The sequence below is a fragment of the Strigops habroptila genome, chromosome 3 (assembly GCF_004027225.2).
Source record: "Strigops habroptila isolate Jane chromosome 3, bStrHab1.2.pri, whole genome shotgun sequence".
NCBI lineage: Eukaryota > Metazoa > Chordata > Aves > Psittaciformes > Psittacidae > Strigops > Strigops habroptila.
Genome location: NC_044279.2, coordinates 63982568 through 64270925, shown reverse-complemented (window position 1 = coordinate 64270925; position 288358 = coordinate 63982568). Strand labels below are relative to the sequence as shown.

At 40.4% G+C, this 288358-nt stretch overlaps 2 protein-coding genes and 1 long non-coding RNA gene across 17 annotated transcripts; 1 reads left to right on the top strand and 2 right to left on the bottom strand.

The window, feature by feature from the left end:
• The first annotated feature begins 69545 nt into the window (after positions 1–69545).
• Positions 69546–266197, top strand: CALD1 (caldesmon 1). Of its 14 annotated transcripts, none has more exons than XM_030480633.1 (16): positions 69546–69728; positions 109025–109109; positions 147769–147859; positions 170741–170852; positions 234817–234963; positions 236550–236952; positions 243118–243266; positions 248045–248300; positions 249910–250050; positions 257202–257245; positions 257333–257411; positions 258617–258754; positions 259743–259838; positions 262344–262424; positions 262762–262795; positions 264528–266197. In XM_030480633.1, exons 4-16 carry the CDS (start codon positions 170782–170784, stop codon positions 264557–264559), a joined length of 1671 nt encoding a protein of 556 aa, XP_030336493.1. In that variant the 5' UTR covers positions 69546–69728; positions 109025–109109; positions 147769–147859; positions 170741–170781; the 3' UTR covers positions 264560–266197. The 14 variants fall into 14 exon arrangements, with proteins under 14 accessions (XP_030336493.1, XP_030336486.1, XP_030336494.1 ...); XM_030480626.1 differs by having other exon boundaries at positions 236550–237603; XM_030480634.1 differs by lacking the exon at positions 109025–109109 and having other exon boundaries at positions 69548–69728.
• LOC115605760 lies at positions 165572–176060 on the bottom strand. Its single transcript, XR_003990710.1, has 3 exons — positions 176050–176060; positions 174243–174247; positions 165572–165684 (listed from the first exon to the last, which is right to left on the bottom strand). It is a non-coding gene; the product is annotated as an uncharacterized LOC115605760 (long non-coding RNA).
• Positions 266198–267708: 1511 nt separating the features above from the next.
• Positions 267709–276855, bottom strand: LOC115605754 (aldo-keto reductase family 1 member B10-like). 2 transcript variants are annotated; one of them, XM_030480656.1, is made up of 10 exons: positions 276729–276855; positions 275795–275962; positions 274692–274808; positions 273906–273983; positions 272936–273058; positions 271103–271209; positions 270819–270900; positions 269580–269663; positions 268606–268688; positions 267709–268264 (listed from the first exon to the last, which is right to left on the bottom strand). In XM_030480656.1, the coding sequence occupies exons 1-10, from the start codon at positions 276795–276797 to the stop codon at positions 268222–268224; spliced, it is 954 nt and encodes a 317-aa protein (XP_030336516.1). In that variant the 5' UTR covers positions 276798–276855; the 3' UTR covers positions 267709–268221. The 2 variants fall into 2 exon arrangements, with proteins under 2 accessions (XP_030336516.1, XP_030336517.1); XM_030480657.1 differs by lacking the exon at positions 274692–274808.
• Between the last annotated feature and the right edge of the window lie 11503 nt (positions 276856–288358).

The following is a 288358-nucleotide window of genomic DNA, read 5'->3' as shown; positions in this document are numbered from 1 at the left end:
TCTGGTGTGTAAGGGTTGGATGCAGTGGTAAAGGAAGTCTGTTCTCATAGTTACCTTCCTCTCTTCCCCAGCAAAAAATGTGGCACTGGGAGCCTGCCTGCTCTGACGGTCCTGTGGTCCACTGGCCCACTGTTGTCCTGAAGGACTTTCAGGACCATGCTGAAGGAAATATATCATGTAATACATTATGCTGTGTGTCTATCATGTTCATTGCTATCGACTGTAACTGGGTGCCAAAATCCTGCTTTTCTGGAGCAAAAAAAAAAGCCAAGATCTTGACAGCAAATGCCGAGTAATGCCCAGGTGGCATTTGCTGCAGTCTTTGTCCTGGAGTCCTGTCTTAGCTGAATTTCAGGTCAGGCAGTTGGTTTGTGTTACCATGCAGCTTTAGACTGACTTGGCTTCTTCCATTTTAAGTAGTTATTTTTATTATTACTAGCTGTTAGATTGCTTCACTCCTCTGTCTATGAGCTCGCTTAGTTCATTTGTGAGTGATACAGTCTCTGTGGGCATCACAGTGGAGGTCCTTCCTTACTATTTCTAAGGATCATAGCTTTTTCACTTACTTCTGGGGTTTGGTGGCCTTTCATGACCTCCACAGTGCACAGTGAAAATGTCATGTTCTCATCCTAAGCATCTCCAGTTTACATGAGCCTGTTTCAGGGGTTTCTGCATTCTTACCTGTGGACTGTCACAAACCTTGTGATCTTTAATGCTTTGATCAAATACTTCAGATTTGCACATCTGACCTAATGAGCTCCTAGAATAACATTTTCAGGTAAAAAAAAAACAAAAAACACAAAAATAAGAAATCTGCCTAAAGGAGATTTCCTTTAGGATCTGCCTTCCTGAGCTAAGGAATCAATACAGAAAGGCAGAAGGAAGGAATACAAATGGGAAAAACTTCTGAATTAATTAGAAACTGTAGAAATCTGACAACCAAGTATTATTTTTATTCTGAGGCAATGTTAAGTGCATTCAGAGAAGGGCAAAAGACAGGCCGTGTAAACCAAAGTGATGGACTGCTGATGTTTTGACACCATGGAAGAGGATCCACTTTGGTGAAAACAGTAAGGTGAAGCCTTCAAAATATCTGACTACCAGAGCCTTCTGCTGAAGTTCAGGAGTTGTGAAGATGTGTGCAGTTTGTGACCATGGCTGCCCCTGGTAGGGTCTTTAAGCATTGCCATGGGGTTCAGACAAAGGTCAAAGATGCTCAGATTGTATTAAGGAAATGGGACACTAGGATTGGACTGAGAACCGCTTTTAAAACTCCAAAAACTGTCCTGGAAGCTTTTGGTATTTATTTCATCAGTTTACCTAACAGATAGCCAGGCATTTCCTGTCATGAATGCAACCAAAGGCTTTTAGCTGTGGCTGGGAAAATGTAGATGAATTAAAGAAGCTCAAGTGGTTGCTTGACAGAAGTAATGAGAAATATAGATTACAAGAAAAGGGTAGTGAATTTACAGCATTGCTGTGGAGAAGAAAGCAAGATGGGGATGGCAGCTACTGAACAGACATTTGGGATGGCTAATGTACAAGAGAGCAAGTGATTTATCAAAGGCAAAAGAGACTGTCAAGCTTTTTAAAACATATCATAGTTTCCTGAGTAAAAAGAAACCAGTCATCTGATCAGTTTTTGAATCTCTGGTCCTTTGAAGGTTTTATGTTGGAGGACATACACTTCCCCTGAACTATTTTGTATGTGAATAAGCGCAGATGAACTTGGGATTAAACCTATCCTGTAGACTACTCGAGACCATTTTAGCTGGTATTTTGACCTGAAAATGGAAGTGCCAAGACAGCAACAGAGGAAACTGTTCGTATGGTGTCTTCAGCATGGGGTAAGCTGGGTGTATATGAACTGGCACCTGAGACCCCACCTTGCACCCTTTGCTGGTGGGCCAAGGGGCTCTATTTTGGGCAACAGGCCTGGTCTGAACCTCAGCCGTGCCATAGGCATGCAGGTTTTCAGCCCTACCTCTGTCCCATTTCCTGACTAGATCTCAGCCTGATGTTGCAGGCAGCCTCATCTCCAGCCTTGTGTCTGGCCCCTTTTCTCCCACTCCTGATGGGACGCCTGCATGGACCCGGACCTGCCTTGGGCTGCCAGTGGACCTGGTTAGCAGCACCCAGACCTGCCCATTGTGGTCAGCCGCTGGTACTGTACCTGTTGGTGAGGACACAGCCTGCACAGGGGTCACCCCCAGCTTGTTCCTACTCCCAGAGCAGCCCCACTCCTTGATATTGAGTTAGTACCATGATGATCACTTAAATCATCAAGACCTAATACAATTGGTACTTGGCTTTTAAACTTCAGAACACAACAGTGCATGGTTTTATTCCTATGCATTCTTTCTAAAGTCTTAAACTTGATTATGCATTTTTTATTCAAATGTTCTTCTCTTTCAAAGGACTAAACAGTGCAATTCTGCCCACGGTACTTGGAAGCAGTATAGAAGTACAAATAATATTGGCAACCCATTGCTGTTATTTTTGCAGTTTATTTTAATTAGTAGCCAAACTTACATATAATTTTTCCAACTCTGTATTTTTTTATTCCAAATCTTTAATGTCTTCCAGATCCACTCCAGGTCCACTAGACTGGGTGGTAACTAAGTCTTAGTTTTCATCCAGAGGAAACTGCCATGCCCATTTTGAGCATTCCTTATTTGCTTACTTTTGCTCTTTTATTTTTAGCTATATTTTGTATTGCATTTCTCTGTGTGTATTTAAGATTATTTTAGACTTTTCATTTTTATGTGGCATTGATTCTTGGCACTGAGGTTAAAGTCTGGAATTGAGCAAACTATGAAATTACTGCATCAGCACAACCACTTGAAAGTCTCTGTTATGTACTCGGCCCTGTGTTTGTCAAACCTCTGCTCGACCACTGTGCAGGACCCTACCTAATGTATTCCTTAGCTGGGGAAGAGGGAGGGGTGAGAATACCAGTCAGTCACTAATCACCTACCTGGTTAGCTGTGGTCCAGAATTTGCCTACTGAGCCCTAAAACGCAGAATGATCAAAGCTTTTCCTTGTAAGCGAAACATTGAAAACAAAACCCCCTTCTTTTTAGTATGTTCTGTACTAAAATGTTCCCCTGTGAGAAATCTGCTTTACCAAAGGGAAATGCAGCAGCAATGGATGCTGATGCTTTGTTCAAGTGTGATTTCCCTCAACAATGCCCAGGATGGGCACAGTTCTGGGCTGATGACTGGTACTTTGTGCACGGGAATGTCATGACTTTGAAATCTCATGCTTTGTATCTTCCTGGAAAGCTGGAAACACAGAGGGAAAGTCCATATGATTGGAGAGGGAGGTTCTTCAGTTTCTCAGCCAGTCTCTGTGTGCTTCTGGAGGACATTCAAATAATCTTTAAAGCTGCAATATTCCTGTTTAGCAACAGTATTACATGTCCCAGGCAGAGGTGTCTCTTAGTGTATCGCTTTTGCCAGTGCAGCTGTACCCTTCACAGTTAAGACCAGTGATCACTAGTGGGTTTTCAAAGCAAAATGAAGGTCTGATTGTAGCTCTGATGAGGTGTCATGGGCATAGCATGGGACAGAGGTGGGTGGCTGCTGTTTGGTTAGCAAAGCTGAGGTGCAGTTTTCACAGGCCATTTGCAGCTGGGGGGGATGTTTGATGGCAGCTTCACAGACAATGTAGATCCCAGGGGAGGTCACTGCCACATCCTTCCTTCCCAGAGGCTTCTTCCACCTCATCCTTCCCTTTTTCCCAGCTTTCTTTATCTCCTCTTTATCTTCTCTGCTAGCTCAAGCGGCAGAGGCCTGCACTTCTGGTGGAGGAAATGCCAAGGTAATGATTTAGCCTGTAAAACCAGAACTCTTTACACTGCAAGCGCTATCTACAAAAACCCCATTTCTGAGTCATCGCAGACTGTCTCTGGCAGTCTGGGGGGTTAAAGCAAAGGAGTGTCTCTGGGTGCAAGGAGCCTCAGGTTGCTGGCTGAATAACTGTCTCAGCTGTATTGCTGAGCACATACCTGAATAGGTGACACATAGTAAAAGGCAGATGCTGATGGTTCACCACGGTTTTCTGCTTTTGTTGTTTGTAGTCCTTCCCCTGCGTACATCGTGCATTCATGTGTGAAACAACCAAAGCACCTAACATGTGGACTCACGATGCACTCTCACTGCACTGCAGGCTAACACCCTGTGCTGATGGTGTGTTACCCCCTGTGGCAACAGGGACCGTTTCTAGAACTGAAAGCCTGCAACCAGAGACATAGACTTGTGGCTCCAGCCCCTTGCTGGATAAGGGGTGTTCCCTCTGTCATCAAGGGCTTGTCTCCAGGGAAGGACGTTGGCTTCTCCCTCATCAAGGCCTCACAGCGCAGCAAGCTCCAGCCCCCAGCCCTCACTGACCCTCTTTTGAAAGCACACTTGACCTCAGGAATAGGGTGAGAAGCCATGCTGGCACAGCAGGCAGCTGGCAGCAAGGGGGCATCATGTTCCCAGTGTGTTACATTTTCCTTGTATTATAGATGTTCCTTCTACATCTTAGCCACAATTAGGCAACTTGTGTTATTAATGCCAAGTATAATAAAAATGTTTTCTAATCTTCACTGAGTTTCTGGTGTCCCTGCCATCTTATGTTTCACTGCCTTTTTTCCCTTCCAGCACTTCTCTCTATCATGATTCTTGTGTGTCTTGGGTCTTCCATAGACACAGTCCCTTTCTAGGATTTTCTTTAGTTGGTCGCAATGTGCATTTTGAATTTTTGCTTTTCCTTTATTAACATCTTTGTTTATTTACAGTGGAACAGTTTATTTACAGAGGAACAAGTGAGGCAGTGCTTGGGGAGGATCTTCTTCCTTTTGCTCTCATATTCTGTCTGTCATCTCACATCACCTTCTCCTTTCTGCACTGTGGAAACCTGTGTGAATCTCTGGACTGGTGGCAGCACTGTCTGGCTCATGATTGTCCTGTCCTGTGTCCTTTGCCTTTAGTTCCTTGCAAAGCAGAATAACCTAAGCCTTGCAGATTATTGGATGTGCAAAACCCTCAAATGCAGCAGGTGAATCCATGCAACATGGAGGTTATTACTCTAAAATCCAAACCAGTGCTGTGTCTACACTTGCTTCTGCCAAAAACACCAAAGAAGAAAGTTAGAGAAATAGAAAGGGGACATCTGTAAAGTGTGGGGTCTCCACCATGTCTTTGTGGGGAGTGGTGAGAGGGGGAGATTTGAAAAAAATACTGTGATAAAAAATGGCTTATAAAAATTCTGTGTCTTGTTAGAGACCCAAATTTGTCAAGATTCTAGTCTTTTTTAATATTTTCTTCTCTAATTCACTATTTGAGGGAGGGTTCAAATATTTCCAAAAGATCATAGAATCTGAAAACATTTTTGCTGAACTTTTTGTATGGGAAATCTTTCTGATAATATTTTCTTTTCATTGCTACCAGCTACAGAAACTCTATCCATATAATAATAACAGCATGTGCCAGCATAGGACCGTGCTCTTACCTCATGCAAGTTCCCAAGGCACTTTTCAGACCATATATAGGGATCATTCCTTTACCTCTTGGGCAGGAGGCAGGATGCCACTTCCCAGTGCCAGCTGCGCTTCTCTGCAGGCCTGCAGTGGGGAGGTGAAGAGGCATTTTTCCTATTAAACGGCAGTGGAAATTCTTACGCAGGCAGAAATGTAGTTACCTCAGCCATAATTTACAGGGACACCCAGGACTCCCTCTTGGAAAAGAAATGTGCTAGAGGGTGTTTAATACCCAGAAATGTTCAGGGTATCTGTATAATACATTGACTATAGGACAATAGTCTTCCCCTTCCCTGAGAAGTCATCAGGGGATTGATTTAAAGTAGCAATAAGCATATTGGGAAGCAGTAAAAAGATCAAAGGACAGTAAGTATTGCAAGGTTTTCCAAGGTATTTTATTCACTGGGTCAGCATATCTGATCCCCTGCTTGATGGATCTGATGGCCACATAAAATGCTGCTTTGTGAGTCAGCGGGACTAAGATGCTGGAGGTAACTTTGATATTAGTCTTTCTCCCTAACCATCTGTCTGTCATCATCAATAAAATTCCCAATGAATTACCATACAGGTTCTTGCTTGATCTCTGTCCAAAATTAATTGTTCAAAATGTTAAAGTAATTCTTCAGCCATTCCTGATGCCAGATTTGACGGCAAAATAAATAATAGCAAATAATAATAATAAAAAAAGTTTAATGGACTTCCCTGTAAGAAAGAGGCTGGTGAGACAGAAGGGACTGCTTGAGACTGTCTACAGCCGGAAAACACTGCTTTAATTTGTGTCTGAATAGAAAAATGGGCCCCGAGTAAGAGACCTCATGTGAGCCCTGGGAGACATCAGCAGCCTGTCTGTGGTGACAAGCACTGGTGGGTGCCTGAATCCCGGGCCTGCAAGGGGGAAACTGAGGCAGCAGGTGAGAACAAAGAAAGGAAGAGGAAGAGCATTTGAGAAGCAAACAGGTATCAAAAGGGTTTGTTCAGCCCAACCTCTGCCTGTTTCTTTTTTCACTTCTTGTTATTTCATCATATACAAAGAGCAATGATCTCTCCTTCCCTCTTCAGCTGTGATACTCTACCTTATCATGTCTTGTTCCCTGCCCAGCAAACATTGGTAAGGCAAAATATCTTCAGGGAAGAGGGGAGCTATTTTAATGCGTACTTTATGTGAGGGTCATTTATCAAAAGAGCTGCCCCTTTGGACAAAAGGCTTCCTGAGGAAGCGGGTAATACTCCATCTGATGTGAAGTGCCCCAGATCAAGAGAGACGGTTCCTATGTCAGAGTGGAAACAACCTTCGCTGCGGTCAAATATTTAAATTACCTCTACTGATCCTGATCTAACAGTGTTCGATTTAAGCTGACTATAATCACCCAGCATTATGTAGCAGCACAGAGCACTGGGCAAATCCTGAAAAACTGGTGACCAAACAGACTGCCTGAGTGAGTGTCAAATGATCTGGACGGAAATAAGGCATTTCAGCCCCTTGTGTTCCCTTGCTGAATCCACTGCTGTGTGGGTGATCTTCCAAAAGAGAAGTACACCTATAACTGATTATATGTCCCTTAGAAGTCCATGGAGCTGTCAGCCATTCTCCATCATCAATCCCTACTGAGGTGCTGTGGAGAGATGTGTCCTAGAAAGGGCTGAGAGCGCCTCAGTGAGAAGATGGTTTTTGTGGGGTAAGAAAGTGTTAAGCAGTGAACTGAGGACAGGACAGGGAGAAGCAGCATGTAAAAGGTTTCTGTTGTCTGTTTTGGTCAGTAAAATAGTTTTGTGTTTGGAAGATAAACCAAGCCCTGAGGAAAAGGAGCTAATCCAGGCTCCGTGGGTGGTGTCAGCCCTTCCCCAGTTGCAGAGATGGGCCAATGCTGTACAATGGAGTGCATTTTTGTGTGTGTTTGGACTGCTTCAAAATGCTTTTCCTCTAAACCTTGACATATGCTCTGCCTGAAGGGGATTAATGTTGTTTGCACTGGATTTGTCAGCTCAAAAAAGAAAGCTGACCGCGAGTGAGTGTGTGGGTAAAATTCACTGGTGTACACGGGCTGCAGAACACTGGCCTCACCATGCACAACAGGCAAGGTGAGGTGATGAATCTGGCACAGTTGGTGGCTGTAACTGTGGGTTTGGTAGAAGAAGAAGATCTGGGGTTATGTGTAGTCATGGATGCTGAGCTGTGTAACTATCTCCTCATCAGTAAATGATGTTCCAGGCAAGGGGTGTTTTAGCAGGGAGAAGCACCCACTGAGTACCCACACAGCAACACAGACCCCTGTGCATTGCATTTATTTGCTGGCAGTCTGATTCCACAGAAATTACATGCATTAACAGCAGGCTGCCTATATGTGTATTGCCTAAATGAAGGTCCCAGAGAGGGCTCTGTACCAGGTGGGGGCACCAGGATGCTTTAGAGACAACACTATCCCCTTGAACACCACAGCTACTGTACAGAAACTTGGTTGATTGAAAGGAGCCATTAAATGCAGAAACACGGTTCAAAATGCTTCATGTTTTCTCCCACGATGACTCAAGTTTTCTGCTTACAGTATGATGAATAGCAGCTTGTGAATTTGCCAGCCCTGGTGTAATGCATCCTTGGATGGATGTTATGGGGGTTTCTTTTGTGAGCTTGTGTGTGTATTTTTTCACTGCAGTTGGCAGGGTGGTAACTGGTTACTTCAAGTCAGTAGACTCAGTGGTAAGTAGCCTGAATTTCTCCTTGCTATCTTAAAGTGGTCTTTAAGATAGCAAGGAGAAACTGCACTTTCAAAATGCCTACTGCCCTATGCTTCTCTGTGACAGCACCTTCTGCTATTAGAAACTTTATAGTGTGTGTGCTATAGCTACGTAACTTGAGTAAAAAGATCATGAGCAGTTTTTTTCATCCTCCACAGCCAGGAGATGATGGTGATCAGCAGTTATATGAAAAAGATGGGTTGGACTTTTTGCTGCAGGTTGTAGGCTTGCCAACCCAGTTACTTTCTGGAAATAGCTTATTGTTTTTCTTGGCAATTTGGTGACCTAGTCAGTTCTAGACATCTGGCTGCTGTATAATACCAGATCAGTTTGTGCACCTCGGATAGCCTACTGGGGTTAGGTTTGAAAAGTGGCTGCTGCACATTCATGAGGATCCCAGCATAGACCCATTTGGCTTGCTGTGTGTGCACAGGCTGTTTATGCATGCTGGTATCTGACCTCCTTGATGCTGACAGGCCTGAATTTTCAGTATTGTGTGTCAGGACTGTTTTTGCACCATGCACAGTGCTCAGGGTTCCAGCTGATGGAGCAGGAATCAAAGATACTGCATCAACACAGGTAATACTGAATGATGCTTAACCAACACTACGTGTTTTTGTCATTCAGCTCCAGCTTTGTGCTTAAGTGAAAGGTGGTCCAGAGCTTGCTTATCCTCCATGCACACTAAATGAAAATTGTCCTTTGTTAGAATGTCAGATGTGTTTCCTAATGAGAACTTGCAGGACAGGATAAACACACTTCTTTTGCATGTACATGACAAAGTCAAGAGATATCAACCTTTTTAATGTCAATACTGCTCAAGTTCAAAAGCAAATACTAGTCCTCAGAATGTGATGTGTTGCCTTTTCAAAGCTGTGAGTTAGTATTTCCATCCATTGTGTCAAAAACCTGTTGCACTGTGGGGACAAAAAACACAAACCATTGTGCTCAGAAGGAAGAACAATACTTGAACAAAGACATGGCTTTTTTTTTTCTTCTATCCTTAAGAAAGCCAAACCCACCATCTAGAACATACTTAAGAAATCCAGCTGAACAGAGAGCAATACTGGGTGTTCATACTGTGTTCTGTCTCTTTAAAATGCCTAATAGCCTTGGCAGTCTTATTTTAGGTCATGTTGCTAGGGAGAAGCTGACATACAAGTAAGGAGGACCCACTACGTAGTCTGACATGGTGCGGGATGGATAAAGCAAGCAATCACGAGTCCCCCTGTAGCAGTCCTGTTTTATGGAGTTGGCAAAGAAATACACTCTCTACGAGTACCAGCTAAAGAGCTCAGCGCTGCTGTGGGAATTCCTCTCTTGTTTTATATTCCCCAAATCCACTTTTGGCACCTCTGGCAACTTCAGAGTTGAAGGGATAAAGGCACCTCATTTGGGGCCTAATCCAAACCCCATGGATGTCACTGAGAGTTTGTGCCAGCAATGGGACTTAGTTGAGTTTAGTTATGAGCCTTTATCTTTTCTACATGTGCATGGATAACTATGATTTAACTACTAGTGAGTATGGCTGAGTCTCACTACCTGCCCCTTCTCTGAGGGGTGGCTGCAGAGCTCAAAGTAGCGAGTTTTACCTCTCCCTCTCTCATCAACACTCATCCTTTGTTTTTCTCTGCATCTACTAGCCAAAAAGACACTATCTAAAGTGAAAACACATTCCATTATTGTAGTTTTGCTCCTTGGAATGTTATGACACATCGCCCAGATATTGGCTTTGTTAACTGTCAACAAATTAGTGTCTTTTCTCTCCCAGCACGTGCACTCGTGCGTCCCCTTGGCTCCTGCCATTACAGAGAACAGCACCAAGGCTACAGTCCAGGGAACAGTCCCTTTCCTGACCTTCTACCCCAAAATTCACCTTCTCGGCAACTGAGTGGCAGGACAGAATCCCCACAGTTAGGAAAGCTTCCTCTCCTTCATGTAGCATCAAAAGAAGAGGGCTGGCACTAAATTTATTCACTGTTGCCAGGAGAACTTGAGGTGAAAAATACTGGGCCTACTACCGAACCACTTGGTTATCCCTCCCATCCAGTTTTATTTTATATGCTTTAGGAAAGCAGATGAAGGTCTTGGACAACATTGCTCGGATAGTACTTGCAATAAAAAGCCTACCTGGAAAGCCTGACCCAGCAGTGCTATACACCATGCTGAGAAACTTGTGCTAATGGGAGAAACCACAACCTACAAAAGCAGAAGAAGGAAAAAACCCAGAAACTTTTGCCTGTTATCTCTTATCTCAAACTCTGTTCAGTTAGAGAACTGGAGTGGAGAGAAAGTTGGAGAGTTTTCTGTACCATCATCCTACAGCCTTAAGCTTGACAAGTGTCTGAGCCTGTTTTGCTTCAGCAGATTAGCTGCAAGACCATGCTTTTGCTCCCTCAGAGAAACCCAAGGTCCCTTTGGAAACCTGATGCTATCCTAGGCTGAGCCATTGTGCTGGAAAAGGTTAAGGGTGGCTATGCTCTCTGTCCTGCAGCTCGCAGCAAGAGCTGGGTCTCCAGCACCATCAGTAAATACTCGTGGAAGTAGTCCTGCTCTCAGGATTTAGATCAGTGTGAGAGATACCAGGATGTAGGTCCTTGTGATCTGGGGATTATAAACTGGTTATTTTAATCAGGTGATTAGAATTGAGATAAACAGCCAGTGAGTAACCAAGGCATGTCTCCCAAATACAGTGAGTCAGACACGCTATTTAAGGGAAAGGAGAGGCGAATATCTTCGTTCCAGCCCAAGGCCTATCCCCGGAGCGTTCCAGCCCTCAGCTTGAGACACTGGCAGGAGGAAGCATAGTCTTGCAGGCTTCTTCACTCCCTTTTGTCCGCAATATAATGATGCCACTGCTGTACCATAGTCTGCCAGGCAGCGTGTTACAGTTATGATGTGCTAACATGGTTTCCTTAAGTAGCTCCTATGTGTCCAAGGTCAATAAATATTCACATTAATTGTGCATGGAAGCCCTACTTTCTGCTTTCTGCTGAAGAGAACAAGCAACTGAATCAGACTTTAAAAGGAACCCTCTGACTTTTCTCTCTAAGTTTTAGAAACAAATATATCATATCTGATTTTTTGTGGCCCCCAAACCATCATGCTGACCATGACAGTGCAACAGAGTGAGCGAAGGGGATCTGGGCATGCTTGTTAGTCAGCTCTGCTTTCATGTCTCCCCTTGCTCTGATTATGCATCCTGACTTTCCATGTCTTGTTTGCTGTTTTGAGGGACAAAAGGTAAATTCAGGGTGAATTTAGGCATGGAGAAAATGAATTTTTGACATTTTAATGCCAGTCTTGTCTTTCAATGCATGGAAATTGCTGCCTGGTCTCCTGCGAAGTCAGTTTACACTGAAGTCAAAGTCTTGCAAATATTCAATTAGGAGGCCAGTCAAGTATGTGGGATTAAGCTGTTTATATAAGTGTTTGCAGAACCAGAGTATGAGTTCACAGGCAGGCATGGGAGCTTTGGTTTCCCAGCTGATCCATAAAAAGGGTCAAACACAGTATACTGATAAATGCAGTATACTGAAAAAAAGCCAGCTTGCCTCAGTCCAGTCCTAACTGGAGCTTCCAGTACCAATTCCCTGTTGTTTATCAAGGTTAAGTTGGAGGCTGATGAGGTTGCAGGATATATAATTTTAAACCAAATTCAGCCTCTTTGCTAGGCATCACTGCACGGCTTTATATACATATATAGGCATTTGGGAGTGTAAAAGCAGATTCTGCTTTAAGTAAACCAGGAGCTCCCACTGACCACCAAAAAGCAGCTCTGGTGTGAGCTGTGGGAACAAGTGAAAGTGGAAGAGGCCCAATGGAATAAGGTCTGAAAGCATGGGGTAACATCAATCCCTGGAGTTTTCTGCATTCGTTCCTCTTTGTTTCTGTTTCTGGTACCAAACTCCTGAGAGAAGCTAAAAGTGCCTGGTTTTCAAACTAGGAGAAGATGGAGGAGAAAATTAACTCCTCCTATGGAGAGAAGCAAATGCTTTCTCAACCCCAGCTGGACTTCTGGTGAGCCATGGCAGCACTGGTGGAGAGTGCAGTGAAAGATAAAAGAGGAACATTTTACTCATTTGTGTTTCTACAATGTAATTTTGGGTTGGTGTCATCTTTACATAAAATTTCTACAGTCTCTCAGGAAGCAGAGAAAAAGCAAGGACTCCAATATTCTGAAAGTGTTTGGTGCCTGATTCCCTGCTTTCTGTGCTGGTCAGGACAAGGGGAGATGAAGCCACCAGCGAGCAAAGAGGACTTTATCCAACCCCAGTGTGCCAGAAGGAAGAGTGACTGTGTTATGCTTGGTTTTTTCCCTGTGGGTAGCTGGCATGAGACAATTGGGAAGTCCCTTATGTCCTTGTGTTTTTTTAGGGTAGTTTCTTCAGAGAACTTGTGGTTATGCTGTTGAGAGTACGCAATTGGTATCTTTTGAGATGAAAGGTGCTGTGTCAGTGCAATATGTTGCTTTTGTTGCTTGAATGTTTTTTTAAGCACTGGTATCTATTCTGGAGTTACTAATAGGCTGAATTGTCCAAGCAGGGCAAATAACATACGATATTCCTGTTGCTACAGCATATACAGCTACGTTACAGCTCATACAGCCTGTTTTCACTAAGTGCATCAGTGAACAACGTTTAAAAAAGGTTAAAAAAAAAAGAAAAGTACTGGCAACAAAGAGATGACTTATCATTTGCAACTTTAAAAAGGAGCCTGCAGCTATACGAATCTGGAAATAATAGAAATTTAACCCACAGGACTGTTGCATTAGTTTTAGAAGAGCTTACTTTAAAGCTGGTATGTGGGCTCACTAAGAGACTGAGTGGTTGGCAAGGATGATAACGATTTATGGAATGTGTCTTTGGAAAGGAATAAAGCAAAAAACATGTTGCTTCTTACCAGCTCTGAGCTAGGACTATAGCTCTAAGGGGTGAGTGTTAAATTTTAAGCATCCAGTATGTAAAGCTTTTAAAGAATAAACTTTTTTCTTTCCTTGCCCTGGTGCTTGGGATCAAATTCAGTCCAGACCGGATAGACTAAAAATCATTCCCATCTGACATCCAGGAAAAGGTCAGGAGTTAAAGGAGTACTTGCAATGGTGAAGCAGTTCCCAGCTTGCGTAAGTACTATTTGTGAACTGCCCAAGATAATAGTCAGCATTTTAGCTCTAAATGTCCCAAGCCTCACATAACCATGGCTCTTCATTTTCTCACTCTAAGCTGATTTTTAAAAATTTTTTGCACCAAGTAAAAGCACAATTAAAACTGAAGCCTTACAACTCATTTAAAATGCTAAATCCCTGTGATTTGGTTGGGAAATCTTTAATTTCCTACTTTCATTGTCCCTGTAATGACTCTCTCTGCCTCAGGTACTCATGGTCAAGCCCCTCGCTGTGTTGTCCTCTTCCTGTGGCATCCCCCGTCCCAGTCTCTGTTTGAAAAGACAGTGACAAATCTCCCTAAGTTGCACCATTTTCCTTTAAAACAGATTCCCTGTTACTAATGAAAACAACTCCCTATTTTCCCACTGTGTATGTGAGTGAATGTGATGTTGCATCTCTGTGTGTTTGCAGAAAGCACCAAGATAGGACTTGCTGCCAAACTCAAATTTCTACCCAGTATGAAGGAGAGGAGAGTCATGATGAGGTTCTCAGCTCTAGCATTTTCACTGACTGCCCAAGTGCTGCCTCTCCATGGGGAGAGGAGTTCCACCACTCTGGAGAGGTGCATGAAAGGAGACGTCACCCCCCAGTAGTGGAGCTCATCCGAGGAAAGTCTTCAGGCATCAGGAGGATGCTGTAGTTTGGGTTTTGTGCAAATGGCGGAGCTTTTCCCCAACAGCGTGTGTTGCAATGGGCTGTGCTCATCAGTTGTGTCATTCCTAAGTGCAGGGGTAGATCCAGAAAGTTGCAAAGCAGAACTGTACTCTGTGTTAGGGAGCAGAGTCAAGCCACCTGCAACTAGCAATGCAACAACCATGGTTATTTGGCATCTCATAGTACTGGTAGTCCTAAATATGTGCAAAACTACAGCTGCTTGCACAATGTGAGGTTAGATGCTGTTGCAAACAGGTCTAAAGACAAAAGTTGTTAGAAATAACTTCCAAGAGGGACAGCATCTCTTTTCCTTCAAGCATGTCCACAATCCCATAGTCATTTGTTTTCTCCATGCGCTTCTTTGGCTGTGCAAAAAGGAACCTGGTTCATGGTGGCAGTGCAGTGTGATGCAAAGGTGTGTTGTCTGCTACTTGTCAGTTTTTGTGCAAGTCTTGGTGACTCCAGGAGTGAGACCACAGGTAGGAGTCTGACCCTGAGGTGCAGAGGTGAGGACTCTGGATGTGGAGGATCACCTTAGTGGGTTTTGGAAGGATTCTACCAACTGTGGCAGTTTCTTAATAGAATCCATTCCCTAAGAGACTTGTGTCTCTCTCTCTGACCATTTGTGAAACCCAGAATCCAGTCCTGTGGAGGCAGTGTGAAAATACAAGACAGGATGAGCTCAGTTTAGGGGTGATCTATGTTAAAACCTTCCTCCACAATTTGCACCGAATGGCCAGACTGTTTTTGTGGTCTCATTTTGAAAACCTTGATGTCTTACTATAGAAACTGACCGTGATGAGATTTGTGTATGACTTTGGTTGAGTTTTCAGTGTTTAGGAAATATTCTGATGAGCTTGCTTTGACAATGGACGTGTACATCAGTGCTATAAAAGCACGATATCTCATCCTCATTGTGTGGCTCTGACAAAGAATGATGTGGCTAAAACATGGCGTAGAGGCGTAGAGCACCTCTTTCTTCTTTAAAGTGAAAATCCTAAAGCTATACCTTCATTGTTTAGAATAAGTGAATTTGCTTCCAATTGAATGGTATTATATCAAATGCTCACCTTTTCTTCACCATATTACTTACACTGATTAAATTCCAGAAAAGGTAATAACAGGTGCTTCTTGTAGGGGCCCTAATAGGCTGTAATGTCCCTGAGCAGCTTCACCTGAGGCCTCCATCAACACTCATGGGCCCAAAAGCCCCATTTAAGCTCAGCCCCAGGCTATCTGTCCTTTCTTAGGCTATGTTGTAGGGATGCTGGTCTTCAGCATTGCATTTGGCTCTGCCTCCTGAATAGGTATTAGACGTGTGCTGTTGGTAGCTCTCTCCTGGCTGGGGCTCTCCAGTGTGCCTTTTACATCTCCTGCCTTCTGTCTGACTGCTCCAGAGCAGACTCCCTGGATGGACCCTGTGCTTGGTTTGCTGCTTGGTGGACCAGCATGGAGCTGTTGGTGGACCCTGTTACCAGCATTCTGTGAGCTGATTCCACTGCACTGCCCTTGGCTTGCTTGCACCCGGGAAATATTGTGCTAAAGTGCATGGTTGGCTTCTCTATGTTTTGCTAAGGTAAGGTGAGAATGCATAGGAACTAACAAAGTTAAAAATATGAATTTGAAATTAATCTGGTAATGATAGAATTAATAAAGCCTAATTTTATTTTTTTTTTTAATCCCCTATGGTTTTATGGTTATGGTGTCTTGAAGGTATTTTCTATTTCCTTCCAGGCCAAATATCTGCACAGCTGTCTTTGTGCATCCCCAGTTACTGGCTGAGTGAAAGAAAATAATGTAACATGACTGGTTTTAAGTTGCGTGTGTGCTGCTCAGCTACCTGAAAGTTCAAACAGCACAGATAACCTCTGAACTGTAGTTGCAGCCTTGCTCTCAGCACAGGTGCCACTTTGCATCCCTTGTCCTTAGGATTTTTTAAATTTCTTTGTCTTTTCACAAATCCTGAAAGAATTTAGTAGCTTTTGAGCAATTCTTTCAAGTTAATTAAAAATTGGCTATTTATAAAACTTATATTTCCCTGTAGGGAAGGGATGAAAGGAATAGTGGATGGGCAGAAGCCAGACAGCCTCTTTCCATGGGTGACAATGATAAAAGGGTATCCATGCTTACTGTTAGAAAAGCATTGGTGTGAATTCATGTGAAACTTTCAGAAATTTTTTTTTTAGATTTGGGGAGTAAGGGGTGTGACCTTACTGAGTCTGGGCCAATGCAGAGTTATCAGATACAGAGCAAGAATTAGAGTGAAGTAGTAGGTGAAGGGAGCTGGTGAGAGAGGAAAGGGAAAAGCAAGGCCTTGGCTCAAACCAGGATGAAATGTGAGAAAATTCAATTTGTGAAAGGTTAATGTGTTATACAAGGGACATAGGCTGGGAGTATGCCTGTGTTGTCATTTCCACCCTTCCTTGAGGCAGTGAAATCCCAGCATGTGAAAGATGTGCATGCAGGTAGGCTGGGGTTTTCTGGGCATGTGGAAGCCATTGAAGGTTTGATGCACATATCCAGCAGTAACAGGACGTCTCATAAAAAAGGCTGCCCTGCAGCCAGGAGAAATTCCCCAGTGTCTGCTCAGAATAAATTTTCACAATGCAAAAGAAACTCAGTTGAGAAGAGTGGAGATGATATTCCTGCTAAAAGTGGTATGAAGTCCTGGCTAAAAAACTTCTAAGAAAGCCTGGAATGGTTTGGTAGTGGAGTATAGAAACAGCCTGGGCAAAGAACTTCGCATCTTCCTGTGGAATTGTCTCCCTGGGGAACTGGACTTTGCTCAAGGGCTTTAAATACTCTCGGTCTCTTTTGGTACTGATGATTGTGCAAAAATGTCGTATACTATAGCAGGAAGAGACTGTGTTTGGAGGTGCTTAGTGTATGTTTGGTGGTTAGCTGCAAAAGACCAACTTTGGAGACTGCATCAAGGAGGGTAATAGCACTGAGAGACCTGGTCAAAATCAGTAATACTGAAAGCATAAGGGTTTAGAGATGGATGTACAAGACCAGAGCAAGCAATGCTTCTGTCATAGGCTGCAGACAGCTCTGTCTGAATTGTGGAGATTCACTGGTTATTGTCAGCCACCTCACTTGGAGGTCCAGCGGAGAGGAAGGTTGCACAGACATTGCTGGGTATTTGTACCGCTGAATGATGAACTGAGTAAATTGTTGGCTTCTAAAGATACTAGTGGGTATTTCATGTTGTCTGGGACTACTGATGTTTGTCAGATGCTCTGTTCAGAATTTTTAATGTCTGAGCCTTTGCTTGCTGAGTGAAGACTGCAATTTTGAGGTGGTTATCTGGCTAAATGTCTACAGAGTTGGGAAAAAAAGTGACATCTGGCATTTAAATTGCTTTTATGAGCAATATTTTGAGATAGAGGTAAAGTGAGCTTCCAAACACTGTCAGTAAAATGTGCCTTTGCAAAGTCTGTTCTACTTTGAGCGAGCCTTACTCGCACATGACTCTGCACATCCTGGGTACCGTTTACCTCTTCAAGGATCACTCAACATCCACATGGACAGGTCTCCTTAAGTGATAATGTGAGTCTTGGCACAATGGGTCTGCAAAGTACTAGAGGAAGTGTCAGAGAAGGAACTGCTGCTCAGCTTCCAAAGGTGATATGTTCTGCTGAGCCTAGGATTGGCATCTGGTGTAGCAGCTACAGGCATGCCTGTAGTTTGGATTTGGTCAAAGCAATTCTGCCTTTTGATTTATTTCCACATAAACCAGGCATTTCAGATCTGGCCAACTCCTTTCTGCCTTTGATCAGTTCTCTAAGAAAGATCACCTAACTAAAGAGGAAGTTTGCTTGCTTTTTCTCTTACCAGCAGCTTCTGCTGTCCCATGGTTGCAATCTCCTTTCTTGTGACAGCTCCACCTTAGTGCTGCTCCCAGGCATGTACACATAACGAAGAGCTGCAGACTGGTTTTACTGCAGCATTTAATGCACTCCAGAATTGTTATTAATAGGAAAAAATAATTTGGGGTGCAGTGATGAGACTGCTCTAGGGCTAGAAAGGGTTTCCAGACTGGAATAGTGGGAGGAAGATTGATTGCTGGAGATGAAGCAGTCAACTTGCAGAAATGATCATGAATCTTGGTATGGTTGCAAGAGTGTTGTGTAGAAAAAAAAAAAAGCGAAATGTTTGGGTGTAAGTTCTTGAATCCTTTCAAGAATACTTGTGTTGGAAGGGCTTTAACCATCTAAGAATTCAGCGAGATGAATAGTTTGAAGTACCTGAAAAAATACTGGATGTGGAACCATTGAAAAGACAGGTGCTCTTCAGGAACAAACACCTTGCCTGCACCAAAAGGCAGATGGAGCTGAAAATGGTACAAAAGCATTCATGATACCTGGACAGTTACTGTCCTGGCTCATCCTACTGTCTTTTATGTGAGTGGTCCTGGACTCATTAGAGATGCAGACTATTGCAGAGGAGTTGCACAAGTCACCCTGGGTATGGAGAATGTGAGTTTATCTATCTTTGTGGCCTTGCTTAGACAGCTTTTGAAAAGGGCAATGTAAGAAGGCTGAGCTAGTTCATGTGAAGATATGGGTTCAAGAACCCTGCTGTCCTTACGCTTTTTCTTCTGTGGCGTTACTGCTCTTATGACCCCTAGTAAACCCTCTGGAAAAGAACCTGAAGCTAATTAAGAGGGCCATTTTTGTGGCATTGGCCAAATGGGAAATGGAATTGCTTTCCATTTGCATAAACAGAGGTCTGGCAGCAGCTGCAGCTCGCTGTGCCTTGCTGGAAAACAAAAGGGCAAGGTCTGAAATATGTTTCACAAGAAATGCATTTGGTTAAAATGAGGGTTTACAGATCTGCATGCTTAAGAAATATGTACCTTATTGCCATTCTGTTCTACCCCTTAATTGTGAGGGAGGTCTTCAGACATCTGATCCAGGGCTGAATTTTCAAGCTGTGTAAGGTCATGTAACATGTAATGCCCTGATGCCGTTCCTCTCCTATTGCTACAGAACTAATAATGTGAAATTAAATTGATTAGATGCCATCATTACCCCAGGAAGGGGATACTTAGGTTGCCTTTCGTGTTATGATGTAATTATGGGCATTCTGGTTTATTTTGGCAACTATTTGGGCTTGAAACAATCATGTTTAATTTGAAATGAAGGCAATTGGATCTTTCATACGATATGTGGCTGATTTTGCAGTAGAGTGATTACCTGTAAAGGAGATTCCATTGTTCACTGAAGATGATTCATAACTGTGTGGTAGACCTAATTAAGTTTGATCATTGCTGGATTTCTGGGTTCAAAATCCAAATCTAGATCTGAGCTCAGTTCTGCTGCCCAGGCTGAAAAGTAGAAAGGGCAGGTGTGACAGTGAGCTTATCCAATATTGACAACAATGAACATTCCAGTGCCATGAGTCAGGCTCCTCCCAAATTCTGTACTTGGCTTAAGTTAATGAGACGCAGAAAAATCCATTTTTTTCCTGTTCACTTATGAACCTTTAGGGCTATGCTTAGGTTATATTTTCATTCCCCTCCCCTGCAATAGTAAGGCCAGAGTTTCCAAGGAAGCCTGTAATCCTTACGTGAGCTTTTGTCTCCAGGTGCTCTCAAAATATTGCCGATTATTGAAAAACTTGAAATAAAACGTTATTGGACCTTCTGACTTCAAGCTAGAACAATGGACCTGTTAAAATATTTATAGTTGATGTTAGGGTAGCCTGTGGGAATTGGGTTTGAGAGTTTCATTCAGATTATTTTATACATACATTTGTGTTCTTACTGAGTAAGAAGTGGTTGCTGCAGAGCTGGGAGATACAGTTAGGTTTGATACCTCTGTGTAATACTGCCTTATTTTTAAGATGTGGTTTTGGACAATAAAGAATGTTTAGTTTCTTTGTTTAGCACACTATACATCTGATGGTCTGGTGAATGTTTCCCCGGTGCTCAGTCCTAGCAGTCTTTATGCTATGGTGCTTTTTGCCCTCCTCAGTTTTCTGTTCTCACTGTCCCTTGATACCTGAAAGCACTGACAGTTCCCTATTGCTCAGTTTTCTGTGGGCATGGAAGGTGCTGATTTAAAGTGAGAACCTAGGAGTCTTAGACAGCCAGGGTGCTTGCTCAGAGCATGCAGTAAGGTGTTTTCAATGGCAGGAGCAAATTGCCAGAATGCTGACTTCCAAGGCTCACTTATACTGGGGAAGTTTTTGAATCAGTTGTAGAAGTACTACAGTACTATAGAAGTACTATAGTACTATTGTACTATTTTCTTTTACATGTGTGTTTTATTGCCGAGTATCTTGTTAATTCTTCAGTCTCTCTTTCTTTTCAAACTAGACAAATCCATGTAATCGATTTCAGATCCAGTGTTCTGCTTACCTGCTGTTGCCCAAACCCATAGATTCTGTTTGCCCTCAAGCTTTTTTGTCTATTGGCAGCTGCTCTCATTCCAATTACAAAATATGCTTGGAAATTCAATACCTCATTTTTCTATTATTTAAATTATGGCTCACATTGTAGTTCAATGAATTGAATTAAAGCATTTCGTTACACACATGGTGTCCATGTGGACAGGGATTAAGAACTAATCTTAAAACTAGGCATATGTAATAATTACAACACAAAAGATCATTCCTTCTTATTACATCCTTCAGGTAAGATGAATGTTCATATTGTCTGGAGGAAGACATAATCTGTATGAGCTGGCTTTAAATCCTTAGGTAGCAGAGGGAATAATCTGTTTTAAGTAACAAATCACCATATTGTGAGTAAATTGTAACCTAGTTTGAAAGTCCAGGAGTAAAAAACCATGGGGCTAACTAAATGTTTGGGCTATCGTGCAGAAACACTGTGAAACAGCACTGAAACCTGGGACACAGGCATTCTTCTCTAGAACCAGTGGTGATGGTTGCATGGAAATCACCTCTGCTATACCTGTTGGCTTGGATGCATGTGTGACCTGTTTCAGTCCCTGTTTTTTCCCTGAGAAAGGGGAAGTAAGAAGAGAGGTCTGACATTATTATGGTGCTGGGGATGAAGAAGCTGCAAATATTTTGGTGGTGCTGGGAAGGGAAATCTAAGGGTGTGGTATATTAGCCATAAATAGCTGGCTTTCAGTAGTGTGTGATGACTTGTTTTGTTTGTATTGGAGTGTGTGAGTTGTCGTCATGGATCAGGCTAGTGGTCTGACTGCTCTGCTAACACCTCTATGAATGGGTAGTGTCAGATATATTAAGAGAAAATTATAGCTGACAGTTGTGGAATAACTACTTAGGACTAAGCAGCGGCTGCTCTAAGTCAATCCTCCTTTCCCATCCTTGGATCAGCTTCTTGTTTATTGCTGCTGCCTTCAGGAATAGAAGATACTGTGCTTTCAGGGGTGTGTGAACATTTGGGATAGCTGAAGCTTCTTTTGTCCCAGACAGAGGTTGACCCTGTGGCTCTCTCTACAGTAAAGTCTCTTTGCCCTCCAGTCAAGCCTGGAGTGTTTAACTTTTTCTCCCTTGCTCCTCCTTCCACGTGCTTTCTTAGAAAAATTACAAAGTAAATGCAAAACCAGCTACCACATATTTAAGATAACACAAGTAAACACTTGCGACAAATTCATTAGGGGAAAGTTGCAGTTACATTTGATACACAATCAAGCCTTCAAAGGACAGGAAACTTGAAAATTATGAAATATGCAAATTCAACTCTGTTTATGCCTTTCCTGAGCCACATAGTTGACATTCTGGTTTCGGATGGTTTTGCAAAGCAGTTTTCTCAATCCCTTTCTTAATGTGATTCTATTTCACCCTGATTATGCCACTATATGGAGCTGACCTAACAATTTAGCATTCTAGCAAGATGACTCACCCTAAATGTAAACAACTGCTTGCATTAAAAAAAACACCCCAACCCTGTAGTTCATTAGGTTCTTCCCTTCCCTTGTTCATAGCTGAAGTTGAGGATATGGAGACTGCTTTTCTTCTACTTTGAAAAAATGGAGACTGGTTTGAGTAATTTTGAGAGTAGTTCAGCAGCTTCTCTTGGGCAGGTATTGCTAAACGAAAGAAAATACATTCATATTTCAAATTCTCGATAATTGTGGACAATCCTGATGTATTAATGGATGTTGGTCATGCTCTTTCTGGAATGCAGAGTACTAAGAGCAATATTCGGTCACCTCAATCCCTGGAAAGGTGATAGAACAGCTCATTCTGGAGGCTGTCTCTAAGCACATGGAAGAGAAGAATGTGATCAGGAGCGGTCAGCATGGATTTACTGAAGTGAAATCATGCTTAACCAACCTCACCACCTTCTATGATGGGTCAACTGGCTGGAAAGCTGAGGGAAGGAGAGTGGTGGATATTGTCTACCTGGACTTCAAGGCTTTTGATACTGTCTCCTGTGACATCCTCATGAAAGCTCAGGAAGTGTGGGCTGGATGAGTGGATTGAGAACTGGCTGAATGGCAGAGCTCAGAGGGTTGTGATCAGTGGCACAGAGTCTAATTGAGCCCCAAGGGTCAATATTGGGTTCAGTATTGTTTAACTTGATCATCAGTGACTTGGATGAAGGGATAGAGCATCTCCTCAGCAAGTTTGCTACAATACAAAACTGTGAGGAGTGGCTGATACCCCAGAGTGCTGTGCTGTCATTCAGAAGGCTCTAGACAGGCTGGAGAGATGGGCAGAGAGGAACCTTTTACAATTCAACTAAAGCAAGTGCAGGGTCCTGCACCTGCGGAGGAATAACCCCATGTTCCAGTGCAGGCTGGGGGCTGACCTGCTGGAAAGGAGCTCTGTGGAGAGGGACCTGGGAGTCCTGGTGGACAAGTTGTCCATGAGCCAAAAGTGTGCCCTTGTGGCCAACAAGGCCAACGGTATCCTGGGGTGCATTAGGAAGGGCATTGCCAGCAGGTTGAGGGAGGTGATCCTCCCTCTCTGGTCAGCCCTGGTGAGGCCTTGCCTGGAGTGCTGTGTGAAGTCCTGGGCTCCCCAGTACAAGTTACATGGAGCTCCTGGAGCAAGTCCAGCAAAGGGCTACTAGAATGGTTAAGGGTCTGGAGCATCTCTCGTATATAAGTATCTGAAGATACTTGTATACTGGAGAGTGTCAAGAGCATGGGGCCAGACTCTTCTTGGTCATGCCAGGCAATAGGCTGAGATGCAGTGGGCATAAACTAAAACACAGGAAGTTCCACTGAACATGAGGAAAAACTTTACTGTGAGGATGGCTGAGCATTGGAATAGGTTGCCTAGGGAAGTTGTGGAGTCTTTTTCCTTGGAGGTACTCAAGAGCCATCTGGACACAGTCCTGAGCAATGTGCTCTAGGTGACCCTGCTTGAGCAGGGAGGTTGGACTAGATGACTTCTGGTGGTACTTTACAACCTCAACCATTTTGTGATTCACGGCACAAATTGAATTATATTACTCATGAAGTATGTTCTTGAGCAAGAGATGAAATGTACTGTGCAGCAAATACCGTTATGACACCTTAAAGGCAGGGTAGTCTAACTCGGTGGGATGATCTACTTGGCTGCTTGTGATAATGCTTTGAGTCAAACCATTGCTGTAATTGTATGTATTGAGGAAAAATAATTGTTAATGATAAATTAGTTATGTATACAACTACAGCACCTCTGAACTTTAGAAATGAGTCAGTTATAACATTCTTTGCTACTTTAAACTAAATGTAGTCAATGGTTAGATTATAATTGATTGGCTGTTTTCTGAAAATGTGAGTTTCTGTAGCTCTTACATCTACAATGATTCTAAAGTATATCTTCTACAATGATTTTTTTATCTCAACATAGTAACTGCTTTCCCAGCCAAGTACTGTCATCTCTGCTTGAAGTATGGTGCTGGTGTGATTTTATGTTTTCATGTCTCCTTTGCTTTCCATGATATCAGTGAGAACAAATGTGTTACTAGCTGCACTGGGCACAAGCAGATCCCAGTTATATCTGGCAAGAATTTTGGGGAAATCTACCATAAAGCAAAACTTGGAAAAACTTGTTCCACTTTAATAGTGATAAGCTTCCAAAACTTGAAAAGTTTGGACTTAAAAACCCCGTTACTAAAGAGTGATTAAACAGGGGTGTCTTCAACCAGTTTGCCTTTCCTTGGAGGGTGTTTTCCTTAAGCAATGAAAGCATGTACAGTGTGCTCTATTTATAACTTAGAAAACATATGTGGCCAAAGACATTGGTACTACATAACTTTTATTGTGTTTGCAGAGCAGTTACTAAGCTGTTCTGCTTTGGAAGTGCAAAAAAGGATTATATGGGATGTGCAACCTCCTCCCAAGCTTCTGTATTTCAACAAGTAAAGACTGAAAATATCACGTGTCCAACCATGATGGCCTTTAGTCAGAATCTGCTGTATGTTATGAGAGCCTTCTGTTTGGCTTCAGTATATACTGGAAGAGGGCCTTTGGCAGTATCACCATTAGCAGCATCTTTTATTCCATACATATGCTAAATTAAAGTGAGAATATGTCCAAAAAATGGTGTTTGCATGTTATTATTTAAAGCCGGGTATGGTGGTGGGATATTTCCTTTGTCCCACAACAAGCTCAAAGAAAAATCTGGCTAAATAACTTATCACTCATCTTGTTCAAGCGTGTTCTGCTACAAGATTTAGTTTGGGTTTAGTGAGGGAACAATGTATATGTCTAGAAAATTATATTCTACTTCTATTAGAGGGCTTTCTTGATGACTGGGTAAAACTTATTAATGGTGATGTTGTTGATGAACTTCCATATGGCTACCACTGTGGGCCCCATGGAAGTCGCTGAGGCTGAAGGCCTTACCAGGCTCACGGACCCTGTGTGGATGCCTAAGATGGAGGGACCTTAACTGGATCATTAGCTCACAAGCTGGGTTTGCAGGCCTGGTGGTTGGTGTTCTGTATATTGCCTCCGTGTGCTCCTTCCTCCTGCAAACATCGTACAGCTGATTTGGAAACCTATGAGCAGGATCTTCCTAGGATGCAACTTTGATGAAGTTATTCTAAGAGAGGGGCTTTGTGTGCGCAGTTAAAATCATAGGTCTGGATGGGTGTGGGCTTTAGGGTAGTCACTATATAAAGTCACTATATAAAGTGACTACCCTGGGATAAAGACAGCACAAGTTTTTTGGTATTTCTCTGCTGAGGCTGTCAGGACCTCTGATTGTGTTCCTGATGGATCATTAGGATTAACTGCCTAGTCCTAGCCTGTTGTGATCCTGCCTAGCTCACCCTTCCTGCTGAGGGTTGAAAGTGTTCAACTCCCCTGCAAAGCTTCCTTCATAGTGACATCTACAATACAATTAGCTGTGCCAAGCTACTGGTTCCCAGTGAGTATTGACAAAGGGTAACACACTTGTTTTGTATGTTCTGCCAATGCTGCCTTCTGTGCTTGGGCTCTCATCTGACTACATGGGCAATCTGTCAGCCTTGTGGACTTAAACTGTGCAAAAAAAAAAAAAAATCACTCCTGCACAGCTGATTCATTTTAAGGGAAAACAGATCCTAGGAACAGCAATCTTCCAGTCCCCTTATATGGAAGGAATGGCTTGGGCCTGACTTAAGAAATACATGGCAACTAGCCAAAAGAAGAAAAAAAAAAAAAAATCCTTTAAGTTGCTTATTAGTATATGGAATGTCAAAATTGCCATGTATTTCTTCATTTAGGCAGGGTTGGTAAACTCTGTAATTGATGCCTTCTCCAAGTCATAGGCATATGGCAAGAAACTCTAAAATTTGCTTGAAAAAAAAAATGCTGGTTTTGAATGTCTGTCCAGTAGGATCACTTGATCTGTGCAGTTTGAGATCCTTAGCGACAATTATGTGTGCAATGAGGGTTAGGAAAGATGCATGAATAAAACATTTATGCAAACATAAATCAGAGGGACACAATGTATGGTTTACATCACTACATGTTTTAAAATCTGTCCACTATCTCATTTTTCTGATTTTAGTCAGAATGAAAGGCTTTTTTAACCCCTCAATTAAACCACTTAGTACAGGGATTACCTCATGCTACTTTCATGCCTAAATACCCAGACTGAGGCATAGCCCAACAATTTGCCCAAAAATAACGGAAACTGCTTCTGCCCAGTATTTTTATGTATGTACTTTCCCCACAGTCAGTTGCTTGGATTTTTTGTTGGATGATTAGAAGGTGGAAAACTGTTCACAATAGTCTGAACAAGAACATCAGCATTTGAACTAATGTTACCAAGTGTCTTGTTGAGTTCAAGGTGGAGTTTGGCTTGGTGGAGTGTTGCACAGGATTTGCACATGTGCGAGTTAGCACACAAAGTGGAGAGCCACAGAAAGGTGAGACCCTTTGGAAAGAATTGAATTAGTCTTGGGGGAGGTCTTCTGAAAGCATTTGTGATCATGCTCAAATTTCCTGTGGTCGTCTGTGTGATAACCTGTGGCACTGCACAACAGAATTGCCACTAAATTAAGTAAGGGAGCAATTGCTCCATGTAATTTGTTTTCTCTTTCTGGTCTTCCCTTCAAAGCTGTTTGCTCTTTATACAGAGGCTTGCTCTGGTTCCCTTTGAGGATCTTGCCTGTGCTTTGCCACTTGCTCAGGCAGTGGTTCCACTTTGAGGAATGCCTCTGTGAAAGCGCTTCAAATCTTTTAAATGGCAACTCTTTTTACTAGTGGCTTTAACTGTAGAAATAAAATGCTTTACTGAGCTTATACACCAAATAAATTTAGCATGGAAACCAAAGGTTTTGTGGATCTGCAGCAGTGAAGATTCTACAGAATCTTTCTTTCTTAAAATCACTTTTTTATGATCCTCAAATAGAGTCCACATGTGTTTTTTTTTTTGTGTGGGTTCCCACCCCCACCCCCCCCCCCCCTTTGTACCTGGTTGGTCCCAGCAGGCAGTGTGGGTATCACCCAAAGCTGTCTGTTCTGGAAAACAGCCTATGTATGACCCATTCCTTTTTTGTATGTATATGAGTTTATTCCCTTTTTTTTTTCTTTCCTGAATATTGCCTTCAAATAACATCTATGGCCTTTGACTAACAATTCCTGCCATTCCAGATTGTTTGTTTCCAGTTTTGCAATGACTAGTTTTTTCCCATTTAGTTCTTACGTAATTCAAACTTCTTACGTAGTTCAAACTGCATACAGTAGTCAAAGTCTGGACAAATCCTTGTATTATGGATTTTAGCATAATTATACAGCATTTACTCTGCATTTGATCTTTGTTTTGGATGTCATTCTAGCTTGAGAACTATAAGCCATTAACTTTGTAGCCATATAGCTTTGTTTTAGAGTGAGCAGAGCTCTATTGAGATTTCTAGTCTCAACTCTTTTAGCCACTTTTAGAGTTCAAACTAGTATATTATTCCAGAGAAAATATTCACATTTATTAAATGTTTATTTTTAAAAATAATTTTTTGTATTCCAATAAACTTTGACAAAGCTGTTGCTACATGAATTTAATTAGATCTCTTTTTATGCTGAGCCTTTCCATTTTTCACTGGCATCTTACTTGAACATACTGTCTTAACACTAATGGTTACCATTTTATTATGAAGAGATTAATAGATCTATTTTTATGGATTTTTGCCTTGTCGCAGGTTTGCTGCTGGACTGTAACCATATGCAGAGACATTTAAACTGGTACATGTTTGTGAAATACCATAATTCAGTAGTATATTTGCCACTCAAATGGTCAGCACATGATCAGTTATGTGTTTTGTTGGATTAGTTCAGTTTGTGGATGTGGTGTTGTCTGCCAGACATCGATGAGCTCTAAACAGAAGTGATGGTGATTGGGTAATGAAAGTTGTTTGCTTAGAAAAGCACAGCTGAAATCTGCTCTGTAGAAAATAAGGAGGTGATTTGTGACAGACAACAATGCTTTACTGAAGGCAAATTGTGCCTGTCAAATTTAGTGGCCTTCTACAATGGGTTTCCATCATCGGTGATTAAGGGAAGTGCAACTGATGTTACCTACCTGGGCTTGTACAAAGAATTTGATACTGTCCTGCATGACATCCTTTTCTTTAAACTGGAGAGACGTGAATTGGATGGATGGACCATGTGGCGAACAAGGAATCGGCTGGATTGTTACACTCAAAGATTTTCAGTCAATGGCTCGATGTCCAAGTGGAGACCAGTGACGTCTGTCAGGGGTCGGTATGGGGACTGGCACTGTTTAACATCTTTGTCAGTGACATGGACATCGAGATTGAATGCACCCGCAGCAAGTTTGCTGAGATACCAAGCTGTGTGGTGCAGCTGACACACTGGAGGGAAGGGATGCCATCCAGAGGGACCTTGACACACTTGAGACGTCAGCCTGTGCAAGCCTCAAGTTGTTCAATCAGGCCAAGTGCAAGTCCACTTGGGCTGGGGCACTCCCAAACACAAGTACAGGCTGAGCCAAGTCTGCACTGAGAGCAGCCCTGAGGAGGACGACTTCGGAGTGTTTGACAAGAGGCTGAATGTGACCCAGCAACCTGTGCTTTGCAGCCCAGAAAGCTGACTGCATCCCAGGCCACATCAAAAGAAGCATGATCAGCAGGTTGAAGGAGCTGATTGTCCCCTGTTTATCTGCTCTTGTGAGACTCCACCTGCAGTACTGAGTTCAGCTCTGGGCATCCAACATAAGAAAGACGTGGACCGTTTGTGTGAGTCCAGAGGAGCACCAGCAGATCAAAGGGCTGGAGTGCCTCTTCTGTGAAGACAGGCTGAGAGAATTTGGCTTCTTTAACCTCGAGAAGAGAAGGCTCAGGGGAGACCTTATAATGGTCTTCCAGGATTTAAAGAGGGCCTACAGGAAAGCTGCAGAAGGACTTTTCTACAAGGGCATGTAGTGATGAGACAAGGGGTAATGGCTTTAAGCTGACAGAAGGGAGATTTAGATTAGACCTTAAGAAGAAATTCTTTACTATGAAGGTGGTCAGACACCGGAACAGGTTGTCCAGGGAAGTAGTGAATGCCTCATCCGTGGAAGTGTTCAAGGCCAGGCTGGATGGGGCTTTGAGCAACCAGGTCTAGTGGAGTGTCCCTGCCCATGGCAGGGGGTTGGAACTAGATGAGCTTTAAGGTCCCTTCCAGCACAAACCATTCTATGATTCTATGTATATGGGCTTTTTTTGTTGGAGTTGCCTCATAAAACTATGAGCATTGGTAAATGTCAAGACATCTTTAAAGTTGCTGACCCTGTGAAATTTGCTTGATGTTCTGTGACTGCTGTATCCTTAGGAGACCAAACACAGCTGAAGCTATGTGGGACTTGAGATAGTATGAACCAAAAGTTCTCTTTTTATCCTGGAGCTGCTGTGTTGCAGCCAGCTGCCAAGTCCCAAAGGGAGAATTTGACCCGTGATTTGTGTGTATGTATTGAACCATAGCAACTGACCAAGCTAGGGTCTCCCCAGATTGGTCAGTTGTATATCATCCTTGTCTGTCTCAGGGGGATGTGATGGTGGGGATTCCCAGAGAGTCTGGCACGGCTGAACTTTTGTGATCGTGCTAGTGATTTCTGAGTTATCATTTCACCTTTTTCAAAGGGAACTTTGTCTCTGAACACTGAAGATGTTTTAATACTTGCCGATGGAATGAACTTATAAGGAGAAGATATTAGTGTTATTGCTAACCAAATGTCTCTAATTTCCCCCATTTTCCCCACACCAAACATTCCCACATTAGTGACAACTGATTTATCTGGCCCAACCTTCATGAAAAAGCAGAATAACAATTGCCAGTAGTTTCCAAAGCCAATATTGAAAGTTGTCCTGATGTTCAGAGGTGTCAGGTGACCCCAGGTTCTGTATTTTTCATCTTTCAGACTTGGATCTCCCAGGTGCGTACCACATTTTCTCAGTTGCTAGTGGCTGTACTTGTATTTTATTGGGTCCTTCTTAGAGTGACTAGATTACTGGAAATGTAAGTGATCCACCTGAGGGTCACTAGTTGCATAAAGAGTTCAGGTAGCTTTGGTAACCCAGTCTGGATTCCAGTCACCTTAATGGTACTAAATACTTTATTTTTAACTTGGAATCACTGAAATTAATGTGATTTATTTGTGGACTGAGGTAAGCATGAAATCTGGTATCAGAAATCTGGCTCTTTCAGTAGTGGTGAGAAATGGAAAGAAATAAACACTGCCACTTTCTCATTAATGCCATTACCATACCCTGTCAAATATGTGCTGATAAATTTGAGAGGCTTATATTATTCATTAGGCATATGCATTCATTAGTGTAGCCATCATAAAATAAACAGGGGAGTGTCCAGCATGGGGAAAATTTCAGAGAACAAGAGCTCACATTATGCAAAGCTATGATGATAAATGTCTCCTGTGGCATAATTTTAACTCTTACCATCTGTGATTCCATGTTGCTATAGCAACTTAAAGTAAATATTAAAAATAGTCTGAAACCAGGAAAAGCACAGTGGGGGAACGTCTGTCCTGAAAGAAAACAAGCCCTCAATGTGACCAGGCAATAAAGGCTAATGAGAGCTTCAGGAGTTTTAGCTCAGAGAATTTTCAGTATGCAGGGGTGAGTGAGAAAAGGATCCCAACACAGTGTTTATAAGCAGTTTTAGCTGTGCTACCAAAACGTTATCAGATGCTTAGTGCTGTACTTGTCATCTGTTTTCAAGTTTGAGCTTGAGAAGTAATTTTACTTTTAACTGTTAAGAGATTTGTGTATATGTATAAAAATATGATTTTACATTTTTAACAGATGTGTGATTTTTGTTGAGCTAGGGAGGGATGAAGAGCCCTTCTGATGCAGTTTTCTAAAGCTATGAGCTTTAAAAAGTGGTGTTCATCTGTTCATTAAATGATGCCATTCAAATATCATTACGGTTGAGTGTTTAGGCCAAGGACAGGGCTTAAAAGGAGAGCTGCACTTTCATGCCAGGCCAGCACACGAGCTGCTTCCAGTGGCTCCTTTCTGGAAAATACAGGAGCTGAACCCCATGCAGCAGGGAAAGGAAAGAAAGGATGAAAGACTGCATTTAATGGAAGGGCCATGAAGAATTGTTTAAATAGTTGCAAGTGTTGTGAAATGGCAGAATGCTTCAAAAACTTAGGAACTTTATTCTTTTTGGGGGAGGGGGATGGAAGGGAGGGCTGCTAAATTAGCTGGGAATACCTTATCTAAAGAAATCCTTGGATGAACAAAAAGCTTTGCATGGAAAGAAGAGCCCTGCTTGGGGGAATTGCTAACTGTTCTGGGTGTGTCCTTGCTTTAGTCTAATTGCAATGAAGATTTGTTTAGCTTCCTTGGTGAGTGTTCCTGTATGTTTTTCAGTGTTCCCTTTTGTTTGGCAGTCACCTCAAGAGAAATTTATGATGAGAGATGAGAAAACAAACTTAGATTTGATATTAGACAGGAGCCAGGGAACTTAGATGTAATCGCTACTGCATAACGTCCTGTGCAGATTTGTGTGCGTTGTGTGCACTGTGGTGGACTTAATGCATAAAATCTCCTTTGAGCTTGCAAATCAACATAGCCTGGATATACAAACCAGCCTGGGAATTCGGGTGCCATCACCACAAATTGAGGGTCTTTGGCTGGGCTAAGGATGCATGAGACCAGAGGAACATAAATCAGAAATTGTTTGGCCCTATGATCACTGATAACCTGATAGGCAGGTTTTTATTTGCAGCCTTATTGTTTGCTCTGTGACAATGATAACGAATGCAAATTCTAAAAGGCAGCCAAATGTAGGTGCTTTGAGTTGTAGGAAAGCTCCGACTCACCAAAACAGCAACTTTTAGGGGAGAAAAGTCATGTGAGTTCCAGTTGCAGCTACTGTATGTCTGAGTTTTCCTACATGTGTCTTTTCATCCCCTCTTTCATTCTCTGCCTTCTCAGAAACCTCAGTGTAATCTGAGAGTTTTCTATATTTGGCCAGAGCTGCTGATCAGTGCTGCCCTCAGCCTGCTGTATATCTGGAAACTGTGAACGCTTCCATGGCACCAAACCAGGCTAACTCCATGGCTTCTGTGCAGCTGCTCTGGAAGTATCGAGAGCTATTGATTCTGTTCAAAACACCTGCTGTATGCATGCAGTAGGGCTGATGCACCTCAAAAGCCTTAGGTTCATGACCAAACCTAGTTGAGGAAGGTCTAAGATCTCTTACAAGGCTGTATATTCTTTCTGCCAAGTTAATCAGGACAGAAACGGGGCATCTTGTTTGGTGGCGTGATCTCGGAAAAAGCTTTCAAAGTCTTGCTGTAATCTGGGAGAGACCTGTAACACTTCCTCCTCACCAATACAGCTTTTCCCTGGCTTGCTGTCCTAGTCCCAGGTGAGCTACAGAAAGGCCTCAGGCTTTCCCTGAAACCTCTGTTTTGAGAGGTGATAAAGGGAACCAATGCATTGACCTATTAGGATATGTCATAAGGTACAGTTTCAGTCTTAACGTTGGCACTCCTATGTGTTCATGGTGGATTCTCAACACCCATGACAAACTGAAAATTCTCCAAACCCCATCTGACTCTACTTTAGCTAGTCAAATAGTTTACCCAAAGATTTACCTGCTCCATCTGGGCTGCAAGTATTCCTTGTGCAAAAGGGCTTCTTTGAAGCCTTTAGAATATTGTGCAGTCTTGTGACCCTCGCTCTGAGCATTTTTTATTGTTCATGTACTCTAATTCTGCCTGCTTAGTTTGTGGGAAATCCATGCTCATACCAAAGTTCTTTCTGGCCTGCTGCAGGAAGGAAAGGGTTTTCCAGGAGTTCTGGAAACAAGCCAATTGCTTGGAAGTCCTGCTGGAAACCCTGCTTGGAAGTTGCATAGAAAATAATGAAACTTTAATGTATCTGCTCAGAAGAGATCATTATTCAATAGTATATCTAGTTGGATGTGGTGGAGATGCATACATATGTGTGCTTAGTGTATGTATTACTTAACACAGACTGTGTGCTTGGCAGTCTTGTCTTACTACTGAAGATAAAATGTTTCCTGCTTTGAGGAATTTACAGCCTAGATGGACACTTCAGGAAGACAGAAAATCCGAGAGCAGCCCAAGATGGAAGAGTTCATTTTGGGAAGTTTATCTCTATTTCGTGATGGTGATGACATAATTTTTACTTGGAGGAGTAGGATTTATGCTGATGTACTTTCAGCTTTTATGCCAATCTCCTTATGTATTACATTAGATGGTCCCTGCTGCAAAAGTTTGAAATCTCAATTAGATTAAGATATCTGATCTCTTCTTCCCAAAAATTCCACTGTGTTGTCAAATGAAAGCAGAAAGCTGATGGAAGACATAGAAGTGTGCAAAAGGCCTGCCATATTTTACCAGGATTTACTCTGACATCTGCATGCAGCTAGTTGATATTTTTTTTTTCTTTTGACCGAAATAGCAACAGAACTGAGATCAGCAGCACACATTCTTTAATGCATCTAGAGAATTCAATTACTGTTTTATGAGGGAAGTGATAGCCAGGCAATTAGGATTTCCATCTGTGTGATCCTCTACTTATGATGGCAAACATGTAGCATTAAATAAGGTTATTGTAGCTGTGAGAGGAGAGCTAAGGGCAAATTTACTCTGTTTAGAGTTTGACTGTAGAATTTTTCTTCTTTGGAAACTGCAGATGTTTACAAAACTTCTGTGTAGCTGCTTCCTGAAGATGTCTTGTCTTTAAGCTGAATGCTTAGATGGTCCAGAAGTTCCCTAACTCTGTACTTGCACAGAAACCTTGCTCCAGCCAGCTCTGAACTTGTCCCCTTAATGAAAAGCCCTTGTAGTGCAGGGTTTTACAGCATAAGATCTGTGTATGTTTACAGCACAGATCTGTGTATGTTTTCAAACAAACCTGAGCCTTGTTTTGCCCGAATTGAAGTTTAGTTTGCAGCCAATTTAAGCCTGTATATAGTTCCGCATTTGGGCTGTAAGGAATATAAGGGTTTGTATGTACTTGAGAAACTTGTTCAAAATTTAGGGTTTTTCGACTAAGTGCTGTTTTGCAGTTAGCCATACTATGCTTTCTGCCTTCTGTGCTGGATTTGTATTATTAAACTGTATAAACTTCCAAGTTCTAAAGGCATTTCCTTCCGTATCCCATCCCCTTGACTTTCCATCTTGCTCAGGCTGCAATAGTTTCCATACTTGCTGTTCAAGACCTGGAGAGCTCATGGTGACTATCATTTTATTCTGCTGAGTACTTTAAAACTTGTAATGAGGCTGTGTGGTAAAGTTAATGGAGCCTCCTGGTTATTCTCACAGTTCTTGTAAAAAAATCACTCGGTGTCATGGTTTCACATGCAGATGACTGCATAAAATTAGGAGTACTCTTAATGCCTATTCTCTGATATAATGTATATATCTCTATATGTATAAAATTTTAATTTGTGCCATGGAAATGCAATCATTTTATCAGGGAGATAACCCAGAAGTTTCCAAATGGTAATAACATGCCAAGTCCTTTCTGTGTTCTGTAATAAAGTTCAAGGCATAATGCGCAGGACACATGGGAAAAGATCCTTTTTGCTTGCAGATGATTGATGTGCCAACCTTTCATTCTGCTTCCTGCATGCTTGTGCTTGGAGATGCACCAAGTCACTCAGAGCATGCACAGTGATCTTTCGCCTGGACACTTAATGGACCACTAATCAGTGTGAGGACATCAGATCATTTCTCACAAAGCAGAGTTACTGATAACTGGGACTTATTTTTACTGTGAACAGGAGAAACTGGTGCTTTTTGTTTGGGTGGTAATTCCTGTCCCGTAAGGATGCTTTATACCTTCTACATTTGTCCTTTATGGTTGAGCTGCCACATTGGCCCAGAGGAAACTGGTGCTTTTTTGGCAGTCTCTGGGCAGCATTAGTTGTTTCAGGGGGAGGTAGTATGTGCTCTGAACATAAAACCAGCTGCAGAGTTACTCATCACCTTGACTGTCTACATAGGCCCAGGTAAGTGTGGGGTTTATTTTCTTTTTTTCTTTCCCCAAGAGGAATAAGTTTATAGTAAATGGGATAGGCTTAACCTTTCCACAATTTATTAATTGTCAAATGAATAAGCTGTTAAGAAAAAAACACAAGTTTTCAGATATTAGCAACATACAATTATGTATCTAAGGCTCAGTACTTTTGTAAAAGGTCATAACAGCACTTTGTTAAAAACTAGTAGTCATATTTCACCATAATCTTTGGTTGATGCTAATGGTACCAAAGAATTACTGAGCAAAAAAAAAATGCCTTGGAGAAAAAAGCCTTAACAAGGCAAAGAATAAAAATGGCATCTATAAATGTCTGATGTTTCTTCTTTATCTGAAAACCCAGACAGGGTACTTAATCAAATGTTCTCTTCTGGAGGTATAAAACCATGTAGCTTCTGGCCAATTTATCTGAAATACAGGCAAGGAGGAAAGCTATTTTTTAAGCCAAGGTTTCTACTAATTAATAATTTGGCAAGCTGATGATTTCTATCAACTGCATAAGAACAGTGGCATGGTGGTATCTTCTACCTACACAACTGCCTAGGCTCTCAGGAATTCTGCAGGTATTCTGAAGCTTCTTCCTCTAAATGTCTCTATATTACTGCTTTGGTTTAAATTCAACTCTCAAAGGTATGTGAGAGCTGCAAAGTATTTAATACACTAATATGAAGTATCTGTAAGTTGTATTCTATGCCAAATTATGCAGCAGTACTTCTGTATAGCATGTACAGTAATTAGATATGGAACCCAAACCTAACATTTGGCCTTAGGGAGTTTAATTCAGTTGATTGTAGTATTGGTGGGAAAACGAATTCCATAATTGAGGCTGAGATCTGATGTCCCCCACAGTATTTGAGTATTCAAATAGAGGGTTTTGGGCGAAGTCCATTTCTAATATTCACACTAATTTATCATTTTAACTGACATCCTTGGAGCCCAGTACAATTGTAGGTTAAACAAAAGGAAAACAGGATATTAAGGATCTGATGGGTTGCATCCAAGTTTTGTGTGAGTCTCTCTCTCTCTCCTAGCTTTCATGGAATGTGGCCCACTGCAGAAATAGTTCTTGAATTCTTTTCACTGGAAACACTGACAAAAATTAATATGCTCCTAAAGTGAAACAGACCTGGGAAACAAAACAAAACTCAGCCTCTTGTAACTGTCCAAGCCAAAGGAAGTGCAGAAGCTAAACAAATACCATGAGAACTGAAGAGAAGATTTATGCTTTCAGTTTTAATTCTTTAAAGTATGAATAACAACGATAAGGTAATGGTGGCCTATCTGCTAATTAGAATAGTCCTGAAGATATACTGAAAATGGAAATTTTAACTGTTCAGAGCCTTACTGGAATTTACAGAGCGTGTATTTGAAAGAGGTGATTTTTGGAGTCCAGGTTGCATTTGGACCATGGTGCTGGAGTTTGGTTGCAACAATCCATCCTTAAAACCTGGTTTCTTCAGAGCTGCAGTGTATTCTGAGTGTGCAGCCATGACTAGCAGAAATAAAGCCCTTCAGGGTTGAGTTTCAATGGAAAAATCTGGTGGGATATACCTCCAGTGGGGTAAAGTCACCTTAAAATGGATGTAATTTTTCTTAAGGCCCATTTATAGATCCACTAATACCCCTTTAAATACATTTACTAGCTGGTTTGGTAACTTGTCACACTTTAACAAGTGTATCACATTCTAGAGTGAGAAGATAAGTAAATTGGGTGGTTATTCAGATGTATCTCTTGTTGAAGTAACAGTCCTAAATAAAACAGAAGTGTGAAAAATTCGCTGTGAGCCAGTTTTTTTGAAAGCTCAGCACATCCACCTTTCATTGAGAACTGCTCCTTAGTGAATGGCATTTTCCTTTGCTATTTTAATTTGTGTAGAATTGTTTCCACTGTGAAAGAGTGGTGTGATTTTTGTAGTAATGTTGCTGGTTTTGCAGTTTCATGCAAATGGCTCTTGTCAGGATATAAAAATGGGATCCTGGAAGTCATAAGGAAAGCTACTTTGTCTTTTAGTATGCATTAACTACAGTGATTCAATTGATGCTGAATCCCTGCTTGCAGGCTGTTTTTTGTTGTTTTCTTTGTTTTTCTTTTTCTTTTTTTTTTAGAGTTGAAGTTATTATGGCTACAGTGCTATTGTGGGAAATCCCCATTCTTCAAGCTGAGAGTAGTTTTACTGCTGACTTAAATGGTGCCAGTCAATTTAGCTTTAAATGTAACGGGCTTAATTGTGCAGGAAGGCAGTGCTTTGCATGAAAGAGGACATCAAAATTCAGTTTTTCTATGGAAAATGGTACTGTTTTAAGTGGATTGTGATAGTAAGTATTGAAGAATATATTTATTTAGGGAGCAAAATACCTTCTAGTAACCTGATTTTGAGAATGCAAAGAAAAGGGCATTCACATTTCTTAATGGAATGTGTTGGTGTGTTGTGTGGCTTGTATGTTGTTTTTTTTTTGGTTTTTTTTTTTTTTTTTTTTTTTTAATAAATTTATTTTAGAACTTGACTTTTGGCCTTTGCTTCTTTTGCTTAGCCAAGAAGGCCTGAAAATGTTTGTTCTGAATTCCTCTCCTGTTCTGATTTGCAGCATAAGGTACAAAGTCCAGAACTTCTCTTTGAACAGGTGGAGGCCTTATGTGCATGTTTGCCCCTGGTAAGTAATGAGCACTCGGACCTCTCAGTACACAGTGCTATTGAAATTGTGCTGGAAATAGTTAGACAAACACCAAAAATCCTGAAGGTTTAAGTCAAGGAAAAATCCCTCTTACCTTGCAAGTAACTTGCAGGAATAAATGTAAAACAAAGTCTGTGTTAGATCACTCTAGGTGGTTATTGCAATACACCATGGTTAGGAAGAGGAACTCATGATCTATTTCTCCACTGTATACATTCCAGAAAAATTTATTTGTTGAGTGTATTTATAGGCACTTCTGTGGTGCTCACCATTGCAGTATCATTTCACTGCTCTTAGCGCATTCATGCCTTTACTGGAAAAGGACAGATGTTTTTCCTCATTAGTTTTGCAAGCGAGGACACATTACTGAAACTCATCTCAGGCCTAAATTTGACTCTGACTAAAATAATTAGGTTTTCATCTAAAGAATTGCCACTGTTTCACAGCAGTTTGTGGCAGGTTTCTTAACAGAAATAAAACAATGAATGTATTCATGCTTCTTTAAGTGTATTGAGCACTAAATATGAAATTAAGTTGTGAAAAAAAAGGGCTATGCATAGTTTTCATGACTTGCAGCAGTGTTTGTTTATCTAGACATTTGCTTGTTCTGGTTAGGGGCACATGTGATAGGGAGTACAGCTGCCTGGAAAATGTTAATCCCTTTAGTAGCCTGCTTCTCTCTCAGTCCCCAAAATGCTAATGACAATGAAAAGAATTTCACTCTTAACAAGAAAATGAAATAAAGTAAAATAATAAAAAATGTGACAAGTAGGGTTCTCGCTTAAAATTTGATAACTGCCATCTGCCCCTGCAGTCCCTCGTAACCTCGGGGTGTAGTTCAGCCTTTTTGTTAGCTGGGCCATCCTGTAGTGCATCATGAGTAGCCCGAGTCAGCTGAAAAACTTGGCCTAAAAAGAGTGAATTTTTGAGGTATTTGTCCTGGAAATCTTGAGAGGCAATGTGCTAGCATTTCTAAAGGTAAGTTTTTTGGACCTGGGTCTATTCTATTTTTGTGGTGGTTTTGGTGCAAAAAGTTAGCAGTTCTCAAAGGAAAATGTGATTTTTTGGGGAGGGTGGGGTGATGGTGTGTGTGTAGAGAAAAGTCCTGCTGAACATCCAGTGTTCTATATCAATTTTTCTATATGGAATTTTTGATTATCCCAAGAAGAAAATTGAGAAGCCTGAAGTCCTAATCCCATTCCTGCTACTGATTGATGGTTAAAATCAGCTTAATTTCTCTTATTCTTGGTTAATACCATTGAGCCACTGACTGGAGAGAAAAAAAGTGTTATAAAGATTTAACTCTTGATAGAACTTCACATGATTGGAACACTATCTGTAATTTTTAATGCTATCTCTACTAATATTTTGGGACAAATCTATCTCTGCAATATGATGCAAAATAAGAACAGGAAGAAAAGTTAGGAAAAAAAAAATGTTGTAACTGTCAAGTCTTACTTTTACATTATTAGTACACTATGTGTGGCTTCTCTGAAAACTAAAAAGAAGCCGAAAACTTTGATTCTCATAACTCATATGCACAATGAATACATCTTTGGATATATGTTTTATAAAGTTTTTGCCAGTCTTGAGGATGTTGTAACTTGCAAAAGAGCCTGAAGCTAGAAAGAATGTGCTAAGTAAAGAATGCAATGGAAATTCAGAGACTCACAGGAAGAGAAATGTGATCCTGGAGAGCTTTCTGGTAATCATAGAATCATACAATAGTTAGGGTTGGAAAAGACCTTAAGATTATCTAGTTCCAACCCCCCTGCCATGGGCAGCGAGGCCTCACACTAGACTCTGTCACCCAAGACTCTGTCCAACCTGGCCTTGAACACTGCCAAGGATGGAGCATCCACCACTTCTTTGGGCAACCTGTTCCAGTGCCTCACCACCCTCACAGTAAAGAACTTTTTCCTTACACCTAACCTGAACTTCCCTTGTTTTAGTTCAAACCCATTACCCCTTGTCCTGTCGCTACAGTCCCTTCTAGGGCATCTAAATCTGAGGAGGAGAGTATAATACTCAAATCCAGTCTGAGGAGGAGATGTACAATACTGAAAGCCATAGATGATAGAGGAGGAGATGTACAATACTCAAAGCCATAGATGATATAAATCAGCTATTTGAAGTGAAATTCCTCTGAGCAAAAAGAACAGGAAGAGAACTGATATGAGGGGAGAAGGGACTTTTTTGGTCAAAGACGTGAGGGACGAAGCTTGTGCTGGCTCTGCTGAGCTGTTGTGGGGACACTGTCTATGATCAAAGAAATGAAAAGTTGCAGGGGTAGGTGGTCCTCCGGGAGAAAGGGATGGGAGAAGAACTGATTGCCTTGTTGAAAATTAGCTGAGATAAAACTTCCAAGGATAACCTTTCTTCAGAAGTTTGTTTTGAAGATTTGTTTTTCTTATCTTTTTGTTGTTGTGTTTCCAATTTGTAACAAGAATGCTAAATTTTACTCTATGAAAATTAACTTGGCGTATTTTTGTCCTGCTTCTATTGCTGTAAGAGAGGTTTTAGGGGAACCTTGTTGGTCATGAGGACTCTCTTGTTGTAGGCAGTCAGACTTCAGAGTTCTGAGAACTCAAATGCCAAGTGTGAGGAAATTACTTCCTTAACACATGTAGGCCTGTGCCCTTTTGTCTTGCAGGATACAGTGAGAAGATTAGTTGTGATTATCAAGTAGACCCTCACCAGTGGAACACGCACATGACTGGCTCAAACCAGGAATAAACTTTCTTTATCCTGATTGAAAATACTCTTTCTAACCCTGGGCAACTGAATGGTAGCAACTATCATTTAGCCCAATCTTTGGTGGGTATCACAGATCTAGTGAAAGTTTATTGTTTGTCTTCCCTTCCACATGCTTCTTGGGATACTATACTAGCGAGAAATCCTCTATGAAGGCAGGAGTGTTTCTGTCTGGATGTTATGAGGAGTTTATGTGCCCAGTTACAGGGAAAAAAATTTGTTCATTGATAATATCTCATAAGCCAAATCTTTTATGTTAGCCGTGTTGTAAGTACAGAAATCAAGTACATCAAAATTACCAAGTATAGCCTCTGTAAAATTGGTAATATTGGTTATAAAGCTCAAATTTAAAAGACAGATGTTACTGATGCTCATTCATTCCAGTTGAATGAGTGACTCTAGAAGAGTCTGATGTATTGGCTGCTGAATTCAAACCCCAGCGGAGCAGAAGTTTCTAACTGCTGCAAGAGAAACTTTCTTGGTAACCTAAGAACGGCTTCATTTCTAGCATACAGGATGCTCCACACAAAGAAAGAAAAACTTGCTGCCTGGCACAGCATTCTTTCTCTATGGAAACAGAAGAGCAAGAGAGTGTTCATGGTTAGAGTGGTATATCCTGATTATTGATGGTTTCCATGCATTTGTCTACCTATCTTTTAGGTGGTGTTACAATTCTCAGCTATTCAGGAACTTAGCAGAAATGCGCTATCTGAAACTGCTTGGATGGGAGACATCAAAGTTATAGGAAGCAGTCTTGGTCAGTAGGTGATACTCTGGTGTCCAACTCAGAACTGAATATCTCGGTATGTTTTTTGGGGAAAGACTAAATCGGACAATTGGAAGGGGGTATTATATGGTGCTGGGGGAGAAACTATCTGCTGAATGAGTTGTAAAACTGAGCTTGTAAAATTTTTCTCTGGCATAGCAGTATAAAGTCTCTAAGGGAGAAAATTCCAGTTCACTGACTTTTCCTAGCTAAAACTTTTCCTGCATCTTCCTCCCTGTGCTCTTTGTACCCGTTTTTTTGATTCTGTCTTGCTAAACAATTCCTTTCTTTCACTGCATTGCATTTGTTTCAGTGGTGACTGATGAGGTTCCTATAAATGTCTATGAAATGCTTTGAAACTCAGTATGGTGATAGGTAGCATTTAATACAAGATGTTTAGAATAGGAGTTTATGCATGTTTTCAGTTCAATAGGTAACCTCTTCCTCATTATTGCAAAAACTCCATCAATTCAAGCTTTTACCTGTTCAGATTTGAACAGTGTTTTTTTTTCCTTGTCCTCCAAATACCAATTATGTACATTGCACTTACACGTCAGTGATTATTTCCTTTTGGAGTACTTGCAGAGACCTCGAACAAGAAAGTCAACTGTAACCTAGACATGTGCCTAGCAGGAGTTTTACCGAGACCACCAGCTCATTTCACATAGGTCATCAAATGGCTTTCAAGGCATGTGCTGCCTTGGACTGGTTTTGAACCATTGACTTAGGGTGGAAACATTTAATATCCATTACTAATCCCCTGAGCCAGCTGGTCTCCCACCCCTGTGGTCATTATTTTAAAGGAAAATCAATTAAGTGCAGAAATTCAGCTTTGTTTTCTTCAGTCTCTGGCATTCTGTGTGTGCTATGTCAGGAAATCTTTATGAAGTCTGGGAAAAATGTAAAATAATCAGGAGACTGCAGAGGGGTGGAGTCTGCTTTTCTTTCTAAACTGCAGCAAGAGAAAAAAAATCATGTACTTAACTATCAGAAATGTCTGATAACATTGCATGTTAATTACAACTTTCTCAACTTTCTCAGCACTGCTCGAATTCTGTTGCTTCTCTCCAGACTTGCTGGGCTATTTGGTTTCAAGGGTTTCCCTGGGTTTGTGTTGTTTTTTTCTTTTAAATGTAGAAAGAATTGTGCTGTGCAGCAGAATGTTGTGTATAAAGCAATATATTAGCTCCCTTTGAGTCTCATAGGGAACATTTTCATCTGGTGAGTCAGAGAAGCAATAAAAACTTGTCAAAGGATGGGTATGTCTAATAATTTCAAAGTTTACACTTCAGTAAGAGATTGACAGGGTATTTTTGATGAAAATAAAATTGCTGAAGGGTGATTTAGTAGTTGGGATAAGATTCCTAGTGCTGACAATTTTTGCTGTGTTCAGTAGTACTCAGTGTTGACAACTCCTCTGCAGCCCAGAATGTTGCTGTGTACTTGCAGAAATGCCAGTGGCGATTTCACTTCAGAAGTCCATGTATTTGTTGCAGCTGCCACCTTTCCAGAGGCAAGCAGATCTGACAATGCATACATTTACACCTTGAGTCCCACTGACTGCTACTTCTGTATTTTCTTCCCAATAAAGGTCATGAGACTGGCACGTCAAGCTACCTCAGTATTTCAGGTAGCTACATCTTTGAAAATAAAGGTAGAAAAGGAACTGCAGAAGTGTGTAGAGCAACATTATGGGAACTTGACATACTGTCTGGAAAATATGTCTGGAAAGCTGTGGGTTTCCTTTCTACTCATATGCTCCTAAGTGGATTTGCTTTATTGCAATGCCAACAAATAATTTAAGCCATTTATATTAGACAGTTTGTAATCTCATCCATTAGGCTAGTTTTGTTTTTATTTTTTTTCCCTGTTATGATGGTAGAAATTTGCCCTTTTTTTTTTTTTTTTTTTTTTTTAAAATCTGGTGATTCTGTTATGAATAGCATTGCTCAAGAGCTTCTTAGTCTTAATTGCATGGATGTCTCATGCCTTACCAATGCTGCTGCAATCTCTGCAACTTAAAAGTTTGTTACCATCTTTAATGGAAGAGATGAGTAGTATCATTGCCATGATACACAAGTTAGGAAAGTGGCAGCTTGATCCCATTTCTACTGAAGACTTGAAGAGTAGTTTTTAAGCTCTTTCAGTATCTGAAGCTCTTTATTTGCAAAATGGGTGTAGGATCTTTACTTTCTAGAAAGTTTAGAAAAACTTTCTGAAGAGGTAAGGAAACTGTTCAAGAACACTTGCTCTCAAGAATAAGCTCTCCTTATAATGCTCTATCATTGCAAAAGACAAGTTATTTTTCAAAACTGATATTGACTGATATTGACCTTCCAGTTTTTATGATGTTGGTGTGTTTTGCCTTTTTTCCCTGTTGGTAAGCTCTGGGGTGATACAGTTATCACCTGATCCTCAGCATCTAAGTTTTCTATTTTGGTAGCTTGTTCTGTTTTATAACAGTTCAAAAGCAATATTTTCCCACCTCCATCCTTCAGCAGTGAATAAGTGATGGTGGTGTTCTAATTGTTTCTTACCTCACCTAAAGCCTAAACTTCACTCATGTCTAAAGCAGGATTTTTCACCATCCAACAAATAGTCTAATTGTTTATGACAGACTTTAAATTTCTGTCCAGACTGCAAATTCACCATTTTCCCCTACCTCTTCACATACCTAGAGTAATGCACGCGGTTCTCATTTGTCTGTCTATATATATCTGTCAGGTTCTTTTCTACTATATTTGCCATAGTTCTCATCTCTGGAAACACTGGGATAATCTATTCTGGTTCTGGGATGGTAAGGATAGAAGAACTTTATTAGCTCCTTTGAGTGAGAGACAATGCATCAAAGTCATGTTGTGACAATAAAGATGTGCTAGAAGTCCTGGTGGCTCTAGCTATGCCTAAATATAGCTTAAAAGCCTATGCAAGATTTGTGGGGATCTAATTAAAGACAGTATGGTGGAAAGCACTAAAAACTGCCAGTCCTATGGGAAAGTTATCTCAGTGTTTGAAGCATTCTTAGGTACTCCTGTTTACCCTCTAACTCTTAATTACTGCAATTAGGGAATTATTAGAATTCTGAAGACTTAATTTAGGGCCTGGCCTTTCACCGAGCTTTGTGTAAATGGATGGTTCCTGCTACTTCATATAGTTCCCCTGAAGCCCACAGGCTTAGTGACAACTCAACATAACAAACCCATCGCCAGCTCAACACTTTTGTTAGTTGAGCAAGTTCTGGAAGGCCATTGCTGTGCTGTCCTGATTTAAAAGATATTTTGTATTTGTTGCTGTCTTAATTTTGTTTTGTCTATTTCTCCCTTCTAGATGAGGTACAAGTACATTCTATTCCTTCCAGTAAACTCCTGTCAGGAATATTTCCCTCATTGTTTATGTTGATCAGTATTTAGATTTCTTATTTGACTTTTAACTGAGCAGGAGAGTAGCTAAAATGTGATCAGATCTCTGACTTGGTAAATTCAGTATGTTGTGCATTTGGATTTGAAGGGAGGGATATGAATGCAGTTGTGATCCCACGGAGTCTGTTCCAAAGCTCAACGAAGACAAAGATTTTGAATCTGTAGTCACCTGCTGCCATGATCAGTGAGAAAAAGTTAAACCTACCTTCTTCTATAAAAGCAAGACCTCTTCTGTAAAGATATTTCTAAATATTGGTTTTTTTTTTCCCTGACACTCATGGTTGATGCAGTAAGATACCCTTAAGGTACCTACAAAATTTTTGTTTTGGATAGGTGCTGAAATAATAAAAAGCCAAAATAACTCAGGATAGCCATTCTCTAGTCATGGCAATATTTGAATAAAAGAATAAATGAAGTAAGAAGAAAAGACTGTATATCCATATAGAGCTGCTCTGGTCACCATGTCTGATTTACACAGGTAAATCACAGTGTCTTCTCAGCCTTTGCTTAGTTTCAGGTTTGTGTCAGGTGTGACCAGAGTAAGAGTGAGTCGTTTCTAGCCATCTCTGCTGCAAGAAGGCAGTAGGAAAAGCTCCAGCCTGACTTTAACAAAGCATGTTGTAGATATGTCAGTTGTCAGCAGCTTCCTTTCTGATACCCTACCTCCTCAGCCCTAGAAAACCCCTTCCTGGATGTGCGAAAAGTGTCTGTTCTCTTTCAAGCTGACGTTGTCAGAAGCCCTGGAAGGGAGATGATCTTGTCTGTTGCCCTGATGGACTGTTGGGATAAATGGAGGGAGTTCCTCTGAAGTCACTGTGGCTTTGGTGATTTACATGCAAATAATTTGTTGACATAATTTCATAGACTATTTCTATGTTGTGTCTGGAAATGAGAATGATTAATGTGTTTCATATTTCCTGCTGATACTTGCTGACTTGACCTCTTCTGTTCTAGTTATGCTAATCTTCCTGCAAGACTAAGCTGTTGTAACAATTTCCTTTTCCTTTTAATTTTCCAAGTTAAAATGATCAGCTACAATAGCAGCATTTTTATTAGGACTACAAAATGTTTTATACTCAGTCTTGTCTCTTTCTTCACAAAGCTGCTGATTTGTCTTGTTTCTTACCCAGTTGCTGCTTCCCCTCTTGGTTTAGGTCTGCTAAATACCATTTTGAATTGCTGTCATGAAACAGCAGAAGCCATGCCTGTTCTCAAAATCACCAGTGTTACTCTATTTTATTGTCTCTTCCAGAAAACTAGAAAAAATAAAAATGGTGAAACACTTTTTTAGCTGATGTTTCACTCGGTAGCATAGGGTCCATCACTCACTCTGATGATTACCTTGCCAAACTTCAGGGCCCAAATAAATATCTAGATTGACTTTCCTGTTCGAGCATTCCTCTACAGTCAGTATCACTTCCAGAGGAAGCCTTTATCCCAAAGTAGGATGAATATTCCTCAGGTGGTGCTTATCTTTCTCTTAAACTAATATCTAGGATAGCTGTTATCCTGTGGGAAGGGGGAAGAGAAGAAGGACACATCCAGGATTTCACAGGGTAGGAAAATCCTGTGAGAGCTTTGCCATAAGAAGTGGGTGAAAGGCTATAGGGTGGATCAGGATACACAGAAGCATTTCAGCCACTTTCCAGGGTTGAGGTACCAAGGTGAGGCACCTGGTAATTCTGGGAAAGGTGCTCGTATGCTTTCCCTGAATATAAAACTTTATATTGCTTTGCATGTAGTCTTCTAATAAAGCTAAAAATGTCAGGGAGAAATCACTTTGTATACTCTGGAGTTATGGCATGCTACGATGGTCTCTTTGGTCTGCTCCATGTGAGACAGAAGCATTGCTGGATCTCATAGCCAAAGGATGTCACTGTGTTTGAACAGAGCATGCAGTGTCAACAATAGTGGGAAATTAGGAACAAAAAGCATTTGAACTTCTGATAAGCAGTTCAGCTATGCACCAAAATGTAAACATTTGGCAAAACTGTCTGGCACACATGTTTCATATTTCAAAAGATGAGTTACAATTTCTAAAAGCTTAGGGGCTTTGATGTTCTCCAGTTCCTTCAAGATGAATTCATCCTAAATGAATCTGTGAGGATTGGATTCTCTCTTCGAAGAACTTATGAAATGTTTTGGAATTTTTACTTTTGTCTTTACTAAAGCAAAGTGTTGAGATGTGTGAAATGAAAAAGCAGAAATATACAGACAGTATCCAGTTTAAGGCTTAGCAAAAGTTCCACACAGTTCTTGGCTGAAGACAGTTTCCATGCAAACAAAAGAAATTAAAATTTAAAAAGAGAATATTAACTGTCCAAGATCACTGGTCTTTGGTCAAATAAAACCACATGTACAGCAATTCTTGCTTAGTTATGCGTGCGTCAAGTCCTTGCTGTCCTTCATAGAAGGAATTGGCGAAAAGTCTACCCAATGTTCATGGGAAAAACAACCACAAGAATATTTCTTATCAGTTACTTTCTCAATGAGGAAGCACTTTAAAACTAAACAACACAACAATGTCTGACTCTAGTGCGAATTAGGAAAGACCTGATATCCAGGAAAGATGTGCCAGGTAGAAGTATAGGGAGCCACTGCTCTGCAAGCACAAAGGATATGTCATCTTCTACAGAGAAGTCAAACTCGGTAACTTTGGGCTGGGCTCCTTTCTCTGTCTGTTAACTTGAACCTCAAGGTAGAGCCCTGAGAAGGAAACCTTCAGTAGTCTGCTAGCGCTGACTCTTCCTTTGAGTGTATTTCCAAATGATAAGGGAAATCAGTTTGACTTTATGCCTGGGATACTGATGGTTTCTTGGAATCCACAAAGTTGAGTAGATACAGAGGAAAGTCTATGTGGATGGTATTTTGCTACATTTTTTTGGTGATAGCTGTGCAGTGGAATTCAAGGGGAATATATCATTATCAATGTATTACAGTAAAAGGCAGTAAAAATACATTACAACCTTATATTTTACCACTAATCTGGAGATAACACAGTATCAGACAAATTTAGAGGGCTGCAGTCCAAATCTTCAGTGCAGGCAAGTTGATAGTCTGAGGTGTAAAAGACTAGGCATGCTGGAAATTTGCACCCCAGTTAAGAGCCTTCCTTTGGGAGAAACTACTAGGATCCTCTTGTGCCTAAAGACCCTCTGCTACAGACTTAGTTGTTCTAGTTGTTCTGCTTTTAACCCCTACTTGAAAATAACTGACAAAAAATACTCAGCTTACCTCTGTAGCTTGGAAATGGTGCTGGTTCTGTGTACAAGGGTAGTGAAAAGTTCAGGCTTTCCATGGTGAGGAGCCACAAAGGCATATACAGAGAGTATTCCCCAGGACAGACTAGCAGAGGTGCTTTCTCTTTACTTGAAAAATGTCTGAGGTCATTCAAAGACTCCTGAGGACACCAAACCAGCAAGAACCATACTGTCTGGCATCATGTGGTAAAGTGAGAATTGCAGTTCAGAATCAAAATGGGCTTTTAATTTGTACTGGTGCTAGAGTCTATGGAGAATGTGCCCAAAGTAAAGGAGATGGGGAAAGGGATATGCACGAATAAGTTCAGGTGTTTAAAACACTTTTTCTCTTTTTCATAATAGGTGTGTCTTTTACCATAGACTTTCAGTGTTGTATTAAGGGAAACTCAGAGAAATATCATAGAGCTGCTTTTGTACAGTGTGTTACATACAAAGAAGAAAACTTTACCTCTTCTTCTCTAATTTAAATTGCTCTTTTGCTTGGGAACTGAGTATTTGTAAGCAGGACCCCTAACATTACGTTTCAACTCATCAGCTCAGCAGCAGTGCTCTCTGACCAGAGCCCAGGTTTGCTTTGCAGGCCTGGCTACAGAAGCAGATTCCAGAAAATTAGTTTAGCATGTCAGTCCAGCACAGACCTCCAGGCTTTGGGGGGAGGAATGAATGGAGGCACAGTTCTTGTGCTGACCACGTGGATTCAAGACTGCTCTCTGATTTACACACACGCTGAGCTCAGGGGAGCTGCACAGGTGTATATGAAAGCAGAAACAGGCATGTTTGTGTTTGTTTTAAAAGCAGTGCAGATCAGGACTATGCAGCCAGATCTGTACTGCTCAGACGCATGCTTTATGTCCAACCAGTAGCTAACTTCATACCTGAGGCTAGATTACAGACTATGTTGTTAGTTCAAAGTGACTTTGTACTGTTGCCAAACAAGGAACAGGCTCATTACTTAGTCTCCAAATCAGAAATATATTGTAAAAAGCAACAGAACACAGAGTTAGGGTTGCATGGTTTAAACATTAAACAGTCGGCAGAAGTGAAAGGAAAGATTTCTGCAGCAGTGTTAGCCTTTAAGCCAGGCTATTCCTATTACGGTTTTTTCCAGCTAGACATGAAGCTTACTACCTGCACTTGCTCTTGATGAAATCAGCAGTGACATTTTTGTGTGATGGGAGTCAAATGGAGCCTTAAAATGGGCTGGAATGAAGCGGTGCCAACTTGTGACTGTAAACCTCACCAGTGCATCTGGTTTAAATTGTAGCTTGAGCTGACCTAAAACAGTTTCACAGAATGAGGGGTGTCTCTAGAGATGGCATTTACTCTGTATGGCTGGACACAGAGGCCACGGCTTGGTTTCCTTAGGAAGATAATGCTTGTAATGTCTGAATTACTGAGCCCAAAGTATGTGTGCAAGTCTGTCTGGAAGCTACAGAAATTGTTTCTTTTTCTGTGTAAGTAGATAGATATAATTCAGAGGTATTGAAAAACAGTAAGTATAGCTCTCTCTTAATGATGGCTGCACCTTGATCCCATATGCACTCTTATTTTTCCAGCCAGATAGCATAGCTGACTCTGGCAACAACTTCAGTTTGCACCTAGCAAAAGCCAGGCTGGCTGAAAGAATTAAAACTGACCGATCTTCTTGTTCACACCCAAGAAAAGTCATAAATGAACTTCAGGGCCTTTAGTGAATTGAATTGCGCTTACATATGTTAACACAACTTGAGACACTACAGTTCTTTTTAAGTATTTCAGGTTTTTATCAGTGAATAGCTGGCTTTGCCATGAGTTATTTAACATGCTTCTGAGACACGCGCTCTGTAAATTGGTTTAAGAAGCATGAACCACAGACTGTAGATCTCTCTCCCCAGTCACTGTAAACACTGGTTTAAGTACGCAATCATATGGATTTGCAGCCCTGTAGTTGCAGCTGAAATGATCTTGAAAGATGGTCAAGAAGAACAAGAGCAAATGCCCACATTTGGCAAATGCAGCCAAAGGCTTCACTTCACTGTTATTTGCAGATCTTATTCCAGGCTGTATGGGTTTGACAAACTTATAATTTAAGATTCCTGATTAATGGTCCAAGAAATAAAGTTTGTGTTGTCCTTCTCTTCCTGCTTTGCTCCATGCTGCTTAATTTTCATTTGGATTAGATCTCCTTATCCTGGGAGGGGGGAAAAATCCTAAAATCCCTGGAAGAGTGATGACTGCTAAGCTTGCACAGTAGCTTATGGGTAGGGCCTGATGCTGCAGGACTCTGATGTGGGCAAAGTAAATGCCTTCAGGAAGCAAGCAGGCATGTGTTGGACTGTGTCGCTGCCCAGAGCAGCCTGTGGTAGGAGAGCAGGAAGGGATGGATACGGGAAAGTGGCAGCTTCCACGCTTCAAAATCTCTGAAGATGGAATTTATTCAAAGGTATCAAACAAAAAAACCCCTTTTGATTATAAGCCTGTGGAGATGGGCCTTGAGAATGAGTATTGGAGAAGATGTTACTGTTAATCATAGTTTAACAGTTTTGGCACAGTTTTTCTGAGACTGAGTTATAATTTCTTTGCTTTTTCTGTTCTCAGTGAAGCTCAGGCCAGGCTGCCGGAAACTATGCTTTGTGCCCAGTGAAAGTGATCACGACTGGTTTCTTTATCTCATGTCCTTCACAGAGACAATCGGAAGGAACTCCTGTATGTAGTCAGATTCTTGCTAGCACTATGCTCTGATAGTCAACCTTTCCCTTGCAAGACTGAGTGAGTTGAATTGGGGTGAGTTCCCATGTAGATGGGAAAAGCCCTGGTGCAGGGTCCGTTGCTCTATCAAATGTGAAACTTCTCTGAAGCCTGGAGCTTCTCCATGAAACAGATATAAGAATATTTTTCATATGGTCTAAACATTTGTTGCAGTCTAATATTTTCCTCTAGCTTTTGGAAACAAAACTTTTTTCTTGTTTTTTTGGTTGGTTGGGGTGTTTTGCTTTTTAATAAAAAAAAAAACCCCAACCCCTCAAAAACCCCCCAAGCCCCCCAAACTGTCATCAGGTAGCATGACAAAAATGCATAACATGGAAACTTCTAGTCAAACAGTTAATATGGAGCAAAATTATAAGCTACAGCAAAAGGGGCGTCTTGTAATGGAAAATGTTGTGCAAGATGAGCTAGATGTGAAGCTGACACTGGTATGTAGAACTGTGAAGCCATGGGTGGCTTGTTTTTAATCTGCCTTCCCTCTAAGTTGTACCAGCAGCATTTGCCACCAAGGTTATTTTTACATGAAATTTCAAACTAAAAGTAGAATTTACAAGCCAATTTTTAGATGGGTTTTTTTATTTGTTGTTTTGTTTTGTTTTTAAAATTATTCTTACTTTCAAGGGGGGCCTTCCAAGGTTAATGCCAGGGGAAATAATTAATACTCAGATTCTGCAAAAGGATTTTATTTTTCTGAAGCAGTATGTAAAATGCCAGCTCCGACTCCCTGACCTTGTTAATTACTCTCAAAGTATGGTATCATCCTTTTTACTTCCAGGAATATGATGAGACAGACTTTGTGGCCTATTTTTCTGGGCTAGCAATCTGCAGTTTCAACCTCTTTAGCTCTTGCCTGTGAATCCTGAGAAAATAAACAGTCCAAACCTTTCTGCCTTCCCCTCAGCAGCTTCCCACACCGCTGCACAACATATCTATGGAGATGGTGGTAGAGGAGCAGCTCTTAGAGAGAAGGAAAAAGGTCCTGGGGTAGTGTAGAGGGGCTGAGTATTTTATTTGCCAGGGACTCCAAACAGACTTTCAGCTGCTCTGTTTCTCCCCTCCTCTTTCTTTCCCTTCTGCACCACAGAAGATTACATAATTTCTCTACAAAGTGCCACAGTGGCCATTTTTCCAGCACAGTTACTTCTGAGATTTTTTTAGACCTTCTTTGAAGACTCATAAAGGTTCCATTACTCTTCTAATTCAGAAATAAAGAGGGCTTGTTATTTTGTAAGGGGCAAAGGACTTAAACCTTTTAAGCAATTATTTCCATGGTGCAGTACTACCCATAATTGCGAAATGAAAACTGAAGCCAAAGAGATTAAGATCCCAACAATTAGTTTGACATGAAAAAGAAGGGAAAAAGCCAATAAGATTTTGTAGTGTGCCAGAATGCAAAACCTCCCAAACATCTGGAAGAATTAGGTTAGCAAGAGTGAATGAAAGTATTTAGACATACATGAAGGGTTACAATAAGAAGCAGATTATTCATAGACACTGAATGTGCAAAATCCCCTGTATGTATGAACTGGGAAGGAGAGGAATAAGAAAACAATGACCCAGTTTTGCTAAAATTTTCAAATTATAGGAGTGAGGAGTAAAGATATTTTTTAATATCAGAGCTCTTCTAGTTTATTACCATCACTACCCTAGGTAAGTCTGGCTTTCTTCCTCTGCTGCTTCTGAGCATAATGAGTTACTTGTGCAGAAATACAGTGACTTTTCCGCACTCTAAGGGCACAGGAGAATGTAGGAAGGGGTAAATATCTGTAGGATGTCTTCAAGCCAAGATGAAAGCTTGCTTCTTGATTCTTATTTTTTGTTTTCTTTCTACAACTTCTAGTTACAAAAGGAGCTGATTTAAAATTGGTCATAATAAATTGCTATATCACTGACAGACTGATTTGGGAATAAGCCCTCCCATTTCACTACACAATAAAGAAGCGTTTGAGGGTGAAAAAAGTTTTTTCTGGCCAGTGACTTCACAGTGTGAACTTCACATTAAAAGCTGTGCATCCACTTAAAACATGGTGTAGTCATGCAGATATAGCTGCCCATCAAAATCTGTAGCTCTTTAATCATGGAAAGATTTGCACTTGTCTTTCTTGGGTTCAACTCATCCCTTGAGTTCAGTAGGGCTAGAAATCTCCATGGGGGTTTCACTTCCCTATTAGTATATCTCCTCTCTTTTAGATAGCTATAATTCTCAGCTCTATATGTTCAAGATAGTAAAATAGGTCGGTCCAGTAGTTGGTTCTTTGATACAGTGGACAGGTGTGAAAGAGCTAACAAGGGTGTTGGCACTGAGCAGAAGAAACAACACTTTATTAACAGAATAAATTTACAATAATTAAAAGAACTGGTGCAGGCTCTGCAAACACAAATGGAAGCTGTGTTTGGTTTATGTTTGCAGTCTCAAAGTGTAGACACTTGTTTTTTTTCTTCCTGCTGAAAGAGAAACTTGCTGAGTCTAGAGGCTCCCTGTAAGGCCTGAATGATGCCCTGGAGAAATTTAACTTCATAGTGAAGTCCTAACTCTGTGATGTGTAACTCTGGTCCCCTCCATGCACTGTGGGGAGTCCTGTTGGGGCCTGCATGAATATAAACAGGTCTGGATGTGATGAGGGAGAAGCAAGTGCGGTGAGGATGAAAAGTGGTAGATGGAATACAATAAAATTGAAGGTGTTTAGGGAGCTGATCTTTGCCAGGGCAGGACGCACCTTTTCTTAAAAGTCACATGAGGTTTTGGTGTGGCTAATGTCTGGACGGGAGACTGCCTGAAAAGTCCTATAAATCACAGGTGTTCGTCAAGGTGAGTTTTAGAATGACTCAGCCTGAAAGTCTGCATTAGCTGTTGATTTAACAGGAGGAGGAGTAGAAGGATACTGTATGTAGAGAATTAGAGTCTGTGTTCTCAGCAGTTGTCATGTTTGTTTGCATGTTTTTTAAGGAAGGAATTAAAGCTGAAAATAATCTTAGGAGGCTCCATGCACAAGGAGTAGGGCAAGACAAAAATGCAGCTTTCCATGTGCTTAAGAATATTCTACACCTTCAGAAAAGGGAATATAAATGCCTTAAAACAACAGAGAAAGAGTTCAGCCAGTTCCTCAGAGTTATAAAATCCATCATCACTCACTACTGTCCCACTTGATTTACACTGCCTAAGGTGGGCCAGCCACACTTGAACACTACGATAGCCAGATACATAACAATAAAAAGCTAAAAAAGTCATAAAAGCTTTACACAGAGGATGTGACCAGCATAAACAGCTCAAAACATCTGTCTAACTTGCAGAATAGGTGTCTGGGGCTGAGCAATCAGCATCTGTGGAGCAAGAAAATAGCCATTGTTTTTAAAAAATAAATTACATGCTGCACTGCACAACCTAAGCACATATAGCTCTGACCCTGGTGCGCCCCTCTGGTTACGCACTGGGTTCTAGCAGCACAAAACAATTTTGCATCAAAATTTTGGACCATTTCCATTTTGGCAAAAAGTGCTGTTTAGAGGAGACAAGCTGGGTTGCTAAGGTACTGGGATGTGGGAGAGACTGGTTCAAGTCTCTGCTCTCCTGCTTCAGGTCCCAGTTCTTCTTCCCAGATTTCTCCCAGCTAATTAGAGCAGGCACTCCATTCATCTACACTACAGGTCAGGCTTAGAGGTTTACTTCTGCTATAACACAGAGGAAGCCCAACAACATTAAATGGAAATAAAAATTTAAGCTTTATTGAATGAAATGATAATTCATCTGAGAATTGCCCTTTTGTGCACATTCCCACAGAAATATACTTGCAAACCTTCATTCCTTCCCTTGAACACCCTGTGTTGTAGATGAACTTACTTGTTAGTAAGATGAACTTGTTAGTATGTTTGGGGATCACAAAAGCCCTTACAGGGAAATTAACTCCCTATTAAACTCTCCTATGTTTACTTGGTTGAGCAAAGCCTGCTGGCTGTAGGATCTGCTGCTATTCTCTAGGCAGAAAATACTCACTGGGTAGACTTGGTTTGTGAGCAAGTGGGCTTTGGCTAGGTGTGAGGTCTGAAGTGTGTGGCACCTCATTAAGGACTGCGGCCTGAGGCACATCGCTGTCTACATGTTTTTGTTTACTTACAGTGCTGTATATAGAATATCCTTAGTTTGGTTGGGGCTGCAAAGATCTCTCAGGTGTTTGTTGCATCCAGAGGAAGCCTGCAACACAGAAGAAGCAGAACTATGTGCTTTTAAATGGTTTAGATGAAGGCTTTGCGCTCCTGTGGAAAGAGAAAGAGACATGGTGGCTCTGTAGTGATGACAGCAGGAATAAAACACTGCATTTTAAGGTACTTTAACAAGTAGAGTTTGACTGTATTAAAAAGGAAAGGGTTTGAAAATTGTTTAACTTGATTGATTTATTCCTATTGTATATGAAGTCTAAGGCTGTATTTGTAAACTTTCTTGTATCAATTGGAGACACTGTACAACACTACACTATGCAACTAGTTAGTTTTCAATAACTGACCTACAGTCTTGCACATCTAGCTGATCTGTTGACCTTCAGCAGCCCATTGACCTTAAAACTTGTTTTTCCTGGGCTGTATTCCGATTTGTTAGGTCGTATGCATGCACATGGTCTTTCAGCAAGTTTCTGGGGTTCAGGATCTGTTTCCAGTTGCCTTCTGGGGACATGTAGTTACTTCCAATTCTGTACAACCTGATCTCTCCTTTGTGCCATCTCCAGATCTCTATTCTCGTTCTTTTGGGGCTATTGTTTTGTCCTGTGAGGACTTCATGATGAATGGTGAAAGCAAGAAACATGGGTATTTTGCAAAGGTACTTTCAAACTATGTGTACGTTGCACTCATGGCACAATTCATGGTAAATGCTCAACTACAGAAAAAAACAAATACTGCTCTACAAACCTGGGTTTGTTTTCTACCAACTACTTGGCAGGTCCACCCAGGTAGGGTGGCTACCTCCTTTCTCTTCCTTCTCTATCCTGATTTCTATTAGTTTCTGTTAGTGATTTCTCTTTAAACAGACATAGCAAAACTTTTTTTCCTTGACCCCCACTGGGGATTGATCATGCTTAGCCTGCTCCAGCCTGTACCTCTTTGTTGGAGCTTTGTCATTACGGAGACAAGGGCTGCAGGCCAGTGGATTCTTTAGGGCTGAGACAGAGAACAGCCCTTGACAGCTGCTGTTGCTCTCTAAAGACTTAATGACTGGGCCATCTGCACCCCTCATCTACTTTTCCACAAATTCCAGCACCCAGATTGACTCCTGTGCCCATGCTGCACACATCATGGCAGTAATATAATGGACAGGATGTCATTTAATATCAATAGTCTGGATGTCTTCTGCAGCCTTAGCAGGTGCTAAGGTTTTATAAATGTCTTTTTCCATCCATGCACTCATGGTCATATGTAAACTTAATATCCCTGATTGCCATACAAGCACCGGAAAGATTAAAAATTATTTCTGTTGGTGGGAATACTGATGATCCTGTCTCCATAGAGAATAGTTGTGTGAGAATATTTACGAGCTATAAAGCCAGGGAAGGTAACAAAGAAAGATGAACGAAAATTCACATTAGAGAGCATATCTGTGGACATGCAGATGGATACAACTGTAGTATATGATTTGGGCAAGTTTTTTACGGGGTGGGGGAGGAAGGAAGCATCTGTGATGATGCTTAGAAAGCATAATTGCACATAAATTACTAGCACTGTTTAGAAATAATTAGGAACGGGTAAATCTATGCTTCAAAAGATAGCTATGGGTAAGCTATAGCTTATGGCATGCGGCCATGTACCAAAGTCATTACTCTGAGTCAAAAGTTTTAAGTCTCCTTCTGAGGCCATATTCCAGGTCTTCCAGCCCTGTATATACATAAAGGCTGCCCAGAGTTTGGACATGAGCCTGTAGCATTGTGGAGGAAAAGGATGCTTGTATGTGTGAGTTTGAAAAGAGAGGATGCCCTGAAGCTGAGTGGGTGCCTGGGAAGCAAACTGGTGTTGGAGGTCAGAATGGTTGTTACGGGGGAATATTGTGGAAAATGATAGACTCTTTTTCAGTACTTTTCTTGATGCTCATAGTTTTTCTCTACGAATGAATCAGGGGAAATACACAGCTAAAGCAAGCAGCACTGTAATAACTGAAAAATCAATACCAGACAGTAAAACTAATGATATAGGAAAATTCAGAGAGGGGTTGATGAGTAAACTACCCAAATACTTGAGCTATCTCTACAAATTATGTACTTTCTGCTTTTGCAAATTCCTGCATCTGATGTTTATATCTCAGAGGAATACAGGAAAAAGAGGCTGGAGAGAGATCTTGTGAGACTGGAATTGTTTGGGATGGGGTTTTTTTGATTTTTTTTTTATAGAATTCATATAAATTTGATTACTGAAAATGTAAGGAAAACACAAGTTTTGGTAAAAGTAGAATCAAGGCAAATCTTTTTGAAAAGGTAGCCATTTAAAAAACATCTGACCTTTTAAAAATTAAAATGCTTCTGTGTGAGTAAAAGCCTCTCTGATGGCATTGCCTTGTAACTGAGGGAAGCACAGCCATCTGGGTTGTTTTTGTTTTGTTTGTCTGTCAAACCAGTCTCTTGTGATATATTCTGAAAGCTGCCAAATCCTCTCAAATCTTGGGTGGCCTGGGCCTGAAACAATTAGCGGTCCAATTTCCCATGCTGTTGCAGTATGTAGCCACCAAAATGTTTTTTTCTGATCAAATTTGGACAGAGAGATTATAAAAAAATGAATCAAAATGTCTTTTGCTAATCTTTCCGAGCATATGAAGTCCATGTTCATAAACCAGAACTTGTACCGTCAGATTTTTATAATCACAACAAGTCTGAAAGATAAGTTGAAAAAGCAATGGGGAAATTGCTCACTCTACCAAAAAGCTTAAGATAAACACTTCTCTGGATATTTCTCTGTGTTTCTTCACATATCCTTGGTGGCTTCCAAAAGAGACTGTAATAGTAAACAATGATTGAATAATATTACTGGAGGAGCTAATTTTTTTTTCTAGTGTAGTATTTTTTTACATATTCTCTGAATTTCACTAGAATGTGTTTTAGAGAAGTTGGTGTTTTGTCGCTTTTTGAGTAAACATTACTGAAAAAAATTTAAAGCAGTTGAAGCACATTTTTCTAGCATTCATCTTTATTTCTGATGCTTTAATATAAAGTTCAATGGGGAATTAGAATGTCCTTTGACATTGTCAGGAGAAGGTACATCTGAAATTTCATTTAATTGGAAATTTTTTTCTTCCTTCCAAGTAAATAATGAGTACAAGGATAGTCCTGAAATGTTGGAGCTTACCATGAAACAGACATTTGGGACTTTCACCACCCTAGAGAAGTGTTTGGATGGAATTTTGCCCGTTCGTAACATTGTGCAAATATTGCGCCCAGCGCGCCTCTGGCACAGGTATGGGATAGAACAATTCACATCCATTGTGAAGGATAGTATGGGTCTTTTGCACTATTTGCATTTCACAACAGCTTTTCATGGCTTCAGGCATGTGTTGAGCGCAATGAATGCCAGTGGGATTCTGGAGCTGTGTGCAACACAAACTGAGGAGTAAGCCCTGCTTATGTGGGCTGAGTAGAATGAACAAATCTTCTCACTGTGATTTTATGAGTTCCTGACATATGCTGAGGCAGGATGACAACAGTTTGAAATATCGAATTATACATTCCAATGCGTATAGCTAACCTACTACCCAGTTATGTAGTCATCAGCTTCATTGTCTTTTAATCTGGTTCAGGGTCTGTCAGAGATGGGACTGGTATCTCACTGAAGGCTGGTGAATTTTTCTGTGATCTGATCAGGTATGGGAAGTGTTGCCAATCAGACTGTGCAAGGACTTAGCAAGCTGTCTGTTTCTTTGACATTTGCATTGCAAGCATCTGTATAAGGAAACCCTTTGTGATTTTGAGGAAGCCTTCAGTTATATATAACTGCTCAGAAGCCAAGTAAGACAAGTGCCAGTTTTTTTCAATCAAATAGGGAGTATTTGAGTCTTGCTTTGAATCCTGTAGATGGCAACCCAAATGCAGGAATGTGTTTCTGACCCATGATCAATTTAAAGTCTCTAAAAACTAAGGCTATTTCTTAGAAAATATATCAGCTATGATTTTTTTGCTTGTGGTGTTATAGTGTGCTAGGTTCTGGAAAAAGTCAAACTCGTGATATTTCTGCTAATGAATCCAAACAATAGCTATTAGTTAGGAATTCACACATGCATTCTGACACTCAGAAGCAGCTCAGACTTGAGGCGTATGAATGTTTATCTTGGTGGTTGATATCATATGTGGTAGATGCCGGCAAGGACATCCCTTTCTTTTTCCCAAAACCATTCAACAGAGATGAAAAGACTTCTGTGAAGGCAGGCATAATTCCTTCCATATTTGTGCTTAGAAAAACTTCATTGATTATTTTTTGTCTATGGAAGTTGTCTTTGTGGCTGAAAATAATAAAGATATTAACTATAAGCCACTGGTGACTGGTTTACATCATTGGTATCTAAACTTGCGGCACTGAGAATTGCTTTTAATGACTTGTGAGACTGAGTATCAGAAACGAGAAGGTGGTGGTAATGGTGCTGCCTTAATAAAGGGTAGTATATGATAATCTAGAGAGATTAATGGAAGAATAAGTTATTTTCTTCATAGAAAAATATAATGAATGCTCAGCCAAATGTTCTTAAAAACGTCTTTTCAATATCTAATATTAAAAAGTGCACTATTTCAAAGATAAAAACATTTCAATTTTATCAAGCCAACTTGTGAGATCTCCTTTGAGAAGGGATATGCTGAACATGCATTGCATGGGCAGCCCCATATTATTTCTTTTTTGTGGTAAAACATAAGCCAGGAATACAGTTCCACAGAGGGTGCATGATGGCAAAGGACATGCTTTATACCTATAGAAATTTGTGACCTGCTTGCATTATTAGGTTCCCATTGATATTGTTAAAGAAGATAAGCAGTGCTTCCTTACAGCAGTTATTCAAGTGATTCTTGTGTCTGCTGTTACTGCTGTGAAAAGATACAGGAGCATTGCTGTCTTCCCTGATGTTATATGGCTGGTCTGAGGAGACACCATGATTTACAAAAGAAGAATTCCAGAAACTCGGTAGGAACATTAGTATCACATTTTCGTTACTGCTAAAACAGAATTGGAGGAAGATCATTATAAGTACTTGAAACATAAATTCAAAGGAGTGAATGGGAAAAAGATGGAATTATTCCCCCACCATGGTGTATTTTTAGTTGCTGTTAGTGTACTTCATACATCTGGCACTTGGTGCTCAATTGCCAGCTTGACTTATTCATGAAGAAAAAAGAGATTTTAATCTATCTTAAAGAATAAGATAAGGTAGAGTATTTGAACAGAATGTGCAAATATCAATATGTTGAGGGGTTACACTAAACTTCAGGAGTTCACAGCTTGCCACAGAAGGTGGACATGGGTCATTCTGGAAAGGGACAAAGAGAAATTGGAGCCACTCAGGAGATCAGATATTTTAATAAGTATTTGATGAATCAATCATCAAATTCATGGTCATGGGAGAACCAGAAGATCACAAAGTAACTTTTTCAGGTAAGTGTGATCCCTGCCTAGAGAATTAAACCTAGCACTTTCAATTTCACCTTCTGACCAAAGGGCAAACCAAAGTAGATTTGATATAATATGCTCAAAGCAGAAAGAAACGTTCTACACTGACCTCGATTTTGCCATAAGTTGTGGCTACACCACTTGCAGAGCAAAGCACAGGGATTTAATCTCTTGGAAGCAAAGTCATTTTGATGTGCAAAGGAACCAGAGATTGGAAATGCGAGAAACATATGAGCTGTTACTCCTCTTTTTTGTATACTTCTGTAGTTACCTCATCATGTGTGTGCCATTGATTTAGCTTATATAGACAAATAGCATAGCTGTCTGCAGTTCCAAACCCCAGCTGCCTCCTGATAGTTTTCCCTTGAGAAATTCTGTCATGCTACTTCATCAATACAAACGATTAAGACACGCTGGGAATACTGGAGGATAGGAAATGTAGAATGAAATGTAATTTCAAAATACATAGCATGGAGGCTTCTGTACTGGCCCTATTTTTTAATTTATATTGAATTTTTTATTTAAATGAAACTGCTGCAGGAAATTGCCTGTCAGGAGACATTGCCCAGAGCTCTTAAGAGGAAGCTGGGTGTGTCTAGATTTGGAAAGGAGCAAATGTCATGCTCAATAGTTAGCAAAAAACCCACTATCCCTCTCTGTCCATCTGAGAGTGGGCAGGGAAAGACATTCCACTATGTCCACTATTGCACTAGATGCCACATCCTCCTGAGAAACTGAACCTGCTGGGGTTCATGCTTTCCCAGGATTGCTGGCATGGAGTCTCACCTGTGCACAAACAGTCTGATGCCTGGAGATGCCACCAGCACAAGCATCTCCCACAGTCAGCTGCTGTGGTGTAAACAGAGGGACCACCTCATGGGAAATGGAATCCTGACTGAGGTTATTAGGCGATGTTGAAATAGGAATAGTCATCATTTCAGTGATGCCTCTCTCAGCTTTGGGATGAGATGGCTTGGGAGCATGTGCTGCTAGATGGCTGATAGGGACTTGGTGTGCTCCTATATCCAGTTCTCAAATTTGGTCCATGGAGTAACGTAAGCTATATTGCTAATGTTTTGTCATTTGTTCCTCCTTCTGCTTCTAATTCTTTCATTTATTTTGAGGCAGATATTGCAGTTCCCTTTCCCTCCACTGGATTAACCTAAGGGCAGACAGAGGTTTTGGCTTAGCAAAATGCCTGGGGCTGCTGTCAAGGCTCTGTCTGCTGTGCCTGCTCCTCTTTCCTATATGTTCCTTGTCAGTGGCGATGACAGCAATTTGGCTTTTCCAAGGAAGTGGCAAAGACTTGTTCCGTCCAGAGGGACTGCATGGCTGTAAGATTGAGGGGGCAGGATATACTCTGACTGATACATAGCTCCTTTCACAGAACCACCATGTTACTTTGGCACGGCCACAGTCTCCTCTAGTTGGCTTCTAGCTGTGGCTTTGACATTGCATTACACAAGGTGACAGGCTGTGAGGCAGGGCACTAGAGATCTCATGTCAAACAACTTTGTTCACTAGTACTAGTAGCACTTGCACAGCACATGCTCAGCATGTGACACAAAGATGCAACTTATTCTGAGCTGGGACAGCTCAGCTCTGACCTCTGCATGTAATAGCAATAGGAGTGTGAAAGTAGAGGCTGGGTGTTTGTCTCTCCTATTTTTCATGATCTCTTTCCTCTTAGTGCTGTGTCTGATGAGGTATCTAACAAGTCTTCCAGTCCTTTGCCATGCACCCTGCTGTCTGTTGTATCTACATGTCCTACAGTGTTGTAGCTTCTTCCTGCCTAACACTCCTTCCTCGTCCTTTTTCAGCTCTCCAACTTTCCCTGCCCTCCTGCTGTGAGTGAAGCTACGTGCTGGTAACCTCATGTGAGCTGCCTGGCACAGCTGGTCCTTTAGTGAGAGGTCTCCCCTCTTGATATAGGGAATGGATCAAGATGGAGTACTTCTGGGTTCCTTTCTTAGCTCTGCCAGGCGCTGCCTGCATGATGTTATGCAAGTCACTGAGAGCCAGGTCTACGCTGAACCGAAGTCTGAAGTGATGGGGGACTTAACTGTGTAAATATGAATTGACTGTCTGAATACCTGTGTTGATCTACATGAATCTCTTCAGTACTTTGTTTTCCATCTTTAAAAAGGGAGCAATACTCCTTGCTTTCTATCGTTCTGTTTTTTACCTGTTTGGAACTGCAGGCCATTACCATACAGAAACAGAATTTGGGTCCTCTTTATAGACATGCAGTGGGGCCTGAACTAGTTAGAGCTTCTTGGGATCTGGAGGAGATGATATATATGACAATAAGATATAGCATAAACAGGCTGGAAAGTGGTGACTGTATTCATGATCTTCCATGCATCTGCTGCATGGATAAAAGGGGACAGTAATACATTCATTGTTTGAAGCAAATACCAGCAGAATCAGGTATTCTTACTAGGAGCCTACCAACTATATCTGCTTGATTTTGTTGAGTAAGCGCAGCCTTCAGTTGCCTGAGGTGCCTTTCTCTCTCTGTGGCTTGCCATCCCTAGGGACATGACCATGGAGAAGCAACTGCAAGTGTTCAATTCTGTTATAGCAGCCAGAGCTGCACAGGAGACATAAGTGGAGATCAAAAGCATTATTTGCAAACATGGGCACGTGTGGGACTTAGATGGACTTTGCCTGCTAAGGTTGTGTTTTTCATTTGAGCTGGGGGTAATGACTGAGACCTAACCTTTGCTCATTGCCTGAGCCAAACTGCCGAAGCTGAATAGTTCATTAGCATTAGAGCACAAAGGGGCCTGGTTCTCACATTGCTGTAACAATAGGCTACGTCAGAGAGTATTGATTTGATTAGGCTGACATTTGGTTTACCCCAGTCTAAGTAAGGAGAATCAAGGCCAAGGAATATGCCTCACCCTCAAAATGCCTGTACCAGCAGCTGTGCAATTTGTAAACCGGCTGCAAAAGTAGGTGATGGCACCATCTTTTCTGCCTGGAAAACAATACTCCAAATAAAGCCAAATTTACAAAGAAGGAGCATGTACAGTGCAATTGTTTTGAGCAAATACACTGATTTTTCTCAAACCAAGGCAAATTGAGAATGTGCGCATATTTTCTGGGCACTGCTAATTTCATTTGCGTATAATTTTTCGTGACTGGTGATGGAAAACGGGTGTTTGGAAAAAGATAAACATCTGTTCATATTTTGTACTCTGCGAGAGAAGTGGGTATGCTCTTCAGGAAGAGCATGCCCACTTCTGTCTTGGAGGGTAGAGTTCCCTTACCGTATGCTAGCCTGCAGAAAAAGTGTATAAAAGTCCTATTTTCCAAAGCAATGCCCTCTACTAACGGGTAAAGGTGCTGTGAAGTCTCTGTTCTTTGGGGGGCACTGTGTACATGTAGCTAGGTGTAGTCTTGTAGTGGAAAAGTGTAGGTATTCTGTTTTCTTTGGAACCAGAATGGACCACTATGTTGTTTGTTTTGCTTTTAGTAAGGTAAAGCCACTGTGTCCATGATTAATTCTTTCTTATTGTGGGTAAAATGTCTCTTTCCAGCAGGTTTTAGGATCCTTTTTTGTTTTGATTCATTAGTATATAAATGTGCTTTGTGTATATTTAGGTGGCTAAACCAAGAGAAATAAAATATCACACCTAGCAGAAATGGGTAAATATGCCACACCAAAATGAATGGCAATTGTACATAATTATATGCCTGCTTTTTAATTTCTTTAATTCAGTGAAAAGTAGTGCTGCTTTTGGTACCATTGGACTGATCCCTAGTGTCAGGGTGCTAGGTAAGACTCTCTTCCCCATAGGAGGGGGGGGATGTATTTTCATTCACAATACCTTTGTGCAAGCTGGAACTGGTACCATCTTCTGCCCTGCAGTCCTTGCTTGTTTATCATGGTGTGGGCTGGTGCATGGCATGTTTTGTGATTCCCACACCTTAAGCATTTTTGCACTCAGAAGACTCATAATGCTTTTCAGGAAGGAAAGAGAACACAGTCCATGCCACTCGTGGCGGATTTGTGGCACTTTGGGTGGGAGGTTTGGTGCCTTGGGGTTGTGTGTCAGTGCAGCTCTTCTGCATGTGCTAAACATCCATAATGCGAATGGAGGACTCTTTCTTCCACTGGATTTACAAAAGTCCTAGAGAGACTGAGGCTGGCATCTGTGTTAAGAACAATGTGCATCTATCTTGGTACCTACATTCTAGTCCTTGTTACTGTGTGTGACTAGCACCAGTTTTTCTTTTATTTCCAGTTGACTGACATTGTACTGCACACAGCCTTGTGTTTGAAGAGATGCTCGTATTCCTCTATTCTGTTTTCTGGTAGCTTTTACACCCTCTTTGAGCGCACTGGCAGCTTTGGAGTCCTATGGATTGTACTGTTCCAGGACAAAAGATATTGCCTCAAACAGCATGTGTAAAATTTTCCCAAAAAAGCTAACCCTGCTTCTGTAACATAGAAAAGTTTGTCTGTGCCCAGGAGGTAATCATAAGGGTGATCAAATCTGCTCATAGTGTGTGGGCTTCTCCCTCATGCACTTCGAAGCAATCCCCTGGACAGACTTGCCAGCTGGGGTGGCTTGCTCACAAATCTAAGCTTACTCACCTTCATGTCAGACATTCACAGCTGTGAGCACCACCATCTGGGCTGTATCCTCTGTATATACGATTAAGCTAACTTCAAATGAGCTGTGGAAACAGCATAGCCATAGCATCATTTAGAAATTGTCTGCTGGGGCAGGGAAAACCCATGCTATGGTCTCTTTATGTTATGAGGGGGTATGAGAAAACATTCAGAGCCAAACCATACTTTCCACTCTGGCCTGGAACAAGAGAAGGAGATGTGAGCTAGCCCAGAGTGCACACACATTTCCTGCCTGCTGTTCTATTGTACCAAGAGAAGAAAAAAGCAAAGTCTGCTGAAGAGAGTGCCTCTACCTATCATTTGAGTTGGTTTCCCTTCTCCTCTACTGCTCCTAGTGCTGAATTTCCTCTGGGTATGCTCCTCATCCAACCCAGTGCCTTGGGCAGTTGTGTCCTTTGGTAACCAATGGTTGTTTAGTCTTCTTTCCTTCCTGCCCATGCAAGCAATACAAGTCTGACCTACCCTGGTATACGCAACAGGGCTTCCTGAAAGATATTGTTAGCCTGGGCATCTTGTATGATCTCACAACAGTTCCCCTGATCTTTGATGATGTTCAACTTAGAGACCACTTAGATTCTGGAAGAGCTGAAAGTGAAGAATGATGCAGTTGTGCCTGGTATTTTAGGGGTGCTTGGAGATATTCAACACTGTTGAATGCTACAATATACAAGGAGGAGCAGGATGTTTAATGTTGGCAGGGATCGAAGTCCTATCTCTCTTCTCAAGATTAAGTCTTTTGATACCTCCTTTAGCTCCTTAGAGGATTTACAGGGTTGGACCAAGGATCTGCCCCTGCCGTATGCAGCCATGCAAACCTCCAGGGATATATTTCGTCACCGGAAATGTTAAAAATCCCTTCCCTGTCCTGCTCAGAAACAAAGAATGTCAGGGTTTTATTTACAATTAACAGTTCCACTGCATAGCTGTGGAGAGTGGTGTGAAGGGAACCTAAATATGACAGATAAAAGCACTGCTGGTTGGGTTCAAGGGCATTTGGTAGAGTGACAGCACTGCTCAGCTGTAGCCGTGGTTGCCAGACTCAACGGATGCTGCCCCTTGCTGCAGACAGGAGTATAACCTTTTGTGTGTGTGCCTCTGCCAGCACTCCAGCATGTCACACCTTTGTTACTAGTACCTGGACTGGAAATAAAGACCCCTTGTCAGCAAGGCTGAGCAACACATCTTCATTACCCTGGTGCAGGAGGAAGCCTGCCTCTTTGTGTCCATCTCTATGCTTGGGAACAGGGTTGGTTAGTCCTAGCACAGGCCTTGCTACTGCAATTGTCCTAAGCAGAGCTTTGGTCTCCCAACCTAAACATGGAGTACCTGTGCTAGTTGCAGGACAGAAACCCCTTTCTAAAGACTTCTATCTTTATGCCGTGAGCACTGCGACAGTTTTGACCTACTGTTAGCTGTGGGAGACAACGAAAAAATTAGATTTTGGGGGTGTGAGGCAAGTTGGGTCAGATGGGAAGAATGGCCTTACCCGTGATGTATTTGATGCTCTATATTCATCTTGCTGTATTGTGGGAATATGCAGGGGTGGAGAACATATTTCCTCATAATTTCTGAAGTGGCAGCTGAAGACATTGCAGAGATGATGGTGGGAAGCTTAGTGCTACTCAGTAATGGCCACATACACCATGTCAAATAAAGAGAAGAAAAATAATTTTGGGAAGCTCAATAATAAAAAGCAACTTCATTTTGAAAAGCAAAATGTCATCCCTCCCCAAATACCCCAAAGACTTTTTCCAGGTGGGGAGCACAGCTCTACCATTGCAACTGCTTTGGGAAGTAGGCACTTGAAGGACCGGAATGGCAATAATCCAAGTGGCCCCTTTGGCCACTGCTGCCTCCTGAGTCTTCAAGACTCTGTAGTGCCAAAATACAAGTTCCTCAAGAGTGGCTGTATGCAGCAACCAGACCTGCCTCCCAGGGAATGATTTATAGCGTACTTTCTAGGCCATAGACTTACCTCAACTTTAGATTGTAAATTTTGCAGGAAAAATTGATAAACCTGTGAGAGCCACAGTCTCAACAGAGATTTCCAGGTACTTCTAACATGATTCTTCTGAGGGAGTGACTGCAGGCTTAGGTCTCCAAGAGCGCACTGACAGCCCAGCACGTACAAGCACTTTGGCTCTTATCGCAAGCAGTCCCACCCTTGCCCTGAGTTATGGAGCTCAAGGGCTTAGCAATGAGCACTTGCAGGGCTCTTACTTACCATGATAAGGTATAGATATTAAAATTGTGCTTGATTTGGGGGTTTAATTTCTGCACTGTTCTTTCTATATCTTGTATTTGCAATCATAAACCAGGATTTGGGTTATTCAGCTCCCAAAAAGGTTTTTAGCTCTGTGCTACAATACAAAGAGTCTGATTGTTAAAGCAAAGGGGTTAGGAAGGTGTGGCTGGAGTGGCAGCCCTGGTGCTGAGGGCAGGGACTACCATGGTAGTTCCCTAAATTCTTACAATTGTGGATTTAGGAATATTATAATTATGTATTTACAGCAGGGAATTTACAGGTGGCTCCTAGTCATAGGATGCAAAGGGGCGCCCACTAGAATTTAACCCTGCATCCTTCATAGCTCAGGTTTTCAGTAATATCCCCAGAAAAACTATGGTATCTGTGCCAGTTCATTGGCTTCAAAGTTTCAAGTCATTGAAATCAAAAGTTTAAGTGAAATTCAGCTCAAACTTTAAATTTCATAGTATCATTTCGCAAAGCAAAATTGGTCTTTTTGCAGAATTTTAATAGTAGAGTGACTTGAAACCCAAAGAGTTTGGCATGCTTTACATGGGAGCATCGAACCCATGGTAAGTCTCTTCCAAAAAATACAGTTGCTTTCGGCTCTAGGTAGGATATACCCTGTTGCAGTGGACTGAGATTGCAGGGTTTGGTGGTGATGATGGAACAAGAACCGGATAATATTTCTAGCATTCAGTTTTCTGTTCTGACCATTAACATCCCTTAATCCCGTTTACACCTCAGCCTGGATTCTTCAGTGGTTTATGTTCTGAAAATCTAGGGGATAGTAAGATCCAGTAGAGAATTGTAATTTCATCCTAAATGATGTCACTACCTCTATTTGGTCATTGATACACAGGTTAATAATTTCTATAGTTAATGGAATGATCTGAGAGCAAGGATTTTTTTTCTCCCTTGTCTAGTAAATCATGCAAAACAGTTACATATATGCTTTATGCATTGCTTCTAATATTTAAAACCATCACAGCCACATCATGGGAGATGTCTGGCATTAGAAGTTGTTTCCAAAGGGTTGTTAAAATAGAGGAAAAAAAAACCCCTGCATTTAATGAAACTGTGAAATTTAAAGTGACACTGGAATTATTATAATTGCTTGCTGTAAATCTGCATAGATTTTTTCTCTGAATATTTTTTTCATGCTATAAAATTTAGTTTACTGTCTGTGGACTGAATCCTTCTTGCATTATACATGTGACTAAATCCACGGGGCCCAGTGGCCAGAAAAAGGAAGACCCAGAAAGGCATTAAAATAGTTTAGCCCATTCAGGTGCAAAGTCATCTTACACATATTTTCCCCCTAACTGGTTTTGTAGCTATTATTGTCAAATATGAATCTGCACAATGTCTCCTGGTCTGGAATCCTGTCCCCTTAGAGCAGTCAGCAGTTCTCCTGCAGCCTTGTTTTAGTAGCTGGTATATGCACATGTCAGGAGCTACGTACTGTGCTGTTTTCCTACGCAATAATTTTCACATTTATTTTCACACTTTAATTAGTTTATATAGCTCATTTGTTTCCAACATCAGTCTGCACCCATTCGTTCTCTTTTTTTTAAGTTGCCTGCATAATTTGGGAAGTTAGTGTGCAATCAGTAAAGCAAAAAAAAGATAAAAATTAATATAAGCTTACTTTAGCTATAGTATTCAAAGACAGTGAAGAATGTTGGTCATATGTAGATGTAGGGCTATCCTCATAGTAAATGAACCAGTTTTATTGTCTTGATAAATATATGTATACCTATAAACTAAACCTCTGTATTTAATTAGTCCAACTTGCTAAACATCATCATCAAAGTTTTGAATCCCTTTAAAAGTTACTTTTCAGAACATGGATATTCTATATGTAACTTCTGTTGTACTATTTGAAATGGAAACAGGCTATGAAGCCTGCCAACTCATCTTTAATGCGCCTTTCCCACTGGTGTCTCTCTCTTTCTGCAGAATCAAGCTTGCACAGCAGAGCATTTCTGTTCCTTTTTACATGTGGTCCTCGTTAAAAAAAAAATACAACAAAGTTTAGCTGTGGTGAAATTATATTCTTTTTTTTTTTTAACTGGTGCAAAAAGTAAATATGTTTACTGTGTCCCTTTCCATTCAGTGTATTTCCTTTTTTAAGCTCCATTTGTGTCCAACAAGACAGCCTCTTTCTCCAAGATTAACATTTCTTATGATTGTTCCTGACAGAGGATTTACTTTCAGAGGCCCTGCTAAGGATAACCAAAAAAGGGCATGTAGCAAGACAGTTTTGGCAGCTTGCACGAATTTTCGGAGCTTTTTAGGTCTTGGTTTTCTGATGAGTGGCTTCCTGAGCATGCCTAGGGAATGACAGGCATCTCTGCAGGCAGGCTGAACCCACCTTGGCTTGTGCGTAGTCATTGGCTGCCTATTAGAATAAATTGAGGACAATGCATACCGCTGCCTGCCAATTGTAAACATAAGGGATATGTATTCACTTAGCATTGACTTTTGGGAGGGGCCAAGGAAAAGCTGTAGTTTTATTGAATAGGGCTGTGTGTGAGGCTGCTGGTGTGCCTTTCTTGCTGTGCTCCTGCCCAAGCAGCCAGTTATTAATTTCCTTCCTACTAGTTGAAAACTTTTCAGCCAGAGGTAAGGACTTAAGATACGTATTTGTTTGGGAGCGAGCTGGTCTGACTGCATTTGCGTTACGGCTAGAGTTTAAGCAGCATGCGAAATCTAACAAGTTGTGGAAATAGTGCAAAAGTGTCGGGTACTATTTTTACTCCCCTCCTCTCTCTCTTCCCTCCCCCCCCCCCCCCGATGTTTGTGGTGAACTAAGGGAGATACCTATGCTGGGCGGGTAGAGGGGGTGCATGCTTGCCCACCCCAATGGACCGTAATGAGGAGGTGCTGTGAGCAAGGCTTTGGGTGCAGGGCAGGATGTGTGCTGATCCCACTCCTTTTGAGATCCTGCAGCATACTTGTCAGTAGAGCAATAATCTATGTGTGTATCTCCCTCCCCTTCTTTCTTTTCTTTTTTTTTCTTTTTTTTTTTTAAAGTAATTGCAATGAAAAGGTTCTTAATGTACTAATGGCTGATGAATTGCTTTTCATTTTGCAACTTAATACCTGGACTTTCAGGGCAGCCTGACTGTAAAGGCAGTCTCCCTGGCGTAACTGATACAGATAAAGTAAAGCTCTGGTTAATGCAACTGATCAGATCCTTGCTGAGCAGATGTCTGTCATGGCAGCCTTTCATAGAAGTATTGTTGACAATAGATGGCATCCGTTTTTGTTTTCAGACCTCAACATGCCTAGCAGTGTACTCCCAGAATGTTTCTTGTGAAGTTGTCTTTCCTGTTAAAAGGGAGAGAAAAAGTGCACTTGGGTAGGACCAGAGCTCTTAAAAGTCTGGGTCTGCGTCTGTGTCAGTCAGAGTGCTGTCGGGGAGAGCCAGCACGCAGGCTCTCCTTCCCGGCTCCTTTGACGTGCTCAGACAGTTTGAAAGCGTTGTGCAAGGCTGGCTGCTGGTAGCATGATATTCTGCATAGCGGGGAATTTCTCAGAGAAAGAGCTGGGAAAAAATGAAGGGAGGGATGAAGTTAGTGGCAGACGGATACTTGGGAGCAGCAGACATTGACCAAACTAATAGCCTCTGGCCAGACTTGCAGCGATAGAATTGATTTTTCTCATATATATTGGTTGGAAGAATGGGCAAGATAATTTTTAACAGTTACTTCTTGGCGAGTATACATTTGTTTTATTTTATTTTTTTTTTTATTTTTCAGAGTATGCAGTTTTAATGCAATTTTGCTTAGCTGAAAAGGTTTCTCTTGCTAAAAGGCATACAGGAGAATAATTTGTGAAAATAACACATTCCATCCTTGGCAGCAGCTCAAAGAAAATAAGGAGGCCAAGTGTTTCTTTTGTGAGAACCGTGTATTTATTATAATTTGTCTATTTTAGATACCATACTGTGAATGATTGTGCTTGTATGATTTGCCATGAAAGAACCCTGGGATCCTACCTCCCTTCTATCTCTGTCTCATTAAATGCAGCAGTAGGTTCTCTGTGAGCATATGCATCTACAGACAAGTTTCATGCCTTTTTTTCCTGCCATTGAGAGACAGGATGACATCCTAAAACTACATACACCATACACCAAAATGAATGAAATGAGCTGTTTTAACACGAATTACAAATGGAGGGATGGTTCAAGGGAGTGGTCCATTTGCTTAATTAAATTGACTTTAAGGTAAAGGTGGGGAGCTGAACTTTTCTCAATGTATTTGAAGAAAGTATAGGTCTGCCTGTCTTTGGGAGGCTTTTTTGATAGGCAAGTATGTTCATCAATAAAACCTGCACATGTTAGCATGACATCTGAATCATGATGGGAGGGGGGAGACACTGGATAAGATGCCTGTGAATAAGAGACTAAATTGAAATAATTTGTGCTTCCTGAAAACCCCTCTTTGTTGCAGCATGCAGTGATAAGAGGATCAATTCCCCAGCCTTCATTCACAGATTAGTCTTGGTGAAATCAATACCATTATTAATGGATGCAGGATCTGACGCAAGGGGAGTCCTGTGTAGTCTGAATATGCTTTGACAGTGAGTGATGTAAGCATGTAAGCATTAAATAAGGGATTTTCCGCAATTGCTACTTCATACACTTACAGCATTATTCTGACATGGAGCAGCCTGCGAAAGTGGTAACTTCTCTTGTGCTTTTGTTTCCTGTCCAACACTGATACATGGTGCAATAATGGCACTGAAATCTATGTGATCTGAAAGGAAAGAGGGGCTGTAAGTTCCTCTGGCCAGCATCAGAGGGAAAAGTGAAGTGCATTAAGATGGAGACGTTTCTTACTCCTCCAAGTCTCATTCATGGGGCCACACATGGCATGGAGGCATGTTGCTCAGTATCCATCCAGACCCATACAGGGTTAGAGAGCAGTGCTACTTATTCTAGGTGGTGAGACTAGAAAAGGCAAGGCTTTTCTGCTGGTTGCTTGCTGGGGGGTAGCTTCTGTCATATGAGGAGAAAAATGCTAGGGAGGATCTATCAAGAGCCTGGCTGGAAGTCCTCCTTTTTTCACCCTTCCCGGCATACAGCTGGAGCGGCCTTGCCTATGGAGATGATCTTTTCATAGCAGAAAATGAGCGCTTGTAGGATTCCCTTCCTGCAGGACAAATAGGATTTCAATGCCCTGGGACTGTTTAAAATACTCTGATTTCTCAGTAGTTCTTTACCTGAGGCCTATTTTGTTGGCTGCCTGAGTTTCAATTTGTACTACAGATCAGTGGAATTGTTAACCCTTATCTGCCAAGTGTACAACTTGGTACATTCGACTGCTGTGTATGAGCAAATAGGGACAGGAAACCATATGCACCTAAGAAAGCAGAGGGCCCAGAGAGCAATATTAGCTGTCCATCTGCTGTACTTCTCTGGACTCTCCTGGGTATCGGAGAAAGCACCAAAAAAGGTAACAGGGCAGAATGGGAAGCGCAATCCTGTGAACCTTTCATTGCCTTTGAGAGGAGCTTTATGGGGAGTTTGCAGGATTGGGCTCCAGGTGTACAAAGCCTGAGGCACACAGGCCTGTGACTGCAAAGAGTGGGAGTCTATCTTCAAAGCAAGTTTTCATTCTTTAAAAATTGTCTCTTCTTAGCAACTACCCCCTGGCAGCTTGCAACAAGAAAGCTGCTTCCTTCCTAGAGCTCTCACCTTCAGAGACGTGCATGTGCAGGGGCTGGTTTGCTGGATTTGTTTGTAACTCCTGGGTGGTTTAAAGCCCCACAACCTGGTGAGAATGGATTTTGGGGGCAACTGTAATGGAAGAAAGTCACTTCCCTCTGTCTTGGCACTTACTCTTCAGGTAGTGGTGCTTGCTGGGGAGCTGTAGCTGTTGAATGCCTCCAAATGTTTTTGTCGAGGATTTGGCTAAGGCTGAAATTTGACTCGGAGGCATTGAAGATCAGATTAGATCTGACCTTTCTGGATGAAACACTGAGGTCATAGGACAGTTGAACTATGGAACAATTTCTTTTTGCCTTCCTGATACTTTTGTACAGTTCAGCTAGCCCAGTGGGGAACGGCACTCAGTACATTGTAATTTGGGATCCCTCCCACCCCTGAGGGAGCTTGCTCCTACTTTTCTTGGAACAGATTTGGTAAACCATGAAGGTTAGGGCACATAACACTGTTACTTAGCTGCTAGCCCTGATATGTTAGCTGTATGGTTTACATCCTGCATAAGAAAGTGCTTCTTTGCATGTATGTTTTTCTTTGAAACTGGGCTTAGTGCTTATAAAAGGTGCGGGGCTGGCAGCCTGGCTGCCAAGCAGATACCAGCATTAGCAGCGTGGTCTCTACTATGTCCCTCTTCCCAAGCATCAACTAGCAGCCTTTGTGAGGCATGCAGCCTTCTGGACTTTCTCACTTGTAAACCTCTTGGCTACTGCTTTGTTTTGCAGAACTGCTGTGCATCCAGCTGTGGCAGTGCCCAGGCTTGGTGAGCTTCCCAGTGGAGAGGTGGGTGGGCTCTGAGCTGGTGGCACCCACCTCCTCCACCTGTGGTCAGGAACCACCACCACCAACTGATGCCTCTTTCCCCTCCCTGCCCCTTGTGTCTGCCCCTTGAGGGGAGAAAACTCTGCCCGTGAAGCATAGGGGCACTTCTTGATCAGAAGATCCTGCCTATAGCAATGTCCATGCGACTCTGGGTTGAAGCCAGGAAGAAGTGCTTGTGGGGACTGTCCTGGTGGCTTGCAGTGGGGGCAGGAGCAAATAACTGAGGAAGCAGGGGGAAGAGAGAAAGGAAAAACACAGCCATATCTTAAGCCACTGGAGTAATTTCTCCTTTGAATTTTTTCCTGTGGTCATAAATACCTGGTGAGTCATTTCATGGCTGTGTGTCTGTTTCTGTATCTTCAAGTAAAGTATAATCCGTGCCTTTTTGTATTTAGCCCATAGGGCTGTTGGGGTTTAGTTCATTAGTGTTTATAAAGAATTTGTAATACCAAATGCCAAGTTTAAGCACTGGCTAAAACCTTATTTTTGGTGGATTTCCCAGCAAAAAGAACATGACCTTTTTGTTTTGGTTTGTTTGTTTTGTTGTTGTTTTTTGGGTTTTGTTTTTTGGGTGGTGTTTTTCGGGTTTTGTTTGGTTTTTTTTTGTTTTGGTTTGGTTTTGTTCTGTTTGTGTGTTGTGTTTTTTTTTTTTGTTGTTACTCAGATAGGTATTCTACTAGGAAGTAATTTCTTTAGATTGTGGGTATAAAACCACTGAAGTCCAGTGGATGAGGTGGAGGCTGGACCAGCAGTGACACTGTGCTGATATATCTGAGAGGAATTTCTTGGGTGCTTGCAGATTTAATTGTGCTTGATGAAGCTGAAACAGAGCCTTCCTGTGAAGTTGTTATGCATGTACAAAAACATGGGATGACAGTGTTTGCTTACAGGCTTACCACAGTGTCATAACCGTGGAAGAGAAGCTGCTGAACCTTATCTGCTTATCCAGTTTCATGTTGATGAGAGCATTTGAAATTGTAACTCCTGGGGCCAGGCCAGGCTGCAGGGGGGGAAAATATTAGGGAAATATTTCAGGCAATGGAAACAACATTACATATTTCCACACCCTCTTGTGTACAGAATACAAATAAAGAGCATTTCCCTTGAGACTTGCTGTGGAGGGTGTGAAGCAAAGTGGAACCCACCCATTTGCACATTTTCTGGTTTATGTCCTTAAATGGCAAAAAAAAATCTTTGGAATTTAGCTCATAGAAGGGTTATAAATAGATTTCTGGAGATAAAGTTTTGCTGTAAATGCTCTGGGTTTTGATCTATTCAGAACAGTAACTGTAGGCCAACAGATTTGAAAGGAAGAAAATTGCATTGCACATAGACATGCACGTACACGCATGTGCATGCATGCACAACCCTCTCCACCTGCATTGACCTTTCCAATCTTTCTTTTAGGATGCGGAGATCTAAAGGGCATGGAAATCACTGTGTGCACTTCTAGAAGCTAAATAACTTGGAGTGAGGGAAAACCAGCATTCATGGTTCATCAGATTGCTAAGGGAACCTGAACCTATGACAGCTCTGTAAACAAAGGTCCTGAGATTTGTTGGCAGCTTGTTTTATGTCCTTCTCCCAAGCACCCGGCTCCAGCTAGGGAGAAGCTGTGCAAGAAGTGAGCACAGGAGGAGCAGTTCCTGTGCTCCTTCAGAAGCCAAGGTTCAGTCCTGCAGACTCATGCCAGTTGGATTCCAGTCATCTTCAAAGGGAGCTCTGCCCAAGTGAAGGAGTCTGTGATCAGGCCCTTGTTTGTTTCTTATTTGCAAGGCTTTGATGTTCCCGTTGTCTTTCTGACTGCCACAGGGCATGTTACTACCCTTTTCCCACTTCATTCTTTTCTTTGCCAGTGAGCTCTCTAATGGTGAAATGGTCCTCCTCCCTTCCCATTTTTTTTTTTTTTTGAGCCACAGTGTTCACTCTGGTAAAACCTCTCTCTCATCCCAGAAGGAGAGGCAGGACCTTTTTTTAACTCCTCACTGCTTCAGAGAACCTAGCAGTGCTTGTTTGATAGCCCAGACAACCACTTTCTAATACAAGTTCTTTTACTGAGGACAGTTTCTGCTCAGTCTTTTGGGATCAGCTGCAGAGAGAGCAAAGTCTAAGGCCTTTCAGTCTGCATCTTCCTAATGACCTAGTAATAACCTGCTTTCCCTCAACAATTTCAAAAGCCATTGAGCCAGGGCAGAATTTGGCTTTGCTCCAGCCTAGTTAAAGCTCGTAGGTTTGGAAAAGAAATTCCTAGAGCTTGGCTATGATGTTTGGAAATGGGAGTGGGTTGGGTTAGCTCTGAGATCAGAAGAGTTTGGTCAGCTCTCACTTACCTGCATAGCATAACCCACTGGTGTTGCTGGATGCCTCTAGTCAGCATCCTTCATGGGAGACTGTGGAGTGCTGCACCCCTGGGTCCTCAGAGAGGGTTTGCTTCTTTGCATAGTTTTGGGAACAGCTTAGCACCATGCACAGAGCCACACCTCTGCTATGAAAATGAGGAGTTTCATTCAGATGTCTGATAAGCCGTAGCTGTTACTTTGCCACTTCAAACAAAACTTGGATTATAAAGACTGAAGTGCAGCATTTTAATTGCTAGAAATATGAAGAAGAGTGTTTAGGCAATCCAGATGATACTGAGCCAAGCATTTCTGTGGCTAATGTATGTTACACTGACAAAAGCAGGCCAGCTGAGAATTTCCCTAGTGCTATGCCAGTAACTTAAAACATCAATTGTCTTTTTTCAGCTGCATTGGTGAAAATGAGGGAGTAGTTTTAACTTGGGCATCAGCTGGCCTGACTCTGATCCTGCTTTACAGGAAAACAGTAATGTCAACTGTATTGTTAGTTAAATGTATATATATATATAGTGTCTGATTTCAGTTGCCTTAGTGCAAATCTGTTTGATTTCTTTGAGTTACTCAGAATTCAGAGTGGGCTGCTTACTATCAGAAACTGGCTTTTTGTTTGGCTTTCTACACATCCCTGAAGGACAACGGCAGCAGGAAATTGGGTCAAAATCCCAGTAATAAGCACTCACTGGGAAATGATATTTCATACAAGAGAGGGCACTGCAAACCCAGAAAGCCAGTAAAATTCCACTGCTCGTTTGTTCCCTGGTGATTAAAAGGCCTGCCATATATGGGAAAGGTCTGTGCTTCATTCACTCCAACCACAAATGGCTTATTCACTGGACACAGTGTGCAATCAAGAAGTAATGCCTTATAACAATAAAAAGGAAAAGCAGCAACTTTTGCTTGTAGTTTGTTTGCAGTTTTCTCTGCTCTATGTTATTAAATGCTTTGTAACTATTTTTTTCTTGTTCCTTTATTTAGATCTCTGTAAACTGCAGTCAGTTTGGTTTGCCACTTAACACTCCCCCATAAAACCAGACATACCAGCCTATTTCCTCTCTTTCCCCCTATACAACCCAAACAAGAAAAAGACATTTCCTCTACCAGTATATATAAATGTAGCTCCTCTGTCTTCAGTGCATCTGTTGTGGATTTATATGACTAAAGGCTGGGATTAGCAGAACAAAATCTTATTCTCAATAGGCATAAAGCACTAACTTTAGTAAAAGCAATGATTAAACACCAGTATTTCAGAGGCAGTGATGGGACCACAAGAGTGAAACAAATAGGAAATGGGTATGTGTATGAATAGGTATGAGTTTTGGGGGAGGAAAGGAGCAATGTGCTTTGGATGGGAGTTTCAGAAGTGGTCCCCAGCACTCCATGCATCCTTCAGGGGTTTTCCTTCCACCACATCAGTTACTGCAGTGAAACCTTACACAGATGACATTAAGATGCGAAGTCATTAGAGCACAGTTGTGTTTACATTCTTGCTTTTCAGTTTATTTTGTTTTAGGATCAGTACTCTCTCTGCCATCAAAATCATGGGGGTAAGGCAGTTGGTCTGGTTGCATTTTATTTCGTAGGAAGAGTGGAGCTACATAAGATTCTCTGCTGGAGATTTTTTAGAGTTTTTGCTTGTGTTACATTGAGTACCTCAGAAATATGATTGTGTAATATTGGCAGATTTAGAGGTTATGTCTGGTATCCTACCCCTATGTAAAATCTGATGAAAACCCACATCTTTGTGGCCAGAAGGGCTGATTGATCAGACTGATCTCACAGACTGCATGCCTCATTGCACACCATCCAGTTACTCATGTTTTGAGGCCACTTAAGTGGATGTGGTTAAAATGGATGTTGTAGTAAGCCACAGGATAGGTTGACTCGGTTTGAAGCCAGTCTTCTGCTCCTCCAAAATGTTGTTGTGCCTCCCAGGAGGGACCGCAGCTCTGTGACAGAGGTGTGTTTCAGCTTCTATTTCCATATATGATTGTGCATCTCTACAGTTTTCAGCAAGTGTAACTGGTAATAAGAATTTTTGTCCATGTCAAGAAGGCAGAGTTTCTTGCAGGTGACCTGCCATAGGGTGGTAATGGATTTACCTGGCATTTTAGGTTAGCTACTGACTGACAGCCTTCAAGTGATCTGTCTTCTCAGTAACGGAAAATTGCTTTTTGACACATGGCACTGCTTCTGTTTCCAGTGTTAAGGAAAACTGACCTTTCTGTTTGGTAGTCATTTATATCTGCTATCTTTCTTCAGTGAGAAGAGGTAGAGTTTTTGGTTTTTTAATTATTTTGCTAAAGGTGAAACTGGCTCCCTCAGCTGCATCTGAAAGGTCAAGATCTTTTAAGTCAAAGAGAGGGAGGATGTAAATGAGGACTGCTTCGAGATGTTGCTGATTTTCATCTCTTGATGGCAGTAATTCTGAGGAGATGTCATTTGACCATTATCATGAGGTCATGCCAAGAAATGCCCACTGAGCAACCCTAACATGGCCAAAAGAAGCACAGCACTGTCAAGTTGTGGCAGCTGGGTAATGTAATAGTAATTCATGAGATTACTTCTGTTTTCCAGCTCTTGGAAGGATCAGGGATAGCCAATTTGGAGACTAAAATAACTAGATATCTAATCTTCATATTTCTTCATTCAGGACTTAGATTGCCTTATATCAGCTTCTTAAACAGCATCTGGAGCCTCTGGGAAAAGTCCTTGAATAATAAGCACATTGAATGCAATAAGTATTATTGCATGGTTGAAAAAAGATTTCGTTTCTTCCATTATTACCATCTTTGGTGTTCCTGAGCCCAAAGACTGCTTTGTTTTTCCTCCTATAAGTGGAAAGTGTAAATGATGCATGCTTTGGAGTAATTTTTCCCCCACTTTTGCCTCCTCTGATTTGTGGCTAAGCTCAATGTTTGTGCAATCTCATTCTGACTACCTGTAGAGAAGCTCTGCAGAAGTTCATGTTCAACTCTGCTGCTTTTCACTGGCCACAACTGTGACTTCCCCTTCCCTTTTTTTGTTGGGATCCTTCAATAAAGGATGTCAAAGTCATAATTTTATGAGATAAGTTTTTTGATTTACATTAATGTTTTTTAGAACATTACTCTTCCCTGTTGTAGTGCTTGTGAGCTGCCTTAAAGCTTCAATCCATTGTCTAATAAGAGACTTCCGTGGTCAGTAAAGATGCTTATTGCTTCACCTGTCAAACCAGAAAGTTAGTTTGTCACTCTTGGGCCTTCTGTTCTGACAACCCAATTGTTTTTCCAAAATAGGCAGCATTCAGCATCTTTTTTTTTTGTTGTTCTTTTTTCTGTTCGCTACCTTCTGTAATAGATGTGAGTTCCTTTCATGGAGTCAGTATATAGAAAACTTAATATTAGCAAGAGGGGAGGGAGTAATGGTGTGTTTGTCTTCTGTGTCAGAGTATCTGATAAAGATCAGTTCATCCTAGTAAAAAATGAAAGGAATTTACTATATGTGTAGGAAATATGTTTCGTTATAAATGAACAGATTGAGGTGGTGACAGACTATGAATCTGACATGACAAAATACAGTTGTACAGTTCTGAAAGCCTGGAGACTGGTGTGATGAACTGGAAAAAACATTATAATCTGAGTACATTATTTCTGTCTCTCCTGTGACCCTTCAAGGCAATGGAAAGTCGCTGATGGAAAGGCTGTTGGCATTAGCAGGCATAGAACTGGTTTCATCAATCTTAGTTCAGTGCTTACAGGTCATTGAGGCTGAATTTAAATATTTACACTCAAGGTTTTTCCCTGATTTAGAATTAAATACCAGAAGCCATAGGCATAACACCTCCCCACCCACCCTGAACCCCTTCAAATCTCGTGCAAAACCAAAAAAATCAAAACCTAGGAAAGACATATTTAGGTCTTTTTGTCCCTTTCCTCTAGGCAGCACAGGATGATTCCCTAAAGTATATTCACACATGTTTTGTCCATAAACACCTCTGTTTATTAACAAAATACAATAAGCTGTAGTTTTTCAGTGAGGATTGGGATACTTTGCTGCACTTTCTAGTTTTTAGTAAGGGGAAATAGCTATCATTCTAAAATGTGTTTCTTGGCCCATGGATATTGCTCATGTGAATTCAAGCAAAAAAATCTCCTAATGAATGGAAACTTGTAGAAGAGTTAATGGCAGCTGGTTTTATTATGGACCATGGCTCTGACATGATCTCACGCGAGTTTAATAGAAGTGTTACCTCACTGACTTCAGTGGAGCTGCTTTTCATTTGCAAGGGAGTAAATGAGGCCAAAATCAGGCAGAGACCTAGGGACACTCTCTGGGAGAGTGTTTTAGTTTAGGGAATGTGCTTTACATACATATAAAATATATCAGCATAGCTGCACATTGCAGTAAATGTGTTGGGCCACCTGGGAGAAGAGAGGCGAAATTCTGCTTTGAATAGTCCCTGTGTAAATCCAAAATGAACCATAGGGGTGATGTGCCAGGGAGGTCCAAAGAGGTATCTAATTTTTCTGAGTGCTAGGCTGAGTTTCTTCCTTTTTGGATTTCAGATGTTTCCTTGATGAGATGGTAAGGAAACATGGCAGAATAAGACTGTTCTGCAGGGGATTTCAGTTTTTTTGCTGCTTAATTTCAACCATATAAAATTAAAAGAGAAGTTGTGTTGGCTATTGTAAAGCCAGATGAGACAAAAGCACCACATATGCAGTTATTCTGCCTTGAAGTTACCAAAGGATGCAGTGAAATAAGAACTGTATATCTCCTGAGTTGAACCTCTCTTAAATATTGTGCAATATCACATCTTCCTTCAAACTCAGCCTTCACCTTAGCTAAATCTTGCAAAATTGTAGGAAGATGGCTGTGCTCTATTGAAAGTATGGCTTTGATCTCAAAAAGGGAGAAGAGCCTTAAAACTCCTTGAAGTCTAGCAGAGGTGTTATTTAAAAGCAGGATGCTTGGGTGCTCACAGCACAGTCTGCAACTGTGAGATGGGCTTTGCTGTGGCTCTGTGTATGAGGAAACACAGTTGAAGACGTGACAAGTTTTAATTAAGAGTAAAGAAAGGCCAGGGAGAGACATTTTTTCATCTTGGTTTCTTGATTCTTGTGTTTTAGTGGTTCTGCTTGCTGCTCTCCTGTACAGCAGCACCTGAGGTACAGGCACATCTGGAACCAGAATCTGCAGTCTCTTCGCTGTAAGCTTTGAAATGTTGTTTTGGGGTTAGAGGTTAACACAACTCCCTTGATTTTAGCAGGATTTCCCACCAGCTGAAAAGCAGTTTTCAGTTGCTTTTGCTTTACTCAAGTCTTTGAAATTGTGGTGTTTACAGGTGTGTGGTGTAAAGGTTCATTGTAATGTGTTTTGCAGTGTGATGCTGTGCACTCCCAGTGATGGAGGGAAAACATTTAAAGACTACAGAGTTAGGTAGCGTTAACTTTTGTTTTTACTTAAGGTATTGAAGGAAAGCAGAATGATGGTAATTAAGCTTGATCTGTAGGCCAAAATTGGGGGTGTGGGGGTAGGAGGAGAGGGGGAGGAGAAGGCAGTAAAACATAGGGAGTGTTTTAAATGGCCCTATCCACTTGTTTAAAAGAGAGCTCTTACGGAGCGGGGTTACAAATCTCTTCTCAGTCTATTACAGCATTCTTACTGTTCACTATTTGAGCCAGAGTTAATTATATTTTCCTCAGAAAAAGTGCAGCAGAAGCTAGTGTCCCTGTGGTTCAAACAACTGCTAATTATTCCCAGTGGTAATGCAAAAACATGTTCTTACAGAATTGGTCTGAGATGACCAACTTGTTTCGTGTAGGATGCTGTTCTGCCATCAGGCAGAAATGATTTCTGCTAGCTGCAATATTTTGCCAGATTCACAGTGGAAAGCATGACATAGAGGCCCTATTGCTCAGAGGATTTGTGATGAGATTTTTAGTCCTCTCTTGATCTTCCTCCTCAGCAAATTAAATGCTGCTGAGACAGGAAGAAACTCTAGTGAGAGAGCTCTTGTTTGAATACTAAGGTCGTGTGGAAAGTCAGAGAAAGAGGCAGGGGCAGAGGCCATTGCCAGGAATGAACAATTGCAATTTTATGCTGAAACATGTTTATGACAGAAAGGACAGGAGGCTACATGGAAATAGCTGTGTTCCTCATAGAACTTTGGTGCTGCCTGTTGCACAAGGAACATAAAAGTATGTCTCTGAAATACCAGAAAGAAACGCTTTATGTACCACACGTGACTTTGAATTTGTACAGGTGCAACTGGCTTCAACTGAAGGGTCATTTTCATGAGAGATGGAATGTCTCATTTATATCATTGGTACAAATTACATTTTTGACATTTACATGAGTGGTAGAAAACAAACATAATCCACTTGTGTTGGTGTTCCTGTTGTATGCATAAAAGACAACCTGTCCTCCTTACCCAAGTTCCTTTTCTGTGAGGACATAATGCCCCTATTCAGTATTCATAAAGTTAGTAGTGGCTCCCCAACTTGGCTGCTTGATGAAGAGAGGCAGAATTCCACCCAACTGAAATCACTGATTTTTGCAAATGGATGTTGTTTAAACATTTATTCTTCATTAAAAAGAAATGCAATTAGTGGTTTACAATGTTTATATGGATAGCATCAGCTGAATCTTGTTCCAACCCATTGCATGCTGTTTTAACGTGACCTACAACATGCATTATGCAAAAAAAAATCTGACTGGGATGCCCAATGTTAAGTGCAAATTCCCAATGCAAATAGGAAGTTTTGTAAAGCTGAATTAAGCTCCTTAAGTGATACCAGGAATGGTTTTGTTGGTTTGTTTAATTTTTTTGCAAGGAATAGGGATGGAGGAAACTAAATAGAGGTAAAATGGTATTTTGCAACTATAAAGGATTAAACTTTGAAGTAGACTGTAGTATTAAACCCAAAAAGCAAAGTCAAATCACTGCCAAACATTCACCTTTTCAATTCAGTGATCCCTAGAAACTCTCCTGAGGAGCTGGGTGTGCTCTCAGCAGTTTTCTTCCTAACAAGGCAAGGGTGTCAGTTCGAAACTTTTGGGTGTGCCAGCAGTACTAAGAGGGCATCAAGTCAAACATGCTGATTTTGTGTAAAACTGGGTCATAACACTATCCCAGATTGCTTCCTCTTTTTCCTTATTGCTTTATTTTGTATGTGTTTTGCTTCACTTCAGCTTTATTGATCAGATATTACTTCTGGTTTAATAATTTCACAGCAATATAAAGCTTCTGGCCAACTTATTCACGTAGCTTTTGGGCAATTATACTCTAGTGTTTTGCTGCTTATTGCATTGAAACCTGAGCAATCTCAGGCCAGGTTTACCTCTGTTGAAGCTTGTTTCATTTCTAACCGCTCATTCTACTACGGAATACATCTCTGGAAGCCATGTAAAAAGACCAATTTTTTCCTCTGTCCCTCAAGATTAAAACAAGCTACTATGTTCACTAGAGTACAAAAGAGTCTGCTAGAGAAAAATGCCTGTTCTCACTATCACCAGCACATTATTCAGATATGATCAGTATAGACAGTGAAATACCTTATTAGAAGTGTCGCACATCAGATGTGGTAGGTACTTCTCTATTTATACTCTGAGGCATGGTATTTCCGACTGCTTTTGGAAGTAATCATTCCAGTTTTGGGCTGTCCCATGACACAGGCAGAATAAAAACTGAATTTCCCCAATGCAATGCTTTTTGACTTTTAATTGTCATAGTGTGAATTGGGAGTAACTCTTCTAAAAGAGCAGTACTTTGGCTGCTGTGGGGGTTTTCATTAATGCCTGTTCAATTCTGTTTCACCATTTCTTCTCCTACTAACAGCTGCTGCAGACTGCATAAAGAAACATGTGCCTAGCTTTGACTTTTACCCATCTGAATGTGGTCAGTGGCTTTACAGTTCCTAGTTTGTAGCTGTGCTCATAACTGATGATGGAGAGGAGTGGGACCTGAAATTTCATTTTGAGTGTTGCGTTGCCATCGAGTGGTACAGTCAATGCCAGAAGTACCAGAATTTTGTTAGGAACCTCAGGTGTTGACTCAGAATAATGTCATTGCTTGTGCATAAAATTATGTGGATTCAAAAAAGCTTCATTTAAAGAAGACAAAACATTTAGACATTTAGGTTATTGTTATCTAATTATCATAGCTTTGTTAATATGATGAGGAAAGAGAGAATATATGGTATATATATGGAATATATGGTACTTTGAGCCAAGGGATAAGAAAGATAGATCTAATAGTACGTGCTAGCTACAGTATATCTTTTTTATTAAATGTGTGTATGGTTAGCAGCTTTAAGCACTGGATGCTGTATTTGATTATAGCAGTGTGAAACTTTATCTGCAAAATTGAAACCTCTGATTTTCTAGTACATCAGTAAGTGAAACCTAAGCACATGTAATCTGTAAAAATAAATGTAATTACTTTAGCAAATGTATTGCAGCCGGCCAGGTTTAACATTAAGATACCTGTTTCTTACAGGTGACTAGTGTCAGAAGACAGAGATGATGGCTTGAGCTATTCTATGCAGACAGATTGTAGGACAGAAATTATTGCCTTGCATTCTTCTGCATGTACATCAAAGCAAATTAAACTGAGTTGCGGTTCTGACCTTTGACATTTCTTCCCACTATTTTCTTCTGTTTAAATCATCTTGGTGAAGGCAGCTTTTTTAATTTCAAAAGCTCTGGTAAAATTGTAACCAAGTGGACTGCTTCAAAATTGAACACTTGATAAAATCTTCACGAACACCTAGGGCATCTGAAAGCTGTCAGTGATCTCTTTGAAGGTGGCAGTGTGCTAGAGCAGGAGATGGGACTGTGGCACTCCATTTCTGGTGCTGCTTTGGTTTTGCTTTAGCAGACTCTTTTGGCCTTTTCTTGTTTATTTATTTATAAAACACATATTTCAGATTTCTGTGGTAGCACAGGGGTAAAGCGCTGGTTGCAGCAAAGCACCTCAGTGTTGGTCAGGGATTGCTATGGTGATAACAATAAGCTCATGAAAGGCTGTGAAAGATTTCTCTCTGGTCAGACCACTGGCAGAAAGCACTGCTGGCATGGGTGTTGCTCTTTTCATTATTGTCCAGATTCTTCCCAACAAACTTTGGTGTCATTTCCTATTGTGGGTAGGACCTTTTTCGTCTACTACAAAAGTATACTTATTTCCTGACCTTTTGGAAATTTCAACATCTAGAAATCCTGTTTCTCACAGGAATGTTGTGACTTGAGACTTAATTAGTGTCTACAGAGCGTTTAGAGGTCCTTTAATGAAAGGTGCCCTGGAAGAGATACGTGCATTGTGATATTGTTAACTAAAGTGATGCCCATAGAACTAGTGGCTAGATAAGGCTATCATCAACCGCTAAGCTTTTTCTGTTCCTGCTCTTTGATCTTGCAGGTTTCTAATTCCTCCTTTTCAGCAGTTTTAAATTCCCCTTGCAAAGAATGATGTTGGTGAAGAAATGTGGACCAACTGATTTTGGATCACCAAACAATTGGAGCAAATTATTAGGTTTACAGTTTCGGTGTCAACTTAGAGCACTGTTTTTTTTCGAATTGCGCTCTGGGAGGCTTAACAGCATTTAGAAATTACTGCCATGAGTAGCCAGTGTAAGTTACAGGGCAATACTACTTATAAAATAACAAAGTTACTCCATTGAGCAATTAAACAACTCCCTCCTTTAACCCTTCCCCCCTAGAAAAACAATGTCAGATTTAAAACAGCCAATGATCTTGGTATTACTGCCAGGTCCAGCTGAGGTGTTACGGCTACATGAAGAGAGGAATCAGGGACCACTGCAAGAAGCAGCTGTAATCTCAGCATCTGTACTCCTGTGGACAGATGTGTAACCATCCCTCAGCATTGCACTGGGAGGGGGAAGCATCATTCATAGTGTATGGTTCATACTGAGGCACGGGTGCAAGGAGTTGCAGCCAATTCATCTCCTACCCCAACAGTAATTCTCTTCACTGAGGAGGCTTTTGTGGTAGTAACATAGGCAATAACAGGTTCTGTGTCTCTGATTTAGGGGTGCATAAATTGCTACCACTTGGTCTTTGCTCCAGTTCTGGCTCTATGACCAGGATGAACTTAGCCTCTGGTGCTTTGTAGTTGAGGTGTGTGGCTTATCTCTCTTTGAGCTAGCCTGTGGGGAGTTAGCAGGAAGACAGTATGCATGGGACTTTGCCGAGAGGTGGCCTAATTCTAGTACTCACATATTCTGTTCTTTCCGAGGGCCATTTTCCTCCTGTGAGATGTTACTGGGAGTGTTTTGTGGCATTAGTAACAACTCTGTATCTTGACTGTAACCCCCCTACCTCTCAAGCAGCATCTGGGAAAAAAGCTGCAGTGGAGGTCTAAACTTTGTAGGTGTTTTGCTTTAGGTTGCCCTTTTTTTTTTTTTGAGTAGGATAATTGCAGTTTTTGAATGACCTGCAGACATTATGTGGGCAAAATTCCTGCTTCAGCTGGTTCCCAGGGTACTCTGCATTGTACATGGCCCCTAACACCAAGCAACTTGTCGCTGAGATTTGTTTCATTTGCTTGCAAAAGAAAACCAATATATCATGATGGGCAATGCATGGCACATAACTCAAACTACACAAACAATCGAGGATTTTTGTGTTCTTATATCTGTCCGTGGATAATATTTAGAAAACAAAGTCCTTTGAAAACCTTAAGGAATTTTGGCTGCCTTTCAGAAATGGTAGAGTTAAGTCAAAATGCTCAGTAGAGATTGTATGTCCCCAGATGTATTTTATCTTGACAGGTTATATACTATTGAGAGCTGTAGCCATGACTTAAAGCCAAGTAAGGAAAAGAGCACTTCTGTTACAGGGCTGCATTTGATGGGAATCTGAGGAGGCAAAGGGAGAGAATGTGTGCTCTGAGAATGCCAAATGCAGAAAGCTTCTCCTAGCTGAACTCCTGGGTTGTATAAATCATTGTAACTCTGCTGGCATCAGTAGGTCTTTACTGATTTACATGTTTTGGGCATCTGGTTTGTTTTTTATTTTACACAAACCTAATTGCTCTGGATGCATGAACGCATGGGTTTTAATATAAGTTATATTGATGGATAGTAGCTTGGAGTCAAAGTATTAAAGCTTCTAATCAGTATCTTTTGCCTTAAAAGGTAATAAAATTAATAAAATGGGCAAATGGGGTAATGTCTAGCCTCCAAGGCCTCTGCCTGAACACTCTGCATTGATGTGGCTTTATTGAAGTTTGCTCGTCAAAGAGCCTTGCTTTTATGCCGAAGTATGACTGGAAAGAATAGGTTTTCCGGATAGGAGACAGGTAGTTACTAGTTATGTGACATTCAAACAGATACTTTGTTGCCCTTTGGGTCCTCCCATCTGAAAGGAACATGAATTCATTCTAGTAGCAGGGAGGATAAAAATCTGGCTCTTGGTGATACCTGCTGAAAGAAGCTCAATACATCTATTAGGACTATTGCATGATTATAACTCTTCCAGTGTATGGATACAGAAAAGTGGTATCTGTAGCAACAAATTGCTTAATCTATGTTTTATTATATCTAGTCTGCAAATTATTAATGTGTAGAATAACTCTGAAGTGAATTTGGATGGTACCTTTGACCCCAATTAGAAGAAAATGGAATGGTTTGGGGTTAAAGTAGTGAAATAATTACAAAGGATTTAAATTCACTTTTCAGTCATCCTGTATGCGTGTTGGCAAGGCTTTTAAAAACGGAGTTTAAAAAGTGTAATTTTCAGAGAGACTGTGCTCCTGAAGCCCTTTGGTGCTTTAGGAAGTCTTAAGTATTTTGGATCTTGTAAGAACACACACTGGACCACTGATGGTTGGTGACTTCTCCTTTTGCTTGTCCTCTTAGAAACCTGACTTCTAAAAGACCCCGAGCACTCTAAATGTAAGGAGAAGCTACAATGTGAATGTTTATCAACCTGAGTGTCTTAAAAACAAGTATGACCAGGAGTCACACAGCAGTATGTTCTGCCTCCTAGGCCTATGTGGAAAAATTTGTATTGAAATGATTAATCAAATCATATTTACACATGTAGGCTTAATTGGTTTTCTTTTGTAGAAATACCTTGAGAAGATGTGGTTTTGTGCTGCTACTATTAAAATAGATATTTTTGACTGTTATACCTAATTTGATGTAAAAAAAAAAGAGTTGGAATGTTTATTTTTTCCTCCTTTAGATGTTCTGTCCTTGAGGCAATGAACAGTGGCTTGAAGCTGATAGGGGATGCAGTTGAAAATACAGCTGTTGCCTACAGCATGAAGGCAGCTGTTCAGAGTATAAAAACTTTGAGGGCCAGCACTTCAGCTGGCATAAGTTGGCAATAGATTATGGAGGCTTTGCAACGTAAGTGCAGTGCTTGGTAGAAATCCTTGTATTTTCAGTTCTCCCACATTTTCATTTAAAGTTTTCTTTATCTCTTTGGAAATCTGCTGGGGAGAAAGACTGTGAGTTAGAAGTGCCTTCTTTGTCTGCTACAAGTTTCCCAATAAGTGACCTGAAGAATTGCGAAAGTTTTTTGTTTGGTTGTTTTTTTCTGCCAAACCCCATGGCTATGCAAGTTGGGCTGACAAAAGGTTTAATCTTTCCCTAGAAGTCTTTCTTTATCTACTGAGGTTCGGTCAGACAAATATTGGGAGAGTGGGGTGAGAGGGAACTTTGCACTTAAAGTGAGATTGACCACTGTGAAATTATTTCTCCCCTATGCAAGGAAAAAGCAACACATGAGTTGGAAATGTATCTGAATTAAATACAACATGTACCCATTCATTTTTTTGGATTGGAGGGCATCCAAAGCTAGTGGTGACATTACTTACAGAGAAATTTTAACAGGATGCAAAAGGTGGCTTTCTCCACCCTCCCTAAACTCAGCTAGCGCTGCATGGCATGGTGAGCTCTTTCTGTGCCATGAAGTAAGTACCAGACAACCTTCTCTTCTTCCCTTCAGTGTTTAGACAGTGGGGGAAAAACTGGTTACGCCAAAGCCATTTCACAAGGGCTGGGGCATTTGTCTTGTACTAAAGCAGAATCAATTCCTTTAATGTCCAGGAGTAGCTATTATAAAGCATATCATGTTCAAAAAAGTGGAAGCTATTTTTCTTTTGCTTCAAGGAGAAGGTCCTACATTTGAATTAACTCTCAGTAGCTAGACTGGCTGATTTTTCTTTTTGTGGGGTTTTTTTTTTTTGTTTTGATGATGTCTCTTATCTTGAAAATTTGAATTCGTTAACTAAAAGATACTGCAGCATACCAGGAACTTGTAATTAGATACTAGTTTTTAATTGTGTTTCTGGCCTCTGCTTGGATGGCTCATTTTTAGAGACACATCTGCTGAATGAATCTACATGATCTGAAGTTGTGGGGACTGAAGGGCACAGTGTGATGCAGAGTTTTAAGGTCACATCCAGCTGGTGTCAAAAAAATTACCAAAAGTTGTTGCTGTCTGACAGCTATACAGTGATTTAAGGCATGTAAAGCAATATATTCCAGCAATGCTCAGGAAATACTTTTCAATTGAGTTCTTAGGACATATTCTTCCACTATACCCATTTATAGTCGTTCTAATAATTAGTAGATTATAGCTCAGGATTTAGTTTTGTCTTTAGGGAAGCATAATTAAATCTGCATTGCTTAGCCTCTGCCATAACTTTTTCTAAATAGAGGACTTCACCTTCAGGTCTGTCTATCCAGCATCTGTCATCAGCACTGAATTTACTCTGTTTGTCATGTTGCAGTAACGTCTGAAGCATGCATGTTCAATGAGGTTGTTTTCAACACTGGCTGAAAGTGTGAAGCCTGTAGTGCTATGAAACAGCAATATAAAGTCAGGCAGGTCCCTTACAGAGAAGAGAGTTTATTATAATGCATATTCTTAAACAGGCATGGCTATTGTTGCGTAGGGTATAACTAGCTTCTTTACTTTTGAAACAACTTACTGATTGCTGTTTTCACAGTGCCATTTGGACTGCTGTCTTTAAATGTTGAACCTTCCATTGTTGAACAAATTTTGCACTCAGCTAAAATATACAAATATTATCTGATGCTTTCACTCCTTCACATTTTTTCTTGCACAATGGTGACTGGCAAGGTAAAGAAAATCTAAAGCTAAAAGTCTGCTGTGAATAATCAATATATGATTGTTACAGATTTTTAAATGAGAAAATTGCCACAAATGATCCAGCTGAAGGGAATGCTGTTATTCCTGAAAGTACCACTAAAATCCTGAGCCAGATGAAGTGGCATTTTGGGTGTGGAGTCAGGGTATTTCAGAAGTCACACCTTACCAAAAGCAGACATTCTTTTTTTGCTTTCACTGGTAGAAATCCAGATGCACGTTTTAAAACTCAGTTTACTCTGGATCTGTACTCAAATAAGCAAAGCCAGAATACTGGTCCAGATGGGGATTCTTAAACCACCAGCCCATATCTTCATTTATCTTCTTTTTCTTCAGTTTATCCTCCCTTTGAAATCCTGGCCACCCAAGAAAGATTCAGAATGCTGTGATCTGGAATATTCTCTTAAAGCAATACCTGCAGTTATTGTAGACTGCTGGTTCATTGCCATCCTTCCTAGGGTTTTTAGCTTTTCAATTCTTTCTGCAATGATTCTTGATTGTTGGAAAGCCCAAGGCAGTAATAAAAGAAGCAGCTACTTTTTCACTCAGTACTTGGTTGTCTCATATCCTCTAATTTCCCTCATGGCAGAACATGCTAATGGTAAGGTATCCCAGTACTCAGCATGATCATTCATATCATGTTTCTTTAAAAATATAATTTCATGGAAGTTTGCTTATAAGAAGTGCTGGACAAGCTGTGTTGAAATGAAATTAATTTTGTTTCTAGAAGAAGATAGCCTAAACAGAAGCTTTTATCAAACTTCCCTCCTGCCCTGAAAGAGTCCAGCTGTTAGGAAGAAGAAAGGGATGTGTGCAGACTTCATAATCATGCAATGGCTGGCCTTCTTTATGCATGCAGACTGTCAGTAAGGCTGCTCATTTATAACAACTATAGTTGTTTTTCTGGTCAAGTAAAAAACTGTCAGGCTTGTGTCTAAGGCAGTCGCGCCCCATTGGCACAAAGCATCATCAGGTGTCATGAGGTAGATTAGAAAAAATAAGTCTGCAAATCTTTCCAGCTATTTAGCCCTTGACTGTTATTGTAAAAAGACTAAAGATATTCAAAACACACTTTCTGTTGGGTTCTCTTTCCAAATCTGAAAAAACAAATAGTCTATCTAAAGCCTCTTTAATGGAAAATGATTCCCAAGGGAATAGACAGTTTCTGGTTCTTTTCCAGTAACTAAAAAGTTAGCATTGAAACAGGAAGTGCATATAAATATCTACTCAGCAAATAAGCCACACATTTATATAGTTAAGAGTGTAGAGGTTAAGAGTGTCCAGTTGGCACTGGGAATGCTCCAAGTTCTCCAGGCTTACAGTTTCATTATTGTATTTGAAACCTTAGGGAAAAATATAAGTACTTATCAAATATTTGCATTTACCCACCCTCTTGCAAATCACTTGCAAGAATGATATTTTAAAGATTTCCTTGAGCTTACTTGGTGGTTGTGGAAATTCTGTGGTCTGCCCTGTTCCATACCTACAAGTTTTGGGGTTTGCTTAGTTGTTACTTTTTAAGTTTCAAAAATAATTCATTAGAAAACCAAGAAAAAATAACACACTGGAACAGGGAGAAAAGGGATCTCCTTGCCATGTCCCATAGTGAAAAATGTTTTTGCAGAATGGGGGTGTGGGAGAAGCGGGGCTTGGAAGCTTTGTACATAAAATCAATGGTGGGATATATTCCAACTTCAACAAAATATACTGTGGATCTACTTCTGTAACCCATAACTCCCATAAACACGCCTTTCCGATATGAAAAGTACCACAGCTCTGGTGGGATTATTCAAGTGAAATGGGTTAGCAGGGGAGGCTTGTCTCTTTCTGACAGTAGTTCTGTTTGGTAATCTTAAAGCAGATGGTCTCTCTGGAATTCAGACATGATTTTGGGAAACACGTATCAGACATGCTAGTCTTTCTTGAACAGTTATTACGATAACACACCAGAACCATAAACCTCAGGAAAAAGTGAACCAAGGAGCAAAAGTTAAGGGGAGCTACTACTGGGAAATACTACAGCTGCTACTACTTATAATTCAGATAAAAAGCACAGATGATACCAGGATCAGGATGGTGGGGGGATAGTGGGCAGTGACGAAGACAAGGCAGCTGTATAGTGCAATCTGTATCACTCAAAGTAGAGTCTATTCAGATAAATTGTTGTAATGCAGCCAAAAGCCAAATCATATACCCAGAAACAAGAAAAACAGAATGAGGGATTGTTTCTTCTGTGTATGAGCAATATAGAAGATTCTAATAAAAATCAAATCTTGGTACCTCCTTGGAGACAGACATTAGCTACTAACAGGCTCTATGATTTTAGCAGCGAAAATCCTATCTAATAGCTGGAATTTCAAGCCAACCAACTAAATTAGACACACACTTTTACGTGCAGGGTGGTGAATCATTAGAAGAATAAGGTTTGGTTGATTCTTCATCTCTTGGTGGTGTTAACATGTGATATCTGCTTTATGTTGCAGTGTCCCACAGGTTTTTCTTCTTCTTTCAATTCAGTAGTCTCCTTAAGTGTGCTATGTAAAAATTGATGTTGGGCCTACGTATGCATTAGGGTCACAAGTCCTGCTAGATAAGTTAGAATCTTTCTGATCACACCAGAAGCATGAGTGTGTTGAGGTTCTCACAGAAAAGTTGTCCAGAGGCATTTGGAAAGACAAGAAACACACAAAATACAATGCATGGAAAATAATGAGTCCCTGCAGAACAAAGATAAAGGCGGATGCTGGTCTGTTGCAAAATGACTTTGAGGTCTTGTGCATTAGGGAATCGGAAACTGGGAGCAACCAGCAAGGTTCACACAGAGGCTTTTCTGAATGGGTGTTTTTTAGACTGGAATTTATTATAGATATAACTTCACATTGATGACTCACGTAAATTAGAGAGACAACATGATGTGAGATGTGCTGCTCTGCTGCATCTCCAGAATGAGAGCAATTCTTTTAGGTAACTAAGAATGATTTCATCTCTAATTATGACATGCTTCAATAATCAGTAGGTACTTCATTACATAATAGAACACGATAATGTTCTTGAATGCTTACTTTAATCTACACCTTATACAGAATGGAATGAATTCACTTTGAGCTGTCTGTGCCTTTCATATTAATTTTGCTTTTAGAGTTTTAGGAATGCTGTATTACTATTTTGCACTGTGTGTTTATTACTAGACCCAACTAGTGACTGCTGATTAATAGTTCTACAGGACAATGTGGGCATGACTTAAAAACAGAAAACCAAAACCCATGTCTTTTAGAATCTTTATATACTGTCTAACTTTTCTGCAGAGAATCAGGGTGGATGCATATTTTAGTAGGTTTTTTCATGGGTGATATGGTCAGAAAATGGGGGGGTGCCTGTGGGAAAAAAGGCTAATTCTGCTATGGCATTTATAATCCCAAGTGATTGGGAAGGTTGGAAAGAAAAACAGCTATTAAGGAGAATCAGCAATGTTTGTGGGGTTTTGGTTTGGGTTTTATTTTTTTTAGTTTTTAAGTTTACATTCATACTCCTAAGGAAGACTAAGAGAAAAGAAATGTGGGAAATGCTAGTGGAATTTAACAAGAGATTGTTGAATCTGGGAGGAAAGGTGAGGAAAAATAAAGATAGCATTGTATTTGCAAGTTTGGGAGAGGAAGGAAAGCAGAACTGTCAGGAGTGACAGAGAAGACAGGCAGAAATGAGAAAGATGGGTGCAGGTTTTGAAGAATCAGTCTGAAATGCTGTGTAAAAGGGGCTAGGAAGGAATGGACAGAAGATAAGCAGATGATTCAAATGATACAGTCAGGAAGCTGAGATCAAAAATACCAGCTCTGGGCACTACTGGAGGTGACAAACTGTAACACGCACAGGTTTTGAAGGCTGGTGTATTTCTGTTTAGGGGTAACGTTATTTAGGATCTTGTAGCTTAGTAGTGGCAATTTTGTTAATTGTGGCACTGTTCCATGTGGTGGAAGATATATTTTTCTTGTTTAGCATGGACACTTCACATAGCTGATGATAAAAAGTGATTCTGAGTGGAAAAAAACCCCCACACTATTTTAATGAACCAAACCCAAATAATAACATTGCCCAGTCCTGGAAAAAAAAGTGCAAGACACTTCTATGTTTTTAGATGTATGTTTTTTATCTAAATTCCCTGCTCTTTTCTCCCAAAGTTTTTGATGATTATACACACTATCTTCCCTCTTGTCAGCAGTCTTTTGGTAATGTAGGTTTGTGTCTTGTACTTTTCTGCAAACTGCAGTCAATTGCCAGCATGTTATACCTGTTTGCTTTGGCGGAGTGGAGTCAATCACATTTTGTAAGTCTGGGATAGCCTTTGCCCAGTGGAGCGAGTCATTATTTAAATGTCAGAATTTCATGTGGTCTTAGTTATCTATTTATAACCTGAGTGTGGCACAGTGGGCTTGCATTGTAATTTCATCTCTGGTTCATGCTTGATTATAGCTTGCCATACATCAGTTAGGCTTTCAATGAGAGAAGCTGGGGATACCCTCAGTTTTGTCCCTATGTGTCCTTAGCATAACAGAGTTGATCCTTACGTTCAGTGTTACCTGTTATTGCACACTTGGTGTATACAGGCAGCATTGAGACTTGCTATCTCCTGTGACAGGTCTGGTTGTAATTTCAGTGTTTGTGTAAGCTCAGAAAAAAACTTGTTGATTATACTCTCTTTAAAAAATTTTAAGGCTTCCAGCTTTTTCTTTCCTTGAAAAACACTAAAAGATGTACAGGATAAAATGTTTAATCTATTACTATGAACCTGGCCCCAGGTTAGTGTTCCACTTGGTGTACTGGGCAGGACACATCATGATAGAGCATCAGCCTTCTGCTCTGACCATGACTAGCTGGCTAAGTGTGGACCTCATGCAAAGTAACAGAAAGAGGATCTGCCATCACAGACTTCAGAACTAAGTTTTCATCAAAGTGGTTTTGGGTTAGCTTGAGACAGATGGACCCCTGTTTAATGTAGAATTTGTCATCATCTTTGTACCTTCAGAATTTTTGCTTCCATTCTCTGCCCATGAATTTGATGAGGCTTGACTTCTTGAATAGGACTCCATGACACATTTTTAAATTGTTCTCTTGTGACTGGAAGCTATATTTTTAAATGAATGCTTGTATAGGCTTCTCTGTTGCATCTTTCACCACCATTTCTTGATATCTCCCCATAAATGTCAGGCACTTAATCAGTTCTATGACTTCATATACCTTCACACAGGGCTGGTGAACCGGGATGTTCTACAAGTCTGCATATATCTTGTCAACACCAGTTACGCTTTGGACTGGGCCTGCTCCTGAGTAATGTAGACAGATGGCTGGGAGCGATTTCAAGAGAGCCCTGTTCTGTGCCATCCCTTTGCCTAAACTTGCCTTGTTTGTTTTGACCGTTGTTGGATCTGGCAGTACCAGTGTCCCAGGAACAAGGACAAGGCGAATATTAGTCCCCTGTGACTGCTGGATAACTTGTTTCTGAAGAAGTTTCTGGCTGCTTCAAGTGCAATATTGTCTTAACATCTTTGGAAGACTGTCACTCTGAAACTCGCGATGTTTTTAAGGTTTCTGTTTGGCCATCTTGCTGTAAACTCTCAGTTTAAGAGGATTTTTAGCAAGGTGATTCATCTTTAATTCATTGTGTGTCCCTCCTCTCTGTGGTTTCAGTAGGCAATCGCACAATGATTGGCAGTACCACCTCAGTGGTAACAGTGTGATAAGATCCATCTGATCAGCACTGCTCAGGTTTATGTGGTCACTCTCAGCATTTCACAGAAAGCTTTGATGTCCGTGTGGTCTTTTTGAACCTTAGGTAGCTGCATGGCTTTAACCAGCTATTACTCAGTTGTATTCTGTCAAATTCTCCTCATTCTCTTCATGTATTGCCAAGCCATACATACAATTTTGTTGCCATCTGTGTCTATACATTATATTGCATTGTAGTATATATTACGGATATGTATCTTCCAAGTTTTGTACTCTGGCAGAAACAGTACTGAGACGTGGAGGACTAGTTGGTGGTTTGTTGGGTTGAGTGTAGTGAATAGAGATTGATCACGTGAAGCAGTGTTCTTGCCTATAGTTCGTCAGTGCTGCCTCAAGTTGAAGTAGTGGGCAAATATTTGCTGGGCTTGGAGTAAGTGACACTGTGGTATCTTCCATTTTCAATGAACATTTAACTATAAGGTTTGAAATGGAGAAAGTGGTAAGTGTGAAAAACATGTTTTCCCTCTGCTGTAGTGGTTTTCAGTCCACATAGGAACTGTAGTTGATGCTAACTGGAATTAAGTCTGGATTAAAATTTGGACACTAACTGCAGTCTACATGCATGGAGAAGAATAGATAAATAAATTCCTTTGTGATAGCTTTATTTTATTTTTTATTTTTTTTTCCTCAGAAATGCCTTTTGGTTGAAGTACTACATGCATTTTACAAAGTTCATGTACCTCTGCAGTTTATTTTAAGAGATCTGAATTTATTTGGTGTAGATTTATTTCAATTATCTAATCAGAAGCAGACACATAACTTCTTAGGCTGTCAAAGGTATTCAGGAATGTATGACAAACTTCAAAGGAATGCATAAGATCTTGCTACACATCTTACCATACATTTTTATAGAAAAGAGTTAATTAAATTTTCTCTTTCTGCCCAGAAATTACTTTTAGGCTAAATTAAGTATGTGGGGTTGTAAGGCTTTTGAGTGTTCTCTCTTTCTACTTTAGGTTTGTGACTGATTAAATAGCCAAATGCTTATCTGGAGCAAAGTAGTAATAAGCAAAGGGACATCCTTAGGCCAGCTATCAATTGAAAATCTTAACTGTCACGTATCCAAGTTTTAAAGCACATACTCAACTGAACGGATTAAGCAACGGGGGAGACTATGTGTAATACTGCTTATTTCCAATGAAGAACTTCCAGGGGGAAAGAAATGCTGTTTCCTAGTGCATGTTTCTGCAGCCATGGGTTTGCTGGGAAACAAAAGGACTGTACCACCCTTGTGAGTCCTGCCTGGTGTGACATGTGGTCCCAGCCAGGTGAGACATGAGTTTTCTTGTTACAGTACAGCCTTCTTCCCTACCTCTAAATCGTGAATGCAGCTTATTCTTAGGTTAATTCCTGTGGAGACTTCATTTATGTTCACTCACTATAAGGGAAGAAAAAAAAAGGAAGAGCTCTAGTTATCTGAATATACAGCACCCAAGTATGTTTGCAGGGACAATATTTTAAGTTATTAGTCTGAGCAATTTAGATAAGAACATGTACTTTCCTATGAAAGACAAGACACAGTGTCTTAATGGTAATACCTGACACAGAGTAACCCTATGTGATAAAGTACCTAGATAGCTCAACAAGAGGTGAATTAGAAATGCCTGGGAAGATAAATGATGCCATTAGTAAAACATACAGATTTATGTGTAACATTAACATCTCTAAGGCAGCAGAAGCAGAATTGTGCTACTAAAGCTGCATAAATGTTTTGCTTCCCCCCAGATGCAACAACAAAGAGATCTCAGAGAAAGTATGATCTAATGAGCAAAGCACTGCCTATGATTTGGCAGACCTATCATTCCCTTTGAGTTTTCCTGTGTATCCTTTGGGAAATGACTAGGATTCAAATGTTTGAAATCTATGGCTGATGGCCATAATGATAGTGGCATTTTGGGTGTGATTGAACACAAGAGTTGGGTTGCCCTTTATTCATGTTTTGGTATCTCCATACCTGGTGAGAATGTCTGTGTACGTCTTGAGGGAAAGTTAAGCAGAAAGGATGGCTACAGAGGAGTATGTCTGGCCAACAGCAAACACCAAGCACAGAGGTCTTCTGAAGTCCGCTTCTTGAACTCTTCCACACCAGTGCCAGGAAAGAGATGAATGTTAACTCTGCTAGTTGGCTTTGTGGCACATTTCATGTCCCATGGCTGCAGGATCAGGGGGATGAGGGACTTGTTGCACCCTCTCTGGCTGAGCCCTTTTTCTGTTCTATAGTGACTACTGCTGCTGTGAATTACTCATTTTCTTTTAGTCATGTTCAGTCAGGCTTTGTTTTACATGCACATAGAGCGGGTCAGCAATGACGCAACCTCATTCAGCCATGGGGCAATCCTGTACCTTCTGCCAAGAGGGAGGTTTCATTGTCTTTATTCATTATAATATAGACAGCTGGAATCACAATTGTAATCCTCCCACAGCCTTCTCCCAATAAGTTGAAAATGTTCTCTTATCTGTTGGGAATTTCTTGCTGTACAAAGTGAATTCAGTTAACCAACAACTTATTTTTTAGAAGATACCTTTTCTACAATGAAAAGAAGGAGTTAATGATATAGGATTGTAATTCTCCTTTGTTGAGAGCCAATGTGAAAGTCAGCAGTCAGTCTGTATTATCTTAAAAGCAGAGAAATAAGAAAAACTGTCATGGTGCCTTGAGTGAGTACAGAAATTTGGGGAATAACTCAGTTTCCAAGCAGAGAAAGCAGGTTTCTCTGGAGCAGACTATCAGTGTGTAGTAAACTGAGACATAAGTAACTATTGAAATTGGTTTTTTCCTCCTCTTTGAATCAACTACTAGTATTTTTTTATATATATGCATATTATATATAATATATATTTATACATATATAAAATAAAAAAATAAATATAAATGTACATATAAAGTTCTGCTGTGTTTGAGGTAAGGCAGTTTAGTTTTGATACAAGTGTGATTGGTCAATTGGGGAAAGTATGTGCTATGGTAGGTGTGCACCATATTGAAGAGTCTTGTTGAAATAGTTGGTAAATGTCCCCAGAAATCTGGGGATCAGAAGTGAGAGCTGATCACACCCTTTCAATCAGACTGTTTGAAGGTAAAAACCAAAAGAAAAACACTGTTTATAATAAGTAAGGATAATCTTCTGACATTCAAATATAGTCCTCTTATGTTTGGTGAAATGTCATTAATACATTTCATACAAAAGTACTTTTCATTTAAAAGTTCTCAAAGATCTTTACAAATGTGAATTTTGTGCCAAGTGTCACTGAAAGTATCATTTGGATTACACAGAAGAGACTGAGGCATAGTTGAACCTGAGGATTTTGTCTTGATTTACACATGAAATGGGAAAGGGAAAGCTAGAAATCTGGTTCAGGACTAGTAGACTAGTTACATGATGATCTTTTGGGGTTTTTTTTCTCGGCTGGGGAACAACCCTAATGTATGCAACTGCTGCATGCAGAAAGGGTATAGAGAAGTTGACAAATATGAGAAATGCTGACTTTGCGCATTTCTGATGCGTTATTCATTTTTTATGAGGAAAGTTGAAACAGCTCCATGGTGCATAACCCTTTATTGTTCAGGGGTTTGTAAGTTCCATTTTATTATTCATGGCATAATTTTTTTAATCTTGAAGTCTAAAATGGAAAAAAACCCTCACTTTTATGATGTGTAAGCATATATTTTACATTTATTTTCATAACTTCCAATGTGAAGAATCCCTCGAAGGAGCTGTTGGTGGGTTAATAGAGTTGGAGTCTGAGGCTCCACAGACCAGGAAAGTCCTTTAGCTCCATTCCATAGCATGGACGGTCCTGGCTGCTTTACAGAAACAAAGATGTAAGGGTGCAATTTGGCAGCATTTGTTCTCGGTAGTTGCAGGATGAAGGGCCTGATGGAAGGTCTTCAGTGAGTTTTGGGTCAAGTTGCAAAATAGTTTGCCTGTAAAACATCATGGAATTTAGATTTAAAAATAGATTTCATAGAAGACCAACCTTTATATATATTTATATATATAAAACAACTTCAAAAATATGGCCAGAATAAGTGTTTTGTGATTCCTTTAAAATCAAGAAATGAAGCTATAAAAAGTGATTTTGAAGAAAAGTGAAAGTTAGTATGTAAGAAACAGATGCTGAGTTTTTGGCCCTGTTGAAACTGATGATGAAGCCTCTCTCCTATCCGCTTGTAGCCTGTTCTCAAATTTGGCAGTCTCACTGATTTTTGGCTGTTGACTGTTCTTAGCAATAATCTCTGGCTGTAATACACCAGCTTTCTGGATGTCACAAACCCTGGGCTACTACATGTCTGTAAATCCAGTACAAACATTTAGTGCATAAATGCAGAGTGTTTCATTTCATATTGCAGTATTCCTGACATTTCAGATTGATTCCAATTGAATGCAGTGTCGACCAGTGCAAGTAGACAGTAATTCTAATATAGCAACATTTCAGACCTACTTATTTTGACTTGTCATTGTTGGCAGACTTGAGAACTATGCACAGAAATTGCAACGGTTTAATCAAAAGTCACCATTCTTCTAGAGTAAAATGGACCAGTTAAACAAAACCCCATAAAAATCTTGACCCCACCAGGATGAGTATGCATGCATAATTTACAGCTCTCAAACAATCTTGTTAAATTCATGTTTTATACTGTCACAGACAGTCATGGGATGTCAAACAATAGCCTGGCTCTTGTGATAGGTCAAAGGTCTGTTTGCTCTTTCATATTTCTCCTTACTTAATTTGACAAGTAGACACTCTTTCTGTCAAAGAGAAGAGGCCGAAACAAAGGGAGGTTTTTTTCCAACTTATTTTTGAAATGCCTTGATTCTTGGACGTTCAATTAGGATATTTTAGACCTGGCTGTCATTACCCTGGAAATCAAATGCTGTTACAGCAGCTTAACACAAGCAACCAAAATCACTAAATGCTTTGGGAAAAAAAATAATCTAAACATACTCAGGTTTTGTTCAACTGCAAAACCTAGCAAGGCACTAATGATAAGCTTAACAGAGAATTCTTTCTGTTGTCCTCAGACACATCCATACGCCTTTTTGCAGTATCAAGAATGTGTTTCTGTGCTGGGGTTATTTCCTCTTTTATGTATATATATAATAAGCCAAATAATGAAAAGCTGTGTACTATGCTGCTCTGAAATTCACACAAGACAGGAACTGAATTCTGCAGGAGCTTGAGATGCAGGATCTAGTCCACTCTAACAATCTGGGCTGTGCACTTCCCTCACTTCCCAGTGATCAGGAGTATTTCCCCTGGGTGGAAGCACCTTATGTAGTGCAAATATCATTAGCATGGTCAGAACCCTAATGGAAGAAGCTGCTGTGAAGCTCAGGTCTCTCTGATGCTTGCAACATGGGTCACTGTGTGACCCATGAGCAACATTGCTGTATTCAAAGGAGGAGACTTTCAACAGTTCATTCACTTCTCTTTTATTTTTTTTATGCTGGTGCTCAAATGTCAGCCTGGGATTATTCATGAGTTGTCACAGATCTGACAACACAGCCCTTTCCTGCATTTTAAAGTAAAGGTTGTTCTTTGAATACATTGTTCCATAGGCATTTTTTTTCCTCAGTATTTCTGCAATGTTTTGCTTTCTTTATCTGCCTTTGGCATAAAAACATAAAACTGAACAACTCCAATCAGGAATTATTTGTTGGAGAATTAACAGGTACTGTATTAAACTCTCAGTCCCAAAGCAAGTGCTGTTACAGTAAATGTCTTTGGGTTTAGAAAATTTCCTGTACACTGATGCCAGTTTATCATACTTCAGACTCCAGTAGGTCGTTTTTCCCAGACTCAGGTTATCTACCTGCAGACAGTAGATGGTTATTCTCAATAATTCCCAACCCTATATATCGGTAAGATGTTCAATAGCTTTCTTATTATTTTTAAAGAAATCTTTGAAAGACACCTTCCTTCTATAGTCTAAAATGGCATTACGATCAAGTTGTCAGGCACTGCTTTTTCCATGTTGATTTCAAAGTTCTTTGCAAAAGAGCTTGGCATTGCTTTCCCTTTTGCAGTCAGAGAAATTGAAGCACAAAAAAGAAAAATGACTCCTGTGGCAGCACCAGCCTGGAGTTTTGATGCCAGTCAAGTGCTTTGTCTACTATGTCACGCTCTGCTTTGAAGGGTACTAATCTCGTAGTTCAACTAGTATCAAACATGCTACTAAAACCATGCAAATATTATTCATCAAGGAGATAGATGGGTTATGAAAACAGGCGTCATAGAGCCATAGCAAATGACAAATCTTTTGAAAAATCCAGCAAAGGGCAGAATTAGATTAACTTTTTAAAAGAGATTCAAGTAATAGCATAGCTTGTGCTCTGTCACACGACATTTTAGCATGCAAAGTGAGCCAGACAACTATGTTATTTTAACCCACATTCAACATTCCTATCAGTAAATCTGCACAAAGGGCCCCGTATCCATATCTTGTGCGGTACTATCATTAAATCTCTTTTTTTTGTTTCTGCCTGAAATTTCATTATGAACCATTAGTGATGTAATGCTAAACCTACAGAATCTTCAACATCTCTTACAATCTGTGGAATAAAGTAGTCTCCTACCAAATAAAAAATGCAGTACCTACAAAAAATGCTGCATCTTTTTCAAATAGGTTGTTCCATTTTTTTTCCAAACATTTCAGCTAAAATGTCTCAAAATAAACCTCCTTTGGTAGATTTGTTTTCCAAGAAAAGTTGTTTTTTCTTCCCTGTTCCCAAGATGTTATTTGATGGGTCATTTAAATACAAAATGTTTGTTATATGCTGCCCTCTTTTGCATGAATAGTGTTTGAGTAGGAGCCTCCCTCTAGACTTTTTCCTGGAATTGTGGAAGTCTGTGAGAGGGTCTTTCTCACGTTTATAATCTGAGATCTCCCAATGTTTCATTAACAAGTTATGTGAACCATACCAGTCTGAAACTAACAGAGTGAAATTTGTGTCTTTGAGAAGCTTCTTGGTTCATAAAGGCGGGTGTGACTTACACTGTAGCCACTGGTAAGAGGATAAAAATCTTTAAACTCTAAAAATGTACCTTTAATTATATGGGGAATGATTCAGGGACGTCCTGGACCCTCTGTGAAATGTTTAGCTGGCACAGTCATGTTTTCATCACAAATAGGAGTAAAAATTGAAGGGTGTGCTTTTAAAAGCAGCAGATCTTGAGCAGCCAAACAAGAAAAGAACTGCCTGCTTGTGATTTTTAGTCTATAGAAAGGCATGTGTGTGTCCTTTCCTGGAAATGCTACAGAAGCTGTTCTGCTGGAGTTGGTGTTTTAGTATTGCACCAGTGCAGGATGGTGGAGGGGGGTGTACTGGCAGGAGCACAGTGTGCTCGGGGGGTGTCACAGTCCTGCTGTGACTCTGGGGAGACATTGCCCCATGGGCCTTCCTTGTGCTGTGCAAGGATGTAACAAAGGATGCGCTATTGGGTGAGTGTGTCATGAATGCTCATATATGTGCTTGGCTGCTGGGATCGATCAGGAGATACGCTTAGGAAAATGAATTGCTGCTGGTTTCCTTGCGGCAATGTGTGGGAATGAGCTGATGGTCAGAGCGGTCTCAGAGAGAGTGTGAGCATCCATTAATACCCTGTCTTCAGTGTGTTCAGTGCCATATCTGACCGACTAGCTATCCTCCTCATTTTGGAGCAGCAAGTTGTAAGGCTTTGCCATCAATTCACTGCCTTGTCTTGGACTGTTATGTTATGTCAATAGAAATATAGACTACCAGTGGTCAGTTACATGTGGAGGGAGCACTCAATAGGTCTGCCAGTGCGTACCAAAGTAGGAATAACACCGGGGACAGGAGCTGGAGTATGGGTGAGGTGTTCAGCATGGTGTAGCTAGGAGCTAGAAATCCTTCTAGAGGAGATGATAATTTAAATTCCACTCTTCCTTTGTAAGCCTGATGACAAACTTGTAAAAAACAGCTTTGCAGATTTAAACAACAAAACCAAACAAACCCTCCCTCCCACAAACCCCTGTCTCTTCAAAGTTTTCTTTTCTTTGAGCTATAAATTCACTGCTGATATTGGCTTAAGAATTGGCCGGGTGCCCAATACAGTTGTCCCACAAAAATGTACAGAATCTTTATCTTTCAGTCTCCTATAAAGAAAAACATGGAACAAAAATGTCAGGGGAAAAATGTGTAAAATAGGACATGACCTTCTTTGGAATAAATATATGCAAGACTTACAGGAGCCTCAAAAAAGCCATTCTTTTCTAAAATGCAAATGTTTCTGTTGGTGATTGATACCAGAGGCAGTAAGATAGATGGGTGGATGGTGGGAGCTTTAACCAGAAATATCTGATCAGAGGTTTAGAAACAGGATTCTGCCTATACGTGCAGCATTTATGCATATGCTGTGTTTTTGTAGGCTGACAACAGATAACCTGCATTGCTTTTTTTTCCCGTCATATAATTAAATATCACATGTTGAATTGTCATCAAATTGTTGTTAACACAAATTGTTAGAAATTCAGCTTCATGTTTGAGTTACAAAAGGGATTAAAAGCTGTACTTCAAGCAAGGTTATGGCTAACTGTGCTTTTTCACATCAGTGGTGAAAAATACTGTGAAAACAAGCAAAACTGTTTTAGGTCTCTTCTAAATGCTGTTAGATGAGAAATTAAAGGACTTATTTTAATATGTAAGATAAAAGTGTAAAAGAAGTTCCCTTGCTGTGGCAGGCAGAATTATTGTTTTGCCATCTTAACTATGTCCCTTTAACCAGACATATATAGATATATATAAAGCCTGTGAACAATTACATCCTAAGGGACACTTCCAAAAGCACCTGGGAAGTCCGGGCAGACACCTTTCTGTCATATTTCTCTCTTCATCCTGGTCAGGTGTAAGAGTTTGGAACTTGCATCTGAGGATGACTACCTTACTGAGCGTTTAAGATGTTGTTGTGCATATGTATGGTTCTGCACTGTGGGTTGCTTGCTATTAGCACATCAAAGAGGAACTACTTTCTGTGATGGGTGGTGGTTTTCATGTTGTCTCTTGAGGTGATCATAAGTGGAAGATGGTGTTGCTGGGTGCACTGACAAATATTTTTACTGTTTTTCTCCTTTAAAATATCTGCAGCCCAGATCCACTTGGTGTGATGTCTTTTGATCTCAGGAGCTGAATAAAATCAGGCCAAGTAATCCCTGGGAACCTCTGCAGCCAGAATTGCTGGAAAGCAGGATAATTCAGCACATACAATGTTTTCCTCTGAATCGGTGCCATACCTGATATGGTTTCAATGAGTTGCTTGGCTGTTGTTCACACCTCCCGTTTTAACAACCCTAAGCCGGGACTCTAAAGATGTTCAGAAATCAAAGTTTTATTTCTATAAGTATTTAAATATTCGTGCCATAATGGGAGGAGTTGTCCTCAGCATTTTAGCCAAACAACACTTCAAAGGGTATGGCATTTCATGGATGTGGCAATGAAGTAAGGCATTTTGTTTCCTTACGTAGGTTATAGAAAAGAGGATCAAGCCCCTTCCAGGGGAATGGAATTTGGTAGCCCTCAGTACCATCATTTTTGTTTGCTAATGCAAGCTCTACCATCTGTTTCCACATACAATACCATGCAACAGGCCCACCAGGATTGCTCTGCTGTGAGAGACTGCAGTGCCTCAACATAATTTCCAGTCAGCATGTAACATCCTGATGCTATTACTGGCGAGGGAAGGGACTGGTCCATAGGCCATCTTTATGAAACAGAATGTCTTTGAAACCCTGTAACTCATCTTTCCCAGAGCTCAAGCCTTATTCTACAGCCCCTGTGCTCACATCAGCTGGGTTGACCTGATATCAAATAAGCAGCAGTGTAACAGTGAATGAGATCTTGTTTTCATTCATGTCACCAAAATGGCCTAAACCATTCAAAAGTTGTGCTCTAAGTTGATCTGGAAAACTTAGAGGCACTCCAGGTTTTAGGGACTTAAAGGGATTTTTGTGTAGTGTACCATTAATTTGACAGACAAAATTAAGTCAAGTTAAATTGAGGGGAAAGAATATTAGACTAATATTAGACTAATGCCTTGTGATCTAAGCTGTAATGACTTTATTTTCTGAAAATGATCATTTCCTTCTGGCTACAGAGAACAGATTTTCACCTTGGAAATGAGCAATGGAAAGTCATGCTTTAGTTTGCTTATAAAAATGTAAATGGTCTGCTTCTCTCTTTAGAAGTAGCTATCTCTAGCTATAAAATTATGAAAGGAAGATAGTACTAACAACTTGAAGAGGAAGAGAAAGTTCGTATTTCCACAATTTTTGGGGTTTGGTACCCTGTTTTCCCCCAACCTGGCAATTAATTGGTCAATATAGAAGTAAATATAATTATGAGATTATCTATAGGAAAGATTAAAGAAATAATAAGGTAAATCCATTTTTATCACAATTTAATCCCCTTTAGGAAAGAAGTGCATGACAATTAAGTCAGCTTTTCTTTAGGCATGTCATCCAGGTATTGCTTGACTATGAACCAAATAGATGAGTTTTATACAGTCTTTTTAGTTGCTGGTGTCCTTGACTTTGGTATTTATTGGTATAAAACAGTATAAAAGTATATCAACAAGTGGATAAAACATTCCTCTGGCTCAAATTCTGTCTACTCATTAGTGTTCATTCATGTTTAGTCTTTCACAGATGTTTCATTAATTGTTTCCTTTTAGGAGAGCACCCAGGTTTTTATAACTTTGAGGGCACAGATACAGACTTTATGCATGGAAAATGTCATTACAATTAGGAAATAGTATAAAATATATTAATTTCGTTTCACTGAGTAATTCTTGAAGAGGTGTCACATAATGGATTTTTTTGTTTGTTTTTGTTTTTTTTTTTTTTTTTGTTTGTTTGTTTTTATTTTTAATTTTTTTTGATACTGTGCTTTGGACTGCAGAATAAAATCAGCCCATGAAAGAAAAAAACATGCCTTTGGTCAGGTATATGTGTGTGCATGTATGTTTTGGCCCTGCCTCAACAAATGTGTGCCTAACTTCTAGCAGGCAACTAATCTTGTTTGGTTGGTGAGGACCACACTTAACATGTTTAAGTACTTTGTGAATGTGAGCACTTAAGAATGACTTGATGTTAAGGTATCACAGGAAACAAGACTAAGTGAAAGCCCTAGAATGGAAATGAGATGTTCTGATTAAGACTGAAATGGAGCTTTATCTCTGGTATATCTCAGAACTCAGGAAGTTACAGAATTTAAGCTGTTTACTATATTGCACCTTTGATTTTTTATTTTCCTCATTATATGTAAATTATAGCGTGTTTCTTTTTTTCATGGCTACAGAAGTTATGTCAGGTGAGCAGTGTAAAAGCTGAGTTCCTACTTGAAAGAACTGGATCACCTCATGTAGCTACATGACTCCTGAATGGCATAGCAGTCATTGGATTTTATTAATAACTGGAGCAGTTGTGTTTTGTTGATGCAAGGGTAGATCTAGATTTTTCTCTGGATTAGGACATTCAACTGCTATTGACTGTAATGGGAGTTTTACTGAAGCTGAGATAGTCCAGAAATCTGGGGTCCTGAAATGCTCAGAGGGAATCTGTTCCTTTTAACCAGACTTCCTGGATTTGCCAACCTCAGAAAAATTGGATCTCTTCAGCACTTCCTGTGATGCAGTTTTAGGAAGGTCCATGGTAGAATTTTCTGTAGGAACTGACATCTCCACTGGACACAGCTGTGATTTTCTATCATTCTTGGGCCAAAATGGTGTTACTTGCTTTTGCAAAACTACAGGATACAAGTTGTGTTTAGTCATGGTGGAGCATGGTACTGTTTGTGTTGCAGAGACTTTGAGTCCCCCATCATCCCATCATATGCTGTCTTCGTAAGACCTCATTTGGCAGGCAGTATAAAATTAAAACAAACTCCTCAAAATTCCCTAAGATTACACCCCACCTTCCCAAGCCAGCACTACTGCTTAGGGTGTTAGAAGAAATGACACAAAAATGCAGTGTCACTTGCACAGTGGGTTGTATTTTTCCAGGGCTTTGTCAAATATTCTACTCAAGCCAGTTAGTTTAATGTATCCCCTTAAACACATCTGTTGATGGTGTTGATTACATGGAGAACAGGGAAGGTAAACTGTGTATTTGTCTAATTAAAGACTGATTGTGAAACCAGGTCATTTTGAGAGAACTTTCTTCGCCTGGTTTAGTAGATAAATAAAATTTATCTGGACCTTGTCGTATTAGCCTTTTGTTTTCTGCATATATAGACATTTGGAAGTTTTGTCTCTTCACTGCCTCTGTAGATGAAAGGGGATGGGAGCCGCCAGAGCCCCTGAGCAGCTTTCCAGTTGGCTTATGTTACTCCAAGCAGGATATCTGTGTTCTCCTGAGGCATCGCTCAGAGGCAATTTGCAGTCTCACTGCACACTGCCCAAGCTGTTGTTTTTTATCCTGGCTATTACTTGGAGGTGGCTGTTCTATCACTTTAACAGTCAGAAAGTGACTGATTATATGTAAAAACAGACGAACAACCTGTCACCGAAAACTGTATAAATGTATTCCAGCAGCTACGCAGAAATAGCCAAATGTTTTTGCATCTTTGACTGGAAGCAGCCAGCAATCAAGGAACTGTGCTGGTCTACAGCCAAAACAAATAGGGAATTCCCTTAGATATTTTTTGTGGAGTGAATCATGGGGGCATAATCAAGTTTGGCTCCATATTAATCAGTGCAGTTTGCCTATTAAAATTCTCAGTTCTGTGGCTGGTGCTTCCTGGGCTGTGCTCAGGATTGCATTACACTGTGATTGGGTTACACTCATGACAGCAGCATCAGGTAAACGGAGGAGTAGTTTTCCCTCCAAGTGGAAACAACTCTTTTCCCTTAATGAGGCTTTGGACGCATATTGCAGTCTGCCCTTGCTCTCTTGGGGTTATCTTCTTCCTTACTGGAGGAATGACCTGCATCACTGGAAAAAGAAAAGGAGTTGCAAGTCAGCTTCATCAGTGGTGCAACAGCACCTAGCAACTGCAGCAAGGATCAAGATCTGGTCTGTTTTCTAGATCATCCTTACTGTAAAGTTCTGCCTTTGGTGCCCTCTTCATTCCCACCCATAAATACTTCTGTCTTTCCAGTGCAGGTGATAACCATTTGGTTACTCAAAGAATCCCTTGGGAGCTGAAGAAGCAGCATCTTCCAGGCTCAGGGGCATCATACCTGGTGAGATATGCTATTAATGCTCTTAATGCTCTTATATATATGCATATGTATATTTTATTTTCCTGGAGGTATTTTATGTTAGTTGAGACACTAACTTCAGTGTTAGCTTAGTTTGAAAATCAAGGTCTGATGTGGAAAGACGCCTTTCTGTGTGGCTAGTGTTCAGCTGAATTTAACACATTGGAAAGATACTTTGTGGGTGTCCTTGATTGAACTGACTGTCAGAAATTGCCTGGGTAGTTGGGAGTCTTCCACCCTGATGTTTCCTTTTGTTAGTATTTTATGTGCTAAAGATTATGAGTAAGTATGTGCACAGTAATATAGCTCTCTGAAAGAGTGGAAAATTCTTCCCTGTTGTGGCTCCTGGATGTTACCTGAGTGGCAAGGGAGCATTTCTTCCCTTGAGAAGGCCTAACTCTTATTTATCTTTGTCATTAAACCTATACGTAGTCACATTTGCACACACACATCAACTGTACACACAGGCACGGACTGAGGTAATTATTTCAGCTCAACAGCCATATTCGTCTTTCTCCTGGTGAAAGCTTATGATTATGGAGACTGTTATATGTCATTAAGGTAATAGTGTTGCTGAATATGTTAGCAAAGTCAATGACTGTATATTCCCTAGGTGTTCTGGTTTTAGTTTGATAGGGACATGTGAAATAATTCTGCCTACCAGGTGGGAGGAAATTTGCCTTTCAAGAGATTGTTGCTTCAGCACTTGATAGGAGTCTTGCTAAGCAATGATAATAGTAACAAATGTTCGCAAGCTACACTTTTATAATTGCTGTTTAGCACAAATTGCTGTAAGTGAGGGAACTCCATCAATCTGACTACACAGGTGGAGGTTATGATGCCATGTGTAACAAATTCATTGTTCCAAAAGGATGGGACATTTATATAAAATAGTAACCCAATGCAGAGTTATAGCAGCGAAGATGAAGGAAAACAATTAAAGGGGATTTAAAAGTAGAAGCCAACCTCCATGATAAAGTGAGGAAGGGACTTGCCTTGAATGGCTACCTTTTTGTTGAATGCCTCTCTAAAATGATTGGCCACTGTCAAGGGCTGTGCCTTGGGTGGGGGATATCACAGATCTGATCTTGACTTTTTCTGTGAGGGTAATCTTTTGTATGTGTCCCAAGAAGTCGTGGTCATACGCGTGGCAGAACTGATGGCTGTGGTGCCTGCATTAACTTTTAGTGAGTGAATAGCAGATAAAGGCTTATGTTTGAGTCATGTTGCCTGTCTCACACCGTGTTTCTAGTCCGCCTTTTATGATGACTGGCAATCATCAGGCAGACCCCCGTGTTCCAAGCAGGGCAGAGTCCTGAGCGCATATTGAGTTTGTATGGCCAGCCGCAGCTTGCCTGCTCTTCTGGGCTCTGGCTATCACAGCTTATACTGGTAGGTGAGGGGCAGGATGACCTGGGCTAAAGCCGGGAGTAATAGGAACCTAGAAGTGGTAGTTTGTTGGAGAGTACTGGCTTCCAAACACTTTTTTTTTTTTAAATTTTTTTTTTTTTTATTTGCATGTCGAAGTGTAAAGCCTCCAGTTTCATTCCTTGGGAATAATTAATCCTTATGCATTGGAAAGCAGTGCAATATGCAACTGGGGAGCTGTCCCAACAACGGCACGTCAGAGTAAAATTTTTGAGGCTGTTAATTATGCTGACAGAGTTGCTTAATTCTGTAAGGATAATATTTTGGGTAAATTCCCAGACTCTAAATGCCTGCAGGCAGACTTGTCCATATTCGTGGTATATTTGAGGTCTAGTGTTCCTCCTTCGGGCCATGTATTTTAAGAGGAAGTTTTAATGGAAGGAAAAATTGTTGTGGAGTAATAGCCTTCTCCGAAGCATTTCCCAAAGAAATGTTAAGGCCAAAGGTTTTGTTTTTTCAAGGCAAAAATGTGAATCCTCTAATATTTATTCAGTTATAAATAGTGACAGGCAAGGCTCCAAGAATGGATTCCTGGGAGATTGTATCAGGGGTTGTTATTCCCCAAACTAGGCAAAGGCAATGGTTTTCTTTAATTGTTGTATCCTTTTTGGCACAGAGAGCAACATTATTGTTAAACAGATGGCAAATAATTTCAATAAATTTGTGAGATTTTCATTTCTCTGCTCAGGTGCCTTTTATTTCTCTTCAGTCCCAAAAAGAACAAAAATGTGTCTTATTTCTAATAACAGATGACAGTTTGACACTGAGGGAATCTTAATTCTAAATGTTCTCCAGCCATGGCAGCAGTGATGCAGATTATATTAGCATTAGGGACAGCTCAGATGGTAGGAGAAAGTGCAGCCTGGTGGGGGGAAGCACTTAACTGGGATGCAAGAGGTGCTGCTGTTGAATGACCACCTGGGCTTGGGCAATTAACTACATTTATCCATGCCTCTCTTTCCCCAACTGTAAACAGAAGGGAAGTTTATTACTTTGGGAGCTGCTGTTTGAAAATGCTGTGTTTCTTTCACCTGAAAACAAAATCTGCTAATATAATTGCTAATAGATGAATGTTAGTTAATTCAATTAACAGACTATTTTGCCTCCCACAGTGAAATTCAGCCTCTTACAGTGCAGGTCTTATAAGGCTCAGCAAGCAATTTATGCACCGCCAAAGATTTCACATGAAACCTAAGTGATGTATAAGCCTTGCTAAAGAGAATGAAACTGGCGCCTTCATAATGCCTTGACACTTCCAAATAGAGTTATAGCATTTGAGATGTGTTTTATAGACTCACAGGTCTGCCTGAAGCCACAAGGCAGTTCTGGTGCATGTGAGGCATCTGTCTCATTCATATGCATCACCAGGAAAATAACGCCTATATATAAAACTTCAAAATATAAGAAAATGCACAACATTAATTCTTAGGAAAGGAGTGCAGCTTCTGGTTTGCTTTCTAATTTTCTATATCAAAAATGAACGTATGGTAAATAAACTTATTGAGAAAAGTGTTTGGTAGTAAATGCATTAGCTAAGACCTCAAATAAGAAAAAGTATTTTTTAAGCAATGGTGTGGTTTTGTGTAGATGTGTGTTTTTCTGTTAGTACTTACTAAAGAAGAAATATCAAAATTGGCCTGTAATAATGATTACGTATCGTTCTACAATCTTGCAACGTAGCATTTTGTTTCCAACTTACGTAAGACAGGTATTTAACTTTTTAGAGTTGTGGCTAGAATTTTTAGGATGCTTTAACGTTTAGGGGACCTAACAGATATCCCATTGTAAAGTGTTGTGTGCTATCCACATCCAGAAAATTAATACCCAGTACTTACAACTGCCCTTTCTCCCCCCAGAATCTAACAAAAACCCAAACCAACCAAGTCACAGGGATCAAATGACAGAATTGCTGCTTTTCTTGGTGGTTGTTTGTACTATCATATATGCTAAAGGCATTCCAACCAAGGGCATGTGGCTGTAATGGAATTTGATGTACAATCAGTTTTAGGGGACAGCCTGTGCCTTGTTAATATAATCCATAAAAGGCTTTCAAACTTCCTGAAACTGGTTCCTTCTGTTTCCAAGTCTGCATATGATCTCATAGGAAATGATCTGGGAGAGGCCAGCTAACCCTTTTGTATAATCAAGGTAGCATTGTTCTTTTAATGCCTAAAGTGACTTGTTTCACTGATATAAGCTCAACTATCCACTTCTCCTCTGTCGCCAAATGCCTGTTATCAGACTTTGCAATGATTTCAGTGACATTCAATTAAAGAGTGAGGACTGAAGTGTGACTGAAAGACTGGCCTTAATAATGTCATTCATCTGCTTTGTCACCCTTTTTTGTCTTAACTATTTAAAAAATTCTAAACTACCTGCTGCTTGGCAAAATTTGAAAGACAAACTGCAGATATGTAGCATGGGTGAGCAGGATTTATTTTGCAGTGGGCTCAGAGGCAGGTAAGCAATCTGTGCCTTGCCAAGTTCCTGAAATAGCAGTAGTAGCAGGACAGAAAGTGGGGAAAATACCTGCCCTGGATATAGATTTGATATTGTAAAATATTTCATTTGTATATTAGCAGTAGATATAGAAAGTGTGTTCCTGTATTGGAGCCCTTCAAACACTCCGCTTTCTGGGATGTTTACACAAATGCAGAGTGCCTCATGGAGTACGTGTTCTTTTATATCCCCAGGATACCCAGGATTTCCATAATATAGCTAGCCCAAGAAGGGAAATACTCCAGTGAGCTTCTATCTCTGAAACTAGCATTAATCTTCATTGGCAGGGGAGAAAGAACAAAAGTATCTGGTTTTGTAACTGTGCAGAAGTACAATCATGGTCTAATTCATGTGAGTAGGTAGTAACTGTACCAAACTGAAACTACAGTGAGCCTAAGCAGAGGGCTCTGTGGCACTCTGCTTACTGCAGAGTTGTTAAGTTTGGCACTCTGCTCTGGGCTTCAGTCAAACATTTTCTTAACCATATTAGGCAATAGGCTTTTGATGTACTTATTGTTTGTGCTCATATTTTATTGACTAGGCAGCCACTGCTTTTAAGATCTAACAGGTTTAATAAATTAAGACAAATAAAACCCTTTAAAAACTGTTGTTAAAGTTTGATAGCAAAAGAACAGCATTTCTCAAGACAAAGGAACCCGAAGTTGACATTGTTATAACACAAGTTGGTGGTTCCCTCATGCTTTTCATCTGTATATCTTGATCACTCTGTAAAACAGATGTTGGTAAAAGCCTGGTAGTTGAATATTATGCTCTTATTCAAGTGAAAGAAAAACCAGAGTGCGGTGAATTTGACTGGCTAAGGCACAAGCATGCCCATTCCCTTTGGCAGATTCATCAGAGGCATGGTAGCCCCCAGCAGAGTGGCAGGGTGAACAAGTGGATCAGTGCCTTTTTAAACTGTTGCAATAAGATTTCCTTGAGTTTGGTAAATGGAGCCTTTTGTGTCCTGGTGGACTGTCAACAAGGTCCACTTACATGCCTGTCCTGTTTCCTGGACAAAACAAAGAACAGAAACAGAAAATACTAAATATTGAGTTGCTGGGTTCCCTCATCATTGCAAATTATCCCAAAGCCAAATAGAACAGGATCTGGCATTTATTTTCATGATTGAGCCACTGGCAAATGCCCCATTTGGGACATTGTTCATCAGTACATGCAGGCTGGTCTGCTTGTGTCAGGGAATTCCTAGTCAGAACTGTAGCTTATACCTAGGGTAGTGCAAAAGCATGTCTGAGTTGCTTCAGAGTTGTGGATGTCTGAAATTTTCCCAACCAGGGATAGAATGTTCCACTGCGGAAATTTCAAAACCCGTTTTCAACCTAAAATTTCAAAATAGGATGTTTTTAGGATTTAGCTGACAATTTTTGTGTTCTTAAAGGATGAAAAGTTGAGAGGCAGTAGTGTTGGTTAAACGTATTATCAGGTCTACCGTATACTCTAGTAAATTTTAGTATTAAAATATTTATCAATAAATGTTTTAATAATTTTGGTTTACTACTACTCCCTGTAGTTGTAAACTTGCACTAAAATGATGCTTTGCTCTTGCTAATGCTCTTCTAATACTTGCAGACAGTCGTCACATCCCCTTCTTAGGATTTAGTCAGTTGAGGCATCCTTACTCTTTCAATCTTTTTGTAAGTCAGCCCCTCTCTGCTTGCTTAAAATTTTTATGGCTCTCTTGTGATCTTCCTCCGGGGTTGTTATTGTCATTCAGGAAATGAGTTCTCCAGACCTGCATAAAGTATTCCAGGTGTGATCACCAAAGTGCTATTAGGGATATTACCATTCTGCCTTGTGAGGTTGCCTTTTTTACTTCATTTAATATTGCTTGAACTTTTCCTGCTACCACATCATGCATTATTTGTTGTGTACTCCTAAGAAACAGAATTAAACAAGGCCAAATTTAAACCCTTTGAGCCTTTTGATTGCAAATTTTGGAATCATCTTTCAAAGATGCAAAAATGGCTGAAGACATGTCTATGGTTTGTAGTTAAAGACAGCACTGTGCTGCCAGGAGGCTTGAATGGTCTCTTGAGTTCTGACCCTGCTTTTTACTGATGATATGTATGATATTATACAAGTCATTTGACTTCTTGACCCCTGTGTCTATATGTGTTAGAGGATGATAACACTCCAATAGCTGCTTTTGGTAAGGCTGCTGTGAGAGTTGGTTCAAGTTTGTATGTGATCTGGAAAATATAAAGTGGAAATGTAAAATATTTGGGCAAAAGGGTGCAGCAAACCACAGTACCTGACCTGTAGGCTTATGTTGTCCAGGCTTGTAGAGATTGAGGAGGATGATCATTAAAAGTTCTTTTTGTGCTTTCCAACCCTAACTATTCTATGATACTCACTTGTCACCTTCTTTGCTAAAAGAAGAGCAGAACTGAATCAAATGAAAATGGTGAACTTTTTATTGAGTGTAACCACTGCATTGTTCACCAGAGACCCATTGAGAACATGGTTTTAACATGTCCAAATTTCCTTTGTTGTTTTGCCCAGCTGTTGATTTTTATTGAGACCTGCACAAGCAAGTATACAATCAGCCGAAAATCTTGGAAAAGGAAGTGAGCCTTTTGTTTAGGTGTGTTTATGTCTGTTCAAAATAAATGCAATATAATAAAAAAAATGTAGCAGACTTAGGGGCGGAGCATGGAGAGAATAAAATATTATTTTTACACATACTCTGAACTCATGTAAATGATGACACATCACAAATGCTTCTTCTGAGCCCAGGCTGTTAATCCACTCACTGGCACAGAATATGGATTTACTGGATTAAAGAAAACTGCATCATATCTTGCTGCATGAAGCAGATGCAGATGGAGGCAGATTTGTCCAACAATCCTCTGCCCATCATCTTTGTGAAATACAAAGCTGATGAAGTTTTCACTGCAGAAACATACAGTTGATGTTAATTTGTGAGGAGCTGGTGTTTATTGGTGCTATATATATAACCGATGAGCGGTACTCTGAGTATTGTAACATATCTGAAAGCCAGGCAGTCTTTTTAATCAGGTCCAGTACTGCTTATGTGAGTTGAAAATTTTGCAGTAATGGTCCCTGCGGCTTACAAGTACGTCCATGATTTACAGATTTAGTAAGCTAAGTTTATATTTGGAAATGAATGATCTGAGGTGGCTGAGGATAAAACATAGCTGAAAAAAGTTGTCTTAGTCATAGTTGAATTTTTCACTGTAAATAGTTGCTTATGGAATTTGGTGGTTGAAAGATTACAAAACCATTTGTGTGAGAGTTAATTCCCAGGTGAAGGCTTTTGCCGTAGCTATGGAGCTATGGATGAGGACTGGAAGGTGCATGAAAGGTTTGAAAGTGCAAGTCTGGTGTGCAAAAATGCATGTGCTTTTATGGCAGAAGGGAGGAGGTTATAGATGACTATGTTCTGCATTCCCACAACACATCAGACTGAGACAAAATAGATGGAAGCGCAGTCTCAGTGCTGAATTCACTAAAGGGAAATGGGGAGGGATTAGAGAAACACTCCTGTTGGTTCCCATTTTATATCCAGTACAGAAAGGAGCTGTGCTGTAGGGCTGCAGTTTAGTTCTTGCAAGAAGCATTTCTGTGGAATTTTGGCCTTAGGTGGACTTCCCAAGAACAGCTACTGTCCAGAAGATATTCCAGCTAAAAATCTTCTGAGAGCAGTTTGAAAGTGTTGGCACTGTTTCATCTGAACTCTGTTCCAACTTTAACTATGAGAGGAACCTAAGTGTTCTGATTTGGATCTAAAAGCCTCCTGTCTGCACTGTCCAGCTTGCATATAAAAAGTGCAAACAGAACAAAACCCCAACTAAGCAGCCCCCCCAAATGACTGCTTATAAAGAATATAAAGTTGTACAGAATTTATATTTTACTAGACTAAGGCATAATTTTAACCATAGACATAGTTATAAGCATAGTTATAAGCAGAGGACAACATATCCTCAGGAGTGAGAGGGGAGATTGTTGCAGAGTAACATGGCACAAAAGCCAAAGTGACGCACACTGTACTGGCTGAAAATGCAGCCTGTGTTTTGGCTGGTTTTGAGCAGCCTTATAGAAATCCTTCCTGATATAGTATTGTTGTTGTCAGCATCACAACTAATTCAGTTGTTACTGGCATCTGCATGTGGACCTTTCCTTGACTTAATCCTAAACCACCAGGACTGGGCTAGTGTATTGAGCAGTGTGAGAGACAGGAATTCAACAAGATGCTTTGTTTTCCTGTACCTCAGTTTTCTTCTTGGAAATAACCTGACATGGCAGAACCAGATTAGGCAACATATGCTTGACTAGCAGACGTATTTGTATGTCAGTGACACTATATGGCTCTGTCCATGTGAATATCTAGTGAGATGCAATTCCTGCCTGAAGTGTCTCCAGCTTAAAATAGACAAAAATAGGCATGAGCAGAGAGGGAGCAAACATGTGGACTGTCTTCCCTAGTGGTCATAGAGTCTGTTTAGAAGATGACTGGGTTTGGAGCCTGGTACCCAGAAAGGTCTTCCAGTGGCTGACTCAGTAAACCCCATTGTGGTCTAAATATCAATTACACTGATTTAGGCAAAAGACAGTTTTATTTTGAGCTAAGGGAGTCTTGGACTGGTCCCTTTTAAGACCAGGTGACTTTGCTAAAGGATTCACCTGTATGAAATGAATATACCTATGATGGCAGGAGGGCTCACATATGGTTCAGGTCTTTCTCAATCCCAAGCATGAGTCTGGATGAGCTGTTTGCAGCCTGGACCCAAACTTCAAAGTCTTCAGTGAACTCCAGAATCTCCAGTAGGAGATTTTTGGTTTTGATTTGTTTTTCTAGAGGTCAGCCAGCAGTATGAAGCTGAGATCTGGATGCATTCTGGATCCAGCCTCCTATTTTATGTGTATAAAAGGCAGCTATTTTTAAGCACTGATTTTATTATGGCCCACCTATGGTGTTCTTGGGACGGAATCATGAAATTATGATGTGGCTTTGGATGTTTGGGTTTGGGGCTTTTTTTCCCCTCTCCCTCATTTTTTTTTTTTTTTTTTTTTTGTATGCCTCCTGCCATACGTCTGTGGCGTGTAATAGAGTAAGCTAAAGTGCTGCTACTACATTTACTTGTGTTTTGGGGCGAAAAGTCTTCCTATTGTTGTGTCCCCCCAATCTGTTCCAGAATTATAGTTACTCATCTTGTCGAGAATTTGATTAAATAGCATGGATACAAAAGAAGATTTTGATTATGACACTTAATAAAATGTGTAGATGTGTCTATGAAGTTAAAGGTAAGCAGATTTTATGCTCCAGTGTAAGCTGAACGCTCAGGGATTCAGAAGAAGAATTCACCTGTCTTATCCTGCTTGTTATTGCATGATTTTGATAGTTGAATTGTGGATTTGTTTCATCTTCTCTTTGAATGTCTCATAGCCGCTGTTGGAGGCAGAATGCTGATATTGGTAGAGTAGCAGCTACAGCTGGTATCACTGATGTTACGATCCAAACAAAAATAACAGATCAGAGCTCTGTAATAATAGGAAAAGGAATTTTATAAACAAATTAAGTATGTGGGAAAATTCAAGTGAAAATAGTAGTGCTTGAGAGAGTTTCAAGGACAGAAAATAGGCACTCAGTGAAAGCCAAAGTTGGTAATTGTCCATTGTATCTCTCTAAATTTCTCTAAATTTTCAGGTTCAGATTTTTTGCTTTAAGGAAAAGATATTGATTTACTGGACTTTAAAACCATATGCTTGGCAAAAATATTTCTGCATCTTGAGTTCATTATACTTGTACAGCTATCCTAGTCTGGCTTTAGATTGGGGTTTTGTATGTTGATTTTATTGTTACCTATGGTTAGTAGAACGTCCACAGCCAAAGTATCTTTGGTTCTGGTTTTGTTACATCTGTCATCAATTTTTTATACCTTTTGGCTATAAGCATATGCTGGCTTGCCAGTTGAATCTTTAGGAATCTTCCTCTGCAAGTGCTTCTGTGGAGAAGGTAATGACTGTATACTTCCTTCTCCTTCCTGTGGTCTTCTGAGCTCCAGCTTACTGCTGTTCTTGTTGAAGACACACTTATAGCGCTTATGCGGAAACTGGCAGGTAGCATTACAAAATATAGAAGGTAGGCTAGAAAAAAATTTTTGGCAAGTAATCTAGTCCATTCTGTTGATCCAAACCAGAAGTTACTACTTAAATAATTTTTGAGTGGTGTATTCTGTTCTGGAAGTGCCCCATGCAGAGCTTTGCAGTTTGCCTCAGTTGACCTGCTTAACAGTGCTTAATTATCCTTCTCTTTACACAGCTTCTCCAAGTGTCTTAATTGATAAGGAAATCACTAGCATCAAGGGAGAAAGTCATAAGCATGTTATGTCTTGTCCTGGTCTTAGTGGATACGAAGAGTTTATATTTCTCTTTTTTTAATCTGTATGAGGAGAATTACCATGTATTTTAAGCTCAGCAAACCTGACCTTTCCAACCTCTTCACAGAGACCATGTTTCCTAGATCTCTGAAAACTTTTGTTGTCCTCTTCTGGATCCTCTTCCAGTTTGTCCACATCTTTCCTAAATTGATGCATACCTGCAGATGGACTCAGGCCTTCAGCCAGGAATTGACCAGTACTCAAAAGGAAGGGAGTGCTGTTTGTAACTTCTGTGTTTCCAAACATATATGACATTTTTCCTACAGTGTGATTCACTATCAGCCCTGGGTGGTGGGGTTTTTCACATTTTTATTTTTAAGAACTGAGAATTACTGCCTCATTTAGTACATTGCTATCTAGTGTTTGTGAAAGCAATTACCAAACTACTATAATGATTTTTGGAGAGATTTAGCCTGCAAGTTTATAATGCACAAAGCTGAAAAATGCCTGGTTTTGTGTGTTCTGATACTAGTCAATAGTGCCTTTGCTTGCAATTCCCAGCTTTTCATGGTTTTTGTTTGTTTGTTTGTTTTGGGGTTTTTTTTTTGTGGGATTTTTCTTTTTTTTAGTGTGTGGGGGTTTTTTTTGGTGTTTTTTTCTTTGTTTTTTCAGCAATTACTAGCAAAAGATGTATCAATGAAGAATCTTGATCTTTTTGATCAGTGACTTGGACTGTCTAACATATTCAGCCACATTATGACCAAGTGGCTTCACAGGATAGGTCAGGCTGAAAAACAAAATAGGCTGAAATAGAGAGGCAAGCCCTGAAGCAATGATGGAAATGGAAATGCATGCATGAAATGCTTCAATGATTTTTTGTAAGTGATTAGATCAGCAACTAGAGAAACACCTTAGGAGAGCAGGATGGAGCTGGAGCCAGGTTTCTTCGACACCTATGGGTGTGCTTCATGTTAAGTTTTAATATCTGGTTTTAGAAATCTTGAGAAAGAAGAGGTAATGCGATGACAGAAGAGCAAACATATTTTGTTGAAAGTGGAGTGAGTATTGTGGAAGATGTCATGTTAAGAGTGGAAGCCACCATCCTTACATATAAGATGAACAGCTTAAGGCAAGGTTCTTGCTCCTCCAGTCCTCCTTGTTACCCCATGACTGAAAGGTCTTCAAAGACTGAAATCTTTGAAGTGACTTTACCATAGCAGCTGAAGAATCATCCAGATCTCCTTAAGCTTGGCTTCCTGGAGGTTTCTTAGACACTTCTAGAACTGTTAATGAAGAGGGCAGCACTTACCACATACATCCCCTAAAGATGTAAATGGATATTGTTGACATTGATATCAGAATGATTTTCAGTTCCTAGCGTCCATTTGCCATGGTTCAAAAATGCTGGATTCAGAATAGCAGCCTTGCAGGGAAAGGTCCATATACATTCATAATGCTACTGAGCCATTCATTCAATTCAAGCCATCTTTTTCTACTTTGTAAAAGAGCAGGGGAATGAAAAAGAGTGTCTGTCAGTACAACTATGCAGCAGAGGAAAAAAAGCTTTGGAAATACAAGGCTAAGGAAATATAAAATTGGGCTCGTTATTGTAATGAAGCATAATGGTAGGAGTTCACAATGGGTCTGTTACTGTAATCAAGCAGAGAAAAGGCTCTAATCCTTTGAAGAATACAGGTTTTTTACATTATTTACCCAGGTGTGGGTGTGATGGATGGGGCCAGATGTCCATGGTGCAACTCTGTGGGCTCTGCGAGGGTCAAGCTGAATCTGGCCAGTATTGTCAGAAGAGACTTGCTAAAGGGATAAGCTTTCTTGCATTGGGGACTACTGAGCTACAATATCCACCTTTAGAAATAGCAAAACTTACCTTTTAGGGTGATAACTGATACACTGTAGATTTTCACTGTGCTAGGAATAGGAAATAACTGCTGTTTCAAACTTTCTCATGCACTGAATGAATAAGGATGTATGTTTTTAAGCTCAACACCTTGTCTATCTTTTTGAAACCATGCTGATATGTTTCTGTCTGAACCTAGGAATATCTTGTGCACTTTACTGTGGTACATATGTAGACATCAACTGAGTGCTAGGTACTGTTAATAAAATTCCATTTGTGTATTTTGCACACTTACAAAATGTTGATTGAAATTAGTAAAAACATGAAATAGGCTTTCAAGTAGGTTTTGGCCAGGCTCTGAATTAGAATAAACATACTGGTAACAGTCAGTTGTGCAAAGGTAAATACTTGTTTTTCTCTTCATAGTGTGATGGGAGTGTAAACACATTAAGTATATTTACTTAGTAATGTAATATCTTATTTGTGTAGACTTATGAAATAAAATCAAATGTTTTCCTTTTCCCTCCACACCCTTTCCTCTGGGCATTGTTAGAATGTGTGCATATTTGATCTGAGCCAAACCTAGGGAACTGAAACAATTTTTTTCCAGTGACTTGATAGGTTTTGATCATTTCCCCAAGGCTCAGGCAGGTTAGTCGTGTCACTTTTCTTTCCTCAGAGCTGCCTTTAAAGTTAGTCTCTGTTACAAAGGCCATAATGGATATTCAAGAAACATTTAAATAAAACTGTGGAAGATGAAGTCCCCATCTCACCAGTAGGTCATGGTTCAGTGATAAAGTAAATTGTGCATGAGGGCTCCTAGTAATCAATAAGAAACATTGTAGTTGGATGGTGTAATACAACCATGACACAAGTTCTCTCTGCTGATTCCTGTTACTAGCAAGCAAACTGACAGGTTGACTTCATGCTGGGAGGATTTTTGGTGGACTAGGTATTGCCTTTGTTTGCGAAGCAGCCACAGAGCTGGTACAAAGGTGTAATGCTAGTGTAAACTCCATAAGCTAACAGGACAAAAACGTGATCACAGATGATCAGGTATGCAGGCTTTGGTGGTATGTCTGTGCACAAGGCTAGTGATTGTGAACCCTCAATCTAAGTGTAACTGGTTGGCCAGGTAGAATTCAAACTACCTTACTTATCTTTAGAATTACAGGTGAACTAGTGTGCTTCTAAGAAAGAATGTATGAATGAAAGAAATTAAATGTATGAATGAAAGGCACAGCTACATCTTGGGCAGAGAAGTGATTCAGAGCAGCCCTATGGAGAAAGACTTGGGGGTGCTGGTCGATAAGAAACTGAACATGAGCCGGCTTCAGTGTGTGCTCGCAGCCCAGTACACTGAGCTGCATCGAAAGGAGTGTGACCAGCAGGTCAAAAGAGGTGATCCTGCCCCTCTACTCTGCTCTCATGAGACCCCACTTGGAGTACCATGTGCAGTTCTGGTGTACCCAACATAAGAATGACATGGAGCTGTTGGAGCGAGTCCAAAGGAGGACCATGAGGATGATAAGGGGGCTGGAGCACCTCTTGTATGAAGATGAGCTGAGAAAGTTGGGGCTGTTCAGCCTGGAGAAAAGAAGCTGCGTGGAGACCTCATAGCAGCCTTCCAGTATCTGAATGGGGCCTACAAGGATGCTGGGGAGGGACTCTTCATTAGGGACTGTAGTGATAGGACAAGGGGTAATGGGTTCAAACTTAAACAGGGGAAGTTCAGGTTAGATATAAGGAAGAAGTTCTTTACTGTGAGGGTGGTGAGGCACTGGAACAGGTTGCCCAAAGAAGTGATAAATGCTCCACTCCTGGCAGTGTTCAAGGCCAGGTTGTACAGAGCCTTGGGCGATGTGGTCTAGTGCGAGGTGTCCCTGATAGGGGTTAGAACTAGATGATCTTAAGGTCCTTTCCAACCCAAACTGCTCTATGATTGTATGAATTTAACTGCTCGCAGTTGCCATTTTGTATGAAGGATACTTCTAGCTCTGCCTTCAAGCACTGTAAACACGCATTAAAGTCTTGTTGTACGGCATCAATAGTGCATTTTTAAGGTTATTTTTCATTATTTAGTATATGTCTACTTTCAAAATCTGGTTCAAATAAAATACATATGTAAAAATGGAAAAAGGGAGAATCATTTTACGTACCTTTTGAATGATAACGAGACCTCACAGATCACTGACCCTGTTTTGTAACTTAACATCTTGAAGTTTCTAGGTGTATCTGTTAAATCAGGACCTCACAGTACCAGCATAAGTGATTGCTTTTATCATACTGGGAGAGTTGTCTGTGCTCTGCAATAATAATGGTACTAGGAAAAATAAAAAGAGCTGTTTAATGATATTTAGGTAAGGTTGACAATAGACTTGAATGCCACTTGAAGGATCCTGTAGACGTGCCTTGGCTACAGGATTTTCCTGTTTCTAAAGACAAATAACACGAAATCAGCTAAACCAAAGGCCAGTTAAAAAACCTCCACAATGGCCTACATCTTGGCAAGCAGAGATCTGTATTGCATCTTAGAAGACCAAGGTTATCCTTTCACCGTTTTGGACCTTTTCCACCTCTCATGTGGCAAGACTTGAATAGCTTGTGTTAATTCCCTGGGATTTGGTCCTGTAATGTGTCTCAGTGAGAAGCATCTTGAAGCGGGATTCAGAACATCATGTTACTGAACTCTTCATTTCTAGGTGGATTGTACACTGCTGGTATGATTCATCCTGAAGTTTGTAAGGCAACCTTTTGGTTAGTATGTTAGATGTTGCATATTTCACGGTTGATTTAGTTTGGTTCACAGAGCTTTCTGTAAGCCACGCAGTTCTAAAAAGAAATTTATAAGTTTGAATGAGGAACCATTAAATAGGGCAAACGGCACTGTCTCCGATTACCGTATGAAAGGAAGTTTGAGTTTACCACTAATTGCAGATAAAAATTAATATTTGCAAAGGAGATACTTATGATTTATTTATAAGTGTTTTCTGTTTCCATAATGAAATTTCCTTCAGGTTTAAGTACAGTCATTTAGAGGAAAAAGCAGAGGTCTGTGGCTCATTAGTTTCTGGTGGTTGTCAGAAGCCATTAATCAGTTGCCCCTTTTACCAACATAGGTCCTAATTCAGCAAAGCATTTAGGCACATGCTTAACTGTAAGCATGTGTTTCAAAGCACTTTTCTAAATAAAAGCTTTAATGTGGTTCAAGCTTGCTGCATTTCTTTCCAAGTCTAAGTTTACTCTGAAATGACAAAAATAGGTAATACCTCAGCTAAGGTGCCATGTACCTTCCTCACCTGTCTTTGTAAAAAGTCATATGCAAGGGGGAAAAATGGGTCAGTTTTTCCCTCTGCACCCCTTCCCTCATCCTCTTCAAATCCTATCTCAAGTGGAGGCTTCTCTACTGAATAGTAAGGCATATGAAATGGTAGCAAGGAAAGCAAAATGAAGGGAAAGCAGTTTCTCCTTGACTGTTATAAAGTCTCCAATCTCTGTTTTTGCTAAAGACCACTCGACTATATGGAGGAAAGGGGAAGGCAGCAGAGCTATGTTCTGATACAGGCAAATGAATCCTGGTATCCAGGATCTCATAAATCTAGGTGGTGTACACATATGTCTTAATCTACAGATTAAGAATGAAGGGAACTTGAATTTAATTTCTCCCTAACAGTTATACTCTTGTGAAAATTATGGTGGGACTTTCAGGGATGATGAAAGGTCAAGACTGAGGGTTATGTTCTCAGGCCCCATTTTGTCTACTTTGGTGCAAAAAGGATGCAATCCACCCACAGCTCTCCTGCAGAGCAATTCACTGGCAGAAGCAGCATCCCAACTACAACAATGCCAGTGTAACTGGCCCCCATGTCCACCCTTCCCATTTTTACTCCAGTAAGAGAATCCAAGGGACTTTTTTTTTTTTTTAATTCAGTTTATTCATATACGATTCATAATTTAGTAGAGATGATTAAGAGCTGTCAGAAATTACAGGAGTTACTAGACCAATACGATTTTTATGTATCAGCAGAAGATTGGGTGCCTTGAGAGTAAAGGCAGTCTTACAGTCCCCTCAGGATTTATTTAACTTGGGAAAAAATGTAGCCCTTATGCACCTTTTCCCTCCAATCCATGAAAGTCAAAGCTCCCTAGCAGTTACAGCCACATATCACACAAAGACCTTTATTCATTATGGACTTTGCAGTAGGGATGCTGCCTGTTGGATCATCAGCACCACTTTTTGATGAATGCAGGTTTCCTTTGGATTTCCTCCTCGTAAATGTTGCTGCCACTCAAACTTGTTTTGCTTGCGAAATCTGACATGATCTCAGCCTCAGGTTGTATGTGAGAAGGAAAATGACTTCAGTGATTCATGTTTCCATTTTATTCCTTTTCTGTATTTGACAGCAACAAGAATACACAATGGAACGTTGCACGTAAACCTTTGCTATGTATATTACACAGATGGAAATGACAACTGAGCCTTGCTTTTCAGACCAAAGCAAAGCTTCCACTGCGCGTAATGGACCTTGACTCTGCAACATGCAGTCAATTGCTTAGTGTGGAAAATTTTGCATGCTTCCTTTGACTTTCTATCAGTGTTTTCTCTATCCCAGAGAAAAGAAACCAAAACACTATTATCTGTATTAATAGTTTTATACCACACTTGTGAGGAGCTCAAGCAGTGTTTATGTTGAAAAACATTCCAAGACCTCAAAGACTTAAAATCTGACCAGATGAGAATCAAAGGGCAGCAGGGGAAGAAGAAGTACTGAGGCAAACTCCTGTCCCCAACCTCACCCCAAACCCTTTCCCCAAATCACATGGCAGAGTTAGGCAGATAAGCCTTGCCTTGAGTCTCAGGTCATAGCTTTCTCTTTTGCTGGTAAAAGGGTGTCTTTCAAAGGCTCTCACACTGTTTTCTCTAGCTTGATGATAATGGTGACAGTGGCTGTCTCCCTAGCATGCTTCTCCTCCTGGACTCTAAGTAGAATCGTCACCATGCCAATCTTTTAATAAAGATTGTTTTGGAATTCTAGCATAAGTTGCTGATGCAGGTAAAAGCAGAAACTCCTGTGGACCTTTATTTTATTTATTTATATATATATTTTTTTTTTCAATTTGAAACGTTCCTTTGAATGATGTTGGTTTCGGAAGTCAAAGCAACACTTATGGAAGTTTAAGGATAGTCTTCTACTTTCCTTCATGCTTTGATTGTAAGTTTGTTTAGAATTCTTAGTTGGCTACTGCTTTTTTAGTGTGCAAGAGACTTAAGTGGCTTCACATCTGATACCTCAGCTCTGTGGTTTGCTGAGCACTCTGTGTTTGGGTATTGCAGATCTATCAGGAGCAGAGGCTGTGAGCTCTCTGCAAAACTGTGCACAGGGTAAGTCAGTCCTGTATACAGGTTTGAAATGGTCACTTATTGCTTGCTCTAAAGGAAGCTGCACATCTGAGGAAAGGGATCACTAATAATAAATTGATTGATTATTTGTCAAGATAAACCATCGATTTCTGACAGATGCTGAGCAATTATAGGTGACCCTGGAAAGTCTGAATCTTTAGCCATCCACAGAAGACACTCAACAACAGCAGAGGTGTGATCTTGAATAATTATATAAAATGATAAAATGCCTGTATTTGTTTCTAGGCCATGAAGTTTTTTTTAAAAAAAGAAAGGGGGCGGGAGGGGGAAAATGGACAGGGAACAAAAGGAGAAATGGTGGGATATATGTGATTAATACAGATTTAACTTTGCTGTCTGTGATGATGGTATGCAGTGATGAAGTGGATGTGTTCTGTGATTTATTTTCTTCTACTTTAAAGTACTGAAGCTCTAAAAATGACTAATGAATCTCCTTTCAAGGTTCATATCTATGACCTCATTCATATGTGCAGGAATCTTGTCTTCCGCTTAACTGCAGCAGAAAGTTAAGGGTTGCTCATCCAAAGAGCATTACAGGCCAAAGCAGAGACCCTGGATAAGATCCAGCACAAATAGCTGCATTCCAGTGAAAACAGGAATCAGATGTACAATGCACATGATAGTCTAATTGGCGTATGCTATTTACCATATGTTAATTGCAAGTTATATGGTAAGTTATGATATTGATTAAGGCAATGATTAGAGCAGTTCCATGTAAGATGCTGAGTTGTTAAAAATAGTTCTGGGTAGAAGCATTTTTATCAGGGTACCATTGAAACTTATTCTTTAGTACAAAACCTTGTTCATGTGCATTGTTCATAAACTCAACTGATGTAAATGGATATACATAGGACTAATTTACACAGAGAAGTTATTACCTAAGGAACTGGCCTGTTGTGCTTTTATACTATGGAAATTAGTATGGTTTGTATGTTTGCATACTGTACTTTTGTGCTATGTATCAGTGTATATATTGCAAGACGTATCAGTGTATAGTCATCATGAAACTCTACTGTAAGTGCAGAATCACAGAACTGATGAGGTTGCAAGGGTCTCTGGAGATTTTGTAGCCCTTCCCCCTCTGCTCAAAGCAGGGTCATCTAGAGTAGGTTGCCCATGCTTGTGTCCAGTCGAGTTTTGAATACTTCGAAGGATGGAAACTCCGTGACCTCTCTTTGTTGAACCTCATAAGGTTCCTGTTGGACCATTTCTTCAGCTTGCCAAGGTCCCTCTGAACAGCACAACCATCTGGTGTATAAACTGCTCCTCCCAGGTTTAAGTTGTCTGCAAACTTGTGGAGGGAGGACTCTTCAATCATGCACGTCATTAATGAAGATGTTACACAGTATTGGTCCCAGTGTTGATCCTGGTGTATACCACTAGTGACTAGCCTCATTGGGTTTTGTAACACTGCTCTCAGCCCTCTGGGCCTGGCAGTTCTTCCAGTTCTGAATCCATCTGTGTTTATCTGTGTGGATGTTACATGTTATGAGATGAACGTCAAAAGCCTTACTAAAGTTGAGGTAAACATCCACTGCTCTCTTGTTCTCAAAATAATCTAAAAAAATTAGACTAATTTATCCATGCTTGGAGCATTATGTCATCTTTAAGTGTAAGTGAGTAAAAATTTAAATGCAAATGGGAGTAAAAATTAGGTTATCTAAACCTGAGTCTTTTCAGTCTTTGTTGAAGGCGATAGACTTTTTTCAAAGAGATTTTCAAAAGTACAAGGTGCATAAGTCCTATTAAAACCTATGAGACTTGGGCACTTAACTGTTATTTATGCCTTTAGAAATCTACATTTTGTGTCTCCCTAGAAACATATATTCTGGCCAAGCCAAGTACTTGTCTGCCAGAACTCATTTTGGATCTTGAGAGCAAGGCACAGGTAGGCTGCAGTCTTGAAGAACCTCTTCCAGGGCTTTGTAATGAAAGCTTCTCCATTAAGATAACTTTAGTACTTCATTTCCAAGTTTATTTTATAAAGGGCGATAAATGATCAGAGGAAATTGAAGTCAAGTTATTGATATGACTGGTGTATCTTATAGATATCAGTGGAAAATAGCATTGCTCATTAGTCATGGTAACAAACATCCCATTAACATGATGATTTCTGTTTAAGAGTATATATTCTATTCCACTATAAACTGTTTATGACTAGAACCCTGATAATTCTTAGTAGCTTGTTTATTAATGTTGAATATTAGTGTTATCTGTATTTTGCTTTCTATTACATTACCACACACCCAGAATGAAATTCTTGACATTGAATGTTCGTATTTACTCTGGTGAAGTAGGTTGGACTTAATGATCTTAAAGGTCTTTTTCAACCTAAATGGTTTTATGATCTTATGAATTGTTACCTCGGTGTTGGTCTCCTTTAAAATGCCTAATTACTTGATGCAGCCATTTGTAGGCATAAACAGAGATTGTTCTTTCAATTACTAGGAGTGACTGTTGTAATACATAGAGCCTGAAGTGGGGATGCTGGTATATAAATGGAGCTCAGCTTATGTCTTGTAGACAGATTTCACTTATAATTCGGAGGCTGAAAATCAGTCTTTGTACTGTGCAGTGTGTGACAAGCTGTGTTGTTACGTCTGTTTGGTGTTGGATATTTCAGAGTAGAGGAAAGAGTAGGGTAAAACTTTAAAAGAAAAGGATCAAAAAGCTGTTCTCATACTTCAGACCAATCCAGCAGGCACAATGCTTAGTTCCTTTCTAGTACAGAGTGGTCCCAGGATTGTTTCTTCTGGGAGACCAGCTGCAGCTATATCCATGGTAGTTTGTCTCACTAAGGCTGAGTGGTGCTTCAGCTGTATCTCACTGCTCACATTCTTGAAATGACTTCTGTACAAGTAGCTGGGCTGGCCGTCTTCACATGGGACATATAAAGATATCTCAAAGGGAACAGGGCATGGTGGGGAGGTAGCAGAAAGTACAGAGGCAGAAATCTCACGTGACTTTTCTTTTAGCATATAGTCTTATTCTCAAAAACATACTGAAAACCCCACTGTTGGCACATGCTTGTGGGTACAAGAGTACTCGTCATGTGTCACCACACTTCCCTTTTACCATAGTGCTGAGGTTTCCCTTCGCATTTAAACTGGAAAGAAGCTGACTTTCTGACTATGTTCTACAGTCAAGTAGTCACCCAGTACCATGTCATTCTAACAAGTTTTTAAGCTGTACCAGAAGCTGTACCAGCAGACATGAGGAAAAAAGCTCCTTTTTTCTACTTAAAAAAACCCCAGTACTTCACACAATCTAGTGATCAGTGTGTACTGCTTTGAGAGATTGCTTTATATCCATTCTCTCAAAGTGGAAGGAACTCCAAGTAAGAGAAAGCACCATGCTGAAGGAGAAGCTGCTTTGATTTACGTCATCTTTAAAGTGTTTCGACTCCCACCCACACTCTGAGCTCTCAAACTGAAGTAACTATGTCTACCCAGGGATTTGCAAGGGCTTAGCTGCATCTGTTCAGAATTGTACCTCTCATTGAAGTAATGCAGCTTTCTCTTCCTAGAAGAAGCTGTTTTCATAGCAGCTAAAGGCTGCGGTTGTAAAGACAAGATTGAACTGGTGAAATTGTACTTTGGGGGTGTCGTTAAATTTTTTGTTTTACTTTTCTGCTTTAGTAAGAAAGTTTACTTAGTGTGGTCCATAATTACTTGGCTGTGGACATGTTACCAGGGAAGCGATGCATGGGGCACCGGAAGAGAGCAAACAAAGCTATGACTGCTATGTACAATCAAATGTCTTTGTATTGAGGCAGGTATTAGAAAATGGTGACAAATTAATCCACAGAGAAATCTGCACCTGTCAGAATAGAGTAATTTTTATGAGTGTTTGAACTAAAACTAGGAGAGCTTGGTTTGCAATTGGTTTGTCTGCTCATGAGTCTTAGGCCATGAACACCTCATGGAAGAAATGCAAATAGTTCAAGACAACTTGAGACTTCATGTCAGAGTGTAGATGTACATACCACATACCACTTCCGAATGCACTCAGGGAATATCTTCCTCTTTAAAAGAATGAAGAAAGTTATTAAGCGGGTACTTCTTAAGCTTTGCATCCTAATTTCAAGAATCCCAGTTAGGCAACAACCCTTAAGACCATGGCACACAAGTAGAAATTTTTGATTACAGAAAATCATTCGGCTTTCTCATGAATGTCTGTATGAAATTTTATTAGATCTATCTTGTTGTAAGAGTGTTGCACAGCTTGGGGGACGATAAATCACAGTTTCTATGTTAACTATATGGAGTTTTTAAAACCATGTAGAATCTTCACAGATGTCTGGTCAATTGCCAAGCACAAGTGATCTTACTTACAGTTCCAATAGGGCACTAAAGATACTGCTGCTGTTTTGTATTCTTAGAACAAAACAGAACTTGGGGCTTGCCTGAAGATTCCTCTCTTGTCTTCTTCCTCCTCCTCCCATTATTTTTAATGGTTTGGCTGTCATTTATGGATGTATAAAGAGGCCTTTCAGTCTCTGTAAAACATGTGCTTTGGTTCTGGCTCAAACAAGGAAATCAACAGCAAACAGAATAGCTATTTCTAGAGAGGAGAGCAATGTATCACCTTCTGACACATTTGTCACCATCCTCTCTCCCTTTTCAGAGCATAGCACTGAAAAGAATTTGACAGAAACAAGTTTTGTGTTTCTAGGAAATTAAGCATTTAGTTCTTACAGAAAAGTTGCCATTTTTTTTTTTTTTTGTCCTCTCTTTTCCCTTTAAAGAAAACAAGAAAATCAAATGGAAAAAAACCAACCCAACCCCCAAACCCAAAACTAAAACCAGCACAAACCCAATGTTTGACACACTGGGAGGCCCCCATGTAAGTTTTTCAATCACAGAATGTCTGTGGCTGTTCAGGTTAGTCATTTTCCCTCTGTTACAATCAGCCTATCGTAAAATGAGAACAGAAATTGTTCCTTTCTTCATAGGTTTGTTGTGAGATTGAAAACTGAATCACTCAGTCTTGCAGTGGAAACTATATGCATACCATAGACAGAAACAAAAACTTTACTATGGTTGAATGTTGACTAAAAGTGATTATAGGTATATTTGTGCTTGTGTATCGCAAGAAAGCATACAAACTTACCTAGGGGAAGAGATAATATATTACCTGAAGCCTTCCCTGTGTGGAGTTTCAAACATGTTCCTCATGATGGAATGCAGGTTTTTTTGATGGTCAATGATGTGTATGGAATAAGTGATTTGCTATGAGAAGGGTCACTAAAGCTACTGTCCCTCTCTGGCGTCATGGATGGAAAATGCAAAGTAGCCAAATATTAACTGGAAATCAGCCTGTGCCTAACTGGCCTGACATGGCTGCTGCTGCTGTTCACTGGTCAGCTTTGTAGACCAGTGAAAGACTTCATTCTCTGAGATGTCTAATCTAACATCCCTTTAAAAAAAAAATCTCATAATTTCTTATTTGGTTACCCCCATTTCCTTCAAAGTCATCCTAGAAACAAGTTATTGCTCAAATAAAGAAGTTGAAGCATACTATTTTTAGTTTTCACAATCTTGGTACTAAGTGACTGAATTTGACATTGTTGCACAAAAGGCTAATTTCTGCAGAGTGAAGCTGGCATTCCAAGCATTGCGCTGCAATAGTGAGGTCTATGGGAAAAAGTCAAGGAGCACTAGCTGGAAGAATTTTGTAGACCAGTCCAAATTCCAGATGAGGAATCCCTAGATAATAATTATTTAGAAGGTTTCTGCTCTCTAGTAGGTAGAAGTCAAAATTAGAAAAATATCTGAGATGATGAATGGCTTGGAGAACAATCTAATTGTTTTGATGAAAGTTGTTTTGTAGTTCAGACTCAGAGCTGCAACACTACCTATCTAACTTCTCAAACTTCCTCCCCACTTTTTTTTAATTCTTTGGTTATCTATTTCTAATCTACTGTTTCTGGAAAGATAGGTAGAATGAGCCCTGCTGCATGAAGTATCACCATAAGGCTTTTTTTGCATTCCTCCTATCTGACAGTAATTCAACATGGACTCCTTCTCTGTTGGTGTGTGGGCCTCTTTTCTAGATGCAAAATCAAGCAGTGAAGATCATTTGTCTTTTTGGTGTCTGTAGAGAGAACAAGCACCACTGAAGATACTATATATATGTGTATGTATATATACATATAAAAAGAATAATGTGATAATGTCCTGAATGTGACACCATGCATCTGCAACAAGACCTAGCCTTAAACTGGAGGAGCTCTAAGAGTTGCTTTGGTCTTCTAGTGTAATGGACCTAGGTCAGGCCTATGGCTAAACTTCTACCCGCTAATCAGTTCTCAGGTTGGTCTCATTCCCTCTGTGCCAACTGTCGTCCCCTTCGTTTTAATCTTTGATGCTTCTGCGTCACTGTTGCTTTTCCTCTATTTTTAACAACCTGTTTCCAATCGCTTTAATTTTCCACGTCCCCTTTCCTTCCCTCTGTTGTGTGTCTTGAGTGTGTTTTTTATCTAAAGCATAGGGCAGGTTTCTTTCCATAGCTACTCATCCGGAGTATAGCTACTCTGCGAGTTCAGGTAGGTAAGGTTAGTCACTCTTCCCTTATCCACCAATGTCCTGTCATAGAAGGCCACCAAATTTGTCAAGCAGAATTTACCCTTAGTGAAGCCATGTTGGCTTTCATCAATCACCTCTTTATTTTCCATGTGCCTTAGGGTAGTTTCCAGGGGAATCTGCTCCATAAGCTTGCCAGGTACTGAGGGGAGACTCACAAGCCCGTAGTTCTCTGGGTCTTCCTTTTTTTCCCTTTTTAATAATGGGGGCTATGTTTTACTTTTTCTGATCAGTGGGAACTTTGCTGGACTGACACGATTTCTCAAATATAATGGATAATGGCTTAGCCACTTCACCTGCCAGTTCCCTCAGGACCTGCAGATGCATCTCAGCAGGTCCCACGGACTTGTGTACCTTCAGGTTCCTTAGATGGTCTTGAACCTGATCTTCTCTCACAGTGAAAGGTTCTTCATTCTCCCAGTCCCAGCATTTGCCTTCTGTGACTAGGCTCGTGCGGCTGGAGCACTTGCCGATGAAGACAGGCAAAAAAATTGAGTGCCTTGGCCCTCTCCATAACCCAGGTAACCAGGTCTTCCATTTCCTTCTGGAGAGGGCCCACGTTTTCCCTAGTCTTCCTTTTATCACTGATGTACCTGCAGAAGTTTGGGGGTTTTTTTGCCCTTAACATCCCTGACCAAATTTCATTCTATCAGGGCTTTATCTTTCCTAACCTGATCCCTGGCTGCTCAGATAATTTCTCTGTATTTCTTCTAGGCTATTTGTGAATGTGAGGCTGCCTCTGTCTATGGAGGGCCTCAGCTGCTCAGTCTTCCTGCTTAAGCAATCTGTAGGAGACCTCCACTATAATGTTACCTGTCCCTGTCCTCCCTTAGTCCTGACCTGTAAGCTCTCAGCTGGCTCCTCATCCATCCCCAGGAAAAACTCTGCACTCCAGCTGGTCATTGACAGGGTGACATGCCTTTCTCATTGCCCCTGCCTGCCTTTCCTAAAGAGTCGGTATCCTTCCATTCTAAGTCATTCTATGACTTCCTTCTTGTAATAGAAGCCATCCTACCATGTCTCATGACGAAGAAGATCATAGCTCAGCAGGCAAGTATGTCTCTTAACTCCTCTTGTTTATTCCCCATGCTATGCGTGTTTGCATAGATGCATTTAAGTTGCACCCCTGAGGAAGCCGACTTATTGGCTGGAGAGGGGAAGTGGCAGGAATTACTTTCTGCTGCTTTTCAGGTGCTGTCATGCAGACCTGTGATCCGTCTTCAGGCTCTGGGCATCTACCATGAAACTGGTAGGAGTGGAATGGATTAAGGTTCCCTGGCAACTTTAGTTTAAAGCCCTCTTCACTAGCTTAACAAGCCTATGATTGAAGATGCTCTTCCCCTTCTCTGACAGCTGGATTCCCAGTAGACCAGTTTTTTCAAAGCAAGTCTCATGATGTGACATGAAATATTGTGATGTGCCATGTATGCTGATGGTATAGGGTTCTTCAATTCTACCAAAAAAAGTTGCTCTTTCAACTGGAAGAAGTCCTAACTTGGTGTCCATTAAATGGATGACACTAGGCAGTATTTCACATATGAACTGTTTCATTCCCAGATTTTCAACAGGACCAAGAAAGGAAGATGGAGCATATTCCAATGGGAATGTTCTTTGAACTTGGTTTCATATATTACATGACAGGAGAAATCAGTGGAGTAAGAGACTGTTGTTTAGTTTAGTGCATTTCTACAACTTAAAGATCAAGGAAACCCTGAGGCTGACAAGAGGGTTCTGTTTTAAAATAAGAAATACATAAAATTTCAATGTCAGTCTTCTTGAATTCCACTTAGTGAACGAATCCTGATGTCTATATGATACTTCACTGTTTATTGGTCTAATGTGACCCTTATTGAAAGGTTGTTTTGGACAGATGGCGTCAAGACATGAAATTAATAAACTCTCCATGAGTGTTGTTAACAATGAGAGCTGACAATAGACAACATCAACTAGTTTCCCATGAGAAACAAAGAAATATCAAAGGGCTGTAAATAGCATTTCATTTTCTGTTTGCCAGATGAAGATGGGACATGTGGATGGTCTTAAATGTTTTGCCCATTTTGGCACATGCTTGTATTTTCAGTGGCCTAGCTTCTTGCTCTGAAATTTGAAAGACAAAATAGTGCTGTTATCATATGACAAGAAGAGGCTCCCAGCCTTCTAAAACACAGCAGAATCACTGAGGTGTTGTTCACTGATATAACTGCTCTTCTGAATAAAGGCTGATGACACTTTTAAGTGACTTTGCTACAACTCTTTCGCACTAGACAGGATCTCTTATCTTCCATTTGTATTTTAGAATTTCATTTTGGTTTCCCTGTTCTCCTCAGTATATGTGTGATTGTATTTACCTCCTGTCATTATACAGACAATAGAATAAACCTCCCAAAGTTTTTGCTTTTTTTTGGTTTTTAGATTGAGCTGTTGCAGATCTTGAAGAAAAACAAAAATACTATGGGAAGGATAGTAGAATTTCTAATAGCCAGAATTAGGAAACTCCTATTTTGATAGTCAAATAGTCACCCTATCTGGAAAAGGAAAAGTTTAACTGAAAAGCCTCTCTGACTTCTCTCTTTTCATGTAACCCTTAGACTCAAGCAGCAAGTGACCATCTGAAAGATAAAACCATCCCTCCAACGATGTTTAATTCAACTGAAATCTATTCTTAAATGGAAATTGGTGTAAAACTCAAGGAGGCTGAAGTGTAGCATGTTTTGGTTCTGTCAGTGCCAAGCTATTCTTCCCCCTTCTCTTATTTTCTAATGCTGAATTCAGTTTTGTCTTGCCAAAAAGAATATTCTTAGTATGTTTCAGCTCTGCTTTGGTGCTTAATTACCTAGAAAAGTAATTCTGTTGTGTACTGTTGGTCACTAAGCTGTTGAATTTATTTACATTTGGTTGGGATGAGGAATAACATTTGAGTTCCAAAGGCTTTTTAAAGTCTTTTTTTTTTTTTTTTTTAATATGGTTTGGGCAACAATGACTTGAACTCTCACTAGCTGCAGCAATGTTTCTGTGTGAGCCAATGTCTTTGAGTCAAAACAAATGCATTGCTTTGCCTAATGTGGTTTTCTTTCCTTTTCCAAAAAATACGCAAAGCACAAAGAAAAATGTTTTGCAACCCAATATCCTCTTTCTCCTGTGTTTACTGTTGCATCACAAATAATATGCATTATGCTATTTAGTTAGCTATCCTTATGTTCTGTGGTCAACCACAAATTTTTTATGGAGTCAATGGAAGATTCAGATACTAGAGAGGAATTTGGATGTGAGTCAACAGATACTGACCAAAGCTGGGTGAAAAATTGTTTCTGTCTTTGTTTTCAGAAATTCAGACTTTTTCTGGAAATGCAATGGGATGCACAGAAAGATCTCATAAGGTAGAAAGGCAGACAGAGAAACACTTTCAGACTAATCCGTTTGCTATATATCCTTGCAAGACTGGAGATTTAAATACCACCCTGTGCAGCTGGGATGGAGGTTGGGTCTTTCTGTTCTGAAAATGTGGGTGCATTGACCATCCTGTACTGCACCGTTCTTGTCTAGGACTCTTTCTTTTAAGAGATGCTCTGCACTGAATAAATAATTGTTATATTCCCTTTGTCAATGGACTTTTTTAATACACACTGGAATGAATCCAGTTAGATGCAAGCAAGTTCTATTCCAGAACAGCCCTTAGGCTGGTACTTATCTGAGACACAGGAGATACAAAAGCACAGAATAGTTTGGGTTGGAAGGGACCTTCAAGATCATCTAGTTCCAACCGCTCTGCCACAGGCAGGGACATCTCCCATTAGACCAGGTTGTTCGTAGCCCTGTCCAACCTGGCCTTGAACACTGCCAGGGATGAGGCACCCATAACTTTGCTGGGCAACCTGTTCCAGTGCTTCACTACCCTCATAGTGAAGAATTTCTTCCTAATGTCTAATCTAAATCTCCCCTCTTTCAGTTTAAAGCCACCAGATATGCTTGTAAAAAGTCCCTCTCTAGATTTCTTGTAGGCCCCCAGAAGTATTTTTATTTTGGCTGAATTATCTTTTCTCACCAGTCAACTCAATAACTGATCTTTCTTTGATTCAACCAGAACAGATACCTTTACTCAGTTGAAGATGGAAATTTCTATAGAAAATTTCAATTTCTTTGATCTGTTTTGGGAGAAGTTTGCACCACCAGCTCCTACATGTTTTATCAGAACAATTGCAACTGCCTCTGGATATGTATTTCATATGAATTGTGGCCTGAAACATCTTGAGCAAAATGTAAAGAAGTAGTGAAGCAGATGGGGAGAGAGAAGGTAAAAGTTGATGAAGCAAAGTAAGATTTTGAAATGTGATATGGAAGCAGTGTGGAGAAATAGTTGTGATAAGGCTGGTTTGTGGTTAAGACCTCAGTAGTAGAAAGTTTCTCTGAGGTCAGGCATGATAAAAGCACACAAGTGTATAAGATGAATGAAACACATGGTGGAAAGAGGCTAATGAGGTAGTCAGCTGTTAACAGTAGTTGATCTTTGGGTCCTTGGAGTGTATGAAAAGCCTGAACTGAGCCTTTGGATTCTTTGGTTTTTCTCTGCTAGTGACTTCACACTCCTGTTTGTGAAGTGAGGACTGCAAAAAAAAAAAAAAAAACCAAACCCAGTGTAAGACATTTAGTGGTCTTGGACATAAGCAAATTCTATAAAATGCTAGGACATACCCTTACCCAGGTATGAGTAGCAGCTGCTTTAGTATTTGATTGAAGAGAAACAAGGCTGAACTTGGAAGGCTTAACATGGGTCTGCTGAAACCTTCATTAAAAGGCCTGTCCAAAGAGTGCCTTTTTATCATTTACACACAGTAAATGCAGTCTCAGATAGTGCAGGCATGCATACTTGTATAGCTAGAAAGGAGGTCAGCGGTGAAGATGAAATCATTAACAATATTAAAATGATAGTCTCTGACTATTTTTAATCAAGAAGGCATTAACGTGAGAGAAAGAGAATGCCTTAAAAATAGGTGGCTCTGTGTGGTGCTGCATACTGACCTAAATTTTATGACTGTGGTTTTTTTTCTGCAAAATCTATAAATACTTTTTTGGGGGGGGAAGAAGGGGGCAGAAGAGGGGAGGAAGGTTAGGAGGGGAATGAGAGTGAAGTAAAACAAAATTCCTTTTTTAATTTTTTTTCTTCTTTTTGAATGGAATGCTAACCAATCCTTTGGCAACAAAACCCATGTTTATTTTTAATTAAAAAATAACATAGCTGGGTTGACTTCAGTTTTCCCAGCTGCTATTCTTCCATCACAACAGCTCTCTGGCCTCTTTTCTCTTGTTGATTTCTTTCATCGTTTGCACTTAGCTTGTATGTGTTACATGGATTTTATGTAATATTTCCTACCATTGAAAGCAAGGTTAATAGTCTAAACAAGTAGCTGCAGCTCAGTAATCTAGATTCTCATCTACAGTACCTGAGCATGCCCTTCCTTTTGAAAAAGCAATAGGTGTGACCAGGATAACTTTATTTTTTTTAACTTACACATTCCTTGCTGTTTATGTGGTGGCCAAGTGAGGAGAGATTTAAACTGCATATTGAACTTAGGAGTTGTAGTTCATTAGAATAAATGGAGTGGGTTTGGCAAAGCTCATGTATCACTGAGCACACAGGTAGTGTTTGAAGATTGACAAACAGCATAGGTGGTTTTTCTTTAGATGATCAATTGCAAACTGGCAGTTTTTGGTTTGCACATTAGGTGATGAGTTAGAAAATAGACATGCTTGCCATGTCTTCTCCAGTAACTTCATTTCCTCAGTCTGTGGGGTAGAATAGGAAGAAGTCAGGGTGATGATCCATTTCTCAGCAGGTCATGACAGAGTTGATTACTTATATTGTGGAGAAGACTGTGTCAATCTGTAACAAGCAATCTATTTTTCTGAGTGGACTAAAATCTAGGGGTTTGTGTGGATATTTAGAGTCCCTTGAATATCCAGGAGTATCTGATACTTTCTGCAGACATTTTTAAGCTAAAGGTGAGATATACCAGTTGACATACCAGTCATCCATGCTAAAAATTACCAGCAATTGGAGCTGACAACACCAAAGCTACAGCTATTCCCAGGCAGAAATATAGTAGCTAGAAGAAAAGTAGTAGTTTGTTGGGTCACTGGAACCAGACCATGGAAAAAGATATAACTATACATATTAATAACACATAATGTTACTACTGGGACAGTCTTTGCAATGTGTAATTTGCAAGGTTTCCATATATAATATAGCCACTTTAAAAAAACAGTTTGCATTGTTTATTCCTGAGTAAGTGTCAGCATTCTGGTGTACTAAGATATTTTTCCTCTGTGAAAGTTTAGCTCTGCTCATCTTGCCTCAGTTAGAAGTCAGAAAGGCAAGGACAAATGCATATGAATGATTATAATCTGAAGAAATAATGTTATCCAAGCATTTCTAAGGCCAAAAAAAAGATTTGAGAGAGATTGGAGATTTCTGGGGAAACTTCTAGAATGAAAAGAAAATATGGGGCAAGAAAGTGAAGATATGATGCAAACGAGGTACCTGAAAATTGCTCAGAAGAGATCGCTGTATCTGAATTACTTTGTTATCCTGTCTGAGAAGGGTAATTGAGAGGGATGGAGTAAGCAGAAAGAATCACCATTTTTGTTCCATTTCACAGTTTCTGGGAGATTGTTCACCAAACTGGTGGGTGCTTCCTGTGTGAACTGTGATGCTGTGGTCCTTCCCTTGCTTTTGCTACCCAATGGCGTAGCATTGGCTTATTTCCAGTTTCTTGTTTTGGCATGTAATGATTAATCCTTCTAAAAAATAGTTTACTTGGGTCACTACTGAAAGACTTTACAATAATCAAATAAAATGCAATGCTGTAGTCAGTCATTTTTTCCAAGTCCTTATAAGAGATTACAACAATGCTAAATTCTGTTTTGGGCTGAGTGTCACTAGCAGAATACTAGGTTATCTTAGTAGAAAGGTGGTATGAATTGGAAAACTGAAAGAAAAAGGTATTTAGTACAAACCTAAAATAAATCTTAAAGCAAAGAAAGTGGAACCCAATGTTCCCCTTCATGAAGTTTGGGAACATTCCTTCCTAGAGTTTCATTTTGGCTCATTATAAAAATCTTCTCGAAGGACTAACCTAGAAAACTTGAATCCAATCTTCTGCACCCAGGGAAGGGTATTCTCCAGGGACTTTCTGCTATCCCATCTCCATGGAAAAGCCCATGTGAAGGGAAGCCACAGAAGAGGTTCACATGAACCTTCCCTGCTGAGGGAATGCCTTCATTTGCAGAAAGCTCTGTTCTGAACTGCTTTATTTTTATGGGAGCTGGAAGCTCCAGTATCCACAAATAGTAATTTTTAGTGTTGGTGCTAATCCTGTCAATCAGAATTCTTCTGAAACACCATTAATTAAACTTCCCTGAAAAGGATACATCTTGCAGAATTTTCCCTTCAGCTCCCTCCCTCCTGACACCCAGCCCAGCAGTGTGTTTACGTTCAAAAGCTGCAGACAGACAAGAGGAGAAAATCAGAACTTTCACAAGAGACAACCTTTTTGTTATTACAGACTTAATTTAGCTGCCCTGCTCTGCTTGTTTTGAGCAAATTCTTTCATTTGTCATGTTGAATGATGCTAACAGCTGTCAAAATACGCTTTAAAGCAGCCAGTTTCCATTTGCTGTCTGTTGCAAGTGACTATTTTCTGAATCATTATGCAATATTCTTTATGGATTATTAATAATTTAGATTAGAGCTTTGAGCTTTCTTTAACCCTTTTCTGAAAGGGACAATGGATTTGCAAGGGTTTAGACACTTCTTATTTCCAGTGAATGGTTTCCCTCAGTAGCATGTTCTGTAGCAGACATGCCTGTATCCACTGCCAGTGATGTAGGGAAGCTTATGTTCCATCTCCAGATGATAAAGAAAAAGGTCATGGCAAGCTTTGGTTTTTAAATTTTAAAATGTTTGTTCTTCCAGATCACAATTTGAAAGGGGAAAACCCTCCTTGAATTGTCTTTTCCTTGACATGTATGTTGCTTCTCTGTCAGGGAGATAAGTTTACACGAGGACAAATGGCTATTCTGGAACAGGATTGGCCTGTTCTTGCTGCCACTGATGTTCGTGTGAGAACTGCAGAGCCTGCGTGAAGAAAGTGAAGAACACAACCCTCTGTTTATTCCTGTGGTTAGTAACTGCTGATCAAAGCAGGAAGAGATGAGGAGTCTGGTTTTCTGCTAATGTGAATGCCACTGCTGTGTGGTTAGCAAATGGTTTCTGCTTAGTAGCATGAATGTGGCCAAAGAAGGAAGCAAGTGCTATATTTGCATGGCTGAGGATGATGTTCCAGCCCACATCTGCTCAGATGCACACATACTTTGCTTATTTGTTGGCCTCTGCTTTCAAGAATAACCGTGTAAAGATCTTGCATTTTACTTCCACTCAGTATGGGCAGTATCTAGTCTTTTTTTTTCGTTGTGTTTAACCATGGCCAGTAGTTCTCTTTCCGTCCTGTCTTATGCCAGGATGAAAGGCTGTACACAGGGCGTCTTTCTTCTTCATAGACTTTCTCTCATCCATATGTATGTTTGTCTGGTGTTATTTTATTTTAAAGACCAATCATGATTATAAGGTCTTATACAAATTTGTAACTAAAAACATTTATTGAGCAGCTTAGTACATGGGATGGGGTATTCTCAGGGTGCCCCCCAGGTCCTGCTCTGGAGAACCATTCTGTGTACTGCTGTGCATATGGCATTGGGAGTTGATTGAAAGTGAGGTCCAGTGGATTCCCAAGAAGTTGAACTGTAAAGGATGGGTGAATATTGGAGTATGATTTCTTTCCTCCCTGCTGTTCAGATCTCCAATCTATTTTGCATCTGGGCTGGAAGAGTCACCGCTGATGGCATGCTTTTCCTCTCTCTGACTCTTTACCTCCAGACTCGAAACACATCAGGACCATCAGCACTATCAGTCCTGTATGTAATGCAGCCTGTGTGGTTCAAACAGAAAATATATAATGGAGCAGGTAACTTTTTCCTACAGCTCACATTCTCCCTGTGAATCTGTACTTCTTGATACTTTTCTGCATCACTGAAATCTTCTTCAGATGAAGCTACAGAAAGATGAAGCTGTAATGGACTAAGTGCTTCATAACGTTTGAAAGCTAACAATGGTATATACATGTAGCTATGCATTTAAGTGATGGAAGTATTCCCTGGAAGACCTGTGGGCTGCTTCTGTTTATTTTTCAGCTGAGACTAAGATGGCATTTGAACTCTAAACCCTTTATTTAACAATATATTCATATACATATATCATATCATTATATTAAATTGAGATTACGTATTAGATCAGAAACTTTTAATGTGTAGTTTCATCCTTCTTGTACCTGGATAATAAACTTTTTTGGAGTGAGAACAACTTTTTTTTCCTACTGTTCGTATAGCACTCAGAAAGCTGGGGCGTCGTCATACTACTGCACTCTTAACACTGACAGAAAAACTGATAACTAGGAGATGGCTGCAGCTCTCTGGGAAGTAGAGCTCAGGTACAGCAAACTGTCCATGTTCAGCAGAGCACATAAATGTGTGCTTAGCCTGAAGCCAAAGTGCTTTGACTGTGGGTTTTAAATTAAACTCTAACGTAAGCATATTTCTGCATGAGAGGCTTTTTAATTTACTTTGAACGCTGATGCTTTGTACTGATAAACTGAGTGTAAGCGGTTAGGCGAGCAGTTCACAGGAGACAACACAACTCCCATTTTTATGTGATCCTAGAAAACAAATTCCTTGGGTGCCTTCTTTAGGTAGTAATGGATGAGTTCGAGGCTTTCTGTTCCCCCCTTCCATTGGCAACGTTTGCTTGCCAAACACTGTAACGTGCACATAACACATCTGAGCAGAAGTTTTATGTAAGTGTTCCCTCTGTAATGTCTTCCTAAATACAAAACTACATGGCAACCCTGACAACATAAAATCAAAAGGAGAAAAAGAGTTCTGGAAGAAATGGGTAAACAAAGAAACACTTCACCTAGACTGCTTTTTTAAAAGGTGATTTCCTGTTCTCATTTTCATGACTCTTGTGGAAAAAAAATAATTTGCACAAAAGCCAATACTGAAATCTATGGGTAAAAATTCCTAGCTGTAGCTGGAATGAAATTCAAGTTCAGCAGCCACTCTATGGCTGTCACACACTGCAACTCTGTGAATATGGGAGTGGGGGAGGGATGATAGCAAAAAAGATGGAACCAGACTCTTCTCAGTGGTAATCAGTGAAAGGGCATGAGAAAAGAGACACAAAATACAGAAAATTCCATTTAAATGTAGGGAAAAAAATTATTATTGTGATCAACAGATTTCCCAGAAAGGCTGGGGAGTCTCCATCCTTGGAGATATTCAAACCCCAACTGGATATGATCCTGGGCAGCCTGCTCTAAGCAGGCAATTTGGACTAGATGATCCCCAGAGGTGCCTTCTAACTGGAACTGTTCTATGAGTCTGTGAAATGATTTGCTATTTTTAAAGATTGGAGGAGGAATCCTTCTTTTGTTTAATAGACTGCTAATTCAGAACCTGGTAGGTAGACTGGGTTACATCCTTTGTCCAAAAGAACTGTAAAGCATACTTTCCAACTAATCTTTATGGTGTTCCCACTCTTTCCCTGCTGGTGTTATTTCACTTTCCTAAATGATTAAATATGTAATTGGGACTGAAACCCAGGCGTGCTATTTCCAAAACAGCTTCTTAACCACCTTGCTGTTGGATACTTTGGGATTGCTCCATTATATGTGATGCAATGAGGAATACTTCCTATGTAACTGTGTGTTAGGTGAGTGAGCCTTGAGCTGGGAAGTGACATAGCTGAGTCCTAGTGTCAGGCTGAAGGTTTAATTACTTGCCCAAAGCAAACTACATGTTCACATGGCACATAATTAATTTGTGGGACTCTGTTATGGGATTTTGCTGAGCATTGGCAGCTACTGGAAATAATAATGGAAAAAAGCTACCATGGAGATCAGTAAATACATAGATTCCACCTTCTCTTCAGGCATTCTGGAAGTCACAAGTTGCTGTAGAGTATTTGTGGGAAGCATCATTATATGCTTTCCCTGCTCTTATATTCTACTCTAAACATTTTCCATTGGCCACTGCCAGAGACAGAATACAGAGCTAGTCAGACCTTTAGTCTGGTGTGTTATAGTTCCTCTTACACTCTTGGCACCAGCACTTCGTAGGAAAGGAAGTGGAAGAACATACTAGTGCTAGAGTGTCCTTTGGGAGATGCAGGCTAAACTCTCTGAGGAAAGAGATGAGATCTGAACCCTGTCACAGTCCTAGCTGTTGAGCTATTGGATAAAATGGAGCACTTGCAGCACATAGTTTTGGTAACTGGGCTCCATAACTTTATTTCCGTTCAAAGCTACCTGGTATAATGAAACCAAATTCACGAAGAGAGTAGAGGGGAGGGAAGTCTTGCTTTTCTTTCTGTGTGCATGCATGCATATAGTTTTAATAAAACAAAATGCATTAAAATGTCAGAGGTCAACTTCTTAATGACCTTGGACGTAATTTGGTTTCTGCAGTTTCTGTAATGAAGATAGTAACTTCTTAATTTCTTAAGCCACAAAGTACTTCTGATAAAAGCATTTCTGCTATTAAAATTGCATTTAATGGATACTGACCCATGTTAGCTGAGGATCTAGTACCTGTGTTAGCTGGAAATTGAGTTCTGCTGTGTGTTTGAAAGTGCAGTGTTGGTTGTGTGCCTTGGTCTGCAATGCTGTTAATGCTATTGCGTGAATGAGAACAGAACATGAACCCAATGTTTATGGTCAGGGGAATTTGAAGGACTGAAGAATCAGTAAAAATTGTGCCAATTTTACCACTGAAGATGACAGCCCCAAATGTGTGCAAAGCCTAGTGATATTTCTTGGATTGGAGGGTTTAGATTTGTGGAGTCTGGTTTTCGACCTGGATCTGAACTTCCTTCGTGGTTAAGTTGTATGGAAATTTCCTGTTTGTTAAACTCTTCTTAGCCCTTCACAGTCATCTCACAATGGAATTCTGGTGTGATAGAGGTTCTTTTCGATAGCAAATAGTGAGAGAATATTACAGTCATTTTATTGATATTAAAAATTATGTTGAGCTCGATTCAGAAAAATGTTGCTTTAGGACAGAGCAGATACAAGGAGAATAGCAGAAGAGGGCTTTGCGACTGTGGGAAAGAAAAGGAAAATCTTTTGGGAGTTATCTCAATTTAAAAAAAAATATCTTGAAGAGATTGAAGATAGCAGTCTGAAGCAGAAAAAGACCTTTAGACCCAGGATCTTCCTAATACATGATCTGAATGTCATGAATTATGCCTGCTGAGAGTCAAGAGGGGCACGCTAAACAATAAAAGTGGGCAAAGTCAGCTTTTCAAGTTAGTGAAAAAGTTTGAATTAATTCAGTGACCCAAAAGGACTTTGATGCTATCCATGAGTTGGAGATCTGTGGACTGATAAATCCCAATCTGCTCTTGCTGTAAGCAGGAGCAATCGGTGAGAGGAAGTTCACTTGAAGCTCTTGGTTGCTCTTTTCAGACCTTGGTGATTAGGGATGTCCTCTTACATTGCTCTTTCTTTACAATGTGATACATGCATAGTAAAGCTAAGCACCAAAAGTGGATTGAGATCTCTTTTGAATCTAATACTGAAATTTCTAACAGATGAATCAAAATCTTGGCTTTGGCCACCCCAGAGTCTTTAGTAATGTAAATCACTGACTGATGTCTATAAAACTTAGAGACCAGACTGTAAGATTGTTTTTGAGATTGTTGAATAGTCATTTACACCAAGAGTCTGCCCATAAAAGTCCTCAAAAGTCTCTGAGTTTCTAGTGAATAACCAGAAATTAATGCAAGTATGATCATACTATGACCACCCTATTTTCAATAATTCTACTTCAGTGCTTTTTAAATAATCCATGTCCTCTGTTGGCAGCAGGATGTTCTGTATGAAGGTCCTTGGGTCTAAAGAGAATGGACTCTGTGAGGCTCTCTGAAGAAAGCTTGCAGTTTTTATTTTCATGCTGGTGGATCTGTATACTACCAAGTGGCAGCTGAATGCAGAGTGAGTCTTCAGAGAAAAAATACCCAGTTTCAATGAAGCCTGTATTCCCTGGTATCCATTATGAGTTTCAACTGGATCACACACAAATTGTTGTACTGTCTTTGTACAAGTGTGGCAGCTCATTTGTTCTTTCTCTGAATTGACATTTATAGAATTGTCATGCTGAGTCAGAGCAAGGGTCCATCTAGGTTAATATCCTATCTCTGACTGAGACAGTCACTTACAGTAAAGCAAGTGAAACCATGAACGTGAAATGGCTCTTCCTTTTACATGCTTTCCCAGAGTCTGGCAACCTTTGCTTTGGGACTTTCTAAGCTAGAAGTCACATCCAGACTATCCTGTCTCATAGCTGATGAAACTATCCTCCATGATTTTTTTGATTCCTTCTTGAGTTACAGTTCTCGTACAACAATAAACAGCATTCACTGTTTAAAATCCGTTCAGGACCTTTCTCATATCCTGCCTCAAGTTTCTCTCTTTTTCAAATGGAAGAGCCATACTCTTAGCTTCCTAGATTGGAAAGTGCCATACCTCTTACCATTATTGTTGTTCCTTTCTGGAGATCTTCTTGAGAAAGGGTAAGCAGAGCTTCATGCAAAACTGGAAACATAGATATACCATACTCTTTTAGTGTGACTGAGATAGAACCTGTGTTTTTCCCTATTGATTCTTAATTTGCTTTTGACAACCTCTGGCTAGTCAGCTAATATTTTCAGAGAGCTCTTCCTCAGACTCTGAAATGTCTTTGCTGAATGTTATTGGCTCATTTAGAATTGATCATTGTGTGTATAGAGAGATGTTCTGGGGTTGTTTTATTTTCCCCTGTACCTTAACTTATGAACATTTAATTCAGTCTGCCCATAGAAATTCATTACTGTAAACTTTTCCCCCAGTTCTTTGTATTATAATGATTATAATTATTATAATGAGTGGTTTTGTGTCATCTACAGACTTTATCTTCTCACTGCTCCTTTTCTTTTGCAGAGTACTTTTGTGAATATGTTAAATACTACAGGTTTTAGTATAGATCCTTAGGGTGGTACTCTGAAAACCTTGCTCTCTTGTGAAAACTCACTGTGGGTCTGATGATGCTTTGCTTTATCTCCTGCTAATCACAAGAGAATGTTCAGCTTAGTGTGTATCAGCTTCACTTCTTAAAGAGGTTTTAGTGAGTGACTTTGTGGAGAGACTTTTGAAAATCAGTCTGCTTTGTCAATTTATAGAGGTGTTGATTGGGGTTTTGTCGGTTTCTTGCAAAATTTTTCTGTTTTATTCCATTCTTTAAAAAAACTTTATAGGAGAAAAGAAGAGTTTACCAAAAAAAAAAAAAGTTCACAATAATTATGCCACTGCTAAACAATGTTCCATATTTTTTTATTTCTGTACAGTGATCACCTCTATTTCTGGAGTAATCTTTGGATTCTTCAGCAGTTGGTTTGTTACTGAAAAGCTTGGAATATTTCCTCTGATTGCCTTCCTGTGAGTATGATCAAAATATTTACCTCAGATTTCCTTGCCTGTACTATTCAGAAGGTTTTTCCTGTATCAGGGTTGGTGTTTTTTTTTGTATTGAGGTTTTTTTTGCCCCCTGTTTACTTGCTTGCATCTAGTGGGCTGACCCTAATCCCTTTGAAAATCAGTGGACAGCCCTGAAGTCAGACCCTTGACTCCTGTTCCTCTGAGACCACTGTCACTCGAGATTACTTTCTTCAATAGAGTTAAAGGATTTTATCTTGAATTTTATCTTCAAATCAAAATCTTCAACTTTTCTTGTAATCAGTTTGTGGGTGTATATCTATTCTTTTAATAGCTATATTTATTTTTCCACTGGATTTCAGCAAGTTTTTTGCTTCCAGTGGGAGTCTTAAATCATATTTACTTGTGTTAAGATGATGTGCTGCTGTATTACTGTCCTGTTGTGTCTCCTGTTCTTTTTAGGGCAAGCAGGCTCTGAGGAGTCTGTGAGAGTCCAAGTAACTGTGTTTACTGACTATTTACAATGTGTAAGACTTAGACATTTTTTACAAACATTGTTCTTTCACTGCCAGAATAAGTAAGGGCTCACAAACCATTTAAAGGAAGTGTTTATTATGTGTGTAAACTTCAGCCCCTCAGTATATGGAAATTCCAGACTGGAGACAAACTGAGGACTGGTTCTAAGTTTAAGCAGTGCCTATGACAGCAGACTGATGGGGTCAGAAATATTGCACCAGGGTCAAGGCAATTCCTTTAGATACTATCATCTCCAGTTAATTCAGAGTACAGTGAGCTGCTTATTCTCACTGATGAGTGACCATGTTCTCTGTGTGCCTGGACCTTCCCTGTACCTTTCATCCATTCCCCCTCTTTTTGGCAAGAGCATTGTGGAGGAGAGAGACATGGTAGTAGGCTGAACACTGGTTGCATTGCCTTTCATCTCCAGCAGCCTTCTCCCCCACATCAGGAATATGCTGGGTCTGGGCCTGTTTTAGGTGGTTTTGTCATTGTCCTTGGGGAAGAGAATTTTTAGCTTTGCCTACACTTCTGAGAAGGTTTGTGTAAGTGCTTGAACGGGCTGATAATTGTTGCAGGCTGTTCTCTGCCCTGGTTGTCACTTTGGAGTTCCACATTACTTTCGAGCCTCTGCAGGGGGAATATTTAAGAGTGAAGCCATATACAGACTGAGATATCCAGTTTGTAGGAAATGCTGATATGCCAAAATTAGGATTTCTTTCTGATTCATAACCAGCCTAAATGTTCTAAAACTTCTCATGAAACACTTCTTCTGGTGAGATCACTGAATTCAAGTTCTCACGTGTTTCCTTCCATGGTGCACTTATGAGGTACGTAAATTCCTTAAAAATTTGACCCAAGGAAAGAGAGGCCGTACTGCCCAAAAGCAAACAGGATCAGAAATGCAAGTGCTCTGCCCCCGTGCTTAGGATAAAATGTTCAAAGAGAGCAGTGACTGCCCCCCAGAGTTTTTCTGGCAGCTCAGCAACTGGAGTTCTATTTGTAGACATGTCTGAGCATGCAGACTGTGGTGTTGAAAAAAGGCACTTCAGTAGCTCAAAACTGAGGCTGTGCTTCAGTGCATTTCTGAGCTGGTGCTGGTGCCTTATTGTGACACATAAATGGCATCTGTAAATCTGTTCTTCAGGGACTCCTTCATCTACTACATTCAAGTGTAGAATGCAGGTGACTGTCATCTGTCTCATGCTGAAGTCCCCATGGTGCTTGCACAGTGCTTGTCAAAGTGGTGGAAGAATTCTGTCATGAAGGGGAGGAAAGGCAAAATCTGATAATACTTTCCACACTTAACTTCATCTTTCACATTGTAAAGCTGGCCGAATAGGAGGATGGTCACTAGGGGACACGAATGAAAATGCTAGGAGAAAGGCCATTAGTTGCCTTTAGAAAACCATTAAAGCAAATGGTGTGGACCTATGCACTCATTCAGAAATGAGGAAACAAGCATTATCTCAGTAAAGTACTGGAAACTAGGCACATCTCTTTATCTGAGTATAAAAAGCAGTCATATACTTTAGTGTTATGACAGTCCTGTAAGTCCTCTCTAAATCTTCTGTTAGCCAAATCTGACTTCGGAAGACAATTTGAGACATGCTTATAGAAATTACTTCCAAAAATAAGTGATACCTTAAAAGGTTCAGGTTCAAAGTCACTGGCTAGTGATGACTGGTTTTTTATTTTCCAAGGAAGGAAAATTTTGTTAAAAATTTTTATTAAAAATCGTTTGTACATTTTGTTATAAGTCAAGATGTTTGCCATTAGGAAATACTGTGTGAGAAAGTTTTGGTCAGCTTTTCTTTTAAATATTCAAGACTGAAAGCATTTCCACAGAGTTCCTGAAGACATTTTTCTATGGCTTTATTCTGATGAATTAAATCAAGGTGAGCATAGGGTCTTCCTTCTTCCATCTGTTTTCTCTGCTGCTTGGTGAGTGGAAGTGCAGCACTCAATCTTGCCTGAGTTTCCCTGTAGCTTTTGGGACTTCACGTGACCTCTATGTGCAGCTGGGGCACTTTCTGGTAACAGCTCTTGTGTGAGAGATGAGAACCTGGTGGGTTTTGCATTGTGTTGCATTCCTGAAGAGGTGTTAAAGACAACTGTTTGGAGTTTTGTTTAGTTTAATACCAGAGGATCAAGCCTGAGAAGTAGTAGTGTAGTTCCTACTAGTGCAATTCACAGCCCCATGAAAATGTAATGGTTGTCTTTGGCTGCTGACCCCAATTGGTGATCATCTTTTGCAAGCAAAGTCTTATTACTTGTAAGAAATTTGGAGCTAACAGGCAGCTGAAACAAAGAAAACCAGAGCATCAAATGAAGCACCCATGTGCTTCATTCAAGGGTAAACCAAAACAAGTAAACCTGCTGTGACTCATCCAAAATTCTGGATGAAGAACATTTTTTATTCTCCAGGAATTACACCACCTAGGAATTGTAAAACTGACACACTGAATAGTTGAAGAGAAATCTGTTTCTAATAATCCATGTCTTGCCAGACAGAGGTTTAAGAACATTAGAAAAAAAAGAAATCTGAACAACCACAAGGATCATATGTAGGGGCAGAGTCACTGCTGTGCTCAGAGTGAAGGGAGTGGAGTTGATTATCTGCATCTTCCCAGTAGGCAGAGAGCAGATATAGTTTGCTGGAGAGGATGTTGCAGGAGCATGCTGCGCATTGGCTCTGTTCTCTGGCAAGGAGTCCGTCAGAGAGCAGTGCCAAGCACAGCTTAGGCACAGCAGAAGCTATATCTTTCTGTCTTCTGCACAATATTAACCTTCTAAGGCAGGAAATGCGTGCGCTGAGGGAAAGATAGCTGGGACCTGGGATTCTTCAGTCTTCATTGACAACTGCACTTTCTCAGCTCTGCCACAATAAACTCTCGTGTCACTTTAAAACTGCATTAGTGATGCTGCTGCTTTGAACTTCCCAGGGACATTGTTCACTTAGTGTATGTAAATTTATAGACCAGACCAATCTCTTTCTGATAAATGGGGCCAATTGTTCAGAACACTGATAATCATTATACTGTGCTGCATTAAAAAAAAAAAAAATTTTCTTTGCTTACATTTTGATGATGCTTTCAGATCATGAAAGAGCCTTGGTCAAATACTTCTAAATCATCTGGCAGTGGAAAGTAGCTGAAATCTGACAAGAATATCTTGTCTCCAGCTAATGTTGTAGACTCAGGTGCTGTGGAGGGTAGCCTCAGAAGCGCACCAGCATTGTTAGATGTTTATCTGAACTGAGCTTGAACTCCCATTCTCTGGAAGTTCCACCATGCCTGTTTCCAAGAAGAGCCTGATCTTTGCAGCGCTTTCTCACACAAGTGCTGTGGGTGTGGAGCTGTTAGTCTTTGGCCTGAGTCTCACTAGAGTCCCTTTACACAGTTCAGGCATTCTGCTTCGGGGATCTCAAAAATGAAAATAAGTGACATTTAATAGCATAAATGAGAAACAGGTCCCCTAAAAAAAGAAAGTGAAATTGGTCTTCCCTAAATTGTTGAGAGCTGACCTTGAAAAAGCCCTTAAAGTCTCTGCAGGCAGACTGAAATTTTTTTAGGGGAACAGATACCCCAGACTGCAAGAGATTACCTGAGGCAACATGTGGGGTTTTGGTTTTCTTTTTAAGAGAAATTTTTTTCCATTACACTTGGAACCCACATGCCTGTCTTAAAGCACTATTTGTCACTGAACTTCGAAACTGCTGGTATAGTTTTCTCACTTTCTTTAGGACTTTTTAAAATTTATGAGTTTGAAACATTTTAACAGATTCTGTTTGTGTGAAACGTTAAAGATTTGATTTGTATTTAGGTTTTGTGGTTTTTTTGTTTTTTTTTTTTTTTTTTTTTTTAATGTGGGAGGCAATGTTTAAATATGTTTTGAGAAGGGGAGAGGCAAGAAAAGCTGTCATCCATCAACTGGTATTAAGTCCAACTTTGAAAGTTTGATACAAACTGAATCTGACTGTTAGTGCAGACATGATACAAATTAGCTGTGACTTTATGATACCAGCTGTTTCTCTGACAGGGTAAAAGGGCACATAACTAGAATAGCATCTTTTGTTGAAGGCAGTGTTTCCCTTTGTTAAATGTGGGAGCCTCAGGCAAAAAATCACAGTCCTTAGTTGTGTGACATGTGCAGTCTGCAACATGTTCATGGAGCTTGGGGGCTTTTTACTGATGTTTTTCAAAGACAGGGTTATCATAAGTGTTCTATTTTTGCTAGTTTTATCACCGAAAGACAAATCTCTGTCATGTTTTTGCCTTGTGTTAAAACTGAGGATAACCTAAGCACTATTTTCCTTACAAGTATAAAGAAAATACTGAACAGCAAAACCTGTGACAGTGCTGCAAAAAAGAAATCACAAATCTCAAAGTAAAATTTAATTTCATTAATTATTTTTTAATAATTGATTTCGATTTATTTTTTTTTCTTACCAGAATTTTCAGGGATTCTTATTCTTTACAAACTAAGTCTTTAACAAACTAACAACCAGTGTCAACTGAGTATAGTTTATTGAGTCAGCAGATTAGTTCTGAGACAGATACAGGGACACCAGAGCCAGCTCTCTGCAGTCACATCTTGGGTCTTGACTCATTTCTGGTGCTAGGTAGCTGTGCGCAGCTTCCATACCGTGTCCAGTGCCTGAGTGAGGAGGGTGCCAGGAGCCTAGGGAATGGAAAAACAGAGTTGATGCACCTGAGGAGCTTTGAGTGGAAGCAGTCAGGGGGTTCCCTTGTTACCAGAGCTCATAAAGCCTACTCATAAATTGATACGGCCCTAAGCAAAGCTGTTTGGCCAGCCTTATACCACTATACATTTGCATCCCCACTGTTGACCTGTATGACCTTAGCATATCTCCTAACTGCCTCAGGCAACATAAAGTTGACTGTAGCATGTAACTAAACTGAAACAATGTGATTTATTAAGCAATCAAATTAATCATGCTTCTGCCACTTGACTAAGAGCCAGTAGGATTTCAAAATTCATTACATACTTCGTTTGAATCAGTTGGGAATGGGGCGATATTAAGAATGGAGTTATTAGTATATTGGTGTCTAACTAGGAGTACTACGAGGAGCAGCACTCAGGCTAGAATTACTAAAAGATTCAAAATTTATGCTGAATATCTTATAAACTTTCTTAGCTCAATGGTTATCAGTTCTGATGCTAAACTGAAAAAGAAAGCGTCTCAAAAGAGATACTTTTCAGAACTGGACTGGGTTTTTTTTTTCAGACACGTGGAAGTAGGATGACTTGATGATATTTTGGCCATGCCAGAAATTGTCACCCAAGTCCTGCATGTCTGTCTTCATGGAGTAGAGAAGCCACTATAAAAGCCACTATATGTGAGATGATGGAGAAGACAAAAATATTTGAACATAGAATTGTAGCAGACGTATGAGTGAAAGGGCAGAGTTAAGAGTGTTGAAAAATACTAACTTCTCTCCTAAATTTCTTGGAGTAAATTTAAAAAATATAGTTCAAAAGGAAAGGCTAAGATGTAACAGGTTTTGTGTTTTTCATGCATTGATGGTGATAATGTGAAGCACAAAATAGAAATTTCCAAACACTAATAAATAGGTCTTGCTAGTTTCTGTTGCAAACATGCGATTTTACTATCTAGCATCTGTTTCTGAAATTATGTGAAGTATTTATTTAAAATGCTTTACCGTGATAGTCTAAGTGACTAGAGAACATCTTGTTCTCATGAATGTGTAGAGTGGTATGTCAACAAACAAGGTCCATACATGACATTCAATGAACAAAACCCAACCACAAGAAGTTCTACATTCTGAATTGATTTTTTGTTGATGTAAAAATCCAGCTTTCTGGTTGTGGTTATATCCCTGCAAACCTGGAGTGCCTCCAACGAGAGCTTAATGTATTCCTTCCATTCATGCAACCAGGCTGAATAAGGGACCACAGGGCTGGCTCTATATGCAGTCAAAGTAAAAATGTGCAGGAGATGCTGGAGAACGTGTTTATCTCTAATGTGCAGTAACCATCAAGAGGAAAAAGATCACATGGAAAATTTAAACCAGTAGCACTGTAGCAAGCAAAGGGTGTGCTATCAAATGTATGATAGCTGCAGAAGCCATCATCACAGTGGAATTTTATGGCCATGATGTCAGAACCATCATAACCTCTTGCAACATCATATTTAGAACATCTCATAATAACTTCAATAAGGGAAGGGATGCTAGACCTCAAATCCTAGAATTTAAATTGATCTTTTTATTCTTTGAAAGTAGATTACTTTTAATGAAGATATTTTTCCTCATTTTGTATTCTAAACTGTTGAGTTATATTGTTCTGAACTTTGACCAAGTTGCCATATTCCCCTCCAAGATGGTTACATTCAGTGGTGAAATTATGTTGTCTCCTTTGGGTATTTGGGAGAGAGCAGACAATATATTGTCCTTGGCTGGGTCAGCTGTCACATCCTCCAAGGGGAGAAGAATTTGTGCAGTGACTGAGTTATGGTCAAATCATTGGGTACCATTTCAAGAACTCAAGGAGGCCTGAGACCACTGGAGAACTCTCTTTATCTATGTGGCAGATAAGAGGATATTCCTCATGTTAAGTTGCTCCAGGATTTATGGTTTATGACAAGAAAAGTCCCCTTGTGTGCTCTCTGTTTTGTAGATGCTAATCATGCAAAATATGTGTGTTTTTAATGCTGTTATCCCTCTGGATGGCTCACTGCTACCCTCATATTCCTTTGTGTCTCAACTTGATTAACTTACAAGGGTCAGCAACCTTTTACTTTTTATGGTTTGGTACCACACTCTGTGACTTGTCTCTTTAGAAGACACTGCAGGCAAAAACTCTATTCCATGTGAGTAAAAGCAGTAAAATTTGACCTTGAAAGTGAGTAAACATTAAACACTTGCTTCTGCCAGACAGTGGTACACTGATCATTCGATAAGTCCTTATATAGTTGTCTTGATGATACAGGTTAGTTTATTTATCCCTCTTTTCCCCTTCTTGTTTTAGTCTCTTACTTTCAATTTTTTTTCTTTTACTTCCTTCCACCTTCCTTCCTTCCTTCCAATACAAAGATCTGTAAGCAGTGGTCTTGTCCAAAGTATGAAAGCCAGCTCCAAAACCTACCAGATATAACCTTGCTTCAGTTTTAAAACTTTGCTCAAGGAAGCCAGAATCCCTTTACTTACATGACTTAATTTTCAAGAAGTATGAATCATGCAGCAACTGCACTAGCTCTAGCTAGAATATATTGTACATATGTTTGTTCTTTAGGCAGTAAGAATACAGAACTGGAGGTCATTTGAGTTACAACTGCTTGGGGGAATTTTTTTTTCTTTAAAACATTCCTTCTAACAAATGCAGTTTAAATGGGTTTGTTTATATGGCGTGGAATTGGAAAGGCCCAAACTAACCAGGCTTTACACAATGTGGCCTTCTTCCAAATTAATCTAAAATATTTTAATCCCTCTGGAGTTTCTTTATCCTTTGCATCTGTGCACTAGTGGAGACACATTTTTAACATTTCTTTGAGTAAAATTACCTTTCTTTCCTTCCAACTGTACTCAGCAAGGTCAATGGAGCACTGTTATATGCTATTTAAACATCTGAGATTCATCATATATCTGCACAACAGAAAGAATCATCATAAAATGTCTAATGAATCCCGACTGCTAGCCAAGCAAGGGAGTCCCCTTACAGATAATGGGTATTAGAAACAAAGAATACATGTGAAATACAGTTTTTACACTTTCGATTTATACAATTAAGAATTAAAATGCCCCTTAAGAAGGGGACAGGGAATGTTCGTGACCCCCAGAACAATTTTGGCAAATCAAAATCTGTTTGAGCCAAATCCTGCCCATGAGCTAAGATGATTGTGGAGTCTGCCTGGGAGTAAGGGGCCCGCTTGCCTGATGGGACCATACAGGGCCTGAGAGCGAGGCTGGAGGGACTGCTCGCTCCTGAGGAAGTAGATGCTCCGAGTCATGGCCAAACTCTGGAGCTGGCTATCTCAGCCTCCAGCTGTATGTCTATACTTGGTTTTAAGGCCTCTTTGTTTTTTAGTTCAGTAGCCAGTTTATGTGACTGAGCTCATTTTACTGCCTGGGAACTGAAATACTGAAGGAGGCCTAAATGGTGTTTTCATTTCTATTTCCATTTTTATAAAATTATTTTCCAGGCTTTTCAAAAGCCAGTGCTCCTCCTTCAGTTGCCTGTAGTTCCAATCAGTCTGAAATGTCCACAGGGGTTAGATACAACTCTGATCTTCTGGAGGTTTTATCTGGAAAACTATTATAGGGGGCATTTTTATCTGAAATACTGTTCTATACAAGTTCTACTGCTATAGATGACACCAGGGTTGGTTTAATATCAGAGTTTATTCTAGACTTATTCTTCCTTTGAATACTTCTAGGTCATGAAGTTCAGGTGGCTTTAACAAAGTTCAAATAAGCATTTGAACCTCTGAAGGAAAAATGGTATGCTAGTGGCCTCTGTTCTGTGAAGGCACAGTGTTTTACCACAGGACTTTTTTTTTCTCATCGCTGATGTCCTGCAGGGGCTGCAGAGAAACAAGATTCTCTGCCAGCCTGTTCTGGCAGAACAACAATTCTCTGTTGGCCTTGTTCTTAACCCTAGTATCCTCCTCTTTTCCTAACTACGTTGTGCAGTGCTGGTCTCCTGCACAAGGGGCTGCAGGGCATGAATTGTGGGGTGGCATGCCGGAATAATGATGGCCTGTATGAAATCATCCACTAAAATCAACCACCTCAGGCTGTCCCTGCTTTTGAATGAAGAACCATACCTACCCCAAACACACTTTCCCTGTCTTTTCATGTAGTCAGAGGTATTTTGGGACCATTGCAAGCCATACAGTAATGGAGTAAATTCCAATTGCAGCAGGAGACCACATTGGAGGAAAAACTCATTAAGTGCCAAGGGCATTTCTTTCACTTTTCTTACTGGGACTGGAAAAAATTCCCTAAATAATACATCTGGATGTAGAGGAGTAGAGAGGGAAAAGATGAAAAACAATCCTTTAAATTCAGTAGGAGCCTACTTTAATGGCTTGTTTAATCGCCAGCTGGCACCGTATTGACTTCTTGCTACACATAGTTTAAGGAGACCTATGTAGTTCTTGGAACCAAGTTCATATTAAGTTGTAGAAAAATATTAATAAATTGGCAGGACTGCTTTTTGGTACTTAACAGAAATCAAGAAACTGCTTAGTCATCTCCAAAGATATCCCTGTCTCCTTTTTAATGTAAATACTGAAATAATATGGATTAAAGCAGTAGCAAAGATAATAAATAATCAGATCTGTTTCCGGTATGTGCCCTCTCTGAAGCATGTGCACATCCTTCAGACTTCACAATCATATGTATTCCCAACATATGATTTGCTTTGGGCAGAATTTTTGTAGTGTCATTTGTGACACCATTTTATTTGAAAGAAGTACCTTCTGAGTTTGTGTCTTCTCCAGCACTGCTGGGCCAGGAGAAGGACTGGTGCCATCTATATGTGTATTTTTATTTGTAGTGTCCTGAAAGTGGTATCACTTAACAGGTGTTCTAGGGTATATTGCACATGTATTTTCTATGACCGTAAGTATTCATGCTTTGTGTGAAGGTATATGGGTGCAAGTGAGTGCAAACTTGAAGTGCAGTGTCAGCTACATAACATTTATACTTTCTGTTCCTAAATGTTAGGCTACACTAAGAAGCACGTCTTCTGTTTTCAATTACTTTCAACATTGGAAAAGCAAAGGGGCAAAAATTTAACTGCAGACCAACCTGTCATTTATATTTAGGGAATCCTTTAATAATATCTGAAGTGATGCTTGTCAGTATTTGCAAATTGTAAAGGTTTTATTTGGTCCAGGTAAGCGCTGAAAAATCTGGCTTGTTTACTGGGCTTTTATTTTCTTTGTTCATCTTAAGGGTGCAAGCTATTTTTAAGATTTTTATCTGGGGTATGGTTTGTAAAAATCCTCCAAGTTTGCAAGCATTATGATCTGTGATTTTAGTTTGACCCTTCTCTGTACATCATTTCCAGAGTCTATTTCTTTTTTTAGGCCTGTTTTCCCATTCTTGCCTCTGTTCCCTTGCCTTCCTAATGCTTTTTTCCACATATTTAATGGGATATTCTTGCAGAGGTTGTCTCTAGTTATACTCCACTCCTGTAAAACCATCAGATCTGGTGAGTTGTGAAGCATCCACTATCAGGAGGCCTCAGTGCACACAGGCCAGTCATAAGTGCAATTCTTTCTGCTTTCTTCATTTTGAAGAAGGCATAACATTTGAAAGCTGAGTTCAAGAATTTTTTTTCCAGCTAGTCCATAACTAAAGATGAGGTGACCGCGTTATAAAATATTGTTTGCTTAGTATACATAGGTTGCTTTCCTATGTAGATCATATACAAAGAGATTTGAAATTGTCCACCTCTGTCTGTCTGGTTTTGGCCAATACTTTGTACACATACCCTGTGTACAATGACCCTGCTTTGTGGGTTGACTGGAAAAAATTTGCTTCATATGCCTTTGGTGCCCAGAACTTAGACTGTGATCAGCCATGTGTGATCTGTGTCTCATTCTGAGCTGGGTGGACACTACATGACAACAAGGGAGGCTGCAGGAGACCCCACAGGGGTTCCATGAAAAGGGACTTAGGGAAAGGTAGCAGATAATGCATGGTACAGAGTTTTGTTTTTTTTTTTTTCCCCATTTATTTTTTGAAAGAAAATGAAACATTTTCTTTTCTGGACCACACAGACATTGTCTGAGGCACTGTTCCTAAAAAAATTAAACTATTTATTGGCTTGATACTGTGCTTGAGTATAACCTTCATTTGTCACATTAATACAAAGTAAGTATGTATGTCTGTGTGCTCTTAGTATTAAACACACGGGATACTGTCAGGCCTCACCTGTCTTGTTTAATTGACTCTGAGCCAGGCTCTGTTGTAAGTTTGGGCAGTGATGGTCCCCTGCAGGGTGAAGCAGTGCACAGTCACACACAGCGTTAAGGATATACCAATGCATTGCTGTCATGGTGTTTGCTGACAATAAGTGTTTGTGCCTGAATGTCTAGATAGCAGTCAGATTATTATCAAGACTATTTAACAGCTTCTCTGTGAGTCTCTTGAGGGGAGCTGGCAGTATCTTAATCTTGCTCTGTCAGGTTTTATGCTGGCTCATGCACAGCATGAGAGTGTGTCATCTTGCCTACTGGGTTTTTTTTTTTTGTAAGAAAGCCTTACTGCAGTTGGGTCTTCTGTTTTGGTGACATTGTTGTGTTAGTGTTTCCTTGCTTTCAGCTAAACTCCGCATAAAGTAGGGTCTATGATATAAAATTTGAATATGGCACATGGCTTTAGGAGCATCTATTTTGCAGTACCCTATTTAAGCTGTCCTGTGGAAGGCTTTGCATTTTTGCTGCCATGCTGTACCTCTTTAAAGCTGGTGCTGACCTCATGCTTCAATTTTCGACCAAAATGTCACAGAATTGCTGCTTATTAGAGAGAAACTGATATAGCTACTTGGCAAAAAACAATCTGGGTTTCATTGGTAAAAGTGACTTTCAAAGTGTGAGTTGGGGAAAAACCCAGTAGAAGTTTCTGAAGCTGGTGGAGTTCCACAGAATTCCACGATGCTCTGCCAGTGAGTAACTGGACTTTCAGCTGCAATGAAGCTATCATGGTGATGTGTATTGTGTTTGTGCAAAGAAAGTGTACAGGTACTGGGAGGAAGATGAGTTAGTTAAAGTTCAAGAGCAACAGACGAGACCTTGAAAGTTTATCATTCATTTCTTCTGAGGAATTGGTTGCATTCAAAATACTTAGTGCCTCTCAGGGCACAACTAATAAGATCAGCAAACCAATGAATTTTAGGGGTGGTTTTTTGTAGTATTAATATTTTCTTTAAAGATGCAGGGATGACAACTTAAACTTGGTATTGTTTATCGCTGGTTCAGTAGAGCAAGCAAGAGACCCTTCAATTCTTTTTAGAGTTTGTGATGCTCAGTGCTAGGCAGAGCTGATCCTAAGGCTGCATGTTTTAGCAGGAAAGGAAACAGGGTTGAAAATACAAAAATGAAGGCACAGTAAGCTGGCTGCATTCTATCTTCATATTATTTTCTATTACTTTTTTATGACTGACTATGTAGCTTAATATATAATGATTTTGTATTTTGAAATGCGTTCCAGAAAATATGTGGAGTCTGAAGTCTGGCTGAGTGAATGTTGCTTTTGGAGCCTTACCTTAGTCTTGCTTGTGCATTTCCTTATTTTTAATGGCATTACCTTAGCTTTTTAATTCAAGACCTGAGCAATACAGAGAATAAGTGTGAATAGGGTGATAAAATATTCATAAAACCTGATTGGAAACAAATAAGTTCAGACAATGTATTGTTGAAATATTCCATGTAAGCGTGAAGGTCAATAGGGGTGGTGAACTGCAAGAGGGTAGATTTAGAAACGATATTATGAAGAAATTCTTCACTATGAGGGTGGTGATACACTGGAACAGGTTGCCCAGAGAAGATGTGGATGCTCCCTCCCTGGCAGTTATCAAGGCCAGGTTGGATGGGGCCTTGGGCAACCTGGTCTAGTGGAAGGCATCCCTGTGCATGGCAGAGGGGTTGGTACTAGATGACCTTTGATCCAAACCAAACCAGTGATGATTTATAGGGCAAGACGAAATGCATTCTCCTCTTTAATATGGCTTGATCGTGTGAGCCGGACCTAATCTGTTTCTTAGTGATGTTTGTCAGTCCTTTCGTATTATTAAGAAACAAATAGCTCCTAGCTGGAAGGTGTTGGCATGGGCACTGGTTTTCTGCTCTGAGATTTCAGCGAGATATGAAGCTGGCCAACAGCCAGGGCACAAATCTGTGACAAACGTGCAGAAGGACTGAATGCATGATATGGGCCTTCTTCTGATTAGAATAACATGATGAAGCTGAAGGTATTCACTGGTAGAAGCATATAAAAGATAAGGGTAACTACTGAATGATACCCCACAAGCCTGCTTCCCAGGGCTTGAATGCAGAGAAAATGTGAATGCAAGTCAGTGCTTATTTTGGGACTAAGCACTTTTACAAACTGTTTTGTGGACTATAAAATCCCTTAAATTTCAGTGTTTTGAGATGGGGACCTCACTGTCATTACCTGGGATATCTTCGCTTATGATTAAACAGTAGTACAGGGCAATGCAATTTTTAGCTGCCCTTTGTTTCTATGACAAAGGCTAAGTATTTCATCGGTATTAATGATATGAGTAAAAATAATTTGTTTCCCACAAGTAAGCATTGCAAGAGTAAAAGAAATTCTGCCTTTGCATGTGTGTGCACAAAGGTATGAGAGGAGGAAGTAGCCTATATTGGCATAATCTGAGATCAAACCAGTTTCTGACATGCAGGGTGAGCTCACTGATCCTTCATAGTGTGTATTAGATGAATTTGGCCTGTGAGGGTGGAATCCAGTCCTGATTGAAGTCTCTGGGAAGTCTGCCAGGGATTCCAACTCTATTCTGTATATGAAAAATATTTCAGTATCTTCTGATCTTTGGGGACAACATATTTGAAATACTTCAGAGGACACTTGAAGAAGAGAGTCAAGGGTCAATCCTACTAACATGAGAACCAGTAGCTGTGCCAGCAGTTTCCAGCTATATCTTGTTTCTTCCTTTGCCTGCTAATGGGAAATGATCGACAAATGTCACACAGATCAGGGGTGGGACCAGTATATGCAAATCCAAATGTCAAGAAAAAGCTCTGCCTGACCCTTATGTCAATGTGCAATAGGAGAAAGATGAGGAAGGAAGTGGGAAGGGTGGAAATGGCATACCCCTACTCAGCCTGCCCATGAGGAATAAAGACAAATGGGGACTTTCCATTGCAGTTGACTGGCTCTGAGGTGACAGGTCCTACTGCTGCATGCTTGGAAGTGTATTGCAGTGTTAGCAGCAGCACACTAAGTATTTTCTGACACTCCTGGGATAGCGTAGCTCTGTAATGCTGCTTCCTTAGCGCTGATTTAGATCATGGATATGAGAGATGGACCTGAGCAGGTATTTAAAGCCATGGATCTTTTAGTTGCAGACCTATGGAGCGAACTCTGTGGCAGGGACAATATCCTATAAAGAGCTCCCTGTCAACACTTTCACGTGAGTTACCCTGTAGCAGCAGGACCTGACACTTTGCAGGAGCAGGAGCTGGCACCTGGAAGGACATGCATAGCACTCGCTGTGATAACCCGTGCTGTAGCCAGGGTGGGTGAAGCCTATTCAGCATCTACTTGAATCAAGGACCTGGACCATAGTGTGGTGCTGTGGACCACTACTCTGCAGAACATCAATTGGGGATCTCTATCCTATGTAATCACTACACAGTTTTGCTCAGGAGGCCACAGAGATGTTAACTAATAAGCTAATCAGGTTTAAAAATGCCTCACCAATGTGCATGAGCTTTTTTTTACTCCCATGAAAGGTGAGATGGAAAATGTACCTTATGCCACAGAGATTTTAACAGGTCGTTCTTTTGACTTCCTTGTCAAAATACTCGGTAATTCTCTGCCTCTTTCTCATAGTCAGTAGTTTGGACATACAGATGTAGACAGAAGTGAAATGTTCTGAGAATAGAAACTGGACTTTGAGAAACCTCCAAAGTTTGATTTTCTGTTGCTAAGTATGAACTGCACTTGGTTGGTTTGCCATTGATGGATTTTCCTTGGAAGTCCTAAGAAGTATAGTCAGATGAAACAAGCACAGGCTAGATTGGAATAAAACTGTGTGTTCACATGACCCAATACGTTTATTTTATATGGAGTCCTAAACTTTGTTTGGGAAAGAATAAAGCTGTTTGACACAAGTGTGTGTGTATGTACAAGAGTTCATTATCTGCAGTCAACATGAATACTTGGCCAAGTTTACAATAACAATTGCAGATGTGGTTTTACATGAAAGGAACAATTAAAAACAAGTTTACGGAGGAAAGAAGAACCTCTTTAAACGTAAGCTGTACTATTGGTACTATACGATTGCCAGCTATATCCAACATCTCAGATTAATGAGGTGTGACAATGGACAAATCAATCCACTGAACTCCACCTTTTGACTTAAATGAAGTTGCGCCTGTTTCTGAAAGATCCAAGTGGCACTGAATGCTTCTCATGCGGAATTAAAAGGGAAACTGGGAAAATAATTTCCAAAAGTTTTCTGACAGATTTTCGTAGAAAACAGATTTATTTGTTTTGACTAAAGATAGATTAAGGAACTCTAATTTTCCCAGATATTGCAGTAGCATGCTTGTCATACCTGCACTTCATGGGTGCAAGATTAAACAAGTCACACTTAGACAACGAGTGTTGCTTGCTGAGTGGAGGAGTTAGAAAGAAAGTACAACGATAGTCCTAGGGATGCAGTGGATATCATGGTGTATATCCAGCTGAATTCAGCAAAATATTTGCGGTTCTCATTGACCAGTCCTTTACTGACATTTGAAAGGTCCGGACCTCCACACCAGGGCTTTGGGACACATGGGTGGCGTAGAAAAAAGGGACATTTGGATTGTTGGAGTACAACTCACAAAGCTGTTTGCAATCTATTTATGTCAAGCTTTAATGAGACATTTGATCCTTTTTGTGGGAGTAATAAAAAAGAATATTAAAAAAAAAAAAGAAAAAAAGAAAGAGAGCAATAACAGGATAACTTAAGCCTTGTGTTACCACCTGATCCTGCAGTGAGGACAGGTCAGAAGTCAGAGGTCCAGCTGCATACATGTAGAAAACCTGTCTGTAGTTGAACTTGGAAGCCTTCCCTTGAAAGGTTCAGAAATAATTTCCCTTTATCATCTTGCTTCAGCAGCAGACATTTGTAGGATATGGCACTTTTGCTACTGATGTTGCAGTTGCATCTGGTGGCCAGGATTAAACTCAGGGCCTGGTTGTGCTTTAGCCTTCTGCAAATGCACAGTGAGAAGAATTTGCAATTGGTGGAGGTAACATAAGGGTTAAGAGGCACAAAACTGACTAAGGCTCAGCTCTTCAGGCCACAAAGTAGTAAATCAGAGGTAGAACCAAGCAGGAATATCCCCAGTTTCTGAGTTGCTGCATCACCCTGAATGTTAGGCACTGGACCATGATGTTGTTAGCCTCCTTGTTCTGCGCTGTGTTAGTTGACTTCTGGAAATCCTGAAGCTGTTTCTCTTTGCACTGCTTCTGCTTCCTGCTGCCTAGGGTGCGGGGTGGGAGGAAAGGAGAGAGGAGAAGGCTAGGAACTGGTCATGGTTTCTTTCATGAAGAAACACAGTATTGTCCTTTTTATTACTGTATTGGGTTTGTGTGGCAAGGTTTTGTAGGGGGGCTACAGGGGTGGCTTCTGTGGGAAGCTGCTAGAGGCTTCCCCTATGTCCAATAGAGCCAACGCCAGCCAGCTCCAAGACAGACCCACTGCTGGCCAAGGCCGAGCCCATCAGCAACGGTGGTAGTGCCTCTAGGATAGTGTATTTAAGAACAGGGGAAAAAATTGCATGACTGCAGCTGAAGAGAAATGAAGCCATGTGAGAGGAAACAGCCCTGCACTCACCAAGCTCAGTGAAGAATGAGGAGCAGAGATTTCCCTTCAGCCTGTGGTGCAGACCATGGTGAGGCAGGCTGTCCCCCTGCAGCCCATGTTGGTCCATGGTGGAGCAGATATCCACCTGTAGACCATGGAGGACCCCGCACCGGGGCAGCGGGATGCACTCAAAAGAGACTGTAACCCCATGGGAAGCCCACACTGGAGCAGGCTCCTGGCAGGACCTGTGCCCCCGCAGAGAGAGGATCCCACACTGGAGGAGGTTTGCTGGCAGGACTTTTGACCCTGGCAGGACCCACGCTGGAGCAGTCTGTTCCTGAAGGACTGCACCCATGGAAGGGACCCACGCTGGAGCAGTTCATGAAGAACTGCAACGCAGGGGAAGGACTCACGTTGGAGAAGTTCAGGGAGGACTGTCTCCCGTAGGAGGAACGCCACGCTGGAGCAGGGGAAGTGTGAGGAGTCCTCCCGCTGAGGAGGAAGGAGGGGCAGAGATAGTGTGTTGAACTGACCACAACCCCCATTCCCCACCTCGCTGTGCCACTGGAGTGGGGAGGATGTAGAGAATTTAAGAGTAAAGTTAAGCTGGGAAGAAGGAAGGGGTGCAGGGAAGGTGTTTTTCAGATTTATTTTTTAATTTCTTATTATCCTACCTCTGATTTGACTGGTAGTAAATTAAGCTAATTTCACCAAGTTGAGTCTGTTTTGCCTGTGACAGTAACTGCTGACTGATCTCCCTGCCCTTATCTCAACCCATTATACTTTGTTGTGTTTTCCCTTCCCTGTCCAGCTGAAGAAGCAGAGTGTTAGAGCTGCTTAGCTCGGCACCTCATGTACAGCCAGGCTCAACCCAGTGCAATTACTCTAGCCCTTTTCTGTGCTTCCTGCAGGTCCTAAAATTTCTACCACCTCCCATATAACTGGAGTCCTACAACAGTGCAGGATGAAGCTATGTTCTGCCATGTGCTGGTTTTGACTGGGGTAGAGTTAATTCTCTAATGAAGAATAGGCTAGACTACTGAGAGAGAGTCTGGCAAGAGCTCTGATTCATGTTCTCTTGCACGGGCTGTCATCATGGCTTGCAATCTGCCTAGCAGTTGTTGGCATGAACCTTGCCCTGGGCATTCACAATGCTGGAGCAGTGAGCAATCCCATGTTGAGGCAATAGGCATGGCTTTCATCCTCTTTGGGCCTGAAGGTCACCAAGAGGAAATCTGTAATTGTGTCATTGTACTGGAAGGGAAACAAGATGGTATGTGCTTTGCACAATGCTGCCACCAGACATGGCCAGCATAGAGCCCTGTGCAGTACACAGCCATGCTAAATTAGGGAATATACTGTGGCTTGAAGTTTCTTGGCTCAACTAGGTTGAAGCTAGTGCAGAGGCTCAGCATAAACATTGCAGTCTGGGAGCTCGTTCAGTGCAATGGAAAGGTGACTAGTAGGTCTTGAAAGAGAGACATGTCTGTTTGTTAAAGACTTGAGCAGCAGTTTGCATTTTCACTTGCTTGTTACCTGTCTAGCTCATCTAGACCCTGTGTGCTGAGTTGTCTCTGAAATCAGTGCTGAGAATAGGGTGAGGACAATATTAAATCTGAGGCAGAGCAGGAGGTTATTTTGCTTTCCATGCTGGAATTATACAGATGTGTGCTTGTGTGTATATTTCTACCTAGCCAACTTATTGTTTGCTTTCAAAAAGCATATTCATATTAATTGCTGTTAAAATATTTTGTCATATATTTACAATTACTATGCGTTCCTCTGATTTTCCACCTTGAGGACAGCTGAAAGAAGATGAAATTTTAAACTCTTTCATGGGATGCAACATAAAGAGGAGTGGGATTTTCATGCATGTGTTTTGTACCAGGAGGGATTAATTATGGCTGTCCTTGAAGAAAGCACTTTTTAGCAAGATAATGAAAAACTTAACAAATTTTAGCTATAAACCATTGTCAGCTGCAGGTCAAAGGCATTATGTGAAGTGCAGAGATTAAAAAGAGAGAGTGTAACTGGTGCTGCTTTTGAAATGAGTGGTTTTGTGGGGAGGTGGTATTTGCAGGGCACATACTTCGCTATGATTCTGATTCAAGTAATGGGGCAATACTGGTAGATGTAGATAAGTTACTTTGCTTATCTGTCTTCTCCTAGTCTTTCTTAGCATGTCTTCAGGAAGACCATAGAGTTTATCAGACATTGTATGATCGCTAAAGGTCCAGTCTCAGAATTGAAAGAAGTAGGGGCCCAGAGAAGGCCTCTATCTGACGATGTGGAAAATCTGAGGTCCTGAGCAAGAATTATCTTCAGTAGATTCTGGGAGGCATTTGAAAAATAAAAGCAAGGTCAAAGATGTTTGTAATACTCTTCCATAGGTCCTTCTTCTGACTCTGGTGGTGGAAAACTCTTGAGAGTTCACTTCACATTCTTTCAGTATTATTTCAGTTGTGTAAAGTTTAAAAACCTTTGAAAACCAAAATTTTTATATTTTAAATAAAACTGGATATTTTTTTTTATTTATTTTAGGTTGAGTGAATCGTTACTTTTGATTTGAAACAGTTTTCTTAGGGACAATTTTCCTCTATTCAGAAAAATAAAACTTCTTTGGTCTGACACCAAATTATGAAAAATGTGTAAGAGGAAAAAAAGGGATGCAATAGAAGAGTAAAACAATCGTTTCTTTGCACACCTGGGAAGGTCACACAGAGAGATGTTTTCACATTTGGCTCTGAAAGCAGACCCTGGAGTGGAACTGGGTGGTGTTACGTTTAGTCCCAGGGTGTTTTCACTCATAAACAATTCTAATTCAGAAGAAAAAGAAGCATCAAAATGTGCATACTCTCAAAAATAGTTTGTAGAAAATACTTCAAATAATTAGTATCTTCATCTATAAGGAAAGCAATTTTCGAATCTTCTGAGAAGCAAGAACACTCCCAGAAACTATAATTTTATATTCTTTCTTTGTGGAAGTAAGAAATATTTTTAGAGAGATTGATGAAGTTATTGTCCAAGTAGTTTTCAGAGGCTGAAAGATAACAAATCATTTTGGAGAAGACAGTGAACGGCATTGAGTAGTTGGCTTCTTCAAGTAGATATTCTAACTGATGACTCATGTTCTTGCACTGATATGGCTCTCCTAATAAAGGTTGTGCTGTTGACCTGACCTCCATTTCCCAAGTTCCTTCCTCATTTTTGAAAAAGGGATTTGGCTTGCAAGTCATCTGAATACCATGAAGTGGCTGGACCTCAGTCCTTTGAGAGGAGACACTATAATAAACCCTAAACATCCTCCGAAGACATCCATCCTTCTGATCTTCATTGAACAACAGAAAAGCACCCTGGAGATGGAGAAAGATTTAGAAAGATTAGGGAACTTCTCATAGCTTCTGTGCAATCTCCCCTATGTTCCTGGGAAGGAAAGAGGGGAGGAAGAACAGAAATACTTCTGGGTTGCTATTATTATTCTCCTCAGCTTTCCTCAAGAGGAAGAGATCTTAAGGTTTTGCAGTTGAGAGATGGTGCTGAGGACCATGCAGGAAGAGAAGGGGTGGATGGAGGTATTGGCTGGGACATTTGGAGAGGGCATGGGGGAAATGTGGGTGCACGGAGTCTGGAGCTGGGGGAAGGGAAGGAGTGTACCTCAGTCAGGAAAGTTGGAGGGAGGGAGGTACCTGTCTGGATAAGAAGTGTTGAAGGTGCAAATAAATCAGATGCCAAAGCGTGCCTGCTTTGGGCAGATAGAGTGGGAGAAAAACTTGGGGTTTCTCAATTCCAGCAAATGAAGTGTCAGCCTACAATCAGCTCTTTATATTTTAAATCCCTGATGATAACTGTACTCCACAGACTAAATGCTGCTGCTTGGTGCAGTCTTAGTTCCTGTGGACACTGTCATCTGCCCTCTGTGCACAGAAACCCAGCATGCTGCTTCAAACTTGCTCTCTGTAGTGTACCATTCCTCCTTTGATCCTTGTCTCCCAGCTGGGGGGAATCACATCAGTCCTGCAACTCACGGGCCCTCTAGCAAAGGAACCAAGGCAGGATTTACTTGCACATGTAGGCTGGGATGAAAACATTTCTTGTGAGAAAACAGCAGATTTGCTGTTCGTTGTTCTTCAAGGGGTATATGGTGGTCAGAGTAAACAAAACCACAAGATTTGAAAAAACGTCTTGTTACAACTTGCTTTATATGCACATTTTCTAACTGTGCATTAAAAAAGAAAAAAAAGAGGCAGCAGCAATTGTACAGTCACTATCAGATTTGCAAAATGAACATTCCCTTTGAACCTCCACAAAACAATGCCAGCCAGCCAGACACGAAAAATGTCACAACAACAACATCCTTTTAAATCCCCCAATCCAGGAAAAAAATCAGAAAGAAAAACACCCCCAGGAAAAGTAAACTAATAAAATAACCTTCACAAAACCCCTGCCCTCAGCAGTGTTTTAATCCAAAAAAGGGGGCAGAAAAAGCCACAGATTCCCTTAAGTCATGAGAGGCTTTGCTACTGCCAGCTATTTTATGGGGAGGGCGGTTGGACGCTGCACCGGCAGGCAGTAATATAAAGCCGCAAGACAGATCTACATCTGCAAACAGAGCGCTTCGAATAATTTACAAATGCACCTTGGCTTTGTTTCTCTGAAACTGCAAGCAGCTCATAAGCTACCTTTGAAAATGTTAGTCTGCATCTGCATGCTAGCTTTCTCTGTGGCGTAAATGGCTGGTCTTTAAGCAGGCTGGAAAAGGGTTTTCTGTGAGGGGAGTCTGGGGGGGTGGAAATCCTCTGAGTGGAGCGCCCAGGCTAGGATTGCAGAGGAAGCTGAGGCCTCCAGCCCTGCACAGGAAGCAATCTTAGAGCAGGCCTTAAATGCCAGATTCCAGGCAGAGTTTAACTAACCACTGACAGCTCTGTAAACAAAGCAGGGACAAAAAGAGAACAGCTTTCCCTTTTCTGGTAGTCATTTTTGGTTTGGGGGCTGCAGGGGAATTCTGTAATACTTGGCTTGATGGGATATAAACCAAGGCTGGAAAGGCTTTGTATATGAAGAGCTGTAAAGGGGAAAATATTTCATGGACTAAATCATAAAAAAGGTAGGGCACAGGGAAAACGCATGGGTTAAACTACAGAAAAAAAAAAAAATTGCTACTTTTGGTTCCTTGAGCAGGATTTATACATACTTTGGCTCCTCCTGGGTGGTATTTAAAAGCTACGGCTTATTTTCCTTCTTTTCTTTTTTCATTTGCTCTTCTTTTCTCTTTTAACTTTCTCTTCTTTTTCTTTCTTTCTTCATTTTCTCATTTCTTCTTTTCCCTTTCTTTTCCCTATTTTTTTGAAGGAGGGTGGTGGGAACAGACAGATGAGGATTAACTTCTGCAAAACGCTTAGTTATCTGTGCAACTAAAGAAAATAAGAAATGTCTTGTGCAGCGTTTTTACTTCTTCCAGTAAAAACTGGAAGCTTAAAGTTAAAATCCTGCTGAATTGCTGCTTTTGTTTGTAGAAAAGACCTGTGATGTTACAAATAGCTAGTCTGCGGCTAGAAGATGTATGCAGTCCTTACTTAAAGCATGTTGATTTCATTTTAACTAGGAAACTAAACGCAGGCATAGGCTATGTTTATCCTACAAGGCATTTCATTAATCTTGTTTAGCTCAACAATACTGAGGAAGTTAATTTTTTTTGATGGAAAAAGAAAATAGTTACAGCGAAGTTCAGAAAGCAAAACAAAACTAAATGGACTTGGTTGGTTAAACGCATCCATTGTGTTTTCTCTCTCATCTAAGTGGTCATCTCCCTTTTAGATTTGGATCTTTCCAGAGCTCTGAACACTTGAACACCCACCATGGATGACTTTGAACGCCGCAGAGAACTCAGGAGGCAAAAGCGTGAGGAAATGCGCCTTGAAGCAGAGAGGTGAGGTATTATGTATGGAAAATGGTGCCGGTGGCTTGCCTTTGATTAGCAGTGGCTTTTAGTATTTCTGTTCTAAATTCCAAAGTGTGATATAGCTAAGCAAAGAGTCCTTGCTAACAATACGTGCCATAAAATAGTTTTAGTTAATACCGTGGGAGAGGATGGAAGTAAGGGGTGTCTATTGTCTAATTCTCTCAGGATGTGGTAAATGCCCTGGCTTCTAGTTATTTTGTTGTATGGATAAATGTAAACAGTATACGTGGACTATGACCACATGATATTATTGATAGGAAAACTCATGCTTAGATGCCATGTGAATGAGTGATGTGCTAAAGGGATTTCAGACATAGAGCTAAAATGATATCCATTGAGAGCTGAGATAACAGTTGGTATATGTAGTATAGCATATCTGTGAATTGTCTGCTGTTACTGTGCAATTGCTGTTGTATTTGTACTGTCTGTCACTTTTTGTGGGCAACAAGGGTAGCATTTGCTATCAGTTATTACAGATTTACTTTGGTGTGAATGAGAACAGAACTTAATGTGGTTATGTTGACGTCAATTTGTGAAAGAAGCAGCATGAAAATACTGGGAATGACTTTTCATTAACCCCATTTTACACCTGTTTGCTTTAATGGAATTTCCCATGATTTACACTGGAGTAAGCAGGGAAAAAGTCAGGCTTTATTTATTTTTGTAATGTCTTCTCTGATATAAAGATTTGATTTAGTTTATTAACATTGCAGTGATTTTTAAAAAAAAATTTAACTGAAGTTGAAGCACATTTTGTTCTCAGTTTTGTGTTTAATTTCGAATATGGAATCCGTTTTTGTTTCTGGTTTTTCCCATCTGCTGACAAAACCATAGTGTTTTGGGTTCTGAATGTTGTAGGAGAAAATATATTTTCAGAGAAGTTTTAAATAGAAGTCAGCAGAATGCTATACCGAATATATTTTTTATTATGCCTGCTTTGAGCTTTCTAGTAAGGCCTTGCTATACCAGCAAGGCTCTCTAATGGAAGTTCATGGTACTGGGGGGGAAATCCCAAGTAGATGAGATGCAATATCCGGCTTTCTTTTTGAAGGAAGTGTTGCCATGTAGAATTAGATATGTGAACTCTCATCAGGCTGTAAGCTGAACCTGTGGGCCTGTTTTTTCATTCGCTCCTCTTCAGCAGCAGCATTGCCTGCTGATTGAATAAGCTGACATGAAGTGTGGTGGCCAAACGTGCCAGCCTGCCTTTGCAAATTGCAGCTGTCACCTGGTTGGTGACCTCCCCAAAAGGCAGAAGAGCAAACATGCAATGGCACTGAACTGCCTTCTTATTCCAGAAGGTTTCCCCACAGGCCTGGGACAATGTATTTTTGTCGGGCAGAGTGGGAGGGATTGCAGAGCACAGTGCGTGGTATAGCATGTGGTATTTACATACTTACAGTATACTTCTGCTTTAAAAAATATCTTCTTAAGGGAAGGTGGAGACTTTAGGGTTTGTTGCTAATAGAGGTCCTGGGTGGCCTGCGGAAGATGCAGGGGGGCATAGTTTGGGAGGTGTTTTCTACTGTGGAAAAATGTCTTGAACTTCCTGTGCAGGCATCCAAGTTCTTACGTGGGTGTGCAGAGGCTGTGGGGTGGTCTGGGCATCAATGATGTGGTGCAGCCGGTTTGTGGATGCAGTGATGGCCACAGGGGATTGAGGATAAGGTTTTCATCTTCCTTGCTGCCATGGAAGCTGAAATTCAGGACTTGAGGTGTATCCATATGTCACTGTACAGCCTGCAATTTTATGCATGGGCTTACCTCGGGTCCTTGATCACTCATGGGAAAACTAGAGCCCTGGGGAGGCAAAAGCTGCAGCCAGCAGCTCACCAGTGTCCCTTGAAGGAACCCTTCCTAGGGAGCTCTGCGAGGCTGATGGCCATTCTTGCGTGATGGGAAGCCAAGAGGTTGGGCCAGAGAGTGAAGGACTCTGACACAGGAAAGAGCCTCCACCCCACCCAGCCACACCTGATTTTGAGAAGTGGTTTTGCCACATCCGGGGCGGCTTTTCTGGGATGATGTGTAGTAACCTTCTTGGAGGAGGTGAGTTCCACAGCAGCCTGGCTGGAGGAGAAGGGCTTGGGCCCGTGTCCCTGTTTTCTGCTGAATCGGTGCAGAAGTGCTCTGTGCCCTTTCCCACACATTTGAAGGCTTTTAGCAATAAATTGCTGTATGCTAAATCTTGCTGTACTCCCTCTGCTGCTGCCAACTTCAAGCATTCAAGTATCATGAGTCAGGCCCCTGAAAAGTCACAAGACTGCTTTAAAAATCTTGAGGTCTTAAAAATAATTTAGTCTGGCCTTTTTATTTTTGGTTTGCCTCAACAATAACAGAGCCTGATTCTCAAGTTCAGATGTGACTTTGGGAGCTTGGACATCCTGAAACCTGCCCTGGCAGGGGCTAAACCAGGGAGGAGCTGAGCATCTGCCCCATTGCATTACACTGCTCACACCAAGCTAAAGACAGCAGCATTTGGGCAATTATAAAAAAATTCATATGTCCTGTTGGGTTGGTTTTGGTGAATTCAGATTTTTAGGGATTTGGGAATTATCTTCACCTGTAAAAATACAAATACAAAATGTTTGTGTACATGTTTTAAGCCACAGCAGTCTACTTGCCAGACTTCCCCCTGTCTGAACACTTTCAGGTGTTCAAGTGAATCTCACAGTCCTAAAGAATGGCATGATGACTGAAAGTGCTCCATCAGCTCTGAGCACTGATACCTGCTACTTGGGCACAGGGAATTTCCCTGCACACTCCCATCAATGGGCTGTAGCCTTGCTATGGGGAAACCACTGATGATTGTAAGCATTTCCGCTGGGTGATGGACAGACAGACGATTATGTGTAGGCTGTAACATTTTTGCTAGGTCTCCTAGACACTGTTTAGGCTTCTTTGAGTTGAACTGTAAACTGAGAAGTGCAAGCAGCCATATCAAACAGCAATATTTGTAACTCAGCCAGCCACAGTGACACATTTTGCCAAGTTCCTGGGATAAAGGCACATGGAAAGCCTGTCTTTCCAGCCAGATGGTTGTGTCCAAGAGAGATTGAGAGATTGAAGATGTCTTGTAGCAGCATGGACTCCTGCACCACATACCTGAGAGGGAGCGGCTTGACCTTATCATGTCTACCCCAGGGGCCAAAGGCTGTGTGAGGACTGGTCAGGATGTGACTCTCATGCTGGAGTCACTGATGTCTAGCCACTTACGTCTCCTCTATGGAGGTGCAAGTTCAGTCCTTGACGGCTGACGTTAGGCTTTGTGTTTTGTGGGTTTTTTTTCTTTCTATTAGAAAGCTGTTGGAATTGGTGCTTAGTTGTGCTGTGTAGCCCTGGCATTGGTATGCTTAGGACTGATCCTGAGGAGAGAGTGGTTTTGTCTTTTAAAGACCAACAGTGTGCTTCACCCTGGCACATGCTTTGGCAAGTTGTTCATGCTGTGGCAACTTTCATACAGATCGCCACCAGCTCAGAAAGGTAGTGGGAGTTTTGCATTTAAGTTCTTATTATTTCAAAGTATCCCTCACATCCTGAATTCCCCACATGGGCTTGCTGCATCCACCCAGATTTTGTTCAGTCAGAATTTTTTAGCTGTTTGTATTTGTCTAGGGTCTCCAAAGGTCTATCGGCATGTTTAGAATCGCAGTGTGGACCTGTTTAGGGGAGATGTGGCCAACTGCAGGCATATGGGTCTTTGTCCAGCTTTCCCACAGCCTGTTCAATTTCTCCCAGCCTGTCAGCTCTTGGGCATCCAGCATAAGAAGGACATATACCTGCTGGAGTGAGTCCAGAGGAGGGCCACAAAGATGATCAGGGGGCTGAAGCACCTCCGCTATGAAGACAGGCTGGGAGAGTTGGGCTTATTCAGCCTGGAGAAGAAAAGGCTCCGGAGAGACTTTATAGCAGATTTGCTATACCTAAAGGAGGCCTCCAAGAAATCTTTTTACAACGGCATGTATGGATAGGACAAGGGAGAATGACTTTAAGCTGACAGAGGGGAGATTTAGATTAGACATTAGGAAGAAATTCTTTATTATGAGGGTGGTGAGACACTGGCACAGGATGCCCAGATAAGTTGTGGATGCCCCATCCCTGGCAGTGTTCAAGGCCAGATTGGATGGGGCTTTTGGCAACCTGGTCTAGTGGAAGGTGTCCCTGTGCATGGCAGGGGGGTTGGAACTGGATGGTCTTGAAGGTCCATTCCAACCCAAACCATTCTATGATTCTGTGATTTATTGCATGCACTGAGGCTGACAGGGACCCAGCAGCTCTTGTACCTCATGGAGGAGCAAGGCTTTCCAAGCATAGGCTGGGAAACCCAGGACAAAGTATGGCATTGTTAACCGCCACCATCTCCCATCATTTTGCATGTGGTTGGTACTAATCAGGTGTGAGGTCAAGGAAAATAGTCTCCTACCAGCCATTTGGGTGATGGGATGTGCTACATCTGTAACTGACCTGCAGCAAAGTCAAGGCTTTATCCTGCTCCTCAGAGGCAGTGTCCTGTGCTTAGGATGGTGGTTGTATAAAGGCCTGAGGTCCTCGTCCAGAGCCGGCTGAAGTCAGTGGGAATCTTTCCACCAATTTCAATGGGTTTTGGATTAAGCCCTACCTGCATTATTCCAGCCTGATAATTGATGAGACACTCTCAGCGGCAGCCTTGAAGGAGCTGAATGAATGCTCAGCTTTTCCAGCCACAGGGTACATACTGTGCTGGAGTACTGGGGCTGTCACAGAAATGGCTTGCACTTAACTGACAGGAAAAATCCCATATGTAACTGAAGCACAGGGGAGTGACTGCTTTCAACAGGGGAAGAAAAATAAAAATACCACCTGCTGCTTCATGCCTCTTCCTAGGCAGTAAAAGATGTTCTTTTGAACAAAACAATTGGGTTTTGTCATTTTGATGTTGTAACTGACACTGGAAGAATTTAGCCTAGGGGTGGGTAGAGTGTGTGTGTCTGGAGGGGTGGTGCTTTGTGAATATCTTGCTGATGCACTTTGGTCTGTCACAGCTGCATGCAGCTGCAGTGAAAAATTGAGGTGAAATGCTTCTTGGAGTGACAATAGACTCTATTTCCTGGACTGCAGCATAATTGAGAGCAAAAATTGGCACCTTGAACTCTCTAAAGAATAGCTCTCAGGTTAATCTATTTAGCACTTAACCCACAATTTTATGACTGGCTGACTTGCCATTGCCCCAGCAATGTATTTTCACCTCTCCCTGGTGTTAGGGCTCTCTTAAAAAAGATACTAGGACACTGATCCAATTTGCTTCATTGCCACACCATCATTACTGCAGGCTTCAGGAAGATCTTAGTGTCAGTGTCAGCCTCGTCTCCATTTAGCTGAAGCTTAACTTTGAATCAGAACCACAGCTTTGCCCTGTGAAATGCTCTTCGCTAAGGGATTGCAGATCATTTCATAGGGAAGGAGGGGTATTGGTCACCCTGTTGCAAAAATACAGCAAAGAGAAGTGGCTATCTAGGATCAAATAACAAGTCATTAGTAGACTTCCTAAACCCACCATGCTACTTTGTGGGCTGTGTAGGATCTCCTGACAGGGGCCACAGCTGTCCTGACTAAAGGGCTCATATTCTTGCAGACAAATAATATATTACTGAACATACCCTAAAAGGGATTATGGGGAAGGTGTACAGGTGCTAAGCTCTATGGTTCCTGATATCATTAATTACTAAAGGCAGGAGGTAAAGATTATTTTTTTTAAAAAAGCGTCTAACAGTTCAATCACAAACTCTCTCCATCCTGTCATTTAAAAGGCTTTATAAGACAGCGTGGCTCATGCTCATAGGTGTGGGTTGCGGAATGCTCACAGAAGTAACCCAGCTCACAGGCTGGGGCTGGCAGCAGCCTGCAGCAGGCTGAAAGTCTCCTGGGGTGGTAACTTGCTCAATGCAACTTCAGTTAAAAGAGGACACATAGTTAATCCCAAAATTTACCTTGGTACAACTGAAAAAGAAGTCAAGTGAATTTCAGTCCAGACCTGTGAAAGTAAGTACAGAACCAACAAGACATTTAACACTCATTTTGCCGTTTCAGTGCTCTTTTTGAGGCTGATGTAGCTCAGATAAACATACAAAGGGCTGATTCACCAAGTTAAGAAGGTAAAACCAGCAGGATCAGACAGGGTGCATCTTTGCAGGGCTTAATGAGAAGCATGTTGCTTATCTTCTGGACAGGTAAGACAGGACACATTTGTTGCCGGAGCATCTTAATGCTTCTTGAAAGCAAGGAAAGGTCATCCTTGTCAGCCACAGAAAGTAAACAATTTCCATTCTCCTGTCTAGGACAATGAGGATAAGTGAGCGTTCATGTTAGATTAATACTGAATGACCACAAATAGCTTTTGAAACTGGTTCTAATTCCTGCAGTGGACTTAACTTTGGTATAGCGTGTATATTAGTGACAAATTAGTTTTGAGAGTTTAAAAATGAAAATAGATGGTTCCTTTTTAATTATTCCCTGCTTCTTGAAACATTAGGACTTGCCCATGTCTTGTTCCCAAATGTCTGGTTACATTTTTATTAACAGTTTTCAGAGACTATGCTTTCATTCAGGCTCGTGTAACAGAATATGATCTTAATACAATTTTTCAAGGAGTGCATGTTTAAACATAAGAGAATCTCGCTGCGTATGCCTCACATGTCATTTCCCAATAGTCATGATTTAGTTCAGAACTGTACTACAAAAAATGTTTAGCCTCTGCCCTCTTGAAGGCTGTGGCCTTGTCTGGTCTAAGACTCTTTTGCAACTAGAACAAGAGCTACAGTGGTTTTATTTCTCCATGAACTTCATATATCCTGAAGTTCCAAATACTTTAACAGTTTCTGCGTGTCTTTCCGTAAAATACTCACATTCTGATAGACCTAAGACGTGACATCTTCTGCCCAGGAGTTAAATATTAAGACAATGAATAAATAAGATTAGAAGTGTGTGAAGGTTGAGAACAAATTGAGGCAAAGTGCTCCAGCTGTTATCCTGTCTTCACAGCTACCTTGAATTCCAGGGCTGACAGGACGTATTTGGATTGTCGAGCTGAGTTTGGCTCTTCACGTTGCATTGAGCTCTGTTCCTGCAATTCTTGGAGCTCATTCTTAACCCAGACAGAAAAGCATGACCCTACTTGCTGTCACTCCTGAGTGAGGGTGGATACTAGACAAATCTTTGCTATTGTAACATTTCGGATGCCCTGGAGAAAATAGCCAAACATACAGAATACTGAGTAGAACTTACTTTATTTTATTTTATTTTATAGCCATTGTGTGTTTTGCAGATTATATTTTCTTTAAAGATGTTATGGAGAAATATTTTATAAAAGAAGCTTTGTTCTTCCAAATAGCTAGGCATACAAAATACAAACTTTACTGAGCTAACCCCACAGTAATTCCTAAGCAGACAATAAAATCAGCTTCTTAGTATTTCAGATATTCATCCCACATGTATGTTAAGATCATTCTGTAATCTCTATACTACATCTACCATACCAGCCAAGCTTTTAGAAGGACAGCCCAAATTTAGCACCCAGACAGCTGGCAAAATGCCGCATCTTTCACCTCTTTCAACAGAGCAGTAGGTTTACTTTGGAAGCACCAAGGATTTTGGGAAATTCTTGGATGAAAAGTGCCCCTTCCAAGCCTATAACCAGGTAACCCACTTACTGCCAAAGGGGGAGGTCTGCCCTTCTCTTTCCTGCTGTATTTTTATTAGCTTTAACATGACTGAAGTCCTTGATGAACTGGATCTTATTTAAATGCCTAATAAATATGGGTATTGAGGCACAGCATTTGGTGCTTATTACAGCCAATTTTAGCATGCATATTTTAAAGGGAACTGTGTGAAGAGTAATAGAACATGGTATTTTATCATGATTTTCAGAATTAGAGTGAAGCATAGGCACTGCACAAAGAAAATCATGAGGTGAAGGAATGCAGCAGGTATAGTAAAAATAGGTGTCAATGGTTGTATTTTCATGTTTACATTGAAAAAATAACATCTTTTCAATATCTTCTGTGCGAATTTGCAATAGGCAGTCTATTAAGGATAGCCTGAAGCACTCTTGCAACTCTGTACATCTGTCATTGTACCTTCGAACTGTGTAAATCATATCTGCCATCAGAGTTTCCTCATACAAAAGACTTCGGAAACTTGAAATGCAAAAAGCTGTACTAACTGAACATTGGTGTGAGGTTTATGAAGGCACAGAGCTTTCAAACTTCCAGTACCAGCCACAGCAGAACAGTGTGGTGCCTCTGACTATCAGTATGTATATCTCTTGGAGGCAGACACGTCACCTCAGTTTCCCCAGCAACATTTTCTGTCCCTTGGCAAAGAGTACATCAGCCCTTTCATGTAGCTTACCTTCGCTTAACTCAGTATGGCAGAGACCAAAACCACTGTCCTAAACCAACTCAGAATAAAGGAGATTCTTGGTCCCTGGGTCTACTCTTGTCAGACTCTTTCTTAGGCAGGGTAATCCCCCACCTTCATTGATCTGGACAGCTAGTGTCAGCCGTCAAAAAAAACTGCATGAACCATTGCTAAGTCCTATTAGCTTCCTAACTCAGTCTCTCTTCACAAAAAAACAGTTGGTCTGTATTTCTTTCTGGACAGTAAGTATATGACAAAGCCCTCAGCTGCCTAGTTACTTCCCATGTTCTTGATACCCACAACTAGCATAAGAGACAGGGTTAATCTAGTTAATCGTATAAAGCCTTTTCAGGCCATAAGATTGTGTATATTTCATCACACAAATGTATACGCTTAAAAATGATTGGCTGAAAATTCTATATTAACCCTTCTTCTCTTGATTAAAAAAAAAAAGAAAAGCCTTATTAATAGTAATGCTCTGCAATAAATTTAGTTTAAAGTAAACCAAGAGGAATACTGCGTTGTTCCCATACAAAAGAAGTGGATGGTCCAATATCCTTGTATCTTAAAAAACATTTAAAAATATTTTTCAGGCAAAGATATTGTGCATTGATATGTTCACCTGCAACAATATATTCTGTAGCCTGTATTTGTTTGTTTCAAGTGGCTGATGGCATACATCCTGGTGGTTCAGCCTGCACACTGAGACGGGCTATATGGGGTCTTCATGCTTTTTCAGGCAGAGGGTCATCAAGTGTTGCTCAAGCAGCTGGTTACTTCTCACAACCTCTGCCATGCAGATTGATTGCTAGTGCAGCCCTCCTTGCTGTTACCTAAGGGGGAAGGCAGGAGCAAAGTGAGCAGGGCTGCCCTGCACCAGTACCCTGGCCCCAGAGGCTGAGCATCTACTTATGGGTAACACATCCAGGGCTTGACTTGGGCAGTGAGTCCTGAGCCCACCTGCCAAGGTGTGAACTGCCCTGCTCATGTGGTGACACAACACTGTGTCTGGAGGAGGTGTTGAGTAGAAGTTGCTGCAGAAAGAGAGCACTGGTGGTGTTTAGTTTGCTCTTGTGCTCTGAGCAGAAGAGAGTAACTAAAAGCAGACTCTAAAACAGCAAATTTCCAGATTTGGATGGGTATGATCTCTTAGCTGTTACATTACAATGCCCTCTTTTTAGTGAATAAGAACATGGTTGAACTTGTTTAATTGTGGTCGATGTTCTTTTGGGCATTCTGGGCTCAGAATGATAGAAGTTATTAGGCACGATAGAATCTGCAGTTATTACTCAACTGTAAGACTGTTCAAGGAGTGACATGGAAATGAGTTTAGCTAGTGGGTTTCTAGGAGCATCTGCTTCTCAGTGTGAGTTTGCATTTTATTAACATCTTTATGATCTAATATCTGAAATTAAACCACATAATCTGAAAATTAGACTTCCCTTTAAAAAACTGAAGCCAATTTGTTTGCAGGGATAATAGATTAAATGAAGTCAAATGCTAACAATTTTTACACACAAACAAGCAGAGTATGTAAACACTATCACATTGCTGGCAGGCTGGGTAAAGTCACCATTTCACAGCTCAGTTCAAAGAACTATAGAGGAAAAATGTAATTTGTGGATGAAACACCAAACTGATTTCAACTTGCAGAAGCAATTCATTTAGTCAGTTAGTTCTTTCATTTTTGGCTTTGTGCCTTCAAACAAAGTTTCAATTACTGAAGAGTAATGTTTGTAAGCAGCTTTATTTCTCTTATCATAACCTACATACTAGCTTGCACTAAATGAAGAAAATGCCCCTTAACAGCAGATTGTCCTTGTGTGGTCAAGGTCTTTCATAGAGTGAAGGGAGACATCAGGTGGCTGTGCTGCTTGGACAACTTATTTCATCAGCACACAGCTCAAGAATATTCTTGGCCAGATATAGTCACTGGGCAACTGTTCCTTAGAAATTCATTTTAGTGATGGCGCAGTCCCCAGGGAAGCTGACATACAGGCTGACCAAAAGATCAGGTTAACAGAAGCAATACCTCAGGTTAGGTACAGTAGTTTTGTCAGATTTGCAGCTGAGCCCTTCTCTTTCTGTGGAGCAGCGAGGGTGATGGGAAGTGGAAAAGTAAGCAGGATGCTTTTCATTTGTTGGAAAGTTTAAACCAGTGGGTAGTGTATTTGGCAGTTAAAGCTTAGCCTCATCTTGGTTGACATTAAGAAAATGTAAATAGATGTTGTCTTTCTCCCCTTTATGTCAAAACCTGTTGATTAGAGTAAATAAACTTGCTTCTTGCTTATTAATAGTCTTTGCTGGATAGTCTGTTGAAAAAAGCCCAGCAAGTTTGTCATGCTGACAAAGAAAATCAAGGGAAGTTAGCTAGTTGTGACTGTCTTTTCTGTCTTTTTTTTTCCTCTCTCTCTGACAGTTGCTGAAAACATTCCTTGGTTTTCTTCTGTTTAAGGTAGCTCATGACCCATTTTCAATGTGGACATTATTTAAGCAAACTACAAGGAGTGGTCTAGCAAAAGATTACCTTCTAGGTAGACTGTGTTCTCATGTTGAGGATGTAAGAGAAGTACTGTAAATTGGTACTCAAAAATAGGGCTTCTTCAAAGGTCTTAAGTTACTTCTCCATACTAGTACTCCATACTAGTACCCTCCTCTGCCAGCATAAGACAATATCTTGTCTATTGGTGTTTAAACTGATCCAGTTGAACAAGTGCTCCCTTCTTTGTGAGCCCTCTTTGTATGGTTTAAACCTGATGTCTATCATGGTAAATTTTTAAGTCAATTAAATGCACACAATGGAAATTAACCAAATTACCATGAATAGATTTCCTGCTTGTCAGCTGAACCTTTTGCAAGGGAGGTGTCTTATTTTGAAACAGCATGGGAGTGTAAGCCCATATACATTTGGACTGGGAGGTTTTCATAGATTCAATGCACTTGGTTTCAAACCAGGTTTGAGATAAACTTCTGCAACTTCTGTGTGCAGACAAGGGCTTTGTGACTGTGGTGAAGTACATTCATGCTGGACTCCCTGATAAGGAATCTCATTTGATCTTCACTTTCTGTGCAAATCCTGCCTCTTCTTACAGCTGCTTTTTTCTGTTGTTAACATGGCTCTGTGGAGAGATGGGAGACACAGGTGATGATAGACAAGGAAGCTCAGACACTGACCTACCTTTAATCCCTTCATGTTATATGTTGAATGAGGTCAGGTACAGATCAGGGGAAGGTTGGTATTAGATGTGTGAATCAGATGTTACACATATCCACCAACCGCTATTGACCACATGTGAAGAAACAGAGCTCAGGGAATCACTGCAAGCCACTGTGAAGTCAGCAAACAGCTACAGCTATTCCTGGTCCTGGCAGCTGGATTCCTGCAATAGCTTGGACTATTACATATGTCCTCCCATGGCAGGGGGGTTGGAATTAGAGGATCTTTAAGGTCCCTTCCAACCCAAACCATTCTATGATCCTATGATTTACCTGTTCCAAAGGAGTAACCTGTGAAGATGAGTAAAGAGAGAGACTACAAAGAAAAATCTAAGCAACGCCACTTTTGAGGAGAGGAAAACACTGAAGATGTATCCGAGAATATATAGTTACTTGTTCATAAGACATACAGCTTCTTACCACAAGAGGGGTTCCTATGTATAATGGTTTAGTTCTCAGAAATATGTCTTTTTGGGTTGGGGCAAGGGAGATGATTTTGTTGAGCAAAATTCCAAAAAACAGACAGTGCTTACAGGAGCAAGCTAGTTTCATTTATAAAATTGACAGCCCTCTGACGATAAGGAGAAAATCAGACACTCCATGTATCAATCCTGGATATTTCTGAGAGTCACCATTATAATACAGTGGTGAGAAAGCTGGAGGGGGTGAAGTTGGCCCCAGTGCAGAATGCTTCCTTAGTATAAAGAATAGAACTTTTACACATGTATTTTTGAGTAGAGAAAAGGAAGAAGGTGGCGTAAATGGTGTTTAGGGAAATGGACCTTTTGGTGGGAAGGAAAAAAAAAATCTTGCTAATTTGTTTGTGGCCTTCATGTGAATTCAAAAACTTTTCAGCAAAACCTAGCAATGAGATTTTCACAAAAATACAAATGGAAAGTCAACAACCATAAAAGGCTGTCTCCACTCCTCTCACTTTGTACTTATCATCTTGTGAGAGGACCAGAGCACAGTGGACACTGGAGAGGAAAGCCTTTATGATTATCTGTATACAGATTGCATATGTATGCCACATCACGCCATCCCTTGAGATGAGGTTCTCAAAATCCAGTCTGTTTTCTCCCTTTTTCTTATGTAGAAAATGTTTATGACTGGATTGAAAGGAAAAAGTTGTGCGTATTTCCATAGGAATAGCATGGCTGTAGTTTCTTTAGAATAGGTTACTTTTACTAGCCTGAAGTTGAGAAGCTGAAGAGGTCTCACAGCTTTTTCAAGTTCATCTTCAGTTCATACAAAATGACGAGCTTTTTCTGGGCGCTGTTGCTTGGAACATTCCCGAGATTCTCCAACAGCTACTACTTCAGTGTCTTAATAAGACAGCACTATATCTGGGAAAGACAAGGAGATGGCTTTTCTAAACACTGTCTACACATGGCTTCCTTTTATGGCCCAGCTTGCACAGTGGGGTATTCCTCTGAAGGTCAGTGACATGGATAGCAAAGTGCTTCCCACTGCAGCTTACTTTTTGTGCACAGGCATCACGTGTCTGGTGCCACATGTTCAGCCTGCTCTGAGAAGCAGGAGTAAGAAATATTTGAGTAGGGGAATGTAGCAAGAGGGGAAAAAAGCAGAGCATGAAGTGCTTTGCGTTTTGCATTAATGCTCTTGCTGTGCTCGCTGTGGCTGCAGGGTGTAGTTGTGAATTCCATGTAGAGAATATGTGTGCTTGTGCTGGGCTGATATTTCGTAAAAAATGCCCATTAAGAAACTCCTCGGTAGGGTTTCAGGGTTCAGGTCATCCCACTGCAATACCAAGGGCAAATTTTCATGTCATGCGCATGAATTTGGCTTTTCATTCTCCCAACAAAATGGGATAGAGTGCTAATGACCTTTTCAAACCAGTGAGTTATGATGGCTGGGGGGGTTGTCTGTGCTGGAATGCCACAAGATGAATTTGTTTAGGGAAAAGGTTTGATTCCGTCCCTTCTCTCTTGTACAAGCTAGTGAGTCTTTTCTCTCATTAGCACGTAATCTTTTTATTCTGGAGGGTTGCATAAGTTCCTTCAGGGCTATTGTCTAATTTCTTACCATTTTTCATGGAATGGATGAGTCATTTCAATATTCTAAAGAGAAGGAATACATTGGTGATTAATTTAGTATGAGAAAAACCCCTACTAAGTAATGAAAATCTCATCATGTTTTGTCAGGACCAAATATATGTACAGGATATACATAAATTGAATGAAGAAAACATATCTTCAAGGCAAACCAGAAATGTTTAGGTATATTCAATAGGTCTGTAATCTAATTTTTCATTTACTGATTATTGTCAGATGGACTAATACAGTACCTAATAAACTATGAAGACAATGAAAAGCTTTAACTGTGCCACCAGCTCTGAGACTATTTGAGAAAAGAGAATGCTTGAAGGTGGTGGTGTGGTGACTCACATTTTAAAGTCTAACTTTCTTCATCTGTTTCCCTGTTGCTTCACTGGCTCCATCCTGATTTTACCTATCATGCTCATATCACACTTACAATGAGATCCTGATGTACCGATTTTGATATCATTATAGGTCTTGCATGCTTGTGGTTATTCTGGCTTTGGAGGGAATGTGACTTCTGAGTCTGTTGGCTGCATGGTTTTGCCGGATACAACATCTTGCTTTGAGGATATAAAGGCATAAATACACAGAAGTGGAGCAAAGATCACAAAACATGCAGTTTGGTTGATGAAAGCTTTTAAACTCTTGTCAATGCTTGCTGATAACAGAAGAATTCTGAAATACTAATGATTATTAATGAATATGTTTTAAAGCAGGATAGATCTAGGAGGAAAGGGTTGGCCCTCAATTAAACTCAGAGGACCCATTTAACAGGCTGGGTCCTACCTTCCTAGCTTTCCCATGTGATGTTGCATTCAGTGTTTCAAGGCTTGCTTTCACGCATTTCAGTCTGAATCCTGTTTTCAGTGGTTGTGCACTTTTAGCAATTACTCTGGATTTAAAGGATTGTTATAACTGAGACCAGAGATCATCTGTCCTGTCCTCATTATACTGCTGGAAGAAAATATTGGTAAGATGTCTTGGTGACTAGGAATGACTTTTCTGTCACCAACCCATCTTCCTTTATTTATTGGTTGTTTTTCCCTCAACTTAGGCTGTACCCTGTCTTCAGTTTGTAAGCCAAATTCTTTATGGAAGTCAATAGGGAGTCCTGCGCAAAGGGAAATGACATAATGTTGCCCTTTAGTCATACCTACAGAGAAGCAGACATGGGAAACATGCACATTTTCTTAATTACCAAGCACTGAATATACAGCATGTGTTCATTTTCTATCCACATCCGACAGCTGCCCAACATATTGTAAATTGGGCCATTTGTATTCAAGACAATTGTTTTTAATAAAAATATTCTGAATGTTGTCTTTATTTGGATTACATATGGTAAATGTTGAGGTCTTCACTGCTTTGAGGTAAAGAATATGCCATTTTAATGGACAGCATTGAGTGTTAATAGCTAAAATGTCTCCTTGTCCTGCTGGAGTGAATGATTTTGTAGGCTGCCACCTTTTACTCTAGAAGTAACTGCATTTTTCTAGAGATGTGTGTGTCTTGGAAACAAAAAATGCTTGTGTAAATGTAAGCTATTATCATGTGAACTGGCAGCTTTTACAGGAGATGGGTTGCAGGTTCATGGCCCACTTCTACAGTGCCTTCAAGTTGTTCTGCAGGACAGGATAAACAGAGTTGCAGAAGGGGGTTAAAATGAAGACTTTTTAAATAGGATAATCTCTTTCCTAGGTAGAATTCAGACTATTTAAACCTTAAGTACTTAATTAGATGAAGTAAAGATGTAAGCATAAGGGCATAAACAAAGAAATTTGGCTAGAGGAGGCTGCTTGAAAGGTAGCTGAAAATCATACCTTCCGTTGAGAATAGTAATCCCATTTGAACTATTTTTACTTCTGCTTTTAGCACTGTAGTGACTCTTATAAGCTGTTTTGCACATCCCCATAATCAGATCATCTGAGATCTTGTCAATTGTTTACTAAACATATATATCCCTGCATCATCCTTGTAATCTGGTAGTGCTGTTCCTTTAGCTTTGCTAATAGGGAGTGAAGAGGGTCTCAGTAACACAGCCAAAAACCTATCAGGGGGAATGCATGAATCTTTTTTGCTTGCCTATTTGTTTATTAGTTCTTCATGCTGCAGCTGCAGAATTTGGAGATCGATACAGAAATCACTCAGGCCCAGTTTTTAGCACCATCATTTTGGTACAGGCCATTTTTAGAAGGAGGTGCCATGAAAAGCAGCTTTGGTGATAGGCTTCAAGAACCCTTCTGCATAAATTTTAAGGTCTTTAGATCAGAGGTTGTCCCACCTCTGCTGATTACATTTAATGAGAACTCAGTGTATATTTTATTGCATGGAAAATGGGATGTGGATCCTTTGTTTCTCTATGCCACATATTCACTGTTGACTCTTAGATGTTGATATGGAGATATTGCAGTGCATGTGCTGATGATTTCCCCTGGCAAGGGAAGATAATTAGGTGGACAGCCTGATAATACTGGACCTGTTAGTTGTTGGGTGGCTGACACTGAGATGGCATGAGTTGATTTGCATAACCTGCAGGGTTTTTGAGGAACAGCTTTGTTCTTAATTCAATAAACACTTCCCAGAAGCTGGAGAGGAGTAATAGCACCTCCTTGTAGCCCTTTTCTACTGGATTTTGTGAGATTTCGCTTGGTATAGCTTTTGTTTAAGGATAGACCAAAGAGTCTTTCAAATGCCTGTGCAAGCTTTAGAATCACATCTTGACTGGTCAGTGGATAGGGCACTTTAATGTGTTGCTGAGCATCTGTGTGAGAGGACGTGGAAGACATCTGGAGACTTGTTCTGGCCAAAACTAACAAACATGATGCTGATTTTTTGGGAAAGCAATCAGAAAATAGGGCAGGAGCAATACTAGAGCCTTTGACTGAAGGTACTTTTCTGCCATTTGTGAACTGGATTCACCATCTGGGATAACAGCTATGGCCATATCAGCTTTTTTTTTTTCCTCCTGTATTTGATTTCTTTTTTTTTTTATTTCTTAAACCAGAACCACGTCCACATTTCTTGTAAATGTGCCTTTTTCATCATGTGTTTAGGCTGCCATAACACATTTTACCTCAAGCTCCACCTTTAATCACTTCGTGGCAGACCTGGGAATAGAAGCCATGTCTCAGCCACAGGACCGCATCATCTCTCTAAGGAAAAGAACAGCTGTGAGCTTTCTTATAGAGCAGCTTGCTCTGCAAATTGCTTGCAAGCTGTATTTTGAGCATCTCAGAAACTAGGGCAAATGCAACTTTACCTTTTAATAAGAGTGATATGAACCTCAAAAGACAGAATTTCCTGCCACCTTCTTTATGCAGAGAAGAGAACGTGGCAGTTGAGCCTGTACATTTAGTGAATGTTGTGAACAGATAATAAATTAAGACTTTTAGGGGGAAAAAAAGAGTTGCTTATGTAACGTAACTCCATTTTCTAGACTTCCTCCTCCTTAGCCTCACTCCCTATTATTTATCAATTAAATATGCTAGGAGTAGTGTGCTGCTGACCACAGAATTGGGGTGGGATAATAGTTATTACCCTGTTCCAAAAGCTGTAATACTGGATACCAGAAAGAATGAGAGTCAGATGTAGATGAAGCTGTTGAGTTGCCAGTAGTAGAACAGAATGTACTGTACGATCCAGCTATGGTTGTTGCTGTGTCTAAAAACATATACTATGACTGAAATGTGGATGTCAGTCTGCAGCACTTGTGTGGTTTATAGGCACCTCATTACTTTGCTAAACTGTGTGCAATACATTAAACTACAATTAAAATTCCATGTCTCTAAATGGCTTATTTTGCTGTGCTAACTTTACTTCCACAGAGAGTTGCACTCTAGTGAAGAGAGTCTTGTCTTTGAGGCAGTCAAAGATTCCTGTTTGTTATTCCTTCTGTGGGCAAAATTTTGTTGATTTCATTGTTACAAAAAAAAAAAAAAAAAAAAAGAAAAAAAGAAAAAGGATGAAATGCTTGTGTGCTTGTTTTTCATGAAAACCTGTACTGGTAGAAACTTCTGGTGACAGGAAGCTAGAAAAGAGTGATGAAACTGAGAAAGTTTATCCGAAATCCTTTTTTTACAAATGAAGTTGGTGAGGAGGAAGAAGAGGAGAAGGAGAAAGAAGCAAAGTTCTACATTTCATTCAAGGCAACAATGAACAGCTACGGTTTTCTCCAGATGGAGAACACTCTCTGAAGTGGTAAATTGTTCCATTAAGAAATAAGGGTAGAGGCCTTGCATCCTGGTACTGAGCTGCGAACCGTGCCTCCTGAGAGGGAAGAGGAGCAGGGCAAAATGCTTTCTGTTTATGGTGAGAGGCACAGGAGTCTATGTTATCAATGTGAAACATGTGCTGCTGCAATATGAATTGCTTTGCTGCTTGGCTTCCCTCCTCTGCGTTAGCTAAACCTTGCTTAGCAACTCCTCTTTTGCTGCTAGGTGTATGTAACTTCAAATCAGCAGTGTTTCAGTACTAGCTGGAGTCAAAAATTAGAAACCAGAACTGAAGATTTAAACTGAATGTGAACTCAAAACTAGTTTAAGCTTAGTCTTTTCCTGAACTGAATCTCAGTCCAAATCATTACTTTAAAACATCTCTTTTTAAATCAAATCTTGAATCGAAGGAACCAAACTGAAGCCAAACAAAAGCTGAGCTGAAAAATAATACATTATTTGAACTTTATGAATAGAACTGTACTGCAAAGTCCCTTACATATATGCAGTGAAGAGAAAGGCCTCTGCTACAAAATTCTTGCAGTCTTAATTAACACAGAGTATGCACAGCTGATTGACAGACAAGTTGCAGAACATAGTCAGGCAATTACAAATAACACAAACTGTGGTCACAACTCAGCTAATTAACTGTGGAGTGACCAGCAGATGTGACCCAGGCACAGTGATTGCAATGAAAGACAAGCTTCATAAGGAGTTCTGAAAAGGGACAAAGCAGGATCTCTCTCACCTACCTTTGCTCCCCAAGATACTACTGCTTACCTGAGATCAAAAGATAAAAAGAAAGGATATAATTCCTGGGAGAAGTTAAAGTGGGCTGTCAGTCATCCTGTTAGACTCATTGAATGTGACACATGTACTTTATCATGTACAAGTGATGGGGATACAGACCCCTTCCCCACTCATATCACAGGTGTATCCTGCCCTAAAAAACCATACTAGCAGTACCTGTAATCTGATATCATAATGTATCTCAGCAAAGCCTCCCATGGATTTCAAAAGTATATTCACAAATTACCAAAACAGTAAGAATATATGCTGGTGTGTCCCGGGAGTAATCAGCCTCCACTCTTTCAAGCTCTACATGTGATCCCTGTCATTCCCTTCCTCTCTGTTCCCGTTGTGTTTTGAATGTCAAAACCACACAGGACTCCCAGGAGTGGGGGTCAAAGCCCTCCCTGTGAGCCAGCGAATGCCTACTTTTACATTACCATCTTCACCTTTCTGAAGGCGTGTGGTGCGTTGGGTTCTGTTTTCTTCTAAATAAAACATGTTCCACATATTTCTCAGCCCGCCACCCCCAAAGACCAACATTAGTGAAAGGATTTAAAAGTGGAAGAACAGACTGGGAAAAAGTATAAATTTATAAAGCATCTCCCATGAGATAAGTTGCTGGCAGACTGTGCCACATGACTCTGCCCCAGGTGGTTTTGCAGTGGTGCAGGATTGTACCCATGGCACCTGGCTCACACGGTGGCCCCAGCATAGTCCATCATCCTTCCCTATGTTGTCCCAGACAATCCTGGCTCCAGCCTCTTGCTGTGTGGGAGCCCAGGAGCACCCATGGTGGTGCTGAGCAACTTGCATGCTCCTTATTTCAGCTCACCACCTTGCCTTGCAGGTCCTCAGGTGCTGGCCTCTATGTGAATGGGTATTTGGCTTCTAATAAATGTACCAAAGTCTTTTTCTTCCCTCCCTTTAGTAATTAATGCTTAATTGTCAGCATCCAGGAAAGCCACATTTAGACTGCAATGGAATCAGGTACCATTATGGCTAGCTGACGCAAGAGTGGCTTATTTTCCATTTTAATAGTTCTTTAAACAGATCCTGCATTCGTATACAGCTCCTTTGTTGGAATAAAAATCTTTGTCGTAGGCTACCAGACAGCTATAAATAGCCATCATGAGTATTTATGCTGAGGATAATCTCAGGAGAAGGTATTTTTAACTTTGCACATTGTTTAGAATAGGAAATTCTTTTAATGCCCACATTTTCCATTCCTGATGCTATTAGTTTTTCCCTACTGCCTCTTATGATATGTTCCTTGCTCTTTCTTTCTCCCTCTCATTTCCTTTAAGGTTCAAGGTTACAGCCAATCTGCTCCAGAGGCAGACTTGAGTTTATTATTTTTTTTTAAGGAAAATGCTAACTTTGGCCTTTTGTGACTGTGTGGGAATTCAGTTCATTTCATGGGGCTATCAGAATGTAAAGGAGATATCTCACTAAGCTGTCACCGTAAATTGGGTAATGAATGAGCACTTTATTTCTCTTGCACATGGAACTAATACGCTTGTTAGAATAACAGTGGCCAATCTATTTTATACTCCCAGAGAAAATATTCCCCTTTTTTTGGCAAGTTTGTGAGAGCTGCTACTTGTACCAATACTCAAGTTAATGCTGGACAAAAAAAACCCCTATTATGCTGAACAATACTTCTTATTTAAAGATGCGGTCTCCAGGAAAGCCTGTTCTCACATAAGTCAATAGATAACTTCAATCTACAAAATCATCAAATATTGTTTTAACTTGAAATTTCTGTGTAGATTGTGGGCCTCATTCAAAAGAGGTATAAGCTGACACAGTTTAAAGTGCAGCCTTTGAGAGAAGTTCACAGTTGACCTGCAATCTAGTCAGGCCTTGATTTTTTTAAAAATATGGCTTTTAATGTTAAAAGTGACTGACACATGCAAAGCATCACAGTCAATAGGAATTAGGTAGCTTCTAGACAAGGGAACCCTAGATAATCAGGATGAAGTTTTTGCTAATTATTTCACAGCTAAAATTAGGTGAGGTATGTACTGTCTGGAGAGTCAGATTTTAAAAGCTTTTTCAATACCTTGTGAGATTGTCTTTGACAGTGTCGATCTCTAATGGGGCTCTGCAGAAGCCAATATGTGTGTGGTCTTGAAAATGTCACCCAAGCTCCCTGCCACTGCCAGCAGCCCCAGAGCATCCTTTCACCTCTTATGAGAGTGGATGGTGTTTTTGGAGGTGAAAGATGGATAGCTTTGCTTTCTGTGTGGAGTTGATAAGGACAGGATTTGTAGCCTGTAACTCACCACCCCTTCTTGTAAAACAGTGCTGTTCACTTCATGAGAATTGTATTTGTGTTTTTGAGAGCTCATGTTACTGTTAATTTGGCTATTATATTCATGTTCGCCACAAAAATATGGAGATAGATGTGTACACATAACCTGCAGTTTTGAAACACTATTCTGAGGCAAGGGCTGGTGGCCACAGAGCCCACTGCCTGTGCTAATGATAAGAGAGAAGAAACTGGGAGGACCGAACCCTTTTCAGTCCAGACTGCATCTTGATTTGACCTGTCGAGTAAGCAATGTAATGTTCAGAAAGATCAGAGCTTAATTTCCCATCTGCAAGGTTGTTTGCCTGAAGATCACAGGTTATTAAATGTTACTATTAAACAGAAAGTTTGACTTTCAAGACTATGTAAATGTTAGGGAAATACGGTTGCTGCTTAGTGACTGGAGAGAGGCTGAATGCTTAGATATGCCTCGCTGGAGAAACTGTGGTATGCGTCAGGTAGTCAGGCAAAAGGGCTGGATTCCTCTGCCCAAAGGCATCTAATTACCTACCCCAGGCAGCTATTTGTAGTCTTGGAAGGTCTTTGCTGAAAACCATCTACGATCCACTGGGGGAAGAGCTCTGGAAAATACAACGAGTATGCAGTAAGCTCAGCTATCCTGGGGGTACGCTTGCCCTGCACGGGCAAAATCCAGGGGGAAGAGCAACAATTAAATGGAAGCAAAGACTCAGTTTCACGGCTACCGCAGAGCCAGTACTGGCCATGCTATTCCAGCAGGGAGGCCAAAAAACACTGGAGATCAGCAAGAAGAAAGGTGATGGGTTGCAGCCGCATTGATGTCTTGACTCTCAAGCCAAAGATGGCAGGGTGCATCATGAATGGAAGCTGACTGAGAGGTGGCTTTGCTGAGTTAGCTAGTAAAGGTGCCAGGTGTAATGTGTCCACGAAAACCTGGCTGGAGACCACCAGGTTTCTCACACTCTCAGTTTATGGGATTTAGTGAAATGATTTCTTTCGCAGTTACCTTGCCTTTCTCATCTGATGAAACTGGGGCTTGATTCAGTCTTAGTATTTTTCTCCTTTCTCTGTTGTCTAGAATGTGACTAGATCAAGTTTCCTCCTTCTGTCATGAACATTAGTAGCTCATTTTTTTTTTACATGAAGTTTTTTTTTAACAATAAAATCTGTCCCAGACTGCAGTTACATAATATTCGAGGTCACAGTAATCATAACAGAATCTGACTCCCTCAGGATGACTGCACTGATGGAAGTGAAAATGACCCAGCAGGATTTTTTTCAGGATTTTGCTACTGTACACAGAATTCATGAGACTTGATCCATGAAAGATAATGCCATTTTCAGGCCCATTACATTGAGCTGTTTTGTACCTTAATTTTTTTATTTATGAGGTAGAAGTAAAAGGCACTTGGGCTGTTCTCTCAGAGCATAAGGGACTGCAGAATTTCTTTGATATTGCTGTTCCATACATATTGTTAAGGGGCTTTGAATCTGAAGTGACATGAAATTAAAAATTAGCGTATCTGTAGGGTGCAGTCTTCTCAGAGAGGCTTTGTGCTTATGTTCCCTCTGTTTCATCTCCACTGTCTTCTCATCACCACATACTTCCATCTCTAGTTCTCAGTCATCTTCCCAGGAATTATTCATGTCAGAGGAAAAGCTTTAATGTGCCTTTGCTAGTTTTACTGTGGGTGGAGGAATGATGATCTAGGGGAAAGCCGACCAGCTGAAAAACTCATGGTGCTTTCTTCATTCATATTTTTCTATACCTGATATTCTTTGTCCTCTATTCAGGATGGCTGGGAATGCATGTTGTCTTTGAAAATTGTGAGGCCATACATGTTTTCAGAGAATGTCAGGACAAAAATTTTGTGCAGTTTCACTGAATAAAGAACCTGTTGCTAAAGGGGCCTCCTATTCAAGTGAGTCATCATCCTCTGGCCATGACAGTATAACTAAGTCCTCTGTATTCAAATGTATGAAGTAAACAAAGAGCCATGTCCATTCACTTGCTGCTTATGGGCTCCCCTCAATGAAGTGAACACAGAATGTGATTACCTGGGGACACTGTCATCAGTGAAGCTGCACAAAGATTGAATTTGGCTTGATCTTTGTTATGGGCAGTCTTGCTGCTACAGACTTCAGCAGACACATAAGAGCTCACAAAATATAGCCAAAGACCTAATTAAGAAATTAACCCTTTTGTTTAGAGTCTTCATGAGCTGAATTAGGGCTGATAATAGTTGATATAATACTTGTGGGGTAATAATTTATGATATAGGTATTCTTCTGTGCTCAGCATGTATGGAGAAGGGCAAAGAGAAGTCCTTTACTTGTTTAGTGTTATCTCTTTAGGATGAGCTGTAATAGCTGTTTCGCTGCAGTCCTTTGTGTTCCCACTGCCAACATAGCAGTGGTCCCACCGGCATAGTCTAGAAGTCTGTTAGAAGTCTTCCACTGCTCTTGCTAATACAGATTGAGCCTTTTACTCTTGTAAAAATATCAGCACTCTAATAGCAGAAGTAGACATGTGCATCTTTGGATTGCAGTGTCATGAAATATCAGTATCATTACCATCTTTTCCCTGGCTAAGGATTCCTTCAAAATTTATGTGGTGGCTTCTAATCTATCTCTGTGGGCTACACCACTCGGACATGTACACATCCATTGCTGTTAGCAGGATTTAAGGAAGTTTTGAAGAGCTTTGCTGTGTTGGGGCCTGAATGGTTTTGAAGTGTCCCCTTGCATTTCTCCAGGAAATCTGCACAATATTAGAGTTAAGTTTTAGTCTGGTCAGCCTGTTTTGATCCAAACAGTCACTATTTAATTCCACTGATGAAAGTATGGAGGGCATATGATTCCTGGCACCACACAGGTGTGTTAGAAGATGCATAAGAGGAGAGTCTTTTTCCCATAATACAAGGTGACAGCATACTATGCAGTGGATGAACATAGATAATAGAAATGCTGCCAGAACAAAAGAAATTTTGCCAACTGGTCTACGTTTAAGGTATGCATGACTGTGCTGTCATAGTGCATTGGTGAGACCCTGCAAATTTCTTAAACTTCTGGGTTAAATTCTGAAAGGACAATCTTGGTGGCTACAAATGTTTATGATGTTCTGTGTAATTTGATGGTAGTTTAAAAATTATTTTAAAAAGGTGTTTGACATCAGTAAAAATGCTCGGGTTTATCCTTCAAAACTTATGGGTAGCTTAACTTCAAAATGAAGTGCGAGATCTTGTAAATATGGACAAAGGTAAAAGCACAGTGGAGTATCACAGTAACAGACTCAGGACTGTGCCAACAGTGGTTAATTTCGAAGGAAACATTAATTTCCTTTTCCTGTTTTTCAAGAATTTTTATGTGTAGGAGAAATGCCTTTGCTGCATAGACTTTTTTTAAAGAATGACTTTAAAGGGCACAAATAAGAGTCTGAATCCAAATGTTTTGCTAGTACTTAAAGAATCTTTGTTTAACTCTTGTTTCCTATTTTTTTTTCATGCTAGAGTGTGGCTGGAGCCAAGATCAGTATAGGGCAGATGTAGGCAAAACCCACCGATGGAATAATAGTAATTGCTTGTCCATCAAAAACTGTTTTTCTGACTGGCTAGTCCTTTAGCAAAAAAAAAAAAAAAAAAAAAAGAAAAGAAAAGAAAAAAAGTCCAACGCAGCAAAAGGAAGGATGTTTTTTTTCTATTTTGCTGCAGATACAAGGAAGAAAATGAACACAATCAGTGATTTGAGATCCCAGGTTTACGTACACTTCTCAGAATATTTACTCTGAGTACATTTGTCATCCAGGTTCAGGGAGAATAGGCATCAGGTGGTGCTTGTTTCTGAGAATACCATTTGGAGGCAGCAATCGTGTGCTGGGCATGTGGCTTGGATAAATATTTAGAGGAGCACATTTGATTTAAACTGGGGCTAAAATAGACCCATAGACAAGAGCTGGAGCATTTGGTTACTGCAAAGTGATTTGATACCACTGGGTGTGGAATATAGACCAAACTGGAGTAACTTTCTTCATAGTTGCTCTTCACCATCAATAACACATTCTTAAAAACAGACCAAGAGAAACTGCTGCATTTGGTGGAATAAACAGAAGTTACAAAATTAGTGAAATCCTTTATGTGCTCCTTCAGGCTGTTGGGAGGGTGATAAAATCATTCACCCAGACCAGAAGAACTTGATCCACCTGGGGCTGCTCTCAGCCATAGTATTGCTGGCAGCACTTGAGCTGATGTGCATATTTGTGGGTGATGAGGCCACCCTTCTGCTTTCTTTTTCTGCAGCTGGCAGCATTGCTTTTCCTGCCACAAATGCACAGAGCCAAGAAACCCAGTTGCTATTCTTAGGTCTAAGTCTGAGTCTGCAGAGTGGGTAGTGGACTCTACGCACGAGCTCTGGGACTGACTAGGACAAAATGTGTGTGTGTGTGTGCAGGTATCCTAACCTTTTAGTGTTATATATTTCTTCAGTTGGTAAACAGTCCAAACAAATTTTATGTTCTGTGAGATGTACCAGTTGTTTTATTTTACCTGCACTAGGTATGTTTCTCTTGAAGGGGGCTTGTCAGATACAGTAGTGCATACATGTAGAAATAAGGCATTGCATCTGACTGATTATTGTGGCTTTGTGCAGAGGTGGATTGGAAATGGCTTTATCCAGCCTATCTTTTAGGGAAGAGCCACATCACACGGAAGGAGATAGCTGGTAATTTGTTTTGATTTACTTAAGCAGTGTCTCTTTCCCAACCTGTATTTGTGAGTAAGCTGTTCACAAATGAAGAAAAGTAAAGCAGAATATAGAGAAATTAGATGTTTAACCTCATTTTAAATAATGGACCTTTTCTGAATTTATATGACATGTCTAAGCCTCTTATGAGAAAGTAAATGGAGTGACTCTTAAGGTAGCAGAGATTATGCTCGTTGTTTATATCTTGGTCCTGTCTCCCTTAATCCTGATTTAGCGTTAAAATTCCTACAGCTGAGGACACTTAAATAAGTAATAATTAAGCGACCTGGTCATTGCAGACAGTTCCCTTAGAGTCCTTTGCTTGGCTGTGGCCATATGCAGCCAAGATCTTGGGGCTTACATGCATTCAAAAGATGGGAATAAATCAGGTTTTTCCATGCAGAGTTCCTAGTTTCCTTACCAGAAGTTTAATTATATTGTTAAAAAATTCAGTAGGCTTTCTCCATTTGGTTTCAAGATCTGTCTGCCACTGCTCAGAGCGCATTATTTTCTGATCTCAGCATTGTCTTAAAGTCTATAGGAAAAAAGCTGTTGCTTTGAGGTAAATTCTGTGAAAGACCTGCTCTAAATTACACTGCTTTAGAAAGACAATGAGTAGAAGAACTATGTCTACGCCTGTGACTTTCCCTTAGTCCTGATTCTTTCAATCCATTAGGTTGCATACATCTGGGTTCATCAGGTAGCAAAGGACTGTAATGCATAGGGGCAAGACTGCAGAATTAAGGCTGCTTTGCCACTCTGATTTTGGCATGTTGAAGGTATATTCTTACCATAAAAGGTTTTTCTCTTTTTCTCTGTGCTTGATTTTTGTAGACAGGCATGTATTATGACATATGCCAGATTGACACAAAATAATACAGAATGTATGTGCAGAGGCTACTATTATAAGCATGGATCATGTATATATACATGAAAAGAGCTTGTTATATCTCTAGCCAGCCACACTGTACAGTTATTTCTGATTTGTCTTATAAATTGCACATGCAAATTGCACTTGAGCTTTGTGTGTTTCACTTCTGGATGAAAGCTACCCTTCTTTATTCAGTATTAGCAGGCTCAAAATTACTAGCCTGTGCTTGCTTTGGTTGTTTTGTTGGGCAGGTACTGAATGCTTCTTAAAATGTTCAGAATTTTTGCCTGCCTTAGACAGAAAAGTTTTTTTGTAAGGTTCTCACTCCTACTTTTGAAACAGTGTTTCACTACTAAGTGAGGGTAGGTGCTTTTGGAGAATTTCAAGTAAGTAATTATCCTATTACATATTAAAGATAATAGGAGAAAAAGCTGGAAGTAACTTGTTGGAAGTTGCATAGGTAGAGCATGCCGTAGGTTGAAGTAAACCGCAGTGCTCTCTCTAGGCCTTTCAGCTGCTGTTTACTTTTTAAAATAATGTTTGCTCTTCCTTTCATTGTGATGTTTTGGCACATCACATGGATGGGAACCACAATAATTGCTACTTAATTTATCAGGTTTAGTTTACAAACTGCAAATGCAGCTTGTAAGGTAGAAAAAGTAGTCCTTTGGCCCTCCCTTTACTGGGTCAGGGAACTCCTGAGAATAATGAAGAGACCACTGTCTGCTTGATGCAAAGCATATGGCTGGGATGCTGCCTGGTCTTTACATAGATCATGCAAGATCAGGCAAGGGTCTGAACGCCCACTCATTTAACTGTGCTTTTAAGGAAGGCTTGTGAAGCATCTGGCCCTCAGCTAGAAAGTCAGAACGCAGGAAATGCCTTTGCATGTAGCATTTGCCGACAGTGGTTTCTGGTATGTTGGTGGGTGGGTTCTGAACATGGCCATCTTGATAAGAAAATGCCTAAAGCCAGACCCTGTTCATCCTTCATCAAAGAATCATTTTCTTTATCTCTCATTTCAATTAAATATAGAGTTTCTAAAAACAAAAACGCACCATGCTCCTCTCAGAATCACATTTAACCTCTTAAGCCTTGTCATGTGCATCAGGAGTAGCCAGGTCACAGTTAAGGATCAGGCTTATCTTCCCAGCTGAATCTATTTCCCTTGACTTTCTCCAAAGAATTTTGTATCCCCTGAAATTTTGCATGTTATGTCTTACCATAGATGAGTTTTTTCTGGGAAGATTTTAGAGGAAAAAAAACCCCAAAATGTTATAATGTTTCAAAAAGTGTCCCTATTTTGATTTTGTGAATTATAAAAATGTAAATATAAAATATTCTCCTGTCTAGAGATTATTATTATTATTCATATTTTTCCTCATAAGGAAGAGTGGAGAAAGAAAACATGTCATAATTTGATTTGGTTATTTGGGAGGTATGGTGTCTAGAGTTTGGGGTTTGAGAAGTACACTTTTAAAAAAGTATTTGGGATTCAAATAGAAGGGCATGGACAAAGTTGGCTTTTGGAAAGGGATTGCATTTAAGAGGAATGCATGTTCAAATAATACTGATAGGAATAAAATACCATTGAAGGATCACACTATGCTTGTTTCTTTTCTGTACAGTTTCTTACACTCCCAAAATATCTGTTATACACTATTCTTTGGGGTTAGAACTGGTCTAGACCAGCTAGTTTTGTATAAAATACCAAGTGTTGCAGAAGTGTTGCACTTAAATCCTATCAAGTCATGCAGAAGTAATCTTTGTCCTTCATGGTGCTTGGCCAGGCAGGACCTATTGTTGGTCCCTTCCGTAGTGTAGAGGGGTGACATCTCCACAGGGGCTTGCTTGAGACACGTGGACCCACAGTGCAGGGTGAAACCCATGCAACCAGAAGTGTTTCTCGCAGTTGTCTATTTCCCATCTGCCTCGGTTACATAAACACCGAAGCTCCTACCATGTGGGGTCAGGGTGCTGGTTTCCTGCCATATTGGCTGCACACACCACTGTCAGGTCCTCATTGTATGTGAGGATGGATGGCTGGGACATGTGGGTGAGGAGGAAGGGAGCAGGATGTCCTGTGGGCAGCATCCCCTTGGGATCACCACCTCAGTTACACCATTGCCCTCAGACAGGCTGCCCAACCTGGCCACGAGGAAGAAGCCTGCTCACCTGTTATGAATCCCATGGTGTCACAACACTAGACATGAACCCATTAAGCACGCACCGCAAGATCGGTTTGTATTTCATTACACAGTGTACTTTGAACAAGTATCAGTGTCCTTGATGGTTTTAATGAGCATATCAGAAGTATGCATCTTGGCTTCCTTTCTCCTCTCTAAACATGTTGAGGAAGCCTGAAGATCCTTGATTGATTTCAGAGCTCTTTGGAGGCTTTAGAAGCTCTTGCTAAGATAGCATCTGGCTTATCAGAGCCTGAAACAGTCTTTTCAAGAGCTCCAACATTAAAAAAGAGCTTGGTTTTATCACAGAACGTCTCATCAATAGTTAGTTACCTTACTTGTTGGCAGACTGTGACAAATTCTGTTTAATGCTTCCATTCTGCTTTTAGGCCCTACCTTGGCATTTGGAGCTGCTGGGATTTTTCTGCTTTCTACAGGGACAAATCCTGAAGTCCTTGCTTAGTTTTAAGCTTAGAATTTCACAGCAGCTTCAGTGTAAATGAACAAATGCTGGGGAAAAAGCTGCAAGCCTTTTTTGAAAGAAAAAAAGATTGTTCTCAAGTATTAAAAGTGTTTGAAACTCTGCCAAGTTTCTGAAAATGTTTCTGATTTCTCTCTTTCATAGTTTTCTGAAATGTTTATTGGAAACATGACTTTAATAGTTTTGAAGAGTTTTAGTGAATATAAATGTCTAGTGGCCATTTTAGTGAGATGTTGCTAGTTATTACTCTGAAAACCTTGAAATTTTGGTCAGAAGTCCTCTAAATGCAAAGACGGTGCTCTAGGGACGGGTTTGTCTCCAGTTGCCTGCAGTTTGGAATGATGAAAATGCCTACTTTCTGAACGTAAGTTGTTTAGACTGGAAGGGTAACTTCCTGTTATAATGACTTATTTTAGGATGAACGTTGTAATACTGCATATGCATTAATCTCTCCAGAACCTCTAAATCCCGCACAAGCCTGTGGAGGAGGAGTTCCTGGAATCCTTCCCATCTCATGAAGTTTATTCATAAAACATGATGCTCTGAAGCTTCCTCTTAGGGCACAAAACATTGTTATGAAACTATAGCCACAGCTCTAGATCTCAAGCTGCAGCTTTTGGCAGATCTGGAGAGATGGTTTGCCTTTTGAAAATGAAAATTATTTTTTTTTGTAGTCAGTGGTCGATGTTTGTCAATATCAACTATGCAAGTTGGACTGCTACTGACCCTTTTGATAGGTACATTATTTAAATCTCCTTATGACAAGTATGTCAGCTGTTTTCGGGAGAAGGTTACATTTCTCTTAAGCCATTTATTGACAGTTTTTCCATCTTAATATGAGGAATTGAATGGGAAAAGGTTAGTGGCAGATTGCAGAGGATGCAAGACCATCCCAGCAGTGCAAGCTGATAAGGGCTTCTTTTATGTTCAGTAGTGTCAAAGGAGATTTGCCCGTTCTTTGCCTAGCAAAAGAATAGGTGAAGTTCAGGCCCTTTCTTCATCATCTTCCAGCATGCCAAAGAACTTTATTGGCTAGTGCAAATTTAGGAAAGGTGTATTTTTGTGCCCAAATCAAGTCCCGAAGAACACTGTGCAATGACATGACAGATCCAGGACAATTGTACAGGGATGCTGATCCTCGTGAGAGTGGTCCAGAAATTGAGTTTTAAAGATTGTGGGAAAGAAATAATTCTGTATTTATAAGTTTCCCGCAAACACAAGTGAATGCTTTTATTTGTTTTTCCTACTAATTAGATCTGTGAGGCTTTTCTCACTCTGTTACTGAGCTGACTGATAAACTGCTTGGATGTTTACTTAGGCACAGGGTTAAAGCCCTCGTGAGCTCCTGTGTCACCCACAGAAAAGAAGAGGTGGGGAATGCATGCCACCTCATCCCTGTTCAGGTGCCTCTGAGGTTACCTTCATCATATAACCCATCTCCCCAGTCAGTGTTCAGAAATCTTTCGGATGTTGTGATGATGGATGGGTAGGTTTTGAAGGAGGATCATAACCCTACTGTGATAGAGAAGCAGGCTCAGGTTGCAGTCTTACAGCTTGGGGACTTCACCTGTCACCCCATGGTGCTGCTTTGTCCCTAAGTCACTGGCCGCTGAGCTCGTAAGGATGCTTTCCTACGTCCATGAACAATAATGGCAAAGAGTGGAGACAGACTCTTCAAATGCAGAGCACTGCACAGATGTTTGTTTAAAAATGCATTTCTTTATGGCTACTTTAATAAGATGTTTAAAAATGAAAAATAAACAGACCTAGAAAAATAACAAAACAACCCATGTACAGTGTAAAGGGTTGTAGCTGCCCCTTTTCTTCCTTGCCATGGGTCTGCCTTCTGAGCTGCTCATGATTTACAGTTGACAGAGGGGCCCAAGGCGTATGCATAGGTGCTGGGGGCTTGAGCATGCTCAGCGGAAGATCAGAGCTGAAAGGTTTTCCTCACATGCTGTCACCTGCCTGGTTAACAGTTCAGATGCTAAAGCATTTAGGCCTGCAGTACAAGGCTTCCCATCCATGATGACTGCTGCCATTCTGGGCTGTGCTCAGGAGGCACTGAGCTGGGTATGGTTGGTTGTAACAGTACTTGCACTTGTCTCCTCCCAGGGCATCTGAGCAGCATGGGTTAAGTCTGGAGCACCAAGCACATTGGACTGTCCTTTTGCAGATAGGTCAAGCCCCTTAACGTGGGCTTGAGGGTTTACAGTGCAGATGGGATGAAATGATGGTCTAGAGAGTTTGCTTAGGCCTGGCCTGGCCTGTCCTGATAGTGTAACATGTGATCTGAGAGCCACAGGAGAAGCTAGGAAGTAGATATGCAGTGCCTTTGTTACTAAATTACAGTAGGTTCCAGGTCCTTCAGTGCAGAAAGAAGTATTAGCACTTGGATATGCAGAGAAATGACAAAGAAAAAAATCTAGCTGGGTCTTTTTAGCTGGGTAATTTAAGTCCCCAGGTCATTATGTTCTTATGCACATGCTATCATGTGAATACTGAACATCTATAGTGATTTCGTTTTAACTCCTTGATACCCTTTTATGTGTATTACCCTGCAATAAATGACTTTTTCTTTTTTAAAGACCCTGCAGTGCAGACAGTAGTGCCTGTATGTGGCAGAGCCCCAGCTGCCTGCCTGCCTGCCTGCAGGGGGCAGAGAGAATTCTGCTGTGCAGGCAGATGTTGCTCAATGGACCAGGTGCAGTGTGGTTTGCCTTTTTTCCTTTCCCATTGCTTTCCTCTAAAACATTAGGCATGAGCCATGGCCGGAGGCAAGAATCCAGCCTTGATGGAATGCCATCCTGATCTGATATGACAGGTCTTGTGGAAGTGTTCAGCCTTGATCCTTTGTTGCTTTCAAGAGGGAAATCCCATTAGATAACAACAGCACAAATGAGACTGGAAGATTTTGCATTTAGGTTTCCGTAAGACCAGAAGAAAGTGAAGAAAGAAACCTTTTCCTTTCTTTTTGTTTTGTTCTGATTTGCTTTGTTTTGGTCTCCTTCGAAAAAGGAGACCTGTTGGAAAAATATGTTGGATGTATCCTGTTTCTTGAATAGCCCACAAAGTGTTGCACTTATAACACTGTTTAATTTCCTATTTGGTTCCTCCCTGGAAGAAGTTGGAAAGGATTGCTGCACAGGGAGAAAAACTTTCATGGGTTGCTAGGTCATCTTGGAAAGTGAAAATTGATTGGGACAGGAGTGCTAAGGAGATTTATCAGACAGCGGGAGTTGTGAGTGAGTCTAGAAGTTAGGATAGAGATTAGCATGCTGAAGAAACCTCTGTGTGAACCATAGAAGTGAAGGGATGATGGGGACTGTTCAGATCCACTCCTTGCCAGTTTGCTAAAGTAGATTTGAATGAAACAGAATGTATAACTAGCCCCTAATTTCCAAAGCATTTTTGTGTGGGTTTAGCAATCTGATTCCTGTCAAACCCAATGACTGTCATATTGACGCAAATACCAGGCAATATTTAGAAAATTTGGGAAAGGTATTTTGCCAAGCAAGAAAAAAACAACCCTTCTAACATGGATTCCTATAGGGATCAGAAATACAGAAGAAGGGGGAAAAACATACTGACGTGTTGACCATTCTAACGAAAATCATACTGTACTGGTCCTTTTTTTGGAATGTTTTTTGAAGTTTTCCACTGGCTGGAGGCTTTTGAAGGAAAGAAAAGACTCATCTTCTGTCTTGAATTAACTTTGTTAATGATTAACAGAGCAATGCAGTATGTGTGGTGCGTTTTAATTAAATCAGAAGAGACATGATTTGGACAAGATTTTAGTTTCACTTTGAAAGTTATTAAATAAACTGACACTGTTTGCTCTCCAAAAGTTCCTGGGAGCATCCGGTTAGTCAGTAATCCCTGTGCAGCTAGTGAAATAAAGCTCCTTCCAAAACACCTAAGGGCCGTTACCAGATATTAAAAATGATTGGTCCAGTTAGGGCTGTAAATGATCATCAATCCACATGAGGCAGAGTCCTGGTCAAGGCTCCAACTTAATATTTTTAAGCTAAGTTCAGGGATAAGAAAGGCCCAAACCGAGTATTTCTAGTCGAAGTTTGTATTTGGAATACCTCCTAGCTGTTCAAGTGGCATAAACTGTTGAACAGTCGCTGTCTTCAGTGGAATTCGGATGGCTTTTGCTAGCTGAGTTTATTGGGTTGTTTGTGAAGTGAGATCCTGAGCAGGGCTTGGATGTTGTTCACCAGTGAAATTCAGAGTATCATAAGATAGGAGCTTTTGGTACAGGAACGTGTCCATAAATTGGCCCAGCAGGAAATGCTCTTCTCTTTCCAAAGCTGTGTGCATGTGTGCCTGTGTACACATTTATATAAACTCTTCCAGCAGAGAAGGATCAAGCTTGAAGCCTGGACTTGGACTATGGCTTCAGGCTGAAGTGAGACAGTGGATGCTCTCCGGATATGTGGTGGCACACGAGAATGAATAGATCCCATGCTTCACAGTTAATGAGTTTACTGGTGTTTACTGGCATGTCTGTTAAGGAGTTTGGCTTAGGCTTTCACCTATGCCTGCTCAGCAGCAAAATTAAAGCATAATCTCTTTTAGCTAGAGATGCATCTATCCTCTATGTTTGTATCACACCACATTGTGGGTTTTTCTGGCCTTTGTGGCTAAATTTGAAGTGAATAATAATGTTTAGAGCATGCCTGTTGATGTATTAAAATAACATAAATAATTTTATATAAAACTTGTTGTTGAAATTAAGTATTGCCAGAAAGAGTTGGAGTGAACTTGCATGTACGTTATTGGCAGCTTTTTCAGCTTTCTGTTTTGTGGACTCTGCAAGTGCTATCCTACATGGCTATGAGGACAAGTCCTACAACTCCAATCATGGGTTTCTGGGCTTTGAATACTAACCTTTCCGTTGCTAAAGCTGAAATTTATTGATAGCAGTTATCACTCTAAGCAAGCTACAGTTCAGGTACAAGAGAGACAGCAAATTCTAAAATTTGCCACACAAAATAATAGATTGCTTTTCATTGCTGCGAGAATTGGCACGCGTCCTTGAAACGCGCAAAACACAAAAGAATGGGTTCAGAAGTGAACAGAGAAATGGTGGCCCTTCCCTCTGCTGCTGCTGGCACATGGAGAGAAGCAAACTCCTGCTCAGAGCAGGAGGGGGCCAGAGTCTGTCCCTCACTAGAGACAGTGCCAGGGCATGGGGAGAGAAGGTAAAGATAGCCTTTGTGAATGCTTCCCTCATATGGTTTCCTCCATTTCAGTTGTTCGAATGACCAGAAGGTAGCTATATCCTGGCTGGTATATGGAGGCTATTGTTTGGATCTTAGCATTTATTTGAAAGCAGTGAAAACATGACATAAAACAAAAGCTATGCTTTGGTTGAAATAGTCTATCGCACCTTGAAATATTATGCTGCTTTACTTCTGGATTGTGCATTGCCCCATAAGTAACTGATAGAGAATGCAAGCACCAGCAAATATGTTTTTCTAATCAAGTTTCAACTTACAGTGGAAGTCCTCCTTGGAATATCATTTTAATGCTTGTCTTGGAGTTTGTTTCGTTTACTGCTACAGCCATACATACAGTCAGTAACTTTTCCATGCGAGAAGCAGGATAATATTAATACCTCAAGAACTGAGAACAGTTAGAGAAAATTAAATACTCTTCCCTGCGGAGGACCAAACTTCTTTCTGCCTGTGCCACCCAAGGCCAGCCTATCCAGCAAAGCAGGCGTCAGATAGGATTGAGTGCTGCATGGGCTCTATATGGGTCTTCAGTATCTGGAAGTGCATTACTGCAAGTATTTACAATTTCAGGCTTCAGGATTTTGCATTTTGATGTAACAGGGTTGTGTTCCCAATGCTGCAGAACTCGTCTATGCAAAAAATAGCTCTGTTGTCTGCTAAGGCATTAGGTACATGATAATGTGTCTGTGTGAGCGTGCAAGCTCTGTTTGCATGTGATTCCATGATTTGCGCATGCATATGTCCAACCCCACAACTACATATTCCAATCTGAGTATTTTAATACATATATCCTCTGACATGGCTGGGTAAGTATTACTCACAGGTTTCACTGAACACATTAAAATTTTTGGTGCTGCTGATTTTTATAGGCATCTAGATGGATATGACTACAGGTTACAGTTAAAAAATCAAGGGAAGAATAGATGTCATAGCTGTAGGACAGCTTCTTGGTACTGAACCCTGTAAGAGCATGGAAGACTTATGACTGGCAAATGGCAGAATCTCCATTACGTGTGATAGAACTGGACTTGAAAAAAACTCACCACCACTATAGTAAGAAACAGGTCAGCATTTTTTGATGAAGAAGTACATAGCCTTGTTTTTATGAGTCCTCAAGAGATTACTACAAGACCTTATGTATGGGTTGCCTGGCTTTACCTGCTGCATATGATTTAATGTGCCAAGTGTTGTTCATCTGTGAAATGAAGTCCCTGCTCATGCCAGTGTCCTAGAGTAAAATCTCACAGGATGGTGAATGCAGATGCTTTTTGCTGTGTGAGACGTATACACTGAGTTCCATGCAGTGAACTGTACTGGGGCATTTCAGAACAGACCTTAAAAAAGCCAACTGAGTTTGTCTACTCTGTGAGAACATGAAAGAGACTGTGGCATCTTTTATTTTCCCAGGGAGGGAACGGTTAAAAATATTCTTCAAACAAGAAGCAGATGTTAATGTCATTAGAATGGATTTTCATAAAAAACAGAATTGTGTTTCTCTTGCAAAATGCCAGTAGCTTTGCAAAGTTCACTACAAGTCTGCCTACTTATTTCATACTAGTGGCACAGAAGAGAGGCAGTGCAGGGTGAGCTATTTACTGTCTCTGAAACAATTTGGATACATTTCTGTAAGCTATTTGCCTGCCTATTTTAAAACTGCCTCAACTTGGAAAAGGACTAAACAAGGAGCTAAAGAAGCATGAAGATATTTGAATAACAGGGCAAAAGCAGCGAGCAGCACAGCAAATCCATTGTTGACAAACAGATACAGGAAGGAATAGGCTACATATGGAAAGGTATGGTCCGGATGGTGCGTGTGACTGACAGGTTCCAAGTTCACTGTAATCTCAAAAGAAAAAAGATTCTCAGGCTGTTGCGATCAGCTCAATGAAAACTGCCTTGCATACAGGAATGGTTAAAATAACAAACAGAATATTAGGTGGTTCTCTGGATGACCTCTGACATTCCTATTGTTAGTATGAGTAGATGTTGGAACCTCCCAGTAATAACTTCCTTTGGAAAGCTCTCATGTCTCCTTCCTCCTCCTCATTTTGATGCTTTTAATGTCGAGAAATTAGGAAAGGCCCTGTAGTTTCTTTCCTTGTTTTAATGGATGAGCCTACGTTCTTATAGGGCCATTTGACTTGAATTCATTGATGTGAATGACACCTCTCAAGTGCCTTAGTTTAGTTAGTGTTTGTTTACTTAGTTTTTTCTCTTTCTAGTGTCTTGCTTAGGGGTTTTGGTGTCCTAGAGCCAAGTAATAATCTCTGAAGCATCAGAATATATAAGGAAGGCAGGCTGAGACACTCGTCTCCTGCCACCAGCATTTTTCATGCTTTAGAAGCCCACGTGAATTTTTTAAACGATATAGGGAAAGTGATTTGCCTCTTCCTGCTCCATATGCAAGATCTTCTTCTCAGGGCTACAGTGTACTGAGAGTATCCCTCTCAGTTAAGGTACTGAAGAAAGTAAACAACAAACGTTTGGCTTTGAAATAATAAAGGGATTATTGAGTGCAAAGATTATTGAGTGACTCAGATCCTCCTCCTACTTCTTTTTAAAGGGGTTGCAAGCATGGCAAAACCATGTCAGCCTCTTTCAGGGAACCAGTTCTGCATTGCTGTAAAGTTAAGGAGCTGTGGGCTCTTCACCCAATTCTGTTAAAGCTTGACATTGCACATGTTGGCCTTGGAGGCCCTCCTTTGTGTTGCAAACTGAATCACAAATGTCCCTGTAGCTCTTCTTAAAACAGTGACGTTCCTCAGCTGAATGGGCCTGGTGACTGATGGGTGCAGGGAAGGGGAAACCTGCTGGGCACTCAGCAGTGCAGGAGTATGCTGCTAATATGGGTTAGCCCAGGTCCACTTGGCAGTATACTCATTGCCTCTGTGCAGTGGATTAACATGCCTGTGACCAGAATTGAACATTGACCTTGCAGTTTGACAAGTGTAACAAATCATGGTTATAGCAATTTCTGGTTGGGGGAAAAAAAGAAAATCAACACTAGTGCTGTCAAATTAAAAACTAGTATGTGGGACACCAACCTGCAGCGCATTTCAAGCCGTTGTTGACAAGGACACTTCCTCGCACAGGTTAACACCACAGACAGGGCAGGGAGACTGATATTGTTCAGAAGTGGGATTTGTTTACTTTCTCTTCCATTCTTCATTTGCAGGCTAAAATGGCACATGTGTTGAGAATAGACTTGAGTGGCCAGTGTTGCTTATTGCTCAATCAGTAGGCAAATGACATCTATTCTCAGTAGTGCTGTAGAGGTGTGGGCAAGAGGATGCAATTTGGTGTTAGAAGTCTTGCTTCAAATAAGAAACAGGCTGACCATGTGAATCCAACAAATAGGTCAGATTTGCCATTTAGAGCCAGAATCTGCATGACAGTAAGGGCAGATTTTTGAAAAATCTGGAACTATTCTTTGAAGATCTAGAGTGTAATGTTTTAGAGAATAGTCAATTCACTTTTATTTTATCCTGTGTGGAAACACTTTTGTTCATGAGCACTGCAATAACCTAACTATCCAGGGTGGATTGAAAAGAGTATAGAACTCACTCACCTGGAAAAAAAAATAAAAAGTTTCTGTGACACAGTAGTAAATACAGACCTGTATTAGAAATCTGTAGGGCTGCCTTGGAACCCAGTTTATAGTTTCATAAACATCAACTCTTACATCTGGCATCTGATTAAAATGTGTGTTTTGGCAGAATGGTGATATAATCTCTCTTTAACTAATGCTCTTCCAGAGGGAAGAATTCTGCTTCTGTAATTCCCCAGTAGTTGAAATGCCTTTTCTCACTGAGTTGAAATGACTCCCCTCTCACCAGCACTTTTTCAAGGACTCTACACATTCACACTGCCTTACATGCCCTCTTTCCCTTGAGATCAGGGTAGAAGAAACAGAGATGGCCTGCCTGCTGTACCATCCATCATCTCACTTGTAGATCTCTCTGCAATTACAGAAATGAAATCCATGATTTTCTCTCGTTGCAATCAGCCCTGTTGACCTTTCCTTGCTCCAGACCAGAATTCCAGTATGTTTTATAAGCTAAAAGGTGGGGTTTTTTACATGTACTTTAGAACAAGGGGCTGGGTCTGCAGAAGGTATACTTGAAGAAATAGCAACTTTTTGGAATATTTCAGACCTGTTTCTGAGTGTGCAGAAAACCCTGAGCCTTGTACATGTGAATCATTCACCTATTTATAAAGCACAGAATTCTTACCTTTTGGCAAAAATCTATCTTTTTGAAACTGTAGAGGAAGGTTTTGAGAGGAAAAAACTTGGTTATTGACTTCAGGATTTGAGCAGGATGTAAATGAGTATCAGTGCCTCAAGTGTGCAGCCGTTGGCTTCTTGCAAGCTCTGAGAAAAAAACTGTCAAGAATGACACTTCCTTGGACATCCAGCATCCTCCCTTGACTTCGCGCATAGAGGATTGCCTCGGTGCTCACTTCAAGGTAAGAGTGCCACCTACTGAACCCACACACTCCTTCCCATAGAAGGGCGAGCTTGCAGCAGAGGTTTCCCTTTGGAGTACTAATCCATCCACACCCACTCTTGTAATTTATGAGGTTTAACAAGATCAGATCCTAGGGTGTAATGACTGCAGCACTGCATAGTAAGCTGTTTCAGTTTACTTGCATATGTGGGCTTTTAAAGGGGTATGAGAGCCAAGCATGTAAAATCATGGTAACTGATGGTACCTCTATTTAAATCACTTACTTTGCATTTCTGTTTCCTGCCTCATTCACTGGATTAGATGGAAGAACGTTGAGGAGAGTCTCTTAGGTTGGATTTAGCTCCAGCCCTACTTTTTATCCCTTTGCAAATACAAGATGGTCTTACCTGGACTGCAGTTGATCTTGCAGCTGCTTCCCACCTCCCTCGATTTGTTCCTGTTTGGCAATCACCCTCCAGTCTTTTGAGCTATCTGATCAGGTTTGACCTTTCACAAGTTAGACTGGATGCAAGTGCCTGCAAAATGCTTAGACAATGATTTATGATCAAAAGGGGGGACTGTTTCCTGAACCATTGTTTTATATTTGGATTCTCTCCCCTTATGATCTCTTGGCAGGCTGGAATGTGACTTTCCTACAAGCAAATACTTGTGAAGGCACCTCTGTGCAGCGCTCAGGCTGCTTGGTGCTTAGACAGGCTTGCTAAACAGAAGCGCCTCTTGTGAAAGCTGAATGGGAAGCAAGCATTTGTCGGTCAAGTCGAGCAGCTGAGAAATCTGCAGGAATTTCTGTAACTGGGGGCCCAGACATAGCAAAGAGGATCTATTAGAGAGAATACAGTAAAAAAAAAAAAATCATATGATCACAGAGCAGAGGGGGGTGAAGGGAGGAGAGGAGGATACAAGATAGATAATGAGCTTAACAATAGGCAAATAGTGTAATTACGGGAGCTACAGGACCGACCAAATGGTTAACCTGTGGGGTGGAAAGAGCATCCAATGAGTCTCGCATGCCTGAAAGGATAATGGCATTTTTATTATCTCATTCCACGCCCTGATCATCCATCCATTTGCTCCCTGGAGCTGGCAGCAGTTTGCACTGATTCGTACTCTACAGACATGATCAGCAGATCATACTGCAGGCAGAATTTGTCAAGCCTTTCCAAGTGAGTTGCCTATTTATTATGATATCTGTACGGATTTAGCCTTTCGGTGCTGTGTAGGAAATGCTGGATGGTGGCGATGGGAAACAGGAACAGAATGGTCTAATAAGTTGGGAAGCTGGTTGAACTGGGGAACAAGCATTGGATGCAGACTGGGTTCTTTTGCTTCTCTTTTTGCTATATTGTGCTCTGTTGTCTAAAGGAAAAGCCTTTGCATTTATGCATTTCTCCTACCTGAATGGCAGAATTTAAATTGCTTTGTTCAGTGGCAGAACAATGTGTTGAGAAGAGTGGTTGCTAATTGAAGTTCTGCTAATGGGAAGTTTGCAGAAGTTTCATAGTTTGTGTGAAAGCTTTCCGGTAACTCACATTGCTTTATTCACTGAGTAAAAGTCCTCCTGGCACATTCATTTCTGAATGTGGGAGGGAAACGGGAGAAGAAAATCAATTAGTCTCTGTAATATAGCCAAAGAAATTTTCTGCTTTATTTGGATCCTGTGCTGTTGTTTTGTTTGTCTGCTTTATATGTTGAGGGGTGGGAAATAGGACACTACTATGTTTCTGAAATACTGTTATTTATATCAGGGTCTTGTTTAAAATTTGGGAGAGGTTTTGAAAAGCAGCTGGGACTTCTGGGTGCCTGTTTTTGGAGTTTCCAGCATGAAATCCTGTGCTTTTGGAGGGAGAGGTTGCTCAGGGATTTCTGAAACTCAGCCCCTCCAAGAAGTCCCTTCCAGGAATCTGAAATCCTTCATCATGATTTCAGAAATTGGGCAATAAATAATAATTTAACTAAGAGCATGTCAAATAAGTTTGTTTTGTGTTGGTTTGTGGCGGAATACAGCCACAAGCCACAGTTGCCAGCCCTCCCATACTGCTGTACGGGAATTGGGAGCAGCCGCTGCGGAGCATCAATTTCTCTGCAATCAGTGAGAGGGGAAAGCAAGGGAGGGGAAAGGGCAAAGTGGGTGAGGTTTGGGCACTTTAGTGGTGGTATAACTGGTGGAAACCTTGACTATTGATACCTAGAGTGGGGAGCTGGCTTTGGGGGCAGTGACCCAAGCTGAAGCCTCTGAGGTGACCTTCGGACCCTTTCACTGCTCTGCATTGGGGCTGGTTTAGCTAGATGTCAGGGTCTGGCTGTTTTGCTTAAAAAGAATGGAAATAATTGGATATACTTGCTGAGAGAGATTCTCCTCCACTCCCCTTTGGGTGAGAGAGGGAACCAGCAGTGTGCTAACTTTATGCCTGGCATATTTCTGAAGCATTGAGCGAGTGCTGGGAGGAATGCCCTAGCTTGCATACACTGTAACAGCTGCAATTATGTTATGTGAAGTGAGTTCAGTGAAGTCAGTGAAATTATATCTGAGTGAAAACAATTAAATCCTCCTCTCTTGAAGCATGCTTAACTAATATACTGTTGGTCTTCTGTATCTTGGGAGATTCGTGACCTGCAGCAGCTTCTAAACAAGAGCAGACATACCTTGACAACCAGACATGTGTTTTCTTTTGTCAAAACTCACAGTAGCATATCTGGGGAAGAAAAGCAAAGCTTTCTTTGGGTAGGACTTTTTAACAAAAATCAAATGTGCCGCCAAAATTTGGGAACTGATTTATTCCCTTGTAACAAACATCTCTGTGACCTCAGGCCAAAAGCAGGGAAGACACCTTTAGCATTACCCACAAAGGCTTCTTCAAAGCATTGCTCAGTGAAATACATGATGAAATACTGCCCTTCCCAGGCAGAGGCATAACGTAACCATTCCAAGTGCTCGTGTCTTCTCAGGAGATTGCAGTGGAAAAGAAAAGGAATATTAAAATCCTTATAAGTTAGCTCTCTGGAGACTCTCCAGGGAAAAGGAGGGGGCTGTTATGCACTATTTTGAATGAGGTACAATGTGATTGCTAACTTCTTGCAAATGTCCTCTAATGACCCCTTTATATGACAGTTTCAGCTGCAAGATACTCTCTATGCTCTCAGCATACTTAAAGTATTTGTAGAAAATTTTGTAATTGCTAAATATCTGGATATAGTCCTGTTAGCATTTGATACACTAGAAATTAAAAGCAGAAGCTCTCACTGTAGCCAAGAAATCATTCTGGTTGGCCTAAAAATTTAAAGACTGCTTAATAAATGTATAGAGATTGAATTGGCTCACTTTGCTGGACACTAAAGTGTTTACTGTGCAAGTTTCTAGGGAAAGCATAATTGTCTTTGCCAACAGGTAGAATGTTTTCTTCCAGCAAATTATAACTTTTGTTCAGACTTCACATATTGTTCATGGGCAGTTTGGTTGTTGGAAGTTCAGTCTTTCACAGCCTTTATGTTGTAAATTCTCTTTTCTGTTTCTTGGCTGGATGCTTAAGACTGATAATAAGATAGGACTTTTTTAGGAGAAGAGAAGGATTGAAGAGGACACTGCTCCACAGACAGCAGCAGTGTTGGTGATGCTATGTTATCTGTTTATTTCTGCTTCAAAATTTGATGTTTTTCATTTTCACTTGAAGCCATTTCTTTCCTTCTTTCTTGTTTTCTGTTGTCCATGCTTTTCATTCAAGTTCCCTAGTGGGCAATGACCTGAATTCTTAGTTTGTAAAAGCCTATTTACATTACTGAGGTAAATAAGATGGACATAATGCAACTATAGACCAGATGCACAATGCCTGTAGTGACCCTGTTTGTCTACATTTTGAAAGCTAAGAATCTCAGTCAATTTCTGAAAGTGGCACTTCCCCTACAGTGAAAAGTGTACCATGGCCAAGAAATAGGCAGTTTTCTTACAGTGTCCTGTCCATTTGTGAGCTGTAATGTTTATATTCATGTTGCACTTCAGTGTCTGATGTTTTGGAATGAAGTCTGAAACACTTGGGATGGTGAGTTTTTCATGCAAATATGTTTGTCTGTGGCTGGACCCAAATACTTATGTTAAATAGTGTAATGACAGTATTTTAAGTATATGAAGCATTCTTGATGTATTAGTTGTCACTACCTGAATGAAATACATGTGCCTTGTGTCTGGTTTACACATCAGCAGAGACAGAGGTTATTGAAGATTGAGTGTCCAGTTTGAGATTTTGTTGCTAGATTTAGGAGCTTTCCTCTTAATGGGTCAGAAGAAATTTACTGGAAGACCTGAAATATTTTTGAGTGAGGCTATCTTCAGTGGAAGAAACATTATGGCAGAGAAAGAACAGATCTATAAGGAAATATCTGTGAGATTTCACAGCTTTCTTGCCTCAGCAAAAGATGCTTTTCTTTTTTCCAGCATAAGCAAGGCATTGAGTGTTGGGAGCACAAAGATGGATTGATCTGTGTGAAGTTTTGGGTATCCACCTGAGTCTGAAGTCATGACTGTGAGAATCAAATTTCTAGGATCTTGTCAGAGAACAAGTGACTCTGGAGAGTTTAATGAAATCCCTGACCACCCTGTCCAAGCCTTGGTTCAAGCCAGGAGAGTAGTGAGAGATACCAGATGCAAGCTGGTACTGCTCTCTGTGAATCCAAATGCCTGAAATGAGCTATGCGAATTGTTTCTGACTGAAGGTAAATTTAGCAAAACCAAGAAAAATTGGGCGAGTTCTGGGTAGAACTGAGAGTTTAGAGCAGAACTGGTTGGGAGCTCATGTTACGTTTCTGTATAAGGAAAACAAGAGGAAATTTTCTTTTTTTTTTAATTAAAACTTGAAATAAAACATTTTGATCTTTTTCTTTTCTTTCTTTTAGTCTTTTTATTTAAATTAACCTACATTTTAAAGAAAAAAGTTAAAATTAAAACCAAAAAATAGTTGGAGGATTTGCCTTCTTATTTCACTCTAAATTAAAATAAAACAGCCCTGAACATTTTCCATGCCACTTCACTCTGACAAGGGATTTTTCTTCTGCTTCAGCAAAACTACAAAATTCATTGTTAGTGCAGATCTTAAATTCAGATAGCTCCTCCACAGCCACACTGTTGGCATAGGTGTTCAACTAGTGTGGGATGGAGGTGGCAGAACTTCATCCTGTTTCTTCACACCCTTTTCTTTCCCTTTCCTGCAAGCCTGCAGTCCCAGGCCTCCCCATCCACCTGGTTCTCAATTCAGAGTAAAATAAGAAGGTTCGAAGGAACCAATTATCTAGTGATTATTTTAGGCCTTCTGTGTTCTTCTGTCCATGTGTTTGCATATATGTCCGTATAATGCAGATGCAGTAAACTAGATAATCCACAACCATACGTTTAAAAATCCAACCAAGAAAAACACTTCCACAAATTGTTGAAATAATTGAAACATGGATACCTACCTGACTATAAATTTTCATTTCTTTTACATTTTATTTTGTGAAAGAAAACATAAAAAAACCCCTTTCTTTGCTCTGTTTTCATGTACTGAAATTTGATCTATGTTTAGAGCTGTGTAGTCACTTGAGTGCAGTAAAAACATCTCCTTAACTTCAGCAAGTCTTCTTATGTATATAAGTAGTTGCAAGGCCAAGTTTATAATTATATATCTGTATAATGTTAGCCTTCATGCATTTAACCATTCCAATTTTAATTCTCCATTTCATAAAATCTATGATCAAATTTCGGAGCCCGAACTAAGCTGATGTCGTCCCTTTTAATTTAGGACTCAGCCCTTTTATTCTCCTTCTGTGTTTTATTTTTATTAGTTGCTTTCTTTTTGTGCTGATGTGCAGCACATATTGTTAAAGCCACTTACTAGAGCCAGAATTTTACAGCATGGAGACTGTCCTAATAAGGGAAAAAGGCCTAGCCCTTTATTGGTGAGGTAAGAGAAATCAGGCAGCGGATATTTTTTTTGCTGATCGAGAAGGATAAGGTGTGGTTTGGCAGGTATCACATTGGTTTGGCATTTGCTGACATGGTTCCTCTTTTCTGCAGTTCAAATCCTTTTCAGAGTAGACAGTCAGGGAGAGCTTCCCCTGCACCCTCTTTGCCTTTCCCTCCCTTCTTCCTTCTCTTTTCCATAAGTGTTCAGCATTGCCATGAAATCTCACTCTGACACACAAACTGGATGTGGTAAAGAGACATTTATGCAAGTCTTTCAGTGCCATACCATACTCACCTTTTTAGGGAACAATGGGCACATTGGAACACAGTGTTCCATGTGGGTTGTTCTACATTTAAAGTATTTAAACAGTTTGTGAAGTTGCCAGAAAAATCACACTTCGGTCCAAGGTATTATGATCTCTTCTCTATCTATGATAGAGAAGATCTTTTCTTCTATGATCTATCATTGAAGAAAAGTACCAACTACAATGTTTAGTTGATGCTTTATATTGCTCAGCTATTTTTCTTCCAAAATGCTTTGAAGGCACATGTTGAATTCTAGAGATGAGTAAAACATTCTAGGCTTAAACACAGGCTTCAGGTTTGGTGTCAATATAGTTTCTTGTGTTATAAACTGAGTTACAATGACCAAAGTTTCAAGAGAGAACAGAAGCTGGTATTTAAATTCTTTCTTTCCTCAGTCACTGTTTGCCTCTTGGTAACTGAAATATCAAGCCAAGTATTGTCACTGCTTAAATTCACTCTGTGCTGCACCAGGAAATCAGAAGTGACATAAAGTGGCTGCCCTCTTCCTGCCCAGTGCTGCGGTGTAGTTCTTTGACTGTCGGAGAAATATCAGTTAACCTAGTCACTAAATGCCCAGTTTTCTCTGTCACTTGCTTATTTACTTTCTTCTGAGTATTGTAAGCTTGATTATGTCACTTGTGAAGCAATTTTTTCCTCTTCCAACTCCCCATAATAATTGCAGAGTACATATCCTGTTATTGTTGAGGTTAGCTTACTGTAGGCAAAAGATATAAAAGATAAAGTGGGATGATAATAAAGCAGAAAAGAAAAATAAACAACATTGGTGACAGGGATTGGATGTACCAGTCCACACTAAGCAAAACGTACAGATGCACTATTAGGAGTAGGCTACTCCTTAAAAGCTTGCTGCACAACCACTTTTCGGGGGTTTGGTAGGGGTTTTTTTCTGATGTCTGCTCATATTCAGACTCTTCTTCCTCAAAGTCAGAATCCCTCTTGAAGATCAGTGACCTGGCTAACTTTGTTTTCTTTTTTTAATTTCCATCCACAGTTTTTCCATGTACCTTGACTAAAAAAGCAGTGAAAAATATTCAGATTCTCATGAGCAAAAATGACTCCAGCAGAACCTGGCATGCCATACAAGGAGGATTAACTCTGTGCAAGCAATTTTGATTCTGAACTCTGAATCTTTTTCAGATCACTTTCAATCTGCTTTATACTTCTGCATCAGAGGATCTGGTCCTGTTGTAGGTCCTCCAGGTAAAGGTGGTTGTATTACAGAACAAAAAAAGATGATTCTTGTTCCAGACATCTTAAAACTTTATTCATAAAATAATTCCTAACTGGCATGCTGTGCATTTAAAAAAATTGAGAAAGCAGCCCAGAAACAGTTAGTCCATGTGCACTTGTTTTCCTCTCTAAGGAAAATCTCCACCCTAAGAAATGTGTAGGCCTGTCCTAGAGGTATGTCCTTGAGACCAGTGCACTTGTCACTGCAGGATGAGAGATTTTGGCTTCTGTTCGGTTTGTCATAGCCAAATTGCCTGCAATTTTTTTTTTTTTTTTTTTTTGACCATAAAAGTACATTACGTGTTTCTGAACAGGAGATTTTGGGCTTGGCAAATTCCATGTGCAATACCTTCAGCACTGAAGTTGCTTCAGTGTAATTACGGAAGCGTCACAACTTTTGCTGTCCTGGCACAATCCTTATTACAGGTTTTTGTTGCAGGTGTTTGTTTTGGTGTTTTAGTTTTTAATGAAGTTTGTAACTCAGCAGTAGGATCATGGGACAGGTGAGCCTCACAAGGCTCAATACACTGTACATTTCAGCACCCACAAATGGTGTGGGCCATCCTCACACACTGACATGGCCATGGCGGAACCTTTGTAGCCTCATTGTTCATTTTCATGTTGTTCCTGACTTTCCAGTTCCTGTGAGCTACAGTAGTATCTCCTTTGTCATGTGCTTCCTTTCCATATTTCTTTTGTTCTTTCCTTTCAGCTCACTCGCTACTGTATTACATGATGTAATATATAACGGCTGAATGAAGTGTGTTTCAACCACACTATATTCTCTTGCATGCTAATTTCTTCAAAAGTAACCTCCCATTTTTAAACTAGTGTTGAATAATAGCCTCATGCATTTTGTGTAACACCCATCTTTCCTCTCTGAAGCAGAAGATTTTTAGGATCACGCTTCTCCTGCAGGAGGGAAATAGCTGGCATGGATTCTGGGTGTGTATGATGGTGTTGTGCATCTTGGCTTTAGTCATCTGCCTCCTCCTGGAACAGGAGTGGTCAGACATATTGTGTCAGCAGTTTGCTTTCTCAGGATTTAAAAAAGCCCCAAAGCCTAATTAGCAGAGGTCACATCTGCTTCCAAAGCTAGCTAAACTTTTACCTTACTTAGAAAGATTAAGGCTGAGAACTAACTTTCTTCTGGTTCCTCTATTAAATTTGCCATAAAGGCTGTTGGAAAGCAGTTTTGAAGTTCTTTACAAATGCAAGTTTCCCTCAGGACTTACCAGCATGCTAAAAAGCTCTCTTAACACTGTATCGATGCTATCCTGGTATTCCTGCCAGTCCTTATCTATATGGCTGTGAAAGCTTCCCACTGACAGCATATGCATAATTTTTACCCCATCTAGTTGAGGACAAATATTCCCATCTTCTACATATCTGAGAACTGCATTTGGCCCTTTGTCACTTTGGATAGCCATGGGGTTAATTCCTTACTTGATTTCCTGGATTCTTCTCCTCTGTCAAACTCACCCAACACCCTGCAGAGTGATCAGGTAGGAGACATCCACGGAGGTACTACTGGTACCTCCGATCCAGTCCAATGCTTATAACCTCTGAACTTAGGAAGGTGAATGCTCTGAGCCTATGAAACGGTATCTGTTTCTGTTACAGTCTCTGTGTGCTAATTGTTTATTGTGCTGTTCTGCCCTGGCAATCACACCAATGTGTTTCCTTTCCTCCAAAAAAGGATATAACTATGGTTTTCACAAGATTATAGCAAGCAGAGATTTTGCTGTTTAGTACTTATTGCCTGGCTTTCAGTCTCTTCCACTTCTCAATATGCATGACACCATTGCAGTGAGAACCTGAGTCCTGAAAAGGCTGATAGTATTACAAGGGTGGGCAGTAGGGAGGTTCAGTCTTGAGAGAATTTAAGGCTCAGGGCTCACAGGTTTGGAGAAAGAAAATGGAGGAACCCATTAAAATGCCATTAGGTGAGGAGTCAGAGGGACTGCCTAGAATGTGAGAAGAAACGAGAGAAGGAACTGGAAAATCTTCTGGGGAGCTGAAATAGAGGAGAAAACCATTTGGAAGTTTTCTCTGTAACATAGGCAAGTAGCTAGTGGGACCATCCCAGAAGCTTCCCAGACCTTTGGTAATTTGGTGGGAGTATTTTGAGCAAACTTTGGACACAGGTCCAGAAAAACTGTTTATATATGCTTAAAGCTATGCACTAACACCATCAGTTACTCTGTCTCATACTCATCTTGAGCAGGCAGAAGCACCCATAAAGTACATCATTGGCAAAGGACTGCTAGTGTTTAAGTTTTATGCCTGTGTTTGCATTAGACCTATTGGTCTTGCAATGTAGATAACACCCATCATGCTAGCCTCTGGATCCTCAAAATGCATGTTTTTTTCCCGGAACATTCATGTTCAGTTGATACGCTGGAGGGAAGGGATGCCATCTGGAGGGACTTTGACATGCTAGTGAGGTGGGCCGATGTCAACCTTATGAAGTTTAACCAAGCCAAGTGTAAGGTCCCACACCTGGGTCGGGGCAATCCCAGGCACAGCTACAGGTTGGGTGGAGAAGAGATTCAGAGCAGCCCTGCAGAGAAGGACTTGGGGGTGTTGGTTGACGAGAAGCTTAACATGAGCCGGCTTCAGTGTGTGCTTGCAGCCCAGAAAGCCAACCGTATCCTGGGCTGCATCAAAAGAAGCGTGACCAGCAGGTCAAAGGAGGTGATCCTGCCCCTCTACTCTGCTCTTGTGAGACCTCACTTGGAGTACTGCGTACAGTTCTGGTGTCCTCAACATGAAAAGGACATGGAGCTGTTGGAGCGAGTCCAGAGGAGGGCCACGAGGATGATAAGAGGGCTGGAGCACCTCCCATATGAAGACAGGCTGAGAGAGTTGGGGCTGTTCAGCCTGGAGAAGAGAAGGCTGCGTGGAGACCTCATAGCAGCCTTCCAGTATCTGAAGGGGGCCTGTAAGGATACTGGGGAGGGACTCTTCCTTAGGGACTGTAGTGGTAGGACAAGGGGTAATGGGTTCAAACTTAAACAGGGGAAGTTTAGATTAGATATAAGGAAGAAGTTCTTTACAGTGGGGGTGGTGAAGCACTGGAATGGGTTGCCCAGGGAGGTTGTGGATGCTCCATCCCTGGTGGTATTCAAGGCTAGGTTGGACAGAGCCTTGGACCACATGGTTTAGTGCAAGGTGCCCTTGCCCATGGCAGGGGTGTTGGAACTAGATGATCTTGAGGTCCTTTCCAACCCTTGCTATTCTATGATTCTATGATTCTATGTGCATTAGTCAGGTGGGAACTGAAGCACATGGGAGCTTAAGCATCTCATACTTAACAACCATCATGTTAAAAATAGACTTATTTTTCCAATTTGGAGGATTGCTGACCCCCAGACCTTTTGTTACCTCATAGCTGCTAAAGTTTATCTTCTTCAAACATGATTACCATATTCTTACTCAATAATCTCAGTCGATTGAATTGTGGTAACAGGTTGGACCACACTTTGTGAGCAGGAATTCAAATTCTCTTATGCTTGCCTTAATTCTTAATTGTGCCAAATATTGCACAATTTATATCACCAAGTCTTTGCTTGCCAAATGTTGTATATTCACAAAAATATATTAAAAATAGGTTTGCTATCCAGTGCTTGGGTTTTGGCCCTTTCCAGTGTCTTTCAGGATGCATTAATTAAATTTAGTGAAAACTTTCATAGAAGGGTAAATAGAATTGTATCTCCCTTGCAATGGGCTAGGTGTGCATGTATGAATTGTTACTATGGACTGCTGGGAAGAGGACGCTTGGATGAACTGTGACATGTTTGGATCAAGACTAAGGTCTGCTCTCTGGTATTGTTATTTCTAAGGAACCATCTGCTGTGCAAATACCTTGTATAGGAGTCTCATTGGCTTCCTAAATCAGTCTTCCTGCAGTGCAGGTGAGATGGGAAACATTTTGACTTTGAATCAACACAAAGTCCTGCAAAAGCCAGTGTTGGAAGGATTAGTTGACATTGAGGTCAGTCCCATCTACACTGTGGGACTAAAGAGGGTGCAGAGAGCCGTGGTACACAGAAACCTCCCCATGTGATGTCTTCTACAGTTCCTGTAGGACTAGAATCTCTCTGGGGTACAGCTGGTGTTTTCTCACCCAATCACCTTTGGAAGTCCTACCTCACCAAGCTGGCTTTCTGCACCTGTTGAAGCTTGAGAAATGGAAGGGTTTGGTAGCAAGCTAACTCCTTGTTTCCCAATGGTAGGATGAGGACCCTGTATCCCATTTTCCATACTTGCAGATACCTAAGTGTATCTCAGTTCACAACCCAGTGCTTCAAAAAGGTGCCAGGCTGTGTTGAGGCACGCTGACCCCTGCACAAAGCTTGAGGTTCTTTCACAGTGACACAGCTGCAAGATCCCCTGGGCTAAACCAGCTTTTTGCCTTTCCTTTCCCATTTCCCAGCAGGCACAACCCTTTTTAAAATGTAAACTACTGATTTGGAAGTACATAGCAACAGAGGCATTACACAGAGGAGAGGCAGGCTATCACTTGCTCAGAGAGAGCTCAGGGGAGGATATGTCTTTGTTCAGTATGCCAGCAAAGAAAGGTCCCAGGATAATCAATTCTGCCAGTGGCTTTCACACGCTTTCAGGCATAGCGATGGAAGTCAGCATGGTGCAGCTGTTAGCTTCAACAGGTTTTGCAGCAGGCATGAAGTAGTGCAGCCAAAACAAGAATTTTATCTGCTAATCCTAATCTGGTTCAGGCTAAAAAAAGTATGTTCATCTATGTCTGTTTTCCATCCCTTTAACTGGCATTATAGTAGTAATAACACCCACCATGCAGAAGTCAGAAGGGGTTGCAAGGATTAATTAACATTTGTAAAGCAAGTTGAGATCTTTCAGTTGAAAGAATTTAGCAAGTGCCAAGTACTAATATAACAAGGGGAAAAAAACCATAGGTCTGCATTCACTCCTGGAATGTAATGGATTATACAAGACGCCTTGTCTTAAACATTTGTGTGTGTGTGTTTAATGATGAATTTTTCAGTTATCTTTTCTTTAAAAATGGCAGTTGAATCTGTAAAAAGGCTTTGCTTCTTGGTGGTGGAAACTTATCATCTCTTGTCTCCTCTCACATTTGGAACTAGACTCTCTTTTATCTACATTTGCTGTCTGTTTTCCTGTTAGCCATATCACTTTCTTAACACAGGAGCCCTTTGCTATCCTCCCCACCTTGCTGGCCACCTCCTCTCACTTTACTTCTACTGCTGGTCACACTCTGCTCTTCTATAGTCCCATCTGCTTTGCTCCTTCACCTTTGCTTCCCTGGATTCACTTGCCATTTCTTTTAGCAGCATGATGAAACACAGATAAAAGCAAGTGTATATTGTGTGTCATCAATCGCTGCTTTGTGGACCAGTGCTTTGGTTATGGTGTGCAGAGGCAAGAACAATCACAACACGACATAATGTTGTGCTCTCCAACAAGGGCACACTCATTGCTATCTGGAAGCAACCCAAAGCTCATAGATCCAGCCCAGATTAGTGCTGCTCACCCTGTCTTGCAACCCAAACGCCAGTGCGGAAGGATCATGAATGTATTTTGCCTGTTGGACAGGCTGGAGCTGGGGCAAGGACTGAAAGGTTGTGGCCAGGGTGAAGGGATGAACATAAAGCACTGAAGGGGCTAGGGGGAGGCTGACCAGATAGGGCAGAGGATGACTGATTGGCAGTGGAAGATTTGCCAAAGAAACAACAGGACCTGATCAATAACTTGCTGTGAACGTACAGATAGCACTACCACTTAGCTCCCTGTATCCATGAAGAGCTTATCAGTGCGGGGATGCTACATTATAAAGCATTTTCCAACAGTTATTACAGACTGGTTCCCTATGTGGAACTGGCTATTCCAGAATGAAAAAAAAAAACCCACAAAAAAAAAACCCCAAACCCCAAAAATTCCTAAAACAACAGAAACCAACCAACCAACCAAAAAACCCCTCAAAACCCAGAGACCATAATAATTGCTGTGATTTGAAAATATGCTGTATATTGTGGCAGTTTGTCTGTTAGGTGCCTTACGCCTGTGACAGCTGCATATGTCCCATTGAAAGTCCATGGACACTTCTAGGACAAGCAAATTGTTATCTTCTTCCATTTCCTAGTTTTTATTAGAGTTTTTTCTGTGAATAACTTGTAAGTTGTAGATACTTTGTTAGAGAATCTTTGAAATTAAAAAGTTTGGGGTTTTTTTGTAACGATTTTTAAAGAGCTTTTAGATTTATATTATCAGTGTGATTAAACAACTCTCATGAATTCAGTCAGCTTTCTGAAGGCTTTCTCCAATAGTTTATGCCGATTGAGTTGTTTGGTAGTTTCTTACAAATAACTTCTTTTGGAATAAGGATCACAGTGGCAAAGCCAGGGTACCTTTTTGTGTTTATGCGGGTGTAGTTGCAACGGCTACATTTCAAACTTCCAGCTGTTTAAATTGCATAGTGCTGTTATACGATGTCTGCAAATCATTGTAACACTAGCATGCTGTTCAAAGTGTTGTACGTGACCTTGCATATCTGTATGGGTCTGTTTTATGGAAGGGCTTTTTACCTTTCATGAAGGTGAAAGACACATTGGGACTAGCTTTCAGAGAGATGCATGGAATGTATCTGCCCCTAATCCTGTTAGCAAATGACAGGATCGGCACTCATAATTCCTCTGTTGTCTCACTGAAAATGTCTCCTAATCGCCTTGGCTGTTGACAGTAGGTTTCTTAAACACCTGAGAAAGAGACAGATGCTTGTCCATGGTGAAACTGAACAGCCATGAATTTCCCTTGAAACAAAATCCGCACCTGCACAGCATCCATGAGTTGTGTGCATGGGGAATCGGTACCGGAAAACTTGGAGACATCTGATTTTCATTAATTTTTTTCCCATTTACCATATGTTGTAGCACAGCAGTGGATGTACTTGTAATGCCGTATTCCTCCTAAAGTGGTTTATTTCAGTTAACATAAAGCTTCACAATCCGCTCTGTTTTGGTGCTTTTTCTGCTCTTACATTTCAGCTGTTTTCCTGTTTGCGGCATTTATTTCAATATTTAGTCTGCCATGCTATGTGAAGGCTATGTCCTCGTCTTGCATATTTTGTGTCAGGAAGGGTAGATAAAAAAAGATTATTCTATGATTATCTAGTAAAACTATTTTTCCAGGCTTGCTGTGTGCAAGTACATGCCTTGTACTTTGTTCATCAGCACAGTCTTTGCTCTAGTTCTGAAGGCTCTAGCAGACATCTTCAGAGACCTGTCTGTCTCTAAGCAATAGTAATTCAGTTACAATCTCTAATCTCCTGGGAAATACAGAGGACTTTTAATGTTTCACACAGCCCGAGCTAATGCTAACCTATACTTTTGAGGAATTGACCAATAAAAATAGCAGGTTCTGACTGTTTGTAGGCATTTCAGATCACATAACATTTCAGGCAAGACCAAAGGAGTTATTGAGCGATGTGTAGTCCAGGTAATCATGACCTGCTCTCCTAGAGTTTCCATTCTGTCAAGACATGCTAGGTTTTGGCTTGCCAGGCTCTGGACAGCATGTGAACCTGTTATGGTGTTAGATGTTGATGACTGAGCCACTTACCCAGTCCTGGTGCTTTCTCAGTCCTTGCTACTCCCTGATGGATCTCTTTTCCTCTTCCCTGTCCCTGAATATTTCTCTGTCAACTTTTCTCCATTCTCCATCTTGTGCCCTGCAGGGATGGAGGCTCCTCTTCCATTGCTGCTGTCTGTCTTTTCTTTATCTCCATCCGTAGCCCAAGGGAGACATCTTGTTCCAGGCCCTTTCCTACAGCCCTGGTCCCTGTTTGATCTATGCTTCCACATTACTCCTTCCGGCCTCACTGGTTCTCTGTCTCAGTCTTGTTCAAATCCATAATCAGTTCCAGTGTCAGTCCTAAATCAGAGGCTGATGTTTTGGTTATGGAGTCATAGCCATAGGCTACATGCTGATCCACCCTGGGCACAGCTGCATTTCAGTGATAGATGAACTAACTCCTTTCAAAATGGGTCCAACACTGCTTGTGTGTGTTGTCCCTGACATCAATCAATGGGATGCCATAAACTTCCTGTCAGGATTCACGGACTGGAGAGTCCTGGCCCCTGGTTCATCATTACACCCTGCAAAACCTGGCAGGCATGTGAAGAAAAAGTGTGAGTGCAAAAGGGGATTCTGGTCATAGAGAAGATTTGTCATCTTTGAAAAGCAAAGCCATGTTTCATCTCAAATTTCACATCTTGTTTTGGCAGGGTGGATGGTGAATACATATATGCTGAGAATTGATTGTGAGTAGATTGGGCATGGTAATGGAGGATTAGAGTGTGTGGCTGAGATTGGTTTGGATGTTAATGAATCCAACAATTTTCTGAGTTTTTCAGTGTTTGTCCTTATAAGATATTCAGTGGAGCAAGTACAAGTTGAAACTAAAGAAGCTTCCTGTGTATGAGATCTATCCTCATGGTCATGCACTTCCTTTTAATATGCAGTGTTCTTCAAATGCAGCAATCATATTAATCTTTGTGGAGGGAATGAAATGCAAGTGTTGATTTGTTAAGAGGCTCTCTATTTCCTAATGTGCCACATTAAGCAAGCTTTCGAAGCAGGTATCCAGGGTGAAAGCAGAGAAGCAGATTAAATTGAAGGCTGGGTTTCCAGGTCAATGATACATGCATAATTTATAATAATTCAGTTTGTGCTTTCCTGAAATTGTAGTTTTGTTCTTGTTTGCTAATTTGGGAGGATGCAGCATACTCTTCTGGAATAAAAAAATAACTCCAGAAATAATATAAAAAAAAAAAAGTTTAAACTTTTTTTTCTTCAGAAAACATTACATGCTTCAACTACAGGGCTAAACAGGACTTCTCTTCTGAGAAGAGTGAAAGCCAGTTCTTCTTCCAGCCAGTCTCCTTGCCTTTGTCTCTATAGTGAAATCTTGCTAAAATATCCCTTGTTTCTGTCACTGCACTAAAGTGGAGGTGGTCTGTACTCTGAGCACCATGTTCTGTAAGTCTGGTGTTAGCTCACCCAGTTGAGGTGGTACTTACAGTAGTGAGGCATGTCTGGAAAGTCTGCTTTTTGCCATTGCTGCCTTCAGAATTGAACTGTTAGGGAAAAACACTGGAATGCTGTAAAAAGCCTGGCATAAAAAAAATGTTGAAGTTGCTATTGCACCCTAATCCTATGTATATGAAATCCAGAAGTGCAGTTCATCTGGAAGGTGCTTATATTAGTCTAACAAATAAACTAAATCTATTGTATTTTGTGCTTAAACCACGACACAAATGCTCGTGTCTGTCTTCATTTTTAATTCCTTCTGTCTTGAGCACATCTCTCAGCCATGTCAGTTGGAGTTATATTTGCAATGAAATATAGAAGAGAAGGAGTTAGATCTTAACTTTGTATACATTCAGTAAGCTAGCAATTTGAGGTATAAAAGTGCCTTGAAAGCCGTATTGAATACAGGGCCCCAAAAACACGAGAAAGAAAATTTCTGACTTGGCTTTGTAGCGGTTGTGGATTGTATATTCTGGGGCAAATCCTGTAAGTCCTTACTTATGCCTCAGCTAGGCAACATGCCCATTATTCTCAAGTCATATGTCTGAAACATTACTGGGTAAAGCTGTGGCATAAATTATTTTAGATTTTATATGCAATAAAGCACTAGAAACTGGAGGTGGTGGCAGCAAGCAGAAAGCAATTTGCTACAGAGTCAACAAATACCAAATCAACCACAGTGGTATGCAAAGTGATTGGGTTTTGCTCCCACTTTTTTAAGTTTGAGAAATGAAGTTTAATTTGTACACTTTTTTGGGTGTTTGTCATCTGCCAGGGAAACAGATTTCTGAGTGAATTCCACTAAGCTTCAAGGAAAGCAGTAAAAAAGTAATAGTTAGCAGCTAGAAGGCACTTGGTCAATGATTGTTTTCTGCCCGGTTACTTTTTTTTCTTTTCTTTTCATGTGAAACTTCTAAATTAAAACAAGTTACATGTACCGCACTGCTCACTGGCAGGTCAATGTCAGGTCTATTGTAGATGAAGTAAAACTGCAGAGCATTACAGACTTCACATATTGAGAGAATTACATGCTTTTCCCTGGGACGTTTCCAACAAGTGCTTTTATCTAAATATAATATATGTCAGAGACAAATTTGACATTGTTTCAGTAGCTGAAGGTTTTTACCCTTCATGTTAGCGACCCTGCATGCGATTTATGCTGAGGTACTCGGAGGCGATTTAGCAGAGTTGTTTGAATGTGCTTGGAGAATCTGCTTGCATTTCATATTATGAAACAGATCATCAGTTTTCAGCCATGAGGAACGCAAAAAAAAAAAAAAATAGGCATGTGCATGAGTCATTCTGCCTTTGTGCAGGATGATGCCATAATGTTACAGACTGGCTCTAACCATGAGGCCCGGGTTTTAGGACTTGAATCTAAAACCAAAGCAACTGTGTTGCTATGAGCAGAAAAACTGCAAGAAATGAGTGTTGGTGTCAAGAAAAGGCGTTGGAAACCCTTGTTGGCTATGCAATTGAAACTTACATTGTCAACAGAAACCAGTAATTTGGGAAGCCAGGATCTGTCCTGGAGGCTTCAGTGCCATCCTCAGCAACGAAATAAAATCCCTGGCTACTTTTGGCCTGGATTACTTGGTAGTCAACAAGTATTTTTGTCAACAGTGTGGAGTCGTTTTCCCTTGTGGTTATTGGCTTGCATATCACTTTTTATACTTCATTCTTCAATATGGATTGCTTGCACCTTAGTTTTTTAGAGCCAAACCGTTAAAGGGTTCAGTGTATCTGCCCCTTCCTTACCTCTGAAAAACTCTAATTGTCAAAAACATCAAAAGGAAAGAAGCCATAACGAAAAATGTTCACAAGCTGAACCTCTCAGAGGAACTTTTCTTTCCCACGCTTACTATTTTGTCATGCAAAAAAAAAAAAAAAATAACAATCTCACAGCCATATCCTTAACCAAAGTAAACAATCTAAAGATTTTCCTCTGCTGAAACAAAAACTAGTTATTCAAATGCACATTGGTTTTTCTTTTAGGTATTTTAGATCAATGTTTAAAGTAGGAGAAAGGCTTCTAAAGGTACAATAGGATATGAAGGATGCCAGATTTGACACAAAGAACATTCTTCTGCTAACCCATTGAAGAGGTGGTTATCCAGCAGAAAAATAATAGTTGAACTCTTTGGAGCTATGACAAATAAGAAAGGGTATTAGAAACACACAGCGTGAAAATACGTAAATGAGAAGGGAATACATTGAATATCAGTCTTTTTATTTTTCCCAAAGAACTATGTGGATATCTGGGTAATTTTCCCACTCAGGAGTATAGGCTGTGTAGCTCTAGAGAATTTGCGGGTGAAAAGAGTAAAAATGTTTGTGAGAGACAGATAAATTATGAGCAGAATGAGGAGGAATGTTAACTTCTGCAAATGGAAGATTGCAGTGCTTAAATCCAGCAGATGCCACCATATAATCTAGTCTTACTTTCCATACCTAAGAGATAATGGAATTTCACCGAGTTGTGTCTATAATGAGCCCCCAAATTGGTATTTTACTGTAGTATAACTTCCAAAAAGGCATCCATCTTAATGTGGATACGCAAGAGATGAATGTTCCGTCATTTCTTGTATATTTAATCACCCTCATTGTTAAAAACATGTGCTTCATTTCCAGTTTTAATTTGCCTGGGTTTAATTTCCAGCCGTTGGTTAATTTTATTCACTTGTCCCTCCTCAATTCAATGTGAAAAAAAATGGTGCATGTCAAATTGAGAAATATGTGAAAAATATGGGTGTTAATAACAGCATTCATGCACAACGTTGGACTAAGAACTGTGGTGGCATGTCTGCATGTCTCCAGCATAATGCCCTGTTTTCACTCACTACATCTTTTTGAAATATGAACATTTTGGACTGAAATTCTGCTCATTCCCTCATAAAAATGAATCTTCTTGAGCAGGTCTGAGCAGAATGCTGGCAGCTCTCCTTGAATTATGGAGGACTGATTAGCAGAAACAGTTTTCCCCACAGCTGCCCCCCACCATTCACCACATTTTTAGATATGACTTGAATGAAATACAGCTGATACTTGACACGCAAAGTTTGACAGAGGCATAATCCTCTAAAAGCATGTGCATTTGTTATGTTTTTCTGAGGTGAAGATTGATCAGTTGTTTATATCCACGTTTTGAAGCATGCCTATCATAACACATATTAAATGAACAATAAAAAAATTAAAAACACGTGCAATCTTAAATAAAAAGGGACTGAATATCAACTGTGACACAAAGAGCACTTTCCAGTGGGTATTATAACAGAGTCCATCCTCACCCCACCCATCCTTTCAGGAAGAGCCTGGGTAAATAGAAAGGCATTCTAAGAGCACAGGGGGTCAACAAATGCAGCTTCTATAGACTGAGTCTGGCAGTGAAATTTGTCATCAAGGGCGTTTTACTGATGTCCTCCATCTGCCATTAATTTGGAGATATAAAAATCAGCAGATGTCACTTCAACTGCTGTGGTGTTAGGTAATGAAGGACGAAGGCCTTAGAGGTAGGTTAGGTTGCAAGTGGGGCAGTTTGATACAGGATGAATGACCTCATTTCTTGGGATGGACCATGGAGAAAGTCAATCTGTAATAGGTGTAAAGGTTTCCAGATAACCAATTCATGTGGAAAAGAGCTTGCTGAATAGGCACAATTGCATCTAATTGAGGTACGTGTTGGGAGGGCAGTGCTATGAATGCAAGGTGTTTTTCAGGCAGGAGAAAGGAAAGATAGACTGGCATTTGTGTGGATCATGGTCAAAAGAAGAAGCAGATCAAGGCTGCCTGAGTTAAAAAATCTGCTCTTAATTTTTTTTTTCTATTTGGCAATTTTTCACATATTTCTGACACTCTTAAGGTAGAGTCAAAACTCAGATCCACATCTCTTCTTTATCCCTGCCTCCTCCAGAATGGAGTGGTGTGATCCAACTTAAATTAGGCATGTTTGTTTTTTTTTTAGATGTGTGAAAAATGAAAAAGAGTTTAGACTCATCAGGTTTAGCTTACAACTAAGGCAGGTAGTGCTACAAATTATTAAGTTTCTCTTTGATCAGAAAGCACACTGTTTAAAACAGGGAGCAGATCTTCCCCTGTCTTTATAAAATGCCTACCACTGCAAACTCCTGAACTTGATCAGGAAATTTCAGTGCTGCCGTAATTCAGACAATAATAATAATAATGTAGTACTGGGCAAGAAACTGTAAAACCAAAGTGCCTTAGATAATGTTTGAACTGATTTGCAGTTTCAAATGGAAACCAGTTGAAGCTGGATTGTATGAAATAGTTTCAGCCTCATAATCATCCTAGCTATTACCAAGTTTCTTACTGGGTTATAACTTTATTTAAATTCAGTGCTTGACATAAAATAGAGACAGAGCTGAATCTCTCTGAAGAAGTTCTGAAGCAGAGGGCCTCTACACCTATATTCCCAACCCAGCAGAGTTATTTTCCCCTCTAGGCTGTAGAGTGCCCCCTGTTGGTCTGCGGGTAACAGTTCAGACTCACTGAAATAAACAGGAGATTTGTTGTTGGCTTCAGCAGGTTTGGGATTTCAGCCCTGGAGATATAAATCTGTCGTAACCACTCAACAGAGCAGAATGTCTGTTGTTTCTTGTTATCCTTACCTAGCACGGTGGGAAATGTCCTCTCACATAGATGAGATGCTCAGTTTCCTGTACTTGAGTTGTGCTGCATGGGAAGTATGATAGACTCAGCGTTAATGCTTTACTAGAACAACTTACCAACAATGCACAGAGGTTACACTGCTTTTTCTCATTTCAGAAACCTAGAGAAGGTAATAGAAGAAGCAGCCAACACTCTTTTATTTTTATTTTTGTTGAAATTTAGATCAAGAGCATGTTGTCTTTGGTAACAAGGTGTAGGATGGTTTCCAAGTCATCATCTTTTCATCTGAATATTTAATAAGAGGTGTCATGTATCAGAAGGCTTGGCATACCTCTTTGAGATCACGCTGTGCTGTGCTCTCATTGCACGAGATAGCTGGAACAGCTAACTGTAGAGAGATATTTGCCTGTAAAGACTTTGAACAGTTATTTGGAAGGTGAAAAATGGATATAAAGTTCGTTTAATTTAGTTGTGGGGTGTGTATGCATGCTGTGCAGCAAGTCTGTTCTCCAAGGGTGGAGAAATAACACAGGCCAGTGTGGATTATCAGATTTCCATCTGTCTGATATACAGACCTGAAATCTTGGAGTCACATTTTCTGTTATTTGTTTACTCTTGGTCTAAAGAATGTCAAAAGATGTAGGCAAGTGAAAGAAAAGCCCTGAAGAGCTCCCAAATTCATTTTGCTTGTGGTGCGTAGCTAGGGAGAGCTGTAACAGTGGGAGAGTGAGGGCCAGTCTTCCCATTCCCAGTGGTGGGTGCATGAATACAAGAGTCTGCCTGTGGTTTACTTTCTATGTGAAATTAGTTTGATGCCCTAGACAGCAGAAGAGGAGGAGACTGCTTAGATAACTAAGAAGAAGGGAGTGATGTGCTAGCCAAGGTACGTCGAATGAACTCACTGCATGAAGATTGAGAGCATAGTGAGATGAACAGTGTAGTCAGAGAAGTGTGTTTTTCATAGGCAGAAGTGGCATTTGTCTGACTTGCAGTATCTTTCCTGTGACTGAATTTCTCATGGAAAGTCATTGGTAGTTGGGGCAATTATGTTAGATTGTTTCATAGATGATCCTGCTGTCAATTTGCTCACAACGTGGTCATTAGCCTGTTAATTAACACAGCCAACCTGAACCTGCATTTTCAGCCCACTCTACTGTTAGTCTGTGGTGGCTAGTCAGGCCCATCCAGCAAAGCTTGTATTTCCAAGGCAAGCAAAACAGCTTGTAGAAGTACATCTGGGAAGTACTGTTACCATAATTGTAAAGAAAATATTATACAGACCCATAAAAATACTGCTATCAGTTGTTGATATAACTATTTCCACATTATTGGGGATGTTTCATGTATCTGTGCTGGTGCACAGAATTGAATACTTAAGATGATCCTTAGGGATGGAACCCATACCTGCTGTACTTGCTCCCTGTAGGAAACCTCTGTGATACACAGTAAGGTAGTGGATATACTTCAAAGGATATTGAGAGAGAGATTGTCAGTTTTCTTAACAGGTGTGATCTACATGATAAGTGTCCAAGGGCAGGAAATACATGTCTGTTTTCATTTGACTAATTTAATGGTACCATTTTGTGGGAGTTTTTTGCTCAGGGTATTTTTTTTCTTTCCTTTTTCAGTTTTCTGAGCAAGTGGTGGTTTTAAGAAGGCATTTTAAAGAGGTTTTTAAAAGAGGTTGTTCTCCTTGCTGTGTAGGAGTGTTCTTTGCCAGTACAGAGAGCAGGATAAACTACTTCATCCTCCTGTGGTCTCACTGCAAAAACAAATCCTGAGCCATAGGCACTGGGAATTGAATCAGTCGTGGCTATTATCTAGATGCTACAGGCTAGGAGCAGTGTGCCCTCTCCTGCACCCTTATTTTCAGACTTTAGAGCTAAAAAGATCATAGACTTCTTGCAGCCAGAACATCTTACTAATGAGTGGGCTTTCAGTGGTCAGTTTGCTAATGCAGTTTTATTCCAAGAGAGAGTCTCTTTCTGCTGCAAAACAAAGACCCCATTGGTTTATTACCGTGTTCATATGCTTTCTGTTCTAGACCTAAACGAAATGTTGATCCCCCTTTAAGTTGCTTATAAATGACAGGAAGTGTTTTTCCTTACTTTCCCAGCATCACCTGTAGTGCTTTTGATTTGTCTCCTTCCTTTCTTCCTCTTCCCCCTACTGTGATCCTTCATGGCCATGCTGCTCATGGTTTTCACCCTCTTTAAGAGGAGCCGTTTCTACAAAGAAAAGGTTGGAAGCTCTTGAAGTGGAGCATGAAAGTAGAAAATCAAATACTTCAATGCACAGAGGATGAAAATGCTGCTGTAGGTGTGCAAGTGGCTTAGCCATGTTGTTTCTTTAACATGCATTTTTAAGTTTTGAAGCAAAATTATGATAATTGAATCTCTGCTGAGCCTATACTTTCACCCTTCTTTCATCAAAAGAGAAAAGTAATATCGGATAAAGGTGATTGGAGAGGCTTGGACCCAAGGAGCTGGATTCATGACTAATGTTTTAGTTGCCTTTACTTTTAAAAATTCCTTGAAATGCAAGCTCTAACTGTGCTTGGTTTTAGTCTGTGCAGAGCTCTTTTTTTCTCTATGTGCATGGCTGTACAGCTTAAATGTGTGACTACTTAAGGAAGGGTGACTTCTTAACCATTATATATCAGACTATTGCTGGAAGCAAAGTAAATGAATGTCCTGACAGGGTCTGGGACATAGAATCATAGAATAGTTAGGGTTGGAAAGGACCTTAAGATTGCCTAGTTCCAACCCCTCTGCCATGGGCAGGGACACCTCGCACTAAACCGTGTCACCCAAGACTCCATCCAACCTGGCCTGGAACGCTGCCAGGGGTGGAGCATTCACAACTTCCTTGGGCAACCCATTCCTGTGCTTCACCACCCTCACAGTAAAGAACTTCTTCTTTGTATCTAACCTAAACTTCCCCTGTTTAAGTTTAAACCCATGTTATCTTCCTATTTCACTTTCCCTACACAAAAAAGTAAGAGGAATGCAGGCCTTTCCATTTATCTCACACAGTAATAATGCACTTCAGAAAAGATTTGAATGGACCACAGGACTATTAGGATTGTAATGTCTTGCTTTCCTTTTGAAGTAAGATGAAGCTAAGTGTAATCATCTGTTGGGTTAGATGAACACAATGGTTTCTCAGCTGTAGGCTTTCATCACACAGCGATCTTGTATGATTTGGCCTGGCAGGGCTCTGGGCTCACAAAAATTTTGTAGGTGTCAGATTTTTGGCACTCAGAATGAACAACTGAGAGCCGTTGTCGTACTTGTGTGTCTCTGCTTTCTAGGCTTTCAATTTTAGAATACTGTCACTGTTTTCAGCATGTGATTTTTAGAGGAGGCTAATGAAAAGCTCCTAGGCTAAGTCCAATTTCAGTTATGTTGGCTTGCATGAATCTACTCAAATGCTGCTGTGTGCCTTCTGGCAGGATCATAGTGTAGTCTGGCAGGATGTTTGCTCAGCTACAAATCTGGGCTTTTATGGTTTTGGTATTTTGTAGGAGCAAACTGACAGCGTCTTGTGGCTGCTGCCTTCACTGTCACTATTTTGTCAAGTTCATTTCTGAAAAAAGAAAACAAAACCAAGCTTTGAAACTATGCATCTCAACATCAAAGCATATTTTCTAAACAGCATATGGAGCAGGCACTGCAGCCATGCTTACTGTGCTCTGCTCAACTGCTTTTTGTAATTTTTCAGTCACAATATCTTATATGCTATAGCCCCTTTGTTTTGTTTCCCTATTTTTGTTGCAGGCTGTCCTACCAGAGAAATGATGATGATGAGGAAGAAGCCGCCAGGGAACGTCGCCGACGGGCTCGGCAGGAGAGACTGCGGCAAAAGGAAGAGGGAGATCTATCTGGAGAAGTAACAGAGAAATCAGAAATTAATGCCCAAAACAGGTGAATGTCTGAAGATGTTTACTGACAAGTCAACAGTAATTTTTGTTCAGAGTAGAGAAGTATCTTGAAGAGGTTTGTTTTGTTACCTAAATTCTAAGCACCAGGTTTGGCCATCTTTGCTCTGACAAGGACCTAGCACAGTGAGGAGCACAACTGGCTGTGTCTACACTGTGGCTTTGGAGCATCACTGAAGCTGGGCTTGAGGCCATGCTCATGACCCATTCCCGGGGTGTACTCAGGGCTGTCTATGGGTAACTTAGCTGGGGCTCATTGAGGGTAATAACTCTGATGCATACTGCTGTCAGATTCCTTCAGGCATAACTGCATCTGGACTCACAAACCTCTACATCTTTTGACCTACTTATAGGGGCCATGGTGTCATGGCACCAAGGCATGCGGGATTGGTGCCTCAAGCTGCAGCTGAAACATGCCTACAAGGAGCTGGGCGTAAGCACTAGACCTCATCCCTCACCTGGCATTTTCTCGGTCATAGAGCTATAAACAGCAGAAAAGCTTATGGAGTGAGGCACCACTTGTCACAAGCTGAGTGGGCAGAGCTGGCCTTTCAGTCTGTCCATTATTTATTCAGTTTCACATAATCACAAAGAATATATCTAGATTCCCAGTAGCCATAAGACAATTGATAGAAGAGACTAGAAATGAGCATTATAGTATCAAGCTAATAGATACTGAGCGCAAGTAGTATTCTATTAAAGACAAAGAGAATGGATATAGACAGGAAAATGGCAACATTTCTATTGTAGATCATAAACTTTTTCCACAAGGTGGGGAGGAGGGGGAAGCTAGAAAAAAAGAAGAAACTTGCACACAGGAGAATTAAACAGCTGAATCCTGAAGGAGTCAAAAAACCTCCAGGGACTGAGATTTGGTCCTGATACCTATGGGTGTTGAATAGCCTCTCTTAAATTAGGTGCTGTGCTCGCTCAGCTTCCTAGCAGATTGTTGTCTCTGTACAATCACAACCTCACTGCACTCACCAGGTTATCCCATTATGGACTGTATCTATGGATGTTGTTGCTGATCAGGAGTAGCTTCTTCTTGCTGGAGAAGTTCACTGAAGTCAGAGAGTATGATGCTTGTGCTGCATCTTCAAAAATTTTGCCTAGTGGGAAGACTGTTCATAAGACACATATATCTCAGGCCAAACTGAAGGGGTCCTTAAAGCAAGCTAAAGTCCTACAAGTATTCTGCTGCAGGGTGCAGGGGGGGAGGCTGAATGTTTCAGGGTTGTTCATATTTCAGATGTTTCAAGTGTCAGGACTATTCCAGTGCCTACTGAGGTCAGTAAGACTCCGGGGGGCTTCAGTAGCTGTTGGATCTGGCCTGGAAAGGAGCCTTTCTAGGCTCTGACATTGTGAAACACTGTATTGATATACATGTAAAAATGCCAAAATTCATCCCCAGAACCATTTTGCTCAATTTTGAAGTATGCAATCTGTTGTGTTTCCAAACCATGGAATGATGTTACAGCAAGTTTATTTTCTAGAAACAGTGAAGTGCATATGTTGTTAGAAAGGTTTTGGGTTTTTTTTCTTTTTTAATGCAAAGTTTTCACTTTTATGTAGTGTGGCAGAAGAGGAAACCAAGAGTACTACAACCACAAGGGGAACAGATGATGAAGCTGCATTGTTGGAGAGACTGGCAAGACGGGAGGAGAGACGTCAAAAACGCCTTCAGGAAGCCCTGGAACGTCAAAAGGAATTTGACCCCACAATCACAGATGGGAGCTTGTCTCTGCCCAGCAGGAGAGAAGTAAACAATGTGGAAGAAAATGAGACCACAGGAAAAGAGGAAAATGCTGAAACACGCCGAGGACGCTATGAGATTGAGGAAACAGAAACAGTTACCAAATCATACCAAAGGAACAACTGGAGGCAAGATGCGGAAGATGAGGGAAAAAAAGAAGAAAAAGACAAGGAAGAGGTACAGGAGGAGAAACCAAAGGAGGCCCCTGTAGAGGAAAATCAGGTAGACGTGACAGCAGAAAAATCCACAGATAAAGAAGAAGTAACAGAAACAAAAAGTCTAGCTATAAATGCAGAGGAACACAAAGCAGAGAATGATACAAATGCTGTACCAGAAGGGGAGCAGAGTGTAAGTGATGCTGTAGATAAAGAGAAGCTTACGGATGAGGAAAAGGCTGAGGAAGAAAGGAAGAAAGCAGAAGAAAGGGAGAAACTTGAGGCAGAAGAAAGGGAGAGGTTAAAATCAGAGGAGGAAAAGAAGGCAGCTGAGGAGAGGGCTAAGGCAGAAGAGGAGAAGAGGGCAGCTGAGGAGAGAGCTAAGGCAGAAGAGGAGAAGAGGGCAGCTGAGGAGAGAGCTAAAGCAGAAGAGGAAAAGAGGGCAGCTGAGGAAAGAGAGAGGGCTAAAGCAGAAGAGGAGAAGAGAGCAGCTGAGGAAAGAGAGAGGGCTAAAGCAGAAGAGGAGAAGAGAGCAGCTGAGGAAAGAGAGAGGGCTAAAGCAGAAGAGGAGAAGAGGGCAGCTGAGGAAAAGGCTAAGCTAGAAGCAGAGAAATTAAATGAAAAACAAAAGTTGGAAGAAAAGAAAATAGAAGATAAACAGGTAAAAGCGAAGAAAGCACAAGAGGAAAAACCTCAAGCAGCTTTGATAAGAAAACAGGTACAGTAAACATTTTGCACCAAAATAAGACACCTGTGGTTTGTGAGAAATGTAATGCAAAGAAAAAGAAAAGATTGAATTGGAATTTCCTCACAGATCTATTCCTGCATTGAAATGACTAATACTCATGCTCTCTCTCTTTTAAAATAAAGCTCCTTACCTCTGCTTACCAGTAATGCAGTGCACAACATGCCTGATCTCACTCATTGTTGGAAGAAAACCTTGCATGTTCAGACCTTTGCACGTTTGCTGCCTTCTTTCTCAGCCGCTCTGAACTGGCCTAATGCAGTAACACATGAGGTGAAGGCAGGCACGTCTTTGCACAAAATACTATGAGCACCTGGTAAACTGTGTGTGCTAAACACAATCACAAGAGAGGGCGTTCTGCTGGTACATGTGAGCATGACGCTGCACGAGGGAGAAAGGCCCATATGGGGGAATGGAAGCATTTGGAGAGGGTGGTGGGAGCACAACTGCACATGGAGATGTGGGCACAGCAGCATATGATAGAGATGTGGCTGCACACAGGATTGGTACACCAACACGTTGGGGAGAAACAAAAGCACAAACAGAAGCTATATTTTCATATTAAAAAAAAAAAATAAATTATTTAAACCCCAAAAACAAAGGGGGAAGAAAAACAGGCTAAAGTGGAAGATAAAAAGGAAAAGTTACCAGCTGAGAAGCTTCAACCTACCTCCAAAAAAGATCAGGTAACTTGTAAACTTTTGATTTAGGTGTTGAAGGGAAACTTGAAATAAGAAAATAAGTAAGGGACCTATCACTGAAAGTTGCTTGTTCAGCAAAGTATTTAAGCATGTGCTTCACTTCAAGAACGTGGGTAATCCTACTGAAATAAATAGAGATGAAGTTATTTATGTGCTTAAAATGAAGTAAATGCTTAAGTATTTTGTTCTTTTGGGGATTTAGATCCAAGACCTGTTTGTCTTAGAACAAATCCTTCAGGAAACTCAGTTTGGTCAATAATGCAAGGGTGGTTTGCACCCTAGGGATAAATTTTTCAACTAATCATCCTTTCCTGGTTTCCTCCCACTTTACTGTGATCTTTTTCCCTATGACTGAGACCTACTCTGACAGTAATAATAATAATCTAGGCTCTTTGGCCACCTGACTGCCTTAACTAATGATTTTCCCCCAAACTGCAATGCCCCATGATACAAAATGTGCATACCCAAGATTCTTCTTTTGTTTTAAAGAGAAAATCTACAAAAATTACTGCATTGCATTTCCACTGTAAACACAGGAGCTGGTGCCATGGTGTTTTACTGTATGGTAAGTAGGTAAGATTTGGGGACCGTTTACTCTTCAGGTTACAGCTGGATGCAGGGAGCCATATTCAATATTGTGTAGCAACTGTGCTTTTGGTCCAGTGCAGCAGGTATCAAAATACCCCCTGATTCTAATCAGACACTGAGATTGGTTGGGCCCTTGGAGGTTTGGATCCATTTGGATTCAGCCAGGTCTGTATGGCATAAAGTGAGCCACAGCACACAGATCTAGTAACTGGCAGCTTGCTGCCTGTCCAGCTGCTTGGGAGCATTGAGGGTTGTAGAGGATCTGGTCCAGGGTCTTTAGTTCTTGGATTAATTTAGAACATGGTGTAGACGCTTAGCTCACCCTCAGAGAACGATAAGGACAAATCATGTCACAAGGTTTTATGTCAAGTTGTCTGGCTTGATCATCCAAGGTATCATATTTTGAGTAAGGTACACATGAGATTGAAAAGGCAAATGAAGTCATGAAAATGGTTAAAATAAACATTCTTAATGAACAGGGAGAGAGATTGGAAATACTAGAATAAGTTACTCTAGAAAGGGGAGGAGTTAAATGAGACCTAATGGAGATGCCTCAGAATAGTCCAATAGAAAAACTAAACAATCACGCTAAATTAAGCTAATTGCAAAAGCAGAGGGAAGATCTGTGCAAAAAATAAGGGATGGATTATATTAAGAGTTCTTCATAAAACAGAATTGGCTTTTAATATTCATTGTTGAACAGGATCTTTGAGTATTATAAATAAATATAAAAAGGAGGCTGTAAGTAACCCCAAATATTGATTTTGGGGGTGACTTGAGACACAATCATGCTGCTTGTGATTATGTGGAGCTCAGACAACTCTCACTGGAGCACTCATCATGCTTTTAAACTGAAGCCACAGGGCTGGATTGTTCCAGGAAATTGATTTTTAATAGTTACTTGAGATTTTACTGCTTCTATTTTTGGATGCTCAAGCTGAGACAATTTAAGAGTCCCACTTTACGGGCAATGCTGAATACCCATCCACTGAAAGGTAAATCTTTTACATACACATCAAACTGAGCATTTGTAATGTTTTGCTCAATTTTAAAAATCTCAGTTGTTGCTTCTTGGCTTGTGAAGAAAAATTGACCACCTCAGACTCCAAACCAAGTCAAGATCAGGCTCCCATTTCCACTCTTTCCCATTCTTCAAGGACATACAAATTCAATGAGGCCTATTTCTGAACTGTATGTGCAGTTAAGAGGATGACAGTGTATCAAGAGCAAGAACCTGAGGGAATAAAGTGTACCTACGTAATCAGATTTTGGTTTTGCAGTTGTGCAACACAAGCACATGTCCTTTCTTAATGTGACCAAAATCTGGCCCTCAAAGTTCAGGTTTCGATCAAATTAGGAAGTAAAATCTGTCTTCTATTCTGAACTGCCCCACAATTTTTGGTGTTCAAAAGTGGCCTGGAAAGTTCAGAAGAACAAGCTTTCTCATGATGTGAGACTCCTGGTATTTCCTGCTTCCAGTTTGACTAGACATGCTGCAACAGTTCCTTTTCTCATGGTATTTGGGTATGGTAGTTGGCTCTAACTGGAAGCCCCAGACCCAAATTGCCACATCTTTTAAGTCACCAATTAATTGAGCCCAAATAAGGAATCAAATTTGCCAAATGGCCCCAAACTCAGTAACTGATTCACTGTGGTCTGAAGGTGTTAAAATTCTAGATTCAGAAATCTTAACTCTCAAATATTAGCATAACACCCTAACAGGAAAGAAGCAGTGTAGAGAAAGATTAAAACATAAATAAATAAAGGCGGAAATTAGCTAAACATGCTTTTGGTCATGTTCTATCTTGACTTGATGGTCAAGATCTGTGAGAACATATAAGCTGTCTTCAGTTCAGGTAAGACCACCTGTCTACTCCATCCGGAGTCAGTCTAGTCCTTTTTACTGAATTCAGCTTCTGCTGAATTAGCCTCTAATTTAGGGAAACACTGAGACAAGGGAGGGGACTTTTTCTGTTGCATGCCTTGGGAATGGGACATAATCTTTTCTGCTTCTGTGCTAAGCAATCTCTTTTTTGACATTAAATTTAGTAGAAGGATTGGGCCCAAAAGCTGTGAAAAGTTTCTGGAATATCTTGTTTTATGATCTTTTTGAACAAAGAGGCCAAGCTGTATTAATTATTTTCTCAAATGCAGACACATTACCATAAATCCTATTGGCTTCTAAAATGCTGTTTCCTAAGCTGTTATTTTTAAAACTATATTTTAATATTTTCTTGCTGATTTCAATTAAGATATAAGACATATGACCCTCCCCAGTAGACTTCAATACATCAGGCGGCTGGAAGTATTGGCTTTTTAATGAGACCTAGAAAGGTCTTGACAAAAATCTCAGCAAAGGAAATCCTATGCTCTCAAAATCCCAACACAGATATCCTGGCATGCGAAATCTTGCAACAACCAACATTGCTGGTTTCAGTATCACCCTGACTGGGACTTAAGGGTTAGGAGATTGCTAACAGGCAGCAGAGATTTTTGCTGTGAACATGATTACTATATGCAATCTTGCCCCTATTTGGGAGTACCCAAAAGATGTTGCTGTCTAATGGCATTCATCAGGCTTACTGAATAGCCCTGGTTGTCTCAGCCCAGCTCCTAGAAAACAGAAAACCATTCCTTGAGGCTGCTAGTAATAACGGCCTTGTTTGCTAGCAGTTACAGCATCATGGCCAAAGAATGCATGGTCATGGAAACTGAACTCCCTTATTGTCTGTCTCCCCTATTTAGCCAGGTCATGGCTAAAGCCTGTTGGCAGGAGAGGGTGGGGAAAATCTGTACCACAGCTGCCTGTTCTCAGGACAGAGCAAATGCCTCTGTGAGTTGTGTCCAACATCCCTCACCAGTGGCAAATTTGCTGAAGTAGTTTAACCATCTAGTGTGACCTTGTAGAGTGTGACACCTTGGCATTATCTGTCACATCAGTCTCTGACTGACTCTGGAACTTCACTCAGCAGCTTAATTTGATGCCTGATGAGGATGTTGACTTTGGCGAATCTGAACTGATCCTTTCTTGGTAAAGATATTACACCTTCGGAAGTTCTTGTTGCAGATAGGACTGTTACTGAAGTTTGTTTTCTTTCTAGTTAGCAAATGGGATGGCGACAGTCTTTCAAGGGAAAAAAGTTGTTTATTTTTTTCTAAAGGTCCTCATATGAATTTTCCACAGAAGGTATTTCTTACTTGCCAGATAGAATGTTCCTCCAACATGGTAGATATGGGGATCAAAAAAAAATTTTGGAAATAAATGTTTTACCTGCTGCTGTTGAAAGTTTACTTAGGCTAGTAGTCTGAGTGGGAATAATTCCACCTGAGGATAAATTACTTAAATCAGTTCATATTCTCCTCCCTTTATGAGTATCTAGCCATGACTCAGCATACTGGGATCAGGCCATCTGTGGCATTAATAAATACTTTTAGCTCATAACTCTGAAGGAATACTGGAGAGTGAAATCTAGGCATAAATACTTGATTCAGACTATAATACTATTCAGACTCATGGGACAAAGCTTCTGCATAGGATTAAATATTCATATGTGATAACACTATCTGTGACTAGCCCCAGGTAGGATCATGCATTTTGTCAGAGTAACTTTTACTCTGATATGAAGATAATTTTGTGTTTTGGCCATCATTCTTGCAATACTGAAGTATCCATCTGCTGTGACACTGGAAAGGGTGTGAACTTTGTCAAGCAAACCTGACAATTGGTGAAGGTTATGTGTTATTTTTATTGCACCAATGCCCTAAATCTTGCACTAAGAGTGTATGGACAAGCCTAGTCCCAAAGAGTTTGCAATCCAGAATCTTAATAGGCAAGAAGTGAATCATGCTGCAGCAGCAGGGAAGCTGGCTGGGGTACCTCAGTGGGGTACAGTTGATAATGAAGTAATGTGGTAGCATAGTCCCATGGCAACAACAAACTTTCCCAGAAGACTGATAAAATTATTCAAGATGTTTTCATCTTGAATTCAGATCAGGGCAGCAGAGTGGTGATTGGTCACAGTTTAGAGCTTTACAGACTACTACTGCCATAACCCCCACAAACATTTTAAAGACATTTGCTTAGTTACTCATTAATGCCAAGAAATTTGTGTTCCTCAGCTGTTATTCAAAATGCTTCATTGTGACTTTGTTTGGTTTTTTTGTTTTTGTTCTATGATTCATGGTATCTCCTGAGCAGGTAAAAGGTGACAAGGATAAAGGAAAAGCACCCAAAGAAGAAATTAAAAGTGTCTGGGATCGTAAGAAGGGAGTTCCTGAACAAAAGGCACAGAATGGAGAACGTGAACTCACTGCCCCAAAACTTAAATCTACTGAGAATGCTTTTGGGTAAGTTCGAAGTAAGCATTGGGCTTGCTTATGGTATAGCAGACCAGGGGGCCGTCTCTGGGTTTCCACTTAATAGCCTTGTAGTTGCAGAGTAGAAGACTTGGGCTGGCAATGTCAGCAGAGGCTCTAGTGTTCATTGGGTTGTTAGGTATGAAGTAAGGCTCTTAGCCTGTGTTCTAATGAACATTGCTGCAGTAACAAAATGAAGTACAGATGGAAGACGTAAATAGCTTTGTTCCCTCAGTAGAGACTAGTGGCTGTTTTTTGTTCTGCTGGGGTTTTCCTTCCTTGAAGGATATTTATTTCTCACATTACATGTGAAGATATTTCTAATATCTTCACAGAGGCAAATAATGACAACAGCTCAGATTTTGTGTTATCTAACTTTCTAAGTCAGATCTCAACCTTTACTGACATAACCTATTTCCAATTTTCCACCTGCTTTTAATCAAACTGCATATCAATATGGAGAACAATCCAGTTCCTAACTCCTGAAAGAGCTTCTCTGTTGATTTCGAGGCAAACCTTGAAATTAATGGCCTCTCTATAAAAGTGATTTTTCAGTTGGGTGGAAACTTCTTCTAGCCAAAGTGATTTAATTTTTGTCTTTTTATAAGATCTATCACAGTTTGATTTTGATTTTGATTTTCAGAAAATGGCTTTATGGGTATATTGGAAAATTCAATGAAGGTAGCAAATTAGTGAAAAGTTTATTAAAAAAGTGTTCTGCCTGCTAAAAGGAGGGGATACAGGGGAAGCAGAGAACTTGTTCTTCTAGCAGAAACCCAGAAATGAATAGGTTAGAAATCTGTTTTGTTGGTTTTTTTTTTTTTTTGCCTTCTGCACTTCTCTTCCTCTTTTACATTGACAGAGGCAAAGAAAAGGTTAAGTTCTCCAAGGACTTTGAGAAATCTGTGTATGGGATTTGCTGTTGTATCTCAGCATTCCCCTTGTGATTGTTCCGGGGAAAAAAAACTTTCTCAAAATAAAATGCAGTTCAAAAGTCCCTGGAGACACCAAGACCTAAGGCCAAAAGACAGACAGAGATGGACATGGAATTGCAGGAAATTTGTCTTGCTCAGAACTGTCCTGCTTCGTGACTTGGGTCACATCATCAATAACATGAGAATGGTTTTCTAAAAATATTTTGGTTGTGTTTTCATTCGCTTTACTTCCTGTGGGAGACAAGCCTTAGTGGCAACATTTAGATTTGAGTTTCCACTCTTTTTTTTACTTTTTCTGTTTTTCTTCTATGACTTCCCAAATGTGGGAAGAAGCCTTTTTGATAGCCTTTTATCATCTGAGTAGAAGGCTTGGGCTGGCAACATCAGCAGAGGCTCTACAGTTCATTGGGTTGTTAGGTATGAATTAAGGCTCTTGGCTTATTTTCTAGTGAACTGCACCCACATCACTGGGCTTTGTTTGGAACTATCTTCTTGTTTTTACATGAACATATCAGATACTAGTTAGGAAGCATGTAACTTGGCCAGCTCTCAGTGGTGAGAACTGAGAATTGAATAGGGTAGTGGAGGCTAGAGAAAATTCTTATCTGTGTCTCGTTTCTCTACGTCAGTCAGTAAGAGAAATACAGAATAAACCCCCATTTTATGGCTTCCCCTTCCCATCTCCCCTCCCACCTGCCTTCCTCCCTATTCTCATACAGGACTGCAAAAGTCCTAAATATGATGTAACATGTTTTTTCACATTGTTCTAACATTTTTTGGCTCCCACAAACCACTTCTTTCCTTTTCCTCTTTGTCTGAAAGCTGGCAACCAACTTTATTTCTTAGCACCAAAGAGGTGCTTACGAAACTCTTCCTCCACCCAGCATCTCAATACTAATTTCCCAATGTCGACAGTAGAGAACAGATATTCCCAGAATCTGTTGAAAACAGAAGAGTTTGGGAGGTGGAGGAAAATAAAGAGAATTACTGCCAGTTTATTGTTTGCTATTTTGGATTGTGCGGAACCAGTAGGGGAAGTCCTGTAAGCAGCATAAGAATAAAATAAGCTATAAAGTTTAAATGTCCTTCTTTGTAAGACCTGAGGTCTCCAAACAAAAATGTTAAGGCTAGATTCTACCTTTGGCTTTCATGAGTTGAAAGCTGAGAGTAGCTGTTAATTTTATTGAGGCTGTCTGCACTGAAGTCACTGAGGACTAACCTTTTTTTTTTTGTGCTGATATAAACTGGAATGGCTATTTATTAAGAGAATCTTGCTAAATCTCATGGTTTTAGTTCTCTTAATTCTGAGGGCTGAGTATTTGCTCTTGCCAGAGATATCATTATGTCCATCAGAAGTGAGCTTTTGCATCTTCTTTGGGCCTGAATCTTGCAGGTCTGGGTGGGCTGGCAACAGAGACTTCAGAGACCAAGAAAAAAAAAAAGAAGGAAAAAAAATCGTGAGGTTCTTGCGATGTTTGCTACAGAGGCTGTTCCCTTGCAATGAAGCAAGAAAACCTTAAAATAGCCTGGGATTTCTCATGGCCCATGAAGGATAGATGCACTGGATCCTTAGAAATACTTGGTGCTTTATAGACGCTCGTGGAACATTTTGGTTTCTCAGTATCTCTGCCAACTGAATCAGAGGTATTTCAGGCTGGACACCCAAAATCATACCTCACACCTCAGGTATTGGTCCCCACTTTGTTTTTGAATAGGCCAAATGAAATTTCAAATAAAGTTTCCAATGTTTTTTCACAATACTTTAGTTACTTATATATGTTCATTAAAAAGCATGAGTTCCTTTCTTTAATTAGGTGTCATTACCTGATGCAAGCTGTTATTCATGGCCACTTCCATTAACTTGACGCTTATGGTGGAGGGTGATCTTGCAGTTCTGCTTTCATGGTTTGAGTGAGTTCACTGCCAAAACACATTTAGGAATAGGGCCAAGAGCAGAAATGGATTGTGATAAGGTGATATTAGGGAAACACATATTATGTAATTGTGACTCTAGGTTAGAAAATCAGGTAGAAAAATGTACTGGAAGTACATACACCATTTTGTTCTTTAGCTTTCCTTTGTGATGTTACACTCTTCCATAGAAAAGACTTTCTAAAACAAAGTAAACACATTGCAAAATAAGTGTCAGGTCCTACTACTTAAATGATGCATTTGCACAGCTGAAGTACAGCAGCAGAATTCACATAATAGCATCAATCTGGTTATGTTATTTTGCCATATATTTTTTTAATGATAAAATTCCTAAATCATGAATGTTGTGCTAGAAATGAATTTAATCCAATTTGGTAACATCATGTGGGGGCAAAGAATTCTGTGTTAGTATATTCTGTTGTGATCTTAAAACCACAGATAATTCAGCTCTGGTCCTACAGCCTGTTTTATATGGTAAATTCCATCTAGATGAGGTACCTATATGAATGAAGAGCTCCTTTACAGGATTGGGTGTGATTCACCAGATTGCAAATTTATATGATATTTGTTCTTCATGTTGTCATCTCCTATCTGATTGTCTCTAAAAGTTCTTGTTATTGTTGGAATGCTTAATTTGTACCATTTTGTGGTATTAAACTCCGCAACCCTCTGGTTGCATTAATAATGTAGCCATTAATATCCAGCTTTTTCAAATTCCAACAGAGCAGAGCAGAAAGTTTTTTTAAAAAAATCCGTAAGAATTCTGTCTCTTGTGAATAGCTGATACCTCTTATGTATCTATCTGCTTGTCAGCAGTATATTAAATGCACTCAGGGAGCAGACGTTTGTCTAAACACTGGTGTGGTAATTGTTTAGCTAGGTGACGCTTTCTGAATCCGTTGAAAGTAGGCATTTCACCTATTCAAGTTCTTTGGGGTTTAGGTTTTTTAGGTACTCATTCTTTCTGTCTCAGATATTAAAGCTGGTTGAAAACTTCTGGTTTTCTCCTGTAGAAAGTTGCCATTAATGAATAATTTCCAATTTCTTAATAAAAAGTCATACTTCCCCTGGAAAATATTTGGTGAGCTTTTCTGTTCATACAGGCTGAGAGAGTTAGAGTGATAAGTGTTATAGGTTAGTTAGGAACCTTTTAAGATTTTTAAAACATTGTTGAAGCTGTAAGATTCCCTTCCCTCTCTTATATTCTGCTTTCCCCAAGTAATTTTTTCTGCCCCCAAAGATGCTTGTCTTTTTCTGCAGGGTTTATAAAAAAGTACTTGCCTTTGAAAGCAAAGGATTAGTGCATCTTTCATCACACAGAACATAGCATAATATTTTTGCTACGTGATTTTTATATGTAAATTTATCTCATTTAAAATCGACAGAAAGGAGTTACGGCTTTCCATTACTTTGTCTGTATGGAATATAATATGCTTTTGGAAGTGTTTCCTCTGTACACTGCAGAGCAGAGGTGTGAAACTAACAGTTTATTGTATACCATAGAGATGCTGATGAAATGTGATACCTCTTGCTGAAGTTACATGATGCTGAAGTTACATGATATGTTAAATATTTCAAGCTCAGTTATTGAATTGTCTTAAAAGTGGAGGTGGCCTGAGTTATGAGGCAGGGTGGTGCAACTCCTGTGCACACAAACACGTGAAAGACTCTTTCCTCACTGGCAGTGAGTGGGAGAGGTGCTTCTTTCAGTATCCCAGCTTACTAACTCCTGATGAAAATGTTTTGGGCCTGTCATAGTTTGCAAAGAGCAAAAGGTCTGATAAGGCAGTATATTTAAGTGATAGGCTCTCATGTTGCTTCTGAGTGCACGGCAGCGGGTGGGCCTGGCCAAAGGAAAGCAAAACCTGTGTTGCATCACCTTCCATTTCATTTCTTTCTCAGCCGCTCCAATTTGAAAGGGACCACAAATGCTGAGGAGGTGAAGCTGGGGTCTCAGGTTGAGGCTGCAAAACGGCTAGAAGATCAGCGCCGTCGCCGAGGTGAGAACAACGAGCTTGAGAAGCTGAAGGAGAAGCAGCAGGAGGCAGCAGCAGAGCTGGATGAACTGAAGAAAAGGCGGGAGGAGCGCCGAAAAATCCTGGAGGAAGAGGAGCAGAAAAAGAAGCAGGAGGAGGCTGAGAGAAAAGTCAGAGAGGAGGTGAGTGTAAAATACGAAGTATCGGACCCTGTTTCTGTTCTCTTGTTACTACTTTACTTCCACTGGCTTCGCATTAGTTAATAACACTTTACAGCAGTGTCTGTACAGATACTATTACGCAAAGAAGGGACTGTAGGTCAATGGGGCTGTATTTAACAAAAGAGCAGAATGAGGCCACGTGAGACTCTTCATAGGTGAGGAATAAGCATGTAACAAGGAAAGCAAGACCAAACACAACCATATATACAGGCCAAAGTGTGCTGCTGCTTCTTGGTTCTAATGTTGCTGTGTGGAGAATTGCTGCTGAACCTTTACTTCAAATTGCACCCTTTTTCTGGGCCCTCTGGGTTGTGTTCCCTTCTGGGCATTGCTCTTTCTTAGTATCTGTCAGGAGATGGTCTACTTGATTTTGAATATGCTACCCAGCATTAAAATAATCCTGTTTTCTAACCTCCAGATTTAAGTATATCATACAAGTATATCATATTTGATATCAAGTGACCACATCACATAGATGCTTTAGTGAAGACCCAAGATAAAACATGCAGTCATTCAGGGTAGAAAGAAACTTTACAGTTCTAGCCTCAGGAAGTACAGGGCTCTAATATATGTCTGCCTGAATCAGGATTTAATCTGTGATAGCTGTGAATTTCTTATCTTCTTGGGAATGCAACATGTTGGGGGCAGTGTTATAGCCACAGAGTTCTTAATATATTTGGGGTGTCTTTTTGGCATTACTCAAATTGAATTACAAAGCACATGTCAAAATTCATCTGCTACACATGAGCTGGAATGCTAATGTTATATATAGTTATTATGGGCTAGATCTAATTAGGAAGACATTCTTGTCTATTTAAATATTGAGTACCTAAGCACATCTGTTTGCTTGTACTTCCTCTGCCAAGGGACTCTATAAATAGGATTTCCAAATCTCTGGTGCATCATTTAGGAATCTTAGTTGTTTGGAAAACAAATGGTAGATGATGAATAATAGTGTTTGGCAGCTGAATGCCAATTGCTTTTCATATACTAAGGTCTTTACAGTAAAACTGTACCTTGCGGGTCAGACCCTGTTGACCTGTGGTTACAATGATTGTGCTTTGAGGGCTTCTGGTTTGACTTGTAGTTTATGAAGTAAAAATTAATGTTCTCTCTTTGGAAGAAAAAATGTAAGCATTTAGTCTTCACTTTTTTGGGCAGCTATTGATTTTTCCTTGTGAAATATTCTTAACTTTGGCACAAGTGCCAGAATAGATGGACAGAACAGTAAAATGATGATACCTGAGGATATAGAGAAACTGAATGAGTGCGTTATAAATGCGTTTTTTTTCTCTCTTTATATGTCACTGATGGCACTATATGGCAAAAATCTGGTGACCTTCACTGTGAGGAGACACTAAAGCAGCACCAACTAGCTGTCTTTCCTGCTTCCTTAACACTGTGATATATTAGTAGCAATACATTGCTAGATTTTAGATAGGTCCCTGAACTTCTTTGACTGGGTAAAAATCTGTTCTTAGAAAATGTGGTAAATGTTTGCAGGACTGCAAAGCCGTGTAATGGTAATGTAGTTTCTGAAAGAATAAATGACCATTCATGTTTTTATAAGGAGGAAAAGAGGAGGATGAAGGAAGAAATTGAAAGGAGAAGGGCTGAAGCTGCTGAGAAACGTCAAAAAATGCCAGAAGATGGTGTATCTGAAGACAAGAAACCATTTAAATGTTTCAGTCCTAAAGGTTCATCTCTCAAGGTAACCTCCTCACTAACAACTATATAGTACATAAAAAGTAGTGGGGGTTGCAGTCCAAACCAACAGCCGAAAATCAAAGTACTGTGGAAATACTTGAAATCAGACCTGAGACAATGATCTGAAATAGACCTTAGCCTGAAACGTTTTGCTGAAAGACTTCATTCATTGGGATGATTGAAAATTACAGATCCTTTATAAAAACAGAATCTAGACTGTTTACCTGTTCTTGTTGATGAAAAATGTCCAAAAAAAGATCTTTACTTTCAAGATAAAATTGTTATTGGAAACTTAGAGCCATATTATTGTGTTGATTTTCAATGTTAATTTATTATAGGAGTACTTTATGAACTGGAGTAGATAAAGATCACAAATGTTCTCGCTCTCCTTCCACATCCATAATTACTTTCTTCCTTGCCAGATTACTTTGTCTTTAAGCGTATGCAGCCTAATAATCATTAATTGAAACTGCCCTCTGTGGGAGTTCTAGTTTATGTCTAATGCTTCTAGAAATAACATCTAGAAGTTCTGGGCTGGATTTCATTTTCTTACATAACAGGAAAAAACCCCAAAACTTCTGTTGCTGCAGGAACTTCTAAGTGGTCTTCTGTGGCCTGTATGATATTGAAAGTCAGATAAATCAATCGAATGGCCTTTCAGCATGGAAGAGGAATCCTGGCCCCACTGAAATTACTGGGAACTTTGTTTTGGTATTCAGTCCACTTGCTTTTTCAGCTCAAGCTCTAATTACAGATCTATTAATCGTTTTCAACTATCTTTTCCTTTTCTCATTTTGTGTCATTAGCAATTGAAGAATCCAAAATGTTTGTCAAAAAAGGCCCCTTAGTGGGCACTAGGAGAAAAAAGAACGAGGCAGGAGATTGTCAGTTAGGAACTAGTTAAACCATGAAGCAGATCTCCATGTGATTAAGAACTGTATTTGTTGAGTGACAGACTGCATTTGGTCAAAATCACATTTCTGCTCACAGTGAGCTACGCTTGAACCAATCTGGAGCTTCAGCCTTATGCTGTTTTGGGTTCAGGTCTAGCAAATGCAGTCAGTGTCCAAATGCTTTTGACCACAACTTGCCTTTGACTTCTCAAACACATTTGAACCTGAAATACAATAACATAATACATACAGCTCTAAATGAAGACTGCCAAGCTTCACAACTTGCTCCTATTAGATAATAGGAGCAAAAGGTCTTGCCATGTTGGTTGCAAAAGATCACGTCATTAACAGACACTATAAATGTACAGTTTCTTCCCAGCCCTCCTGGGAGGGCTTTCCTTCTTTCTATTCATTTAGATGCCTTTTATGACATATATTTGGAGCTTTGGTTCACAGATGACTCAGAAGGGAGGAAATTATACTTGAAAACACATAATAGAAAGATATAGATCATAATTTTGGGGAGAGTGGGAAAAAACACTGGATTTGGCAGGAGGTTAATAGCTTTCAGAAAACTTTTGGACCAGTGCTATACTATTCTACTAAGTGTATTTTTAAAGGAAAGCTGGAATTTTCCAAATGTGATTAAACATCCAAGGTCCAATTTTTTGTATGGTGATAGTTGCTGCTGGTTTTTATAGCTTTTTAGGTAGAAGTTGTTTGTTACAAAAACTGATATACGCAACTGTACACTTTTTTTTTCTCTTTCTTTGTTTCTCTGTCTGGGAAGTTGGTGATACTGTATATATTTGAGTCCAGTGTCTGTGGGTGGCCAGAGTAGATATGTAATGCTGTTGAACTTCACACTGTAAACTGTTTCTTGGCCTTCTGTGGTCAATAGCTCAGGAGAGAATAATCTCATTTTAATAACCTAAAGTCAAATTTGATGTCAAACTCCAGTTTTCAGAAGACAGTATATTTCATTACCTTTCATTTGGACAGACTTCTCAGGCTGGTCTAATCTGGTTGATACACAGCTTTCTCATTGTCTGTTATGCGCTTCCCAAGTTATCTTTTGACTTGTAAAGCATCTGGCACATATTTTCTCTCTTGATGAATGTATCATCTGGTTAGATGTGCCATGAGTCATGTGAGAACCCTAAATGCACAATTGTGGGTGGGTGGAATTAATAATGAAAAAAGGAGACTCAGTATTAAAATGTTGTATGATACATGTGCACGTTCTGACTTTTCCTAGATCACAATCTGGCAAAGCATCTTTTTCTCCTTCCTTGTCCTTCCTGATGTGAGAAGTTTTGGGGAAGAAAAAGAAGTTCCTGGGAGTAACTTAGATAAGGAAAGAAGAGCATGCTGTTTACTAAGTGAACTAGAAAAACAAAGGAAAGAATGGAGATAAACTGAAAAGCAGTGTGACATATTAACATCTTATGGACGCTACATTTATCCATGAGGGAGGGCATGGCCCAGCATGACATGCAGACTCAGAATTGAGAGACCAAGATGTGCAACCCATCTCCACGTATTGCATGTCTCATGGATGGGTATTTCTATATGCACATATATAAATATGTAGGTATACAAACACAAGCATAATATACATATACCTAGAAAGAACTACTGTCTGGCCTCTAATAAACCACAGCCTACACTGTGTTGACAGGTCCTGTTGTTTTAACTGTTAAACACAGTATTTCACTGAAACTTGAGACATTACTTCAGCAGAACTATCACATCAGCATGAAGTCTTCCCAGCGACAGCACAAGGGCTGGTCCCTTCTGAGGGCATAGTGAAAAGGAAGCATGAAACGTTCATCACTAGCTCGGGGCAGAAACAGCTTGCATTTCTCAGGGCTGGTGGAGTCTCTGTGGGTAATAGCAGCAGTACCAAACTTCTGTTCAACCTCTGCCCTCTCTCTTGGTTTATTTTATAAGGACAAAGAGTGGAACAGCATCTGCTGCTCTCCCATCCTGCTCTAGCTCATGCTTTCACTGGTTTAGTCCACACAAATGGTGCTGCAGTAGAAGAATGAGATTTCCTGCATAATCTTTGTTCATTTTCCTTTTTAGACAAGTTCGTTCCTCATGTTTTCTTTGGGAAGAAGTGCTACTGACTTCTTGTGTAACTATTCTCTAGCTTAATCAAGAGAGAACAGAATATTTCAGTACTAAGTCTCCTCCGGGGGGCGAGCTCCACCACCAAAGAAATGCAAAAGCTGTTAGTCAATGAGGGGAGGAAGCAATGGCAGGACGCCTGGCACATCTCCTGTCTTCATAGAAAATGTGTCCTGGGAAACATGGGCTGATGTGGCAGCCCGCACTCTCTGCAAGGCAATGCTGACAGCTGAGCCAGAAGATAGGACTTTTCAGGGCTTGAGATTTTATTTCCTTTTTTTTTTTTCCTTAAAGACCTTCTTGTCCTATCTCATTATTGCTCTCAATACCTGACAGCTGGAGCAGTGACTGGAAAGAGACTGCACATAGTCAGTTCTTTCTAGATGAGCTACTCTTGCAGCAGAGGGAAGACAGAATGGTAAGAACAGGATTTGTGACATATGTTTTTCCCCCATCTTTGATGCTGATGGCAGCACTCTAGTCTGGCAGGTAAACTGGAGTAAATTGATGCATTCTGCACAGACGCTGCTGATAGCAGGTAAAAGCCCAACTGTGCTTAATGAAGCAAAAGAATACATGAGCTACTCAGGGAGGATAAGGAGAAGCCACTTTACTCCCAGGTACTACCACTCCAAATGGATATCCATTAGGTTCTACCACCTGTTGGGCATAAGGCAAAATTATAATAGAGGGATCTCTGTTTTCTGTGTGCATTTCTTATTCCTTTTCTTCCTTGACCCATTTTTTGAGAAGAGTTTTTTTATGTATCAGTTTACAACACTTTCTGTCACATGACATCTAATAATCATTTTAAAATTCCTAAGAATCATTTAATACATTTGTACGAAACAAGTTTTACGGGGAATATCTAGATGTTTTTTGTTTTCCAAGACATTGGCTCAAATTGTGTGTTAACTCATTCCTCTTCCATTCCGTTTCTGTTCTTGGAGAATATACAGATGGAAGTCAGTGTACTTTGACACCCACACTTCAACTGTGTTTTTAATAGGCAAGACATTTCTTGCACAATCAGTGAACAAAACATGTCTGGATAATGTTGATAATGTTGATAAATGCACACATATATCTCTGTATAACATCTTGCCACCTATATGTACTGACATGTAGGTGTCACCTATATCTACTGACTATGTCGAGTAAGGCCATAATCAGGTGTGAAAATGTCCATTGCTTTCATTTCACCCGACTTTACCAGCAGAAGTGTACGTGTCCATCCAAGCATTTTGTTGTCTAATCTAAACTTCTTTGGTAGTTACAGAGTGAGAGCTACCCACAGTGGAAAAGCAAAGCCACCTTTCCTGGGGTGAGGTGAGCTTCTCTGCCTCTCCATTGACTGTAGAAGGAACCAAAATGGGTAATTTTGACTAAATGCTTAACTTTCAAGCAACTGAGGTTAGGTGGGAGAGATGCAGCCAGAGATCCTGTGCTTTTTCTCTCTGGACACAAATTAATTAGAGGCTGCTGGTTAACTTTTTTGAGTATGTGTGTCTTGTGTCAGAGGCTTTGGAAATTATTCCATGGTGACAAAATGTAGTCCAAGCTCTTTAACAAGATCCTGTTAAAATTAGCGCACTCAAACAAAAAAAAAAAAAAAAAAAAAAAAAAAAAAAAAAAGAAAAATTATTTCCAGGTCTCAAATTGAGAAAATATCTTGCATTTTGCACTAACCACCTTGCTTTGCCTGTTTCTCTTACAGATCTATTTTGTAATACTCTTTACTGTATGTGCCAGACATTTTAAAGTCTTTGCATGGAGTTTGTGTGGTGTTTGGTAGATATATGACCTTTAGATGTTGCTGTGCAATCTAAATGTATTTGACCTATGTGTTGAATACATGTGTGTATACAGGTGTGTTTTATCTAAATGTATTCAAGTATGCTTCTGTTTCACACATATTGTGTTTTGAGGAAGATGCTCTAGAACAAATTCTTGTATAAATGTGCAGAAAATGTGTTATCTGTCCACATGAGGCACCTAGTTCAGATGTGAGGGTCACTCCCTAACTCTCTGTTCTTCTTTAACTTATTTTCTGGTTTGCTTCCTCACTCTCCTGTTCTGAATGATCCACGGCTTATTCCCGGTATGATTCAGAGCAAGTGCTCTGAGAACCACTGTTTCCAGCAGGTAAAGAATGGCCACATGATTTTTTACTACAACCCCAAGAATACATATCCCTCTTCCCCACAACCTATCCCCCTCTTACACCAATGCCTACTGAAGCCAGATTTTCCTGCTGTGTGGAAACACCCTTCCTTCCTTAACAGGAAGACTAGAAAGAGTCTACTGTTGGCCTCTTTGAAGAGCTGTCCCTCTTGTAAGATTTCAAGTGGATTCTCAGTTCATCTGAACTAGAAGATGCTGTCAACAAATTATTAGTTACCTTTAGTCCAGGTTCTTTGAGACAGTCCATATTGTTTTTCCTTGGTGCCAGCCAGGGTTTCTCTGAGGTAGCTGGTGAATTACCCATTCAGACAGAGCAGGGGAGAAAACAATGGCTCTTGTTGTTGGTATAACTCATCATTTCAGTGAAGGTTTGTTTTAAACTTCTTGTGGCCCAGAAATCAGTGTTGTGGGAAAATTTTCCTCCTATACCATATTCGAGGAGAGGTGACTAGTTTAAGTTCCCATTGTAGATCTGTCTAGTCACTTTTCATCTAATAATTCACTTGCTTGGTTCATGGCAATGCCGACTGTATTTCCTCTGGGTGAAATTAAGTTGTGAATTGTTGAGGCTGGCAGAGGAAGATCCGCAGACCCAGACATGTAGGGTGTGCATGGTGGCTCTTCAGCTCCTGCCTGGTATGCTACTGCCGCCTTGTGACAGCAGTGCGTGGGGACAGTTGGTACATACCCGAGCAAAGCCCATCTTTCCACTCAAGACTGTGTTTAGATCCTATATTGGTAATTAAAACTGTTAATGTAAATTACTCTGTAAATTAGGTGTATATATGTATTAGCGCTTTAGAGGTGCCCTTGAGCTTGGATATATGCTAGCTGGAGTTCCTCCAGTGAGCCTGTTTGTCAAATTCTGCACTGAAGTGAACTACTGGATTTTTTGCTTGTACAGACTTGAGAAATAAAACATGCATTGATGGGATTGCTGTGGGATTTAGTATTCTGGTACAGCGTGCTAAAGGCACCGTGAAGAACCATTTAAAGGAATGGCTGTCATTGCCTAATTTTAAAAGCATGAATGCCCCAGCAGTCGCTGTTAAAGTAACTTGTAAATGGACAACACATACTGAAGCTGGGGAATCCAGCCAGGCTAATTAATAGCCATTTCTATCCTTTGGAGCTGCTTTTGTATATTTTACTCTTAAGTGAAACTGTAGATCCTGGGACAAGAAGTGGAACAATGCAATGTGAAAGACACTTGAGGAAGTTTGAAAATAGACTGGCCTCATCATTAAATATTTGAAAACTTTATTCAGGGGTGGAGTCTTTTTGTTTTCAAATTATTGAGACATTTGGCATAAGTCATATGAGACCTTCATGACTATTTTTCCCTAGAAACATTACAATATTTTCCTATACACAGACTAGAAAATAATGACGAAATATAAGATACTAGTTTGTAGAGTAACAGCTGGTAAATATTGACTCAGCAATGGCCCTGCTTGAACATGAGCAGAGTATAGTCTGATTGGTTTTTTTTGGAGCTCAAATTCAATTGTCAGTATCCTGCTAAAACATGCATGAGGTAGGCTACACAGCTAACCTCCAAACCTGGCTTCGCGTGATACTTCAACTCGAAAACGTGGGAGATATAAGGAAATTTGACATAGATTTTGTGAACATCAACCCCTTGCATAAGGTGAACTTCTTTTCTTCTTTCTGTATCGGTAATTTATTCTCTTGTTACAAATGAGGCCCTGAAGAAATATGCAGGATGCAAAAATTAATGTGGAAAATATATCCACTTTTATGAATCTGTAGCATAATAGGCTCCTAACTATAAATCCTCTGTTTGTGTCTGTGGTGATTTCTGCTGGAATGCATCTCTTTCAGATTGGCCCCTTGACATTTAAAATGACATTTTAGCCTGGCCCTGTACAGGCTGCCGTTTTATTAACTTTAACCATGCAGCTCTTGTTTCTCTCTTTTCTAGATAGAGGAGCGAGCAGAATTTTTGAACAAATCCGCTCAGAAGAGGTAAATCAATAAAACAATAAATTCAGTCAGAACAGCAGTGTTCCACTGGAGGGACTAATAATTTGTTTCTTTTTTCTACTTCTACAGTGGTATGAAACCCACCCATACAACTGCAGTTGTCTCAAAAATTGACAGTAGACTTGAGCAATACACTAGCGCAATTGAGGTAAGTTAATTCCAGGTCTTAATTGCTCTAGTTACTAATGGCTTTTGGGACTTTTATCAGCCTATGTTTTACTGTTCAAGAATTGCAGGCATTTTTCATCCCAAGCCCTTTTTCAGTGTGACTTCAAGAACAAAATGCTTGAGGCACACCTATAACCAACATCTAGATATATATCTAAACAAAAACTCAGGTTCCTGTCTTCCCTTTCATGCTATAATTTACTCTGCTTTGTAAGCTTGGAGTAGCTTTTGAAGGACTCAGTCAGCATCTCTTGAGTGACAGGTGCATCCTCCTTTTGACTGCTGAGAGTACTATCAACAGAGAGCTGATAGTCATCCTGAGCAAAGCTGACTTAGCAGCTTATTTAGGAGAGCAATGAACTGGGCCTGTGTTGCTGGCTGCCAATTCAGAGTGAAATTTCCTTGGCAAAGAAAGACACTTCGGTGAACTAGGGATTTAAGTAGTGACAAAGGAAAAACAGAATCAAAATAAAATGCTGAATTTGACCCCTGGTGATTTTGACAAGTAGTGGCTAATAATGTGCCTTGAAGCCAGAACTGAGGAATTTTTCTTTTCATAGTCCAAGGAAAAATAGACATTTGCTTTTTTGTTTTAAACTGTTCTCAAAAATCAGTGAGTATAGGCAATGTGGAAGCTACTAGTTAATGTAGCCCAGTCCCCCACTCTTTAAAAAACCACCTCATTCAAAATATACTGCAGTTGCTGAAATTTACCCCTAAAATAGTGAGTTATGAGGTCAAGTTGTCTGTGACAGAAGAATCAGAGTCTGATGCTGAATGACAGAGCAGCCTTTTTCCCCTGCCTATGCATAAGGACTTCCTTAGCTGTGTCCCTGAAAGAGCCATGAACACAGGATGCAAATGCTAAGACTTGAAAGAGGACAAATGAAAACCTCAGATCAATTGTGTGTTGAGCTGTGGTTTGCAATGAACTTTAAAAATGCAACAGATGCAAAAATCTAAGGGATTGCAGTTTTCATAGCTGCTCATGTCAAGTGTGTAACTGCAAATCAAACTGGGGAGAGTCTCAGTAACACCTCTTGAGCTGGGTGCTCCTTCCCATCTTTGCATGATCTTTGTTAGAACCACTTATAGCTGCTGCATACCCCAACACTGCCCCAGAGTCAAACTACCCTGCAACTCCACCTGTTAATGCCAGACATCAACTGCTTAATTCTTCTGCAGGGCACAAAGGCTGCAAGACCAGCTAAGCCAGCAGCCTCTGACCTTCCAGTTCCAGCTGAGGGTGTCCGTAATATCAAGAGCATGTGGGAGAAAGGGAATGTTTTTTCATCACCCTCTGGAACAGGAACACCAAATAAGGTATGTGTTTAATTTTACATAGTGATTATAAAGAATTATGTTATGGACCTGACCTTGCCATTCATGTTCCTGTGCATAAGCCTGGCTGCTCCTGTTGACATCACTGGTGAAGAATATCCCAAAGGATCCTGAGGTCCTCAGAAACCCACAAAATTATGTGGCTTCAATATTGAGTATAACAGAAGAATTTAGTGACATACTGAGCTAAGTTATGAGACATTCCAGAGCCACATCAGATATCTTAGACAGATATATCTGAGTAGTTCAAGTGGAGTACAAAGAAATTCTTTGTGTTGGGAAACATTTTTGGGGGGGGCAGAGGAGGATTAAATAGACAAGATAATGATGATGTTTTATAGATAATGCATAGAAGCATTTGTGAGACCTTTATCTTTTCTATTTAAATTCTTAAGGCAACATTTCCTTTCTATAAATTTATGTGAGTTGATAAGCATTCATCATTGGGAAAGAACTGAACTGTGGATTGAAGGGGGTTATTACAGATAGCCATGAAATTTCAGTAATTTGTACTAATCTTTTAAAGTTTTATTTTAAAGATTTATATTTTAGGCCACTTGACTCTTCAATTATGTGCGTTGTTTTTTTGAAAAATTTTAGTTTAACAAAATAAAAATAAACTAAATCTGGTGTTTCTTCTTCTTTTAGGCTAAAAGTTTTTTCTCCTTGGAGTTTGGGGTTATGACAGAAACAGCAGGTTTATGTCTAATGTTTATTCCTGGGTTAGCACTAAAGTGGAAATAATTTTGTCAGCCCACATTTATCATTATTGAAAACTAGAGGGTAATAGTACTGTGTAGTTCATAGGGACAATATCTTCAGAGCACACAGGATGACACTTAGCTAGCCATAGTCTCAGCGAGGACCTCTTTGTTAAACTCAGGGTTGGCTTTGTTTTTAAATCTAAGCTGTGGAAAACATAGCAGAAGCTAGTCTGAAAGTCTTCTGATTAGATTTTATTATTTTGCAGGAAACTGCTGGACTGAAGGTTGGTGTCTCCAGTCGTATCAATGAGTGGTTAACCAAGACCCCTGAGAGCAACAAATCACCTGCTCCAAAACCTTCTGTAAGTAAACTTGCAACAACAATCTCTTCAGTAGATGGGTTTTCTCCTGGGGCAGATGTGGTGATGGTGCTTCCTCAACCAGTCTTTTTAGGAACTTTGCTGCACATCCTTTCTTGGAAGCTCACAGAGGCCCTCTGGCTGCTGACTCCTGGATAGTCAGAAAAGTGAGAGACAAAACAGGGCAGTTTTCACCTTAAAGCTTAGAGGTGCTCTAAAAAGACCTCTTTTAGCACTTCTCTGGTAGATAAAGACATTAATAATACCACCTGTGAAAGGCCCACCATTCATTCAGAAATTACCAGCCATACACCTTGGGTGAAACACTTGTGCATTGGTCCTTGCCTGTAAAAATCTTCCAACTATATTTTTAAACACAATACTTTAATCCTTAGAACCTAAATGTGATTTCTAATGAAGGCCTTTTAGCATGCCCACTACTTCAGCAAGAATCAAAGCAGAAAATGTTATCGATGCAATAAGCTGGGAGTGTGGGAAGCAGCAGCGTGGCTGTGGAAAGGAGCAGAAGCAGATAATTGTGAGGATTGGAGTGGAAGGGTGGGGATGAGGAACTGGAGCTGTAGGTATCCATATTGGAGAATGGCAAGTTAATGATTCAACTTTGGGATTTAAATCAAGAACCGGTTTCTTTCCCATATCCGTGTATAGCATTTTTCTGTGAGTTCGCTTGCATTTTATAAAAGGTGCAGCCTGAAAAACTCTTTCATAATTCACACTCCTATTTGATCAAAAGAGGAGCTTGAGATTTGCAGCACTGTTCCTAATGTCAGTATACACCAGTAGCTACATGGAGATTGTGTCCTTATGGACATGAATATAAAAATAGAAGTCATTGTGGTCACTGTATTTAATCACTGCCACTGAAAATCAGCACAGAATCTGCCTCCAGATTTTCATCTCTTTTAAGTTACATCTTTTAGATAATGTAAAGCTAACCTCTTGTTTTCCCCTCAGCCAACTGTTTCTATCTATGTCTTCATTTCCCTCTTTCTCAATAGATTGTTCTTTCTTCTTTCAATATCTCTGCTTGAAGGAACATGCCCTCCTCCTATTCTTCTTTGAGGGTCTGTTTGCTAAGTTGGTCAGGTAAACCTGTTTATAATTGACTATGAAGAATGATATACATCTGTAATGTGAATTTTACTTTTTTTTTTTCTTTTTTCAACCAAGATAAATCAAATGGAAACCTAGAATTTCTCAGCTAGCAAATAAACTCCTACCCCACCACATTCCACCAAAATAAAGAATTGCTTGAAGCTTTTGTGACCATCAAGATTCTTGTGGGGTTTGGAACAACATTCAATTAAAAGTAGAGAGAGCAAAGTTCTCAGTTGGTTTTATGGTGAACCTAAATCACAGATCCCAAATTATTTCAGGATTATGGAATGGTCCACTGCAATTTTGCTGTTTTCTTCCTCCCTTTGTTACTGCTGAACTCTCCTTTCGAAATACAATATTGGCTTAAAGTCTTAACCATCAGCAACTCTCTTTGGCTGTACATTATGATCAAATCTAGAGCATCTATGTTGGTTGCAAGTACCTCTGCAGAAATCACATTTCCATTCATCACCAGGCATTTTCTATCCCAAGTTAGAAATTCTTACATGCAGAAAACTACCTACCGATGGATCGCAAAAACAAGATTTGGAAACTGTGCAGGACTTGAACACGTTTTGAAAAGGAGAGTACTCATATCTAAAATTGTTTCAAGAGTCTTTTGTTTGCTGACCACAGAGGTAGATACCAACCCAACTGTCCTTAAGCAGGTGCATTGCTACTAGCCTAGCATATGGCATCTTGATTTGTAGCCATGCTGTTCCTCAAGCAGCTTGACATTTTTATCAAGTTTTGGTTAAAGTCTCCATATACGCTAATTTTCAGAGGCTATTACTATTTATTAATGACTTTAATTCACCTGCTTTTTTTTCTGTTGGGCTAATGATTGGTACATGCTAAGGTTTTAAAGGATACAATATAAATTCAAATGGATATCAAGGACTAAAGCGTTAAATCCTGAAACCTATATTTAAGCATGCAAGAGAGAATCTGCTTTTCTGTGGTATTAGAAGTCCTACAATATTGGTTTTCAGGGTTTTTTTTTTAATGAAGTGTTTTTTTTCTGACCTAAAACAATGAGGCAAGCTGCGTTTGAATTCCTCCCTGATAGAAATGCTATTTATATATATTTTTTTTTTCCCAAAAAATTTGGAATTGTCTGTCTTAAAAACCCAATTGTGCAGTAACTTTTCACTGTATTCCTTAGGATGAACACAATAAGTTACGGCCAGTCAGTGCAATACTAAGAATAGATGCAGCAGGACTGGTTTTTGCCAGAAAGCATGTATCTGTGTGGAGACATTGATAGACTCTGTGGATGCACCTCAATGTTTTTTTTATGAGGAAGTCACGTTTTAACTTCTCTAACAAATTAAAGTAAACCTGAACTAATGTTGGTTTATGTTCTCTGACATTAATTTTAAAATACAGGATTTAAAACCAGGAGACGTGTCCGGCAAACGTAATCTCTGGGAGAAGCAGTCAGTTGAAAAGCCAGCTCCTTCTTCTAAGGTAACACTTTAGTGTATTGTTAAAAGGATAATAGCTCTATGGGAGGCTTTCTAGGGGAAGGTGCCTTTCGCCTTCATAAGGTCGGTCAGTTGGAATTAGGCCTCTACATGTTCTTTATTATCCTGCCTTTTTATTGATACAAGAAAGTACAATGAGGTATGGAAAGCCACGGGCAGCATGTAGCTTTTATATTCATTCCTATTTGGCAGCTCTTTTAAGGCTGTGTTGTGAGTGGAAATCTGTCCTTTGCTTGGAGTTGATTTTTTTTTTTCTTGTTACAAATAGCTATGTTTTCACATATTTAAGTTTAATAATGGGTTATGACTTTTTCAAACAGGTATCAGCTATGGGGAAAAAATCAGAGACTAATGGTAAGTAATTCTAATAATACATCTGCATGTTAAGTAGAAACACTGCCACATTTTCACACAGGCATATCTGTCTTTTAAAATTCTACAGCTGTTAATATTGATGCAAAAAACCCCCACCTTTTTGTCTTTAGCCTTTCAAAAGCTCCATTGCAATATCACCAAAACATGACTGTTTGAGAAATAAACCTAGATCATCTTTCTAGGAAGACTGAGGGCTAGCAGCCATGATTGCAAAGCTTTGTTCAAGTGACACGTGTAGCATGTTTGCTATAGCTGGAGAGTCTCATTAAACTGTGTGAGGTCTGAGGAACGCGATGGTCATTGAACTAATTACAGAAAATGCAAGGCATGTGGGAAAGGCTCTTTTAAGGCTGCAGCAGCAATTAATATGCCTTTCATGAGCAGAGAGAACCCAGAAATGAGGCTATTGCAGCAACATTATTTGAGCAGAAATAGATTTCAGGACTACTACTGAGAACGAGCCCTGCGTCTGATTTTGAACACTGCTGCTGGGTAATGGTAAAGCCTGATGAAAACTCAGCAGTCTTAATTTTTAGAAATAATTCCTCTGGCTGGTTGTGAGCTCCATGTGCTCCTGCACACCCAGACTGGGCTGGAGTTCAAATGCACTCTGCAGCAGCACTGCTTTTGCTGGAGCTGTGCTTTAGTGTCTTCTCAAGGCACACTACCGTCAGTTTGAAACTACTAGTTTAGGAAAGACAACCTAGTTGTACAGAAAAAGAAATCAGCAAAATTGCTCTCCTAACTTTCTTAATTTTTGTTTTAATCTTAACCACTCCAAATACAACTAATTAAAGGAATTATGTGTCTGTAAGTGTTCAAAAGCAGTGTAGACAAGGCCCTTAGTAACATGGCTTAGTGGTGGACTTGCCAGTGCTGGGGTAACGGTTGGACTTGATGATCTTAAAGTCTTTTCCAACCTAGCTGATTCTATGATTCTAATGAGCAGCAGGGAAGAATGGAAATTTACTGATTAATAGCATTATAGATGCTTTGCAACATCCCTTGACTCTTCACTAGGAATGAAATGATAAAATATAGAAAAACTTTCATTTTTTTATACATTTAATATGTGAAGAAAAATGTGTGCACATTCATATGCGAAGCCAGAGGTATGGTATGCCTGTGAACTTTTCTTAGCAATTTAGAGTCATGCAGAACAGAATTGTTTTCCTCCTCCTCTTCTCCTTTTTTGAACTGAGCTGTTAGGAGAGGGGCTTTCGGGCTCGCACAGCATTAGCACAGCTCTATTTCTGCTGAAGGTGTCAGCAGTCTTGTGTCGCCGCAGACCCAGCTGAGTGGTTCAGACATTCTAAGCCTGACTGAGATGAGGGCTTTGTAGGAGGAAGCTCTCAGGAGTCTTGCCGTGGGCTCGATGTGTGTCCACCAAGCACTGCAGCACAGCTCACCTTAGCACGGCAACCACCTGCACGCGGCTGGGTTAAGCATTAGGTGCAGCACCCACCACGTTTCTGAGTGGAAAGCTCCTGAGCTCTCCCTGAGCTGCTTCCAGGGGCTCTTGGAGGTGAGAGAGGTGAAATCCGGTGTGTCTTCTTGGAGACCAGCTCTGAGCAAGCCCAGTACATGAGCCACAGCACAATCCAGCTTGTCTCTTGCTTTGTTACATGGTGTTAATCTAGAGCCACACCATTTCTATTTTAGAGATGCATTTGGGTTATTTCAAGCCATCTTTAATCTTTCTCTTTCTCAGCAGGTTTGAGACAATTTGAGAAAGAACCATAGAAGGCCACTAAAGACGCTGGACCAATCAGTTGGGGGAAAAAAGGAAAAAGTGCTAAATTGTTCTTTTTATATTTATGTTTCTTTACCAAAATGTCTTTTTGCATTATCCCAGTTAAAACCATGTATATTAGCACTGTATTTAATAATCAGTCTAGACATTCATCATAATAGTACTGCCTTTGCACAAGAGCCTTTATTTCTAAAGAAACCCATGCTGTGAAATATATAGACTCCTACTGATTGTCATAACTATGTATCGGAACAGTGATTTCAACTGGCAAAAGAAGTCAACCCAAAATGTGTGTAAAGTGAAGTTGCTTAAGAAAGGTGTGCAGTAAACCTATAAAAACAATGGTTACTTTTGTAATACAGAAGTCTTTTCTTTCTGCACTTTAGACTAAGGCATGGAAGAAATATCTTTAGTTGACAATGTAATATTTTCTGTAAGTTGCCCATGTCATGAGAAATACTGCATCAATAACGTATTTTAATTTTTTTGTTTTATACTTTTTTTAAGTATCAATTTTTCCATTCTAGTTTAAGTTAATACTTAAATTTGGATGATTATGTTAGCTGACAGCGGTACTGATGTTTCTTTTTGTTGTTAGTGACTAGTAATTGAATGCAATTTAGAATATATACCACATAGCTTTACAAAGTTTAGCCTAAAGGCACTACTAATGGTAGAATGCTTTAATACATGCTAGAGTATTATATTTAGTAATAAACATACATAATTAGCCAACATCACAGCTTAAAAAGACAAAGACAGAATCACACACTTTTCTATAGTAAGATTTCATAATTGCCATTAGAGGTATGGTGAGATAAGTATTAAAAATTTTTAAATGTCAGTTGCCCAGTAATGGGTAATTAAAAAGAAAGTATAGTTTTTAAAAGAGGAAAAGGTAAGGGTATAGAGGGTCAAAAATAGGTCACTTGTATAAAACGTTGTAGTTTAATTTATATAAAGCTACCATAATGAAAAAGAAAAAAAGCCTAAACACAGTTGGAGCTTGTTTCAAATGACTGTACACTAGATCTTGCCATCCATCAGTGCCGTACACTAAGTCAACTGAAAATGAAGTAAGCCTCTATCTTTATAGTGCTTCTTTTAAACTCTCTCTCCCAAATATCTTATTTACAGATGTTTTCATTTGTATATAGTAAACACACAACTATAAGACATCAGCTTGTTTTGAATTTACATGCCATGCAGTTCAGCATTTACATCCTACAGTATATGGGTGGCACAAACTGAGCAACTGAAGTAGCCCCTGAGCATATTGTTAACAGCTTTGTTCTGCGCCAGAACTACCAGGATCTCCCTTTTCACCACTTCCATCTCTTACAGCATCTGACTCCTTCCTAAAGAAGAATAATGTTATATTTCAACCCAAAGATGAGATCCCCTGCTTGCTTGAAACATCCTGTTTACGTAGAGAGATGCATGTAGTTTTCTGTAGGGGGTGAAACTGTGCCTGACATTGTCTGTGAGTTGTCATGTTTTTTGTTTGGGGGTTTTGTAAGCACTCCTCTGAGTCTTTCAAATACATCTGATAGCTGCAATAAAAATGATTTGTTCAAGCAATGTATTCTGAAACTGCATCCACAATAAATGGAATATTTCCATCAGCAGCCCCCTGTTTTTTAATGAGTAGGAATGAGCCAGTTGTAACTGGGATAGGAATAGTGCTAAGGCCGTGTCATTGCGAAGAAGCCCAAAGGGTGTCTCTCCTGATCTACAGCAGTACAGTAGACAGTCAAGTTGTAAAATTAGTGATTTTAACTTACATATTCTTGGGGAGGGGAAAAAAAATCTTAGTAGTTGTGCATAGCTCACGATGGGAGCTATGCATTGTGCAGAAGTCAGCGTGCCCAGCAAATTAGGTTCTGACCTAGCCTTCCACTACCCTGCTTTGAAAAACGTTTTCCATGTGAGAGCCATAGTGTTTCTTCCGTCTACCTCAGCAGGATGTGCTTTCAAGCTTGGATGATCACAGGGACCAAGGCTGGGGAGCTACTGTCTCTCCCATCATCCTCCTGTCTACTTCGTTTTTGCTCTAACAGCATCACAGCATGTAGTGCCCTGCTCTAACCTGGTCATGATCATCTGAAAGAGGCCCCCTAGGCTGCTGCCAGCTCCACAGGAAGCAATGGGAAGCCTGCAGCAAGCTCAGCTTTCTGAACTACTGGGGAAGAAACAATCAGATGCTGCCTAATTTAACCTGAAAAGAGCTTGTATGCTTGGAAGTGTGCCTCTTCTGCCTCACATGAAGTGACACTTTTCTTTGTTGATGTAGATAAGTTTCTTTTGCTCGTGGTTATTGCCTTTTCTGAGAGTGTGGAAGCGTGCTGGGCACAATCTGTTTTACTTTTAGGAAATACTGTAAAGTGGTGTGGTCATGGTTTGTTCCTACCAGCTGGCCCCACCTCCTGGCAGAATTTGCCGAAGACAAATACCCTAGTGGCAGATTCAGCAGGTTTTTTGGCATTTTGATACCATTATGAGGTGATGATTTTTCAGACAATACCAAATTGTCATCTTAGTTTCTGATCATGATTTCCTTCAGCTTACTCAGCATCCTAGCCAGACTTTCTTGTGTCAGTGTATGGAATGCCACAAAACAGCCTTTTTTCAAACCTGCTGTTGCTTTGGCCCAGCAATATCTATCTGAAAATAATTTAAAGCAATTGTGAGTCTACCTCAGGGTTTGCTTTGGTGCTTTTAAAGAAAATATTTTCTATGCTTTCCTTAGGTAAAGCCAACCCTTGTCTGGACATGTTGTTCTGGATGCTGCCAGCAGAATTGCAAAAATCTAATGTTATGTTTGAGACTACTAGAGCTAGTCAGTCTGATTTTGTAAGTAGTCCTTATGTTCAGTGGGGTGGATTTTGATGTGTGTTATCACTGTGTATGATGCTGTCTTTAACCTTTCACCAGTAATCACACAAGATTTCAGTTTCTAGGTGTTCAGAGAGAGCTACATGAGTTAACAGGTACAACCTTTTTCTTTAGCTTTAGCTAGAGCATGATCCTGTTTGATGCTTAAGCCACAAATTAGTCTCTATGTATTGTCCTTGTACAGGAATTATAGAAGCTCATTTCTATCTGTATTAAGATTAAAAAACAAACAACAGACTTCAGGCATGTTTTTATAATTAATTTTATGAAACAATTTAAGCACTACACTGATTAAGTTTTGTTAGTCAAACTTCATATAAAATTCCAAAACATTAGAGATTCACATTATAAAAATCACAATTATGTAAAAAGCAAAGTAAATAAAGAAATTCCTTTACAGCAACTCATGAGCCAGTATGACTGACTGCACTGGAAATAATGTATAAAAAAAAAATCATGTAAGTAACCAGAGTTTTTTGTTAAACATGTCTTTAATTAAGGAAAACAAGAAAAAAAAGGAAATGAAGAGACATTGTCTTTTTTCTGTTAATCAAAACCAGATTTCTGCTAATTGTCTTTACAAAAGTTTCATCCCTACTGATACATTCTTTTACCAGCTAGTGGCCTCCTTCTAAAAAAGGAGAAGCAACTGCTCATAATGACAGTGAAGTACAAAAGAAGAAATCAAGACCAAGCTAGAGAGTACATTTTCTAATCTGGAGGGAGTCACATGGAGGTCTCGCAGAAACCACTGGCATTAATATTCTGCTTTGAATGGGTAGTCCTTGTGATTGGCAGCTCTGAGAAGAAAAAAAATAATGGTTATTTAAGTATTGTAGAAAGTATCTTCAGCAGCATTTCCCTACTGCAGTCTCTCTGCCCCGCTGCCAATGTACTCAAGTTTTGCTGCTGTCATTAATTTCAACACAGCCTTGTGAGCAAGCACATGATACACCAAGATGCTGAAGGGAATGTCCTGAATCAATCTCCCTTCTGACATCAGTTCCAGGACATGTCTTGTTACCTGGGGTGCAAGATCTGAGTTCTCCCTTGTTTTGGTCATGTATGTTTTCAAGATATGGGGGATGAAAATACAGACAGAGATAGGCCTAGTGGATAACAACAATAAAAAGGAACTTACTGGGGCACTGGAACTGCCCTCCAGTTCCTGTTAAAGCTGAGGATGACGTCCATCTCCTTTTTAGACAGTTCAAAGTCAAACACCTAGCAAGGAAACAAAAGAACAGCCCTTTTTACTTAGGTTCATGAGTAGTTAGTTACTGATGTGCTTCATGTATTCATGACGTGAGGAAAGGAACATATTGCATCCACACTAAGCAGTTAAGAAATCCTCTTATTTCTTAGCCAAATACCAATTTACCCTTGAAGTAATCAATAGCCCTTTTCTCTCTGAGGTGCTGTTCATAGTAATGTCTTACAGTTCTGGGTGGTTGAATGCAAACAGTTTGTGCTGTAATGCACAGAACAAAAACTTCAGATACCAAGGATGGATTACTCAATGTATTGCAAATACTGGAACTAGCAGTAAATACTTCTGCTACAACAGAGGACTACGGGTGCCAACTGTAAATTGTTGTCTCACTGTTAATCAGCCATCTAAGAATTCTTGCTGGTGGTTCATAGGAGAAATAAGTCCAGAATTTAGCAGCATGAATTTAAAGTAACACAAAGATATCATTTAAGAATGCCAGGCCTTATGAGCAGACATCTACCTAAACTTTCCTGCCAAGGGGAACCACAGCCTCAAAGTGAGACATAAACTGTAATGGCTCTGGTGTTTACAATTTATTCTTTTATATCCTAAAGAGGCGTTCACTAAGCATTTCCCAGGGGGCAAGTCCAAAACTTGGATTCCTTTTCTGGGGCAGCAGAGCTTTGACCGCCGTGGTGTAACCCATTTCTCTTCTGACAGGAACAAAATGTTCTTCCCAGAGATCAAGTGCAGATGCTTAGGTAGCACAGAGCCCCCATCTTTACATCTCTGCACTACCCTTCCAATGTCTCTTAAGAGCTGCTTGGAAACATGGAGGAGACATGGGTGTGAGTGCCTATCCTGTGTAAACAGGTAGCAGCAGTTCCCAGTGGAAAGTTCACCTTGATGTTTTCCTCAACACGCTGAGGTTTCTCAGTCTTGGGAATGACAATCACGTCTCTTTGGATAAGAAACCGGATCAGAACCTAGGAAAGGACAAGAAGGAGCATAAACACAGAGGTACCAAGAAATCTGTTCAAATGCATTTTGTGTTCTCTCTTACCATTTTTTTTTTTTCATTCACAAACTAATTTTCTTTTCTACAACCACGTTCACTCTTTGGAAGACTCTACCAATTTGCACACAGGAGTCTGACGTGCCAGGATTTGCTTGCAGTCTACTGACAAGCTAATTGTTCCTGGCCTATGTTGTTTCTTCATCCTGGTTTCTCCAGGATTTGTTTTATTTTCATTTAGGGTAAGAGGGGAAGCGGGGAGGAATGATGATGCTTCTGGCTTGTGCCACACGAGTGCTCAGACCATAGTGATACTGCAGATTATTTCAGCCTCGCAGGTAAGTATTTCACCTAGGTTAAGAATTTTTTGAGGTCCTTAAAAGGAAAAATAGATTTATAGATATTAAAATAGATTTATAGATATTAAAAGGAAAAATAGATTTATAGATATTAAAAGTTCCACATACACACACCCCCTTCAAAAGCGTACTGTTGAATACAGTTTTTTTGTTCTGCTCTGCCTGTCTTAAAATATGACTGTGCTTGGTTGCTTGTGAACCTGTGGGTTTGTTTGAAGTGCAGTTTCTGCATGCCCTGGGCAAGAACTCTTCTCTGCGACTAGCAAGTAACAGAGAAAAAATTCATCTTGTATAATCAAGCAGCTTTCAATGGTTCTTTGTAAACATGAGCAAATGGGAAGCAATCAAATTAATCTGCAAATTACAGGACTTCTCTGAAGAATAATTTTGCTAACTTAGCTGGAGAAAGGAATAACAAGTTAGCTTGATGATTTGTAGGTAAATCTCAGGGGAAAGGAGTTCTCTGGGAGCAAGCACTTCTCTCTGGGAGCAGAAGAAATCTCCCTAGAAGGGGGAACACCAGAGGAAAGCAGGTACCACTGCTGGTCAGCCCCCCTACCTCCCTTAAACTCACGATCAGGACCTCTTAGAAAATATCTGGTAAGTCATAGGAATGCTGGTAAGAACTGGGGCAGTATAAGGACTTAAGTGCAGTTCAGCCCTGTTATATCGTATCTCTAGAGAAGGCAGAATCTGCTAAGACTGGCCATCAGTCATGTAAAAATGTCAGAGGAGGAGGAATGGTTTTCCCTGACAGCCCCACTGACCTGAGCAGGTGTTTTATGATGTCTAACTGCAATCTCTTTAATCCTGGGATCCTCCAGCAGCACAGGTTCCCCTGGCTTGGCCCTATTAAAGACAAAAGCCAGGATATTCACGACAGAGAGATGTTAGTTTCCCTGCAGGAAGCCTGACATTTTGTGTGGAATAATCTGCAGCAAAGCAACAGCACTTTTCCAATTAAACCTGCATTATTTACATCGCCTCACAGATTCACACTGCAAATGCATTGGTTTGTGTACAGAAAGGCTGCAGAAGAGTGTTTTCTTACCATGGGCGGTTAGGAGAGCCTAGGGGACTGTATGCAGTCACAACAATCCCTTTGGATTGACAGTAGTTGATCAACTTTTCCTGGGTTAGGTAGGGATGACATTCTATCTGCAAGCACAGAAGCATGGTGGTTGATACAGAGGCAGACTGCACTGGGCTCCTGAGCATAACATTTTAATTCCTCTTGGATCACAGAAAATGTGAAGGAAAGACTCCCAATATCATGATTAAAATTATCTTATAAAAACATTATTCATGTCACAGCAGTATCTAGAGGCCTAGCACAGAGAACAGGGCTTCCTCATGCTCCATATTATGCAAAGATAGTGAGAAATAGATGAGAAGAGTGAAAGTGCCATGTCAGGAATCAGGTAAACCAGTCTTCCTTGACCACTGCAGAGCAGGACTGCAACTTCAGAGAAGCAGCTCAGGATACTCAAAGTTTAGTTTCTGCTCCAAGTCACCCAACCTCTCTTCAAGGAGTCTCCCCGATTCCTGAAGAAGCCTGGGGATCTGAGCTTCCCTAGGTTAGCTCAAATCATGTTGTGGCCAGCCATCTGGGCAAGACATCTTTTAAATGGAAACAACAGGAGCCTGCACAGGGATGATGCTCAACTTGCCACAAGCCATAGTATGACCACAGGGCTATGTCTATACTGCATAATGTGGCACCATGCACATACTCAGCTGTTCCTAAGTGCTATAGCTTTGCTACCAGGTATGATGACATGAAATCCATATACAGTGGTTTATTTAGTCCTGAGCTAGATTAGGCTGCTACTGTAATGACAGTGTGTGGAACAGGTGCACCCATGGAGAAGCAAACTGAAGTCAAAGCCTGAAGTTCTTTAGACTATTGAAGTTGGTGAAGCTTTTAATGCAGGGATAGTTGGGTCCATCCCCACCAGAACTTCATAACCCTCAATAAAATCTTTCCAAGTTCTATGTTCCCCTTGTGCTAAGCCTGGCTGGCACATATGCTAGCCCCAAGCCCAGCACCACAGCACAGGCAGCACAGTGCCTGCATGGGACCCAGTGTGGGGATTTTCTTGGGTATTGCCAAAGCAACAGAGATGGGCATTCAGCCCCCTCAGCTGCGTGCAAAGAAGTCTTATATGGAAGAAGGTCCTGATGCCACTGCTGTCCTGTGGTTTCTTCATGAGGTATGTGGTAAGAATTTGTTATATAACTGTATGCTTCAACCCTCCCTTCTGTAACCAAGTTCAGTGATATGGTTTATGTTGAAAAATAAATAAGTTCAGTGAACGAATTAGAGCATTCCTGTACATGCCCATGCCTGTGCGGTAGCTCACAGTGGGGGTTATGCTGGTTATCCCAAGGTTGGAAAACATGGGCCTGTGGTGACTTGGGCTGTGACATCTAAGGCCAAGCAGCACTTGGGAGTGTGAAAGAGGATATGTAGCGGAAAATCACAAGGTCCTATACAAGGTAATGGATAGTTTTACTGTTTTCCACTATCTAAAAATTATATAGTCTCATCTGTTTCATATTACTGTGATATGCGTAATCCATACTGTTTTGAATGATAGCGCTCTCAAATCTCCACTGCATATATACACACAAGTCTACCAAAAAAAATTCTGTTGAGATCCCTGTCAGCTAAACACCAGTACGACTGACACTGTACCAAAGCCTTGCTTACCACGGGCAGCACTGACTTGGTCTTTCAGACAACTAGAGATACCTAGTGCTTTGCGAGATCTTTCCATGGCACCAAAACTATTTAAAAGTCATGGCAGAAGTCGGTTTTAGAGCTGAAGCGTAGCATGAACAATTCAAGGTTAGTTGACATCAACAGAAACAAAACTCTTGCCTGGTTATTTACTGGCTTGTATTTCAGTCCTGGCTTGTTCAAGATTCTTTCAATCTGCTCGTGGTTAAAGTTGGAGATACCAATGGCTTTTACCAGGCCACAGTCCACCAGCTCTTCCATGGCCTAATGAGTAAGGTCAACCAACATGTGTTTATGAGGTGGTAATACCGTCAACTACATTTTTTTCCTAAAGCTAATGACAAACCAACAAACAACTCATACTAGGTTGCAACTTGTATTATCTATATGATTTATGTTCCAGTGCAGATGGGAAAGTAATATAAGAATGGCTTGGCCAACCCTTTTGTAGTAGGAAGCAAAATTCTTTTGCTTTGGCTTCTTTGGGGGTCATTCTACCAGAGTTTAAAAAGCAAGTGAGACCTCTCCACTTCCTCCCCTGCCTCCACTCTACCTCTGACTTGGCAGAACATGGCAGGGAGGACGTTAGCTTATACTCAATTATCTGAAAATACTTTCTTTCACCTGTAATCTGCTGCTATAGAGAAAGTGTTAATTCCCAGAGCTGCAGCATCACAAAGGTGCAGGCAGTAGCAGCAGACCCTGAATCCTCTCGGTGTGCAAGGAAAGGAGGATTGAAGGACAGCCCAAGATGCTGACAGCCAACACTGAAAAGCATGAGAATTCTTTATCTGTATGAAACACCCACTAAACCAACAGCCACACCTGGATTAATCTGCGCTTCAGTTCTTCCATCATGTGTATTCAAATATTATTTTCATGTCAGCACCTGCAGTGCTGACAGCTTCCTTCTCTTTAGTCTTAGTAAAGACATCCCCCTCTTGCTCCCCAAAACAAGAGGTAGCGGCAGCTCTGCTCATTTTGATTATGAAATACAATTTTTTGTGACTATCCTCCATACCCAGACTTCTTCTTTACTTTCACTATGCACGCAGATCTCTGCTCCATCTTTAGTGCTGACATCTGCTCCAAAGAGCAAACATTAACTTACCTCCCATGTGTCCAGAAAATCTGTGTCACTGGGGATACTCATACCCTTATCATCCACAGGATTCAGTTCTTCACCAGCCTGTTATTTCAAGGTAAATAATATATAGACTTTTCTTAAGAGCTGAATTTCCTACTGCTTACTAGCACTTCTGACTGGATTGATAGGCAAGTTAGCAGGTTATTTAAACATATTACATAACTAAAAAAAGTTACACATTTTTTGGACAAGGGCCATATTTCTACAAAACAAACCTTGCATACAAAAAGTGGGAATTAGTAGTAATTACGTAACTTAGGCAAATCTAGACAGAAGACAAAAGATACCACCCCCCTCCTCTTTATTCTAGAGTTTTTACTTTTTATACAGGTGTAGATGGGGGGAGGGAGGGAGGAGGAAGCACTATGCTGCTGCACCGTGATTCATTTTCCACTGTTGATTACTCCAGACCAAGCCAACATCTCCAAAAGCTGAGATGTTCACACTGTTCCGGCCCAGCAGAAGACCATGATCCCAATCTGCACAATCTTGTGTTGGTTACTGTTTCCCTGAAGACCCAGGGAGCTCATAGCAGTGCTCATACCTATAACTATCTTACCCCAACAAGTGTGGAAATCGAGAACCAGTGACAGAATTCAGTGACTGAATTCTTGCTACCACAAGGTTCAGGGAAGAGCCAAATGAACCATAGTGTATCCCAGCTGTATGATGAAGACAATCACAACACAGATGAGAGAATGCACCATGTTTCTAGCCAGGTAGGAGAAGAGGGATGTAGAGCAGGACTACCTTGTATCCCATAGGGAAGTGTATCAGGTAGAGGTCAAGGTAGTCCAGTTGCAGTGCAGTGAGGCTCTTCTTGCATGCTACCTTAACCAAGGACCTCTCGTGGAACGTGTTCCATAACTGTAAGAAGAAGCCCAACCATGATTCTACAGCTTCCACAATCCAGACCAGGGGACAGAAGCTTCTCCCTTGGTGGTCTGGAAGGAAAACTCCCTCCCCCCCTACTCAGTGCACACTGAAGACAAGGATGCCAATATCTTCGTAACAAGGCAGGACAAGCATACCACAAATAAGGAGTCAGTCATGAATGTGGGCAGTCAGTATTCCTACTCATGAAAAGAGATGTAACACTCTGCAAGGTGTATCTGACCCACCAAGGCTGTTAGTGATAGAATTTTTTTTTCGGCTTAAATTTTGAGTCTTGAGCAGCTCACAGCTACCCTCCTCCTGTCCCTTTTTACTGCCCACTGTGAGAACTGTTGTCAATTATACTTACTTAATTTCTGAAATGAAAGTTAAAGTCATTTAAACAGAAGAACTTGCAAGTATTATTCAAATTAAAACCTGCTCTTTGACAAAAATGAAGAGTATGTGGAAAAGCTTAATTATACTCAAAGTTTTCTCATGTTGCTAATGAAAACCCAAAGTCATAATTTTTTTAGTTGAAGAGTTCTTATTTTTAGGTAAAGAGCACTCGTGAGACAAGTGGATAAGATAAAGGAGTAGAGTCATACTTTAATATCTCTTCCCTCTTGGCTTACATTTTGTACATGACACCATTTCTAAGTGTCTTGCATACCAGTAAGTAGCACAGCACCTTTGAATTCAGACATCTGACTTTTTTTTGTTTCTGATCTTTCTAGGGTGCATGCAAATGAACCTTCAGTATAATTAAGTGACTTAAGAGATGCAAGGAAATTATTAGATCAGCAACTGCCATGCTATCTTTCCAACTTATCAATGGTTCCTGATAAGGCTCAGTCCAAATTACAAAAAAAGGATGGAATTTATAGCACATGACACCCATGAAGTGAAAGTCAAAGAAGAGAACAAGTGTTTACTTTCTGAGAAAAGCTAAATGTCCCAATAATCGTGCATCCTTGTACCTTAGTGACAATGAAGAGGTCTTCCCGTTTCACAGCCCCCTCCTTGATCTTCTGCTGGACTGCATTCCCTATTTCATTTTCATTCTGGTAGAAATAGGCACAGTCAAAGAGGCGGTAGCCTGCATCAATAGCACACTTTGCCACCTCTTCCACCTTTCCTGGAGGAGCCTGAAAGCAAGCACAACCAAACCATCAGCTCTTCCATGGCCTTCTTTCACTGCTCACTGCTGTGATAGCTTTGCACAGTCCCCATTTCCACCTGCTGATGGACTTTCCTTGTTACCCATATTTAAACCAAGTTTCAACTTTCCGAGCAATCGGCATGTTTGTAGGGAAAAGGGGACGGAACAGAAGAGAGTCAAAACCGAGACATTTTGACTCTGCCATTTCCAGTAGCATAATGCCCACTATCATTTCCCCTTCTTTACTCTCAGTGTTTCCCAAGCAGTTTCGTCAAACTCTTCCCAGGAAGGCAATCCCGTGGCACAGGACTCCCATCTGCCTGCACACCATCCCAGGGCTGCTATCTGCCAGCACCCAGCCAACCTCTTGCAACCTACTTTTGCTTCTTTCCTGTTCATTTCCTCTTTTACTTCCCCTCCTCTTTTTTTATCCTCCCTCCACGTTCCTCAACCCTCCCCCTTCCCCTTTATTATTGCCTTTTTTCCTTTGCTGTTTGCTTCCCGAGCCCCGCTCCCCGCCCGCGCCCTGCCTGGCAGCCCGCCCGGTTATACAAGCGGCCGCGATTGCAGGCGGGCGGCGAGGCCGGACCCCCGATCCCCAGGCAAGGACGCGGCTTCCGCGGCAGCCCGCGCCGCACCGCCGGAGCCCCGTCTGTGTCACGGCTCTTCTTCTTTCTCTTTTTCTTTGTTTTTCTCTCTTTCCGCACTCGCAGCGCCCGCCGGACCAGCGTCCTCCCGCCCCCCCCCAGTACCTGCCAAGTGCCCAGCCCCAGGATGGGCATCTTCATCTTGTTACTCAGCTCCACGCAGGGGCTCGCCATGGTGTCCGCGGGTGTCCGTCTGTCTGTGCGTGCCCACGGCGGCCCGAAGGCGCTTAAAGGCGTGGGGCCGTCCGTCCCCCGTTCACCACCCCCTTCCCGCACCTTCCTCCCCGCCTCCGCCGGGTTTCATTACACGTGAGACACAACGTGCCCGTGATTGTGAGATTTTGGTTTGCTAGAGAAACGTGATACCATGAGGGTTTGTTTGGTTCTTCATTGAACAAACTAAAAGCAAATGCCATAGCGATGTTGAGTTTGGCACCTTGCAAGCGTTCTTCTGCAGCAGAGAGAGCCTGAAGGGTGCCAGGAGACTTGCTGCATGAGGTTCCCTGGCCCATTTTCTCAGTTACCCTTAAGTGGCGACAAATGGACTGAAATTTCCACCTCTTACCCTAGAAAATACTACCCTCACCTGCTGTTCACAGAGCAAGTAAAAAAGAGAACGTAGTCTTAGCTTTACATCAATTCTGCATTCCCCAGCTTTGCATGCTCACAGCGTGCTCCCCACAGGAATGTTGCAGCACTCTGTGTGAAGGCCACAGTTCTCTGTGCTCAGTTAAAATGTCAGCCAGCATCAATAGGGTGTCAGAGGCTGCAAAAGGGATTTGTGATCACAGCTTGTCTACAGGTAGAACTTTAGTCTGAATGACCCCCCACCTCTTTATGTAGGGTCAAAATACATTGAGAGAGATGACATTTAAAGGCTGCTGGAAACTTTATATGAATACAGTGCCTCAGAAATCAAGAGCCGTGAGCTTGGAAGGGCTGGGATAGTTGACTGATAGCTGTCTCGAGGAAAAAGTGCTTTACATTAGGAAGCTGATGTAATTTCACACCCTACCTTGGGAATCTCACATGTCGCAGAGTCTAGGCTTTGTGTTTATCAGAGTAGGGATTCTCTGCTTCTTGAGTCTTCTTTTTTCTTTTGCTTATATTGCTGTAAACTCCTCCTTGCTCATCATTGACCCCTGACTACCATGATTACATGTTGTGCAGGTTCCACTGGTGTCTTCTTGTGAGTTGTACAGTGAGAATGAGTGAGAAGCAAATACTTTAATGGACTCATAATGTTTGCCGATCAAAATATACTGGCAACTGTGAGTTATCGTGACAGTAGTACATTCTAACCACAATGTTTGATTGATGTGTTAAAATTTTTTGCACACCTGCATTATTCAAAGTGCTTTTACAGGACAGTATTTTCAGTTGATTGGCAGATTGATGCTCTGGGTTTACATTTGTACAAAATTTCTTCCTGCTCTCCTTGGTCTGGTTTCTAAGCCATCGATTTAACCAAGCTTCATTGTCATCTTTCTGGTCATCATTTCAGACTAACACGACAACTCCAGTGTGCTCAAACTAGAGCAGCTGGAGGAGGTCTCTTCTATTGAAAATAAATATGAAAAAGTACATCAAACCAAACCCCCAAAAAAAGAAAAAAACAAAGCTACTGCAAGAGATGTGAGAAATTTGACAGAAAAGAGAGAGCAAGATCTGAAGTAAAAAGACAGAAACAAATCTGTGGAGATTTTATAAAAACAGTTATGGTGCGTTGATTTTAAGGCCAGAAAGGACCACAATACTCTTTTGCACTGACCTCTTACTACACTGACAAAGTTTTACACCAAGCCTACCACATATACTTATTGCTTATTTCATTATTAAAGGTGCTTGGGTGCTGCAGCAACGGGAGCTGACTAAAATAGTGTAAAGAACAGACTAGAAATTGTTGAGATTGAGTTATGAATTACCTTTAATAATATCAAATCTTGTTTTGAAAGTTATAACACCCAACTGTAATTGGCCCTTTCTTCTTTTTTCAACCAGGTGCCTAAACAGAGTCCTCAACAGTTTTCCTCCCATTAAACCTTTCTTCTAAGACATTAATGATTTTCAAGTGAACTTCCTGGGGGAGCCAGGGAGGAGCAGGGAGAGATTTTGGCAGCTGAACCACAGTATGGGCTGGCAGGGGAGACACGCTGGAAGGACACAATTACATGTACAGGCTTTTCTGGTTAGGTGTTTCTGTTCTGTTTTACCTGATTTCTTTATCTGCATGGAGAAAGATAACTGTCATCATTTGTAGCTATATAAAACCTGGATTTATGAATTTATGGGAGTTTTAAAGTTCTTTACTTTTCCTTTCCTTTCCTTTCTTTTCCTTTCCTTTCCTTTTCTTTCCTTTTCTCTTTTCTTTTCTTTTCTTTGCTTTGCTTTGCTTTGCTTTGCTTTGCTTTTCTTTTCTTTTCTTTTCTTCTCGGGATAGTATGGGTGATGACTGAGGCCCATCCATCTCAGTGTTTTAGCTGAGTCACAGTGATTTTACTCCCTAGAAATCCTGGCAGCTCCCTGGGGCACCTTGCCATGCTGTTCCATGTATCAGAGTGTGCAGATGCAGGAGGTGACTTGTCTGCAACCTCGGTAAGCGTGGCCATGGTTTTGAAGGCATTGCTGTCACCTCACTTTATGTTTACCAGTGTCTTATTTTGAGTTGTCTTTACTTTAGAGTGACTCTTCCAGAGGGTAATGGTGTTCCTTCATGGTCAGCCTTTGCTCTTCTATGGCTAGTTCAGTGTTACTGGGAATGGTTTTGTTCAGATGAAAGTACTTAGGAAGCCCTTGTTGTTAGTGTTCTTTGGGGAAGCAGTATGCATTGCTTTCCTGAACTAACACAAAGGAGCCTGTCACAAACATCATCTCCTGGAGAGCTGACCAGTGAATAGCCACACACGATAAGGGAAGGGGATGGGAAATGTGTTCAGGATGTGGATTTTCATTGTGGGTATTTTGTTTGGTTTTTTTGGTTTTTTGTTTGTTTGTTTGTATTTTTAAGAAAGATGTGGAGAGTCAGTTGTGTCAGAGAGAAATGTAAAAGGTGGTGCAATGCTCTCCATTGCAACATACTGATCTCAACAATAATGAAATGACAAATATGAAATAATGAATAGTAGCAAGGCAAGTATTTTCACTTATATTTTAATAACACCTTTTTTAACCTGTGAGTCTAAAAGCCTACTGGGCATCTTTGCAGAATTCAATATGGGTGAAGACAGAGACATACGCACAGAATCACAGAAGGATGAGGTTGGAAAGGACATCTTGTCATCTTGTCCAACTCTCCTGCTCAAGCAGGGCAACCTAGAGCAAATTGCTCAGAACCATGTCTAGACAGCTTTTGTATATCTCCAAGAAAGGAGACTCCACAACCTCTATGGGCAACCTATGTCAGTGCTCAGTCACCCTCACTGTAGAAAAGTGTTTCCTGATGTTCAGAGAGACCTTCCTCTGTTTCAGTTTGTGCCCATTGCCTCTCCTCCTGTCACCAGGCACCACTGAAAAGAGCTTGGCTCTGTCCTCTTTGCACCTTCCCCTCAGGTTTTTATACACATTGTTAAGATCACCCCTGAACTTTCTCTTCTCCAGCCTAAAGAGCCTTAGGTCTTTCAGTCTCTCCTAGTACCCCAGCTGGCAACCAACTACCATTCAGCAGCTGCTTGGTCACCCCCCCACCTCCAGTAGAATGGGAAGGAGAATCAGAAAAAGGTAAAACCCAGAAAAAGGTTGAGATAAGAACAGTTTATAATTGAAATAAAGTAAAGTATACTACTACTACTACTAACAATGCAGCTGATAATAACTATAATGAAAAAGGAGATAACAAAAAGAGAGAGATGGATAAAACCCAAGAAAGACAAGCGATGCACAATACAATTGCTCACCACTCAGTGACAAATACCCAGCCTGACCTGGGCAGCGATCCATTCCTTCCAGATGATTCCCCCAGTTTATATACCGGGCATGACATGATGTGGTATGGAATGCCCCTTTGGCTAGTTTGGGTCAGATGTCCTGTCTCTGCTTCCTCCTGCCTTCTTGTGCCCCTCCTCAATGGCAGAGCATGTGACTGAAAAGTCCTGGATTGGAGTAAGCATTGCTTAGCAACAACTAAAACATCGATGTGTTATCAGCACTGTTCTCAGACTAAAGCCAAAACATAGCACTGCACCAGCTACTAGGAAGAAAATTATCCCAGCTGAAACCAGGACATACCTAGTCCATATTACCTTCTAAGTTTTCTGTATCTGAAAGGCATAAATAATAAATTCTTCCTTAGCCTGATAATTTATAAAGCCTGGTAACAATCACAGAATCATAGAATAATAGAATTCTTAGAGTTGGAAAAAACCTTAAGATCACCTAGTTCCAACCTCTCTGCCATGGGCAGGGACATCTCACACTGGACCATGTTGCCCAAGGTCCTGTCCAACCTGGTCTTGAACACTGCTAGGGATGGAACATTTACCACCTCTTTGGGCAAACTGTTGCAGTGCCTCACCACCCTCACAGTAAAGAATTTCTTCCTTATATGTAACCTGAACTTCCCCTGTTTAAGTTTAAACCCATCACCCCTTGTCCTACTGCTACAGTCCCTGATGAATAGTCACTCTCCAGCATCCTTTTAGGCCCCCTTCAGACAGTGGAAGGCTGCTATGAGGTCTCCACGCAGCCTTCTCTTCTCCAGGCTGAACAGCCCCAGCTTTCTCAGCCTGTGTTGTGGTTTAAGCCCAGCTGGTAACTCAGAACCACACAGCTGCTCCCTCACTCCCCGCTTTCTTCCTCCCCCCCACTCCCGGAGGAATGGGGAGGAGAATCAAAAGAATGTAACTCCCACGGGTTGCGATAACAACAGTTCAGTAACTAAGGTATAATACAAAACCACTACTGCTACCACCAATAACAATAATGATCAGGGAAATAACAAAGGGAAAGGATACAATTGCTCACCACCCACCGACCGATACCCAGCTTGATCCGAGCAGCAATCTGGGCCTTCCAGGTAACTCCCCCCGGTTTATATACTGTGCATTATGTGCTGTGGTATGGAATACCCCTTTGGCCAGTTTGGGTCAGGTGTCCTGTCTCTGCTTCCTTCCAACTATCCCTCCTCCCTGGCAGAGCATGAGACTGAGAAAGTCCTTGGTTGGCATAAACATTACTTAGCAAGAGCTAAAAACATCGGTGTTATCAGCACGGTTCCCAGGCTGAAAGTCAAAAATACAGTATTGCACCATCTACTAAGAAGGAGAATAAATGACTGCTACAGCTGAACCCAGGACAGCCTGTCTTCGTATAGGAGATGCTCCAGCTGCCTTATCATTCTTATGGCCCTCCTCTGGACTTGCTCCAACAGTTCCATATCCTTATGTTGGGTACACCAGAACTGTACACAATACTCCAAGTGAGGTCTCACACGAGCAGAGTAGAGGGGCAGGATCACCTCCTTTGACCTGCTGGTCACACTTCTTTTGATGCAGCCCGGGATATGGTTGGTTTCTGGGCTGCAAGTGCACACTGAAGCTGGCTTATGTTAAGTTTCTCATCAATCAACACCCCAAGTCCTTCTCCATAGGGCTTCTCTGAAGCTCTTCTCTGTCCAACCTGTAGCTGTGCCTGGGACAACAATGCTTCAAGAGAATGACTTTATTGCTAATCTTTAGTGAATTGGGAAGAAAGTGCAACTGGTGGGAAACCAGGGGAAGACCTCCTACAGAGGTGCAGGGTATGAGTTTAGATATGCAGAATGGAAGATGCAGTGGAAGAGGAGAGAGGTGGAGAAAGTAGGGTGGCATACTTTTAAATTTAAATATGTTTTTCATCTGTGTCCCACTGAAAACAACAAAGTACTTAAAAAATAAATAACCAAAAGTATAGTTGGTCTTAAAGCTCATCATATTTTATCATAGATCTTTCGCTGACATTGTTTTCTTATTGACGTCAATGGAGGTTTCAAAATCAATTGAAAGCAGCTGTCTGTTTTAAATACACATTGAAGTCATCAGAAGTGGTATACAGTCTTTCCCTGGAATACATTTGATACTAGCCCAAAATGTCTTTTCATCACAAATTTTTATCATCAATCACTGACTTTGTTTATATTTGCTGCAGTGTAACATGTAGTAGGGCAGATGTATCAGGTAAGGGTGCACTATAATATATAACTAGTTTTATTAAATCTATCAAACTCACTTCCCTCTTAAATACAGTATTATTTTGTTCTTTTGTCAGCCACTGTCAAGATTTTCCTCTTCTAATATTTTAGAGAATTACTCTCTTGAGGAAATAAATTTCAAACTCCAATGATTTAATTTCTTCTATCTATTTATATTGATTTTTGTGCTAGTGTATTAGGTTGAATGATTTTTACACCATCTATTTTCATTACATGATTACATTGATATATTGGTTAACTTTCAATATTGACCTCCATTTTTTAGAATACAGAATAACTTTCTGTTGAACCCTTTCAAAACAAAGTGTGTTTTACCTGAAATCATCTTCTTTCTACAAAAAATTGTATGATTGCTGCTGGTTTTTAAGTCTTAGAATGTGTGGCCCAAAGTGCCTCATGCAGAGAAGTTCAAAGAATATGAACAAGTACAAGAAGAAAGACTGTCTAACAATATATAGTGAAGTACAAGGTGATTATGTTTAGGTAAGGCAAAATATGTTATAGGTTTTGGTCATTTTAAAACCCTTTTCTTCTACTATTTCCAGGTAATGAACAAAATAATTTTGGCTAAAGAAGGCTTGTGGTCATTGCATGTCCCCTGAACCCAGCTAGCAGGGTAGTGCTCTGTACTCAGCTGGAGTATAAAGGGAAAAATAAATATAATATATAGCTTAATTCTTGAAGGAGAGCACTCAGGAAGGTCTGAAAAGGGGAAAACAGCCGTTCCCCCATAAATGCAGCACCCATAAATACCACATTCAAAACCCCCACAAAGTCCACTGTTGCTGGAACTGGAAATTATGCCTATAGCTACTGTATTTTATTGCAAGATGGGTATATTTGTAGTTTCTTTATATCTTCCTGGACCTGCAGAGGGTGCAAAATCTCCATGAAACATGGCTTAGAAAAAGCTGAATTACTCCTTCATTCTCCTTGTACGTTTTGCTTCTCTGGTAACTTATAGGAACACTTTACCAGCAGCATTTATACATTTATGCATTTTTGCAGAAAGCATTTATTGTTGCAAGCAGGGCTATTGCCATTTCACTTGCAGAAGTCTTTTGTGCTTTGATGTCTAAGCCTATAGCCTTAGCCAATCTCTTTAACCTAATGCTATTTGGTCCCTTGTCATCTTCTGTCTTGGTTAATAATATTTCCTCTGCATTGTCTCTTGTTTTGTTTTTCTCTTCCTCTTCAGACATTTATGTGAACACTGTGAGCATGGTGGAGGTAAATGGCCAACTCTATGGCTTTGGCTACACATTTTATTTTCACATGATCTAAACAGTACAGAGAACAGCAGAATAAAATATCTGAGGCAGTATTATGATTTCGCTGTTTTTCACAGATTTACCAGTGGTCTTCAATGTGAGGATGAATGTGAAGCCAATGATTAGGAAAAAGACTTCTTTTAAAGTGTTTGGGTTCCTGGGATAGAGCTTATTTGCTATCAAAAAAAAAGCCATTCTCTTCTGAAAACCAAAAGACATGCTTAGCTACCATTCAATTAGAGCAGTATTATTAGGAAAAACCCTTCAAACTTAAAATACCTGGCAAGGGAGGTGCAGAAAAGTTTTTAGAGTATGGTGGTAAAACTTGTCTAACTTGTCTAACTTTCCATTTTCATAATAATTTTTGGTTGGGTTGGGTTTTTGTTTTCTTCTGTTTGTTTTTGGTATTTTACTTTATAGTTGGCTCCATTCCAGCTTTGAATGGGTTGGGTTTCAATTGATTTTTTGGGGGGTTACAATATGGTTGGATATACAGCAGCCTCTAGGATTGGTAAGATTTTCATGATGAGCCTTTGTGTAAGACTGAATGGGCACTTAAGTTTGGGTCTCTGTATTTGGTCAAGGAGACACTTTTGTGGTTTAGGTTTGGCTTTGTTTTTGTTTTCTTTATACAGCAAGTTACATTAGTTTTCTGGCTGTGACAAAAACTTCTTTTGCAATCACCTGCTTATATGTAATCTTTGGCTTGATGGAAAAAAATCAACATGGATGTCAAGAGGCAAAATGGGTATCCTTATGCTAAGGCCTAGTGCAGTTCCTCATACCAGAGAGAATAGAAAAATCTCTTTAAAGCTAATCCTAATCCCACTGAAAGACAGTAGAAGCTGAGCCATTGCATTTAAAGGATAGAGCTGTACAAACTGATTTTAATAGCAAAATGTTGGGAGAAGGAGATAGATAGACCTTTTGTGTCTTTTAAAAAAATATATTAAGAAGTGTTTAATGACTCTCTTTAGTTCGTGTGCCAAGGAGAGCAGTTAAGAGGTGTTTTAGAGCTTTGCTTTATAACAGTGAACATGTAATTGATTGATTGTTTCAGCTTCTGTTTTAAGTACTGAGAAATAATTTGTTACATGTGAAGGATTATCTACCTGTCTGAGACCTAACAAAATTGTTTCTTATAAAACTATAAGTTGATATGAGAATAGCAAAGTATCAGGAAAATTTCATTTTTCTGATACTCTGATAAATTTCATAATTTCTGATATGTACCCAGTGCAAGTCTTTTGGTCAGAGTTTCAAAAGTATTTGCTTAGTGTAGTATAATTTGTATTCCAAAATTTTTAATAACTTTGTGTACATGCAGTTTTCTAAGATTAAAATGATTCATTGCAAAAAAGATCTTTGAGTTGAAGATATTATTAGGATAACATTGTAATAGCTGCGTTAACATCATAATGCCCATCTAGTGTTCTTTGTATCCAAGAACCACATGATTTAGATCTGCTAAAAAGAACACAGCTTCAGTGATACGATTTGGTAGGGAAGAGGAGTACTACTCTTCACAAATGAAAGATTAGGGGCTTGGAGCCTATTATGTACCCATCTGCAGCTTTCTTATAAATCAAGGATATTTGGATAATTTAGAAAAAGATCTGTGAGTAGCTGCCTACCCTTTGTGCAGTATGGTGGCCTTCTCCTAGGATTGGAAAGCTGGGTGCTTCTAGTTGTAATAATGTGCAATTACTCAAAGGGACATGCAATGTAACACAGTGTCATGGAGGAAACACTAATGATAGAGCTTATTGCAATCCACGTGTCCTGGACACCATGATGCATTAGGTAATAGAGACCTTAGGATCAAGGGATTATTTTGCAAACTTCCTTGCTCATTAATCACAGATTAGGGGAGTATGTGAGAGAGCCTATAGACAGCCTAGGAAAAAGCTACAAGTGATGAAGAATAAAATAGTGCCTTCAGATTTATTTATGTGCCAGGCGGAGATTGTAGAAAAATCACCTCTCTGAGCAGCAAAGCATTCCATTTGGCTTTTGTCCTGAATATGGGTGGCAGGGGTGGCTGGTCAGAAGGGACTGGTGCAGTGCAGAACCCTGGTATGGACCCATACACAGCAGTGCATGAGGCACACAGGGGCAGTGGGATGAAAATACCTGAGCTTGATACAGCTCCAGAACATAATTTTAAGGACAGCTTGGCCTGCATGGAGAAGTTTAATCTGTGATTATTTCAACAGTATATTAACTAATACCTTATTAAGCTCAGAGTAGTAAGAAAGAAGCCATAGGAATTATCTTTCCTGTTGGGAAACCTTGCTCTATATGTAGGACAATTTATTGTTTCCAAATGTTACCATAATATCCTTTGTTATGAGCTGACATTTTTAGAAATCTGACTGTAGCATTGATTTTATTCTCCATGTATCCTAAAGTATGAGAATTGATGGAGGGCCTTGCCAGGAGGAAAAAACTACCACATTAATTTTAGTCCTTTTTGCTAATGTCTTTGATTCTTTCATTTCTGTATTAAAAATTTATCATTTTAATAAAGAGACTGATAGAGTTTCAAATAAATTTGACAACCTGTAATCCATAAGAATTGAAATTAGTAGCAAGCATAAATAAGAATTTTAAAATAAAAATAGATGTCTGAGGGATTGCTGAAAAAAGGCAGAGGAAAATAAAGGAATAAAGGTCTTAATTTGCAGTCCATTCCAAATGTGCTCCCTCCAAGGGACTTAATCTGAGCAACAAAGCTGGTTTTACAAGAAATTATTTATAAAAGCAGAGAGGTTTCTGGTACTTTAAGTGGTGTTCCTGCAGTGATTTTTCTATTTGAAAAGAGCAGCCCTTGTTTCACACTCACTTGTGTTTATGAAGGAAAGACAACCTCATGGTAAGATAGGTGCTGCTGCCACCGGAGCCCCGGTGTTATTAATGGCAGTTGTAAGCACACACATGTCGCTGTGTGGATTGATAAACTCATTTTTCACAAACACATTGACTAAAATGGGAGTATGATGAGGCTCCTTAGGTACAAGATTTTTAATAGATTTCTTGCCTGCATAGTTTATAATGATGCATAGAAGCCCCTAAATTGTGAAGTTAATTTCCAGAGCTGGCACAAACTCTGTTGGACTTGCGGAGGACAGTGCCTCTGGGACTCAGTTTTGTAGGTGTAAAGCACAAGATGTGGACAGGCTTTTAAACACTGCATTTCTCAGATCACTGGTATTGTTAAGAACTTTTTAGCTTTTGTGTCCTCCCTCCTCTATAAGCTACTCAGCACTGCATATGGGCTCTTGTATATGCAGATAATGTCAATTCTTACAAGGCAGTAAAATCCAGTGAAAAGTGTTTTCCTTCACATATGCAACTGCTGCCTGAAAACTGCTGGCTCTGTAAAGAGAGCACAGTTTCACACTGGTTCCACACAGGAATAGCTGATTTGGAAAAAAAGTGTCACTCTGCCTCTGGCAAGAAGAGCCCGTGCAATATCCCATAACCGCTGGATAAACGGAAAGGATTAAATGGCTGAGAGAATGCATTTTAAAAATGTCATTTCTCTGAAGGAAAAGTGAAAGAAGATCTAATATTTCTAGTAGGCAAAACCAGGCAAGATTCCAGCCAGGACCCTTCAGTCTGCAAAATCAATATACGGTCAGAGTGAGAGAAGGAAGATCTTCCTTTTAAATGGCATTGGATTCTCATTAAATTTCTGTTAGCAAACAGGACATTATTAGTGTCTTATATGGAAGGAAGAAAATTCTGCTCTTTTCTGGAGAGTTGTCTTCCATATGATCATTAATTTTGGCCACTTTTTATTTTCCTGTAATTATTTCATACCTATTAGGGCAGTGATTTAACCTTTCATCAAGGAAGCTGTGTTTTGCAGATTTGTTAAGGCCTTTATTCCTTCATTTTCCTCTGCCTTTTTTCAGCAATCCCTCAGACATCTATTTTTATGCATTTTGAAGATTTGTTGGTACATGTATAGTTTCTACATTAGAGAGTGGTACAGGGGATTATCATTTCCAGGCTTTGACCACACACTCTGGAGGGTAGGCACACACACAGATCTCTGTCTTGCAAGGCAGAAAGGCCTGTGGAGAGCTGATAGAAATAGGTCAGCATCTCTCCATCCACAGCTCAGAGTTTTGATACAGCCTAAGCGTAACTGTAGAAGGAGTTCAGCGATGCGTTTGGGAATCTCCAGTTTCTTGCTATGGATCTGGAGCTTCCTTCCTTCCTTCTGCTCATCTGTCATTAAACAGTCTAATTTTGCCACTTTGCTATCTCCT

What these genes read in the sequence shown, in the direction of transcription:
- CALD1 (XM_030480640.1), top strand. Translation starts at nt 170,782, where the DNA reads ATGGATGACTTTGAACGCCGCAGAGAACTCAGGAGGCAAAAGCGTGAG. An exon ending in GAAATTAATGCCCAAAACAG is followed by an intron (nt 234,964 to 236,549) that starts GTGAATGTCTGA and finishes ACTTTTATGTAG; the next exon opens with TGTGGCAGAAGAGGAAACCA. An exon ending in AACAAATCCGCTCAGAAGAG is followed by an intron (nt 257,246 to 257,332) that starts GTAAATCAATAA and finishes CTACTTCTACAG; the next exon opens with TGGTATGAAACCCACCCATA.
- LOC115605754 (XM_030480656.1), bottom strand. Translation starts at nt 276,797, where the DNA reads ATGGCGAGCCCCTGCGTGGAGCTGAGTAACAAGATGAAGATGCCCATC. An exon ending in ACCTCTTCATTGTCACTAAG is followed by an intron (nt 274,809 to 275,794) that starts GTACAAGGATGC and finishes TTCTTCTTACAG; the next exon opens with TTATGGAACACGTTCCACGA. An exon ending in GTGTTGAGGAAAACATCAAG is followed by an intron (nt 268,689 to 269,579) that starts GTGAACTTTCCA and finishes TTTCCTTGCTAG; the next exon opens with GTGTTTGACTTTGAACTGTC.